General features: G+C 51.0%; 1 long non-coding RNA gene across 2 annotated transcripts; it reads left to right on the top strand.

Moving 5' to 3' along the window:
• The first annotated feature begins 94,076 nt into the window (after positions 1–94,076).
• On the top strand, positions 94,077–224,754 carry LOC140393596 (uncharacterized). 2 transcript variants are annotated; one of them, XR_011935685.1, is made up of 3 exons: positions 94,077–94,180; positions 99,105–99,186; positions 224,222–224,754. It is a non-coding gene; the product is annotated as an uncharacterized lncRNA (long non-coding RNA). The 2 variants fall into 2 exon arrangements; XR_011935684.1 differs by lacking the exon at positions 224,222–224,754 and adding an exon at positions 147,087–147,726.
• Positions 224,755–288,358: the final 63,604 nt, after the last annotated feature.

Raw genomic sequence — 288,358 nt, 5'->3', positions numbered from 1 at the left:
GCTTTAAATTGAGGGGAGATAGATATCAGACAGATGTCAGAGGTAGGTTCTTTACTCAGAGAGTAGTAAGGGTGTGGAATGCCCTGCCTGCAACAGTAGTGGACTCGCCAACACTAAGGGTATTCAAATGGTCATTGGATAGACATATGGACGATAAGGGAATAGTGTAGATGGGCTTTAGAGTGGTTTTACAGGTCGGCGCAACATCGAGGGCCGAAGGGCCTGTACTGTGCTGTAATGTTCTATGTTCTATGAACTCTAGCTGACATTCTAAGTATCAATCAGCCCCTTAACAAACCTCCGGTTGATGGCTCTGAACTCTGGCTTCAACTCCTTTGCCATGATGGTACCTTGCACTAATAGTGGACTAACTTGAACAACTAGGCCACGTTGAAGACTTTTAACACCTAAATCATTCAGCGAAAATTGCCCCTACCCTCCCGCCCCTCCCACCCCCCGTATTGAAACCAGGGTCAGCGAGAGAAATCCTGGACCCCGGTGATTCCTCTATTTCCATAGCGTCCCACCCTGGTCTCCCACTTTAACCCCCCTCCTCATTCATGCGTGATGTTATTTCCCCTTTTAAATTTCACCAATTGAACCACCAAACAATTACAGAAAGGTCCTAGTAAAATGATGCTGCCCATACTTACCATCTAGTTACAAACATCATCCAATATATATGTAGCATGGGTCATTAATATTAATATTAAGAGCAGCGACAAGTTACAGTGCTTGTGACTACAAATTTTATTTTAACAGCATTGTGCAACTTAGTTAATTTGACAGGAAAATATCCCTTTCGTTACTTATAACACTTTGCCGACGGTAACACTGATTTCAGTGACTGCCTCAGCCCTCAATGAACATGTTCTGTACATTGCACCAGGGGACAGGGTGAAGTAAATTCATATCTGGGGCAAAGATTCATTACTTGCAAATCAGATAAACTACACAAGGGGCGAAATTCTCTGGAAACGGCGCGTTGTCCGCCGACTGGCGCCCAAAACGGCGCAAATCAGACAGGCATCACTCCGCCCCAAAGGTGCGGAATGCTCCGCATCTTTGGGGGCGGAGCCCCAACCTTGAGGGGCTAGGTCGGCACCGGATGAATTTCCGCCCCGCCAGCTGGCGGAAAAGGCCTTTGGTGCCCCGCCAGCTGGCGCGGAAATGACATTGCCGGGCGGCGCATGCGTGGGAGCGTTAGCGGCCGCTGACGGCATTCCCGCACATGCGCAGTGGAGGGAGTCTCTTCCGCCTCCGCCATGGTGGAGACCGTGGCGGAGGCGGAAGGGAAAGAGTGCCCCCACGGCACAGGCCCACCCGCGGATCGGTGCCCCGATCACGGGCCAGGCCACCGTGGGGGCACCCCCCGGGGCCAGGTCGCCCCGCGCCCCCCCCAGGACCCCGGAGCCCGCCCGCGCCGCCTTGTCCTGCCGGTAAGGTAGGTGGTTTAATTCACGCCGGCGGGACAGGCATTTTAGCGGCGGGACTTCGGCCCATCCGGGCCGGAGAATCACGCGGGGGGGCCCGCCAACCGCGCGGCGCGGTTCCTGCCCCCGCCGAATCTCCAGTGACGGAGACATCGGCAACCGGCGGGGGCGGGATTCACGCGAGTCCCCGGCGATTCTCCGACCCGGCGGGGTGTCGGAGAATCTCGCCCATGATCTTTTCCATTTAGTAGAGGCAGAAGGAGACTTTATTCTGCCTGGATGCATAATATTATTCAATGTCATTATTACATTCAAGGGGTGTAATTGGGTTTTATTTTGTCAATACTCTCATAGGGTGGAAAGAGCAAATGACTCCTGAGGAGCAAAGCGAATGATTGAACGACATAGGTCTTCACTGTCTGCGAGAGGCATTGGAGCCCTCCGGTGTCTATGTGCAACACAACTGCTAAAAGGCCAGCGGTCAAAAAATTAATGATTGACAATTGTATCTGTGTATTCCTCACCAGCAAGTCTGAAACTCTGCCTATTGCTGTTTCTCAAGACAATATATTTTCCATATCTACCGTGCCAATACAACTTTATCACAATATTTCAATACTACAAAAAACTCATAAAAGCATCAAAAGAGAGAGCGATAATTGGTAAGTAGACGAAAGGACAGGATTGAAGCCAATGGAAAAGATTCTTGAGAATCATGTGCGATATAAAACAGCTACTGATTTACTATGAGCCCATTATATACTTCTGTCCTGGCAATTTCACCCCACAAAGCCTGCTCATCGTGAACTTCACATGATTCCATCCACTATTGGCAAGATAATTATGTATGACAAAGGCCAATACACACAATTCACCTCATTCATTCCAGAATGACATACAAACTTACGTATTATGAGCAGAAGTAGGCCAATCGGCCCATCGAGGCTGCTCTACCATTTGATAACATTGCCTACATTACACCAGTGATTATAACTCAAAAGTACTGAATTGACTGTAGAGCAATTTGAGACATCGTGAAAGGTGTTATATAGAAACATGGAAAACAGGAGCAGAAGTCCATTCGGCCCTTCGAGCCTGCTCTGCCATTCATTATGATCATGGCTGATCATCCATCTCAATATCCTAATCCCGATTTCCCCCCCATACCCTTTGATCTCCTACGCCTTAAGTGCTATATATAACTGCTTCTTGAAAACTTACAATGCTTTAGCCTCAACTACTTCCTGTGGTAAAGAGTTCCACAGGCTGATCATTCTCTGGATGAAGAAAGTTCTTCTCATCTGTGTCCTAAATGGTCTACCCCGTGTCCTCAGGCTGTGATCCCTGGTTCTGGACTCCTCCACCATCGGGAACATCCTTCCTGCATCAACCCTGTCTAGTCCTGTTAGAATTTTATAAGTTTCTATGAGATACCCCCGCATTCTTCTAAACTCCAGCGAATATAATCCTAACCGGCTCAATCTCTCCTCACACTCCAGTTCTGCCATCCCAGGAATCAGTCTGGTAAACCTTCGCTGCACTCCCTCGATAGAAAAAACATCCTTACTCAGATAAGGAGAGCAAAACTTCACACAATATTCCAGGTGTAGCTTCACCAAGGCCCTGTATAATTGCAGCAAGACATCCCTGCTCCTTTACTTGAATCTTCTCGCAATGAAGACCGGCATACCATTTGCCTTCCTTACCACCTGCTGTACCAGCAGGTTTACATCAGTGACTGGTGTGCAAGGACACCCAGGTCTCGTTGCACATTCCTCTCTCCTAATTAATGGCCATTCAGATAATAGTCTGCCTTCATGTTTTTGCTACCAAAGTGGATAACCTTGCAGTTATCCAAATTATACTGCATCTGCCATTCATTTGCCCACTCGCTCAACTTGTCCAAATCACACTGAAGGATCTCTGCATCCTGCAAATATGGAGGTATTACATTGTGTTCCCTCATCTAAATCATGGATATAAATTGTGAATATCTGGGGTGCTAGCACTGATCCTTGTGGTACCCCACTAGTCACTGACTGCCGATTTGAAACAGACCTGTTAATTCCTACACTTTGTCTCTTGTCTGCCAACCAGTTTTCTATTAATCTCAATACATTACCCCAAATTCCCTGCCCTTTAATCTCTTATGCAAGACTTTGTCAATTAAGATACCAGAAATGTTGGTGGAACGCAGGGTTTAGTGAGAAGGAAGAACTGAAGGAGATCAATATTAGTCAAGAAATGGTTTGGGGGAAGTTGATGGGTTGAAGGCTGATAAATCCCCAGGATCTGATAATCTACATCCCAGAGCACTTAAGGAAATGGCTCTAGAAATAGTGGTCATCTTCCAGGATTCTATAGACTCTTGCAGGGAACATTAAAACTATGGACAGCTCCTACAGATTGGAGGATAGCTAATGTAACTCTACTATTTAAAAAATCCCTTCAGAAATTCCAAATAAATCCCAACCACTGGCTCCCCCTCATCAACTCCACTTGTTACATCCTCAAAGGATTCCAGCAGATTCATTGAGCATGATTTCCCCTTCATATATCCATGCTCACTCTGTCAGATCCTGCCACTATTTTCTAAATGTTCTGCCATAAAATATTTGATAATGGATTCTAGAATTTTCCCCACTTTCAACGTCATGCTGACTGGTCTAGAATTCCCTGTTTTCTCTCTACCTCCCGTTTTAAATAGTAGAGTTACATTAGCTATCCTCCAATCTGTAGGAACTGTCCATAGTTTTAATATTCTCTGCAAGAGTCTATAGAATCCTGGAAGATGACCACTATTTCTAGAGCCACTTCCTTCAGTGCTCTGGGATGTAGATTATCAGATCCTGGGGATTTATCAGCCTTCAACCCATCAATTTCCCCCAAATTTCTCGACTAATATTGATCTCCTTCAGTTCATCCCTCTCACTAAACCCTGCGTTCCACCAACATTTCTGGTATCTTATTTGTGTCCTCCTTTGTGAAGACAGAACCAAAGTATGTATTTAGTTGCTCAGCCATTTCTTTGTCCCCCATTATAAATTCCCCTGTTTCTGACTGTAAGGGACGGACATTTGTCTCCAACAATCTTTTTCTCTTCACGTAGCTATAGAAACGTTTAAAGTCAGTTTTTATGTTCCCGGCAAGCTTACTCTCGGATTTTATTCTCCATTTCTTACTCGATCCCTTGGTCCTTCTTTGCTGAATTCTAAACTGCTCCCACTCCTCAGACCTGTTGTTTTTTTAGGCCAATTTGTATGCGTCTTCCTTGGATCGAATACTATCTCTAATTTCCCTTGTAAGCCATGAATTGGCCACCTTTCCCATTTTACTTTTGTGCCAGACAGGAATAAACCATTGTTGCAGTTGCCCTCTGCGTTCCTTGAATGTTTGCCATTGCCTATCCACTGTCATCCCTTTAAGTAATGTTTCCCAATCGATCACAGACGATTCACGCCTCATATCACAGTAATTTCCTTTTTCAAGTTTCAGGAGCCTAGTTTCAGAATCAACGACTTCACTCTCCACCTTGATGAAAAATTCTATCATATTATGGTCACTCATCCCCAAGGGGTCTCGCACAACTAGATTGCCAACAATTCTGCCCTCATTACACCGTACAGTCGATGATGGCCTGTTCTCTAGTTGGTTCCACAACCTATTGTTCCAGAAAACCATCCCATATACACTCCAGGTATTCCTCCTCTATGGAATTGTGACTAATTTGATTTGCCCAATCTGAATGCAGATTAAAATTACCCATAATTACAGATATTCCTTTATCGCATGCATCTCTAATTTCCTGTTAATGGCATTCCCAACATCACCACTGCAGTTTGGGGGTCTATATATAATGGCCACTGAGGTTTTTTGCCCCTTGGTGTTTCTCAGCTCTGCCCCTATAGGTTCCACATTGTCGGAGCTAATATCCTCCCTCACTATTGTGTTGATTTCCTCTTTAACCAGCACTGCAACTCCACCACCTTTTCCTTTTGGTCTGTCCTTCCTAAATACTAAATACCCCTGGACGTTCAGTTCCCATCCCTAGTCACCCTGTGTGGTATTATAGGTATTACGGTACCTGATAGGCTAAAGCACCATTGGTGGAAACTGTATGCTTTCTATTGGTTAGAGTGTATAATAGCTCCACCCTGATAGGCGGGGTATAAGAACCCGTGCCGCCCCAGCAGCCCTCATTCTGTACCTGAGCTGCTGGGGGAAACATCGAGCTTATTAAAGCCTTCAGTTGGACTACAACCTCACTTTAGTGGTCATTGATCGTGCATCACCCTGCAGCCATGTCTCCGTAATCCAAACTATACCATACCCATTTATGTCTAGTTGTGCAATTAATTTATCAGTTTTATTGCGAATGCTCTGCGCATTAAGGCACAAAGCCTTTAAGCTTGTCTTTTGAACATGTCCCACTCCCAATATTGTTCACTGTGGCCCTGTTTGAATCTGCCTCTTGGTTTCTCTGCCTATCACTTTTCTTATTCCCCTTTCTTTTGTCTTTAATTTTTCTCCTTGTTTCCTCCTCCTCTGACTCCTTGCATAGACTCCCGACATCCTACCGTTTTAATTTAAACCCTCCCCAGCCACTCAAGCAAATACTCCCCCTGAGGACATCAGTCCCAGTCCCTGCCCAGGTGTAACCTATCCAGTTTGTACTGGTCCCACCTCCCTCAGAACTGGTCCCTATGCCCCAGGAATCTGAAACCCTCCCCCTCACACCATCTCTTTAGCCATGTATTCATCCGATATATCCTGCTACTTCTACTCTGACTAGCACGTGACACTGGTAGTAATCCTGGAATCACTGCCTCTGAGGTCCAGCTCCTCAACTTTCATCCTAGCTCCCTGTATTCTGCTTTTAGGACCTCGTCTCTTTTTTTTTAACCTATGTCTTTGGTTCGGATATGTACAAGGGCCACTGGCTGTTCACCCTCCCCTGCCAGAATATCCTGGAACCACACTGAGACACCCTCTCAGGGGCAACACACCACCCTGGAGTCTAACCTAAATGTAGGTCTTGTTATTCTTTCATTACATCTGTGTGCAGAAGGCAGAGTAAAGGGTAAGATTGGAGACCCGGGGCGAAATTCTCCGGAAACGGCGCGATGTCCGCCGACTGGCGCCCAAAACGGCGCAAATCAGTCGGGCATCGCACCGCCCCAAAGGTGCGGAATGCTCCGCATCTTTGGGGGCCGAGCCCCAACCTTAAGGGGCTAGGTCCGCGCCGGACGAATTTCCGCCCCGCCAGCTGGCAGAAAAGGCCTTTGGTGCCCTGCCAGCTGGCGCGGAAATGACATCTCCGGGCGGCGCATGCAGTGGAGGGAGTCTCTTCCGCCTCCGCCATGGTGGAGACCGTGGCGTAGGCGGAAGGGAAAGAGTGCCCCCATGGCACAGGCCCGCCCGCGGATCGGTGGGCCCCGATTGCGGGCCAGGCCACCGTGGGCCCCCCCCCCCCCCCCCCGGGGCCAGATCGCCCCGCGCCCCCCCCCCCCAGGACCCCGGAGCCCGCCCGCGCCGCCTTGTCCCGCCGGTAAGGTAGGTGGTTTAATCTACACCGGCGAGACAGGCATTTTAGCAGCAGGCCTTCGGCCCACCCGGGCCGGAGATTCGCCGGGGGGGGGGGGGGGGGGGGGCGTCAACCGGCGCGGCGCGATTCCCGCCCCCGCCGAATATCCGGTGGTGGAGAATTCGGCAACCGGCGGGGGCGGGATTCACGCCAGCCCCCGGCGATTCTCTGACCCAGCGGGGGGTCAGAGAATCCCGCCCCCGATGCCGGTTATCTTGGATAATTAATGACCGAGCAACCATCTGATGTTAGGAAAGCGGCTACTAAGAAATCACTGCAATTTGCAAAACAATTCAGCTAACCTCCCTGTCCACACACCCTCTAACCACCACACAAACAACCCTCCATCCTCCCCCACCCCCACCTAAACCCTCCCAACCAGCACTCCAACCCCCCTCACCCACCTCCCAAGCCTCTGCGTCCCCCCGTCCCCCCCCCAAACCTTCTCCCCCACCCACCTCCTAAGCCTCTGCGTGACTCCCCCCCCACCCCACCTCCCAAGCCTCTATGTCGCTCCCCGCAAACCTGCACACCCACACCATCCAATTGCAAGCATTTCTGTGCTGCTGTTGACCCCTGAGCAGCTTTGATTGTCTGCCGGGCTTTTCAAAAGATAAGTCGGACCCCCAAAAAGCTGCCCGAAGGTCGGAAACAGCAATGCAGCGACTGGGTGAAACTGCCACTGACACTGACAGGCTGGCTCGTAAACGTTCCGGGACTCTCTGCGGCTCTGGGCTGCACAGTGCGAACGACTAGAAACTGTTTAAAACACAGAGCCTGCCCCCAGCCTCCAAACCTTGATGTTTAACAGTCTCTGCACCTGCCCCATCCCCTTCACGCCCAGCCCCCAGGCCCGGGTGTCTGATACACTCCACCTGCCTCTCCCCGCCCACCCTGGTGTTTCGCACCCCCTGCATCGTCCCCCCCCCCCCCCCCCCCCCCACCCCAGTGAAGGGTTTACCACTGGCCTGCTAGACTTGACATGGAAGGAAACCTGTCAAGGACATGGGGGCATTGGAAAAAATAGTTAAAATGAGGTTCAAAACAACCAAGGTCATTTTCAGGCATTTCTGGTTGTGCCAATGTTTGCCATTGCTGTGGTTCATGTGCACCCTCCCCTTGACCTTATGAGGCCCCACTGCCTCTTGCTTCTCATGGCCCTGTGCCAACCTGGGATTGGCCCTGCTCCTTATCTGGATGAGAACCATTATTTTGCAACCTGCTTTCCTACATAGGAATCGCCAAGAAGGCATACGGCATGCTGGCCTTCATTGGCCGGGGCATTGAGTATAAGAATTGGCAAGTCATGTTGCAGCTGTATAGAACCTTAGTTAGGCCACACTTGGAGTATAGTGTTCAATTCTGGTCGCCACACTACCAGAAGGATGTGGAGGCTTTAGAGAGGGTGCAGAAGAGATTTACCAGAATGTTGCCTGGTATGGAGGGCATTAGCTATGAGGAGCGGTTGAATAAACTCGGTTTGTTCTCACTGGAACGAAGGAGGTTGAGGGGCGACCTGATAGAGGTATACAAAATTATGAGGGGCATAGACAGAGTGGATAGTCAGAGGCTTTTCCCCAGGGTAGAGGGGTCAATAACTAGGGGGCATAGGTTTAAGGTGAGAGGGGCAAGGTTTAGAGTAGATGTACGAGGCAAGTTTTTTACGCAGAGGGTAGTGGGTACCTGGAACTCACTACCGGAGGAGGTAGTGGAAGCAGGGACGATAGTGACGTTTAAGGGGCACCTTGACAAATATATGAATAGGATGGGAATAGAAGGATACGGACCCAGGAAGGGTAGAAGATTGTAGTTTAGTCGGGCAGTATGGTCGGCACGGGCTTGGAGGGCCGAAGGGCCTGTTCCTGTGCTGTACATTTCTTTGTTCTTTGTTCTTTGTACATTAGCCTGGATTGCTCTTTCAGCTGACTGGGTACCTCAATTGCAATGTCTTCGATTATTCCACGTGTGTTTCACACGTTTCAGTTGGCGTTCTCCATATGCGTCCTAGTTAGCTCTCTTTTACATTTCCTCAAGGTTTGCGGTATTAAAGTATTTAATATTTTTATCCCCTTCGAGGACGTGCATTGGGAAGCCAAGAACAGCATTCATCACTCTATCCTGTGATGATATGTATAGTAATGCACATGGTTAGATATATGGGGCTGGATTCTCCCAAAATGGGGCTATTGTCCCCACGCCATGGCGGACTCAGACCACAGAGGCATCTGGAAGATGTAGGCCCCCCCGATTGGCCACTCGTCCGAGGATCCGTCCAGCCCGATCCCTCCCCCAGCCACCCATAAGGCCCCCCCCCCCCCCCCCCCGCTGCCTGAACCCCCGACCCCCACCACGGCGTCCGCGGACTGAGTCCACAGCCGCCATGCGAGAGTCCCGACTGGCCATAGCATGTTAGTTCCACGCCGTCGGGAACCTGGCCAGTCAGGAGCGGAGGTTCGCTGGGCGACCCTCAGGCAACGGCCCCCGAGCCGCGCGGTGTACTTCGCGAACGCGCGGATATTCGGGGCACGGAGAATCGCCGGAACGGCGGTGGGCCCGATTTGGTCGTGAAATTTGACTCTCCGTCCCAACGCCAAACGCGATTTTGGCGCGGGGCTGTGGAGAATCCAGCACATGACCTTCAACCAGCAGGTGGGGACAGATAACTACCAGGTAACTCCACAGAATCGGCAGTTGGCAGTAAGTCGTACTGGAGGATGGTCGCATTCGAAGTCGTTCCAGGAAAACTCAATTATTTGTTACCGTTTGTACTATAGTTCGTTAGTTATCTTTCCACATGTTCATTTTGTTAATAAACTATCTTACTAGTCAAAGGACTAGATGTTCTGTGTGCACCTTTACCATGGCCACAACACAGAACATAACATCTCCAACATCTGGAAATCAAGAGAGATCACCAAAGCCACAAAGCTAAAGATCTTCAACTCCGTCGTAAAGTCTGTTCTCCTTTGTGGCTCTGAAACATGGAGAAGCACCAAAACGATGTTTTTTAAAAAGTATAAATTTAGAGTACCCAAATAATTTTTTCCAATTGAGGGGCAATTTCACATGTCCAATCCACCTACCCTGCACATCTTTAGGATTGTGGGGGTGAAACCCACGCAAACACGGGGAGAATGTGCAAAATCCACAGGGACAGTGGCCCAGAGCCGGGATCGAAACTGGGACCTTGGTGCCGTGAGGCAGCAATGCTAACCACTGTGCCACTGTGTTGCCCCGCACCAAAACAATGTTGACAAAAATCCAATCCTTCATCAACAGATGCCTCAGAGGATACACTGGCCAAATACCACCAATAGTATTAGGATTTGGGTGGAGACAAAACAAGACCCAATGGTCCTCCAAATCAAAAGGCGATAGTGGAATTGGATGGGCCATGCCTTGGGGAAGCCATGGTGACATTACAGGGTGAGCTCTCACATTGAACCCACAAGGAACGAGACAGCAAGGCAGACTAAGGAACACATGGAGGCGGGATACAGAAAAGGAGATGAGAGGCAAGGGCGAAACATGGCAACAACTGGAGAGTTTGGCCCAAGATAGGATTGGATGGAGAGAATTTGTCCGTGGCCTCTGCTCCGTCAAGGAATGAAAAGGCTACGAGGTAGGAGAATATTTTTATGCTCTCACACCTTCCACACACTGTGACAAACATTTGAAATCTGACAAGCCGATCATTATGTCCAAGATACTTCTCCAATCTCACTAACCTTGAACAGAGAATCAATATTGGGGTCAGGCTGACCGCGAACATTTCTTTTAGTTCTTCAACATGCTGCATAAGGAAACAACCGTCCACAACACTAAGGACTTCAATCACTAACATGCAAGCCAGCATCTGGGTAAAGAAAGTCTTAAAAGGACCTGCATTTCTGTAGCGTCTTTCAGGATCTCAGGACATCCAAAAGCACTTTACAGCCAATGAAGCCCATTCAAAGTCTGGTCACTGCTGTAATATAGAAGCAGGGGCCCCACTTTGTGCACAGCAAGCTCCCACACAGAGCAACATGTTAAAATTCTGTTTTCATTGATGTTTGTTGAGGGATAAAAGTTAGCCTGGACACCAGGAAGAACTCCCCGCCCTTATTACAGTGTCACAGGATCTTCTTTAAGTGCACCTGGGCAGGTGTTAAATATCTCACCAAGACGGCACATCTGACAGTGCAGCACAACCTCAGGATTGCACGGGGAATATAGTTTGGATTCCCGTCGTCACTGTTCTGCAACTCCAAATGATCAGGAATTTGATGGAGCAGATGGGAAGAAACTGCTTCCGTGGACAGGTAACAACCAGAGGAAGCAAATCTAAAATAACTAGGGTTATAACTCTAAAACGACCAGGGTGAGGAGCAGGGGAGGCGGTGGGGTGGGTGCAATGAATGTTCTTTTCTGGGCCCAACCCCAATTCCAGGCTGAGCTGTTCCCTCTGGTACAGTGACTGCCTTGTCACACTTTGCGAGAATGAACCTGGACCTCAGACAGGTCAGAAACTGCAGCCCTGTGGATCCCTGCTTGCACAGTTTAGGATCTGACACAATCCTCCATCACTTATGCTCACGACACTTTATTCTTCTTCAAACCATTTTAGAAAAGGTTCTTTAATCAACACATTATGCTCGATGGTTCAGAATTAACCAGCTAGGTTAATTGGCCGCAATTAACAGGTAGAAACCACACAGAACAGCACAATGGGACGTACAACGACAGCAGTAATGTCCTGGTCTTCATATGCCCCTGAGAACAAGAGGAATACATTCATTAACGTTTCTGCAACCTTTCCAAGTCCTACAACCCGGCAAGATTTCTGCGCTCCCCCGATACCGGCCACCTGCAGACCCCCACTTTTAATCACTACAGCAATGGCAGCCAGGCCTTTAGCAGCCTGGGTCCTACGCTCTGGAATTCCTTCCTCGAACTTCTCAGACTCCCAATCTCTCACTCCGAGAAGATGCTCCTAAAAACCTATCCCGTTGACTAAGCTTTTGCTCGCCTGTTCCAATATCTACTTAAATGTCTCGGTGTCAAACCTCGCTCCAGTTAGGCACCTTGGGATGGTTCACTATGTTTAAAATGCTATCTAAATGCAAGCTGTTGTTGTTAGAACACATTGCAACACTCACTCATCATTCCCCTCAACTCAGGACCCATATCTTGTCTGCCATGTTTTGGCCTGGGTATTGACAGGGACGGGGAAGAGCTGGGGGGTGGTGGCAGGTGTTCAGGGTTCCGCATGGCCTTGTCTTTCTTCTGTCTTTGAGTGAGCTTCCCTACTTGCATCTTTTGTCCTTGATAGGTTCCACAGCTGGAAGTCACAGGCTTGGCTCCCTGGCAGGTGGGCAGAATTATAACTCAGAGAGGCAGGTGGTGAAGCCTAAACTTTACACAGTTATAATCTCGGTCAAAGGGTAAAGTCTTAAGCAGCATTTTAAGAGAGGAGAGAGAGATGGAGAGGCAGAGACATTTAATGAGGGAATTAAAGACACTCGTAACAAACATTAATCTACAGCCCCCCCCACCCCCCCTCGTGCTCTTCTCCAAAATAGTGCCGGGGGATCTTTTGCACACAAGAGCAAATCGCACTTCATCCAATATCTCAAGAAAAAAACTGCGCCTCCGGGTGTGCCGCACTCCCTCAGTACTGCACTGCAGACTTGGATCCGGGTCCTTGCCCCTCAAAGGGGAGAGTGCCACTAACTGAGCCATGGCTGACCACAGCCTGAAGATAATTATACATCCAATTAAAAGGAAAGACCCCCAAAAGCAGGTTGCAGAAGCAGGTTGGTCCCATGCACGACCCCAGGAGCGGGCCTATTCCTGGCGTGTTCAATCACTGACCCAGAAGGGGTGATGGTGGGGCGGCAGGTTGAAGGGGGGGGGGGGGAGGTGGGTTGGTCTTGTATTGGGGAAGGATGGTCTCATGATTGTGTTATTTTAAAAATATATATTTTTTGTTCTCCTTTTTCACATTTTCTCCCAAATTTACACCCAACAGTAAACAATAATCAATAATGAGTGTAATGTCAATCCCCATATCAATAACAACAATCCCATCCTCCCACCAAACCCCAGACATTAGCCCGCATGTTAACATAAACAAATGACAAAAAGGAATCAGGAATCACCCTTAGTCACCATTAACACATACAGTCCCCTTCCCCCCAGCCCTCCCTGCCCCCAACCTCCCTAATGTTCGATGTGATCCAATTCTCGAAAGTGCATGATGAATAACATGAATTGTAGAACCCCTACATCCTTCCCCTCAGTTCAAATTTGACCTTTTTAAGCATCAAGAATTCCAGCAGGTCCCCCCGCCAGGCCAGGGCACAGGGTGGAGAGGTTGGGCTCCACCCTAACAGGATCTGCCTTTGGGCGGTCAACGAGGCGGAGGCTACAACATCTGCCTCTCCGCCCGTTTCCAACCCCGGCTGGTCCAACATCCCGTTTATGGCCTCCCGAGGGCCCGGGTCCAGTTTCACGTACATCACTTTAGAGAATACCCTAACAACCTCCTTCCAGTAATCCTCCAGCTTTGGACAGGACCAAAACATATGAACGTGGTTTGCGCCGCCCCCCCCCCCCCCCCCGCAACGTTGTCATGATTGTGTTATGATTGGTTGGACTGGCTGAGGATTGATCGCTGAGACATTGGTATGTCTGTGCAATTACTTTTTTTTAGATATAACTGAACTATACACAGACATATCCATGTCTAGGTATTAATCTGCTGATGCTGGGAAATTCTCTGTCACGACTCTTAGTCATGCGTCTCTCTTACATCATCATTATGGGAGGGGCTATTTACACAGCCTCCTCACCTTAACTCTTACAATGGTAATGCTACATCTCCCCCCCTAAATCGTTGTCCATATATCTGTTTTACATTCATTTTACATTCTACCCCATCTCCGCCCAAGTCTCTGACTTCACAGATTCAATCTGTCAGGAGGCATCAGAACTCTCCCTGATCATGTTCTTGGCAGACTGGGAAGATCAGTTGTCTCTCTTTGAGCTTCTTTTTATTGGCAAGGCTGGTCTTCATTCACAGTTGCCACATCTGGTTCTTTATCAATTTCTGTCTCCAGATGGTTGTCTGGGAGGAATAGAAAAAAGATTCCTCCAGTCTCTTCAGGAGCGTGGGTTCGAAGCTCACCACTGCCACCATGTTGTATGTTGGTTTGGACTGACTGAGGAATGATTACTGAGACATTGGAACATTGGAATATCAGAATATCAGCTATGACTGAACGATACACAGATAGACATAACTAGGTATTAGCATGCTGAAGCTACGATATTTTCCATCTTGATTTTTGGTCATACATTTCTCTCTTTCTTACATCACCATATATAAACAGCACCCCCCCCCCCCCCCCCCCCCAACCACACATTAACCCTTACAACCCTAATGCTACAAAGCTCCTGAAGGAATCATTGTTGCTCTTCCTGGCCCACAAGCAGTGCTGCGAAGGCACTTACTCCCTCCATGAAATTGTGCTCACCTCCCTTCCGCTGCTGAGTTTCCTGAGGCGCGGGCCAGCGAGCCAGCGTTAAGCCTGGAAAACAGGTGACATCAGAGGCTGCCAGGCTCATTAGAATTTTTCAACTGCCAACTCGCCACTGGGAGAGGGCTGACGACCTCCATTAAGCACAGAAATGTGTGGGCTGAAGATGGTTTGCAGTCAGGTTTGGAGTCATTTTAACACGTGACTGGATCCCAATCTACCTCTTCAAGGGGTTAAAATGTGTGCCTTTATTTATCTCTCCAATGCCCCCGTGGCTTGATTTTGTTTTACATTTTTCCAATTAAGGGGCAGTTTAGCGTGGCCAATCCACCTAACCTGCACATCTTTGGGTTGTGGGGGTGAGACCCACGCAGACACGGGGAGAATGCGCAGACTCCACACGGACAGTGACCTGGGGCCGGGATCAAACCCGGGTCCTCGGCGCCATGAGGCAGCGGTGCTAACCACTGCGCCACTGTGCCTCCCAGTAGCTTGAGTTTTAACTAGGTTCACTAGATTGGTTCCTGCGATGAAAGGGTTGTCCCACAATAAGAGGCTGAATAAACTGGGCCTATTCTTTCTGGAATTTTGAAGAGCCAGAAGCAATCTGACTGAAACATACAGGATTGTGAAGGGGACGGGACAGGGTCGACACTGAAAGGTTGTTTTCGCTGGCTGGGGAATCCAGAACACAGGGACACAGCCTCAGGATTAGGAGCCCATCGTTTAGGCCTAAGGACAAATCTCTTCACCCAGAGGATGGTGTATCTTTGGAATTCTCTTCCCCAGAGGATGTTGGATGCTCTACCTTTAGATATATTCAAAACTGGTTTTAGGCGTCTCAGAGAATGAAGGGGTATGGGGAGTGGGCGGGAAAGGTGAATTAAGGCAGTAAACGTGAATGTATCAAACGGCAGAACTGGTCTGCTCCTGTTCCAATTTCCGGAATTCACTGAAATGTGCAATGAGTTCCGTCAGCAGTCACCATTTCTGCTTTACAAAATTTCGACCGCCTGCTTTCAAACTGTTTTTTTTTAAAAAAAACAATTCCTCCGTGTCACTGTGACTGAGAACAGAACTTCTCATCATTCGATGACTCCAGCGAATTGTAATGTGCTCAAAGGCACAATAAGTGATCCCTTTCCAATCTGTCACTCGCCTGCCAACCTTGCAAGATGCTCTGAGTCCCTCTGGCAGCTTGAACAGACTGCAGAGGCAATGCAGATAGAAGATAGGTGTGTGAGAGTTCAATCCAGCCCACATTACCTCTGTAGCACAGGAATGGACCCAGTTTTGGAACTGCATCTTTCCACAGTTCAACAAACCTCTGTCCATTCACCGTCTTTTACTTTACCACCTCTTCTTGGCTGTCTATACTCCCTCTCCTCTTTCTTTCTATATCTCTTTTCTTCACATCTCCCTCTTTCCTCTCTAGCTTTCTTCTTCGCGTCTCCCTCTGTCTCTTACTTTTTCTTTCACTCACTCTTTCTTCCTCAAGTAGACTCTCTTCAATGATGCTCACTCATACAATGAACTTTCTAATGTAAATGTAATTAATAACGGGCAGAGCTGTGACCAGGTTAATGCAGCATAGATCTCATGTAACGTTTTGAAATGGGACCAGCGGGATAGAGAGTGACCCTGACCACAGCCTGCACTAGAGGAACTTCTATGTAACAATATCTTACATCACAAGCTCTCCATACTGGTGCTGACCCTTGGGTTTACTGGCAAGGTCCTTCATCCAGCAATGTTACAATGAGCAGATCATCATCTTTTAGTGACGTTGATTGAGGGATAATTATTGGCACTCAGGAGAACCATCCAGCACCTCTTTGGAATAGTGCTTGGGATCCTTTCTCTGAGAGGACAGAAAAGGTTTAACATCTCATCCAAAAGACAGCACCTCTGACAGTGTGGTACTCCCTCAGTACCACACTGTGAGGATTCGCCAGATCCTACCTGTCTTGTTTTAATGTTGCTGGATGACTAACACCATTGCTGTCCACTAACTTTATTGCCAACACATTTTCACAGCATGAACACACAACTGCAAAGCATCTGCAGCCTTGTTACAATCTCTTCTTACCCGTGCTATCTGACCTACGACCCCAGGTCAGGTGACCCTCAGAGTGTACCACATTGTATCTAATGCTGGAATCTACTACCACAATCATCCTAATATCATGACACCACTCACCTGTCTCCTTGTAATAACATTGTCATGCCAAACACTATTTATTCTACTATAAGTAGAAAGCATACGGCACAGCCAGCACCACTACAGCAGAATTAATTAAGGTCTGGGAGTGTGGGAGTTTTTTAAAATAGATTATCATAGAATTTACAGTGCAAAAGGAGGCCGTTCGGCCCATCGAGTCTGCACCGGCTCTTGCAAAGAGCACCCTACCCAAGGTCAACACCTCCACCCTATCCCCATAACCCAGTAACCCCACCCAACACTAAGGGCAATTTTGGACACTTGGGGGCAATTTATCATGGCCAATCCACCTAACCTGCACATCTTTGGACTGTGGGAGGAAACCGGAGCACCCGGAGGAAACCCACGCAGACACGGGGAGGATGTGCAGACTCCGCACAGACAGTGACCCAAGCCGGAATCGAACCTGGGACCCTGGAGCTGTGAAGCAATTGTGCTATCCACTATGCTACTGTGCTGCCGTGTTACCTCTCAGTACACCTCCATGCACCTCCAATTAGCATTGAATTCATCGCAGCCTAGTGTATGCCTTCACAGTCCATTTTGCCTGGGTGATAACTCTTAGCTAACATCCTATCCAATTCCTAACATGTCCAGTAATATATGTATATATATATATTCAAAATTCAGATGAAGGCTGAAAGGCTGTCGGATGGTTCAAGCTGTCTTTTAGGTTCTTCTTTTGTAATGGAAATCTTGCGAAGCCTGTGTGCCTTGCTCTCTCATGTGACAATCACACAACACCAGCTGTCCTCAACCCCGAGTGCTGGAGAGAATGTTCAGATCGGCACATGATGTACCCTGCTCTGTGCGAGGTCCGATAAATAAGCCTTCGCTGTTCAAGGTAAACCTTCAGAAGCTTCGCCTGACTTTGAGCCCAAGTGCATTGTGAAAACACGTTGCCTGTACAAAATCTCATATCGAGATCAGAGCTTGAAACGTAGCCAGACGTATTCTTATTTCCAACACTGAATGGACTTCAATTACTGTGGTTTCAGTCAGGTTAAATAATCTTTGTAACCCCCTCCAGCTTTACGCTCTGAAATCTCTGCATTCCTTTCATTGCTCCCTCTTGCACATCCTGATTCTAATCGCTGAACTATTAACAGCCGGCCCTTCAGCTGCCTGGGCGTTAAGATTTGGAATTCCCTCTGTGCATCTCTACCTCTCTGTCAACAATCAAGATGCTCCTTAAAATCTGCTTCTGTGCTCATAAGACCATAAGACATAGGAGCGTACGTAGGCCATTCAGCCCATCGAATCTGCTCCGCCATTCAATGAGATCCAGGCTGATCCGCTGTGATAATGCTCAACCCCACTTTCCCGCCTTATCCCCATAACCCTTGATTCCCTTCCTGATTAAAAGGCTGTCCATCTCAGCCTTGACCAAGCTTTTGCTCTGTCCAATATGTGTAAAATTTTGTTTGCTGATGTTTTTGTGACGTGCCTTGGGAGGTTTTGCGGAATTAATTTGTCAGTGGTTGTTGACGCGTCTTCTCCAGAAATCTTACACATTTGATAATATTACCATCGCCTGACTTTCCTGTACGTCAGCTTTCACACGGCAGCGTGGGGAGAGATTGTTCAAGGTGCAAAGGAAGAGAGATTGTTTAAAATTATTATGAGCAGTTCTGGACACCCTCAAGAAGGATATATTGAAGTTGGAGGGTGTAAAGATAGATTTACCAGAATGACATCTAGACTCCAAGGGTTAAATAACAAGGAGAGATTACACACACGAGAGCTGCACTCCCTGGAAGGTGCAAGCTTAAGGGGAGATTTGATCAAAGTTTTCAAGATGTTATAGGCAACTGATAGCAAAGACAGAGAGACACCAGTTAATGGGTAGACAGGGAGAACCCATTTCTCTGGGTAGACAGGGAGAAACCATTTCACTGGATGGATAGGGAGAAACCATTTCACTGGGTGGATAGGGAGAAACCATTTCACTGGGTGGACGGGGAGAAAATTTCACTGGGAAGACAGGGAGAAACCATTTCACTAGATGAAAATGAAAATGAAATGAAAATCGCTTATTGTCACAAGTAGGCTTCAAATGAAGTTACTGTGAAAAGCCCCTAGTCGCCACATTCCAGCGCCTGTTCGGGGAGGCTGGTACAGGAATTGAACCGTGCTGATGGCCTGCCTTGGTCTGCTTTAAAAGCCAGCAATTTAGCCCAGTGTGCTAAACCAGCCCCTGTCAGGGAGAAACTATTTCACTGGGTGGACGGGAGAAACCATTTCACTGGGTGGACGGGAGAAACCATTTCACTGGGTAGACAGGGAGAAACTATTTCACTGGGTGGACGGGAGAAACCATTTCACTGGGTAGACAGGGAGAAACTATTTCACTGGGTGGACAGGAAGAAACCATTTCACTGGGTGGACGGGAGAAACCATTTCACTGGGTAGATAAGAAGAAACCATTTCACTGGATATACAGGGATAATCGATTTCACTGGGTAGATGGGGAGAAATCATTTCACGAGGTGGACGGGGAGAAACCATTTCACTGGATAGACAGGAAGAAACCATTTCATGGGTGGACTGGGAGAAACCATTTCACTGGATGGATAGGGAGAAACCATTTCACTGGGTGGATAGGGAGAAACCATTTCACTGGGTGGACGGGGAGAAACTTTCACTGGATGGATAGGGAGAAACCATTTCACTGGATGGATAGGGAGAAACCATTTCACTGGGTGGACGGGGAGAAACTTTCACTGGATGGATAGGGAGAAACCATTTCACTGGGTGGACTGGGAGAAACCATTTTACTGCATAGACAGGAATAAACTATTTCACTAGATAGATGGGGAGAAACCATTTCACTGGATAGACAGGGATAATCGATTTCACTGGGTAGATGGGGAGTAACCATTTCACTGGGGGAGGCAGTGGATTAATGCTGATGTCACTGAGCTAGTAGTCCTGACCCCCAGGGATAATGGATAATGCTCTGGGGATCCGGGTTCAAATCCCATCACAGCAGATGGTGAAATTTGGATGCAATATAAATCTGGCATTAAAAGTCTAATGATGACCATGAAACCATTGTTGATTGTTGTAAAACCCATCTAGTACATTAATGTCCTTTAGGGAAGGAAATCTGCTGTCCTTACCTGGTCTGGCTTACACGTGACTCCAGATCCACAGCAATGTGGTTGACTCTTAAAAAAATGCCACTCAACTCGAGGGCAATTAGGGACGGGCAACAAATGCTGGCCTTGCCTGCGACACCCACATCCCATGGAAGAATAAAGAAAAGAAAGCAATTCACTGGGTCGACAGGAAGAAACCATTTCACCGGATAGACGGGGAGAATCCATTTCACTGGTTACGAATTCAATCCAGGATTCTAGGACCAGGGAGAATAATTTAAAATTTAGAGCCAACGCTTTCAGGTGCGAAACTTGGTGGTAAAAGAGTGGTAGAAGTTTGGAACTCTCTTTGGCAAAAAACAATTGATGCTAGATTAATGTTCATTTTGGACCTATGTCTCTCCTACCAATATGAGATCAATCAATCTGCCCAAAGTCTTTGTTCAAGTCTCACTTAGCCAACTATTAGAAGGCACAGAACTGTTCTACTTCAACATTTCTTTGGATGAGCACCAGGTATTGTTTATAATGGGCAGAATGAGAGATAGGAAATGTACTGAAGGGATATAGTAGTGTCGTTATCATGTCACTGGACTAGCAGAGACCTCGGTTAACAAACCGTATGAATGTGAATTCAAGTCAATATTGAGAATTTAAGTTCAATCTGGAGATAAAAAGTATGTAATCACTAGAAATGACCACTGACCTGTCAGATTGTCATAAAAACCCAACAAGCTCACGAATGTCCTTCAAGGAAGGAAACCTGCCATTGCCAACCTGCTCTGGCTGATACGTGGCTCGAGTCCCACGCTTGGGAGGACTTTAACCGCCCTCTGAAATGGCCTAGCCCTTGTATCAATAAGGTTGCACAACAAATGCCCTCCTTGCCAGCAACGCCCACATCCTAAAAATGAATTAAGCAAGGCTATGTGACCCTCTAGTGCTTTGGGACATCAGTGGATCATTCCAAAGCAATGAACACTTCGACTTTTGTTCTCAGCTTTAAGGGGAGGAACCTAAAGAACAAGGCAAGCTGTGAGGGCTCCCAGCAGGAGTGGCCAATCCCTGTGACCTACTGACCGACCTTCGTCGTGCCTTGAGTACTTGAGGAAATCATGTTTTTGCAGCTGGGAAATGAATCCAAGGCAACGGGGGATAAAACGCAACAGGCTCTGACTTGTGACTGATCGACGTGGTTTCGTTGGATTGTTGGAAGATGAGGGCAGCGAGGGTTAATCTCTAAATTAAAAGAGCTGCAAACACTGAATTGAAACTGGACTGCTCTTCCATTGACGTAAGATCGCAGGCTCCATTTCACTCAAAAGAATTACACTCTTAACTGTAAACTAATCTCTATAATCTGCCTGATCTGGCACTGTGCCCTCATGGTTACCCAAGATGGGTTAGTTAGTTAGTAACTGTGGATAAACTGCTGCTGGAGCACAGTCCAGGATGAAATGAGCCTGTCACCGAGGACTTTATGTTTCATTCCTGTTGCTAGGGCAACTGGCTGTGTTTTCTCTTAAAGTTTGCTCGGCTTGCTTTTTCATTCTTTCTGGAAGAAATTATTTCTTTCGAACCGTACGTTTTATGGGGAAGAGCTAGCCTAAGTCTTCAGAGTTGTGCAGTTAAGGAAGACATCGCGCCTTTTCTTAGTGATGGGAGTCGGACTGGCAACATTGAAACTACACTGGACACCTGAGCTTATAGCTGGGAGGGAAGACAAAGGAAGAACGACTTTGCATTTATATATCGGCGGTGTCACCATTTCCATAAATTAATATCTCGTCTTACAAAATAAAGCCATTGAAGCCCTTTTGAAACATTGTGCTATAAATGCCACCTTTATAGGCTTGTTATGGTTTGGGACCATCTGTTTAATTTAATGGAGTAAAGTAGTGGAGCGGCACAGGTCATGTGTGATCTGCTCCACATTCTGCTTGATAATAAGGATTTAGAAGCAAAATACTGCAGACTCTGGAGATGTGAAATAAAAACAGAACGTGCTGGAAAAATGCAGCAGGTCGGGCAGCATCTGTGGAGAGAAAAAAACAGAGTTAACGTTTCGGGTCTGGCAAACTTCCTCGGAACTGACTGGTTTGGTTAGATAATCCAATTGTCTTATTTCTTGTCTCAACCACTGCCTGCGTTCTTTAGACAGAGTGAGTGATGGGGCACCAAGCACTCCTGGATTAATCTCAGAAATACAGGCCGGAATTCTCCAGCCATTCGCTGGTGGCTGGGTTCTCTGCTCCCGCCGATATCGCACCCCTGTCCGTGGCTTTTCCAGTGGCGTGGGTGGCTTCAATGGGACTTCCCATTGACAAGGGCAAGAGCAGAGAATTCCGCCACCAACAAATGACCCGCCGCCTCCCGCCATCGAGGCTGGGAGGCCGGAGAATGCAGCCCATATTCTCATATTAATGTTCCACCTGTTGGCATCTCTTGACTTCATCTGCTGATTGTCCTGTTGCACCTCCAGGTCTTCTCACTCAGTGTTCAAGTTCAACTGCCTGATTGACTAACCCCAATGTAACTCAGTGGGAAATTAGGAGAAATATGGGATGAATTTGTGTTACATTGCTGCGCCCCACCCTCCTACAGAAATCCCTACGCACCCCCTTCCCAAAGCCTCTTGTTTAGATTCAGCAAGAATGTGGAGATGCGAATAAGGAATTGAGAATCTTGGGTAGGTTTCTGGTCATTCTCAGCTGTAGGTGTTCCCACTGTCTCTTTTATCTCTTGAGATAACAACCCTTGTTTGCTCCCAGTCACTGGTCATTTCCACGCCAATGAAACAGATTGAGCACAAAAGTGCATCACGTGCCCCCGTACTGAGGCGTGCCCTGGTAAACTGAAAATGAAATGATAATCGCTTATTGTCACAAGTCGGCTTCAAATGAAGTTACTGTGAAAAGCCCCTAGTCGCCACATTCCGGCGCCTGTTCGGGGAGGCTGGTACGGGAATTGAACCGTGCTGCTGGCCTGCCTTGGTCTGCTTTAAAAGCCAGCGATTTAGCCCTGTGCAAAACCAGCCCCAGTAACCGCTGAATCAGGGTCAGAATTTTCCAGGATTCTTTGTTCCTGGGGGCAGCGCACCCCCCGCCGTGGGTTTCCCGGTGGTGTAGGGTGATCTCAATGGCAAATCCCATTGACAAGCTTCGGATAGACAGAATCCCGTTGCCAGAGTGCTCGGGGTTACAGATCGAAAGTGGGTAAATGGAAACAGACGTGAAATATGATCGACTGAATGGTGGAATATGCTCAAGAGGCTGAATATGCTCGCCACCCCCCCCCCCCCCCCGTTTCTTACGAAGAAAATGACTTTGAGCCTATTTCCCAAGCTAACAAGAAGACAGAAGCGAGAGTTAATCCAGAGCTTTGTAACACAGAGATTGGGATGACGTATTGAATCAGCTCAAACAATAGAATATTCAAGCTGTCAGGAGAGCTTCCTTCATGAGCTGTTCGAGTCGTGAGTTGTGAGCATTGAGGGACGACTTTGTTAGACAAGCTGGGTATTCAAGGTGTAATAGAATGCGGTTCTCATTTCAGCCAACAACCTGTAAAAGGAACCATCTATCCCCAACAAAAATTAAGTGCAGTGCTGCATTTAAATGTCAAAAGAGATGTCATTGTGTTTGACCTGAGTTATAATTAGATTCCCTCCCAGAGTTGGAGAATGATGGTGCTATCGCACAGTGCAGGTTATCAAGCATAATGTAGAATGAGAGGAATATTTAGTCAGTGGCAACAGTAATGATTTGTGTTTATCTCTCACAGACTGTGCGGCCCGGTTTCTTTGTTCTGCTTTTTCTGGACTGTCTTCACCATCATTACTCAGGTTTTATTTTTTAAATCGTCCTGCTCGCCTGAAGTGATGTTTGCTCCGTTGTCCTGTTGACCTACCTGGGGTCGGCGAGCTGCATTGCTCCCCAGGACATTGGGATTCACCAATGTCAGGAAGCCGCCGTGGGTGAGGCGGCCTGGCTTTTCCCGAACAGAGTTTGTGGCACAGGGCTGCTTCCCATTCCCGCTTTGCTCATGGATTTTTGGATGGTGAGCCTGCAGTGGCCCTAGCGATGTCAACTCGGGCAGGATATCATCCTGGGGATTTGGTCACCTTTGACCTCCAATTTCCACCTGCCCCACCCGTCAATCAACTTGTTTTACTGGTTTATCCTACTGGGATCCTGGGGATTACCCTTGACCAGCTAGTAAACAGGATCAGCCATATAAATACTGTGGTTACAAGAGCAGACCCTTGACTGGGAATTCTGTGGCGAGTCACTCACCTCCTGACTCCCTAAAGGCTGTCCACTATCTACAAGGCACAAGTTGGGATGGTAATGATGTACTCGACACTTGCCTGGATGAATGAAGTCCCAACAATTCTCAGGAAGATCAGCACCATCCGGGACAAAACAATCCGCTTGACTGGCACCCCATCCACAAAGGTTCCGTCCCTCCACCGGTGGTGCACAGTGGCTGATGTGTGTACCAATGACGAGATGCACTGCAGCAACTTGTCAAGGCTTCTTTGACAGTGTCTTCCAAAGCCATGACCCTTTCCACCTCGCAAGACAAGGACAGAATTTTCATGCCAACACCAGGAGTTGGAAACCACTTCCAAGTTGATGTGTTGGGTGTTCTGGATCCGTGGAACACATACAGGTCACCAACACTTGAAATACTGCAACACTATTTTATTGAATCATTAACTGTTTAACATACTCAGACTGTGGGTAAATACGATACCAGCTTTAACTAAAGACCTTTGCCTTGTCCTAACCAGTCGATACACTCAGCACATGGTGAATGTCTGTGTTACAGGCTGTGAGCTCTGTCCTCCTAGCTAGCTGCTACTCGAATGAGCGGGAACTCTGATGCCCCCTGTCTTTATAGTGCATGTGCTCTAACTGGTGATTGGCTGCAATGTTGTGTGTGTTGATTGGTCCCACTGTGCGTCCATCAGTGTGTGTCTGCACCATGATATACTGGTGTATATTATGACATCCCCCTTTTATAAAAAAATGTACCTGCGTGGCAATAAATAGTGTGTGGTGAATGTCCCTGACTACGTGTGTGCAAAATATTTACAGGACTATGGACATGAGAACTAAGCTATTTACATGAGAAGGTGCCTGGTGCAGAAAAACAGTATGTCATAAGAATAACGAAGAAACACTATATACAAACCACGTAAACGATTAAACGGAAGAACAGAACAAATCAGAAAGTCCATAAGTCCACAAAGGTCACAAATCAAGTCTCTGCGGTGGGTGACGGATTCTGGTTGACCGCCTCAAGGGTGGGTCGGGAGCTGCCGGCTGAGGAACGGGATGGACTGCATCAGAGTGAGGAGGATGCAGAGTGACCGGAATCTCTGCATAGACCAGGTCAGGTTCAGCAGGAGGGCGAGGCAACAGTGGAGGATCACGGAGCGAGTGCGGAACGAGACGAATGGCACGTCGATTGCGGCGCAGAATGGAGCCATCCGGTAGACGAACCAGGAACGAGCGGGGTGCCACCTGCCGAAGGACCACAGCAGTTGCAGACCAGCCACCATCCGGAAGATGGATGCGGACATTGTCATCTGGAGCCAGAGCAGGGAGATCAGCTGCACGGGAGTCATGAGCCGCCTTGTGCTGTGCACGAGACAGCTGCATCCGTCGAAGGACCGGAACGTGGTCGAGGTCTGGGACATGAATGGACGGCACCGTCGTCCTCAGGGTGCGACCCATGAGCAGCTGGGCTGGCGACAGGCCAGTGGACAGTGGAGCAGAGCGATAGGCCAACAGGGCGAGGTAGAAATCGGACCCAGCATCGGCAGCCTTGCAGAGGAGCCGTATGACTATGTGGACGCCCTTCTCTGCTTTGCCGTTGGATTGGGGGTACAGGGGACTGGATGTTACATGTGCAAAGTTGTACTGCCTCGCAAAGTTGGACCATTCCTGGCTTGCGAAACAGGGGCCATTGTCTGACATCACCTGTGAGTGGGATGCCGTGTCGAGCAAAGGTATCCTTACAGGCATGGATGACTGCAGACGATGTGATGTCGAGCAACCGTATCACCTCCGGGTAGTTTGAAAAGTAGTCCACAATCAGGACATAGTCTCTACCCAGCGCGTGGAACAAGTCGATGCCCACCTTGGTCCATGGTGACGTGACCAACTCATGGGGCTGTAGGGTCTCACGTGGTTGGGCCGGCTGGAAGCGCTGACAAGTGGGACAGTTGAGCACTGTGTTGGCGATGTCCTCATTAATGCCGGGCCAATACACAGCCTCTCGGGCCCGTCGGCGGCACTTTTCCACGCCAAGATAGCCCTTGTGTAGCTGTTCCAGGACGAGCTATGTGGGATGACAATGCGGTCCAATTTCAGGAGAACCCCGTCTACTACTGCGAGCTCATCTCTGATATTATAGAACTGAAGGCATTGGCCCTTGAGCCACCCGTCCGTTAGGTGGCGCATGACACGCTGTAGCAAAGGGTCAGCCACCGTCTCACGGCGAATTTGGACGAGGCGTTCATCCATGGCAGGTAGATTGGAGGCCACAAAGGCCACATGGGCGTCAACCTGGCAGACGAACCCCGCTGGGTCACACGGAGTGTTGACTGCCCTGGAGAGAGCGCCGGCAATGATGAGGTCTTTGCCTGGGGTGTATACCAGCTGGAAGTCATATCGCCGGAGTTTGAGAAGAATACGCTGGAGGCGAGGCGTCATGTCGTTCAAGTCTTTATGTATTATATTGACCAGTGGGCGATGGTCGGTCTCGACGGTGAATTGAGGAAGTCCGTAGACATAATCGTGAAACTTAACCACACCGGTCAGAAGGCCCAGGCACTCCTTTTCTATCTGCGCGTAGCGCTGTTCCGTGGGGGTCATGGCACGTGACGCATATGCAACGGGGGCCCATGATGAGGCCTCATCACGTTGAAGGAGCACTGCCCCAATGCCAGATTGACTGGCATCGGTCGAAATTTTGGTCTCTTTTGCTGGATTAAAGAAAGCTAAGACCGGGGCCTTGGTGAGTTTGGTTTTGAGTTCTCTCCATTCGCGCTCGTGGGCAGGGATCCATTGGAAGTCTGTTGTCTTCCTGACCAGGTTCTTGAGAGCCGTGGTATGAGAGGCGAGGTTAGGGATGAACTTCCCTAAAAAGTTGACAACGCCCAGAAATCAGAGGACCGCCTTCTTGTCCTCTGGCGTTTTCATGGCTGTGATAGCAGCCACCTTGTCCGCATCCGGCCGCACACCCAACTGGGAGATGTGGTCCCCGAGGAACTTGAGTTCCGTCTGACCAAAAGAGCATTTGGCCCTGTCAAGGCGTAGGCCCTGCTCACGTATGCGTTTGAACACGCGCTGGAGGCAACTGACATGCTCCTGCGGGGTGGTGGACCAAATGATTATGTCGTCGACATAGACGCGAACACCTTCAATGCCTTCCATCATTTGTTCCATGATCATATGGAACACTTCTGAAGCAGATATGATCCCAAACGGCATCCTGTTGTAACAATATCTGCCAAAGGGAGTATTGAATGTACACAGTTTCCTGCTGGATTTGTTGAGCTGGATTTGTCAGAACCCTTTCGAGGCGTCGAGTTTGGTGAAGAACTTGGCGCGAGCCATCTCGCATGTGATCTCTTCGCGCTTGGGAATTGGATAATGCTCCCTCATGATATTGCGATTCAGATCCTTGGGATTAATGCAAATTCTCAGCTCGCCGGAAGGCTTTTTTACACATACCATGGAACTGACCCAGTCGGTTGGTTCTGTAACTCTGGAGATCACTCCTTGGTCCTGGAGGTCCTGCAGCTGCTGCTTGAGCGGTCCTTAAGGGGTGCTGGGACCCTCCAAGGTGCATGCTTCACAGGCATGGCGTTCTGTTTGAGTATGATCTTGTAGGTGTATGGGAGCGTGCCCATGCCTTCGAAGTCGTCGTGGTGCTGGTCGATGATGGCGTTGCGTTGCGCCCTGAAGTCAGCGTCCTGAAAGGCAGACGTGTCATCAGGAGAGAGAGAGTGAACTCTCTGAACTAGGTTCAACAGCTTGCATGCCTGCGCACCAAGCAGGGAGGCTTTCAAGGAGCCCACAATCTCAAAAGGTAGGATGGCTTTGCGTGACCTGTGCGTCACTTCAAGTTGGCATGAGCCGCTAGCAAGAATGACATTGCCATTATAATCCAATAGCTGGCAGACTGATGGAAGGATGGCTGGTTTGACACGGAGGCTTTGGAAGTCAGACCACGTCATGAGATTAGCGGAGGCACCAGTGTCCAGGCGGAATCGTATTTGGGACCGGTTGACCGTCAGGGTGGCACACCACTCATCGTCTGGATCGATGCTGTATACCAACAGCGGCTGGTGTCTTTGCTTCGGGGACAGCCTGTTTTTTGTCACGTCACTGACTCGAAAAGGCGCCTTTAGGTCCCCGGTGTCACTGCTGTGTGGGAGGTCGGAATCGGACTCAGTGACCGTGGGTTGAATTGCCCGAACATTCCTGCAAGGCTGGCTGAAGCGATATGAATTGGCAGGCTGAGCTGCTCGGCAGAAGGCAGCATAGTGGCCAAGTCTGCCACATCTTAGGCATTGTCGAGATTTGGCAGGGCATTGCCGTTTTAAATGGGCGGAACCACAGTTGCCGCACGTCGTGACGTCAGCACGTTCGCTGCGCCACCGCGCATGCGCAGTGCGATCGTGCGTGGTGCGCGCCTGCGCATTGCGTTCTTCGACGTCGCCGTCCCCTCGTTTGGTGCGCACAAGCACGGGAGTCCGCGAAAAGCGCGCTTGGATGTGGGAGTACCGACTGGTGGCATTTTTGTGTAGGACACAGGTCTCGATGGCGGTTGCTAGGGTAAGCTGCTTTACTTTGAGGAGCTGCTGTTGTAGTGGGTCCGACTGAACACCGAAAACGATCTGGTCGCGTATCATGGAGTCGGAGGTGGGCCCGTAGCTACAGGACTGCGCAAGGATGCGGAGGTGAGTGAGAAAGGATTGGAAAGGTTCATCCTTACCCTGCAAACGCTGTTGGAACACGTAGCGCTGGAAACTTTCATTCACCTCTACGCTGCAGTGAGTGTCAAACTTGAGGAGGACGGTCTTGAACTTTGTTTTATCTTCATCATCCGCAAAGGTGAGAGAATTGAAAATGTGGATGGCATGGTCTCCGGCTGTGGAGAGGAGAAGAGCAATCTTTCTGGTATCCGAGGCGCCCTCCCTGTCTGTGGCCTCAAGGAAGAGCTGGAAGCGCTGTTTGAATATCTTCCAGTTGGCCCCTAGGTTGCCGGCGATGCGGAGCGGCGGCAACGGGCTGATGTTGTCCCTGTTGCAGGATGACGGAATGCTGGCGGAAGGCAGATTACTTGCAGGTAGGTCTAAGAAGTGCTAATATCCCTCAACCCCTGGTATCATGATGTGTTGGGCGCTCTGGATCCGTGGAACACATACAGGTCACCAACACTTGAAATACTGCAACACTATTTTATTGAATCATTAACTGTTTAAACATACTCAGACAGTGGGTTAACAGGATACTAGCTTTAACTAAAGACCTTTGCCTTGTCCTAACCAGTCGATGCACTCAGCACATGGTGAATGTCTGTGTTACAGGCTGTGAGCTCTGTCCTCCTAGCTCGCTGCAACTCGAATGAGCGGGAACTCTGATGCCCCCTGTCTTTATAGTGCGTGTGCGCTCACTGGTGATTGACTGCGATCTTGTGTGTGTTGATTGGTCCCACTGTGTGTCCATCAGTGTGTGTGTCTGCACCATGATATACTGGTGTATATTATGACACAAGTTACACAACATCTTGGAGCTATATCCCTGTTCCTTCACCGTTGCTGGAACTCCCTCCCTAACAGCACACTAGGTGTAGCTACACCACATGGAATGCAGCGGTTGAAGAAGGCAGCTCACCACCACCTTCTCAAAGGCAATTCGGGATGGGCAATAAATGCTAATCTTGCCGGTAATGCTCTAATTCCATGAATGTATTTTTAAAAATGTAACAGTTAATCTGTTTACACTGAATGCCTTCAAGCTTAGTGAGTCATACTCACGTCTCTGAGGCAAAACTTTTGTGGGTTCAAGTCCCACTTCAAAGACTTGTGCACAACACCCAAGTATTGAAGGAAAGCTGCATTGTCTGAGATGCTCTCTTTTAGGACTCTGTCGCCTCAGGTGGCTGTAGAAGATCCCACAGCATTATTTTATCAATTCCTCGACTAATTTAATGTAAAACAAATTACCTGGCCATTATCTCACTGTTGTTTGTTGCCACGTTTCCTCTATTAAAACAGTGACTGCACTTCAGAAAGTGCTTCATTGGCTGTGAAGTACTTTGTGACATGCTGAGTTTTGAAAAGCACTATAGAAATGCAAGTCCTCCTTTGCCACCCTACACACTCAAGACATGACCATGGGGAATGAGCTGTGTGTGTGACCCTATTGCTGACTTTCTCAATCAGTTTTGCTGCGTGTTTTTGCTTTGATTTTGGACAGGGGCACTATGACCTATGGTGCACACGCATTTCAATCTGTAACTACTTCAGCTGCTTGCTCGTGACTAAAACTCGGATCCTTCCTGAAGATGTGAGTTCCTTGACTGGGATGGCAGGGTGGCACAGCGTTTAGCACTGCTGCCTCACAGCGCCAGGGACCCGGGTTTAATTCCGACCTCGGGTGAGTGTGTGGAGTCTGCACGTTCTCCCCGTGTGTGCGTGGGTTTCTTCCAGGTGCTCCGGTTTCCTCCCACAGTCCAATGATGTGCATATTAGATGGACTGGCTATGATAAATTTCCCCTTAGGGTGGGGTTGCAGGAATAGGACAGGGAATTGGGCATAGGTAGGGTGGACTTTCGAAGGGTTGATGCAGACTTGATGGGCCGAATGGCCTCCGTCTGCACTGTAGGGATTCTATGATTGCCGTTCCTTTAAGATTGTTTGATCTAACGGGGGCAGGAAAATGACCACATGACTGCTTTTTGCAGGCAACGTGTTTTCTGCCTGCCTTGCCTGAAGTAACGCCACTAGTCATTGACCTCCTGCCGTGTGCACGCATCTTATCAGAGAATATCCAACCCTCTCTCAGACTATCCAGGGAGGGAGGTGGAAGAATGGGCAGGTGGGGGAATGACTTTGACCTGTTGTCAGAATAATAAGCATCTCTTGGCAGTATTGTTCTATCAGTGGCTTAATGTTGCTGCTGTAGTGCACTCTGGTCGCAGTTTATGAAAATAAACTGATTCAAGGTCGTAGTTTTGCAGGTATTCAAAGTATCCCCTCCCGTCCAACTCTGTTCCAAATGCAACAAACACAATGCAAAAGCAAATTGTGCCTGTTGCCAGAAAAGCGATGCCGAAAGGGGGGTGGAGACAGATTCAATAGTGACTTTCCAAAGGGAATTGGAGAAATACTTGAAGGGGTAAGATTTTCAGGGTAATGGGGAAAAAGCAGGGGCGGGGACTGAGTGGAACAAAGAACAAAGAACAAAGAAATGTACAGCACAGGAACAGGCCCTTCGGCCCTCCAAGCCCGTGCTGACCATGCTGCCCGACTAAACTACAATCTTCTACACTTCCTGGGTCCGTATCCCTCTATTCCCATCCTATTCATGTATTTGTCAAGATGCCCCTTAAATGTCACTATCGTCCCTGCTTCCACCACCTCCTCCGGTAGCGAGTTCCAGGCACCCACTACCCTCTGCGTAAAAAGCTTGCCTCGTGCATCTACTCTAAACCTTGCCCCTCTCACCTTAAACCTATGCCCCCTAGTAATTGACCCCTCTACCCTGGGGAAAAGCCTCTGACTATCCACTCTGTCTATGCCCCTCTTAATTTTGTATACCTCTATCAGGTCGCCCCTCAACCTCCTTCGTTCCAGTGAGAACAAACCGAGTTTATTCAACCGCTCCTCATAGCTAATGCCCTCCATACCAGGCAACATTCTGGTAAATCTCTTTACCTGATTGGATGGCTCTTTCAAAGAGCCAAATTGTTTCCTTTATGTTTCATCATCCCTCGGTTGTCATTGACTTCAGAGAATTGTTGTTTCCACGCTATTGATGGCTCATTTGTTTTCTACTCCACTCCATGTGTTTGAGCCCAGATCACCCAATCCTTTGTTCAGAACGTACCTTTGAGTTTCTACCCCTCACTCCAGCTAACCCCATGACCTCTTTGATCCCTTCCCCTGTTGGCAGTGGAGACGCGTAGTCGGCACAATGACCCTCTGTACTCTGGAGAAGGATGTCGAGTCATAGAATTGTTGCAGCACAAAAGGAGGCCATTCATCCCGTCATGACAGTGCCGGCCGTCTGAGGGAGCAATTCACCTCATGCCACTGCTCTGTCTTTTCCCCATGGCCTTGCACATTCTCCCTTCTCAGGTATAGATCGAATTCCCCTTTGAAAGCTGCAATTGGCCCTGCCTCCACTACCCCCTCGGGCAGTGTGTTGCAGATCTTCACCACTCACTGCTTCTAAACGTTTCTCCTCGCGTCACCATTGCTTCTTTTACCAATTACCTAAAATCTGTGTCCTCTATTTCTTTATCCCTCCCCTAATCGGAACAGTTTCTCCCCAGTAACAATGCCCAACGCCCTCATGATTTTGAAAACCTTTGTCAAGGTTCCTCTCAACCTTCCCTTCTCCAAGGAGAACCGTCCCAGCTTCTCGATTCTTTCTCTGTCACTGGTTCCAGGAATGGGGAACTTCACTCCTGTGAATCTTTTCTGCACCCTCTCTAACATCTTCACATCGTTCCTGAAGGGTTGCGCCCAGAATTGGACGCAATACTCCAGTTGAGGCAGAACCAGTTTAACAGAATGCCCTCAATGACCCTATTGTTAAAGCTCAGGTTGCTGACTCCCTTATTAACAGCGCTCTCAACCTCCACCTCCAGTAATTTAAGTACATCTACATCCTGGACGCTCCTGCTTTCCCTTTAGGATTGTATCCGTTATTTCACACTGTCTTTCTGCATTCTTCCAACCAAAATGAATCACTTCGCAATTCTCTGCATTAAATGTCATCTGCCGCTTGCCTGCCCATTCCACCAACCTGTCGACGTCGTTTGGAAGTTCCCCACTATCCCCCTCATGGTTCACGATACTTCCAAGTTTTGTATCATTTGCAAATGTTGAAATTGGGCCCTGGTCTAGGCCATTCCTATATATCAGGAAGTACAGGGGTCCTTTCACCAATCCCTGGGAACTCTAATATCCTCCAGTTTAAACCCCCCCCCCCCCCCCCCCCCCCCCCGCCCACCCCGATCCCCTTTACTTTGTTTCCTGTCACTCAGCAAACTTCGGAATCATGTTGCCACCATCCCTTTCAATCCCAAGAGCTCTAACTATGTTGTGCAGCACTGGGGCAGGAGGTTTCGAGTGGATGTGAGGAAAACCGTTCTTACCTATATGGTGGTGGGAGTTTGGAATTTGCTGCCTGAAAGGGTGGTGGAGGCAGAGACCCTCATAACATTCAAGAAGTATTTAGATGTGCACTTGTGATCGGAAGGCGGACAAGGCTTTGGGCCAAGTGTTGAAAGATGGGATTAGAATGGTTAGGTGGTTGTGTTTGACCAGTGCAGACGCAATGGACCCAAGGACTTTTACTGTGCTGTATGACTCTGTAACTGTATAAAATGTCTTTTACAAGATCATGCACACCGCATCAACCTCATCGAAAAGCTCCAGCAAATTAATTAACCATGATTTGCTCTTAACAAATCCATGCTGGCTTTCCTTAATTAATCTGCATTTGCCCAAGTGACAATTAATTTTGCCCCGAGTTATAATTTCTGGAATCCTCCCCAGTACTGAGGTTAAACTGACTGGTCTGTAGTTGCTGGGCTGACCTTCATGTCCTTCTTTGAACAAGGGGGTAATGTTTGCAATTCTCCAGCCCTCTGACCCCGCCCTGAGTCGAAGGACAATTGGAAAATTACGGCCAGTGCCTCTGCAATTTTCACTCTCACTTTCCGCAGTGCCCTCGGATGATTCTCATCCGGTGCTGGTGCCTTACGGACACCCTGCCTAACATCTCCTCCTCCATCACCATCACCCGAGAAGCACCTTCTTCCTTCAGAGCCTGATCTCACTGATACCCCTAAAAACTCAGCTCTGCCTACCTGAGAAGAATAGGTGCTGGGATGAGGGACTGAAGAATGAATAATACCCTCAGGACCAACCGTAAGAGATACATGTGGCAGTGAAGAGACGATTTGAAGATTGAGTACGGGAAACTGGCAGCCTTTCCTCACAAATAACTATTGCAATGAGAATTCAATTGCATTAATTTCATGGCTGTAAATCTATCCGTACAGTCAGCCCTCAATCAGCCTGTCTATCTGTCTGTTCAGCCACTTGTCTCTGTCAGTCTCTCACCCGCTTTCCCCCTGTCTCTCTTCTCTTTCTCTATTTGTGGCAGACTTTAGCTCTATCTATCTATCTATCTATCTATTTATCTATCTGTCTCTCCTCTATCTCTCTATCTTTCTATCTTTCTGTTCATCTCTCTCCACTTTACTCTCATTATTTTTATTTATCTCTCCACTCTATCTATCTATCTTTCTGCCTGCCTCTCTGTCTCTCTCTGTCGCTCACTTCCTGACTATCTGTGTTGGTTTTAGATTTTTAACTGTGGATTTTTCTGATAACTCAGTTCCCTGTGCAGTCTTTCCAGCGCTAACAACAGCATCAAAAAACATATTCCAGAATATCAATGGCTCCCCCATGTAAGAAATAGATTATTGCAGTGTTAATGGCGCGTTGTTGATGTTCTGCTCCTCAGATGAAAGACTATCCCAGTTCAGTAGCTCTCGGGTATGGATTTTCTTACTCACTGCTGGTTTTATTGATCGACTGTCCGACCCTGCGGCAATCGGTATGTGATAAACTCCGGATTATGATGGTACCTGCTCAGTGAAACCTCTCATCTGTCTCACCTCAGAGTGTCCCTGGATGCAGGTATCCATAACAACACGAAGGACATTCAGGAGGCGGCAGCATGGGTAAATCGCCAGGAAACGCTGGACTGCCAACTGCTGGGATGGGAGACACAGCTCAGAGATGGTCAAACATCCGGCAGTCTCGGGGCAGTCCCTCCTCAATCCCACAGCGGGAAATGGAATGGGGCACATCTGCAATGCCACCTGCAGTTGAACAGCCTGCCAGTGTCAACTGCCAAGGCTCATGAATGAGCAACTGCCCCCACGGGTGACCATGATGTGGAGATGCCGGCGTTGGACTGAGGTGGGCACAGTAAGAAGTCGTACAACACCAGGTTAAAGTCCAACCGGTTTATTTGAAATCACAAGCTTTCGGAGTCTGATGAAGGAGCTGCTCTCCGAAAGCTGGTGATTCCAAATACACCTGCTGGACTTTAACGTAGCGTTGTAAGGCTGCTTACTGTGCCCATGGGTGAGGCAAGAGATGGCTTGAGCCATCACCTCGTCATTATTTTCTAGTTGTCATTTGAGCCTGGGTGTGTTAGAGTGGGGACCAATTTGCGTTGAGAACAGTGTCCTTATAGGAAGACTGGCATTGGCTTAAATCTGTGTGCAGAATATTATTGACAACTGCTGCTGTTGAGCTCTTGAGAATCAGAGGGAACCCGAGACACTGGAATCTTCCTCCCGTCCCAGCACCGAGGGACAAACCAGTTAAAAGTTAACCGGGTGGGAGGAAATAAACATTGGTTTTGTGGCTCACCAAAATAGCATGAACTCCAGAATGAAGCGACAGTGTAGCAAACGGTTATCAGTGCTTCGTGGGGATTGGTCTGAAATTGAGCTGAGGCAGCTCCTTGTTTAAGAACCAAATGCTCATTTGTTAAAGCGTTCTTTCCTCATTTTCCCCATCCCACTCTCCAATAGTGTTTCAAAACACTGGCGTTTGATCCTTTGTGATGACAGTGTCAGGCAGCTAATGTATAGTTACCGTAGCCATCTGGCCAAAGTGACCATGCAGAGTAAGCTGGACACTGTTTCGCCTCCATACAACCCCCCCCGCCCCACCCCCCCTGGTAACCAGAGGACACTGATATAAAGTCATTGGCAAAAGAATCAAGAGCAGAGGTGTGGACAATTCATTTCACACAGCGTGTTGTTGTGATCAGGCGTTACCTGAAAGGGCAACGGAAGCAGATTCAATTCATTCTCAAAAGCGAATTGGATGAATAGTTAAAGAGAAAAACTTTGCAGGGCTATGTGGAGAGAGCAGCTTTGTGGGATATTGGGAAAACCCTTTGCATTCAAAAGCTTGCATCACTATCACACTCCTCATGAGCCACGGGCATCCCAGAGTGTTTTACAGCCAATGACGTGCTTTGGGAAGTGTAGTCACTGTCGTAATGTAGAAACCATTGGCTTCAATTAGAAAGGAGATTTGGCAAGATGTAAAGCTGGATCACCATTGACCATCCTAGGCTACAACTAAGGGCTTATCTCACCTCCAAGTGTGCTCTGATGTCTAAGTGGATTTATACTTGGTTCCTTCGATAGCGCCTTCCAAACCCTGACTTCTACCATCTAAGGGGACGAGGGCAGCAGACACGTGGTATCACCACCACCTGCAAGTTCCTCTCAACGCCACCCACCATCCTGACTTGTAACTTTATCGCCATTCCTTCACTGTCACTGGACCTCTCTTCCTAACAGCACTGTAGGTGTACTTACACCACATGGACTGCAACGATTCAAGAAGGCAGCTCACCAGCACCTTCTCAAGGGTAATTAGGGATGGGCAATAAATGCTGGCCTAATCAGTGACGCCCTTACCTCATGAAAAAACATACACGTCCCACAGTGATAACAAGGAGCTTTACAAGGATGTGACAAAGAAAGGAAAACTTTAGCCAGGAGGAAATGTTGGGTAGGTAGGAGTTGTTTGTTTTGGAACACAAATGGCTGATTGCAAGTTTAATTTAAAGGCATGAAATTAAGAGGGGCCTGGAAGGACCTATTTCTGTTGGCAGAGAGATCAATAACCAGCGAAGTATAGATTTAAAGCAAATGGTGGAAGGATTTGGCGGGGGGGGAGAGTTGAGGTTTTTTTTTTCCACTCCAGGAACAATTGAGTTCTGGCATTCTCTGCCTGAAAGGGTGATGAGCCATAAACCAGTCAATGTATTTAAATAATGGAGGGCAGCACGGTGGTGCAGTGGGTTAGCCCTGCTGCCTCACGGCGCCGAGGTCCCAGGTTCGATCCTGGCTCTGGGTCACTGTCCGTGTGGAGTTTGCACATTCTCCCAGCGTTTGCATGGGTTTTGCCCCCACAACACAAAGATGTGCAGGCTAGGTGGATTGGCCACGCTAAATTGCCCCTTAATTGGTCAAAATGAATTGGGTACTCTAAACTTATTTTTAAATATGCATTTAAACAATGGGCCGTAACGTTTGAGCTGCCCAGTGTCAGATTTGGAGGGTACCCCAAAGATGGGTTCGGGAATCCCTCCTGGAAGTTCAAAGGTCAGGGTTTGCATGCCAATTGTCCAGAAGTTCAAACTTCTTCTGGACAACTGCTCAGCCATCCAAAGATGGGATTTAAGTAACAAACTTCAGATGGTTCCTGTTGCATTACACAATTAGTTACCCAGAAAATGTTAAAAGGATTTAAATCTCTTCTAACTTCAACGTCAGTATTGTAAAAACAGAGTCCGCTCTCCACTCCCCCCCCCCCCCCCCCCCACACACACAATTCCGGCACCCCAGGGGACGCCCCCACCCCTCAACTACCATCCCACAGGACCCACCCCACAACCCCGACCCCTCATAGACTCCTTCACCCCTAGGCTACCACCCCATAAGACTCCCCTCCACAACCCCTACCCCCACGAGACTCACCCACCCGCTGAATATCACCCCAAGAAAGTCCAGAAGAGCAATAGTGATAGGTGATTCGATAGTTAGGGGATTGGAGTTAGCGGTTTCTGCAGCCACATATGTGAATCCAGGATGGTTTGTTGCCTCCCTGGTGCCAGGGTCAAGGATGTCACTGAACGGCTGCAGAACACCCTGAGAATGAAAGGTGAATATCCAGCAGTCATGTTCTACATTGATACGAGCGACATAGGTAGAAAGAGGGATGTGGTTCTGCAGTCAGACTTTAAGGAGCTAGGTAGAAAATGAGTAAGCAGGACTTCTAATGTAGTAACCTCTGGATTAATCCCAGTACCATGTACAAGTGAGTACAGAAATAGAAGGAGAAGACAGATAAATGCTGTCGTAGAAGGGTCTGGAACATATAGGGTTAATGTCGGACTGAGTACAGTAGCGCCAACACAGTGATGTAAGAGAACACATCATCCACATTTAGTGGTCAGTCTAGTGTTGGACAGAGCAGGGTGCACAAGCCAGCATGGAGACAGTTCTTTGCTTGAACCCCTTACTGTTTATATCTACTAGTCCTTGTAATTAATATATACATACAGTTAACCTACTTTAGACTATGAAAACTGACCTACTGAATGGTATCCAACATCCTACCACATGGTGTCGTCAAATGGAATAACTCAAAACTCGCAAAAAAGTGCAGAGGAAATCTAAAATCCTGGAAGACTACAGAACAATTCAAAGAAGCATCCTGACCTGAAGAAAGGCTGAAAAGCAGACGCACAGAGAACAATTGCTAGGAAAAAGCTCCAAAGAAAAGCATGGAAGCTGAAGGCAGGCATTTAAAATCCCTCACTGTAGCAGCAGACTCCCTAGGATGTTGTGGACGTCCAACTCCAATTCCCAGAGTGGAGAGTGAGCAGAGCCATCAGGGATGAGCTAAAGCTTTTAAATTCCAGGGCTCTGCAAGTCCTGAGAATCTTTTAGATAATTCATTGCCACTTTGATACCTAATGGGCTTTACTCATTTCCTAGTGACCCTCTTGCCCTTACTTTTAAACCACCTTGGGATTTTCCTTTATTTTTCCTGCCAATATTTTTTCATGCTCCCTCTTCGTTCTCCTCATTTCTATTTTAAGTACCCCCCCTGCATTTTCCACACCCCTCTTGGGCATCCATTGTTTTCTGTCCTAAAACTTATATTTTTGCCTCATCATTAAGAACCGAGAATGGCAAGAGAAAGTTAAAGTTCGAACAAAAGAGCTTGAGGAGTCTTGAAAACAATTAACAGAAACACAATTAAAGAATGTGAGCTTGAACGATAGAGGAGTTATACTCTGCCAAGGGACAACTCATCAGTGCAGAGAATCAACTACCACGTACAAAACATGTGTTTGATAAGGAAAGGCAAGAACTGATGAGTCAGCCGGAATGTATCTCATAGGAAGTAGAACACATGAAAGGGGACTTGAAATGATCAGCTTGCTGAAACAGATTCAACAAAAATAGATCTTCAATTAAAACTTGATGAACTTCAAGCATCAGATGTCTCCAGTAAGCATCGTGCAAAATGCTGGGCGGAGGAGAAGGAATTGCCAATAAATAGAGTTAAGTGAACCGATCCAAGTCAAACAGCTTGATGTTGCAAACTTTGAGTTTGCTTGAAAGCATAATTAGTAAACAAAACTGATGAACTTCTTGAACTTCGGTCCAATCTGAACAACACGAAGGATGAGATGTGCAACATGGATGAGCAAATCCTGACCTTAAAAGCTGCAAAGTTGAATTCTGAAATGAAATGAAAGGAAAATCGCTTATTGTCACAAGTAGGCTTCAAATGAAGTTACTGTGAAAAGCCCCTAGTCGCCACATTCCGGCGCCTGTTTGGGGAGGCTGGTACGGGAAGGTTGTTCTACCGAACGGGAAGCTGTTCTACCTAACAGATTGAAGATCTGATGAATTAATTGAAAGAGTCATCTGCGGATGCTGAAATCGGAAACAAAAGAGAAAATGCTGGAAAATCTCAGCACGTCTGGCAGCATCTGTAGGGAGAGAAAAGAGTTAACGTTTCGAGTCTGATGACTCTTTGTCATAGCTACCAGACAGAGAAAGTGGGAAATATTTATACAGTGGAGTGAGAATGAAAGATGAGTCATAGCCACAGAAACCCAGGGAAACGGGTTGCTAATGGCCACAGAAACCAAGGGGAAAGAGTGCTAATGGCAGTCCCCAGAGAGAACAAAAGATGTGAAAGGCCAAACAGCAGAGAAACTAACATCAGAGGATGAACTGTAGATGTGGGGGAGAGGAAGGGGGAAGCAATGAGGAGAAAGGTTAAGGAAAGGTGGATACGATTGTGGGGGGTTAAATATATATTAAGAAAGAAAGAAATGGTAAAAGACAGTTAAAATGAAATAGGATGAATACAAATGGGTCGAGGTGGGGTAGAGCTAATCATCTGAAGTTGTTGAATTCGATGTTCAGGCCGGAGGTTCAGCATGCCTAACCAGAAGATGAGATGTTGTCCCTCCAGTTCGCGTTGAGCTTCACTGGAACATTGCAGCAGGCCGAGAACAGACATGCGGGCATGGGAGCAGGGTTAAAATGGCAAGCAACAGGAAGGTCAGGGTCCTGAATGCGCACAGACCGAAGATGCTCAGCAAAGCGATCACCCAGTCTGCGTTTGATCTCTCCAATATAGAGGAGACCACATTGGGAGCAGCGAATGCAGTAGATCAAATTGGAAGAGATGTAAGTGAAACACTGCTGAACCTGGAATGAGTGTTTTGGGCCTGGGATGTTAAGCATGGAAGAGGTAAAGGGGCAGGTGTTACACCTTCTGAGATTACATGAACCATGGGTGATGGGAGAGGTACTGCGTATGGTGGAGGAGTGGATTAGATTATCTCGGAGGGAATGGTCTCTGCGGAATGCTGACAGAGGGAGTGAAGGGAAGATGTGTTTGGTGGTGGCATCACGCTGGAGTTGGCGAAAATGGCGGAGGATTATGCTTTGCATAAGGAGGCTAGTGGGATGAAATGTGAGAATGAGGGGGACTCTATCCTTGTTCTGGGAGGGAGGGGAGGGGGCGAGGGTAGTGGCGCGGGAGATGGACCGCACACTGTTGAGGACCCTGTCAACAACTGTGGGTGGGAAATCACGGTTGAGGAAGAAGGAACACATTTTCAAAGCACCATTTTGAAAAGTGGCATCATCGTGATGTAGATAGTATTGGATCCAAGGAAGGGACGTACAAATTGGCCAGAAAAAACAGCAGACCAGAGAATTGGAAGCAGTTTAGAATTCTGCAAAGAAAGACAAAAGGATTGATTGAGAAGGGGGAAATAGAGTATGAGAGTACGTTTGCGGAAAACATGAAAACTGACTGTGAAACCTCCGTAGGTATGTGAAGAGAAAAATAAATCAGACAAATGTAAGTCCCTTACAGTCAGAAACAGGGGAATTTATAATGGGGGACAAATAAATGGCTGACCAACTAAATACTGTTATGGGCCAGGGTTGAGAGAACCCCAAAGTGTATCATGGAGTTCACCTGACCCACAACTTTTAATAGATTGTGGTATGGGGAACACACGGCTCACTCTACAGGTGTGATGCAACAGAAATCTACAGTACTTTTAAATTAAAACAATGTTTATTTATGAAACCAGTAAATACTTTATAAACGCACAGTAAACATCTTAACAACTATCAACACCAATCAAACCCCCAAAGAATACAATACTCTAAGTAACTCTTAATCTTTACTTGCAACATCTATAAGACAAAAAAAAACATTTTTACAGAAAGACATCAGGTTTAACTTCTCTACAGAAACAGGTATTATTGTTAAATCACCAAAGGATCTGGAGACAGTCTTTAGATTGCAGAGAGAGAGACTAATACACCTTCTTGCTGTGACTGCAGCTATCCAGCTCTCAAAACGAAACTAAAACACACCCTGTAGCAGACAGCCCAAAGCGAAAGTAAAAGCAGACAGACAGCCCAGCTCCACCCACACTCTGACATCACTGCAGCCATCTGATAAACATCCATTTCTTAAAGGTACATCCACTACAGCTATTTTATAAACACCCATTTCTTAACGGTACTCTCACATGACTGCTCCCCCCAAGGAACAAAAACCCCATTTACTTCAGGATGGTTTCATTTTTCACCGTCTTCACTTTCCTTTAAGAAATATGGACAGTGAATATAAGTTTCTTTTTTTCAACAAAACAAAACACGCAAACATTTATAGTAACATAGTCCATTTTAATTGTTCTTCCTCCACCGAACCTGCTTCGGTTCATTACATTCGTGACAAAGCATCAGCTATCACGTTTTCTCGTCCTGCCACATGTACTATTTTTAAATGAAATGGCTGTAACAATAAACTCCAGCGAAACAGCCTTGCATTGTTATTCCGGAATCCCTCCAAAAACGTCAAAGGATTATGATCGGTATATATAATGGTGTCAGGCGGATTGCTGGTCACATAAATGTGAAAATGTTGCAAAGCTAGCACCAAACTCAAAGTCTCCTTCTCAATCGTTGAATACTTTTTCTGGTGAGAAATCAATTTCTTTGAAAAATAACCAATAGGCCGCTCTAGTCCTTCATCATCGTCTTGTAGAAGCACCGCACCTGCACCCACATCACTCTTATCAACCGCCACTTTGAATGGTTTGGTATAATTTGGGATGGCTAACACAGGAGCAGTGGTCAACACAGCCTTCAGGCCATCAAATGCCTGTTGACACTCCGCTGTCCACTTAAATGTGCTACGTTTCTTTAGCACGTCCGTCAGTGGAGCAACCACACTACTAACATTTGGCACAAATTTCCGGTAGAATCCACTCATGCCAAGAAATCACATTATTTCCCTTCATGTCGAGGGTATTGGAAACTCTCCAATAACTTTTGTTTTCACATCCCGTGCGACCATTCGACCATTCACAAATAAAAATAAAAGTTTGGAAATAAAAGCTGATGGTCCCACTTTCTCAATTGTTATGGGCCAGGGTTTAAAGAACCCCAAAGTGTATCATGGAGTTCATCTGACCCACAACTTTTACTAGATTGTGGTATGGGGAGCACATGGCCCACTCTACAGGTGTGGTACAGCAGAAATCGAAAAGTATTTTTTAAAGCAAAACAATGTTTATTCCATGAACTCAAGTTAACCTTTTTAAAACATACAGTGAACATCTTAGCAACCATCAATTCAAATACAACCCCCAAAGAATACAACACTACGTAATCCGTAAGCTGTCCTTTTAACATCCATAAGACTTAAACAAAACCTTTAAACAGAAGCACATCAGGTTAAAGTCACTACTGAGAGCAGTTATTAGTTTTAAATCACCAAAGGATCGATTTACAGTCTTTAGAATACAGAGAGAGAGACTAATACCCCTTCTGGCTGTGACTGCAGCTTTCCAGTTGTGAAAACGAAACTAAAACACACCCTGCAGCAAACAGCATAAAACCAAAGTAAAATGCTGACAGACAGCCCAGCTCCACCCACACTCTGATATCACTGATAAACACCCATTTCTTAAAGGTACAGTTCTTAAACACCCATTTCTTAAAGGTACACTCACATGACACAATGCAATCCTCCAAATGTGGGATAGGATAAGAGTCCGTTCTTGTAACTGCATTAACCTTACTAGAGTCCACACACAACCGTTGGGTACCGTCTGGTTTAGGTGCCATCACTGTGGGTGAGCTCAATTGGCTGCAACCCACTTCAATTATGCCATTTTTAAGCATACTTTCAATCTCTTTGTTAACCTGTGCCAATTTTAAAGGGTTAAGTCTTTATGGACTTTGTTTGATTGGAACAGCATTTCCCACATCTACATCATGTGTAGCCATTTTAGTTCTTCCCAATTTATCTCCACAAACTTGCCCATGTGATATCAAAAATTCTTTCAGGTCAGTCCGTTCTTCCTCTGGAAGGCAACTCAACAATTTATCCCAATTTTTAAGAACACCCTCATTTTTCAATATAATTTGAGGTATGTCAAATTCGAAGTCATCTGAATTTGGTTCGTCACTTTGAATTAAAATCAATAAAACCTCCTCCTTTTTCTCTCCTTCCCTTTCAAAGTACCTTTTAAGCATATTCACATGACACACTTGGTAAGTTTTCCTTCTATCCGACGTTCGTACTACATAATTCACCTAACTTAATTTCCTTTCAATCTGATAAGGTCCACAAAACCTAGCTTTTAAAGGTTCTCCTGCCACTGGTAACAATACTAAAGCTTTATCTCCACAGGCAAAACTACGAACTTTGGATTTCTTGTCCGCTACCCGTTTCATCACATTTTGTGCAACTTTTAAATGTTGTCTAACCAATTCCCCTGCTCTATTTAATCATTCCCTAAAATTTGACACGTAATCCAATAATGTAATTTCCAATTTCTCACCCCCCAATTTTTCCTTAATCAATTTATGTGGTCCTCTTACCTCATGACCAAAAATTAGTTCAAAACAACTGAATGTGGTTGACTCATGAGGTGCATCTCTAATTGCAAACAATACGAATGGGATTCCTTTATCCCAGTCCTCTGTATAATCTTGACAATAAGCCCTCAACATTGTCGTTAATGTCTGATGCCACCTTTCTAACGTTCCCTGCGTTTCTGGATGGTATGCAGTTGATTTAAATTGTTTTATTCCTAAGCTATCCATAACTTCTTTGAATAACCTCGAGGTAAAATGTGATCCTTGATCCGATTGTATTTCTGTGGGTAGTCCATATCTAGTAAAGAATTTAAGTAACTCCTCCACAATCTGTTTAGCTGTAATATTACGTACTGGAATGGCCTCTGGAAACCTAGTAGACACATCCATTATAGTCAAAAGATATTGATTCCCACTTTTCATTTTAGGAAATGGTCCTACGCAATCAATTAGGACCCTTGTAAAAGGTTCCTCAAATGCTGGAATGGGTATTAAGGGCACTGGTTTTATCACTGCTTGAGGTTTCCCTATCACTTGACATGTGTGACATGATTGACAAAATTTAACTACATCTTTATGTAGTCTAGGCAAATAAAAATGTTTTTGTATTTTAGCCTGAGTTTTCTTTACTCCCAAATGACCTCCCACTGGTACCTCATGTGCTACTCGCAACACCTCTTTTCTATACACTACTGGCAATACCACACGATGAACTTCTGCCCACTTTTAAGAAGATAAGAACTAGGAGCAGGAGTAGGCCATCTGGCCCCTCGAGTCTGCTCTGCCATTCAATGAGATCATGGCTGATCTTTTTTGGACTCAGCTCCACTTTCCGGCCCGAACACCATAACCCTTAATCCCTTTATTCTTCAAAAAATTATCTGTCTTTATCTTAAAAACATTTAATGAAGGAGCCTCTACTGCTTCACTGGGAAAGGAATTCCATAGATTCACAACCCTTTGGGTGAAGAAGTTCCTCCTAAGCTCAGTCTTAAATCTACTTTCCCTGATTTTGAGGCTATGCCCCCTAGTTCTGCTTTCGCCCGCCAGTGGAAACAACCTGCCCGCATCTATTCTATCTATTCCCTTCATAATTTTATATGTTTCGATAAGATCCCCCCCGCATCCTTCTAAATTCCAACGAGTACAGTCCCAGTCTACGCAACCTCTCCTCGTAATCCAACCCCTTCAGCTCTGGGATTAACCTAGTGAATCTCCTCTGCACACCTACCAGCGCCGGTACATCCTCCCTCAGGTAAGGAGACCAATACTGAACACAATACCCCAGGTGTGGCCTCACTAACCCCTTATACAATTGCAGCATAACCTCCCTAGTCTTAAACTCCATCCCTCTAGCAATGAAGGACAAAACTCCATTTGCCTTCTTAATCACCTGTTGCCCCTGTGAACCAACTTTTTGTGACTCATGCACTAGCACACCCAGGTCTCTCTGCACAGCGGCATGTTTTAATATTTTATCATTTAAATAATAATCCCTTTTGCTATTATTCCTACCAAAATGGATAACCTCACATTTGTCAACATTGTATTCCATCTGCCAGACCCTAGCCCATTCACTTAGCCTATCCAAATCCCTCTGCAGACTTCCGGTATCCTCTGTACTTTTTACTTTACCACTCATCTTAGTGTCGCCTGCAAACTTGGACACATTGCACTTGGTCCCCAACTCCAAATCATCTATGTAAATTGTGAACAATTGTGGGCCCAATACTGATCCCTGAGGGACACCACTAGCAACTGATTGCCAACCAAAAAAACACCCATTAATCCCCACTCTTTGCTTTCTATTAATTAACCAATCCTCTATCCATGCTACTACTTTACCCATAATGCCATGCATCTTTTCATCCGCCTGCATTTGTAAAAGTCTCCATTTTCTCATCAAGACATCACTTTTACGGTAATAATACTCAGGTTTACACTCAGATTCCTCTTCCGTGTATGCTTTTTGATACATCAGGTTTATTTCTACATCTTTCTGTTGTAACTCCGCCAATTTTCCTGAACTAAAAATATCCGCCTCATCCTCCACCTGTTCTTGTTCTTTTTCAACCATCTGATCAAAAATCGTTTCTGATAATTGCACTTCAACATTATCTTCACTCTTTGATTTCTCCTCTTGTCTTAACCTGTGACCTTGCGACCTTGTTATTACACAATCCGGAAAAATCCCAGGATATTCGTCCTTCAGAACTTCAATTGTTTGATTTTCCACTGGCTTATCACCCACAGTCGGCATCACTCCCAGCTGCGATCCAGCTATATCATTACCCAAGATAAACTGTATTCCTGGACAAGATAGTTTCTCTATTACTCCTACTACCACTTCACCACTTCACTGGACTTTCCAACCATACCTTATATAATGGAATACTACTCTTCTCACCCTGAGTTCCACATATTACCACCTTTTCTGTCAATATTCTTCCCAAGCTACATAATTCCTCATCTCTTACCATTAAAGATTGACTAGTTCCCGTATCTCTTAAAATTTTGACATCTTTACCTGCTCCTTCTGATACACATGAGTAAACTTTACCCACATAAGTAAATTATTTGAAGAGATCTGGCACCGTCTTCTCAATCACCTTTTGATCAGGCTGTACAATCTTTCGCACCTCCTTCACTTCACTTGGGTTTTCCTTTACCACTTTAACAAACCCCACTGTCTTATCCTGTTTTACCACATCAGCCTTCCCAGTGCTTTTCTTCAACCACCAACACTGTGACGTTACATGGCCTAGTTTATTACAGTGAAAACATTTGAAACTTTTCACGTCTCTTCCACCCTCCTGGATTTCCTTTTTAGTCTGAGGAATACGCTCCTTATTATCTCCCATCAGATCTCCTTTACCTCTACCACTTGAGTGTTTCTCTTTTCCACAGTTTCTATCCCTCACAGGCTGAAACTGATGTCAGAAACCAAGCTTTGATTTATGAACTAATTCATAATCATCTGCCATTTCTGCTGCTAATTGCGCAGTTTTAACCCTCTGTTCTTCCACGTGAATTCTCACTACATCAGGAATTGAATTTTTAAACTCCTCCAAAAGTATAATTTCTCTGAGAGCTTCATACGTTTTGTCTATTTTCAAAGCCCTTATCCACCTATCAAAATTACTCTGTTTGATCCTTTCAAACTCATGTATGTTTGAACAAATTCTTTCCTTAACTTTCTAAACCTTTGTAAGCTTCAGGCACTAGTTCATGTGCACCCAAGATGGATTTTTTCACCTTCTCATACATCTCAGATACCTACTCCAGTAGTGATGCAAACACTTCACTAGAGCTACCTACCAGCTTTGTTTGAATCAGTAATACCCACATGTCCGGTGATCATTTCCTTTGTTTAGCCACCTTCTCAAATGAAATGAAAAAGGCATTTACCTCCTTCTCATCAAACCTTGTCAATGCTTGGACATATTTAAATAGATCCCCACCAAGCCTTCGACTATGACGCTCTTTCTCACTATCCTCATCACTATCCTCCAACTGTACGTTTCCCTTTACGTCCACCAATTTTAACTGACTGTCATGTTTCATGGCCATTTTCTGAAGTTCAAACTCTCTCTCTTTTTCCCTTTCCTCTCTCTCTTTTTCCCTTTCCTCTCTCTCTTTTTCCCTTTCCTCTCTCTCTTTTTCCCTTTCCTTGCTCTTTTTTTTTTACCCTGTTCTGTACCTTCCTTTCTCTTTCTTTTGTTCTGCTATGGCTATTCTTTCTTTTTCTCTTTCTTCTCTCTCCTTTTCTTTTGCCCTGATCTGTATCTCCCTTTCTCTTTCTTTTTGTTCTACTCGGGCTATTCTTTCTTTTTCTCTCATTGCGTATTCAAGCTTTAATTCTTTTTCATGTTCAAGTTGCTTAATCTGCAACTAGATCTTTGCCATTTCCAATGAGTCAGACTGTATCTCAGCCAATTTTAAATGCTCAGCTACTGCGGTAAGTACCTCTGCTTTTCGTATTCTGTCAGGTAATGTTATCTGCAATGTTTTTGCCAAATCTAAAAGCCTGTTTTTAGTCTCTGTTCGTAAGGTACTGCGTTTGACCGTCTCCACCCCCAAAAACTTCAGAGCCTCTGAAAGAGCCATTGTCCACAATACACTCCCTACTTAAACTGGAATACCACACCTGAAAAGCACCCACAATATGCTCACCCCTCCCTGTCTTTAAGTTCACTAAACCAATCCAATAGATAGACTTTTATCCCGGGCGAGCCCCCAGTTTGTTATGGGCCAGGGTTGAGTGAGCCCCAGAGTGTATCATGGAGTTCACCTGACCCACAACTTTTAATAGATTGTGGTTATGGGGAACACACGGATCTACTTTACAGGTGTGATGCAATAGAAATCTACAGTACCTTTAAATTAAACAATGTTTATTTATGAGACCAGCTAACACTTTATAAACCCACAGTAAACATCTTAACAACTATCAACACCAATCAATCCCCCAAAGAATACAGTACTCTATAAATAACTCTTAATCTTTCCTTGGAACATCCGAAAGACAAAAAAAAAACTTTTTACAGAAAGACATCAGGTTTAACTTCTCTACAGAAACAGGTATTATTGTTAAATCACCAAAGGATCTGGAGACAGTCTTTCGATTGCAGAGAGAGAGACTAATACACCTTCTTGCTGTGACTGCAGCTATCCAGCTCTCAAAACGAAACTAAAACACACCCTGTAGCAGACAGCCCAAAGCGAATGTAAAAGCAGACAGACAACCCAGCTCCACCCACACTCTGACATCACTGCAGCCATCCGATAAACACCCATTTCTTAAAGGTACACCCACTACAAATATTTTATAAACACCCATTTCTTAAAGGTACTCTCACATGACAATACATACTTTGGTTCTGTCTTCACAAAGGAGGACCAAAATAAGCTACCAGAAATGTTGGGGAACACAGGGTTCAGTGAGAGTGCAGAACTGAAGGAGATAAATATTAGTAGAGAAACGATGTTGAGGAAATTGGTGGGACTGAAGGCTGATAAATCCCCAGGGCCTGATAATCTGTATCCCAGAATACTTAAGGAAGTGGTCCTAAAAATAGTGGATGCATTGGTGGTCATCTTCCGAGAGTCCATAGACTCTGGAACACTTCCTGCAGATTGGAGGGTAGCTAATATAATCCCACTATTTAAAAAGGGAATAGAGAGAAAACAGACAAGTATAGACCAGTAAGCATGATATCAGTAGTGGGGAAACTTCTAGAGTCCATTATAAAAAGTTAATAGCAGAGCACTTGCAAAATAGTGGCAGGATCAGTCAGAATCAGCATGGATTTACGAAAAGGAAATCATGCTTGACAAATATACTGGAATTCTTTGAGGATGTAACTAATAGAGTTGATGAGGGGGAACCAATGGATGTGGTTTATTTGAACTTTCAGAAGGCTTTTGACAAAGTTCCACATAAGAGATTAGTGTGTACAATTAAAGCGCATGGGATTGTGAGATGGATAGAAAACTGGTTGGCAGACAGGATACAAAGAGTAGGAATAAATGGGGCTTTGTCCAAATGTCAGGCAGTGATTAGTGGAATTGCAATGATCAGTGCTAGGAATGCAGCTATTCACAATATATATTAATGATTTAGATGAGTGAACTAAATATAATATCTCCAAATTTGCAGAGCACACAAAACTGGGTGGGAATGTGAGCTGTGAGGAGGTGCAGAGATGCGTCAGTGTGATTTGGGCAAGTTCAGTGGGCAAATGCATGGTAGATGTAGTATAATGTGGGTAAATGTGAGGTTATCCATTTTGGTAGCAAAAACAGAAAGGCTGAGTGGCTGTAGATTGAGAGAGGGGAATGCGCAACGAGACCTGTGTGTCTCATACACCAATCACTGAAAGTAAGCATGTAGGTACAACAGGTGGTAAAGAAGGCAAATGGAATCTTGGCCTGCGTAGCGAGAGGATTTGACCACGGGAGGAGGATGTCTTGCTGCAATTATGCAAGGACTTGGTGAAACCACACCTAGAATATTGAAAGGTTTGGTTTCCTTATCTGAGGAAGGATGTTTTTGCGATAGAGGAATGCAGCGAAGATTTACCAGATTGATTCCTGGGATGGCAGGACTGACGTATGAGGAGAGATTGAGTCGGTTAGGATTATATTCACTGGATTTCAGAAGAATGAAGGGGATCTCATAGAAACCTATAAAATTCTAACAGGACTATACAGGGTAGATGCAGGCTACATATGGACTTGAGGCGAATGGGATCAAGGGGTATGGGGAGAAAACAGGATTAAGCTGTTCAGTTGGACAATCAACCATGATTGTGATGAATGGCAGACCAGGCTCAAAGGGCCGAATGGCCTCCTCCTGCTCCTACCTTCTATATTTCTATGTTTCTACATTCCCGATGGTGAGGATGTCCAGAACCAGGGACAGGATTCTCCGACCCCCCCGCCGGGTCGGAGAATCACCGGGGGCTGGCGTGAATCCCATCCCCGGCGGTTGCTGAATTCTCCGGCACCGGATATTCGGCGGTGGTGGGAATCGCGCCACGCTGGTTGGCGTGCCCCCCCCCGGTGATTCTCCGGCCCGCGATGGGCCGAAGTCCCGCTGCTGGAATGCCTGTCCCGCTGGCGAGAATCAAACCACCTCTCTTACCGGCGGGACAAGGCGGCGCGGGCGGGCTCCGGGGTCCTGGGGGGGGGCGCGGGGAGATCTGGCCCCGGGGGGTGCCCCCACGGTGGCCTGGCCCGCGATCGGGGCCCACCGATCCGCGGGCGGGCCTGTGCCATGGGGGCACTCTTTTCCTTCCGCCTTCGCCATGGTCTCCACTATGGCGGAGGCGGAAGAGACCCCCTCCACTGCGCATGCGCGGGGATGCTGTGAGAGGCCGCTGACGCTCCCGCGCATGCGCCGCACGGCAAAGTCATTTCCGCGCCAGCTGGCGGGGCACCAAAGGCCTTTCCCGCCAGCTGGCGGGGCGGAAATCAGTCCGGCGCAGGCCTAGCCCCTCAAGGTGAGGGCTCGGCCCCTCAAGATGCGGAGAATTCCGCACCTTTGGGGCGGCGCGATGCCGGACTGATTCACGCCGTTTTTGGCGCCGGTCGGCGGACATCGCGCCGATCGCGGAGAATCCCGCCCCAGGAGTCACAGTCTAAGGATAAGGGGTAATCCTTTTAGGACTGAGATGAGGAGAAATTTCTTCACCCAGAGAGTGATGAGCCTGGGGAATTTGCTTCCACAGAAAGTAGTGAAGGCCAAAACATTGTGGGCTGGATTCTCCTCCGGCAGGATTCTCTGTTGTGCTCCAGTTTCCTCCCACAAGTCCTGAAAGACGTGCTTGTTTGGTGAATTGAACATTCTGAATTCTCACTCAGTGTACCCGAACAGACGGCGGAGTATGGCGACTAGTGGCTTTTCACAGTAATTTCATTGCAGTGTTAATGTAAGCCTACTTGTGACAACAATAAAGATTAAAAGAAAGAAATTCAGTCACTGGAAGGGGTTACAATTGATAAGGAGGGAAGTATTGGACAGGCTATCTGTTCTTAAGGTTGACAAGGCACTGGGACCAGATGAGACCCACCCAAGGATACCGAGGGAAGCCAGAGTGGAAATAGCAGGGGCACTGGCTATAATCTTTCAGTCTTCTCTCGACTCAGGGGCAATGCTCGAGAATTGGAGAGTTGCAGACATTACACCCCTGTTCAAAAAAGGTTGCGTGGATAAGCACAGCAATTACAAACCAGTCAGGTTAACTTCGGTGGTGGGAAAACTGCCAGAAAGTATAATTCGGGGCAGAATTTATAGTCACATGGACAAATTTGAGTTAATTAAGGAACGCAAGCATGGATTCCCTCGGGGAAAATTGTGTTCAACTAACCTGCTGAAGTTTTGCAAAGAGGTAGCAGAAAGAGTTGGTGAGAGCAATCCTGCGGATGCGATGCACATGGATTGCCGGAATGCATTTGGCACAGTGCCAGACAATTGTGAGAAAAGTTGTAGCTCATGGAATAAAAAGGACACGGATACAAAATTGGCTGGGTGACAGGAAGCAGAGAGGAATGGCAAATGGATGTTTCCTAGGCCGGAGGAAGGTTTGTCGTGAAGTTCCCCAGGGGTCAGTTTTGAGACTCTTGCTTTTTGTTATCACATTAATCATAATCATTATCTTTATTGTCACAAGTATATGCTAACATTAACACTGCAATGAAGTTACTGTGAAAAGCCCCTCGTCGGTACACTCCGCCGCCTGTTCGGGTACACGGAGGGAGAATTCAGAATGTCCAAATTAACTAACAGCACGTTTTTCGGTACTTGTGGGAGGAAACCGGAGCACCCGGAGGAATCCCACGCAGACACAGGGAGAACGTGCAGACTCCGCACAGACAGTGACCCAAGCCGGGAATCGAACCTGGGATCCTGGCGCTGTGAAGTGCTAACCACTGTGCTACCGTAATGACCGAGGCTTTGGTGTACAGGGCACAATTCTGAGGATGATGTAGAACTTGGAAGTATTGTAAACTGCGAGGAGGATAGTGTAGAAGTTGAAATGGTCACAGACAAGTCGATGGAGTGAGCAGACAGGTAGCAGATGAAGTTCAATGTGGAGAAATGTGAGGTGATGAATTTTGGCAGGAAAAACATGGAAGAAAATAAAGCATTACACTCTAACTAGCGTGCAGGAACAGAGAGGCCTCGGAGTATATGTGTATCAGCTATTAAAGGTGGCAGGACAGGTGGAGAGAACAATTAATAAGCATACAGTATCCCAGGCTTTATTAATAGGGGCATACAGTACAAGAGTAAGGAAATTATGTTGAACTTGTATCAGACATTGGTAAGATGTCAGTTGGAGTACTACATACAGTTCTGGGCATCGTATTTTAGGAAGGGTGTGAAGGTTTATGGGAATAGTTTCAGGGAAGAGGAACCTTGGTTATGAGGATAGATTGGAGATGTTCATAGAATCATAAAATTTAGTGCAGAAGAAGGCTATTTGGCCCATCGAGTCTGCACCGGCCCTTGGAAACAGCACCTACCTAAGCCCACACCCCCACCCTATCACTGTAACCTCACCCAACCCAACCGTTTTGGACACGCAGGGCAATTTAGCATGGCCAATCCACCTAACCTGCACATTTTTTGGACTGTGGGAGGAAACCGGAGCACCCGGAGGGAACCCACGCACACACGGGGAGAAAGTGCATACTCCGTACAAACCGTGACCCAAGCCGGGAATCGAACCCAGGTCCCTGGAGCTGTGAAGCAACTATGCTAACTACTGTGCTACCGTGCCTCCCGCCACCCCCAAGGTTAATTGGGACTCTTTGCCTTGGAGAAAAGAAAGCTCAGAGGAGATTTGATACAAGTATTCAAAACCATGAGGGTCCTGGACAGAGTAGATAGGGAGAAACTGTTTCCATTTGTGAAGGGATTAAGAACCAGAGGTGACAGATTTAAAATATTTGACAAAAGGAGCTAGAGCGGGCTGAGAAATAAGCTTTATCACCCATCAAGTGTTTAAGGTCTGGAATGCACAGCCTGCGAGTGTGGTGGAGGCAGGTGCAATCGAGGGGCATTCAGGAGGAAATAAGATAATCATTTGAAAAGACACAAGTGTGTGGGGTCGCAGGGAGAAGGCGGGAGAATAGCGCTAGCTGAAATGCTCGTTCGGAGAGCAGGCGCAGACATGATGGGCAGAATGGCCTCGTTCTGCGCTGTGACGATTCTGTGGTACCTGCTCTCCTCCTGCATGCGCACTCTAACAGTCCTGACAGCACTCCTTCCTTCCCCCCCCCCCCCCCATCCCCTGCTCTCACAGTCCTGGCAACAACCTCCCTCTCCTCCCTCCGCTCGTTCTGCAATGGTCTGTCTCTCGTTTGGACCCCCATGGCACGCTGCCCCTTAATTTTCTCCACGAGAGTTGGTCACCTTGATAATACTCTGACAAGGTGAGTATGGGAGTATAAGCAGACTGCTGGTTTTAACAATTTTAACAATTCACAATCTACTGGGCAATAAATGCAAAATTATTTTGCTGCATTTGAACTCAATTCCTGCCACGTTTTCTATTATACAGGGCCCGCAGTTTACCGAGAGTGCAGGAGCTTTGATATCCAGGCGTGGGACTGGGCAGCTTCCATCTTTCATGTTGAGTTCTGTTTAGCATCTGCCTTGTTATTTATGAATTTATTGTGCCCTCTCCTGACCTGCTTTGATTCGGTTGAACAACGTACTACACTGTGGAATGGTTTAAATCAGTGCTTTGAGCTCCAAGCAATTAGCTACAGTTAGTTATTTCCCCGAGGATATGAAGAAGGAACATGGATTTATCCATTGCTTTATCACATCCTCAGGACCAGGCACATTAAAACAAATGCACAACCAGAAAGGATTATGTTCATCCAGTGACTTTCACAACCTCAGACCATCCCAATGCCCTTTTTAACCAAGTACCTTCTTGAAGTGTCGTCAGATAGGAAACACAGCAGTCAATCAACGCACAGCAAGCTCCCACATACAGCAATACGGTAATGACTTGCTCATTGGGTGAAGGATAAATATTGGCCAGGATAAGGGAAGACCTCACCCTGCAGTTCTTCGTGCCGTGCTCTGAGTTACACCCCATCCACAAACAATCACTCCCTCCAGCACTGACCCACAGCGGCAGCCGTGTGTACCACCTACAAGATGCACTGCACTAACGCGCCAAATCTTCTCAGGCTGCGCCTTCCAAACCCACGATCGCTACCATCGAGAAGGACAAGGGCAGCAGATCCACAGGGACCCCACCACCTGGAGGTTCCCCTCCGAGCCACTCACCGTCCTGACTTGGAAATATATCGGCCGTTCCTTCTCTGCCGCTGATTCAAAATCCTGGAACTCCCTCCCTAACAGCACTGTGGGTGTACCTACACCACATGGAGTGCGAGCAGAGGAAGAAGGCAGCTCACCACCACCAAGGGCAATTAGAGATGGGTAATAAATGCTGGCCTAGCCAGCGACGCCCACATTCCGTGAATGAGTAAGAAAAATATTACGTCTGCCTGAGAGGGAAGACAGGGCCTCGGTTTAACATCTCTTCCTAAAGATAACACTTCTGACAGTGCAACATTCCTTCAGTACTGCTCTGGGAGTGTCGGCCTACATAATGTACTCATTTTTCTGCACTGTGACTTAAACCCACAGCTTCCTAAGCCTGAGGCACAGCTGAAACTGTAATAATGAGAGTTTACTTCCTGACAGTCAAATATGACATGACTTCAATCGAGAAGCAGGGAATGGGTGTCATCGACTCAACTGACTGCTTAGTTTTGAAGCAGCAGCATTGATGTAATTTGGAGGTTCAGTAGATAGTGATTATAGTAATCCTGAGGGCCTGCCTCATCACCTGGAGACGTCAGTTCAAATCCCACCTTGACAGCTGGGGAACTTAAATTCAGTTATTTAATTATTTACTAATTATAATAATAATCTTTATTGTCACACATAGACTTACATTAACCGTGACAAGCTCCTCGTCGCCACATTCCGGCCACTCTTCGGGTACACGGAGGGAGAATTCAGAATGTCCAAATTACCTAACAAGCACGTCTTTCGGGACTTGTGGGATGAAACCGGAGCACCCGGAGTAAACCCACGCAGACACGGGGAGAACGTGCAGACACCACACAGACAGTGACCCAAGTCAGAAATCAGGCCTGGGACCATGGTGCTGTGAAGCAACAGTGCTAACCACTGTGCTACCATGCCACCCCAATTATGGAATAGCAAAAGCTGGTACCCCTCATGGTGACCTTGAAACTGCTCCATCGTAGTCAGACTCATCCCTTTGCTGAATGCCTGTTAGGGAAAGCAATCTGCTCTCCTTCCCTGGCCTATATGTGACTCCAGACCTACAGTAATGTGGTTGAGCCTTAACTGACTGCTGAAATGGTCCACCAACTCACCCAGTTGCGTTCAAGATGGTGGCTCACACTTTCGCATGGGTATTTAGGGATGGGCATTAAATGCTGGCCTTGCTATCGATGCCCATATTCCGTGAATGATTCAAAAACATGGTGGAGTATTTTGCAGAGTAAGGCAGGGCGAACAGCAAATGAATGAATGACCATTTTTGGTGGTGTTGGTGAAAGAAAGAATGATTGGGAAATCAAGGAATACCCCTGGCTCTTCAGGTGACTCTCACCTTCTGTTAATGTGGCTTGCTGGACAGAGGTTCAGGTTGACATGACAGCCCCTCTGACCAGGTAGCCCTCGCTCAGCGTTGCAGTGGAGTCCAATTACAGCCTCATATCCACTGGGATCCAGGCATTCTAGGGTGAAGCTTGAGTGGGACCAACTGAGCCAAGCTGCTGCTTGGAGGTGAGCTGCAGGAAGCCAGCTGAGATGTCTCTCATTACTCCAAGCTTGGTGCCTTACCTGATGACGATGGAGGTTGGTGTCCAGGTACAGCAGCCCAGCGGCAGTCCGCGGAAACTCCTTTGCTGCAGATGGAGAATGTACGCTGGTGAGAAAGGGACTAGGAAAGGGTGCCGGCATTTACAGTTTCTGAAGTTGTAAAGTAAACAAACTTTCTTTGTGTGCAGCCATTGTGTAATATGTCGCTGATCAATGGCAGGGATGTGAGGTGGATAATATCTCACGATTGCAATCAAATTCCCTGTTGGGAGGCTGTAGTGATTCTGCTCTTGCATTGCTCAGGCTTCGTTAAGCATTTGCGAATCTATTATTTGCTGTCGGAAAGCCTCTATAATCATGTCGGCTAGTTAGAGGGGAATGACTTCTCTTTTGGGGGGAGTCTGGACCAAAGGACATAAAGGTAGCAGTCTCTGTCCACATGCAGCAACATTCCAGGTAAGGTTCAGGGCTAATCAGTACAAAATAGCATTCGTGACAGACAATGATCCAACAAGAGAGACTCCAACCATCTCCCCTTGACATCCAAAGGCATTTCCATCGTTGAATCCCCTGGTGTCAGCTACCTGGGGCTTACAATTGACCAGAAGCTTAGCTATGACAGCCACATAAACGTTGCGGTTACCATGATAGTGTAGCTGTGTGGTCTAAAATGCAGGATTGAAGATCCCGCCATTTCATTGGTGTGTGTTCGGATCCTGCTGTTGCCAGGGAAGTTTTAGCCAGTGCAGACTGAATGGCCTTCTCTGCACAGTATTGCTACTATGAAGCCGAGAATAAAGCAGGTCGGAGGCTGGGAATTCTGCAGTGAGTATCTTACTCCTGACTCCACAAAGTCTTTCTGACAAAGGAAAGCAAAGACAGTTTTAATATTGAAGATTTAATATTTTTATTGGTAAACATTCAAAATAAGTTGTAGATGTGATTCATTTAATGTTTTTGTGCCTGGAAGGCTGAAACCTCAAGTTAGATTCATGCTGGACAAAGGTGTTTGTATGTGTGGGGGTTGCTTAAGTTTCAACCTGGGCCCCCTGGCAGTGCCAGCCTGGCACTTTGGCAGTGCCACCTGGGTGCTCAGGTGGCATTGCCAGTTGGCATGTGCACTGTCAGGGTGCCAGGTTGGCACTGCCAAGGTGCCAAGCTGGCATATATTGCACGCACACAATCGGGCTGGGGGGTGCCATAGTACATTTGGGCTGTTGGGGAGGTCGGGGATCGTTTCGGGGCGTTGGAGATCTGGACGCCATTTAAATTGGCATCCTGAATTCTCGCTGCACTGGGGAGTTCCAGCGAGCGGAGTTCCCCACTGTACAAAATGGACTACGTACCCCGTTCAGGGTCCTTAAACAATGCAAGTTGCATTGAATAGACATGTGCTTCGTGGCACTGTGAGCGCCGGGAAACACCTGGCTAAACGGGCTCGCTAGGGGACTTTGTTCCCTTTTGGGCGAATCACGTCCAAAATGTTTGCTGTCATTTTAATACAGTCTGGGAATTCAGGGTTAAAGTAATTGTGGGCAGCTTGTCCAGCCATCAAGACAAAGAAACCCTAAATGGGTTGGTGTGAAATCCTGGACTGGATTCACTTTAAAAATAGAGTGGAAGCTTTGTTTGAAAGGGTCATTTGTAAAATTCTGGGCAGGATTTCAGAATGCAAACCGCTCAGGGAAAGCAGGTCAGAATATCCTGAGAGAAGATTTTAAAGCATGTTTTGGGGAGTGGAGTTTGGAAACTCTCATGTGACAATCATCTGGCAGGGTTCTGAGGAGAAATCCACAGACATGCACTTGTGTTCAGAGAGGAGAGTGTATTTGCCCACAGTCATCTTGTGTGCTTAAAAGGGACGTTTTGTGTCAATGAGACCATTGTAGCTTAAGATGAACTTTGCAATCAATGTTCATGTTTAAATCTGTGTATGTTATTAATTCATTGCTTTGACAGTGTTTTCTTCCTCAGCAAGCTGTCTCTTTATGTACCTCAGTTAAAAAAAAATCATGTGCAAATTTGTGTCAGTTTTATTTTTCTGAAATTTGTGCACCAGCCCCTTGCGTGAGAAAGAATTTGAAATATGACCATCACCACCTGCCATGCTTTGAAAGATAAGCGCAGCAGACACATGGGAATATCCCCTCCTGCAAATTCCCCTCCCAGTTACTCACCTCATTACTTGGAAATATATTGCCATTCCTTCACTGTCGCTGGGTCATAATCCTGGAACTCCCTCCGTAACAGCACTGTGGGTGTACCTATGCTACATGGACTGCAGCAGTTCAAGACTGAGGTTCTCAAGAGCAATTAGGGATGGGCATTGTTTTCCCATCCTTTGAGCAGAGTTTTGAATGAACCCAGCAGAGTTTTGAATGAACCCAGCAGAGTTTTGAACCCAGCAGAGTTTTGAATGAACTCAGCAGAGTTTTGAACCCAGCAAAGTTTTGAATGAACCCAGCAGGGTTTTGAGCCCAGCAGAGTTTGAACCCAGCAGAGTTTTGAATGAACCCAGCAGAGGTTTGAACCCAGCAGAATTCTGAATGAACCCAGCAGAGTTTTGAATGAACCCAGCAGAGTTTTGAATGAACCCAGCAGAGTTTTGAACTCAGCAGAGTTTTGAACCCAGCAAAGTTTTGAATGAACCCAGCAGGGTTTTGAACCCAGCAGAGTTTGAACCCAGCAGAGTTTTGAACCCAGCAGAGCTTTGAACCCAGCAGAATTCTGGATGAACCCAGCAGAGTTTTGAATGAACCCAGCAGAGTTTTGAATGAACCCAGCAGAGTTTTGAACTCAGCAGAGTTTTGAATGAACTCAGCAGAGTTTTGAACCCAGCAAAGTTTTGAATGAACCCAGCAGGGTTTTGAGCCCAGCAGAGTTTGAACCCAGCAGAGCTTTGAATGAACCCAGCAGAGGTTTGAACCCAGCAGAATTCTGAATGTACCCAGCAGAGTTTTGAATGAACCCAGCAGAGTTTTGAACCCAGCAGAGTTTTGAATGAACCCAGCAGGGTTTTGAGCCCAGCAGAGCTTTGAACCAGCAGAGTTTTGAATGAACCCAGCAGAGTTTTGAATGAACCCAGCAGAGTTTTGAACCCAGCAGATTTTGAATGAGCCCAGCAAAGTTTTGAACCCAGCAGAGTTTTGAATGAACCCAGCAGAGTTTTGAACCCAGCAGAGTTTTGAACCCGCAGAGTTTTGAATGAACCCAGCAGAGCTTTGAACCCAGCAGAGTTTTGAATGAACCCAGCAGGGTTTTGAGCCCAGCAGAGTTTGAACCCAGCAGAGTTTTGAATGGACCCAGCAGAGTTTTGAATGATCCAGCAGAGTTTTGAACCCAGCAGAGTAATGCACCCAGCTGAATTTTGAACCCAGCTAGAGTTTTGAATCCAGCAGAGTTTTGAATGAGATGAGATAGAATTTACAGTGCAGAAGGAGGCCATTCGGCCCATCGAGTCTGCACCGGCTCTTGGAAAGAGCACCCTACCCAAGGTCCACACCTCCACCCTATCCCCATAACCCAGTAACCCCACCCAACACTAAGGGCAATTTTGGACACTATGGGCAATTTAGCATTGCCAATCCACCTAACCCGCACATCTTTGGACTCTGAATGAACCCAGCAGAGTTTTGAATGAACAGAGTTTTGAATGAACCCAGCAGAGCTTTGGACCCAGCTGGGTTTTGAATGAACCCAGCAGAGTTTTGAATGAACCCAACAGAGTTTTGAACCCAGCAGAGTTTTCACTGAACCCAGCCGAGTTTTGAACCCAGCAGAGATTTGAATGAACCCAGCAGAGTTTTGAATCCAGCAGAGGTTTGAACCCAGCAGAGTTTTGAACCCAGAAGAGTTTTGAATGAACCCAGCAGAGATTTGAATGAACGCAGCAGAGTTTTGAATGAACCCAGCAGAGTTTTGAATGAACCCAGCAGAGTTTTGAACCCAGCAGAGTTTTGAACCCAGCAGAGTTTTGAATGAACCCAGCAGAGTTTTGAATGAACCCAGCAGAGTTTTGAACCCAGCAGAATTTTGAACCCAGTAGAGTTTTGAATGAACCCAGCAGAGTTTTGAATGAACCCAGCAGAGTTTTGAATGAACCACAGCAGAGTTTTGTACCCAGCAGAGTTTTGAATGAACCCAGCAGAGTTTTGAACCCAGCAGATTTTGAATGAACCTAGCAGAGTTTTGAACCCAGCAGAGTTTTGACTGAACCTGGCAGAGTTTTGACTGAACCCAGCAGAGTTTTGAATAAACCCAGCAGAGTTTTGAATGAACCCCAGCAGAGTTTTGAACCCAGCAGAGTTTTGTATGAACCCAGCAGATATTGAATGAACCTAGCAGAGTTTTGAATGAACCCCAGCAGAGTTTTGTACCCAGCAGAGTTTTGAATGAACCCAGCAGAATTTTGAACCCGGCAGAGTTTTGACTGAACCTGGCAGAGTTGTGACTGAACTCTGCAGAGTTTTGAATGAACCAGCAGAGTTTTGAATGAACCCAGCAGAGTTTTGAATGAACCCAGCAGAGTTTTGAATGAACCCCGGCAGAGTTTTGTACCCAGCAGAGTTTTGAATGAACCCCAGCTGAGTTTTGAACCCAGCAGAGTTTTGAATGAACCCAGTAGAGTTTTGAACCCAGCAGAGTTTTGAAAGAACCCAGCAGAGTTTTGCATGAACCCAGCAGAGTTTTGAACCCAGCAGAATTTTGACTGAACCCCGCAGAGTTTTGAACCCAGCAGAGTTTTGAATGAACCCAGCAGAGTTTTGAACCCAGCAGAGTTTTGAACCCAGCAGAGTTTTGAACCCAGCAGAGTTTTGAATGAACCCAGCAGAGTTTTTTGGGAGAGGTAAAGGGCGAGGCTCTCTGGCCTCCCTTCGGCATGTTTCTTGGCAGTGGGAGATGGCCCACTAGTGGGATCTTTTGCCCCCCCCCGCTGCCAATGGGACTGCCCATTAAATCCGCCCCACGCTGTCAGGAAACCCACAGCAATGGTGCGTTGGCGGCGGGAACAGAATGTCAACCTGACACCTGTGAACGGGAGCTCCTTCCACTCCCTGAATGTGCTGTTTGACTACACCGGGGTTTCGCTGCACTCGTGTCCTCACGACCCTCGAAGCTGCCGGGATTCATTCACCCTGAGGAATTCCCAAATGCCTCAGCTTTTTCAAACTCCGACACAGATTTGCAGCTGGCTTCAGGGGGACCAGTTGCTGATGATCCTCCTTGGGCTGTTGGCATTCTCAAAATGTGCTTCAAGTGCATTGGCCATTCAGGAGGGGCTACACAGAATTCCCATGCAAGAGTGTCCCAAATAGTAGTCAATACCGCAGCATGCAGGCCAACAACTAGAGGGAGCAGAAGCCGGGCACACAGCTACAAGATCTGAGGAGGTGGAGGGTGATTGGGAAGATGAGGAGCAGGATGGGGAGGCAAGGGACACTGCTCAGGGAACTGATGGGGAGGGGGAGGGCAGCATTGAGAGAGCAGCTGAGGGGCCGGCCCATCAGCCATGGCTGATTCTTTGTGGGAGGAGGTCATTGTCATGATATCCAAATTAACATATCATGGTGCAATCCCACACACACACTGATGGACAGGTAGATGGACCAACCAACACACACACAACATCGCAGCCAATCACCAGTGAGAGCACACGCACTATAAAACAGGGAACACCACAGTTCCCGCTCATTCTAACAGGAGACAGCTCAGAGCACAGAGCTCACAGCGTGCCACTCAGACATACACCATGTGCTGAGTGCCTGACCAAGATAGTGCTGGGGCTGGGTCCACAGGTTAGCTGGTGAAGTACGAACCACAGCCAGAAGTTAATAGTTATTATTGTACAGAATAATAAAACAGAGTTGTACCATCTACAACCGTGTTGGTTCGTTTGTGTATCCGAACACCCAACGCGACAGTCATCATCAGAAGCCAGCTGCTCCAGAGTAGATCCAACCAGGCTTTTGAAAGCTCACATTTCACATCAGCCAGTCCTCAGCAAGCAGCCTCCACATATTAAACCTTTAACATGAAAGCCACACTTCCTCAGGGAAATGCCCATCCCCAAGAGAGAACGCTTACAGCACAGAATCACAGTCAGTGCTGTAAAGATGTCTAAACCATGGCCACCCTTACCCTTAGCCCCAACATATTGCACAAACACACCTTGAGAAGTCCTTCGCAACCTGGATCCTTCCCATATTTGTTAGTGGCTGCCAATGGGCCAGTGAAGATGCCACTTTGTGCCAACCCGGAACCATGCCCATGATGCTGAGAATGCCAGTAGGAAGCCAGACTTTCCACCCGTAACCTAATATATGATTGTATGTGCTAACGCTACTGGACTAATGATGACAGAGTGAGGCCGCAACGATGTTGGAACAACTCCTTGAATTCCACATTGTCCATCCACCACCAGAGTCCAGTCTCAGGTATGTTCAACATCCGTAACACACAATGCCAGAAACCTCAGCTTGCTTAGAAACCACAGCCTCTACCAGCCGGATGTCAAAGGCTTCCAGTGTAGTGGGGAGGGCACACCAGCATGCTTCCCTGGACCTTCCATGGCACCTTAACATACGAAGAAAACTCACGTGACTGTGGAACACTCATGTGCGCATGACTGCCTTTGACAGAGCACTCATACAAAGAACAAAGAAATGTACAGCACAGGAACAGGCCCTTCGGCCCTCCAAGCCCGTGCCGACCATGCTGCCCGACTAAACTACAATCTTCTACACTTCCTGGGTCCGTATTTAGATTGTCTGGAGACTTGGGCGGAGAGATGGCAGATGGAGTTTAATCCGGACAAATGTGAGGTAATGCATTTTGGAAGGGCTAATGCAGGTAGGGAATATACAGTAAATGGTAGAACCCTCAAGAGTATTGAAAGTCAAAGAGATCTAGGAGTACAGGTCCACAGGTCATTGAAAGGGGCAACACAGGTGGAGAAGGTAGTCAAGAAGGCATACGGCATGCTTGCCTTCATTGGACGGGGCATTGAGTATAAGAATTGGCAAGTCATGTTGCAGCTGTATAGAACCTTAGTTAGGCCACACTTGGAGTATAGTGTTCAATTCTGGTCGCCACACTACCAGAAGGATGTGGAGGCTTTAGAGAGGGTGCAGAAGAGATTTACCAGAATGTTGCCTGGTATGGAGGGCATAAGCTATGAGGAGCGATTGAATAAACTCGGTTTGTTCTCTCTGGAACGAAGGAGGTTGAGGGGCGACCTGATAGAGGTCTACAAAATTATGAGGGGCATAGACAGAGTGGATAGTCAGAGGCTTTTCCCCAGGGTAGAGGGGTCAATTACTAGGGGGCATAGGTTTAAGGTGAGAGGGGCAAGGTTTAGAGTAGATGTACGAGGCAAGTTTTTTACGCAGAGGGTAGTGGGTGCCTGGAACTCGCTACCGGAGGAGGTAGTGGAAGCAGGGACGATAGGGACATTTAAGGGGCATCTTGACAAATATATGAATAGGATGGGAATAGAAGGATACGGACCCAGGAAGTGTAGAAGATTGTAGTTTAGTCGGGCAGTATGGTCGGCGCGGGCTTGGAGGGCCGAAGGGCCTGTTCCTGTGCTGTACATTTCTTTGTTCTTTGTTCTTTGTATCCCTCTATTCCCATCCTATTGATGTATTTGTCAAGATGCCCCTTAAATGTCACTATCGTCCCTGCTTCCACCACCTCCTCCGGCAGCGAGTTCCAGGCACCCACTACCCTCTGTGTAAAAAACTTGCCTTGTACATCTACTCTAAACCTTGCCCCTCTCACCTTAAACCTATGCCCCCTAGTAATTGACCCCTCTACCCTGGGGAAAAGCCTCTCGACTATCCACTCTGTCTATGCCCCTCATAATTTTGTATACCTCTATCAGGTCTCCCCTCAACCTCCTTCGTTCCAGTGAGAACAAACCGAGTTTATTCAACCGCTCCTCATAGCTAATGCCCTCCATACAACATTCTGGTAAATCTCTTCTGCACCCTCTCTAAAGCCTCCACATCCTTCTGGTAGTGTGGCGACCAGAATTGAACACTATACTCCAAGTGTGGCCTAACTAAGGTTCTATACAGCTGCAACATGACTTGCCAATTCTTATACTCAATGCCCCGGCCAATGAAGGCAAGCATGCCGTATGCCTTCTTGACTACCTTCTCCACCTGTGTTGCCCCTTTCAATGACCTGTGTACCTGTACTCCTAGATCACTTTGACTTTCAATACTCTTGAGGGTTCTACCATTCACTGTATATTCCCTGCTTGCATTAGACCTTCCAAAATGCATTACCTCACATTTGTCCGGATTAAATTCCATCTGCCATCTCTCTGCCCAAGTCTCCAAACAATCTAAATCCTGCTGTATCCTCCGACAGTCCTCATCGCTATCCGCAATTCCACCAACCTTTGTGTCGTCTGCAAACTTACTAATCAGACTAGTTACATTTTCCTCCAAATCATTTATATATACTACAAAGAGCAAAGGTCCCAGCACTGATCCCTGTGGAACACCACTGGTCACAGCCCTCCAATGAGAAAAGCATCCTTCCATTGCTACTCTCTGCCTTCTATGGCCTAGCCAGTTCTGTATCCACCTTGCCAGCTCACCCCTGATCCCGTGTGACTTCACCATTTGTACTAGTCTACCATGAGGGACCTTGTCAAAGGCCTTACTGAAGTCCATATAGACAACATCCACTGCCCTACCTGCATCAATCATCTTAGTGACCTCCTCGAAAAACTCTATCAAGTTAATGAGACACGACCTCCCCTTCACAAAACCGTGCTGCCTCTCACTAATACGTCCATTTGCTTCTAAATGGGAGTAGATCCTGTCTCGAAGAATTCTCTCCAGTAGTTTCCCTACCACTGAAGTAAGGCTCACCGGCCTGTAGTTCCCGGGATTATCCTTGCTACCCTTCTTAAACAGAGGAACAACATTGGCTATTCTCCAGTCCTCCGGGACATCCCCTGAAGACAGCGAGGATCCAAAGATTTCTGTCAAGGCCTCGGCAATTTCCTCTCCAGCCTCCTTCAGTATTCTGGGGTAGATTCCATCAGGTCCTGGGGACTTATCTACCTTAATATTTTTTAAGACACCCAACACCTCGTCTTTTTGGATCTCAATGTGACCCAGGCTATCTACACACCCTTCTCCAGACTCAACATCTACCAATTTCTTCTCTTTGGTGAATACTGATGCAAAGTATTAATTTAGTACCTCGCCCATTTTCTCTGGCTCCACACATAGATTCCCTTGCCTATCCTTCAGTGGGCCAACCCTTTCCCTGGCTACCCACTTGCTTTTTATGTACGTGTAAAAAGCCTTGGGATTTTCCTTAACCCTATTTGCCAATGACTTTTCGTGACCCCTTCTAGCCCTCCTGACTCCTTGCTTAAGTTCCTTCCTACTTTCCTTATATTCCACGCAGGCTTCGTCTGTTCCCAGCCTTTTAGCCCTGACAAATGCCTCCTTTTTCTTTTTGACGAGGCCTACAATATCTCTCGTCATCCGTGGTTCCCGAAAATTGCCGTATTTATCCTTCTTCCTCACAGGAACATGCCGGTCCTGAATTCCTTTCAACTGCCACTTGAAAGCCTCCCACATGTCAGATGTTGATTTGCCCTCAAACATCCGCCCCCAATCTATGTTCTTCAGTTCCCGCCTAATATTGTTATAATTAGCCTTCCCCCAATTTAGCACATTCATCCTAGGACCACTCTTATCCTTGTCCATCAGTACTTTAAAACTTACTGAATTGTGGTCACTGTTACCGAAATGCTCCCCTACTGAAACATCTACCACCTGGCCGGGCTCATTCCCCAATACCAGGTCCAGTACCGCCCCTTCCCTAGTTGGACTGTCTACATATTGTTTTAAGAAGCCCTCCTGGATGCTCCTTACAAACTCCGCCCCGTCTAAGCCCCTGGCACTAAGTGAGTCCCAGTCAATATTGGGGAAATTGAAGTCTCCCATCACCACAACCCTGTTGTTTTTACTCTTTTCCAAAATCTGTCTACCTATCTGCTCCTCTATCTCCCGCTGGCTGTTGGGAGGCCTGTAGTAAACCCCCAACATTGTGACTGCACCCTTCTTATTCCTGATCTCTACCCATATAGCCTCACTGCCCTCTGAGGTGTCCTCTCGCAGTACAGCTGTGATGTTCTCCCGAACCAGTAGCGCAACTCCGCCTCCCCTTTTACAGCCCCTCTATCCCGCCTGAAACATCTAAATCCTGGAACGTTTAGCTGCCAATCCTGCCCTTCCCTCAACCAGGTCTCTGTAATGGCAACAACATCATAGTTCCAAGTACTAATCCAAGCTCTAAGTTCATCTGCCTTACCCGTAATACTTCTTGCATTAAAACATATGCACTTCAGGCCACCAGACCCGCTGTGTTCAGCAACTTCTCCCTGTCTGCTCTGCCTCAGAGCCACACTGTCCCTATTCCCTAGTTCTCCCTCAATGCTCTCACCTTCTGACCTATTGCTCCCGTGCCCACCCCCCTGCCATACTAGTTTAAACCCTCCCATGTGACACTAGCAAACCTCGCGGCCAGGATATTTATGCCTCTCCGGTTTAGATGCAACCCGTCCTTCTTATACAGGTCACACCTGCCCCGGAAGAGCTCCCAGTGGTCCAGATAATGGAAACCCTCCCTCCTACACCAGCTGTTTAGCCACGTGTTTAGCTGCTCTATCTTCATATTTCTAGTCTCACTGGCACGTGGCACAGGGAGTAATCCCGAGATTACAACCCTCGAGGTCCTGTCTTTTAACTTTCTGCCTAGCTCCCTGAACTCCTGCTGCAGGACCTCATGCCCCTTCCTGCCTATGTCGTTAGTACCAATATGTACAACGACCTCTGCCTGTTTGCCCTCCCCCTTCAGGATGCCCTCTACCCATTCGGAGACATCCTGGACCCTGGCACCAGGGAGGCAACATACCATCCTGGAGTCTCTTTCACGTCCACAGAAGCGCCTATCTGTGCCCTTGACTATAGAGTCCCCTATTACTATTACTCTTCTGCGCTTTGACCCTCCTTTCTGAACATCAGAGCCAGCCGTGGTGCCACTGCTCTGGCTGCTGCTGTTTTCCCCTGATAGGCTATCCCCCCCGACAGTATCCAAAGGGGTATATCTGTTCGAGAGGGGGACAACCACAGGGGATTCCTGCACTGACTGCCTGCCCTTTCTGGTGGTCACCCATTTCTCTGCCTGCACCTTGGGTGTGACCACATTTACATAACTGCGATCTATGACGCTTTCCGCCACCTGCATGCTCCTAAGTGCATCCAATTGCTGCTCCAACCGAACCATGCGGTCTGTGAGGAGCTCCAGTTGGGTGCACTTTCTGCAGATGAAGCCATCCGGGACGCTGGAAGCCTCCCGGACCTGCCACATCTCACAGTCAGAGCACAGCACCCCTCTAACTGACATTGCGTCAATTAATTAAAATTAAAATTTAATTTTTTTTTAAAATATTTTTTTTTTAAATTTCAAAGTTACTGTTAACTATCTGTTTCCTAGCACTAGATTTCTAATAGAAATGCGAAAGCTAAATATAGTACTCTCCGATCTCTGGCTTAGATGTCCCTCTAAATTATAATTCAGTAATTATGTTTAATTAGTTACCAATGCTCAATTTTTTTTTAATTTAGTGTAGAATCCCAACCAGGCACTCAGGCCACAGCTTTACTGTGATGTCACTTCAGTTTCCCCCCGACACGCACACAATTTGAAAAAGGTACAAAAGTAAAAATGACTTACTTACCTTCTTAGTGTTAATAATAAAATAGTAAAATATGGTACTTACCTCACACCAATGGGTTTTATTATTAGGTTAGAGGAGGAGGGCGGGTGGGAGACACTACACGTGTAGTGTCTCGGGTTTCCTCTCCACCAGAATTTATTGGTGAGGGTCTTCCCAGATGTCCGCGGGTCGAACTTCCTGTTCCCGCCTTAAATACTAAAATATTTTTAAAAACAGAAAAGAGGGACCGAAAACGGGACCAGGTAAGTGTTTTTAAAGGACAGACTTACCTCCCAGCAATCACTTACGCACTGCCCCCGCTGAAATTGAATCACCAGCTGTTCTCCCACCGAAATTGACTGGCCTGCCCCTGCAAAGACAAGTGTTTTTAAAGGACAGACTTACCTCCCAGCAATCACTTCCGCACTGCCCCCGCTGAAATTGAATCACCAGCTGTTCTCCCGCCGAAATCGACTGGCCTGCCCCTGCAAAGACAAGTGTTTTTAAAGGACAGACTTACCTCCCAGCAATCACTTACGCACTGCCCCCGCTGAAATTGAATCACCAGCTATTCTCCCGCCGAAATCGACTGGCCTGCCCCTGCAAAGACAAGTGTTTTTAAAGGACAGACTTACCTCCCAGCAATCACTTCCGCACTGCCCCCGCTGAAATTGAATCACCAGCTGTTCTCCCGCCGAAATCGACTGGCCTGCCCCTGCAAAGACAAGTGTTTTTAAAGGACAGACTTACCTCCCAGCAATCACCTCCGCACTGCCCCCGCTGAAATTGAATCACCAGCTGTTCTCCCGCCGAAATCGACTGGCCTGCCCCTGCAAAGACATGTGTTTTTAAAGGACAGACTTACCTCCCAGCAATCACTTCTGCACTGCCCCCACTGAAATTGAATCACCAGCTGTTCTCCCGCCGAAATCGACATGGTTTGAAGTGCACCTGATAAACACCGTCTCAGCTTTGAGCCTGATCAATGATCCTCGCTTGCAGCCAATCATTGATGGGCAAGAAATGTTGCAAGGAGCATCACCGTTTGCAGCCCTTGGTGTACTACTGAAGGTCTGGAGAAGGAAAGAGCCTTTGACTACCAGACATCCAAGAACCACGATGGTGTCAATGCGGGACAGACATCAGTGTCACTGGCAAGGACCACCTTCATTCTGTTCACATTCTTATCGAGAGTTTCAGTGTACAAAAACAGAGACATTTTTTTGAGTAATATATTATCTAAATGGAAAGCAGATTCAAGATGCGTCTGGACAGAGGGCTCTGGCTATCTTGGTTCATGAATCACGAAGCCGGTATGCAGGGACAGCATGTAATTAAAAAGGCAGAAGGAATGTTAGTGTTTATTGCAAAAGGACTGGAGTATAAAAGTAGAGAAGTATTGTTGCAATTGTGTAGGATGTTGGTGAGCCCACATCCAGAATACTGTGTCCAGTGTTGGTCTCTTTATTTGAGGAAGGATGAGGTGGCAATGGAGGCAATTCAGAGGAAGTTCACCAGATTGATTCCAGGGATGATGGGGTTGACAGATGTAGAGAGATTAAACAGTATGGTAGAACAGTGGTTAGCACAGTTGCTTCACAGCGCCAGGGTCCCAGGTTCGATTCCCGGCTTTGGGTGACTGTCTGTGCGGAGTCTGCACGTTCTCCCCGTGTGTGCGTGGGCTTCCTCCGGGTGCTCCGTTTCCTCCCACAGTCCAAAGATGTGCAGATTAGGCGGATTGGCTATGCTAAATTGCCCTTAGTGTCCAAAAAAGGTTAGGTGGGATACGGGGATAGAGTGGCGGTGTGGGGATAGGGTGGAGGTGTGGGGATAGGGTGGAGGTGTGGGGATAGGGTGGAGGTGTGGGCTTGGGTAGGGTGCTCTTTCCAAGGGTCGGTGCAGACTCGATGGGCTGAATGGCCTACTTCTGCACTGTAAATTCTATGATTTACTCGCTGGAGTTTAGGAAGATGAGCGGGGATCTGATCGAGGTGCGTAAAACACTGAATGGGTTTGATAAAGTAAACATAGATTGAATGTTCCCCCTGTGGGGAAATCTATAACAAGAGGTCACGGATGTATGTTGAGAGGTGGTAGATTTAGAACGGAGATGAGGAGGAACTACTTCTCGCAGAGGGTGGTGAATTTGTGGAACTCGCTGCCCCTTAGTGCGGTGGAATTTGAGTCATTAAATGGCTTCAAGAAAGAAAGATATATTTTTGATTAAAAAACGGGTTAAAGGGATAAGGGCAACAGGTGGGGAAGTGGATTTGAGACCAGGAAGAGATCAGCCATGAGCTGATTGAATGGCGGAGCAGGGTCGAAAGGCTGAACTGCCTACTTCTACTCCTAATTCCTATGTTTTTATATGTATTTAAAAAGTGTCTAATTTGGGTATGTCCAAGTGATGATACCATGGTAAACCCATTAGTCATCGATGCGACATGGCGTCCTGCGCTCGTGAACATTCCGATGAAGTGACCTCCCATGTTGCCTTGGAGGAGATGGAGGCAGGTTGCTCACCTCTCATTCAATATGACATTGAGGAGGGTGGTAGCCAGCCACACACTGAAGGAACCCATTGGGGGAAACTTCTTCAGACTGTGGCCTCTGCATCTCTATGTGAACAGCCATGGCCACTGGCACATGTAGAGCAGATGAGGCCTCTTGATGTGTTAGGCAGGTTGGTTCGATATGGACTGCACTCGATGCAGGGAAGTTAGAAACAGACGTCTAACACAGGAGAAGATCCAACACTGTTTTATTCAACTAGATGAACTGATATACATATTCAGCTGTGGGTCGACACTATACTGATCTGACTAGTGACCTTGTAGTAGCCTGACCAGACTTACTGGCTACCGCACGGTGTTTGTGCTTGCTAGCTCGTGGACTCTGACTGTCTCAGTGGCTGGGTCCCGAGAGAGCGGGAAACCTAATGCCCTCTGGCTTTATAGTGGTAGTGTCCTGCCTGGTGATTGTCTGTGCTGTGTTGTATACTTACTGGTCATCCTATGTGTCAATCACTGCCTGACTGCATCTCATTATATACATGAGTGGATATTATGATATCTCCCCCACTGAGTTAAATAAACACTGAGGTATGTATATATATATATATATATATATATGCCTGACTATACACAAACGGTGATTGAACAAACGTATATACATGGGAAGGTGTCGATAGTGCAGATACATGGCAACTAAGCAATATTTACAAGAGTTAAGTCGATGGATTCAGTCACAAAATTTACAAAAGTTAAGCCTACAGATTCAGTCTTTATGGCGGGCGACGAATTCTTGTTGATCGCCGCAGAGGTGGATCAGGAGCCGCCTGCACGTGGAGGTGGGATCGCTGCCATTGCGGTGGTTGCATGGGCCGGCAGGATGGCTGGCAGATCGGTGGCCTCATGGCAGGATACGTCCGGAGGAAGCATGACAGCCGGAGGAGCACTGCAGGCAGGTGGTGGGCGTGGAACTCTTCGCAATGCCCGCCTGTTGCGCCGTAGCAGGGAGCATCAGCCATGTGACCAATGAAAGACCTCGGGGCAACTTGTTTGACAACAACAGTGTCATGATATTCAAACACACACATCATGATAGACACACCAACAGACAAATCAGAACACACAACACCACAACCAATCACAGAAAGATATAAAAGCACAAACACGACACCTGGTGGTCAGTATTAGCTGGAGACGAGGACCAGGACAGACCTGCTACACAACACACTCAGGGAGACAGCACGTGCAGAGTATCCAGAACGAACTGTATATAAGAGTTAAAATAAAATAGAGTTGTACCACATACAACTGTGTTGGCTCATCTGTGCACCAGAGAACCCAACACCACATGGTACAGGAGTGGATCGATACCTGCCGGCATACCTCAGTGTACAGAGACAACCAGCAGTGCCCAGGCAAAATGTTAGAGCTCCCGGTTCCACAGCCGCTCCAGTGCCACGGCGATCTCCGCGAAAACTGGCGGCGATTCCGGCAAGTGTTCGAATTGTTCCTGGGGCTAGTGCGCGGTCAATAAGTGAATTAACCAATAATTTGTCAATAGTTTTTGAGATATTTGACCCTTGACTGCTCCAATGACTTACAGGCACCAGTTATATAAGTGAAACACAAAAACATTGCTCATTTTTAAGATCAACAGAGATAAGACATACGATGATCATCATAGAATATTGGCCAGCTAATCTACTACTTCACCCCCCTTTATCATCCCACCCTCTACCCAAATACAGACAAGACAAACAGACACACACACAGGGGAAAGGGAAAGGAGTAAAACGATAGGGATTAAAATGGAAGAAACAGGGATAAGTGTCCGTGTTGCTGATACTGAGATCATTGTAGCCGACTTTCTTCCCAGGACATTGAGCGCTGAAACCACCAACTGATTTGGGACTTCTGGCTGGAAGATTCAGATCAGATTCTCAGGCTGTGGGATCTCCTCTGTGGAGTCACTTTAACTTGTATTGACCTGGGCCTTCACACAGAAGATCCCCCTCAGGTCTGTTCAATTCTAACTTTCTCCCACCAGGTTAACTATCAGCCTCATATCAGACTAGAGTTCATAGAATCATAGAATTTACAGTGCAGAAGGAGGCCATTCGGTCCATCGAGTCTGCACCGGCCCTTACGAAGAGCACCCAACTGAAGCCCACATATCTACCCTATCCCCGTAACCCAGTAACCCCCACTTAACATGTTTTGGACACTAACGGCAATTTAGCATGGCAACCCAGCTAACCCACACATCTTTGGACTGTGGGAGGAAATCGGAGCACCCGGAGGAAACCCAGGCAAACACGGGGAGGACGTGCAGACTCCACACAGACAGTGACCCAGCCGGGAATTGAACCTGGGACCTGGGAGCGGTGAAGCAACTGTGCGGCCACATCTAGTGAGGCTGCAAGGGCCCGTGCCTCTGAGAGTCCTAGCGACTCTTTTTCTAAAAGTCTTTGGCGGATTTGGGGAGAGTTCATACCAACTGCGAACTGATGCGCGCCATCGACGAGTCCCTCCCCTTCCAGGTCGAGAGCGACGCCTCCGATGTAGCTCTAGCGGCCACCCTTAACCAAGCGGGCAGACCCGTGGCCTTTTTCTCCCGAACCCTCCACGCCTCAGAAATCCACCACTCCTCAGTGGAAAAGGAAGCCCAAGCCATAGTGGAAGCTGTGCGACATTGGAGGCATTACCTGGCCGGCAGGAGATTCACTCTCCTCACTGACCAACGGTCGGTAGCTTTCATGTTCGATAATGCACAGCAGGGCAAAATTAAAAATGACAAGATCTTAAGGTGGAGGATCGAGCTCTCCACCTTCAACTATGAGATCTTGTACCGTCCCGGAAAGCTGAACGAGCCATCCGATGCCCTATCCCACGGCACATGTGCCAACGCACAAATTAACCGTCTCCAAACCCTCCACGAGGACCTCTGCCACCCGGGGGTCACTCGGTTCTACCATTTTATAAAGTCCCGCAACCTCCCCTACTCCGTGGAGGAGGTCCGTACAGTCACAAGGAACTGCCACATCTGCGCAGAGTGCAAACCGCATTTTTTCAGGCCGGATAGTGTGCACCTGATCAAGGCCTCCCGTCCCTTTGAACGCCTCAGTCTGGATTTCAAAGGGCCCCTCCCCTCCACCGACCGCAACACATACTTCCTGAACGTGGTGGACGAGTACTCCTGTTTCCCATTCGCCATCCCCTGCCCTGACCTGACAGCGGCCACAGTCATTAAAGCCCTTAACACCATATTCACACTGTTCGGTTGCCCCGCATAGGTCCATAGCGACAGGGGGTCCTCCTTCATGAGTGACGAGCTGCGCCAGTTCCTGCTCAGCAAGGGTATAGCCTCGAGCAGGACGACCAGCTACAACCCCCGGGGGAACGGGCAAGTAGAGAGGGAGAACGGCACGGTCTGGAAGACCGTCCTACTGGCCCTACGGTCCAGGGATCTCCCAGTTTCACGGTGGCAGGAGGTCCTCCCGGACGCCCTCCACTCCATCCGGTCGCTACTGTGTACCACTACTAACCAAACGCCTCATGAGCGCCTCCTTGTCTTCCCCAGGAAGTCCTCCTCTGGAACGTCGCTGCCGACCTGGCTGGCGGCCCCAGGCCCCTTGCTCCGGAAACATGTGCGGGCGCACAAGTCGGACCCGTTGGTCGAGAGGGTTCACCTCCTCCACGCGAACCCGCAGTACGCCTACGTGGAGTACCCCTACGGCCGACAGGACACAGTCTCCCTGCGAGATCTGGCGCCCGCCAGCAACACGCACACCCCCTCGACACCAATCACCCCCTCCCTGCCACCGGCACACCCCGCGACAGCCCCCTTCCCGGGAGGATCGGTCCTCCTCCCAGGCCCGACCAGAAGTGAAGCTGAAGCAGAAACCGTAAAGCTCCCGGAGACGACAACACTGGAACAAGCACCACCATCACCAGGGCTGAGGCGATCGACAAGGACGACCAGACCGCCCGACCGACTTGTGGCATCGGTGTAACATTAGAATGTTGTGGACTTTAACGAGAATTTACTGCGGGGAACAAGTCACGCTTAATAAAGCCTCATCGACTTCTCCTCTATTCGTCTCTCGTGAGTCTTTGTGCGCTACAAGGTTCAATGAGCCGAATGGCTGCCTTTGGCATGGGACTGATTTGCAATTATTTTCCCACACCCAGTGGGGCATCAAGGCAGACTTTCTCCATTCCATCGCTGGTTATTCCTGGAGCAGGTCGCTAGTCTATTGCTGAAACTTGCGAGGCGCTACTCCACATCAAACATGGCTGACCAGGGGCGGGATTCTCCCCTAACCGGCGGGGTGGGCTGTACTGGCGCCGAGGAGTGGCGTGAACCACTCCGGCGTTGAGCCGTCCGGAAGGCGCGGAATCATCCGCAACTTCAGGGGCTAGGCCGGCGGCGGCGGGGTTGGCACCGCGCCAGCTGGAGCCGAAGGGCCTCCGCCGGTCAGCGCGAGTTGGCGCATGCGCGGGAGCGCCAGCGTGTGCTGGGGTCGTCCCAGCGCATGTGCAGGGGGGTTCTTTGCACCGGCCATGGCGGACCGTTACACCGGCCGGCACGGAGGGAAAGTGTGCCCCCACGGCACAGGCCCGCCCGCGGATCGTTGGGCCCCGATCGCGGGCCAGGCCACCATGGGGACCCCCCTCGGGGCCAGATCCCCCGCACCTCCCTTGAGGAGTCCGCAGGCCGCCTGCAGAGCCAGGTCCCGCCGGTACGGGCCTGGTGTAATTTACGCCGGTGGGACCGTCCGTAAATGAGTGGCCACTTGGCACATCGCGGGGTGGAGAATTGCCAGGGGGGGGCGCTGCCAATAGCCCCCAACCGGCGCGATGCAATTCCCGCCCCCACCGATAAACCGGCGCTGGAGAGTCCGGCAGCCAGCGGCGGGGCGGGATTCACGCCGCCCCCCCCCCCCGGCGATTCTCTGGCCCGGCGGGGGGGGGGGGGGGGGGGGGTCGGAGAATCCCGCCCCAGGAGTCTCTCCCGCTCTTACCACCAGCCATGGTGGAAAGATTTGCAGGTTGACACACTCAAACTGTTTGACCGCATTATGAACACACCTTCCTCGGCCATCAAGTCCTGGAGTGGGTCTACGAACCTGGACCTTCGGGCTCAGAGGCAGGGACACCACCCACTGCCTCACAGGACCTCCTACTAGTCAATGATTCTAGAGTCACAATTAGAGAGAGTCCCAATGTCTATCATTCTTCAGGCACAGGTAATAAAACAAACCGAAATGGGAAGAGAAATGCAAGAAAATGCATTGTGCTAACAGCTGAAGTTATGAGCGTTTTCCAAATCAAACAGTAGAGTCCAACAAAGCTGGGATATGTTTTTAATTACAAGTTGCTAATCTTCTTGCCGCCCACCACATTATCGCTTATGCACCTGTAATTCTTATCTTGTTATCCCCAGTTGACAAAATGAGTGTGCAGTTCCAGAAAGTGTGGATAATTTCAGAGATGCCATTTACATTTTAAATCCCCACTCCCTGTAATCAAAAAAAAGAACTGGAACACGTAACAGAATTAAAGTGCTGAAGTTAATTGGATTTTTTTTTTGCATTGTGAAGTTACACACCTTCTTTGTTTTGACGTTCGGTTTTATTAAATGTACAAAATCCCTGACCCGAGTGTGCTGGTGGAGGTTATAGGGCCTGTTCAAACATGTGCGAGGTTCATTCATCAGGATTTTTTTAAAAAGCATGCTCCGGATTTATATTGTCATTCGCCTGTGCATCAAACTTAGTGGAATGTGTAAGAATTCTCAGAACCATCACTTGCCCTCAGAGTCACCTGGCAGGACTCAAAACCAGAACTTCTTTGCTCCCTGGATCTTCGCACACACACTATTTGGGGAAGTGATGGAAGGATTCCAGAGCTGATTATCAACTCGTTGAACCGTGTTCTGAACACTCCTTCCACCATCCACGAGTCCTGGGACGGAATTTTTAATCCCGTTAGCCGGCAAGATCACACTTTCCAACCGTCACTGGGGATCTTGGCGACAAAATGCCGGGAACCTCATTAAAATACGTCATAATGACATGAGCGAGCCCTCCGGCTGGGACTGCCCCCTCACTGAATATTCAGCGGTTAGGTCGGCGCAATTTACAACAGCTGCATGAAAAATGAGAACCTGCCGACCCCACGTCCGAAGGGAATATCAAAGGTGAGCGCTCAGGTCGCCATTACCGGCCTCCCCCCAGGGTGCCAGTCACAGACGGGGCAGCGAAGAGGGCGCGGGGGACCCAGGAAAGTTCAATTCGGGCGGGGGGGGGGGGGGGTTTAGCGGGGGATTCAGTATCGGCATCTAAGGGGATGGGGGTCTTTCGCAGGGCTCAGCGGCCCTCCATGGCTTGAAGCCTCTAGGTGTAAGGGGAGTTTGGCAGCTGGTATGCAAGGATCGCTTCCCGTGTCCTCCCTGCTGGTGATAGCACCACTGAGAGGTTGCTCAGCTGCCATCCCAGAATGGCAGCTGGAAAGTGGTGGGAGCAGGTGAGTCCACACCGTCAGCACTGGGTCCAACTATGAGGCCCATGGGTGGGGTCCCATGAGATGCCAGGCTACATGGGCAGAGTGGGGGGGACCCTGACAAAGGTGTGATTTCCAGCCACGTGAGGTCTGAAGACCCTCACACAGGGGAGAGGACGCCTACAGTGAGAATGAACCCCCCCCGCCCCCCACACACTCAAGCAGCACTGTGAAGCCAGAGGGCATGAACTGTATGGAAGGTCAAGGCCACTTGTTACGGAGGCCACACTGTCAGGGATTAGTGTCTGGGTGGCTGACTGATCAAGTTGGAAAGCTTGTTTAATCCACAGCCTTTGAGTCTATTAACAGCGCCACAAAATACAAAAGAACACAGCTGAATACAGAACAGTCAGCAAACACTAAAAATATCCAGAGTACGCCAAAAACAAAACCACCAGCATTCAAGCCAGCACCGCCCCCCCCCCCCCCAGCCGCAATGGTAGCCCCACAGCGGTGGAAAGGCGCCCAAATGAACAGCGCAGACCACCGGAATAGGACACATGGAGGCGGGACATGGTGGGAGAGGGAGAGACGGGGGGGGTGAGAGAGAGGGAGAGAACACCCCTTCCCTCCCAAGGGGCACAGTCCAAGCCCAAAGAAACAACTCCTTTACACAAAACAATCAAGACAAGGTAATCACAAAACGCCAAAACAAACCCAACAAACAATCAAGAAGAAGGGAAAGCCGTCAGCACACAATTCTTCAACAGTCAGACAACAACCAACAGCAGCACAAAGAGTCATTCGGGCAGCCGCCCTGCCGCTCCCACTGTACCGGCATCCGGTTTTCGGATACCATCCAGTCCAAAAGTCTAAAGACTGCAAAAGTGAGTTATTTCTCTTCCACCTCCAGCCGGCAGCAGGCCAATCAAACTCCACCCCATACTTCACTCCAAGCCAATAAGTAGACAGTAACATGCAAGTCCCTGGCACGGCAGCTACAGGGAGGCAGGCTCTCTCCTCTCCCCTGCTAACCATTTGCAGCAGCATCAGCACCAGGCTCCACTTCCCCTCCATCCAACTGGTAGTAGCATGGTTCTCCCTTGCCTCAGTCCAGGCTTCAAAGTCCGAAATTGGCAGCCAGCATACAGAATAAAACAGCCGGATTCTCCGTCGGTGGGACCCTCCATTTCGCCATCAGTGCACTCACGCCCATGGGTTTCCCAACAGCAGGGGGGTCATCCGGTCAATTGGAAATCCCATTGGCCGGCTGCCGGGTCGGAGAATCCCGCTGCCAGCGGGGACGTGCCGCACCAGAAAACGGGTATGGCGGAACGGAGAATCCCACCTCAGGGTCACAGCCAGAAACAGCAGGAGCTCAAAAAACACACACCCTGCAGCCCTTGAGAGCTGGGGAATAAGGGGCCCGCTAAGGAGGACGTTGACATGCGAATTGCAGTCTTCACATGCATCAGGTGTGCCTCGCCAGCCACAAAGAGAAGCCAGTTGCCTAATCAGGGCCCTGACCCTTCTTTACAGCGACAATTGTGCCAATTTAATCAACATTGCAGTGCTTGAGTGTGCCACTGATTAGTGCTCAATGTTTAACCTTGAACTCCAAGCCTCACACTTACACCTACATAACAGAGGGCTGACACAGATATGGGGCGGGATTCTCCCCTACCCTGTGGGGCGGGGCGTCCCGGCGGGATGGAGTGGTGTGAACCACTCCGGCGTCGGGCCGCCCCAAAGGTGCGGATTTCTCTGCACCTTTAAGGGCCAAGCCCTCACCTTGTAGTTTAGTCGGGCAGTATGGTCGGCACGGGCTTGGAGGGCCGAAGGGCCTGTTCCCGTGCTGTACATTTCTTTGTTCTTTGTTCTTTGAGGGACTAGCCCCGCGCCTGAGTGGTTGGTGCGCCGCCGGCAGGAAAGGCCTTTGGCGCCACGCTAGCCAGGGCCGAAAGGACTTCGCCAGTCGGCAGAGTCAATTTTCCACTTGGTTTAAAACATCCTCATATCAGAAGGCAAGCTCATGCGCGGGGGGGGGGGGGGGGGCACTGCCACAGCGGCCATCGCGGAGGCTGTGGCCAAGGCAGAAGGAAAAGAGTGCCCCCACGTCACAGGCCCGCCCGCGGATCGGTGGGCCCTGATCACGGGCCAGGCCACCGTGGGGGCACCCCCCGGGGCCAGATCGCCCCGTGCCCCCCCCCCAGGACCCCGGGCCCGCCCGCGCTGCCAGTCCCGCTGATAAGGTAGGTGGTTTGATTCACGCCAGCGGGACTGGCATGACAGCAGCAGGACTTCGGCCCATCGCGGGCCGGAGAGTCGCCGGGGGGGATCCGGCCAACCGGCGCATCGTGATTCCCGCCCCCGCCGAATTTTCAGTGCCGGAGAATTCGGCAGCCGGCGGGGTCGGGATTCATGCTGCCCCCCGGCGATTCTCCGACCCGGCGGGGGGTCGGAGAATCCCGCCCATGATCTCCAATGCAAGGCGTTATGGTGAAGTCACTCATCAGTCACCCCGTTTAAGGGATGATGGGGGGCAGCATCTCATTCCCCCATGGGGTTAGAATGCAGGTCTATTGAACGCACTGAACTGCTCTTACACCTCACCCATGGGTGGGGGCATGCAGATTGCTGTGATTCTCAAGGGTTGAAGTGCTTCATTCTTAATCCCAGCAAGTGCAGGTACATTATTATCCTGACTCACCAAGGGTTCTGCCTGAGTGTTGAACTGAGTTCTGATCAAGGGTCTATATTATGGGATGTGCGGGGCAACAACCGGCTGACAAGTGTCCCCCAATGAACTCACCTGAGAATCTATTCTTCAATCCGATGGGTCACTGTACCTGAATCCAGTGCCCACATTCCTGCTGTCCATTTCCGCAGCGTGCTGTTACACACCGGGAGCACTTAATTGGGGTGTTTACCTCACAGAATCAGAACAGAAAGTGCCGGAAATACGGAGGCGGCCCGTCAAGAGAAAAAGTGGGTTGTTGTTTTGGCGATGGGTTCCTCCGTCAACAGTTGAAGCAACTAACTGGCTCTTCCTCCTGACAGATGCCACACATTTCCATCATTTGTTACTCCCACTTCTTCTCAGGCTGTTGGGCAGGTCAGTGTTTACCGCCCACTTCTAGTTTACTGTGAGGATATGGAAAGGTCAAAGGTGACTTCTGGGACTCGCCACCCACGGAGGCCAGACGAGGAAGAGGTCACATGTTCCCTTCCCTGAAGTGCAGGCGTGAGCCAGGTGGGTTTTCATGACAGCCTGACAACTGTTCCGGCACTTTCTCTCTGGCGCCAGTTCACAAATGATCAGGTTTATTAAATTGGGCGTAATGGCTGGTCCTGATGGAATTTGGACTCCAGAGGTTGTTAGTCTGTAACAACCACCCCCTGATGGGGCAGGCAAAGCACAAAGTAAAATTCACTCCACTGTATTTGAATATTGTGGCTTAACATTAACCTCAGAAGAGCTTGCCTTCTTTCTGTACCAGCACTGACTCTCCACGCCAGATGTCCTGTCACCTCTTGGATCAAGATGACTAATTCACTGCCAATTAGTGGCAAATTAAGAGAAATTCTATGTGGAGCTTTTCCCAGTAACTATTGGATTGTGACTGCCCATTTTTATCACAGAGGGCCTTCCAGTGGTGTTTTAAACCAAGTGGAAAATTGGCTCTGTTTCTTCCTAATTAAAACATCCTCATATCCAAAGGCTTCTTGACAAATAGCGCTGACTGATCCCTAGATATTAATTAGTGAAAGGATACGTAGTAGTTTATTTAAAGCTTGCAAAAAAACAGCCTACAAACAGTAACTGTTCCTAATCCTCCAAGAATTGAATGGTAACCAAGGCATTCAAGGCCCATGCAGCTTTTGAATACGTTGAGGGGAAATAAAGAGGCAATCGAAGTTTTAAAGACCCACGAGAAAGAAGTAAGACCAGAAGAAATAATGGTCGACTTCTTCAATATTTTAGGCGCCACAGGAGACAGCAGTGCTGAAATCCTCAGGAAAAATGGTGTGGGGTGTTGCTCTGAAGAAATCTTTATATTCATACGAAGGTTAACTATAGGTTTTTATTAACTTAAATATACAGTAAAAGGTACAAGCTCGGAGCTGTCTCCATGCTTGCTGGTACACATGGCTCTGTCCAACAATCAGCTGACCCTCGGTGCGGGTCATGTAGCCTCTTACATAACTGTGTGTGTGGCACAGTATTCAATCCCACATTAACCCTTATTCTACAAAAGGCCCAAGGTCCACTAATGTCCTTTAGAGAAGGAAGCCTGTCATCCTCACCTGGTCTAGGCCTGTGTCTCCAGCCCCACTTTAATGTACTTGGCTGTGTCCACTCTGGCTCAGCTGTTAGTGGCCTTGCCTCTGAGGTGCAAGGTTCTGGGTTTGACTACCATTCCAGGGCTTTAAGTGAGTTCTCCCAGTGAGCCAGAGAAGACACAGCCAGAGTGAGACAACAAAGAGTGAGTTTGGGAATTTGAATCTTGGTGGGAATTCGAAGCTGGGTGGGGTGGAAGTGCTTTTTATCCCTGGTAAGTGACTGGTGAGTAGTTTTTCTGTTTTCTTTTTCTTTTCATTGGTATATTTATTTATTTTTTCTTCGTTGTTTTTTTTTTTGTTTTGTTTTTTGGAAATTGTAGTTGTTGAAGTTAACCGAAGGTTTAAGACATGGCAGGAGATCTCAGACCCGTGTCATGCTCCTCGTGTGCGATGTGGGAGCTCAGGGACTGTCCCTGGCTCCTTCACGTGCAAGAAGTGTGTCTAGTTGCAGGTCCGGTTAGACTGCTTGACGGCTCTGGAGCTGCGGATGGACTCACTTTGGAGCATCCTCGATGCTGAGGACGTCGTGGATAGCACTTTTAGTGAGTTGGTCACACCGCAGGTGAAAGGTACTGAGGGAGATAGAAAATGGGTGACCAAAAGACAGAGCAAGAGTAGGAAGGCAGTGCAGGTGTCTCCTGCGGTCATTTCCCTGCAAAACAGATTTACCGCTTTGGATACTGTTGAGTGAGATGGCTCACCAGGGGAAGGCAGCAGCAGCCAGGTTCATGGCACCGTGGCTGGCTCTGCTGCGCTGCTGGGCAGGAAGAAGAATGGCAGGGCTATAGTGATAGTGGACTCAATCGTAAGGGGAATAGACAAGCGGTTCTGCGGACGCAATCGAGACTCCAGGATGGTATGTTGCTTCCCTGGTGCAAGGGTCAAGGATGTCTCGGAGCGGCTCCAGGACATTCTGGGGGGGGGGGGGGGGGGGTGAACAGCCAGCTGTCGTGGTGCACATAGGCACCAACGATATAGGGAAAAAATGGGACGAGATCCTACAAGCTGAATTCAGGGAGTGAGGAGTTAAACTAAAAAGTAGGAACTCAAAGGTAGTAATCTCAGGATTGCTACCAGTGCCACGAGCTAGTCAGAGTAGAAAAGTCAGGATAGATAGGATGAATGATGCGCTCGAGAGATGGTGCAAGAGGGAGGGATTCAAATTCCTGGGGCATTGGAACCGGTTCTGGGGGAGGTGGGACCACTACAAACCGGACGGTCTGCACCTGAGCAGGACTGGAACCAATGTTCTAGTGTTTGCTAGAGCTGTTGGGGAGAGTTTAAACTAATGTGGCAGGGGGATGGGAACCAATGCAGGATGTTGGAAGGTAGTAAAACAGGGACAGAAACAAAAGGCAGTAAGGGGGAAAGTGTAAGGCAGAGAAACCATAGTCAAAAATCAAAAAGGGCGACAGTACAAGGAACAGTAACCAAGGGGAGCTCAGTGAATAGAACCAGGAATACTAAAAGGAATAAAACAGGAAGTAAAAACATTAATGGTAAGCGACGCGGCAGGTTGTTACATGAAGATATAGGTTCAACGACAAGGAAAATTAGGAGAAAAGTTAAGAGGAAATATAACTTAGGAGAGGTTACTGATCGAGGTGTTAAAATTCAGAACAGAGGTCAAAAAGCCAACATAAGTGTACTTTACCTGAATGCTCGTAGTATTCGGAATAAGGTAAATGAGTTGATGGCGCATATCATCGTGAATGACTATGATTTAGTGGCCATTACTGAAACATGGTTAACGGATGGTCACGACTGGGAGTTAAATATCCGAGGGTATCAAACTATTCGGAAGGACAGAGTGGATGGTAAGGGAGGTGGTGTAGCTCTGTTATTTAAGGATGACATCCGGGCAATTGTAAGGGATGACATCGGTGCTATGGAGGATAAGGTTGAATCCATTTGGGTGGAAATCAGGAATAGTAAGGCGAAAAAGTCACTGATAGGAGTAGTCTATAGGCCACCAAATAGTAACATTATGGTGGGGCAGGCAATAAGCAAAGAAATAACGGATGCATGTAGAAATGGTACAGCAGTTATCATGGGGGATTTTAATCTACATGTCGATTGGTTCAACCAGGTCGGTCAAGGCAGCCTTGATGAGGAGTTTATGGAATGTATCCGCGATAGTTTCCTAGAACAGTATGTAATGGAACCTACGAGGGAACAAGCGGTCCTCGATCTGGTCCTGTGGAATGAGACAGGTTTGATTAATGATCTCATAGTTAAGGATCCTCTCAGAAAGAGCGATCACAATATGGTGGAATTTAAAATACAGATGGAGGGTGAGAAGGTAAAATCAAACACTGGTGTTTTGTGCTTAAACAAAGGAGATTACAATGGGATGAGAGAAGAACTAGCTAAGTTAGACTGGGAGCAAAGACTTTATGGTGAAACAGTTGAGGAGCAGTGGAGAACCTTCCGAGCGATTTTTCACAGTGCTCAGCAAAGGTTTATACCAACAAAAAGGAAGGACGGTAGAAAGACGGAAAATCGACTGTGGATATCTCAGGAACTAAGGGAGAGTATCAAATTGAAGGAAAAAGCATACAAAGTAGCAAAGATTTGTGGGAGACTGGAGGACTGGGAAATCTTTAGGGGGCAACAGAAAGCTACTAAAAAAGCTATAAAGAAGAGTAAGATAGATTATGAGAGTAAACTTGCTCAGAATATAAAAACAGATAGTAAAGGTTTCTACAAATATATAAAACAAAAAAGAGTGGCTAAGGTAAATCCTTTAGAGGATGAGAAGGGAGATTTAATAATGGGAGATGAGGAAATGGCTGAGGAACTGAACAGGTTTTTTGGGTCGGTCTTCACAGTGGAAGACACAAATAACATGCCAGTGACTGATGGAAATGAGGCTATGACAGGTGAGGACCTTGAGAGGATTGTTATCACTAAGAAGGTAGTGATGGGCAAGCTAATGGGGCTAAAGGTAGACAAGTCTCCTGGCCCTGATGGAATGCATCCCAGAGTGGTAAAAGAGATGGCTAGGGAAATTGCAAATGCACTCGTGGTAATTTACCAAAATTGACTAGACTCTGGGGTGGTCCCGGCGGATTGGAAATTAGCAAACGTGACACCACTGTTTAAAAAAGGAGGTAGGCAGAAAGCGGGTAATTATAGGCTATAGGCCAGTTAGCTCAACTTCGGTAGTAGGGAAGATGCTGGAATCTATCATCAAGGAAGAAATAGTGAGGCATCTGGATGGAAATTGTCCCATTGGACAGACGCAGCATGGGTTCATAAAGGGCAGGTCGTGCCTAACTAATTTAGTGGAATTTTTTGAGGACATTACCAGTGCGGTAGATAACTCGGAGCCAATGGATGTGGTATATCTGGATTTCCAGAAAGCCTTTGACAAGGTGCCACACAGAAGGTTGCTGCATAAGATGAAGATGCATGGCATTAAGGGGAAAGTAGTAGCATGGATAGAGGACTGGTTAATTAATAGAAAGCAAAGAGTGGGGATTAATGGGTGTTTCTCTGGTTGGCAATCAGTAGCTAGTGGTGTCCCTCAGGGATCAGTGTTGGGCCCACAATTGTTCACAATTTACATAGATGATTTGGAGTTGGGGACCAAGGGCAATGTGTCCAAGTTTGCAGACGACACTAAGGTGAGTGGTAAAGAAAAAAGTGCAGAGGATACTGGAAGTCTGCAGAGGGATTTGGATAGGTTAAGTGAATGGGCTAGGGTCTGGCAGATGGAATACAATGTTGACAAATGTGTGGTTATCCATTTTGGTAGGAATAACAGTAAAAGAGATTATTTAAATGATAAAATATTAAAACATGCTGCTGTGCAGAGAGACCTGGGTGTGCTAGTGCATGAATCGCAAAAAGTTGGTTTACAGGTGCAACAGGTGATTAAGAAGGCAAATGGAATTTTGTCCTTCATTGCTAGAGGGATGGAGTTTAAGACTAGGGAGGTTATGCTGCAATTGTATAAGGTGTTAGTGAGGCCACACCTGGAGTATCGTGTTCAGTTTTGGTCTCCTTACTTGAGAAAGGACGTACTGGCACTGGAGGGTGTGCAGAGGAAATTCACTAGGTTAATCCCAGAGCTGAAGGGGTTGGATTACGAGGAGAGGTTGAATAGACTGGGACTGTACTCAATGGAATTTAGAAGGATGAGGGGGGATCTTATAGAAACATATAAAATTATGAAGGGAATAGATAGGATAGATGCGGGCAGGTTGTTTCCACTGGTGAGTGAAAGCAGAACTAGGGGGCATAGCCTCAAAATAAGGGGAAGTAGATTTAGCACTGAGTTTAGGAGGAACTTCTTCACCCAAAGGGTTGTGAATCTATGGAATTCCTTGCCCAGTGAAGCAGTAGAGGCTCCTTCATTAAATGTTTTTAAGATAAAGATAGATAGTTTTTTGAAGAATAAAGGGATTAAGGGTTATGGTGTTCGGGCCGGAAAGTGGAGCTGAGTCCACAAAAGATCAGCCATGATCTCATTGAATGGTGGAGCAGGCTCGAGGGGCCAGATGGCCTACTCCTGCTCCTAGTTCTTATGTTCTTATGTTCTTTAACGCAAAAATCAGGACTGACATCCCAGTGCAGTCCAGAGGGATTGCTGCATTGTTGGAGGTGCTGGATGCAATTCTACAAAATAATTTGGTAGTCCAGTTTGGACCCGTTTGGGGGGGGTGTTTCACGCTGGCCGCGTCGGCGTTAGTGAAGCCCGTGCTTAATTGCACTTATTGCCAAAAATAAACCCCCATGTGATTCTCGACTCACTGGCTCCCTCGCCCGTCAGATTCACCCGACTCACTCCTCAGCATCTTGCCGCTAACAAGGGCGAGCTGCTTCGAAATGCTCCCTCACCACTCACTCCCAGGCAACACACAAGCATGGCAGCACCTAGGCCTGCTCCTTGTATTGGGGATGCTGACCTCACAACAAAGAACAAGAACAAAGAAATGTACAGCACAGGAACAGGCCCTTCGGCCCTCCAAGCCCGTGCCGACCATGCTGCCCGACTAAACTACAATCTTCTACACTTCCTGGGTCCGTATCCCTCTATTCCCATCCTATTCATGTATTTGTCAAGATGCCCCTTAAATGTCACTATCGTCCCTGCTTCCACCACCTCCTCCGGCAGCGAGTTCCAGGCACCCACTACCCTCTGTGTAAAAAACTTGCCTCGTTCATCTACTCTAAACCTTGCCCCTCTTACCTTAAACCTATGCCCCCTAGTAATTAACCCCTCTACCCTGGGGAAAAGCCTCTGACTATCCACTCTGTCTATGCCCCTCATAATTTTGTATACCTCGATCAGGTCTCCCCTCAACCTCCTTCGTTCCAGTGAGAACAAACCGAGTTTATTCAACCGCTCCTCATAGCTAATGCCCTCCATACCAGGCAACATTCTGGTAACTCTCTTCTGCACCCTCTCTAAAGCCTCCACATCCTTCTGGTAGTGTGGTGACCAGAATTGAACACTATACTCCAAGTATGGCCTAAGGTTCTATACAGCTGCAACATGACTTGCCAATTCTTATACTCAATGCCCTGGCCAATGAAGGCAAGCATGTCGTATGCCTTCTTGACTACCTTCTCCACCTGTGTTGCCCCTTTCAGTGACCTGTGAACCTGTACTCCGAGATCTCTCTGACTTTCAATGCTCTTGAGGGTTCTACCATTCACTGTATATTCCCGACCTGCATTAGACCTTCCAAAATGCATTACCTCACATTTGTCCGGATTAAACTCCATGTGCCATCTCTCCGCCCAAGTCTCCAAACAATCTAAATCCTGCTGTATCCTCTGACAGTCCTCATCACTATCCGTAATTCCACTAACCTTTGTGTCGTCTGCAAACTTACTAATCAGACCAGTTACATTTTCCTCCAAATCATTTATGTATACTACAAACAGCAAAGGTCCCAGCACTGATCCCTGTGGAACACCACTGGTCACAGCCCTCCAATTAGAAAAGCATCCCTCCATTGCTACTCTCTGCCTTCTATGGCCTAGCCAGTTCTGTCTCCACCTTGCCAGCTCACCCCTGATCCCGTGAGACTTCACCATTTGTACTAGTCTACCATGAGGGACCTTGTCAAAGGCCTTACTGAAGTCCATATAGACAACATCCACTGCCCTACCTGCATCAATCATCTTTGTGACCTCCTCGAAAAACTCTATCAAGTTAGTGAGACACGACCTCCCCTTCACAAAACCATGCTGCCTCTCACTAATACGTCCATTTGCTTCCAAATGGGAGTAGATCCTGTCTCGAAGAATTCTCTCCAGTAATTTCCCTACCACTGAAGTAAGGCTCACCGGCCTGTAGTTCCCTGGATTATCCTTGCTACCCTTCTTAAACAGAGGAACAATATTGGCTATTCTCCAGTCCTCCGGGACATCACCTTAAGACAGTGAGGATCCAAAGATTTCTGTCAAGGCCTCAGCAATTTCCTCTCCAGCCTCCTTCAGTATTCTGGGGTAGATCCCATCAGGCCCTGGGGACTTATCTACCTTAATATTTTTTAAGACGCCCAACACCTCGTCTTTTTGGATCTCAATGTGACCCAGGCTACCTACACACCCTTCTCCAGACTCAACATCTACCAATTCCTTCTCTTTGGTGAATACTGATGCAAAGTATTCATTTAGTACCTCGTCCATTTCCTCTGGCTCCACACATAGATTCCCTTGCCTATCCTTCAGTGGGCCAATCCTTTCCCTGGCTACCCTCTTGCTTTTTATGTATGTGTAAAAAGCCTTGGGATTTTCCTTAACCCTATTTGCCAATGACTTTTCATGACCCCTTCTAGCCCTCCTGACTCCTTGCTTAAGTTCCTTCCTACTTTCCTTATATTCCACACAGGCTTCCTCTGTTCTCAGCCTTTTAGCCCTGACAAATGCCTCCTTTTTCTTTTTGACGAGGCCTACAATATCTCTCGTTAACCAAGGTTCCCGAAAATTGCCGTATTTATCCTTCTTCCTCACAGGAACATGCCGGTCCTGAATTCCTTTCAACTAACACTTGAAAGCCTCCCACATGTCAGATGTTGATTTGCCCTCAAACATCCACCCCCAATCTAGGTTCTTCAGTTCCCGCCTAATATTGTTATAATTAGCCTTCCCCCAATTTAGCACATTCATCCTAGGACCACTCTTATCCTTGTCCATCAGCACTTTAGAACTTACTGAATTGTGGTCACTGTTCCCGAAATGCTACTGAAACTTCTACCACCTGGCCGGGCTCATTCCCCAATACCAGGTCCAGTACCGCCCCTTCCCTAGTTGGACTGTCTACATATTGTTTTAAGAAGCCCTCCTGGATGCTCCTTACAAACTCTGCCTCGTCTAAGCCCCTGGCACTAAGTGAGTCCCAGTCAATATTGGGGAAGTTGAAGTCTCCCATCACCACAACCCTGTTGTTTTTACTCTTTTCCAAAATCTGTCTACCTATCTGCTCCTCTATCACCCGCTGGCTATTGGGATGCCTGTAGTAAACCCCCAACATTGTGACTGCACCCTTCTTATTCCTGTTCTCTACCCATATAGCCTCACTGCCCTCTGAGGTGTCCTCCCGTAGTACAGCTGTGATATTCTCCCTAACCAGTAGCGCAACTCCGCCACCCCTTTTACATCCCCCTCTATCCCGCCTGAAACATCTAAATCCTGGAACGTTTAGCTGCCAATCCTGCCCTTCCCTCAACCAGGTCTCTGTAATGGCAACAACATCATAGTTCCAAGTACTAATCCAAGCTCTAAGTTCATCTGCCTTACCCGTAATACTTCTTGATGCTGAGGATGAGAGTGGGGGGGCACCCTGTTCCCCCCGAGGGGGTCGGAGGACCAGCAGCAGGGTCACCAATGCCGCCTGGGAGTCAGCGGCTGTCAGTGCGGGCAGCATGACCAGGAGGACCGCTGTCCAATGACGGAAGAAGACTGAGAACCTCCAAAGAGCTGCTAGGCTAAGTTGCCACCTCTCTCCTGGCATCAGCGTCATGGGTACACCTGGATGTAGCATTGACCATGAAACACTAAGAAGATGAGGATCCCTGAATGGGCACTGGGGGGGGGGTCACTATCTGTATCTAGGGGGAATGGAAATCTATCACGATAAAATGTCACACCTGAATACATGTGAAGCCTCTGTCATGTTAATCTTCACAGCAGGCCAGCCCTCACCCCTGCCCCCTGTTGCCTTCCGCTCCCCTCCTTCCGGGCACAGTTGTCCAAGATCAAACGGCACTGATGCAGTCCCTTTTAGAGGATGGGTGAGAGCGCACTGACAGCAGAAAGACCGGAGTCAGACTCTGCAGAAACACAGGAGCACCGAAGCTTTCCCCACAGCGAGTGATCATCACTCTCCTGCCTTGTATAGTGACCCTGCTGACGGTGCCGACACAGGCCCATCACCCTGGAGTGGTGTTACCCAGGCCCATGGAGCGGGGGAACAGGGTGGTCGGGGAGGGGGCGGCGTGATGGGGAGGCAGAGAATGGGGGGGGGAGATTGTGGGGGGGGTGGGGGAGTGGAAAGGGAAAGGGAGGGAAAAAGGGGAGGGTGCGGGGATTGGGGGAAGGGGAATGGGAAGAGAATGGGGAATGGGGGGGTGGGTGGAGTGTTTAGGGGGTAAGGAGGGAAATTGGGGGGGATTTGGAGGGGGAGGGAAATGCGGAAGACTGGGGGAGGGAGGGAAATGGGGAGCGGGTTTGAGCTGACAGACACAACCTCATCCTCGGCGAATCTGGAGATGAGAAGAGCCTCCCTCGTCCTCCTGGCATGTCAGAACCTTACCACCACCTGTGTGGTAGTCGGTATTAGGGCTATTACGGTACTTAGGTTGAGGCTGTAAGATCATTGGTGTGGGAGGTACCTGGGTTCCCACCAGCGCACCCCACGGCTGCACCCTTCCCAGGTGGATCGGTTCTTCCACTGGTCCCACCCAGGGGTGATGAAGCTACTGAAGAAGCCAAAGTCACGCTCCCGGAGTCACGGATGCCCGAGCCGGCGCCTGCATCACCGCCGAAACTGCGACGATCACAAAGGACGACCAGGGCCCCTGATCGACTAATTGCTTCATTCTGATATGTACATGTAAAATGAATACTGTAAATAGTTGTGACATATAATAAGGCAAAACACTGTACCACCGACGGGTACCACCATAACCTCTACCACTGTATCATGCGAGACCACCACCCCCTTTTTTTAACAGGGGGTGAATGTGGTAGTCGGTATTATGGGCATTGCGGTACCTAGGTTGAGGCTGTAAGATCATTGGTGTGGGAGGTACCTGAGACAGGATGACCATCTGCCTGCTGGTTCCGCCCAGTAAGGCAGAGTATAAGAGTCTGTGTTTCCCTAGCAGCCGCATTCTGTACCTGCGCTGCTGGGGGAAACATCTAGTCCAATAAAGCCTTCAATTGTCATCCAATCTCGCTTCTGGAGTAATTGATCGAGCATCAACCTGTCCTGCATCCTCCAACTCCTCCTCGGGCTCATCTTCCAGCCCCTTCTGGACATCTGACGTAGCCACTTGTCCCTCCACCTACTCCTGCTCCTCCTCCAGCATGTCGCCCTGCTTCTGTGCTAGATTGATGAGGGCACAGCAGACAACCACCAAGCAGGAAACGCTCTGGGAGGTGTACTGAAGGGCACTGCCAGAGCAGTCAAGGCATCGGAGCCACATTTTCAGCAGCCGGATGCACCGCTCAATGGCAGCATGGGTGGCAATGTGGGCCTCATTGTATCAGGTCTCCACCTAGGTCTCAGGCCTCTGCACCGGGATCATCCGCCATGTCCTCAGTGGGTATCTCTGGTCCCACAGGAGCCACCCATTATCCTGGGGTGGCCCTCAAAGACACTGGGGACATCCGAGTGCCCCGGGATGTAGCTGTCATGCACGCTCTCAGGGTAGCGAGCACGTGCATGAGTCAGAGATGATAGTCCCTCACAATCTGAACATTCAGGGGGTGGAATCCCTTCCTGTTAATATACGGCATTCCCTGATGCACCGGTGCTCACCATGGCCATCCTGGCATCGGCGACAAATCCTGCAGCTTGGGCATCTTGGTGGGTCTGATACAGGTTGAAAGTGATGTAGTCTGATGCCCGGGCATAGAGTTTCCACCATCTCCCGGATGAACCTGTGGGCGGATCACTGTGAAATGCTACACAGGTCCCCGCTTGAACCCTGGAATGACCTGTTGGCATAAATGTTTAGGGCTGCAGTGAACTTCGGGGCCACCGGGGGCAGGTGTCCTCCTCCTCCACAGGGTGCCATGTCCGCAAGGACGTGGCATTGGTGCCGCACTGTCTCTTTGTTGAGTCTTCTGCGGCACATGGTGTCCATCAGATCATTGTGTGACCAACAATGCCTGTACACCTTGGGGCGTCGCTGGCCTCCTCTTCTGGGTCCCGCCTCAGCCTGATGGGTGGCCTGGTGTTCAGAATGTACAGTGGCCCCCTGCACATGGGGTGCTGCCTCAAGCCTGTGTTGTCACTGCTGCCTTCTATGCATCTATGCCTTCCATGGCAACCTCAGGGCAGCATCCGCGGGATCAACTCCAACAAACATTGTTTTATCCGGAATGAATTGGAGAAGGATAAAGACTGACAATCAATTAGTGCTTCCATCCCGGGACCGTCAAATCCCCCAAGCCTCCCCCAACCTTACCATGACTGTCCCGGCTGGTCTCAGAGTGCCTTCCAGTGAGCCACTTGTGCTGGCAAACCTTGCTCACATACTCACCCCCGACCACATCAGGAGCCCCTGGGCCCCAGACCTCTGCTGGGAAGATTAGGGAGACCATGCTCAGTTGACGTCTGCTTACTCTCTGGTCATGAGAAGATCCACAGTGGTGAAGCCTCTACTCTTTCGTGTTTTATTGTTGGTGGTTGGCAGCTGCCTCTCTGGTGTTGACCCTCCTAGAGGTCAGGCAGACAGTTCAGGCATCAACGTTCTCTGGACATGCAGTGCACTAATAATTCTCTGAGACATGGCACGTGAGCTCTTGAGGAAGCACTGAGAGTTCAGGAGCGTGAAGTGCTATCGCGACTGTGAAGCTGGAGGCTGCTCACAGTTGAAGGGGGTGAAATTGAATTTCAGGATAAACGCCGCAGAGGGGCTCTGTCCTGGAAGTGTTTGGTAGGTCTAACAACACCCCCCCACCCCCACCCCCCAAAGCACTGGGGCAGTAGCTCCGGTGCCCTTAAGCCGGAAAATGGAAATGGCTCCTCACCTCCTCACTTTCCCTCGGTAGACATTGCTCCAGCTTCACATTTTTGAAAAGATGTAATGATCGACGCCCACATGACTGCCCGCTGGTGAATAGGGTAATATCCAGGAGGCTGCGGCATCAGGCTTCAATCTTGCTAATGAGATTGAAAAGAATGCAAATGAGGGTTAATGATATTCTCCCCATTTTGGGCAAGACCTGGCACTCACCACTGGCAGCGGGGCGGGTGAATAGCAAAATGGCTCATGCCCGGCGCAAATCTTGATTTTGCCCTCTCCCGCTATTCACACGGCACTCACTGATCCACGCCTGGCATAACGCGGTCGCTGAATTGTGGCCACTGTCTTTTGCGTGGGATATTAAACCGAAGGCTCACTCGCCTTTTAGGACGGAGATGAGGAGAAATGTCTTCGCACAGAGGATGATGAGCCTGTGGGATTCTCTAACACAGAAGGCTGTGGAGGTCAAGTCACTGAATATATTCAAGAAAGAAACAGGTAGATTTCTAGACCCTAGAGGTGTCAAGTGGTATGGGGAGAGGACTGCTGTTAGAATAACAGAATCTACAGCCCTTCAGCCCAAACTGCTCCATGCCAACCAAAAAGCACATCTCAGCTAACCCCATATGCCTCCATTTGGCCCATATCCCTCTGTTGAGATAGAGGATCAGCCATGATCAGTTTGAATGGCAGAGCAGGCTCGAAGGGCCGAGTGGCCTAATCCTGAACTGATTTTCCGATCCCAGGTTTTGTGGCGTCTGCAGATTTTGAATGTGTGCCCTGTACACGCCGGGTACGGGTCACAATGGGTTTGGGTCATTAATATATATCAAGGAAAACCGTGATCCCAAGACCGACCCTTGGGGAACTCCCACTATATATTGTCCTCCAATGCAGAAACTCCTGTCACTCAACCAACTCGGTAGCCATGGGCATCAAGCTTGCTGACACACCTGGTTTTGTGGCACTTTCTCTTGTGCACAGGGGGGGCTGTGGTGGGGAGAGATACACAATCGGGAGGGACTGAGATGCAGAAACATTAAAACTGCAGGTGTGTCGAAATAATGAGTCTGTAATAAGTGCTGCAAAGGAGTGTCTGTAGCTGCAATGAGACTGAGATAATAAGACACATCACCACCTTGTATCTTGCAGATTCCCCCCCCCCCTCCTCCCCCCCACCTTATAAGGCTAGGCACATTCCTGCCAGCTCCTCAGCTCGGCAGGAGCGTGGTTTCCTGTATAGTGGGGAGATTATATCGCCCAAGATTTCTCCTCACTTATTTGGAGTGTTTACCAGGTAACAAGTAATTATTGGAATACATAATTAGCATCAGTCGCTGGATTTTTCACTCAAGCGGCCTGTAATTCCTGTAATGGTTCAGCTTGGCATTTGGGAATCATTTTCACAGAATCTTATCAGTCCAGGCAGGAGTGTTGTTGTAAACCTGTAGATTTCTTTTGGGGGATGGGGGGGGGGGGGGCGGTGCAAGGCACTCGTGGGGGAACTCGGAGATCTTACCGTACTGATCTCTGTTATTCAGATGGTAATGGGTGGATTGTAACCCTGGCGACTCAGGTAGTTAAGGCAATGTGGGAGGTGGAATCAGTCCTGAACGAGGGTGAATTGTCAATCTGCTTTATACCCCGTGCTCAACGACATACTGCAGACTGAGCTATGTGCTGTTCCCTATCACTGAGCTACATGGGCCCCGGTTTCTGCAGCACCTCAATTTGAAAATCGCACCCTTGTGTTCAACTCTCTCCATGGCCTCACATCTCCCTGGGCGGGATTCTCCGATATTGCGGCAGAGACCCAGCGCCGTCGTGACGCCGTCGAGTTTCCCGACGGCGCCAAACGGCCGCGATCACGAGCGATTAAGGGCCCGAAAATGGGCTAGCTGCAGGACCACGAGGGACTCGGGGAGGGGGGGCGTAGCGCAAAAGCAGCGTCGTCATCGCGCGACGCCCGGCTGACACCGCGCACCGTCATTTAAAGGGCGCGATCCGCGCACAGGACCCAAGACGACGAGATGGCTGAGCCCCGACGAGCCGCACCGAGGTTCCGCGACACGGACCTGGACACCCTGCTCGATGAGGTGGAGCAACGCAGGGCCATCCTCTGCCCAAGATGTGGGCATCGCCGACCGCCTAGCACGGTGAGGCGCGGCTGGCGTGAGGTTGGCACCGTGGTCAGTGCTGTGGGGCACACCCCCAGCTCCGGGGAGCAGTGTAGGAAGAAGGTCCACCACCTCACGAGGGCTGCCAGGGTAAGTGCCACAAGGGTGCCCCCGGGTCACACCCAGCCCACCCCCACCAATGTCTCTCAGCAACACCCCGCCCGGACACGAAGGGGGGGGGGGTGGGCTCAGGGGGCACAACGTTGTACTCGACCCACATGAGCAGCGCGACCCCCTGGAGAGATGCCATGGCGTGGCTCCAACTGTCCCCGCACCCAGCATTAATATAGCCTATATCTGCACGCCCTGATAATACCCGCCTAATTGTGATGCTTTATCCAAACCCCCCCCCCCCACCCGCCCCCCCCCCCCCCCCCCCCCGCCCCCAGGATAAGACACCTCACAACCATCGTGAGCGTATGAGAACTGTAGGAGGATCACCTGAGCTGCACCCCCTAACCGTCCATGAGCAGAGGGCCCTGGGCCTCGCTGGGGGATCCACCACCCGGGAAGTCGCCAGGTCGGAGGCGCAGAAGCAAGTGAGACAACCCTGCATGTCCCCCCCCCCGCCCCTCAGCCCGTCATCCCCTCCTCACACTCTGCCCACTGCACCCCCGAACCCTTCCCCCTCACACTCTGCCCACTGCACCCCCAAACCCCTCCCCCTCACACTCTGCCCACTGCACCCCCGAACCCCTCCCCCTCACACTCTGCCCACTGCACCCCCGAACCCCTCCCCCTCAAACTCTGCCCACTGCACCCCCTCCCCCTCCCCACTCACACTCTGCCCACTGCACCCCCTCCCCCTCACACTCTGCCCACTGCACCCCCGAACCCCTCCCCACTCACACTCTGCCCACTGCACCCCCAAACCCCTCCCCCTCACACTCTGCCCACTGCACCCCCTCCCCCTCCCCACTCACACTCTGCCCACTCCACCCCCGAACCCCTCCCCCTCACACTCTGCCCATTCCACCCCCGAACCCCTCCCCCTCACACTCTGGCCACTGCACCCCCTCCCCCTCACACTCTGCCCACTCCACCCTCGAACCGCTCCCCCTCACACTCTGCCCACTGCACCCCCTCCCCTCCCACTCTGCCCACTGCACCCCCTCCCCCTCCCCCTCACACTCTGCCCACTGCACCCCCGAACCCCTCCCCCTCACACTCTGCCCACTCCACCCCCGAATCCCTCCCCCTCACACTCTGCCCACTGCACCCCCTCCCCCCTCCCCCTCACACTCTGCCCACTGCACCCCCGAACCCCTCCCCCTCACACTCTGCCCACTGCACCCCCTCCCCCTCACACTCTGCCCACTGCACCCCCGAACCCCTCCACCTCACACTCTGCCCACTGCACCCCCAAACCCCTCCCCCCTCACACTCTGCCCACTGCACCCCCTCCCCCCTCACACTCTGCCCACTGCACCCCCTCCCCCCTCACACTCTGCCCACTGCACCCCCTGGTGCACACCACACAGCCGAGCCGGTACAGCAGGTGGAGTTGGAGCAGCCGAGGGGCTGGACGGTCGGAGGGCAGTCCAGAGACCGTTCTCGCCGGTTGGTGGACAGACGGACCCGACGGGGCCGCTCTCGCCGGTTGGGAGAATGGCGGGACGGCGTCACGCGATATAATGGCACAGCCAGCGAGTCTCCCAACCGGCGCGGCCTCGGAGAACCGCGCCCCCCGTCTCCGTAGCCTCTTCAGACTTCGGGGATATCGGCACTCCTCGAATTCTGGCACATCCCTGATTTTCACCACTCCACAATTCGGAGCCATTTCTTCATTTGCCAAGGCCCAAAGATCAGGGAGTCCTGGCTAAAGCTCTCCTCCTCTCTCTCTCCTCCTTACCTTCTCCTGCTCCCCTCTCTCTTTAACCAGGCTTTGGTCATGACTGAATGACTCCTTATGTGGCTCAGTGTCAGACCTTGTTTGACCTTAGGGTGTTTCTCTATTTTGAGGCGCTACATCAATGCAGGTTCTGCTTCTTCTTTGTTTCAAGTGTCTTCATTATATAAGACCATAAGACATAGGAGCAGAAGTAGGCCATTCAGCCCATCGAGTCTGCCTGGCCATTCAATAAGATCATGACAGAGCTGATGTGATAATCCTCAACTCCGCTTCCTTGCCTTATCCCCATCATCTTGGATTCCCTGACTGATTAAAAATCCGCCTATCTCAGCCTTGAACACACTTAATGACCCACCCTCTACAACCCTCTTTGTGGTAAAGAATTCTCCAGATTCACTACCCCCTGGGAAATTCCTCCTCATCCCAGCCTTAAATTGGTGCCCCCTTACTCTGAGATTGGTCCTAGACTCTCCCACAAGGGTAAACAACCTCTCAGCATCTGAGCGTCTGTCCATCAACGGAAACAGCTACCAGTTTGGAAATAGGTGCTGCCCCTCAGGCCTCTGCGGTTTGTACCTGACCTGGAATATTTGATGCTAACCTAGGCTGCCGAAAAGGGAAAATGTTTGTTTACCTGGTGCCATCATCTGGTAGTGGGATGAATGAAAAAATCATGAGAAAAGAGTTTGGGAAAGCCAGCAAAAAAATTCACACTCATTCTTTATTAATAACACTGATTGACAGGGGTGGGTATGAGTAGCAGAGTGATAGCTTTACATCCAGTCCAGCAAGAGATTTAAAATGGAGCTGTGCTGAAAGGTACAAAGACTTGCATTTATATAGCACCTTTCTCGAGCTCAGAGCGTCCCAAAGCACTTCACAGCCATTGAAGTACTTCTGAAATGTGATCACTGTTGTAATACGGGAAATGTGGCAGTCCATATGCACATAGCAAGGCCCCACAAACAGCAGAGTGATAATAACTCGATAACCTCGTTTAATGATGTTGGTTCAGGGATAAACATTGCCCCCCCCCCCTCCCCCCCCCCCCCCCCACACTCAGCCATGGGATATTTCACATCCACCCGAGAGGGCCGACAGGGCCTTGATCAGCTAAACACCTCATCCCAAAGATGGCACCTCCAACAGTGCAGCACACCCTCAGAACTGCACTGGTGTCAGTTTTTGATTTTTCTACTCAAGCCCTGGAGTGGGCCCAGTTGTGATAAGAATATCACAACGGTTGAAATTGACGCGTCAATGAGCTTGCGTTGTGCTCTGAATGGGGCCGGTTAAGGTTCGGGGTGTTTGCAGATTTGGGGCCGAGGTAATGGAAACACTTGGCAGGTAAGGAGGCCATTTGGTCCATTGTCGCCGTGCTGGCTCTTTGAAAGACATATCCAGACATGGAAGAGCTAGAGAGGGTGGGGTCATGGAGGGATTTGAAAACAAGTGTTAGAAAGTTAAGACTAAGGTGTTGCAGCACTGGGCACTAATGTAGGTTAGTGCGCAAGAAGGGTTAGGGGTGAAAGGGACGTTACACTGGTTAGGATATAGACAGCAGTGTTTCGGATGCACTCAAACTGACTGGGCAAGAGGCCCAGCCAGGAGAGCATTAGAATAGTCGAGTGTGGGGCTGTCATAAGCTTGGATGACAAGTGTGGTAAAGTCCTGGGTCCAGTCACCCAGATGAGCTGGGTTCTTGCACAGACAGCATCAGCCAGTGCGCATTGCAGAAGGCGGGTAAAAGTCTGTCATTATGTTGGATGCAACAAGCTCTTTTTGGCGTGCAGACAGATAAATACACAACAGCCACAAGAAAGGATAAATTTCTCACAGTCAAGACGCTAACACACATCACAAATCTGCACTCTTAGCCCATCGATTACGCTGTCACATTGCTGGAAATGCTCTCCTGGATTCCGAACGCTTTTGTATCCTCCCGGTGTAAATCCGGAGTACGTATTGTTTCATTACCCATAATCAAAAGCTGTTGTTTGACTTAATTAACTGCACGTCTGTAATCATCAGTCCGACTGCTATGTCAGCGAGCTAAGCTTTCTGCTAACAGAATAGGGCTCTTTTTTATAACCGTGAATGCTAAATGCCTTGTCAGAATTTTAATTGGAAGCAGCTAAAGGTATAAACAAAATAACTGACATGCTTTCTCCTTTCTTTCTTTCCCCTGACAGAACTGGTTTCCTGAGCTAAATAATTAGAGGTAGTTTGCAGTAAGGAGCCGCATTGGTATATGGATGTGCTGTTGCTATCAGGGTAAGGAACGCTGCTGGGAACATGCCTGTAGCATTGCTTTGGTCATCAGTGCGCATGAGGTAAAACACATCTACTCCTCAATAGGCACCAGCATCACTGGAAGACAAGTTTACAAGAAGCAGCCTCTCGTAACCATCTTGCTTTGTTGCATTCAATGATAAGATTAATATACTCAATCACATAGGCTTCATCATCCTAATCCGTGCATTTGCTACCTTGAGTCTTGGCTGTTCTAATACATTACCAGCCCACCTTCTACTCCCCCTAAACTTGAAGCCATATAAAACTCTGATGCGCGTGTCCTAACAGGCATCAAGTTCTGTTCGTCCATCACTCTTATACTCACAGACCAACATCGGCTTCCTGTCTGGCAGTGCCTCGAGTTCAGAATTCTCATCCTTGTAGTCAAATTCCCTCCGTGGCCTTGCCCCTCCCTATCTCTGCAACCTCCCTCAGCCCCACAACCCTCCAAGTTCTCTCTGCTCCTCTGATTCGTACCCCTTGAGCGTCCCCGATTTTAATCTCTGCGCCAATAGTTCAGCTGCCTGGGCCCTAAGCTCTGGAGTTCTCCCCACAAACCTTTTCCACCACCCCTAGCTTTAAGACTCTGCTCAAAAACTACCTCGTTATCCAAGGCTTTGGTCATCTACCCCAATATTTCCTTTTCTCAATGTCAATTTTTTATCTGATAAACAATGCTGTGAAACATTTTACCACAGTACAGGTGCTTATAAATGCAACTCTTAGTTGTTGAAGTTCGACAGTTGTAACAAAACTTGTTACGTGGCACTTTCGGCCTCCCACCACCCGTGGCACTATAGTATCTCAGTTGTGCATCTCCCAGCTCCCCAGCCAAGAGGACAGCTCCAGCTCTATTTCCCCACCAGCCTTAAGGGTCAAGAGTCTGAGGGCTAATGAACACCTTATCATGGCTGGCAATGGGGCAGGAGGCATGTGTCCCAGGTCAGCTCACGCCCACTCCCCCACCCCTCCCCCACCATTAGAACTTCCAATTGAAGTTGGAGGGGTGGGGGAGGTGACGTGACTATACTTCACAAGCATCTCATTGGCTGTAGAAAACCAATTGGGACATCCTGAGATTGTGAATGTTGCCATAGAGATACAAATCCTAGCTTTCTGTGCCTGGATCTCTGATATTCACGCACGTTGTTCAAATCTCAAATGCACTGAAACTGGAGATTGAAGCCGCCAATCACAAAGTCACTTCGCTTGTCTTCTCCCCTGCTCTTTGCAATCTTGGTGATGTTCTTTACCTTAGTCCTTCGCTCCTCATCTAATCTCTGTAAGAATAAAATTAAGCTGCCTTAATGCACAGTTTGAAAGAAAGATTGACAATCTCTAACCTGCAATTTTAACATTTGCATTGGATCTCATGGAATACTTGCAGCTTGAACCATGCTCCGTACAAAACCAAAATGCCAATCCTGTCACCACATCGCTACCTAGACTGTAAATTAATGGGATTATTGACATAGTTTCAATGATCGTGAGGTTGATTGATTGATTTGATTTATTGTCACATGTACCGAAGTACAGTGAAAAGTATTTTTCTGCGGCCGAGGGAACGTACTCAGTACGTACACAGTAGACAAAGAGAATAATCAACAGAGAACATTGACAAATGGTACATCGACAAACAGTGATTGGTTACAGTGCGGAACAAGGGGCCAAACAAAGCAAATACATGAGCAAGAGCAACATAGGGCTTTGTGAATAGTGTTCTTACAGGGGACAGATCAGTCCGAGGGGGAGTCGTTGAGGAGTCTTGTAGCTGTGCGGAGAAGCTGTTCCTATGTCTGGATGTGCGGGTCTTCAGACTTCTGTACCTTCTGCCTGATGGAAGGGTCTGGAAGAAGGCAGTGCCTGGGTGGGAGGGGTCTAATGTCTGGGTGGGAGGTTTGGACTAATAATCCAAAGATTGTAACATGAATTTTTCTGACTCCCCAAAGGCAAGAGTGGAGTTGGCGTTTGGGGTGGACCATAAGACATAGGCACAGAAGCAGACCTTTAGCCCATTGACTCTGCTTTGCCATTCAATGACATTGTGACTGATCTGATGTGATAAACCTCAACGCTACTTTCCTGCCTTATTCCCATACCCATTGATTCCTTCACTGATTAAAAATCTGTCTATCTCAAGCCTTGAACATACTTAATGACCCAGCCTCTACAAACTCCACAGATTCACAACACTCCAAGAGGAGAAATTCCTCCTCATTTCCGTCTCAAATGGGAAATCACTTATCCTTGAGATTATGCCTTCTGGTCCTATACTCTCCCAGAAGGGGAATCAACCTCTCAACATCTGCCTTGTCAGGCCCCTGAGAATCCTGTAAAAGGAACAATGACAGAAGTTCATTATCAAAATCTAGACCTCAAGCCCTACATCACACAAAGACTTGAGTTGACAGTAAGAATGAAGTTTTGTTATGGGGAATCTGAGTGATTATTCCTCCGTACTTGCGTAATGAAGTCCTTGACCAACCATGAGGGACATCCTGGTGTGGCGAGGTTGAAGGAACTAGCATGCAGTTGGTTTTGGTGGCCAAGATTAGGTGCTCAAATCAAAGAGAAAATGGGGCAATGTCAACCCTGTGCAAAACTAAGAAACACTCCACCACCTGCAACCATTATATCCATGGGATGTTCCGATACAGCCACGTCAGAGAATACACATAGACTACGCTGGTCCAGTGGAGGGTCACATGTTCCTAGTGATTGGGGATTCACGGTCTAAATAGCCAGAAGTTGTGATCATGAAATCACGATGACCGAACAAACCATTGAGAGGTTTGATGAAATATTCACAGGATTTGGTACACTGGAGCAGGTTGTAAGTGACAATGCTGGTCTACTGGCAGAAACAGTTGATACCACATCAAGTCAGCTCTGTACAATCCTGCAACAAATATGTTGGCCGAACGTTTAGTTCAATCATTGCAGCATTCTATCAAGGCATAAAGGACCAAGCTACATTGACAAGGAAAGTAGACAAGTTCTTAATGTCTTACGGGAACACCGCGCACACAATGACACAGAGTTCACCAGCAATGCTGCTGTTCGAAAGGAAACTACAAACATAATTCGATCTTTTAAGACCGCCTGAAACTTCAGAGACTGTCGAACAACAACAGCAACAAGCATAGATTGCTAGGAGGGAATAAAACTCTAAAAAGTGAGTATTCACTCAAGGGGAGTGAGTACTAACCAGAAGCTACAACATCAATGAGGAATGGGTACCTGCTGTGATCATAGCAAAGATAGGTCCAATATCAGACACTGTCCAGACGGATGATGAATGAGTTTAGCGGCATCATACTGACCAGCTACTAGCTTCACAAAGTGGAATCGCCGAAACCTCTCAAGAAGTATTTCCATCGGAATATTTAGACAGCAATACTTCAGAACAGAAACTAAACACAGAGATAGATTCTGTTTCTGAGGACTTCCTAATACCCAACATTTTGGACACGGGAGTAACTTCCCAGGAAATGCCACCTACTGAAGGAACAGAGGACATTTCCAAGGGCCTAAGCAGCCAGGTCCCAGAACGTTGAATACAACCCGACAGACTGTCTTATTAAATTGTCTATATGTGTACAGAGGAAATGCATAAGTTGGTCTGTTATATAAATGTTAAGTCATTGTTGTTGTACCAAAGAAGTAAAGGGAGGGGATTGTAATGTATCAGAGCCCAATCCCTCAACAGAGGATCTATTGCCGAAGATGGAATTATCTGGAGATGACTGAAAACTAATGACCTGGGAAACTGGAAGAATCCAGGCAGAGAGAGATCTGTCCTTCATCGCCAGAGGTCTTGAATCCTCTAGCACTGGTTGTCATGTCCAACCACGAGCCATCAAATACATTGTGTTCTTGAACCTCTTCATCTCTGCCTCCTTCCAAGTATCTGCTATGGACCTCAGTGGCATCTCAAAAACAGTTGCACACCATTTCATCTCACCGATCACTGCTGCCCTCTTTACTAGAGCTGGACTGCACATTCATTTAATTGCAGATGGAGCTGCACAGGGACAGAAGGCATTGGGTCTTTTCTTTCATTGATGGATTCCCCCAGGAGATCATCAATCACATCCATGTGGGCATCAAAACACCCAGCAATGGGCCAATCAGATTCACCAGCAGGATGGGTATCCACCCCCTCTATGTTCAGCTAGTCTGCAATAACATCTCGAATCCCCCCCCCCCGTGTGCACGTTCACTCTCCTGCCACCTGCCATGACTCTTTCATCCTCCATCAATCCAGATCTTCACTCCAACACTCAAAGTGATTGAGGGGGGAACAAGCAAATCCCTTGAAGAGATTGTTATCGAACCCGCTTTGGGAGCAAAGTCAGAGGCACAAAGGCAATGCAACCAATGCCGCCTGCCCAACCACTGAGCAGACCATCAGACTTCTGAAGATGGGATTCCATTGCCTGGACTGGTCGGGTAGTGCTGTCAATACCCTCCTCCAAGGCTCTCGGCCATGGCGGTGGTCTGCTGTCCTCTGCATAAACCCTCTAGAGAGGTGCAGTTCTTGAGGACAGCGAGACACGTGAAGGAAACAGCTCCTTGAGAGAGAGAGAAGCAGAAGCAGGGGTAAGAGGGGAGAAGGACGAGAGGGCAGAGGAGATGAGATTGACCAGGGAGATACTTCTCCTGCATGACGAGGTAGCCTTGTCCTGCTACCTTCCGTGAAGAGGACCTCTCTCTCCCTTCCTTCAATGCCTCCAGCAGTAGATCCTGATTTGATGAAGCGAGGGAGCTGCCCTGCCCTGGTTGCCAGGCCTTTGGCTCCGCTGTGACATGTCACTCCGCTCTGATACAGTGGAAGGTTTTGGCACAAGCCCGCCACACTAATTGTACTCCAAATTAAGCAGCACATTTTAAAAGGCAATTAACTGAACATACGAGGGAAAACAGAATTGAAGAGCATGTTGGTAGGGTTGAAGAGGCTCACGTGGAGCATCAGCTCGCGTGTGAATAGCCTGTTTCTGTCCCGAACATTTGATCCATTTCTTGACAGGTTTCCAGCCATAATCACCAGATAGTGATTAGGAGTTGGAACGTCAGGCTCTCCTTACTCAGCACCATTGAAGCCAATTCTCGTACACCATCCCCTGATCCCAACCTCTGGCTCAGCTCAGCTCAGTGAACAGGACAGACCAGAAATCAGACCTGGCACATTTTTGTACGTGCACTTGCAACTATTGGCTGAAAACCATGACATTGTTACATGATGTTGCAAGCAAGAAAACCACACTCGGCCTTAATGGAACGCTGCCTGTTGGCCCCAGCTAGAATACTGTGATCTTTCCAATATACTCAAGGCTGAGTTTGGCACATTTTTACTCTACAAGGGAATCCAGGGCTTTGGGAGGCGGGCAGGAAAGTTGAGTTAAGGCCACCATCAGAACAGCCATGATCTGAATGAGTGGTGGCGCAGGCTCGAGGGGCCGAATGGCCTCCTCCTGCTCCTATTTGGGGGGATCTTATGTGCACCGTGCTTTCAGGGCAGAAACAGGATATCAAGGCCGTGGAGAGAGAGAGAGAGGGAAATTTGCTGCAATGATACCGGGGTGGTTACATGGAGAGACAGGAGAAGCTCAAGTTGTTATCCTTTGAGCAGAGAAGGTTATGGGGAGATTTGATAGAGGTGTTCAAAGTTGTGAAGTGTTTGCAAAGAGTAACTAAGGAGAGACTTTCAAAGGGGAATTGGATGTGTACTTGAAGGGGAAAGAATTGCAAGGTCATGGAGAGAAAGCAGGGGCATGGAACTAATCTGATAGCTCTAGGGCTGAATAGCCTCCTTCTGTTCTGTGGAAGCCTATGATACTCTGTCCTGGAGCGTGTCTAGCGTTAACAAATTCCAATGTGCGTCCATACCTTTGACAATGATCTGTTAAGTAGGAGGTGTTGAAGTAAGTTCTCCTTTTTCTGTTTGTATTGTATATGTATTGGTTTTGTTGTCGGAAAGTAATCTCTGAAAGAAGGCCTTTCAACTAAGTCTTGTAAGGAGAGGTTGTAAAAAGATACAGATCAGATTATCTGCTGACCCAGTTTCTGGGAACTGTGGCCAAGCAGAGGTAATGTGGCCTGTGCAGGCTGCTGATGACTTGGCCTGACTCATGTAAACGAATCCAATGGCATCTGGTCTCCTCAAATCTTCGACAAACTTTCAGCAGAGCTGCAAATTGGCTTGAGTCATGCTGCTCAGATCATAGAATGGACTAATAGCCACCGCCACCCCCCCCCCCACCCCCCACCCCCCACCTACCTCAGAGTACCACGAAAAACATGAGTTGGCCTAAACCCAAGGAAAATAGCAAAACGTAGGCACGAGCTTAAAAGCAAAGTAGAACAAATTGGTGAAAGTATTGGCAACGCATAGTTTCCTCTCTTAAAGGAACATGTTTTTCAAACTCACTATTAACTCTAAATTTGATTGAACAAGCCTCTTCTGGCACTTGGCACTTTCTGACAAGGCGCAAGAGCTTCAGTAATAAACGGAGCAGTTTGCATCACCTCATCTGAATAAAGACCTTCTTGTTTACACTCTTAACAGTTAGTGGTGGAAAAGAAAGTTTGATCCCATTTGGGTGGTAACATTTAGTAGTCATGGGTAGGCTGAACCGTTCAGTTGAATCTATATATTGTCTGTGCATCATATCCATCAATCCCCAAGTGCAATAATCTTTCTGTAGTGGGCCAATGAATAAACTGTAGAAGATTGAACAAACTCAACAGGCGGGATTCTCTGATCCTGAGGCTAAGCGTTGATGCCACCGTAAACGCCGTCGCGTTTCTCGACGGCGCCAACATGCCCTCAGGAGCTGAAATCCTGATCCCTGCAGGGGGCCAGCACGGCACTGGAGCGACCCACGCCGCTCTAGCTGCCGATCCCTGACGTCAGATGGGCACCACGGGTCGCAGTGGCAACATGGCGTAGGGCAACAGGGGCCAGCGCGGAACAAAAGAGGCCCCCAGCCCAAGAGGTTGGCCCGCTGATCGGTAGGCCCCGATCGCAGGCCAGGCCACAGCGGAGACCCTCCCCGGGGTCGGACTTCCCCCCCCCCCCACCCCCCACCAGGCCGACCCGGGTGCATCCACGCCGAGGTCCTGCCGGTGTGAACGGCGGCGGCGGGCCTCGGCTTTCTTGGCGTGGCCGCTCGGCCCATTCCGGACCGAGAATCGGCGGGGGGTCCCGTAGAGCGGCCCCTGACCAGCGCCACACCGGCCGCGCCGGTGCCAATGGCGTGGAGGCGGCGTCGTGCGATTCGCGCCGGTCCCGGCGATTCTCAGGCCCGACCCCGGGGTGAGAGAGTCCCGCCCAACATTTTCAAAAAAAGAAAGAGGTGAAGGACTCAGTTTATGTTGAAAGTAAATTCTCATCCTTGGCCGAGTTTACGGCTTTAGGATTAAGTCCTGTGACGGGGGCGGGAGCGAGAGTATTATCCGCTACGGAGCCCAGTGGGAAACCGCACCAAATTGCGCTATTCTGGGCTCATTAATTGTGCACCGGAGGATTTCCCAATGTTGTTTGCAGCGGGATGAACAGGAGGTTCCTTGCCCCGCTGGTGTATCTGGAAATTTAATTTAAAATGTGCTTGGACAGAAACTGCTTTAATGTGCTCTTAACATAAACATGGAACTCAGATCCAGAGCAAAGGCGCCCAGATTCTTCTTCTCATCTTGCGCAGGGAAATCTAAGACAAATTTGAAGAGAGGGAGAAGACAGAGCTGGAGGGCCACCTGACATTATGAGCTCGGTGGACTTTGAGGATCTTCCAGCCCAGCTGGCAGGGAAGGAACCTGGCCGAACCCGAGGGGATGAGGAGGCAGACCTCAAAAGGGCTGTAGAATTAGCACTATCCTTGATGGGCTGATAGACATGCAAGGCCTGGGCCTGATGTGGCTTTGGTATCCGGTCTGGGCAGAACACGTACTGCTGATTCTGGCAGCCATGCCTGGATCGTGTCCTTTGGCCACACATACAGAAGCCTTGCAGCTGACACTTGTAGTCCTCCGGAGAGGTCTCCCTGGTCCTTCTGGGGTTTCCGGCCGTCTTTTGAGATGCCAGAATGTCCCGGCTGAATGTTAAGTTTGTGGTGGGTGAGCCTTCACTGGGAATGCTGGCTTTTCTGTATGAGGGCCCTACCCCCTCCCCCCTACCCCTCCTCCCTCCCCTCCCCCCCCCCCACACACACACACATACCTACCATTGTCCATCATCCTTTGGTCCCCAGGAGTTCTTGGGCCCCTTTCTCAGCATTCTCCAAGGATAGTGCTAATTCCATAGCCCTTTTGAGGTCCAGGGTGGGTTCGGCCAACAATTTTGTTTGTATCGTGACCTTCTTGATCCTGCACACTAGCCAGTCACGAAGCATCTCGGCCAAGGTTGGACCAAACTTGCAGAATTCGGCCAGTTTCCTTAATCCAGCCAGTAATTCTGTCACAGGTTCTCCAAAGATCCTCCCACCATGTTGAATCAGTAATGTTGGAGGATTGCGGAGGGCTTTGGGTCATACTCGTTCTTTACCAGCTCATTAAATGTTTTAATGTCAAGATGCTGCAGGGTAAGTTAAACTCTTAATAGTGCTGAATGTCAGGGGCCCTCATGTTGTCAAAAGGATTACTTTGTCTGCCATTCCCTCCTATGTGGTTGGCGCGGAAGAGGTAGTACATGCATTTCTGCACACTGGGGCCAGTCCTCCAAAGCCACACCCTAGGGCCGAGATTCCCAAACAAAGGCAATTCTGTGTTTTACTTTTTGCTTTGTTTCTTACTGGAGTTGTCGTGGTGGAGTTTTGAAAGGCTGCTCAGAACCCTGTGCTTAATCCTCGTCGCCAATGTAACAATTCCAGGAGGGGCCGAGTGAAAGGCTAAACTGGTTTATTTTTAATCTGAAAATCAAGCCCCTACCCCGACGCACAAAACAAACGTCCCAGCCCAGGACTATTGGGAACTGCTAGTCCGGGTCTGAGAGCTACATTTAAAGGTCCCTCTAATGAGCCCCAGCTGGACGGGTCTTCGCCCACTCAACACGGGTATTCCACGAAGCCCACGGGGAGATCAATCCGCGGTCCCGCCCCCCAAAGTCCTCATAAGGGTTACCACACCTCCCAAGGGTACAGAAGGAACCCCTGAGAAACATCCTTACAATATTGAGGAGTGAAACCATAGAAAATAGCGCAGTAGGTACAAACATGCAAAAACAAACTTATATCATAATAAAAATGTTCTGTTATTCAACAAATATAATAGGAACTTTGTCCCTAAACCTCTTCGTATCACAGGCAGCACAGTAGCACAGTGGTCAGCATTGTTGCTTCACAGCACCAGGGTCCCAGGTTCGATTCCCGGCTTTGGTCACTGTCTGTGCGGAGTCTGCACGTTCTCCCCGTGTCTGCGTGGGTTTCCTCCGGGTGCTCTGGTTTCCTCCCACAGTCCAAAGATGTGCAGGTTAGGTGGATTGGCCATGCTAAAATTGCCCTTCGTGTCCAAAAAAAAGGTGGGGTTACACTGCTTATGTTGTTCCTTATTCGAACAATGTAGTTTAGCAATACCTTACATGGCTTAGAGTCAAATTTGGTCTGATGATGTTTCTCTGAAGCACCTTGGGATATTTTAGGCTGTTAAAGATGCTCGATAAATGCAAGTTGTTGTTGAAGCACTCTGAAACAAAATGGGGATTGGAATGGTACTGGATAAGTGCAAGTTCTTTCTTTTCCCAGTCCACCATCCAAATGGAAATGCTTCTTTAAAGGATAAAGATCTCAAAGCAACAGTGAGTGTGTGTTTAATCAAGAACAGGGCAGATACAAATCGGTTCACTTCATCTTGCGCTGATAAATGTAACTGTACACGAACATTAAATTCTCTTTTTTTTTTGCAATGTATTTCCAAAATAGGGTTCAAAAGAAATGAGCTTGGAGAATAAGTGAAATCCTCAGGGACTTTTAAATTACCTCATTAATTAACAGTACACGTAGGAAGAGGGGGCATTTTTCTTCGGAAAAACTAGTGCTTAATGACTTAAGATAACTAATGTGAAACTCTTTACAATTCGTCAGCTTTAAGTACACATTGAGAAATGCACGGAGCGGGCTGCTGCTCGCCCCGGGGTAGTGGGCTGGGAGGCGAGGGCCAGAAAAATAGTCCCAGGGCGTGGGGGAAATTTTGAACTTTTCCCTGCAATGGGAACTGGATATGAATGGAGATGGACAGCCAATTTGAATATTGAAGAAACTAATTGGGGCACTTTTGCGTTAACACTGGCATTTTGTCGGCAGCGCAGTGACCCACCTGCCGTGGGCGGAGGCCTCCAGCTTCATGGGGACAGCCTCCTAGCGGCAATGGGATGGCTATGTCCTATTGAAGGGGTTGCATGAAGGACAAGCGTCCTTGCTCCCACATCCCTTTCCCGCCCCCCCAAACAACCCTCCCCCCCCCCCGCCCCATGGACTTTCCCCTCCGTTCCATGAGTCCTGCCGCCATCAGCTGTTGAATATTTATAAATGTGGTGAACGTATTGCTACTGCAATTTACCACTGTATTGTATTGTACTATGTTGATGCCCCTGTGGGCTCCGTCTGTGGCTCTGCCCCCTCAGGGGCGGCACTCAGTGTGCTAGTCTGTGTTAGAAGGATTACGGTACCTGGTAATGCCGGAATACCATTGGTGGAGAATGTACTTGTTCCCATTGGTTAAGCCTGTCTGTTAGCTCCACCCTGCAAGGCGGGGTATAAGAGCCCGTGCCGCCAAGCAGCTTTCTTCTGTACCTGCGCTGTTGGGGGAAACATCTAGCGTATTACAGCCTTCAATTGTCTCCAACCTCGCTTCTGGAATTATTGATCGTGCATCAATTTAATACACCAGTTTTTAAAGAATGGAGCTCCAAATCAAGCCAGAGTGTCTGCAACTCAGCCCCCACGGGGCAAACTCAGCGGCAACCTTCAAGCACTGGCTGGCGCGCTTCAAAGGATATCTCGGGACGGCCGAAAACACACCCACGGGAGAACAGAAACGACAAATTCTGCACTCGAGGGTGAGCCCAGACATCTACACCCTCATCGAGGACGCGGACGATTTCGATGCCGCAATGGAGCTGCTGAAAGGACATTATATTCGCCCTGTCATCCAGGTCTTCGCCCGACATCTACTGGCGACGAGGCGACAAATCCCTGGGGAATCACTGGAAGAATTCTACCATGCGCTCCTGGTGTTGGGGAGAAACTGCAGCTGCCCGCAAGTTTCAGCAAACGACCACACAGAACTTTTGATTCGGAATGCTTTCGTTGCGGGTATGCTGTCCTCCCAAATCCGCCAGCGATTGCTGGAGAAAGAGACACTAGGCCTCAAGGAGGCACGGGCCCTTGCCGGCTCCCTGGATGTGGCCTCCTGAAACACCCGCACTTACGTCCCCGAACGCACGGCAGCCCCCTGGGCAGCGTGGAACCTCCCCCCACGGCCAACCCCGAGGCATCTCCCATCCCCCCACAAGCTTGTGCTGCAAGACGGCCTGGTAACCCCGGGGGGCCCCGCTGCTATTTTTGCGGGCAAGCCGAGCACCCCCGACAGCGCTGTCCGGCCCGTTCATCCAGATGCAAGGGATGCGGCAAAAAGGGCCACTCCGTGGCAGTATGCCAGGCCAGGGCGGTCGCTGCGGTCTCCGGAGGCGAATACGGACCGTCACCACAGCCCTCTCCACAGACCCCGTGCGACCAGTGGGCGCCGCCATCTTCCTCCTCCAGGGCCACGTGTGGCCTCTGGGCGCCGCCATCTTGTCCCGCGGACGCCACGTGCGATGGATGGGCGCCGCCATTTTGTGCAACCCCAGCCATGTGCGAGCAGTGGGCGCCGCCATCTTGGATGGACTCCCAGGACCCCAGTTCATCTGACCACACACCGCCCGAAGAGAACATCCAACTGCTGCCACGATTAGCCTCGGTGACCCTGGACCAGTTTCGGTCCCGAACACTCTCAACTGCTACGACGACGGTGCTTATCAATGGGCATGAAACGTCCTGCCTAATCGGCTCTGGGAGCACGGAGAGCTTCATACACCCCGACACGATAAGGCGCTGTTCTCTCCCCGTCCACCCCGTTAATCAAAAAATCTCCCTGGCCTCCGAATCTCACTCAGTAGAGATCAAGGGGTTTTGTGTAGCTAACGTCACGGTCCAGGGAGCATAGAACAGTACAGCACAGAACAGGCCCTTCGGCCCTCAATGTTGTGCCGAGCATTGTCTGAAACCAAGATCAAGCTATCCCAGTCCCTGTCATCCTGGTGTGCTCCATGTGCCTATCCAATAACCGCTTGAAAGTTCCTAAAGTGTCCGACTCCACTATCACAGCAGGCAGTCCATTCCACACCCTAACCATTCTCTGAGTAAAGAACCTACCTCAGGGAGTTCAAAAACTACCGACTCTACGTCCTTCCCCACCTCTGCACGGCCACACTCCTAGGGTTGGACTTTCAGTGCAACCTCCAAATCTAACTTTCAAATTTGGTGGTCCTATACCACCCCCCATCTGCCCCCCCCCCCAACCCCCCCCACCCCCCACCCCCCCCACCCACCTCACTGTCTGCAGCCTCGCGACCCTCAAGGTCGATCCGCCTTCCCTGTTTGGGAACCTCACCCCGGATTGCAAACCAGTCGCCACCAGGAGCAGACGGTACAGTGCCCAGGACCGGATCTTTATTAGGTCAGAGGTCCAACAGTTACCAAGGGAAGGTGTCATTGAGGCTAGCAACAGCCCCTGGAGAGCTCAAGTAGTGGTTGTAAAGACCGGGGAGAAGCATAGGATGGTCATCGACTACAGTCAGACCATCAATAGGTTTATGCAGCTTGACGCATACCCTCTCCCCCGCATAGCCGACCTGGTCAACAGGATCGGGCAATACAAGGGGTGAAATTCTCCGGAAACGGCACGATGTCCGCCGACTGGCGCCCAAAACGGCGCAAATCAGTCAGGCATCACGCCGCCCCAAAGGTGCGGAATGCTCCGCATCTTTGGGGGCCGAGCCCCAACCTTGAGGGACTAGGTCGGCGCCGGACGAATTTCCGCCCCGCCAGCTGGCGGAAAAGGCCTTTGGTGCCCCGCCAGCTGGCGCGGAAATGACATCTCCGGGCGTCGCATACGCGGGAGCGTTAGCGGCCGCTGACGGCATTCCCGCGCATGCGCATTGGAGGGAGTCTCTTCCGCCTCCGCCATGCTGGAGACCGTGGCGGAGGCGGAAGGGAAAGAGTGTCCCCACGGCACAGGCCCGCCCGCGGATCGGTGGACCCCGATCGCGGGCCAGGCCACCGTGGGGGCACCCCCCGGGGCCAGATCGCTCCGCGCCCCCCCCAGGATCCCGGAGCCCGCCTGCGCCGCCTTGTCCCGCCGGTAAGGTAGGTGGTTTAATCTACGCCGGCGGGACAGGCATTTTAGCGGCGGGACTTCTGCCCATCCGGGCCGGAGAATCCCGGGGGGGTGGCCCGCTAACCGGCGCGCCGCGATTCCCGCCTCCGCCGAATATCCGGTGGTGGAGAATTCGGCAACTGGCGGGGGCGGGATTCACGCCAGCCCCCGGCGATTCTCCGACCCGGCGGGGGGTCGGAGAATCTCGCCCCAGGTCTTTTCCATGATGGATCTTAAGTCCACCTACCACCAGCTCCCCATCCGCACTATTGACCACAAATACACTGCTTTCGAAGCAAATGGGCGGCTCTATCACTTCTTAAGGGTTCCCTTCGGTGTCACTAATGGGTCTCGTTCTTCCAACAAGAGATGGACCGAATGGTTGACCGGTACGGTTTACGGGCCACACTCCCGTACTTCGATAATGTCACCATCTGCGGCCACGACCAGCAGCACCACGACACCGACCTCTGAAAATTCCTCAAGACCGCAAAAATCCTTAACCTTACGTATAACAAGGATAAATGCGTGTTTAGCACCGACCGCCTAGCCATCCTCGGCTACGTAGTGCGTAATGGAGTTATAGGCCCCGACCCTGAACGCATGTGCCCCCTTAAGGAGTTCCCCCTCCCGCACTGCTCCAAGGCCCTGAAGCGCTGCCGAGGTTTTTTTTCCGACTATGCCCAGTGGGTCCCCAACTATGTCCCCAACAAGGCCCATCCACTGATCCAATTCACAGTTTTTCCCCTGTCGATAGAGGCCCGCCAGGACTTCCGCCGCATCAAAGCAGACATTGCAAAGGCCACGATGCACGCCATCGACAAGTCCCTCCCCTTCCAGGTCGAGAGCGACGCGTCCAACGTAGCTCTGGCAGCCACCCTCAACCAAGCGGGCAGACCCGTGGCCTTCTTCTCATGCGCCCTCCACGCTTCCGAAATCCGCCATTCCTCAGTCGAAAAGGAGGCCCAGGCCATAGTAGAAGCTGTGCAACATTGGAGGAATTACCTAGCCGGCAGGAGATTCACTCTCCTCACTGACCAACGGTCGGTTGCTTTCATGTTCGATAATGCACAGCGGGGCAAGATAAAAAACAAGATCTTACGGTGGAGGATCGAACTCTCCACCTACATCTATGAGATCTTGTATCGTACCGGGAAGCTAAACGAGCCTCCTGATGCCCTATCCCGCGGCACATGTGCCACTGCCAAGTGGACCGCCTCCGAGCCCTCCACGCGGCCCTCTGCCACCCGTGGGTCACTCGATTTTTCCATTTCATCAAGACCCGCAACCTGCCCTACTCCATCGAGGAGGTCAGGACCGCCACTAGGGACTGCCAAATCTGCGCCGAGTGCAAGCCGCCCTTCTACAGGCCAGAGAAAGCGCAGCTGATAAAGGCTTCCCGTCCCTTTGAACGCCTCGGTATGGATTTCAGAGGCCCCCTCCCCTCCACTGACCACAACACGTACTTCCTGAACGTGATTGACGAGTACTCCCGGTTCCCATTCGCCATCCCCTGCCCCGGGCACATGACCGCAACCACCGTCATCAAGGTCCTCCATAGTATCTTTATGCTGTTCGGTTTCCCCGCCTACATACACAGTGATAGGGGGTCCTCCTTTATGAGCGACGAACTGCGTCAATTTCTGCTCAGCAAGGGCATCGCCTCGAACAGAACAACCAGTTGCAACCCCCGGGGAAACGGACAGGTAGAGAGGGAGAACGGAACGGTCTGGAAGACCGTCTTACTGGCCCTGCGGTCCAGGAATCTCCCAGTCTCCCGCTGGCAGGAAGTCCTCCCGGATGCTCTTCACTCCATCCGGTCACTGCTCTGCACCATGACCAACCAAACACCTCACGAACGTCTCCTTGTCTTCCCCAGGAAGTCCTCCTCTGGGATCTCGCTCCCGACCTGGCTGGCAGCTCCCGGACCCATCCTGCTCCGAAAACACGTGTGGGCGCACAAATCGGACCCATTGGTCGAGCGGGTCCATCTCCTCCACGCTAACCCTCAGTACGCCTACGTGGCGTAACCCGACAGCCGACAGGATACGGTCTCCCTACAGGACCTGGCGCCCGCTGGATCCACCCCCCCCCGCCACCAGTCCCACCCTCCCTCCCACCGGCGCACCCCACAGCCGCCCCCTTCACAGGTGGATCGGTTCTTCCACAGGCCCCGCCTAGGTCCTCCCGCCCACCGGCGCACCCCACAGCCGCCCCCTTCCCAGGTCAGTCGGTCCTTCCACCGGCCCCGTCTAGGGGTGATGAAGTGGCCACAGAAGCCGAAACCACGCTCCCGGAGTCACAGACGCCCAAACCTCCACCGGCATCACCATCAAAGCTACGACGATCGCAGAGGATGACCAGGGCCCTCGATCGACTAATTGCTTCATTTTGAAATGTACATTATTGTTGTAAATAGTTAAGATGTAATAAGGTAAAACGCTGTACGGAGATATTACGGTACCTTGATAACTGTAACTTCTACCACTTTACAACGTTGTAATACGAAGCCACCACCTCCACCGGACTCTTTTTTAACAGGGGGTGAATGTGGTAGTCTGTGTTAGAAGGATTACGGTACCTGGTAATGCCAGAATTCCATTGGTGGAGAATGTACTTGTTCCCATTGGTTAAGCCTGTATGTTAGCTCTGCCCTGCAAGGCGGGGTATAAGAGCCCGTGCCACCCCAGCAGCTTTCTTCTGTGCCTGCGCTGCTGGGAGAAACATATTAAAGCCTTCAATTGTATCCAACCTCGCTTCTGGAGTTATTGACCGTGCATCACTCAGTACAGAGCAGTCGCAGGCAGGCACAGATCTAGCTTATTAAAACCACTGTTCACTTCTACTAATCGTCTCATGTGAATTGATGGTCGCATCAATAAATGAGGCAGAACTCTCAAGGGCACGTCCGTGTTGGGACATCCTCCTGGCCTCCGACCTGCCTCAGCAGGGCCCGCGTCGCCCAATAGGGCTGACGAGGCCCCAGCGCTGCCGACCCTCTGATTTTTGTGATGCAAGAAACGCAGCAGCCAATTTGCGCACAGCAAGCTCCCACAAACAACAGTGAGATAATGACCCGATCATCTCTCTTCAGTGGCATTGGGCAGGAGACCAGAGATCACGGGCGAGATTCTCCGACCCCCCACTGGGTCGGAGAATCGCCGGGGGCTGGCATGAATCCCGCCCCTGCCGGTTGCCAAAGTCTCCGGCACCGGATATTTGGCGGGGGCGGGAATCGCGGCGCGCCGGTTGGCGGGCCCCCCCTGCTCGATTCTCCGGCCCGGATGGGCCGAAGTCCCGCCGCTAAAATGCCTGTCCCGCCGGCGTAAATTAAACCACCTACCTTACCGGTGGGACAAGGCGGCGCGGGCGGGCTCCGGGGTCCTGGGGGGGGCGCGGGGCGATCTGGCCCCCAGGGGGTGCCCCCACGGTGGCCTGGCCTGCGATCGGAGCCCACCGATCCGCGGGCGGGCCTGTGCCGTGGGGGCACTCTTTCCCTTCCGCCTCCGCCACGGTCTCCACCATGGTGGAGGCAGAAGAGACTCCCTCCACTGCGCATGCGCGGGAATGCCGTCAGCGGCCGCTGACGCTCCCGCGCATGCGCCGCCCGGAGATGTCATTTCCACGCCAGCTGGCGGGGCACCAAAGGCCTTTTCCGCCAGCTGGCGGGGCAGAAATTCGTCCAGCGCCGGCCTAGCCCCTTAAGGTTGGGGCTCGGCCCCCAAAGATGCGGAGCATTCCGCACCTTTGGGGCGGCGCGATGCCCGTCTGATTTGCGACAGTCAGCGGATATCGCACCGTTTCCGGAGAATTTCGCCCCACGTCCCTGCTCTCTACTGACATGGAGTCATGAGATGTGGAACCAAAGTCCTGGTTACTCTCTCCATCTCTCTGGGGTGTGTGAACAATCACGTCGCATTCACATCCTGGGGTCTCACGTCCACTTTCTGCCTCTGATTATTTGAGCAGTTGGCATCCGCAATAAAAAGATCAACTTATCTGTGTCTTAGCCTTCAGCTGCCTGGTCCTAAGCTCTGCAGTACCTTTCCTAAACCGACTGTGCACCTCACCCTCTCCTTTAAGATCCTTTAAGCTTATGTCTTTGAGCAAGTCTCCGGCTATCTGTCCTCATGTCTCCTGCTATAGCCCGACATGGGACTGTGTGTAAATCTGCTATTACGCCCTGAGCGATACTTCTCAACTAACTGCGCCAGAGAGTGAAATCAGACCAGCCTAAGACCCCCATTGCACAGATTCCACGAGATGCAGGTTGTCGTCGAATGACTTTCTTTTCCTTTTGAAATTCAGGCGCAGCAGTCAACCTTGTCCTGTGGGGATTTCAGCCTTCCAAATCCAGCAAGACGTGCCAGAAATTGCTGAGATGCACACAAAGGCAGCGTGAATTCAAAATATCAGCCCCATCCATTGTAAACAGCAACTGAACGTTAATAAAACCGTGGCAGCTGCACCATTCATCACGCCCGGCCATTAATCTTTTTATAAGAAAAATGCAAAACTGGAATGGGATAATGAATCTTTTTGCTTGAACTGTTTTTTTTTTAGAAAAATTGCAAGCAGATGATTTAATGAAGCCTCCAGCTCCTTTTTGAAATACCTGAGGAGGGCGATGGAATGTGAGGGTGGCGGGGGTGGGGGTGTTGATGGTGAGGTACCCTCAATAATGATGCTTAGAGATTAAACTGTAAAGAAGGCTTTATTAGGCTAATAACTATGCTACAGATTTGGACGAGAGCTGCCTGCTATACAGACCATGAGGCAGGCCTTTATGTATGGCTCCCAGATGGGCGGAGCCAGAGGCGGAGTCCCCAGGGTTCCAAGCCTGGTCTTAAAGGGGACATCACCTTACATGATGATAAGGCAGTAACCGTTCATCACAGATGGAAACAAAACTTCCTTCTGAACTCACCTCCCCTTGGTGTCCTTCATTTGATCAACCGTCAGAAGTCCCAGGTCCACAGAGATATCGGAGATAAAACCAGTCAATTCGCAACTTTGATGTTGACCCCTGTTGCACATTGGACTCACACTGGCTCCCAGTCAAACGACATCTTGTTTTTAAAATTCTCATTCTTTTTTCATATCCCTCCAAGGCCTAGCCTCTGTCTATCTCTGCAGTCTCCTCCAGCCGCACCTCCCTCTGAGATATTTGCGCTCCTCGGATTCTGGCCTTTTGAGCATCCTGATTTTAATCTGTCCACCATTGGCGGCCGTGCCTTCAGCTGGCCGGGCGGCAACCTTTAAAATTCCTTCCCTAAACCTCTCTGTCTCACTTTAAAACCTGTGGCTTTGACCGAATCTTTGTTCATCGAACTCAATATCTCTCATGTAATGTAGTGTCATGCTTTCTTTTGTGAAGAGACTTGAGAGGTTTTATTATTTTACTGGCTGTGTAAGTTATTGTGGGTAGTGGATAACCCGATTAAAAATGCCTTCAGTTGGTCACGATACTTGGAGAAGTCTCTCCCTCTTTATCGAATAACTGTGGGAATTTTTTGAGATTTGCAGGAGGCAGATGCACGCTGGCCAACTTTCCCGGATTTCCCCAGATTGTCACATTTTTGAGACACTTGTCAGGTGCATTGACTGTATCTGGGACACAGTTTTCGCTGTATTCCAAATCATCAAAATTCCTGCTTTGGTTGTATGCACTCGCTTGCAGCTCTCTGCTCCCATAGGCTAGCTACCACTAACACAGATGATTCACCCCCTAGTCTCACAAACTCCGCAGCAACCCCCACCTCACAGAACCTTCCCCACTCCCAGCTCCCTGAACCCTCCCCCACTCCCAGCTCACTGAACCCCCCCCCCCCACTCCCAGCTCACTGAACCCCCCCCACTCCCAGCTCACTGAACCCCCACCCCACTCCCAGCTCACTGAACCCCCCCCACTCCCAGCTCACTGAACCCCCCTACTCCCAGCTCACTGAACCCCCCCCCACTCCCAGCTCACTGAACCCCCCCCCCACTCCCAGCTCACTGAACCCCCCCCACTCCCAGCTCACTGAACCCCCCCACTCCCAGCTCACTGAACCCCCCCCACTCCCAGCTCACTGAACCCCCCCCACTCCCAGCTCACTGAACCCCCCCCACTCCCAGCTCACTGAACCCCCCCCACTCCCAGCTCACTGAACCCCCCCCACTCCCAGCTCACTGAACCCCCCCCCACTCCCAGCTCACTGAACCCCCTGCCCACTCCCAGCTCACTGAACCCCCCCACTCCCAGCTCACTGAATCCTCCCCACTCCCAGCTCACTGAACCCCTCCCACTCCCAGCTCACTGAACCCCCCCCCACTCCCAGCTCACTGAACCCCCCCCACTCCCAGCTCACTGAACTCCACCCACTCCCAGCTCACTGAACCCCCCCCCACTCCCAGTTCACTGAACCCCCCCACTCCCAGCTCACTGAACCCCCCCCCCACACCCAGCTCACTGAACCCCCCCCTCACCCAGCTCACTGAACCCCCCCCACTCCCAGCTCACTGAACCACCCCCACACCCAGCTCACAGAACCTTCCCCACTCCCAGCTCACTGAACCCCCCCCCACTCCCAGCTCACTGAACCCCCCCCACTCCCAACTCACTGAACCCCCCCCCCCACTCCCAGCTCACTGAACCCCCCCCACTCCCAGCTCACTGAACACCCCCCTCACCCAGCTCACAGAACCTTCCCCACTCCCAGCTCACTGAACCCCCCCACTCCCAGCTCACTGAACCCCCCCCCCCACTCCCAGCTCACTGAACCCCCCCCACTCCCAGCTCACTGAACCCCCCCCACTCTCAGCTCACTGAATCCTCCCCACTCCCAGCTCACTGAACCCCTCCCACTCCCAGCTCACTGAACCCCCCCCCCACTCCCAGCTCACTGAACCCCCCCCACTCCCAGCTCACTGAACTCCCCCCACTCCCAGCTCACTGAAACCCCCCCCACTCCCAGCTCACTGAACCCCCCCACTCCCAGCTCACTAAACCCCCCCACACCCAGCTCACTGAACCCCCCCCCCACACCCAGCTCACTGAACCCCCCCCACTCCCAGCTCACTGAACCCCCCCCACTCCCAGCTCACTGAACCCCCCCCACACCCAGCTCACAGAACCTTCCCCACTCCCAGCTCACTGAACCCCCCCCACTCCCAGCTCACTGAACCCCCCCCACTCCCAACACACTGAACCCCCCCACTCCCAGCTCACTGAACCCCCCCCACTCCCAGCTCACTGAACCCCCCCCACTCCCAGCTCACTGAACCCCCCCCACACCCAGCTCACAGAACCTTCCCCACTCCCAGCTCACTGAACCCCCCCCACTCCCAGCTCACTGAACCCCCCCCACTCCCAGCTCACTGAACCCCCCCCACTCCCAGCTCACTGAACCCCCTCCCACTCCCAGCTCACTGAGCCCCCCCCCCCACTCCCAGCTCACTGAACCCCCCCCACTCCCAGCTCACTGAACCCCCCCACTCCCAGCTCACTGAACCCCCCCCCACTCCCAGCTCACTGAACCCCCCCACTCCCAGCTCACTGAACCCCCCCCACTCCCAGCTCACTGAACCCCCCCCCCACTCCCAGCTCACTGAACCCCCCCCACTCCCAGCTCACTGAACCCCCCCCACTACCAGCTCACTGAACCCCCCCCCACTACCAGCTCACTGAACCCCCCCACTCCCAGCTCACTGAACCCCCCCCACTACCAGCTCACTGAACCCCCCCCACTCCCAGCTCACTGAACCCCCCCCCACTCCCAGCTCACTGAACCCCCCCCACTCCCAGCTCACTGAACCCCCCCCACTCCCAGCTCACTGAACCCCCCCCACTACCAGCTCACTGAACCCCCCCCACTTCCAGCTCACTGACCCCCCCACTCCCAGCTCACTGATCCCCCCCCACTCCCAGCTCATTGAACCCCCCCCACTCCCAGCTCACTGAACCCCCCCCACTCCCAGCTCACTCAACCCCCCCAACTCCCAGCTCACTCAACCCCCCCCACTCCCAGCTCACTGAACCCCCCCCACTCCCAGCTCACTCAACCCCCCCCACTCCCAGCTCACTCAACCCCCCCCACTCCCAGCTCACTCAACCCCCCCCACTCCCAGCTCACTGAACCCCCGCCACTCCCAGCTCACTGAACCCCCCCCACTCCCAGCTCACTGAACCCCCCCCACTCCCAGCTCACTGAAACCCCCCAATCCCAGCTCACTGAAACCCCCCACTCCCAGCTCACTGAAACCCCCCACTCCCAGCTCACTGAACCCCCCCCACTCCCAGCTAACTGAACCACCCCCCACTCCCAGCTAACTGAACCCCCCCCCCCCACTCCCAGCTCACTGAACCCCCCCTCCACTCCCAGCTCACTGAACCCCCCCCCCACTCCCAGCTCACTGAACCCTCCCCCACTCCCAGCTCACTGAAACCCCCCCACTCCCAGCTCACTGAAACCCCCCCACTCCCAGCTCACTGAAACCCCCCACTCCCAGCTCACTGAACGCCCCCCACTCCCAGCTCACTGAACGCCCCCCCCACTCCCAGCTCACTGAACGCCCCCCCCCACTCCCAGCTCACTGAATCCCCCCCTCCCAACTCACTGAACCCCCCCCACTCCCAGCTCACTGAACCCCCCCCACTCCCAGCTCACTGAACCCCCCCACTCCCAGCTCACTGAACCCCCCCACTCCCAGCTCACTGAACCCCCCCACTCCCAGCTCACTGAACCCCCCCCCACTCCCAGCTCACTGAACCCCCCTGTGGTAGTATGTATTAGGGGTCATGTGAGACTGTGAAGCCATGATGCTATTGGCTGACAGATCCCGGGTCCTGGTTGGCTGTTGACTCCTGGCTCCGCCCTGAAGGCGGAGTATAAGAACCCGAGCTTCTCCCCGCCGCTCCATTCTGTTGCTGAACTGCTGGGGACAAGTCTCGCTTAATAAAGCCTCATCGACTTCATCTCTACTCGTCTCTCTCGTAAGTCATTGTGCGCTACAGCCCCCCCCACTCCCAGCTCACTGAACCCCCCCACTCCCAGCTCACTGAACCCCCCCCCCACTCCCAGCTCACTGACCCCCCCCCACTCCCAGCTCACTGAACCCCCCCCCACTCCCAGCTCACTGAACCCCCCCACTCCCAGCTCACTGAACCCCCCTGCCCACTCCCAGCTCACTGAACCCCCTGCCCACTCCCAGCTCACTGAACCCCACGCCCACTCCCAGCTCACTGAACCCCACGCCCACTCCCAGCTCACTGAACCACCCCCCACTCCCAGCTCACTGAACCCCCCCCCACTCCCAGCTCACTGAACCCCCCCCCCACTCCCAGCTCACTGAACCCCCCCCCACTCCCAGCTCACTGAACCCCCCCCACTCCCAGCTCACTGAACCCCCCCCCACTCCCAGCTCACTGAACCCCCCCCACTCCCAGCTCACTGAACCCCCCCACTCCCAGCTCACTGAACCCCCCCACTCCCAGCTCACTGAACCCCCCCACTCCCAGCTCACTGAACCCCCCCACTCCCAGCTCACTGAACCCCCCCCAAACTCCCAGCTCACTGAACCCCCCCCACTCCCAGCTCACTGAACCCCCCCACTCCCAGCTCACTGAACCCCCCCCACTCCCAGCTCACTGAACCCCCCCCACTCCCAGCTCACTGAACCCCCCCCACTCCCAGCTCACTGAACCCCCCCCCCACTCCCAGCTCACTGAACCCCCCCCCACTCCCAGCTCACTGAACCCCCCCCACTCCCAGCTCACTGAACCCCCCCCACTCCCAGCTCACTGAACCCCCCCCGCTCCCAGCTCACTGAACCCCTCCCGCTCCCAGCTCACTGAATCCCCCCCTCTCCCAGCTCACTGAACCCCCCCCTCTCCCAGCTCACTGAACCCCCCCCCACTCCCAGCTCACTGAAACCCCCCCACTCCCAGCGCACTGAACCCCCCCCCCCCACTCCCAGCTCACTGAACCCCCCCCCACTCCCAGCTCACTGAACCTCCCCCCCCGCACTCCCAGCTCACTGAACCCCCCCCCCCACTCCCAGCTCACTGAACCCCCCCACTCCCAGCGCACTGAACCCCCCCCACTCCCAGCTCACTGATCCCTCACCCATTCCCAGCTCTGCTCTGGCCGATTCACCAGCATCCGGCGCCCCACGCAGCCGCCAAACCGCCCCCTAATTTCTTGCCCACAAGTTGGTCGCCCAGCAAGATGGGGCCTTGATTTAACATCTCATCGAAAGCAGGCACTTCCGGCACTGCAGCACTCCACCAGTACTGGCGCTGGGAGCAGACAAGCCTAGATTTTGTGCTCATGTAGCTGGAATGGAGCTTGTAGCCATGACGATCATGATGCAGAGATAAGAGTGCTGGCCTCCAAGCTGTGCCCGTAACCCAGCCCTGTGTGTCTCCCCCAGCGCAGTGCTGCATTGCAACGCAAAGCTAGCTTCTCAAGGTTCTTGGGCGTGAGACCCTTTTAAATTTAGGAGAGCTCATTATCCTTCCCCTTGTTCGCAGTCTATTAAAAGCTCAGGAGCGGGGGGAGCAGCATTCTGCTCTGTGTGTGTGAGCAGCTGGCTCGAGGTCCCTCCAGGCCAGACACAGTGATTCACAACCAGGGCCAGTCTGCAATCCAGCAATGGAGGTTTCAGCAGCTGTACGGCGATCAGACTGGTGATGCAAGATACAATTGGCTTAAAGTACAGCAGATGCGCGACCATGATATTAATTACAGATGAGGGCTTGGTAATCGAGTGCGCATGCATGTGAATTATCAAAGTACAAGCAAAGTTTAAACGCTGAGAAACTCTACCGATCATCTGCCAGTTGCCATTTACATCTGGGTTACTCATCCTAACGTCGCTCACTTACATTGTCAAACAAAACAAAAAACCCTTTCATTTCGCTCTCCCATCTGGAGGAAAAAATATCTTCGTAGCAGCCCACACTCAGGCCGCAAATCCTCCAGGAGTCTCCAGGAATTAAAAATACATTCCTCGGTCACTGCTGAGAGCAGTCACTGCTGAGCAGAACACGAGAGAAAAATCATTTGGCAATAAAAAATAATTCTTTTTTTAAAAAGTTATTTGGCAGATTGTCAGAATGGTTGTTCAATAGGTTGTCAAGAATCATCCAATGGTGTATTGAAGAGTCCATTTGTTTACTGATTATAGAACATAGAACATACAGTGCAGAAGGAGGCCGTTCGGCATCAAGTCTGCACCGGCCCACTTAAGCGCTCACTTCCACCATATCCCTGTAACCCAATAACCCCTCCCTACATTTATTTGGTCATTAAGGGCAATTTATCATGGCCAATCCACCGAAGCTGCACGTCTGTGGACTGTGGGTGGAAACCGGAGCACCCGGAGGAAACCCACGCAGACACGGGGAGAACGTGCAGACAGACAGTGACCCAGCCGGGAATCGAACTTGGGACCCTGGTGCTGTGAAGCCGCAGTGCTAATCACTTGTGCTACCGTGCTGCCCACTTGTGTGACAGTGCTGCCCATGATTGACAGAGGGGAAGGCGGGACTCTGTGTATGGACATGTCCGATGTCTATCATGTTCCAGTATAATATGAACTTCCAGTCAACGCTTTGTATTTTTAAAACTGAACGAAAGGCTGCAAAAGATGGCTGACCGAGGGTCACCTGACTTATTTTCTGGATTGAAACCATTCCCCTGTCTGAAGAGGGAACAAACAGAATGTTCTAGACTGAAGTTGTTTAAATGTCTTTCCTGCAAGTAATTCCAAAGGATCATTTCAAATTGAATTGGTCATTCAAACATATAGACACTGGCTGGTTAAAACTCACAAGATGTCAAAGGATATTCATCTAAGAAACTACAGGCCTGACATAAAAGAGGCTGAGGTAATTATAAGTTGCAACTGTATTATTTTACTTTCACACACACTGATCGAAATACACACACCGCCTACATACCCTCACACTGATCGAAATACACACACCGCCTACATACCCTCACACTGATCGAAATACACACACCGCCTACATACCCACTCACTAATCGAAATACACACACCGCTTACATACCCACACACTGATCGAAATACACACACCGCCTACATGTCCGCTCACTAATCGAAATACACACACCGCTTACATACCCACACACTGATCGAAATACACACACCGCTTACATGTCCACACACTGATCGAAATACACACACCGCCTACATACCCACATACTGATCGAAATACACACACCGCTTACGTGTCCACACACTGATCGAAATACACACACCGCTTACATGTCTACTCACAGATCGAAATACACACACCGCTTACATACCCACACACTGATCGAAATACACACACCGCTTACATACCCACACACTAATCGAAATACACACACCGCTTACATACCCACACACTGATCGAAATACACACCGCTGACATACCCTCACACTGGTCGAAATGCACACACCGCTTACATACCCACACACTAATCGAAATACACACACAGCCTACATGTCCAAACACTAATCGAAATACACACACCACTTGCATACCCACACACTGATCGAAATACACACACTGCTTACATGTCCACTCATTGATCGAAATACACACACCGCTTACATGTCCACACACTGATCGAAATACACACACCGCTTACATGTCCACACACTGATCGAAAAACACACACCGCTTACATGCCCACACACTGATCGAAATACACACACCGCTTACATACCCACTCACTGATCGAAATACACACACCGCCTACATACCCTCACACTGATCGAAATACACACACTGCTTACATACCCACACACTGATCGAAATACACACACCGCTTACATACCCACACACTGATCGAAATACACACACCGCCAACATACCCACACACTGATCGAACTACACACATCGCTTACATACCCACACACTGATCAAAATACAGACACCGCTTGCATACCCACTCACTGATTGAAATACACACACCGCTTACATACCCACTCACTGATCGAAATACACACACCGCCTACATACCCACACACTGATCGAAATACACACACCGCTTACATACCCACACACTGATCAAAATACACACACCGCTTGCATACCCACACACTGATCGAAATACACACACCGCCTACATACCCACACACTGATCGAAATACACACACCGCTTACATACCCACACTGATCGAAATACACACACCGCCTACATACCCACACACTGATCGAAATACACACACCGCCTACATACCCACACACTGATCGAAATACAGACACCGCTTACATGTCCACACACTGATCGAAATACACACACCGCCTACATACCCACACACTGATCGAAATACACACACCGTTTACATGTCCACTAACTGATCGAAATACACACACCGCTTCATACCCACACACTGATCGAAATACACACACCGCCTACATACCCACACACTGATCGAAATACACACACCGCCTACATACCCACACACTGATCGAAATACACACACCGCTTACATGCCCACACACTGATCGAAATACACACGCTGCCTACACGCCCTCACACTGATCGAAATACACACATTGATCGAAATACACACACCGCCTACATACCCTCACACTGATCGAAATACACACACCGCCTACATACCCACACACTGATCGAAATACACACATGGCTTACATACCCACACACTGATCGAAATACACACACCGCTTACATGCCCACACACTGATCGAAATACACACGCCGCCTACATGCCCACACACTGATCGAAATACACACACCGCTTACATACCCACACACTGATCGAAATACACACACCGCTTACATACCCGCACACTGATCGAAATACAGACACCGCCTACATACCCACACACTGATCGAAATACACACACCACCTACATACCCACACACTGATCGAAATACAGACACCGCTTACATGTCCACACACTGATCGAAATACACACACCGCCTACATACCCACACACTGATCGAAATACACACACCGTTTACATGTCCACTAACTGATCGAAATACACACACCGCTTCATACCCACACACTGATCGAAATACACACACCGCCTACATACCCACACACTGATCGAAATACACACACCGCCTACATACCCACACACTGATCGAAATACACACACCGCTTACATGCCCACACACTGATCGAAATACACACGCTGCCTACACGCCCTCACACTGATCGAAATACACACATTGATCGAAATACACACACCGCCTACATACCCTCACACTGATCGAAATACACACACCGCCTACATACCCACACACTGATCGAAATACACACATGGCTTACATACCCACACACTGATCGAAATACACACACCGCTTACATGCCCACAAACTGATCGAAATACACACGCCGCCTACATGCCCACACACTGATCGAAATACACACACCGCTTACATACCCACACACTGATCGAAATACACACACCGCTTACATACCCGCACACTGATCGAAATACAGACACCGCTTACATACCCGCACACTGATCGAAATACACACACCGCTTACATGTCCACACACTGATCGAAATACACACACCGCCTACATACCCACATACTGATCGAAATACACACACCGCTTACGTGTCCACACACTGATCGAAATACACACACCGCTTACATGTCTACTCACAGATCGAAATACACACACCGCTTACATACCCACACACTGATCGAAATACACACACCGCTTACATACCCACACACTAATCGAAATACACACACCGCTTACATACCCACACACTGATCGAAATACACACCGCTGACATACCCTCACACTGGTCGAAATGCACACACCGCTTACATACCCACACACTAATCGAAATACACACACCGCCTACATGTCCACTCACTAATCGAAATACACACACCACTTGCATACCCACACACTGATCGAAATACACACACTGCTTACATGTCCACTCATTGATCGAAATACACACACCGCTTACATGTCCACACACTGATCGAAATACACACACCGCTTACATGCCCACACACTGATCGAAATACACACACCGCTTACATACCCACTCACTGATCGAAATACACACACCGCCTACATACCCTCACACTGATCGAAATACACACACCGCTTACATACCCACACACTGATCGAAATACACACACCGCTTACATACCCACACACTGATCGAAATACACACACCGCCTACATACCCACACACTGATCGAACTACACACATCGCTTACATACCCACACACTGATCAAAATACAGACACCGCTTGCATACCCACTCACTGATCGAAATACACACACCGCTTACATACCCACTCACTGATCGAAATACACACACCGCATACATACCCACACACTGATCGAAATACACACACCGCTTACATACCCACACACTGATCAAAATACACACACCGCTTGCATACCCACACACTGATCGAAATACACACACCGCCTACATACCCACACACTGATCGAAATACACACACCGCTTACATGTCCACTAACTGATCGAAATACACACACCGCCTACATACCCACACACTGATCGAAATACACACACCGCTTACATGCCCACACACTGATCGAAATACACACACCGCTTACATACCCACACTGATCGAAATACACACACCGCCTACATACCCACACACTGATCGAAATACACACACCGCCTACATACCCACACACTGATCGAAATACAGACACCGCTTACATGTCCACACACTGATCGAAATACACACACCGCCTACATACCCACACACTGATCGAAATACACACACCGTTTACATGTCCACTAACTGATCGAAATACACACACCGCTTACATACCCACACACTGATCGAAATACACACACCGCCTACATACCCACACACTGATCGAAATACACACACCGCCTACATACCCACACACTGATCGAAATACACACACCGCTTACATACCCACACACTGATCGAAATACACACACCGCTTACATGCCCACACACTGATCGAAATACACACGCTGCCTACACGCCCTCACACTGATCGAAATACACACATTGATCGAAATACACACACCGCCTACATACCCTCACACTGATCGAAATACACACACCGCCTACATACCCACACACTGATCGAAATACACACATGGCTTACATACCCACACACTGATCGAAATACACACACCGCTTACATGCCCACACACTGATCGAAATACACACGCTGCCTACATACCCACACACTGATCGAAATACACACATTGATCGAAATACACACACCGCCTACATACCCACACACTGATCGAAATACACACACGGCTTACATACCCCACACTGATCAAAATACACACACTGCTTACATACCCACACACTGATCGAAATACAGACACCGCTTACATACCCACACACTGATCGAAATACACACACCGCCTACATGTCCACTCACTGATCGAAATACACACACCGCTTACATACCCACACACTGATCGAAATACACACATTGATCGAAATACACACACCGCTTACATACCCACACACTGATCGAAATGCACACACCGCCTACATACCCACACACTGATCGAAATACACACACCGCTTACATGTCCACTCATTGATCGAAATACACACACCGCTTACATGCCCACACACTAATCGAAATACACACACCGCTTACATACCCACTCACTGATCGAAATACACACACCGCTTACATACCCACACATTGATCGAAATACACACACCGCTTACATACCCCCACACTGATCAAAATACACACACCGCTTGCATACCCACACACTGATCGAAATACACACACCGCCTACATACCCACACACTGATCGAAATACACACCGCTTACATACCCACACACTGATCGAAATACACACCGCTTACATAACCACTCACTGATCGAAATACACACACCGCTTACATACCCACTCACTGATCGAAATACACACACCGCCTACATGTCCACACACTGATCGAAATACACACACCGCCTACATACCCACTCACTGATCGAAATACAGACACCGCCTACATACCCACACACTGATTGAAATACAGACACCGCTTACATACCCACACACTGATCGAAATACACGCACCGCTTACATATCCACACACTGATCGAAATACACACACCGCTTACATACCCACACACTGATCGAAATACACACATTGATCGAAATACACACACCGCTTACATACCCACACACTGATCGAAATACACACACCGCCTACATACCCACACACTGATCGAAATACACACACCGCTTACATACCCACACACTGATCAAAATACACACACCGCTTACATACCCACACACTGATCGAAATACACACACTGATCGAAATACACACACCGCTTACATACCCACACACTGATCGAAATGCACACACCGCCTACATACCCACACACTGATCGAAATACACACACCGCCTACATACCCACACACTGATCGAAATACACACACCGCTTACATACCCTCACACTGATCGAAATACAGACACCGCTTACATACCCACACTGATCGAAATACACACACCGCTTACATACCCACACACTGATCGAAATACACACACTGATCGAAATACACACACCGCTTACATACCCACACACTGATCGAAATGCACACACCGCCTACATACCCACACACTGATCGAAATACACACACCGCTTACATGTCCACACACTGATCGAAATACACACACCGCTTACATGTCCACTAAATGATCGAAATACACACACCGCTTACAGACCCACACACTGATCGAAATACACACACCGCCTACATGTCCACACACTGATCGAAATACACACACCCCCTACATACCCTCACACTGATCGAAATACACACACCGTTTACATGTCCACACACTGATCGAAATACACACACCGCTTACATACCCACACACTGATCGAAATACACACACCCTCTACATACCCTCACACTGATCGAAATACACACACCGCTTACATGCCCACACACTGATCGAAATACACACGCTGCCTACATACCCACACACTGATCGAAATACACACACCGCTTACATACCCGCACACTGATCGAAATACACACACCGCCTACATACCCTCACACTGATCGAAATACACACACCGCTTACATGTCCACACACTGATCAAAATACTCACACCGCCTACATACCCTCACACTGATCGAAATACACACACCGCTTACATACCCACACACTGATCGAAATACACACACCGCTTACATACCCGCACACTGATCGAAATAGAGACACCGCTTACATACCCACACACTGATCGAAATACACACACCGCTTACATACCCACACACTGATCGAAATACACACATTGATCGAAATACACACACCGCTTACATACCCACACACTGATCGAAATACACACACCGCCTACATACCCACACACTGATCGAAATACACACACCGCTTACATACCCACACACTGATCGAAATACACACACCGCTTACATACCCACACACTGATCAAAATACACACACCGCTTACATACCCACACACTGACCGAAATACACGTACCGCTTACATATCCACACACTGACCGAAATACACGTACCGCTTACATACCCACACACTGATCGAAATACACACACCGCTTACATACCCACACTGATCGAAATACACACACCGCTTACATACCCACACACTGATCAAAATACACACACTGCTTACATACCCACACACTGACCGAAATACACGTACTGCTTACATACCCACACACTGACCGAAATACACGTACCGCTTACATACCCACACACTGATCGAAATACACACACTGATCGAAATACACACACCGCTTACATACCCACACACTGATCGAAATGCACACACCGCCTACATACCCACACACTGATCGAAATACACACACCGCTTACATGTCCACACACTGATCGAAATACACACACCGCTTACATGTCCACACACTGATCGAAATACACACACCGCTTACAGACCCACACACTGATCGAAATACACACACCGCCTACATGTCCACACACTGATCGAAATACACACACCCCCTACATACCCTCACACTGATCGAAATACACACACCGTTTACATGTCCACACACTGATCGAAATACACACACCGCTTACATACCCACACACTGATCGAAATACACACACCCCCTACATACCCTCACACTGATCGAAATACACACACCGCTTACATGCCCACACACTGATCGAAATACACACACCGCTTACATACCCACACACTGATCGAAATACACACACCCCCTACATACCCTCACACTGATCGAAATACACACACCGCTTACATGCCCACACACTGATCGAAATACACACACCGCTTACATACCCACACTGATCGATATACACACACCGCCTACATACCCACACACTGATCGAAATACACACACTGCCTACATACGCACACACTGATCGAAATACACACACCGCTTACATGCCCACACACTGATCGAAATACACACACTGCCTACATACCCACACACTGATCGAAATACACACACCGCTTACATGCCCACACACTGATCGAAATGCACATGCTGCCTACATACGCACACACTGATCGAAATACACACACCGCCTACATGTCCACACACTGATCGAAATACACACACCCCCTACATACCCTCACACTGATCGAAATACACACACCGTTTACATGTCCACACACTGATCGAAATATACACACCGCTTACATACCCACACACTGATCGAAATACACACACCCCCTACATACCCTCACACTGATCGAAATACACACACCGCTTACATGCCCACACACTGATCGAAATACACACACCGCTTACATACCCACACACTGATCGAAATACACACACCCCCTACATACCCTCACACTGATCGAAATACACACACCGCTTACATGCCCACACACTGATCGAAATACACACACCGCTTACATACCCACACTGATCGAAATACACACACCGCCTACATACCCACACACTGATCGAAATACACACACTGCCTACATACGCACACACTGATCGAAATACACACACCGCTTACATGCCCACACACTGATCGAAATACACACACTGCCTACATACCCACACACTGATCGAAATACACACACCGCTTACATGCCCACACTGATCGAAATACACACACCGCTTACATACCCACACTGATCGAAATACACACACCGCTTACATACCCACACACTGATCGAAATACACACACCGCTTACATACCCACACTGATCGAAATACACACACCGCCTACATACCCACACACTGATCGAAATACACACACCGCCTACATGCCCACACACTGATCGAAATACACACGCTGCCTAAATACCCACACACTGATCGAAATACTCACACCGCCTACATGTCCACACACTGATCGAAATACACACACCGCTTACGTGTCCACACACTGATCGAAATACACACACCGCTTACATACCCACACACTGATCGAAATACACACACCGCTTACATACCCGCACACTGATCGAAATACACACACCGCTTACATACCCACACACTGATCAAAATACACACACCGCTTACATACCCGCACACTGATCGAAATACACACACCGCCTACATACCCACACACTGATCGAAATACACACACCGCTTACATGTCCACACACTGATCGAAATACTCACACCGCCTACATACCCTCACACTGATCGAAATACACACACCGCTTACATACCCACACACTGATCGAAATACACACACTGCCTACATACCCACACACTGATCGAAATACACACACCGCTTACATACCCACACACTGATCAAAATACACACACCGCCTACATACCCACACACTGATCGAAATACACACACCGCTTACATGCCCACACACTGATCGAAATACACACACCGCTTACATACCCACACACTGATCGAAATACACACACCGCCTACATACCCACACACTGATCGAAATACACACACTGCCTACATACCCACACACTGATCGAAATACACACACCGCTTACATACCCACACACTGATCAAAATACACACACCGCTTACATACCCACACTGATCAAAATACACACACCGCTTACATACTCACACACTGATCAAAATACACTCACCGCCTACATACCCACACACTGATCGAAATACACACACCGCTTATATGTCCACACACTGATCGAAATACACACACCGCGTACATACCCACACACTGATCGAAATACACACACCGCTTACATACCCACACACTGATCGAAATACACACACCGCTTACATACCCACACACTGATCAAAATACACTCACCGCCTACATACCCACACACTGATCGAAATACACACACCGCTTACATACCCACACACTGATCGAAATACACACACCGCTTACATACCCACACTGATCGAAATACACACACCGCTTACATACCCACACACTGATCGAAATACACACACCGCTTACATACCCACACTGATCGAAATACACACACCGCCTACATACCCACACACTGATCGAAATACACACACCGCCTACATGCCCACACACTGATCGAAATACACACGCTGCCTACATACCCACACACTGATCGAAATACTCACACCGCCTACATGTCCACACACTGATCGAAATACACACACCGCTTACGTGTCCACACACTGATCGAAATACACACACCGCTTACATACCCACACACTGATCGAAATACACACACCGCTTACATACCCGCACACTGATCGAAATACACACACCGCTTACATACCCACACACTGATCAAAATACACACACCGCTTACATACCCGCACACTGATCGAAATACACACACCGCCTACATACCCACACACTGATCGAAATACACACACCGCTTACATGTCCACACACTGATCAAAATACTCACACCGCCTACATACCCTCACACTGATCGAAATACACACACCGCTTACATACCCACACACTGATCGAAATACACACACTGCCTACATACCCACACACTGATCGAAATACACACACCGCTTACATACCCACACACTGATCAAAATACACACACCGCCTACATACCCACACACTGATCGAAATACACACACCGCTTACATGCCCACACACTGATCGAAATACACACACCGCTTACATACCCACACACTGATCGAAATACACACACCGCCTACATACCCACACACTGATCGAAATACACACACTGCCTACATACCCACACACTGATCGAAATACACACACCGCTTACATACCCACACACTGATCAAAATACACACACCGCTTACATACCCACACTGATCAAAATACACACACCGCTTACATACCCACACACTGATCAAAATACACTCACCGCCTACATACCCACACACTGATCGAAATACACACACCGCTTATATGTCCACACACTGATCGAAATACACACACCGCGTACATACCCACACACTGATCGAAATACACACACCGCTTACATACCCACACACTGATCAAAATACACACACCGCTTACATACCCGCACACTGATCGAAATACACACACCGCCTACATACCCACACACTGATCGAAATACACACACCGCTTACATGTCCACACACTGATCGAAATACTCACACCGCCTACATACCCTCACACTGATCGAAATACACACACCGCTTACATACCCACACACTGATCGAAATACACACACTGCCTACATACCCACACACTGATCGAAATACACACACCGCTTACATACCCACACACTGATCAAAATACACACACCGCCTACATACCCACACACTGATCGAAATACACACACCGCTTACATGCCCACACACTGATCGAAATACACACACCGCTTACATACCCACACACTGATCGAAATACACACACCGCCTACATACCCACACACTGATCGAAATACACACACTGCCTACATACCCACACACTGATCGAAATACACACACCGCTTACATACCCACACACTGATCAAAATACACACACCGCTTACATACCCACACTGATCAAAATACACACACCGCTTACATACCCACACACTGATCAAAATACACTCACCGCCTACATACCCACACACTGATCGAAATACACACACCGCTTATATGTCCACACACTGATCGAAATACACACACCGCGTACATACCCACACACTGATCGAAATACACACACCGCTTACATACCCACACACTGATCGAAATACACACACCGCTTACATACCCACACACTGATCAAAATACACTCACCGCCTACATACCCACACACTGATCGAAATACACACACCGCTTACATACCCACACACTGATCGAAATACACACACCGCTTACATACCCACACATTGATCGAAATACACACACCGCTTACATGCCCACACACTGATCGAAATACACACACCGCTTACATACCCACACACTGATCGAAATACACACACCGCCTACATACCCACACTGATCGAAATACACACACCGCTTACATACCCACACATTGATCGAAATACACACACCGCCTACATACCCACACTGATCGAAATACACACACCGCTTACATACCCACACACTGATCGAAATACACACACCGCTTACATACCCACACACTGATCGAAATACACGTACCGCCTACATACCCACACACTGATCGAAATACACACACCGCTTACATACCCACACACTGATCGAAATACACGTACCGCCTACATACCCACACACTGATCGAAATACACACACCGCTTACATACCCACACACTGATCGAAATACACACACCGCTTACATACCCACACACTGATCGAAATACACGTACCGCCTACATACCCACACACTGATCGAAATACACACACCGCTTACATACCCACACACTGATCGAAATACACACACCGCTTACATACCCGCACACTGATCGAAATACACACACCGCTTACATACCCACACACTGATCGAAATACACACACCGCTTACATACCCACACACTGATCGAAATACACACACCGCCTACATACCCACACACTGATCGAAATACACACACCGCTTACATACCCACTCACTGATCGAAATACACACACCGCTTACATACCCACACATTGATCGAAATACACACACCGCTTACATGCCCACACACTGATCAAAATACACACACCGCCTACATACCCACACTGATCGAAATACACACACCGCTTACATACCCACACATTGATCGAAATACACACACCGCCTACATACCCACACTGATCGAAATACACACACCGCTTACATACCCACACACTGATCGAAATACACACACCGCTTACATACCCACACACTGATCGAAATACACACACCGCTTACATACCCACACACTGATCGAAATACACGTACCGCCTACATACCCACACACTGATCGAAATACACACACCGCTTACATACCCACACACTGATCGAAATACACGTACCGCCTACATACCCACACACTGATCGAAATACACACACCGCTTACATACCCACACACTGATCGAAATACACACACCGCTTACATACCCACACACTGATCGAAATACACGTACCGCCTACATACCCACACACTGATCGAAATACACACACCGCTTACATACCCACACACTGATCGAAATACACACACCGCTTACATACCCACACACTGATCGAAATACACGTACCGCCTACATACCCACACACTGATCGAAATACACACACCGCCTACATACCCACACATTGATCGAAATACACACACCGCTTACATACCCACTCACTGATCGAAATACACGTACCGCCTACATACCCACACATTGATCGAAATACACACACCGCTTACATACCCACACTGATCGAAATACACACACCGCTTACATACCCACTCACTGATCGAAATACACACACCGCTTACATACCCACACACTGATCGAAATACACACACCGCTTACATACCCACACACTGATCGAAATACACACACCGCTTACATACCCGCACACTGATCGAAATACACACACCGCTTACATACCCACACACTGATCGAAATACACGTACCGCCTACATACCCACACACTGATCGAAATACACACACCGCTTACATGTCCACACACTGATCGAAATACACACACCGCTTACATACCCACACACTGACCGAAATACACGTACCGCCTACATACCCACACACTGATCGAAATACACACACCGCCTACATACCCTCACACTGATCGAAATACACACACCGCTTACATACCCACACACTGATCGAAATACACACACCGCTTACATACCCACACACTGATCGAAATACACACACCGCCTACATACCCTCACACTGATCGAAATACACACACCGCTTACATACCCACACACTGATCGAAATACACACACCGCTTACATACCCACACACTGATCGAAATACACGTACCGCCTACATACCCACACACTGATCGAAATACACACACCGCTTACATGTCCACACACTGATCGAAATACACACACCGCTTACATACCCACACACTGACCGAAATACACACACCGCCTACATACCCACACACTGATCGAAATACACACACCGCTTACATACCCTCACACTGATCGAAATACACGTACCGCCTACATACCCACACACTGATCGAAATACACACACCGCTTACATGTCCACACACTGATCGAAATACACACACCGCTTACATACCCACACACTGATCGAAATACACGTACCGCCTACATACCCACACACTGATCGAAATACACACACCGCTTACATGTCCACACACTGATCGAAATACACACACCGCTTACATACCCACACACTGACCGAAATACACACACCGCCTACATGTCCACACACTGACCGAAATACACGTACCGCCTACATACCCACACACTGATCGAAATACACACACCGCTTACATACCCACACACTGACCGAAATACACGTACCGCCTACATGTCCACACACTGATCGAAATACACACACCGCTTACATACCCACACACTGAGCGAAATACACACACCGCCTACATACCCACACACTGATCGAAATACACACACCGCTTACATACCCACACACTGACCGAAATACACGTACCGCTTACATACCCACACACTGATCGAAATACACACACCGCTTACATGTCCACACACTGATCGAAATACACACACCGCTTACATACCCACACACTGATCGAAATACACGTACCGCTTACATACCCACACACTGATCGAAATACACACACCGCTTACATGTCCACACACTGATCGAAATACACACACCGCTTACATACCCACACACTGATCGAAATACACACACCGCTTACATACCCACACACTGATCGAAATACACACACCGCTTACATACCCACACACTGATCGAAATACACACACCGCCTACATACCCACACACTGATCGAAATACACACACCGCTTACATACCCACACACTGATCGAAATACACACACCGCTTACATACCCACACACTGATCGAAATACACACACTGATCGAAATACACACACCGCTTACATACCCACACACTGATCGAAATACACACACTGATCGAAATACACACACCGCTTACATACCCACACACTGATCGAAATACACACACCGCTTACATACCCACACACTGATCGAAATACACGTACCGCCTACATACCCACACACTGATCGAAATACACACACCGCTTACATACCCACACACTGATCGAAATACACACACCGCTTACATACCCACACACTGATCGAAATACACGTACCGCCTACATACCCACACACTGATCGAAATACACACACCGCCTACATACCCACACATTGATCGAAATACACACACCGCTTACATACCCACTCACTGATCGAAATACACGTACCGCCTACATACCCACACATTGATCGAAATACACACACCGCTTACATACCCACACTGATCGAAATACACACACCGCTTACATACCCACTCACTGATCGAAATACACACACCGCTTACATACCCACACACTGATCGAAATACACACACCGCTTACATACCCACACACTGATCGAAATACACACACCGCTTACATACCCGCACACTGATCGAAATACACACACCGCTTACATACCCACACACTGATCGAAATACACGTACCGCCTACATACCCACACACTGATCGAAATACACACACCGCTTACATGTCCACACACTGATCGAAATACACACACCGCTTACATACCCACACACTGACCGAAATACACGTACCGCCTACATACCCACACACTGATCGAAATACACACACCGCCTACATACCCTCACACTGATCGAAATACACACACCGCTTACATACCCACACACTGATCGAAATACACACACCGCTTACATACCCACACACTGATCGAAATACACACACCGCCTACATACCCTCACACTGATCGAAATACACACACCGCTTACATACCCACACACTGATCGAAATACACACACCGCTTACATACCCACACACTGATCGAAATACACGTACCGCCTACATACCCACACACTGATCGAAATACACACACCGCTTACATGTCCACACACTGATCGAAATACACACACCGCTTACATACCCACACACTGACCGAAATACACACACCGCCTACATACCCACACACTGATCGAAATACACACACCGCTTACATACCCTCACACTGATCGAAATACACGTACCGCCTACATACCCACACACTGATCGAAATACACACACCGCTTACATGTCCACACACTGATCGAAATACACACACCGCTTACATACCCACACACTGATCGAAATACACGTACCGCCTACATACCCACACACTGATCGAAATACACACACCGCTTACATGTCCACACACTGATCGAAATACACACACCGCTTACATACCCACACACTGACCGAAATACACACACCGCCTACATGTCCACACACTGACCGAAATACACGTACCGCCTACATACCCACACACTGATCGAAATACACACACCGCTTACATACCCACACACTGACCGAAATACACGTACCGCCTACATGTCCACACACTGATCGAAATACACACACCGCTTACATACCCACACACTGAGCGAAATACACACACCGCCTACATACCCACACACTGATCGAAATACACACACCGCTTACATACCCACACACTGACCGAAATACACGTACCGCTTACATACCCACACACTGATCGAAATACACACACCGCTTACATGTCCACACACTGATCGAAATACACACACCGCTTACATACCCACACACTGATCGAAATACACGTACCGCTTACATACCCACACACTGATCGAAATACACACACCGCTTACATGTCCACACACTGATCGAAATACACACACCGCTTACATACCCACACACTGATCGAAATACACACACCGCTTACATACCCACACACTGATCGAAATACACACACCGCTTACATACCCACACACTGATCGAAATACACACACCGCCTACATACCCACACACTGATCGAAATACACACACCGCTTACATACCCACACACTGATCGAAATACACACACCGCTTACATACCCACACACTGATCGAAATACACACACTGATCGAAATACACACACCGCTTACATACCCACACACTGATCGAAATACACACACTGATCGAAATACACACACCGCTTACATACCCACACACTGATCGAAATACACACACCGCTTACATACCCACACACTGAGCGAAATACACACACCGCCTACATACCCACACACTGATCGAAATACACACACCGCTTACATACCCACACACTGATCGAAATACACACACCGCTTACATACCCACACACTGATCGAAATACACACACCGCTTACATACCCACACACTGATCGAAATACACACACCGCCTACATACCCACACACTGATCGAAATACACACACCGCTTACATACCCACACACTAATCGAAATACACACACCGCTTACATACCCACACACTGACCGAAATACACGTACCGCTTACATACCCACACACTGATCGAAATACACACACCGCTTACATGTCCACACACTGATCGAAATACACACACCGCTTACATACCCACACACTGACCGAAATACACACACCCCCTACATACCCACACACTGACCGAAATACACGTACCGCTTACATACCCACACACTGATCGAAATACACACACCGCTTACATACCCACTCACTGATCGAAATACACACACCGCCTACATACCCACACACTGATCGAAATACACACACCGCCTACATACCCACTCACTGATCGAAATACACACACCGCTTACATACCCACACACTGATCGAAATACACACACCGCTTACATGTCCACACACTGATCGAAATACACACACCGCTTACATACCCACACACTGACCGAAATACACACACCCCCTACATACCCACACACTGACCGAAATACACACACCGCTTACATACCCACACACTGATCGAAATACACGTACCGCCTACATACCCACTCACTGATCGAAATACACACACCGCTTACATACCCACACACTGATCGAAATACACACACCGCTTACATGTCCACACACTGATCGAAATACACACACCGCTTACATACCCACACACTGACCGAAATACACACACCCCCTACATACCCACACACTGATCGAAATACACACACCGCTTACATACCCACACACTGACCGAAATACACACACCGCCTACATACCCACACACTGATCGAAATACACACACCGCCTACATACCCACTCACTGATCGAAATACACACACCGCTTACATACCCACACACTGATCGAAATACACACACCGCTTACATGTCCACACACTGATCGAAATACACACACCGCTTACATACCCACACACTGACCGAAATACACACACCGCTTACATACCCACACACTGATCGAAATACACACACCGCTTACATACCCTCACACTGATCGAAATACACACACCGCTTACATACCCTCACACTGATCGAAATACACACACTGATCGAAATACACACACCGCCTACATACCCTCACACTGATCGAAATACACACACCGCTTATATACCCACACACTGATCGAAATACACACACCGCTTACATACCCACACACTGACCGAAATACACACACCGCTTACATACCCACACACTGATCGAAATACACACACCGCTTACATACCCTCACACTGACCGAAATACACACACCGCCTACATACCCTCACACTGATCGAAATACACACACCGCGTACATACCCACACACTGATCGAAATACACGCACCGCTTACATACCCACACACTGATCAAAATACACACACCGCCTACATACCCTCACACTGATCGAAATACACACACCGCGTACATACCCGCACACTGATCGAAATACTCACACCGCTTACATACCCACACACTGATCGAAATACACACACCGCGTACATACCCTCACACTGACCGAAATACACACACCGCCTACATACCCTCACACTGATCGAAATACACACACCGCGTACATACCCGCACACTGATCGAAATACTCACACCGCTTACATACCCACACACTGATCGAAATACACACACCGCGTACATACCCACACACTGATCGAAATACACACACCGCGTACATACCCACACACTGATCGAAATACACACACCGCGTACATACCCTCACACTGACCGAAATACACACACCGCCTACATACCCTCACACTGACCGAAATACACACACCGCCTACATACCCACACACTGATCGAAATACACACACCGCGTACATACCCACACACTGATCAATGGCAGCAAATAGGAACATATAGGGCGCGATTCTCCGAAATGGAGACCGAGTGTCTCGACGGTGTGATATGGTTGCGGGCACTACCGATTCTGGCCCCCAGAGGGAGCCAGCACGGCACTAGAGTGGTTCACGCCGCTCCAGCCTCCCTTCACGGCGCCAAATGGGCGCCGCGCCAACCCTCAATTGCCCGCGGGACTTCCTCAGCCCGCCGGCCCCGATGCAACACGGCGCGGGGGTTCGGGGCTGGCCGCGTAACAAAATAGGGCCGGGGCTGGAGAGGACAGACCCCATCGGAGGACCCCACAGGCCGCCCCCGACCCTGCGCGCAGAGATCCCGCCGGCGGCGAGCAGGGGTGAACGGCGCCGGCGGGACGCTGCTGTTTCCAGGCGGCCGCTCGGCCCATCCGGGCCGGAGAATCAGCGGCCCGCGACCGGTGCCAATTCTTCGCTCCTCGGAGAATCACCTGCCAGCGCCGAAACGGTGCCGCGGGAGAAAATGGCTCGAACGGCGATTCTCCCATACGGCGCGGCATGGGAGAATCCCGCCCATAAATTCTGCCTGTCACATGACCAATGGTGGGAGTATAGAGATGGGGAATTGGAGGCAGACAATCAGGGGATCAAATCACCAAGGATACATCCAATCAGAGTTGGCAACACCAACCCGCACAGGTGAGGTTGCTGAAGACGCGTCAAGTCATGTCCACCCCAGGGGTACTTACTTGAGATGCCAGCATTTGGTGTGGTGCTATTGTTTGGCAATGATTAGTGACTCAATGGTGATCTCCACCAGATGGGTGAGAGGCGCAGAATGTGCACAAGGGTAAATGTGAGCCAAAGACATCTTAGTTTACTTACAATAACTCCAAGGTGCAGTCTTGAGGCCTGCATTGTAAGAGCACGTTGATAACTATGTTGTCCTTTTCCATTGCTGATATCTTCCAATTTCCTCCCTCAAACACCAGGCAGCTGGTGTCTTGGCTGGAATTCTCCAGCCACTGGTATTCTCTTTCCCCGACGCAACCCCTCCCACTGGTTTCCCGGTGACATGGAGTGGCTTCAATGGGACAGCCTATTAACAAGCGGCGGGAAGACAGAATCCTCCCTCCAGCGAATGGCGCCCCACCAAGAAACACACAGTCGGCTTACCTGAGAATCCAACCCCTGGTGGCCCCGCCCCCCCGGCCCCGGCAGAGGTCCCCCCACCCCCCCCAGCCACCGGCATGATTGGCAGCCCACGGCTGTGCCTTTGGGAACATGTCTCATCACTTCTCTCTCCCTCGGCACCCGTTTCCCGATTTTAAATACCACAAGTGAACCTTGCCAACGGTACTTCCGCCTGGCGGAGGCGGAGCATCGCGGGAGTCCCGGAGAATGCCGGGTCAGAGCCGCCAAGAACATGCCAACCGCCCTTACTGTACAATTTGCCAATTTGCATGCCCATGCCAGTGTGCAGCAGGGGATGCATTCATGCCATTGCCGACACTGGGGAACACGCCATTCCGTTGGGTGCTGATTTTCGGCTGACGCCTGATTTCCGCCCAATCGCGAATCACGATTCTGGCGTCTGTGGACGGAGAAGTGTTTCTAGGAAACTACCACAAGATGCTTCGCAGGCGTGTTACCTGGTAGAATTTTACCCTGAGCCACCTAAGGAGATTAAAGGACAGGTGACCAAAAGCCGGATCTAAGAGATAGGTTTTCATAGAATTTTGATTATCATAGAATTTACAGTGCAGAAGGAGGCCATTCGGCCCATCGTGTCTGCACCGGCTCTTGGAAAGAGCACCCTACCCAAGGACAACACCTCCACCCTATCCCCATAACCCAGTAACCCCACCCAACACTAAGGGCAATTTTGGACACTAAGGGCAATTTATCATGGCCAATCCACCTAACCTACACATCTTTGGACTGGGAGGAAACCGGAGCACCCGGAGGAAACCCACGCACACACGGGGAGGATGTGCAGACTCCGCACAGACAGTTACCCAAGCCGGAATCGAACCTGGGACCCTGGAGCTGTGAAGCAATTGTGCTATCCACAATGCTACCGTGCTGCTGAAGGAGGAGAGCCAGGCGGAAAGGTTTAGGGTGGGAATTCCAGAATTTAGGACTCTGGCAGCGGGAAGCATGGCCAACGGTGCTGGACCAATCACAGCAGGGAGGGTAAAGTGAAGGAATACAGAGTTACCAGAGTGGGCCTTGCGAAAATGGCAGAGGCTAAAGAGGGGACGAGGCCATGGAGGGGTTTAAACAAAAGGATGCAAATTTTAAAATGGAGGCATTGCCACATCGGGAGTTAATATTGCCCAGCGACCAAAAGGGTGAAACGTGAACAGGAGCTGGTGTGACTTTGAATACAAGTAGAAGAATTTTGGATTAACCCAAGTGTACAAATGGAGTGACATGGGGGGCCTACCTGAACAGCAGTGGAATAGGGAATTGAAAGGTAATAAAGGCATAGATGAGGGCTTCAGCAAGAAAGGAGCTGAGGTAGGTGCAGAGAAGGGCATGCCACCGAGGTGAAAGTAGGAGGTCTTGGTGGTGGAAAGGAAATGGGGCTTTAATCTATTTCCACTCCCCTGGCACTGCTGGTTTTCAGAAGTGCATCAGGCGGTAGATTCCAAAATACTGGAGATCATGGAATCTGAAGCAAGAACAGGGGATGCTGAAAAAGCTCAGCAGGTCTGGCAGCATCTATTAGCAGAGAAAGCAGAGTTAACGGGAGCGATTTAACATCCGCATTGCCCCCGGCACGGATCTGGGCACGCCGGGTAAATAGTGGGAAAGGCCAAAATTGAAACTCGGGCCGGGTGAGAACCAGTTTGCAATTCACCCGGACACTCCGGATGACGAGTTCTGGATCACGTCCAAAAATGGCGGGAATATCATTAGCCCTCCATTAGCATTCCACCTTCAGTGGGGTTGAGCTTGGTCAGGGGGCTGAAGTGTACTAGGCTGGGGGGGGGGGGGGGGGGTGCGACGGGCTTTGCGTCTGTTAGGCCTTCAAGCCATCAAAAGTCAGATCAAGCCCAAGATGAGGTGCAATGCCTTTTCGCGTCAGCTTAGATCTTGTCTGTCTCTCTCTTGTGGTGACTGTAAATTGGGCCCAATTTGAATTTGAATTGGATTTTGGAGCAAGCAATGAGATGGATTAAGGGTTTTCCCTGTCCACTCTGCACATTGGCTTTGTAACTTTAAGGTTATGGGGTGAAAAATGTAAATATTGTGGAGGCCATAACAGGGGCAACCACAGGTACAGCCTCTCTGTCCCACCAAACTCTCCAGGGCCATGAAAGCCAATTTCACCCCCTTTGACTGTGAGCAGCCTCTTGCTTCACAGCTGAAGGCTACTTCAACTGAGGAATTAGCCTTGTTAGTTATGATAGCGCTTCACGCTCCTCAACTCTCAAGTGCCTCCTCAAAGACACATGTGCCATGTCTCAGAGGATGATTAGTGTACTGCATGTCAAGCAAACATGCCTGAACACTGTACCTGAACTCGAGGCGTGTCAGCACCATAGTGACAGCTGGCAACAATCAAACACTAAAGAACAGGCCTTCAGCACCAGGGATCTTCTCATGACCAAAGGTTAAGTAAGTGGATCAGGAGAGGGGGACCTGATTATGCTCTCCCTAACTTTCCTGGCAGAGTTCTGGGGTCTAGGGGCTCCTGATGTGGTCGGGGATGAGTGTGCGAAGCATGGTTTGCCAGCACAATTGGCTCGCTGGATGCCACTCCGAGAGAAGGTGGGTGGGTGGCTTGGTCCCGAGTGGACGCCCAAACTGATGGTTTGTCTTTCTCCTTCTCCAATCCCTTACAGACACCAAAATGATTTCTGGAGTTCATCCCGCAGCGACTGCCCTCGCTTTGCTGGTGGCAGCCGAGGATGCCAGATGCCGGACAGGGCAACAGCGATGACGCAGGTTGGAGGCAGCACCCCATGTGCAGGGAGCTGCCACACACCCTGAAGATCCGGCTGCCGATCAGGCTGAGGAGGGACCCAGAAGGGGATGCCAGCGACAGCCCAAGGTGTACAGGCACCGTTGGTCATTCAGTGAGATGATGGACAGCATATGCTGCGGAAGACACCGTCTCAGGAACGAGACAATGTGGCACTTGTGAGCTGGAGAAGGCACTCCAAGGTGCCCAGGCTGCAGAATTTGCCACCTTCACTGGGATGCCCCAGGTCCAGGGGGAAATCGATGGCACAAATGTCACCCTGCCCGCACCATGTTCTCTTCTTGGTCAACCCTGCGATCCCAAGGGCCCGTTCCACATTGGGGGTGAGGAGTCAGATATCTGGTGTTCCACCCCTCATCTTGGCCCTTTCCCGCTTATTATGGCTATCTTCGCCCGCGGGGACAAAGAGAGGGCATTGTGAGCCGTGTGCTTTATGGGTCACGGGGGTTCTATAGCAGGTGGCATGTGTGGGCATCACACCTGGACATGAAGGGGTTATGCTGGTGGGTGTTAGGGGGTGTTGAAGGACAAGCACCAAGATTTGGATGTGGGGAGGATGTGAGGTGTCTGCCAGTGATTTGTGGGGGGTGGGGGTTTGGGAATGTGAGGGGTGGCAGGTCGAACTGATGCCAGGAGAGTGGTGGTAACCCTGGCAGCTCAGTAGAGGTCATTGGTCTTCTTCCGACATTGGATGCCGGTCCTCTTGGTCATGCTGCCTGCACTGACAGTCGCTGCCACTGCCTCCCGGGCGGCATTGCTGACCCTGCTGTTTGGCCTCCGGACAGGATGCCCGCCTCTCATCCACAACATCGAGAAGCCTTGTGACACAGCAGCCCCAAAGCGAGGAGCAGGTGTGTGGTAGTATGTATTGGGGGTCATGTGGGACTGGAAGCCCTAATGTCATTGGCTGACAGATCCCGGGTCCTGGTTGGCCGTTGACCTCAAGCTCCGCCCTGAAGGCGAAGTATAAGAAGCCGGTGTCTTCCCCCGCAGGCCAGTTTACTATCGGGCTGCTGGGGAACAGACACGCTTAATAAAGCCTCATCGACTTCACTATATTCGTCTCATGGAGTCTTTGTGCGCTACAAGGTGTGCGCTGCCATGCTTGTGCGTTGACTGGGAGTGAGTGTTGAGGGAGCGTTGTAATGCAATTCCCCCTTGTTGCGATGAGAAGCTGAGGCGCGAGTCTGGCAAATCAGACAGCGAGGCAGCCAGTCATGGCGGGAATCTCATGGGGGCTCATTTTCGGCACGATGCGCTGTTGAATACGGGTCGCGACCTCGCCAACCCAGCCGTCGAGAAGCACCCCGCTAAAAATGTCCAAAATGGCCTTTGACTCTTCCTTGGGGGGCAAAGAATCCAGTTTGGCATGTCATCCAGCTTTCATGTCCACCTTGTGATAAACTATCTGGCCACCACTTGACCTTTCACCCGTGAATAAACATCTCGTGGTGTGGGGAACCCACAGCCTGTTACTTTGTAATACATCTTTTCGCCGGTCAATTCAATTCAAGGCAGCAGGAAATGGTGGCATTACAATAATATCACTGGGCCAGTAATCCAGAGGCCCAGGCTAATGATCTAGGGACACAAAATAAAATCCCACCATGGAATTTAAATTTGATTACTAAATCTGGAATTGAAAATTAGTCTCAGTAATGGTGACCATGAAACTACTATTGATTGCCGTAAAAACCCACCTGGTTCACTGATGTCCTCGAAGGAAGGAAATCTGCCAGTCTTACCCTGGTCTGGCCTACACGTGACTCCAGAACCACAGAGATGTGGTTGGACTTTTAACTGCCCTCTCGGTTAACTCGGTTCCATGGTATTTGGGGATGGGCAAAAAAAATGCTGGATTTGCCAGCTATACCCACATTCCATGAAAGAATAAACAAAATAAACTCTCCCAGGGATAAAATATGTGTTTGGCGGGATTCACCAAAGCTGTTTGTGACATTAAAACCACATTAATGAAACAACAAAAGGTACCAGGTAGTGATTACATCAGTGAGCACCTTCATTTCATCAATCAAACTGGGCAGCTGACTGAGCTAAGTTCAGGGAGCTAAGGCCAATGTAAACCGTGGTGCAGTCTACTCTGAGACACGTCTGCCCATTGGGGATAGTGTGGTACACTCAGGTGTCATGAAGTTCATTACTGTTCTGAAAAGACATTTAATACCACAACTGTGCTGGTGTTGGTGGGACCACACCCAGGGCTCTGCATACAGATTTGGTTTCCTTTATTTAAGGAGGGGTGTACTTGCATTGTAAACTGTTCAGGAAAGGTTCGCTAGTGTGATTCCTGGGATGAAGGAGTTGTCTTCTAAGTAAATTGAGCAAGTTGGGCCTCTACCCATTGGAGTTTCGAAGAACAAGAGGTGATCTTATGGAAACTTATAAGATCCTGAACTTATAACCTCAGGAATCGAAAGTCGGTCCATTCGTCAAAATCACCTTCCCAAATTCTGAGTGAACCCACGTGTTATCCCCCCCCCCCCAACCTCAGGAGAGTCAGGGCCACCACTTTCCAGTACAGCCCCAAGGTGGGAATAGACTGGGGTGAACCAAGGATTGACCTGCCTTTCTTAACTGAGACATTGCCTCATTCTATGGAATACTGTTAGGGCCCCTAGCCCTGAACCCTCCCACCTCCCCCCATCCTCTCCATATCGTCATGCCCCTCCATTCAACCACATAATCCCATACCCTTTTCCTGCCTCCATGTCCCCTTCAAGAGCTCGTCATACTTTCTCAAATCTCCAATGCCTCCTGCTTCCTCTGCACCCAATTATATCGCCCATGGCCCTACTATACCCCCATGCATCCTTCTTATGTACTCACCCAGTAGCACCACGGACAACACACAAGAGTCTGTAATAATATTGGGAAGTCTTTGTAATGCTCACGAAATAAATGAACAAACCTTCATCCATTCAAGCTCCATTTGAAAAAGATTTCTCCTCTCAGTAGCTCAGAAAACTGTCAATAAAAAGAAACACAGATATTCAAACTCCACTTGAAAATACTCATTCCTCTTATGTGCTCATAAATCTGTCAAAATAAACAGCTGTTCAAAATCCTCTTCAAAACACTTTACTATTATTATTATTAATATTAGCTGCTCACAAATCTGTCAGTTGAGCAAAGATCACAGTCCCCTTAATAGATGCGTAAGACAACTCCTGCTGAACTAAATCCACTAGGAGGGTTTGGAACTCAGCAAAGTATTCATAATGAGATTCCATTGCATAACTTCAGAAACAAGCCCCCCCCCCCCCCCCCCCCACCCTAGAACAATGGTGCAATTGACATGGACTGGCCATTTGTTCAAACTTTTCCAAGGCTCAACAGGTGTTTGGATTCCAAATCAAAATATTCATCTCAGTTCTGTGAGTTTCAATTCACCTGCAGCATTCACCGTCTTTCAAGAGAGAGGGTGTCCCACATTTTGACTTCTATTCGTGTCAAAAAAATGCTTCCTGACCTTCCTTCTGAATCGACTTTTACCATTGGCCGTGTTGTTTCTGGACTCCAGATGAATTAGTTTCACCTTTCAAATCCTTCTAATGATTTAACCACCACCTTCAGATCACCCCTCAATCTCCTGCACTGATAGGGCTACAAGCCAAATTGATGCAACCTTCCCTCAGAATGTAACCCTTTCAGCCCCACTGTCATTTTGGTAAATCTGCATTGGACGTCCTCCAAGGCAAAAATATCCTTCCAGAGATGTGGTGCAGATTGCCTGTGGTCTAGTGGAACGATGATGGAGAAAATAATTTGTTATGCAAATGTTTGACTGCCTGTGATATTGTCCTTGGCTTGCATTGTCTGACCTTCTGATAGCAAACTGCCGTTTTTTGCAGTATTGCATTTCTTTCAGACAAAACAAAGTAAAAATAAGTCAGTTATTTCATGGTTCAATGACTCTACGAAATAACTGCTTACAGATACAAGGTGTACTATTGTGCCTGTTAAAGTAGCTGGTCCAACAGACCCTGGCATGCTTTCAAAGAGGGGGCAATGTCACCTTGTTTTGACCTCCATTTCACCGGAACTGACGTGCAGAATATAAATACAAGGTATTTTCAAAGCAAATGTTATTTTGGCTTTTGTTTCGAAAGGATTGGAGAATAAGAGAAAAGAGGTTCCCCGACAATTGTACAGGTTTACAGTGAGGTCCCATCCGGAGTATCGTATGCCGCTTTGGTATTTTACCTAAGGAAGGACGTACTTGGCCGACCGGCAATGCAATGGAGGTTCACGAGATGGTTCCTGGGATGAGGGGAGTGTCCGATGAAAACTAGGCCTATATTCCCTGGAGTTTCGAAGAATGAATCAATGCAACATGCAAAATTCTTATGAGGTTTGGCAGGGTAGATGCTGAGAAAATACTTCCCTTGGCAGGAGAAGCTGGAACACAGGTCCAGAATCTCAGAATAAGAGATCAGAAAATTAGAGCTAACAGTAGGAGAAATTTCTTCCCCCAGGGAACATGCATGCTCAGCTGTTGAATATATTCAAGACAGGGACCAACAGATTTTTGGATGCTAAGGGAATTAAGGGATATGGTGAGAATGCAGGAAGGTGGAATTGAGACGGAATTCTTATTGAATGGCAGAACAGGTTCAATCGTCCCATATTTTGGTCTTTATTATCCTGGCGAACAGGTTATTCTCAACAATTGTCACGTTTGAGTCCCTCTCTTCATGTAGCGTCCTCATTATCCAAGGATTGCTAATCATGGCTTATGCAATGATATCTCTAGGAGGTAAGATGAGGAGCCAGGCCCCCAAGCACTACTTCAGCTGGTATGGGGATTGAACCCACACTGTTGGCACTGTTCTGTATCGCACTCCAACCATCTACCACCGAGGCAAACCAATCACATCCAGTTTTCAATGCAGAGATCAAAGAATCAGCATTGGCATGATGGTTCAAATTAACTTTTCATTCCTTAGCCCACTCGATCTTTACTTCCTCAGTGCAGTATTTATCTGTTTCTGAATCCTCAGCCACCTTCCCAGTTAACTGATCCTACGTTTGCCCACCTTTTATGTAAAGAAATACTCCTTCGCATAGCTCATCATTTATCATCCACAACCTCGTCACTCTCTGGACTTTTGAAATTTTTTTTCCCTTCAAAATTGACATCTTTGTGTGGCCTACCTGCCCCTCCATCTTTAGTTATCGCCAGATTGGGGAGTTGGAGTTTCTCTGACCTTCACATTATCAGAAGGACGTGGAAGCTTTGCGAGAGAGTGCAAAGAAGATTCAGCAGGATGTCGCCTGGCCTCGAGGGTGTTGGCTACGAGGAGAGGTTGAATAAATTGTTTTCACTGGAAAGACAGAGCCTGAGGGGAGACCTGATAGAGGTTTACAAAATTATGAGAGGCATAGACATGGTGGATAGTCGGAGGCTTTTTCCAAGGGTGGCAGTGTCAATTACAAGGGGGCACAGGTTAAGGTGAGAGGGGGAAAGTTTAAGGGAGAATGGCGGGGTAAATGTTTCACACAGAGTGGTGGGTGCCTGGAACGCATTGCCAGAGGATGTGGTGGAAGCAGACACATTAGCAACATTTAAGAGGCATCTGGATGGTTACATGAATAGGGAATAGATAGAGGTGTATGGACCGTGTAAGGGCAGAAGGTTTTATTTTCAGTCAGGGCACCATGATTGGCTCAGACTTAGAGGGCCGAAGGGCCTGTTCCTGTGCTGTTCTTTGTTCTCCCATAACTAATCCGCTTTAAGATATGAACGCGCCTCATTGGTCCTCTCTCTGTTATGTCCAATGTCCTGTGTGTGCCGATCAAAATGCCATAAGTGTTGCCTCCACAGAGTACAGCAAAGCCTCAGGCCTAACCTGACTAGACTTTATAGGAGGGTGGCCATTTGGTTCATAGTGACTGTCAGCTCGTTGCAGGGGCGACACAATCAATCCCACACAGCCCAGCTCTTTCCTCATAGCTCCGCACGTTTTTCATTTTCAATTATTCATCCACGTCCTTTTTGAACGTTGTTATTGAATATGTTTCCAAAGCTGAGTTGAAGTAAAAGATTAGCCATGAACCCATTGCATAAGAGCGCAGCTTCGAGGGACAGTGTGGCCTTCTCCTCCTCTCATTTCTTAGGCGGGATTCTCCGAGCGCCGGGCCGGAGAATCGCCACAACCGCGCCACGCCCCCCCCAGATGGCGGCACTCAATTCTCCGAGGGGCGGAGAATCGGCGCCATTTGCGCCGGCGCGTTTGGTGCGGCGCCAGTTGCGGGCCGCTGTCCGCGGCCGGGCCGCTGAATCTCCGGCTTTGATGGGCCGAGTGGCCGCGTGGAAACGGCAGAGTCCCACCGGCGCCGTTCACATCTGCTCGCAGCCGGCGGGAACTCTGCGCGCAGGGTCGGGGGGCGGCCTGTGGTGGGGGGGAGAGGGGGTCTCCTTCACCGGGGGTCGGGGGGGCCTCCGATAGGGTCTGGCCCGCGATTGGGGCCCACCAATCGGCGGGCCGGCCTCTCCAGCCCCGGCCCTACTTTGTTACGCGGCCGGCCCCTGAACCCCCCCGTGCCATGTTGCGTTGGGGCCGGCGCGTTGAGGAAGTGCCCCGGGCATGCGCGGGTGGGCGCGGTGCCCAGTTGACGCCGGGAAGGGAGGCTGGAGCGGCGTGAACCACTTTTCGGTTCACGCCGATATGAACCCGCCTCATTGTTCCTCTCTCTGTTTCGGAGAATCCCGCCCCTGATATTTATATGACTTGCCTCATCACATTATTGGAACATTGAAAGCAATGAGCATATTGTTATCACAGTGCTTTGCTGTTTTATTTCCCAAGCTTTCCTGTGCTGCTTCCACCACCATCATTTTTTCATCCTATTTACAATACTCACATTAGCAATTTTGAATTCGATCAAAGTGCATGGCTAACCTGAACCTTTCCTCAAATCTTTCGAGTCCCCGCAATATATATCCTCAGAACTCGGAATGATTCTTTCCTGACCCCCCGCCCCCACCAGTACTGAGTCCAATTGTTGCCGACACCCTGGCTGGCTGGCTAATTGTCTACTAACCATCAACCGACTTTGGGAACCTCTTTGATATGCAATGGCACAGCATCAGACTGTGTAGTGCCTGAACCAGTGGAGTGTTATTACATTCAGAATAACCACACTGTGAATTCACAGTGCCCCACTGAGTATGGAACGCACACAGGCTAATCAACTGTATGAAATACAATGGATTATTTTACAGCTAAACTATTTTGTTTCCTGTAAAGTAAGGCACAGATACCCCATAATCCTCTTCAGTCATATTAAGGGATGCTGTTTAGGAATCTTTTTAATGGTTTGCTCAATTTTCCTTGCTCTCTTATGAAGAATCAAGTTACCACTCTCGCATGCCCAGCAATCTATAAGGCTTTGAAGTGGCTTGGATTAGTACAAGTTGCTTTTTAGGGGAACTTATAAACTGAAGGCTCATCATTTCAATCTGTTCTAACCTGGTATGACTAAAATCTGGCACTGGGACCCTGGAGACTCAGGGACACTTTGTAGAGTTTTCACGTTCCCCCCAGGTCTGTGTAGGTTTCCTCCAAGTCCTCCGGTTTGCTCCCACGGTCCAAATATGTTCAGGTCGGTGTGACATTGTGTGAAATGTTCAGAATACAAAGGGTTAATGCCATTTCATAATTAACCACTAGGTGGAGCTAGATGCAGAACTATATAAAGCACCGACTCACCGGCTTCTGGGAGGAGGCTGGAGAGGTCCAGAGAGTGTAGAGTACAGTTAGAGATAGAGTGTAGAGACTAGTGTTAGTAGATAGTAGATTGTAGATTATTGTTTGCTATTGGAGTAAGTGGTCGAGAGGTAATAAGTATTGTAAATAAAAGTTTGCTTCGTTGATGAACTTAGCTTCTGTGGTCTTTGTGAACACCACGACATCCACCCTGATAACACAATCACAAAGAACACCGCAGTTAGGTGGATTGGTCATGCTAAATTGCCCTTTGTGGCCAAAGATGAGCAGATGAGGTGTGGTTACATTGGGAGAGGGGGCCTAGGTGGGGTGCTCCTTCAGACGGTCGGTGCCAACGCGATGGGCTGAATGGCCTCCTTCTGCACTGTAGGGATTCTATGGAATATAGTGAGAGCTCTCATTGCTAATATTACATTTTTAAGCATTGAAAAAATAGCCCCAAAGTAGCACTGGTTATGTGGACGCTGGACAGAGCTCAAACTAATCTATTTTGATAAACTCAGATCGAATCAACCACAATGAAAAAAAAAATTAGAAAAATGGCAATCTCAACAAATATGAACATTTCAAAATTGCACTAATGTAGAATTTAATGGGAAATCAAAGCTAATCCTCTCAGCATGTGGTTAATCACCAGCTGCCACTGGATACTTTCAAATCTGTGCTCTATTACATGGCTTTTCCACTTATTGAATCTTGTCAACTGAGATTTGGCGAGGGTTGAATGAAAGAATCACATGGACACTGGCATTCAGCTCAGGCTCCCACAGAATTGAATGTAGCTTTCTTCATCTGCGGTTATTCGCATTTCCTTAATGAAGTCCTTGTGCCTCAGAGTAAAACCACGCTTCATTATGTTGGTGGCCAGTGTGTTATCTATTTCCCACAGTCTGATGTTTTCTGCCTTCTCCCCTCAGCCGTTCACAAGAAGCCGAGGGTGAATTGGAATTGAGAATCCCAAATTGATTAATTCCACGTTTATTTGCAATTTGGGCTGGTTCAGACTGCAAAGGGTTGATATCAGGACGTCTTCCGAGCCTTTGTGACTGTGCAGTGCCGAAAATCTCATCCTAATTTTCAAATCCCTCCATGGCCTTACAAGTATTTTGTGTCTGGTGAGGTACGCAGAGATGATACACCCCAAGTTACATGTCTGAACAGGGATTTTATTCAATGCTTTAAAATGTCTGCTTACAACTGGTTGCTGACAGTTTTACCTTCTCTCTCTCGGTCACCACACTAAGGCTTAACTAATCACAATGAACAGACAACAGATACCAGGAACACATATTTAACCACCAAATCAAATACAACACATAATAATAATCTTCATTGTCACAAGTAGACTTACACTAATGCTGCAATGAAGTTACTGTGAAAAGTCCCTAGTCGTCACACTCCGACGCCTGTTCGGGTACACAGAGGGAGAATTCAGAATGTCCAATTCACCTAACAGCACGTCTTTCGGGACTTGTGGGAGGAAAGGGGCGCACCCGGAGGAAACCCACGCAGACACAGGACGAACGTGCAGATTCCGCACAGCCAGTGACCCAAGCCGGGAATTGAACCTGGGACTCTGGCAGAGTGTGAGACACTCGGACGTGAGCAGGCTAGTGACCTGTATGTGCGGTGGCCAAAGCACAGGACAGGGCGGCCATGTCACAGGCAGCCATGTACGAGGGCCACCTGGACATTGCTGTGGTGCTCCAGAGCTTGGCCCAGTCACAACGGGCCATGGCTGCGGGTGCTGACGGCATTGGCCTGGCACTGGCTGACCTGAGCCAGTCACAGAGGGAACTGGCGCCATCACTGAATGATGTGGCACCATCCCAGACGGTCATGGCCCAGTTCCTGTGCTCCATGGCCACAAGTATTGATACCCTGGTCGAGACGAGAGTGGGTCTTCAGCAACGGCAGCACCAGGTGGCGGGGGACCCCCCCGGAGCATTCCCATCCCCATCGGGCACTCCGAGAGAGGAGGAGGTGCCGGGGCCCATGCCGATGAATCCTTCAAAGGAGGTGCCGGAACACCACAGAACCTCTGACCACTCCCTCCCCTCCTGTCCCTGGGGCATCCGATGGGCAGTGGGTAGAACAGGGTACACCATGCCACCTGGGAGACCTGAAAGACTGCTGGGCCCATCCAGGTCCGGCTGCGCCAGAGGGCAGCCGCCAAAGGGGACTCAGATCACAGGGTGGGAATCGCAGCAAGCCGCCTCCACTCCTGAGGTTATCTGCCTCGACGGAGCATTACCGTCTGAAAGGCCAGAAAGCTGGACACCATTTAAGTTGACACGGATGCAGCGAATAGGATAGTGCTAGGGCCGAGGGCACATGTATCTATCACAATAAACATATTAAACAACTCTGTACACTTCCTACACGGCTCTCTGTGTCCTGGTTACCATGTCAACACTGGTAGTTGCTTGCCGGTCCTGTTGTCCAGCTACAATGGCTTCATATATTTTGCCATTTTTTTTTTAGCAGCGTGTCAGTCTCGTGACGTTTCTGGAAAGCTGCACCCAGCTCCATTATTCGTTTGGGCAGCTTGGCTTCCACAAAACCACCGACTTATCTGCCCTCACCACAGCACCTGCTGGCAAGCTGGCCTGGCTGTCGATTCTGGCGGCTGCTGTCTGTCAGACAATGTGTTCTGAAGGTCACTTTCACACAAAACTGATCCTCCATCAGTTTCCACAGCTTGGCAGGATCTGTCTGATCCTCCTTCGCCAGACCTGAAGTGATGACTCTGTCCAACCCCTCGTTACCGATGGCCATCTTCATTTTCGCCGCTTGTTTACCTGGTGATGTGACTGTTAAATCTAATACGCACAGCTCCATCCTTTGTGTTAAAAGCTTAAATTTGGATGTTATATCTGAGGCCTTCCGATTAATTCTAGCGAATTTAGCAGTCCTCTTCCTGATGTTCCTGTCTTTTACGAATGTGGTCAATGTCCGGCTCGAAATCACCTGCTCGATTCCCCATCCATCCAGCTACCCACCTCTGTGAAACACCGCTTGTGGTGGGACTGTGCCTCCCGAGGTCTTCAGTGAATATACAGGGCTGGATTCTCCGCTCCCTGATGCCGAAATCGCGTTCGGTGACGGGGCGGAGAATCCGCTTTGACGCCAATATCGGGGACGGCGATGGTTTTCAGATTCTCCGCCCCCTGAAAAGCGGCGTACTCTAGGAGTACGCCAAACCAAGTATCATGGCCTCAGGCCCTCGCCTGAGGCCCGCTCCACGATGCTCCGTCCCTGACCGGCTGAGTTCCAGACGGTGTGGGTTATGTGTGCTTACACCGTCCGGGAACCTCGCGTGGCGGCTGCGGACTCAGTCCGGCGCAACCACAGTCGGGGGAGGGCTGATCCGCGGGCGGCGGGGGGGAGGCTTCATTCGGGGCTAGGAGCATTGTGGGGGGCAGTCCGGGGCGCGCAAGCGGCCGAAGGGGGGGGATTACTTTTGCGGTCTGGGTCCGCGGGCTGAGTCCGCTGAAGTGCACATGCGCGGCCACGGAACCGGAAATGCTCAGGGCCATATTGGCAGCTAGAGCTGCGAGCTCTACGCTGCCTCCCTGCTAGCCCCCAGCAAAATGGGGTATCGGTGGCCGTTGTGCGCCAGTTTTACTGGCGTAAAACACCCTCGCTTTCACGCCAACGTGGGGACTTAGTCTCCCAAAAGGAGAATCCAGCCCACAGTCTTTGCACAGCACAAACTCTAGTCTGTGGCATTTCCTGTGATCTTTAAACCTTCGTCATTTTGTTTAAGGGGACCCAATGCTGCTCACCATGATTTCTATGTTTGCTAACTACAATCTTCCCAATCTCACACAGGGCCGGTAAACAAAACGTGGATTAGGTTTATTTGAGGATGTAATACCGGACTGCTCAGCAGACAGCTTTACTATAAAGATTCAACAGCTATTGTGAACAGGAAAGTACAGCTGCAATTCCTTCACACCACATGCTGCTCGATAAACTGAAAGCCCCTCCAAACTATGTCTGCTGGCTTGAGGCAAGATAGGAAAGAAACTAGACAAAGGTGTGAAAATCACCATTCAATGCCTACAACTGGGTGGAACTTCAAAGGTGCAATCTCCACCCATTTGTAACTCAGAATCACAGCTACGGCAATGTGCACATCATTGGCCGACTGTTTAACTCAGGGCTTCCCACCGGAAACAGTGGGGGCTAACTGCGCACAAATTGGCTACTTGTTTCCCTGCATTTCAGCAGTGACCACTCTTCAGAAGTGCTTAATTCGCTGTGAAGCTGGGATGGCCTGGGATCAGGAAAGACGCTATAGAAATGCAATTATTTTCTTTCTTAATGTGCTACAGAGAGTGGGGAGGTTTAGTTGGTGAAGTCAGTGAGGATAATGAGTGAGATTTGTTGAATGATCCTCCATATCCAAGTTTGATTTCCCCAAACCTGACAAACCATGTCTTGTCAATGGGTAAGATAATAAGAAGCATTAAAACAAATGCCAAAAATGATTTATTGGAAAAAATATCGTAAAAACATAAATACTCGGCTCATTTATTTAATGAACAACAATTTAATGGCTCATCAACTTCACACACATCTATTCATTCCTGCAGCAACTAGATCTCTTGAATATTACCCCTTCATATACTTGGTACCTAAAGCCAAACTTCCAGCAGGCTGAGTAGCAGGGGCGGGAATAGGGGGTGGGAGGAGTGGGGCTGTGGCAGGGTTGGGATTTTATAAGTGCCAAGGCTATCATCCAGCTAATGAAAGTTGACAAAAATATTGAGACACATAGCGGGTGCAGGAAAGATTAAAAAGACCTGAGGAGTTACTACCATCAGGGAAGATTGAACAGGCCTACATTCCCCAGAAAAGAGAAGTTGCAGAGAGGGCACCTGATAAGAGATCTTTAAATTTGTGGAAAGGATAGCATAGATGTAGAGAAGATGTTTCCTCTTGTAGAGGAGACCAGAACCCGTAGTCAGAAATATAAATTAGTCACAAATAAATCTAGCATGGAATTCAGGAGTAAAGTCCTTCTTCAGAAGGATTTGTGGCGAATGGCATAGCATTTATGGAGTGATACGATGGCACCGTGGTTAGCACAGTTGCTTCACAGCGCCAGGGTCCCAGGTTTGATTCCTGGCTTGGGTCACTGCCTGTGTGGAGTCTGCAGGATCTCCCCGTGTCTGCGTGGGTTTCCTCCGGGTGCTCCGGTTTCCTCCCACTAGTCCTGAAAGACGTGCTTGTTAGGTGAATTGGACATTCTGAATCCTCCCTTTGTGTACCCGAACAGGCGCCGGAATGTGGCGGCTAGGGGCTTTTCACAGTAACTTCATTACAATGTAAGCCTACTTGTGACAATAAAGATTATTGATATCTAAGGGGAAGTTGGATAAACACATGGACGGAATAGAAGGATATGTTGATGGAGGTGAGATGTCGAGGGGTGCGAGGAGACTTGCGTGGAAAATAAATGAAGAAATGCAAACCATTGGTTTGTATTGGTTTGAAAGATACTCAAATCACAATTATCACAAATACAATTGTCCCTGCCTATCAGCTTCACTGACTGCTGATGTTATCTGTCCAAGTCCTCCCTTGCTAATTGAAAGAGGGCATCATTGAACCTACTAGCTCAACACTGGGTCTCCAACTAGGAAGCCCCCACTGACAGATGGGGATGGTGAAAAGGCATATGGGACTTGCCTTTATCAATCGAGGCATAGATTACAAAAGCAGGGAGGTTGTGTTGGGAGTTGGACAGAACTTTGGTGAGGTCACAGCTGGAGTACGGTGTGCAATTCTGGTCGCCACATTATAGGAAGGATGTGATTGCACTGGAGGGGGTGCAGAGGCGATTCATCAGGATGTTGCCAGGGATGGAACATTCAACTTATGAAGAGAGGTTGGATAGGCTTGGGTCATTTTCGCCGGAGCAGAGAAGACTGAGGGGTGACCTGATCGAGGTGTACAATATTATGAGGGGAATGGACAGAGTGGATAGGGAGCAGCTGTTCCCCTTAGTTAAAAGGGCAGTTTCGAGGAGACATAAGTTCAAGGTGAGGGGCGGGAGGTTTAGGGGGGATTTGAGAAAAACCTTTTTTACCCAGAGGGTGGTGACGGTCTGGAATGCATTGCCTGGGAGGGTGGCAGAGGCCCGTTACCTCCCATCCTTTAAAAGGTACCTGGATGAGCACTTGGCGCGCCATAACATTCAAGGCTAGGGGCCAAGTGCTGGCAAATGGGATTAGGTCGGCAGGGCAGGTGTTTTTCATGTATCGGTGTAGACGCAATGGGCCGAAGGGCCTCTTCTGTGCTGTATTGTTCTGTGATTCTGTGTGACTCTTCCAATTGTGGTGTATGCACCATTCAAGAATGCTTAATTACAGGTTTCGCAAAAACCTCTTTCATCCTCTGAGGCCCTCTTGCTGTGCTTCTAGACTTTTCATAATTGCATTGACATGGTGACAGCACTGCCTGGGAGTTAGTCGATGCCCATTGTGGATGATGTCACGCTTCAACTTGAAGGAACCCCAGCTATGGTTGCGACTGTGCAAAGGATCAGGACACACATTGTGACAGGCATGCTTCAGAAGCTATTTCAAACTGTGAATAAAGCACGCTATTAGTTGCCTTCTCATTGGATAAAGTCGAAAGACTTACATTTATATGGCGCCTTTCATTACCTCAGGATGTTCCACAGCGCCTCACAGCCAGTGAAGTGTTTCTGAAGTGTGGTGACTGTTGTCATGTCAGAAACACAGCAACCAATTTCTACACAGCAAGATCCCCCAAACAGCAATGTGATAATGACCAGTCAGGTTGGTTGTGTGGCACCCGGGGAGAACCCTTCTGGTCTTCTTTGATGTAGCGCTGTGGGATCTTTTACAGTCGCCTGAGAGGGAGGTGGCGTCGGGTTTAGTGTACACCTCTGACAGTGCAGTGCTGCCTCAGTGCTGTGCTGGGAGTACCAGGGTGGATTTTGTCCTCGATTTAAGGCAAAAACCTTCTGACTCAGAGGTGAGAGCCCCACCCACTGAGCCGTGGCTGGCTCCTTCAGATAGGAGTCTATCAGATGTATTGCCAACTGATAATGTTCATTACTGTTGGATCAGCTTGGAGTGGTTGGCATTGTAGGCAGGGCTTTTAAAAACATTTCCAGTTGAGGGGCAATTTAATGTGGCCAATCCACCTGCACATCTTTGGGTTGTGGGGGCGAAACCCATGCAGACACGGGGAGAACGTGCAAACTCCACACGGACAGTGACCCGGGGCCGGGATCGACCCCAGGTCCTCGGCATCATGAGGCAGCAGTGCTAACCACTGTGCCACTGTGCCACCCTGGAGGCATTGTTTTAACATGCAGTGCGGCCTAATTCATGGTAATTCTTCGCACGTCAGTGCCAATGAATGAATCTCATTTTTTGAGAGTGCCCATCGATATTCAAACAGGCAGGATCTACCACAACATCGTGAACATTTGCTCTTCTATTCTTGCCGTGTAAATGGTAATACTGTGGGAGGTGCAGTGGTGTACAGCAGGGAAGCAGGGTGACATCACTTATCACCCTTCCTCGCACCTTATGCCATAAGATAGGACCAGAGGTAAAAGCCTTCTCTTTTATATTCGACATTGGCAGTCCCGTGCAGTGCCTGATGGGTGTAAAGTTACCATCAATGGAACACAAGACGCTGAGAAAGTTAGCCGTGCCACAGAATAGCTCTTTGATTCTCCTCTCAATGGATGACAATGACCACCTGCCAAAAGCAGCGATGGCTTTTGGAGGGATAAAAATCCCTGGACTTTGCAAGCTGACCGGTTTCGATGGATGGCATCTAAAAGGTACCAGAGGAGATGAGTGTTGTGATTACATATCCTCCGTGCCAGCCTCATATTCCACAGAATCCCACAGAAGATATTGTGTTTCCTCATTGAGAGCATCTCCGCCAGCAAATGTCAAGCCAACTACCAAAACGATGTACCTACTGAAAAAACAAGTGACGCTTGACTCTCACTAGGGCGCATGTTCCTGTGCTGCCAATAGCTGTCAGCCATTTTGAACACAGCACAGAGGAAAGGACATGGCTGGCCATTAAAAGTTGTACACCATTTATTCAGTACACATTGGAACAGGAACAAGACTGGTCAAAACCTACCCTTTTAACACCACAAAAGTTAGGGTGTTAATATCTGTTTTGCACTCCTAACAATGGCAAACATAGTTTAGCCTTTGATGGGAAAGATAGAGAGACAGAAGCTATTTCATCCAGAACAAGTGGCATAACTTTAATTAGAATTAGGCTTAATTTCCAGAGGTGATGTTAGGAAGCATGTCTTCACACAAAGAGCAGTGTGTGGTAGTCTCTGTAGAGGTGTTACGGTACCTGGTAATGCTGGAACACCATTGGTAGATATTGTATGTTTCCCATTGGTCAGACTGTATGGTGGCTCTGCCCTGCTAGGCGGGGTATAAGAGCCCGTGCCGCCCCAGCAGCCTTCACACTGTACCTGAGCTGCTGGGGGAAACATCTAGCTTATTAAAGCCTTCAGTTGGACTACAACCTCACTTTAGTGGTCATTGATCGTGCTTCAATTTAATAAGCTAGATTTAAAAGGATGGAGCTCCGAATCAAGCCGGAGTGTCTGCAACTCAGCCCCCACGCGGCGAACTCAGCGGCAACCTTCAAGCACTGGCTGGCGTGATTTAAAGGATATCTCGGGACGGCCGAAAACACACCCACGGGAGAACAGAAAATGCAAGTCCTGCACTTGAGGTTGAGCCCGGAAATTTACACCCTCATCAAGGAAGCGGAAGACTTCGATGCAGCAATAGACCTGCTAAAAGGACATTATATTTGCCCGGTAAACCAGGTCTACGCCCGACATCTGCTGACAACGAGGCGACAAATCCCTGGGTATTCGCTGGAAGAATTCTACCGTGCACTCCTGGTGTTGGGGAGAAACTGCAGCTGCCAGCAGGTTTCGGCGAGCGACCACACAGAACTCTTGATCCGGGACGCTTTCGTGGCAGGTATGCTGTCCTCCCAAATCCGCCAGCGATTGCTGGAAAAATACACTCTAGGCCTCAAGGAGGCACGGGCCCTTGCAGGCTCTCAGGATATGGCCTCCAGAAACGCACGCGCTTACATTCCCGACCGCGCGGCAGCCCCCTGGGCAGCGTGGAACCCCTGCGCAGCCGACCCCGAGACATCCCCCATCCCCCCACAAGCTTGTGCTGCAAGGCGGCCTGGCAACACCGGGGGCCCCTGCTGCTACTTTTGCGGGCAGGCCAAGCACCCCGGCAGCGCTGCCCAGCCCGCGCATCCACCTGCAAGGGATGCGGTAAAAAGGGCCACTTCGTGGTGGTACGCCAGGCCCATGTGGTCGCCGCGGTCTCCAGCGGCGAATGCGGACCGCCACCACAAACCTCCCCACGGTCCCTGTGCGGCCAGCGGGCGCCGCCACCTTCCTACTCCAGGTCCACGTACGACCCCCGGGCGCCACCATCTTGTCCCGCGGACGCCACGTTCGATGGATAGGCGCCGCCATTTTGTGCACCCCCAGCCATGTGCGACCAATGGGACCCGCCATCTTGGATGGACTCCCAATATCCCAGCATGGCTGACCACACACTGCCCGAAGAGAACACTCAACTGCTGTGATTAGCCTCGGTGACCCGGGATCAGTCCCGGCCTCAGACACTCAACTGCTACAACAACTGTACTCATCAATGGGCAAGAGACGTCCTGCTTAATCGACTCTGGGAGCACGGAGAGCTTCATACACCCCGACACTAAGGCGCTGTTCTCTCCTTGTCCACCCCGTTAATCAAAAAATCTCTCTGGCCTCCGGTTCCCACTCAGTAGAGATAAAGGGGTTTTGTGTAGCAAACCTCACAGTCCATGGAAGGGAGTTTAAAAATTACCGGCTCTACGTCCTTCCCCAACTCTGCGCGGCCACACTCCTAGGTTTAGACTTCCAGTGTAATCTCCAAAGTCTAACTTTCAAATTCGGCGGCCCTATACCCCCCCTCACTGTCTGCTGGAACACCATTGGTAGGTATTGTATGTTTCCCATTGGTCAAACTGTATGGTAGCTCCGCCCTGCAAGGCGGGGTATAAGAGCCTGTGCCGCCCCAGCAGCATTCTTTCTGTACCTGAGCTGCTGGGGAAACATCTAGCTTATTAAAGCCTTCAGTTGGACTATAACCTCGCTTTAGTGGTCATTGATCGTGCATCACAGTGGAAACCTGTAACATCCCTTCCCAACCCTCCCCCCAAAAATGATATTGAGGCTGGGGAGAAAATTGAACCTTTCAAAACTGAGATTGATATACTTTTGTTAGGCAAAGGGTCGTGTAAAGGCTATGTAACCAAGGTAGGTAAATGGAGCTAAGGTGTAGATCAAATGCGGTCGAACTGAATGGTGGAACAAGCTTGAGGGGGTGCGGCCTCCTCCTGTTCCTATGTCCCAGAGATAACTATTGTGTTGGGTACACTGGTCTAACACTGGCTGCAACTGGATGCAGCTTAGATCAGAAAGATACTCCAGACCTTGACGTTAGTTCAATCAGGTTTATTGAACTAATAGCACAGTTAGCACAGTTCTCTGTGAGTTTGACTCTCTGCTAACTAAAGTGTGGTTACTCTGTCTGACTGAACCAGACTAGCTCTTAGCTATGTGGTGGAGGTGGGAGATTGTAACAACACCCTTGACTGACTCTCGAGATGTTCATCAGTGGAAAGAGGTGGAGTGTGAGTGCCTCGTGTCTTTTCTAGTCAGATGCCACCCCTGAGTCTCCTGCCTGCTCATTGGTCATGTCCTGTTCTCTGTGTCCATTAGCTGCTTGTCATTATGTGTGTGTCTGCATATCATGACAGTAACAAAAGCTCACGGAACACAAAAAGGAAAAGAATCTGTGTTGCACCAAACAGTGTAAAGAGCATTGAGGCACTCGGTCTGCCGTTTGCCCGCTCTTTCCGTAAGCCGGTTGTTTCCAGAAGAATGAGAATGCCTCTGGTGCAAGGTCTCTATCTTCACAGGTGTTGAACTGAGTTATTCTCCGCCTTTTCTGCCTTTATTTCAGAATGCCGGGCTCGCTGGTACTTTGCCCCCTTTTGTGTTCGTTAGCAGGACCTGCGGGTCAAATTGATCCCCTCTGTGTAAGCTGTGCGCCAATCTTTATCAGGGCCACGTGTCTGCCATTCCACTCGTGGGAGGGAGCACAAAGGAGCATTAAACTGAGCCACAATAGCAGATGCAGTAGATTCCCGTTGTCACCCTCGTTTTGCTCGATCAAACACCCAAGGACAATAAATATAAAATAACAATAATTTTTTGCAGTGAACTTGGGAGAAATGCTGCTGGCTGCTGAACTGTACAATGAAATGATTGTCAAAATAAGTCAGCATAATTTCCCAGCCTTGGCAATTGCTGTATTATAGTGTTGCATAGCGTCTTGATTGAACCTTCCATTTAAACAGACACTTTCCCTTCACTGGCACAAAGATGGGATTAAAACAGAAAAAGGCTTTTAAGGATTAAAAGCAGCAACGATGGATCTCTAAGAACTCAGAAGTGGAAGGAAAAAGATGGACAAGTGCAAAGTGGTAAGAAAGGAGTGAACGGCAATTGGTCCGACTCCCCATGGGTAGGATATTTTACGTCGCAAGGCTTCCCACCCTGGGAAAAGGTCGATGAAGAACGCATCCCCACCTCGCAGCCTTTAACTCCCCATGGATTATTAATTGGTTGGAGACAAGTCTTCCGTCTCTCACTCCAGAGGAAGCCCTGCCTCAATAGTCCAATCTGATTGGCTGATGGCTGTCTTGCCCCAACAGCACCTCCAGAAGCGGTGGTCACAGCTGGGACTACACCTATTTTTACGAGTCTAAGTGACGGGAGCACAGGACAAAGAAACGTCCTGGGGGCGCGAGAGGGGAGACCCCATGAGGGGGGGGGGGGGGGGGGGCGTGAGGGACAAAGGAGGGAAAGTCTCACAGGAAACAGAGGCAGTAGGCAGACCTTGAGGGGCGTTGCCCAATTCGGAAAGGGGGCCAATGAGGGAGTCATATCCCCCACACCCTCCCCCACCCTCCCTCTACTCCTTACCTGCCAAGGCCCGAGCAGGATAATCTGTCAGGCTTCCCTCCCCCCCCCCACATCCCAGTCCTGACCTCCTCCCACCAACCTCATAATTGCGGCTGGGTGGGACTGACCCTTAGGAAGCCCTGTCTCAGTAGTCCAAAGGTGAGGGTAGGCCTTGCCCATCTGGGCAATGGGAAAGCCACTGGGTGGATTTGATGAGCTCATCCCCTGCTTGAAAACCTGTTGGCGGGTTGATAAATCCTTCTCCGAGTTTGTGACGAAGTTGAAAACTGCGTGCAATGCACCTGATGATATGTACTTCAGATGGATGAGGTTCCCGACTTGCAGAGGGGTCTATCGGCCTTCGCCGAGTGAGGGGTTATGGGAGAGGGGTACCATAAACTAGGCTTGTATTCCATGGAATAAAGAAGGTTAAGGAATGATTTGATTGGGGATTAAAGAATTTGATAGGACTTGGTAGAGTAGATAGAGAGAAACATTACCCATTGCTGGAGGAGCCCAGGACAAGGCAACATAACCTTAAAATCAGAATGATTTAAGGACCTCACCCCCCAGCACTATTTTATCTGAGGTGATGACAAGGCCATGCCATTTGGGAACCCTGGCAATCTTAGTCTCACAGCCTGGTGTCGGACATGGGAGTGATTCCTTTGTGAATTCCATGGACCCTCCCCCTCAAGATCATCCCACTTTTAACCCTCCAACTGCACCTAACCTTAAATCTCTGCAGGCAGCCATGGTGATTGTGACAATTTTGCCTGGGCAGGTGAATGGGGGAAAGGTGCTGACACACAGCATCCTCAAAACCCTGCCCAAAGTCTTCATTACCCACTTGTTTTCTTACTGTGCATCTCGCTGCATCTTTCTGCAACCTTCTTTCCAAAATGTTGTAGGATTTGCCATTTGCAGCAACTTAATCCTGAAAGGGCCTCACATTTGCTGCCTAAAGACTTGGCAAAATGACCAAGGAACAAAATTTGAACGGGTTGAATACTTTTATATAAACATTTTCCGTATGAATCAAAGACTTGAATTAGTGGCAGTTTTGCTAATTATCTCCCGTGCTGCACATTTTCACTGTGATTTATCCTGAGGGCACTATACACAGCCCTCTTGTTATATATCATTTGGAGGATAGTTATAGCTAATAATGTGTAACAGAATCATTAACCACAACTGTAATGAGAGTGGAATCCAAGGAGAGGTCTTCTGTTGGCTAGAGCTGTACTTAAAGTGCACACTGACTGGAAGGAATGAGAAAATATTTGGGCCTCGTTTCGCTTGTTCTCTCTTCCTCAAATTCCTCCCCCCCCCCACCACCCCCCAATTCCCCGGGGTGCTGGGTCTAGGCGGTGGCACAGTAGCAGAGTGGTTAGCACTGTTGCTTCACAGCTCCAGGGTTTCGATTCCCATTCACTGTCTGTGTGGAGTCTGCACGTTCTCCCCGTGTCTGCGTGGGTTTCGCTCCGGTTTCCTCCCACTAGTCCCGAAAGACGTGCTTGTTAGGTGAATTGGACATTCTGAATTCTCCCTCCGTGTACCCGAACAGGCGGCAGGAGTGTGGCGACTAGGGGCTTTTCACAGTAACTTATTGCAGTGTTAATGTATGCCTACTTGTGACAATAAAGATAATTATTCCACCTTAGATTTGAATCTCTCTGCCGTGGGTTAAGTTCACAGAGAGCAGGGAGCAAAACGATGGCCCAGTGCATTGGATTTCTGAGTCAGAGAATCACAGGGTTCAAATCCTGCTCTAGGCCGGCCTGAATTCTCCAGAACCCCAGTCGCGTGTTTCCCGGCGGCGCGCCGATCGCTGCCGGTGCGATTCTATCTTCCCGCCGCTTGTCAATGGGATTCCCCATTGAAGCCACCCCCATGCCACCGGGTAACCCACAGGCAGGAGTGGACTGCTGGCGGGAACAGAGATTCCCAACAGCCGGAGAATTACAGCCCTGACGTGCGGTGACCTGAGTAATGCAGCAGCACAAAACAACCGAGGCTGTCACTCCAGCGCAGTGCTGAGGGAGTGCTGCACTGTCAGAGGATCTGTCTTTCCCGCCAGATGTTACGTCGGCTGTCTCAGGCGGATGTATTTAATGATTGCGTGGCGTGATTTCACAGCAGAGCAGGCGAGTTCTCTCCGCACCCGCCCGCCCCGCGCCCCCCACCCCCACCCCCACCCCCACCCCGCCACGGTGTCCTGGCCAATATCTACCCTTCTATTGATGCCACAAAAATATTTAATCACATCCTCATCTGTGGGATTTTGCTGTGGGAAAACTGGCTGCCATGTTCCCTACATTGCAACAGTGACTAAATGTCAAAAAGTATTTCATTCACTTTGAGATGTACGGTGGCCCTGAAGGGTGCTATATAAATGGCAGCCTATTTTTTGAATTACAAGTTGACGTTCAGTGGGTGCAAGTGGGCTGTTCCCACCCTCGCCTGATCACGTGGATTTTGGGGTTCCATAAAACATCCTCCTGTTTAGGACTAAACTTTGCGATCCCTATCCAACTGGTTCTGCGATGGACGATGTTCTCACGAGAACTGCCAGTAACCTGGAATATACCAGGTGTGACATTAAACAAATGTGCAGCATGTGAAGAGTTAATGTTATGTTCAGCCAAGCCACTAGAGGGAGCTAAGGGGCAGTACTATACATTGCACTGGCTCTTAAACTGAGGGTAGATTAGACAGGAGCTGCGAAGATAAGATTCAAGGTGCATTGCAGAGTTAGTTCAGATATAATGGTTATAATTAGTAGATAGAGATAGTGTTTGTGAGTGCAGTTTAATTCTTACATTTATGTTTGTTATTCAGAATAAGTGTCGAACTCAGATTTAGTAGTGTCAATAAAATTAGTTTAGTTCTTCAAAAGAGCTTTATGTATCTTTGTGATCACTACGCCTTCCATCCTGGAAACTCCTCACAAAGATCACCACCAAAGATCAAAGACATTTGATCGGTTGGAGTGGCAGTACTTGTTTGAGGAAGGTTTGGGAAGATTTGGGCTGGGATTTGTGGCCTGTGAGTGGTTGCTGTATGTGGCACGAGGACGAATGATATGAGCTCACGAAGCTTTGACTTACACAGGGGTACAAGGCAGGGGTGCCCTCTGTCACCGTTATTGTTTGCGCTGGCCACAGAGCCATTGGCGATGGCTCTCAGGGGGTCGGCAGAGTGGCGGGGGATTATGAAGGGACAGAGGGAGCATCGGGTGTCGCTCTATGCCAATGACCTCTTGCTGTATGTTTCGGATGCGTTGGAGAGTATGGGAAGGATTATGGGGCTGTTGGGGAGGGTTGGAGGGTTCTCGGGTACAAGCTGAAGGTAGGGTAAAGCGAGGTATTCCCGGTGAATGAGCTGGCACAGCGGGCTAATTTAGGGGGGATGCCATTTACAGTAGCGAGGAATAGGTTTAGGTATTTGGGGATTCAGTAGCGAGGGTATGGACGGGGCTCCATAAGTGGAACTTAACAAAGCTGATGGAGGAGGCCAGGGAGGATCTTAAGAGGTGGGACACTGCACTTGACGTTAGCAAGGTGGGTCCATGTGATAATATTCTGCCGAGGTTCTTGTTTATTTTTTAGGCTTTCCTGATCTTTATACCAAAGGCTTTTTTCAGAAAGTGGACACGATCATTTCGGACTTTGTATGGGCGGGGAAGGTGCCGAGGGTGGGGAGGACCCTGCTACAGAGGCAGAGGCAGCAGGGGCGGTTGGCGCTGCCGAACTTGCTTCATTATTATTGGACGGTGAATGTGGACAAGGTGCGGCGGTGGTGGGAAGGAGAAGGGGTAGAGTGGGTTAGGATGGAGGAGGAATCTTGTAAGGGGTCTCGTTTGAGGGCTATGGTGACGGCAGCATTGCCAATGGCTCCGAGTAGGTATTCGGGGAACCCAGTGGTGCAGTCCACAGTGAAGATATGGAATCAGCTGAGGAGGCATTTTAGGGTGGAAGGGATGTCGGTGCTAACGCCGCAGTGCGAGAATCATGGGTTTGAGTCGGGGGGGGGGGGGGGTGGATAGTGTATACAGGAGGTGGAGGGAAGTGGGGCAGGTCAAGGTAAGGGATCTGTATTTGGAGGAAGGGTTCGCCAGTTTGGAGGAGCTAAGGGAGAGGGTAGAGCTGCCGAGGAGGAATGAGTTCAGGTATCTGCAGGTTAGGGACTTTGCACGAAAGGTCTGGAAGGGGTTCCCTAGATTGCCGGATACACCCTGCTGGAGCGACTGCTGCTTCCAGATGTGGAAGGTGAGGGAAGAATTGGGGATATATACAAATGGCTAGGGTAGCAGGGAGGTGAGCGGGTGGTAAAGATCAAGGAGAAATGGGAAGCAGAGTTGGGAAGGTCGATCAATTGGGGAGTATGGAGTGAGGCACTGCGAAGGGTAAACAGGACCTCCTATTGTGCAAGGATGAGCTTGATGCAGATTAAGGTGGTGCACAGGCCGTATATGACCCAGGCAAGAATGAGTGGGTTCTTTCAGGGGGTAGCAGATGACTATGAGAGGTGTGGGCAGGGGCACATGTTTTGGGGTTGCGAAAAATTGGGAAGATTCTGGGCGGGAGTGTTCGCGGTCTTAGCCAGGATAGTGGAAGAGGAGGTTGACCCAGATACTTTGGTGACGATATTTGGGTTTCAGAGAAGCCGGAGCTCATGGAGAGGAGGAAGGCCGATGTCTTGGCCTTCTCCTCTCTGATTGCACGGCGGCAAAGTTTACTGGAGTGGAGGTCAGCATCGCCACTGGGGGTAGCGGCGTGGTTGGGTGACCTGTTCGTTTCCTGCGGTTGGAGAAGATAAAGTATGAGTTAAGGAGCTCGGCGGTGGATTAGCCATCATAGACCTTCAGTGACCAAAAAGGTTAGGTGGGGTTACTGGGTTACGGGGATAGGGCGGAGGCAAGGGCTTAGGTTGGGTGCTCTTTCCAAGGGCCGGTGCAGACGTGATGGACCGAATGGCCTCCTCCTGCACTGTAAATTCTATGATTCTATGAACACCATTCTGCACCCCCTGGAACACCATTATTCCCCCACCCCCAACGCCATTCCTCATCCCCAACCTATTCCTCATCCCCAACATCAATCCCCCCCCCCCCAACACCATTCCTCATCCCCAACACCATTCCTCACCCCCAACACCATTCCCCACCCTCCAACACCATTCCCTCACCCCCTCCAACACCATTCCTCATCCCCAACACCATTCCTCATCCCCAACACCATTCCTCCTCCCAACACCATTCCTCCTCCCAACACCATTCCTCATCCGCAACACCATTCCTCATCCCCAACACCATTCCTCATCCCCAACACCATTCCTCATCCGCAACACTATTCCTCATCCCCAACACCATTTCTCATCCCCAACACCATTCCTCCTCCCAACACCATTCCTCATCCCCAACACCATTTCTCATCCCCAACACCATTCCTCCTCCCAACACCATTCCTCCTCCCAACACCATTCCTCCTCCCAACACCATTCCCCATCCCCAACACCATTTCTCATCCCCAACACCATTCCTCCTCCCAACACCATTCCTCCTCCCAACACCATTCCTCATCCGCAACACCATTCCTCATCCCCAACACCATTCCTCATCCCCAACACCATTCCACCCCCAACACCATTTCTCATCCCCAACACCATTCCTCATCCCCAACACCATTCCTCATCCCCAACACCATTACTCCCCCCCCTCCAACACCATTCCTCATCCCCAACCTATTCCTCACCCCCAATACCATTGCTCCCCCTCCAACACCATTATACCCCCATCCCCAACACCATTCCCCCACCCACAACACCATTCCCCCACCCCAACACCATTCCTCATCCCCAACACCATTCCTACCCCCCCACCAACACCATTCCTCATCCCCAACCTATTCCTCACCCCCAACACCATTCCTCATCCCCAACACCATTCCCCCCCCTCCAACACCATTTCCCCCATCCCCAATACCATTCCTCATCCCCAACACCATTCCCCTCCCTCCAACACCATTCCCCCACCTCCCACACCATTCCCCCCCTCCAACACCATCCCCCCCCAACACCATTCCCCCATCCCCAAAACTATTCCTCATCCCCAACACCATTCCCCCCCTCCAATACCATTCCCCAAGCCCCAATACCATTCCTCATCCCAAACCTATTCCTCACCCCAACACCATTCCCCCCCTCCAACACCATTCCCCCACCCCCAACACCATTCCCCCCCTCCAACACCATTCCCCTTCCCAATACCATTCCTCATCCCCAACACCATTCCCCCCTCCAACACCATTCCCCCATCCCCAATAACATTCCCCCATCCCCAATACCATTCCCCCACCCCCAACACCATTCCCCCCCTCCAACACCATTCCCCCATCTCCAATAACATTCCCCCACCCCCAGTACCATTCCTCATCCCCAACACCATTCCTCATCCCCAACACCATTCCTCATCTCCAACACCATTCCTCCCCCTCCAACACCACCCCCCCTCCAACACCATTCCTCATCCCCAAAACCATTCCACACCCCCAACACCATTCCTCATCCCCAACACCATTCCTCCCCCCAACACCATTCCTCATCCCCAACACCATTCCTCATCCGCAACACCATTCCTCCCCCCCCCTCCAACACCATTCCTCATCCCCAACCTATTCCTCACCCCCAACACCATTCCTCACCCCCAACACAATTCCGCACCCCCAACATCATTCCACACCCCCTGGAACACCATTATTCCTCCCAGCCCCAACACCATTCCCCCCCCTCCAACACCATTCCTCCCCCCCTCCAAGACCATTCCTCCCCCCACTCCAACACCATTCCTCCGCCTCCAACACCATTCCCCCCTCCAACACCATTCCCCCCCCTCCAATACCATTCCCCCCCCTCCAACACCATTCCCCCCCCTCCAACACCATTCCCCACCCCTCCAACACCATTCCCCCCCTCCAACACAATTCCTCCCCCTCCAACACCATTCCTCACCAACTCCAACACCATTCCTCCCACTCCAACACCATTCCTCCCCCTCCAAGACCATTCCTCCCCCCTCCAACACCATTCCTCCACCCTCCAACACCATTCCTCCCCCTCCAACACCATTCCTCCCCCCCAACACCATTCCCCACCCCTCCAAAACCATTCCTCCCCCTCCCAACACCATTCCTCCCCCCGTCCAAAACCATTCCCCACCCCCTCCAACACCATTCCTCCCCCTCCAACACTATTCCTCCCCCTCCAACACCATTCCTCCCCCTCCAACACCATTCCCCAACACTCCAACACCATTCCTCCCCCTCCAACACCATTCCTCCCCCCCTCCAACACCCTTCATCCCCCTCCAAAACCATTCCTCCCCCTCCAACACCATTCCTCCCTCTCCAACACCATTCCTCCCCCCTCCAAGACCATTCCTCCCCCCCTCCAACACCATTCCTCCCCCCTCCAACACCATTCCTCCCCCCTCCAACACCATTCCTCCCCCTCCAACACCATTCCTCCCCCCCAACAACATTCCTCCCCCTCCAACACCATTCCTCCCCCTCCAACACCATTCCCCACCCCCTCCAACACCATTCCTCCCCCTCCAACACCATTCCTCCCCCTCCAACACTATTCCTCACCCTCCAACACCATTCCTCCCCTCCAACACCATTCCCCACCCCTCCAACACCATTCCTCCCCCCTCCAACACCATTCCTCCCCCCCTCCAACACCCTTCCTTCCCCTCCAACACCATTCCTCCCCCCTCCAACACCATTCCTCCTCCTCCAACACCATTCCCCCCCCTCCAACACCATTCCTCTCCCCCTCCAACACCATTCCTCCCCCTCCAACACCATTCCTCCCCCCTCCAGCACCATTCCTTCCCCTCCAACACCATTCCTCCCCCTCCAACACCATTCGCCCCCCTCCAACACCATTCCTCCCCCCTCCAACACCATTCCTCCCCGCCTCCAAAAGCATTCCCCACCCCCTCCAACACCATTCCTCCCCCTCCAACACCATTCCTCCGCCTCCAACACTATTCCTCCCCCCCTCCAACACCATTCCTCCCCCCCAACCCCATTCCCCCCCTTCGAACACCATTCCTTCCCCCCTCAAACACCATTCCTCCCCCTCCAACACCATTCCCCCCCCCAACACCATTCCCCAGCCTCAAACACCATTCCTCCCCCTCCAACACCATTCCCCCCCCACCAGCACCATTGTCACCCCTCCAACACCATTCCTCCCCCTCCAACACCATTCCTCCCCCTCCAACTCCATTCCCCTCCCTCCAACACGAATCCTCCCCCTTCCAACACCATTCCCCACCCCTCCAACACCATTCCTCCCCCCCACCAACACCATTCCTCCCCCCCCCCTCCAACACCATTCCTCTCCTCCTCCAACACCATTCCTCCCGCCCTCCAAAATCATTCCCCACCCCCTCCAACACCATTCCTCCCCCTCCAACACCATTCCTCCCCCTCCAACACCATTCCTCACCCCCCATCACCATTCCTCCCCCAACACCATTCCTCCCCCTCCAACACCATTCCTCCCCCCCTCCAACACCATCCCCCCCCCTCCAACACCATTCCTCCCCCTCCAACACCATTCCTCCCCCCTCCAACACAATTCCTCCCCCCTCCAACAACATTCCTCCCCCTCCAACACCATTCCCCCCCTCCAACACCATTCCTCCCCCTCCAACACCATTCCTCCCCCCCAACCACATTCCACCCCCCAAACTCCATTCCTCCCCCCCTCAATCACCATTCCTCCCCCTCCAACACCATGTGCCCCCCACCAGCACCATTGTCCCCCCGCCAACACCATTACTCCCCCCTGCAACACCATTCCTCCCCCTCCAACACCATTCCCCTCCCTCCAACACCATTCCTCCCCCTTCCAACACCATTCCCCACCCCTCCAACACCATTCCTCCCCCCATCAACACCATTCCTCCCCCTTCCAACACCATTCCCCTCCCTCCAACACCATTCCTCCCCCTTCCAACACCATTCCCCACCCCTCCAACACCATTCCTCCCCCCACCAACACCATTCCTCCCACCAACACCATTCCTCATCCCCAACACCATTCCTCGTCCCCAACACCATTCCTCATCCCCAACACCATTCCTCCCCCCCCCCTCCAACACCATTCCTCATCCCCAACCTATTCCTCACCCCCAACACCATTGCTCACCCCCAACACAATTCCGCACCCCCAACATCATTCCACACCCCCTGGAACACCATTATTCCTCCCAGCCCCAACACCATTCCCCCCCCCTTCCAACACCATTCCTCCCCCCCTCCAAGACCATTCCTCCCCCCACTCCAACACCATTCCTCCGCCTCCAACACCATTCCCCCCCTCCAACACCATTCCCCCCTCCAACAGCATTCCCCCCCCTCCAACACCATTCCCCCCCCTCCAACACCATTCCCCCCCCTCCAACACCATTCCCCACCCCTCCAACACCATTCCCCCCCTCCAACACCATTCCTCCCCCTCCAACACCATTCCTCACCAACTCCAACACCATTCCTCCCTCTCCAACACCATTCCTCCCCCTCCAAGACCATTCCTCCCCCCCTCCAACACCATTCCTCCCCCCTCCAACACCATTCCTCCCCCTCCAAAACCATTCCTCCCCCCCAACACCTTTCCCCACCCCTCCAAAACCATTCCTCCCCCTCCCAACACCATTCCTCCCCCGTCCAAAACCATTCCCCACCCCCTCCAACACCATTCCTCCCCCTCCAACACAATTCCTCCCCCTCCAACACCATTCCTCCCCCTCCAACACCATTCCCCACCCCTCCAACACCATTCCTCCCCCTCCAACACCATTCCTCCCCCTCCAACACCCTTCCTCCCCCTCCAAAACCATTCCTCCCCCTCCAACACCATTCCTCCCTCTCCAACACCATTCCTCCCCCCTCCAAGACAATTCCTCCCCCCCTCCAACACCATTCCTCCCCCCTCCAACACCATTCCTCCCCCTCCAACACCATTCCTCCCCCCCAACACCATTCCTCCCCCCCTCCAACACCATTCCCCACCCCCTCCAACACCATTCCTCCCCCTCCAACACTATTCCTCACCCTCCAACACCATTCCTCCCCCTCCAACACCATTCCCCACCCCTCCAACACCATTCCTCCCCCCATCAACACCATTCCTCCCCCTTCCAACACCATTCCCCTCCCTCCAACACCATTCCTCCCCCTTCCAACACCATTCCCCACCCCTCCAACACCATTCCTCCCCCCACCAACACCATTCCTCCCACCAACACCATTCCTCATCCCCAACACCATTCCTCGTCCCCAACACCATTCCTCATCCCCAACACCATTCCTCCCCCCCCCCTCCAACACCATTCCTCATCCCCAACCTATTCCTCACCCCCAACACCATTGCTCACCCCCAACACAATTCCGCACCCCCAACATCATTCCACACCCCCTGGAACACCATTATTCCTCCCAGCCCCAACACCATTCCCCCCCCCTTCCAACACCATTCCTCCCCCCCTCCAAGACCATTCCTCCCCCCACTCCAACACCATTCCTCCGCCTCCAACACCATTCCCCCCCTCCAACACCATTCCCCCCCTCCAACAGCATTCCCCCCCCTCCAACACCATTCCCCCCCCTCCAACACCATTCCCCCCCTCCAACACCATTCCCCACCCCTCCAACACCATTCCCCCCCTCCAACACCATTCCTCCCCCTCCAACACCATTCCTCACCAACTCCAACACCATTCCTCCCTCTCCAACACCATCCCTCCCCCTCCAAGACCATTCCTCCCCCCCTCCAACACCATTCCTCCCCCCTCCAACACCATTCCTCCCCCTCCAAAACCATTCCTCCCCCCCAACACCATTCCCCACCCCTCCAAAACCATTCCTCCCCCTCCCAACACCATTCCTCCCCCGTCCAAAACCATTCCCCACCCCCTCCAACACCATTCCTCCCCCTCCAACACAATTCCTCCCCCTCCAACACCATTCCTCCCCCTCCAACACCATTCCCCACCCCTCCAACACCATTCCTCCCCCCTCCAACACCATTCCTCCCCCTCCAACACCCTTCCTCCCCCTCCAAAACCATTCCTCCCCCTCCAACACCATTCCTCCCTCTCCAACACCATTCCTCCCCCTCCAAGACAATTCCTCCCCCCCTCCAACACCATTCCTCCCCCCTCCAACACCATTCCTCCCCCTCCAACACCATTCCTCCCCCCCAACACCATTCCTCCCCCCCTCCAACACCATTCCCCACCCCCTCCAACACATTCCTCCCCCTCCAACACTATTCCTCACCCTCCAACACCATTCCTCCCCCTCCAACACCATTCCCCACCCCTCCAACACCATTCCTCCCCCCTCCAACACCATTCCTCCCCCCCTCCAACACCCGTCCTTCCCCTCCAACACCATTCCTCCCCCCCTCCAACACCATTCCTCCTCCTCCAACACCATTCCTCCCCCTCCAACACCATTCCTCTCCCCCTCCAACACCATTCCTCCCCCTCCAACACCATTCCTCCCCCCTCCAGCACCATTCCTCCCCCTCCAACACCATTCCTCCCCCTCCAACACCATTCGCCCCCCTCCAACACCATTCGCCCCCCTCCAACACCATTCCTCCCCCCTCCAGCACCATTCCTCCCCCTCCAACACCATTCCTCCCCCTCCAACACCATTCGCCCCCATCCAACACCATTCCTCCCCCTCCAACACCATTCCTCCGCCTCCAACACTATTCCTCCCCCCTTCCAACACCATTCCTCCCCCCCAACCCCATTCCCCCCCTTCGAACACCATTCCTTCCCCCCTCAAACACCATTCCTCCCCCTCCAACACCATTCCCCCCCCAACACCATTCCCCCGCCTCAAACACCATTCCTCCCCCTCCAACACCATTCCCCCCCCACCAGCACCATTGTCACCCCTCCAACACCATTCCTCCCCCTCCAACACCATTCCTCCCCCTCCAACACCATTCCCCTCCCTCCAACACGAATCCTCCCCCTTCCAAGACCATTCCCCACCCCTCCAACACCATTCCTCCCCCCTACCAACACCATTCCTCCCCCCCTCCAACACCATTCCTCTCCTCCTCCAACACCATTCCTCCCGCCCTCCAAAATCATTCCCCACCCCCTCCAACACCATTCCTCCCCCTCCAACACCATTCCTCCCCCTCCAACACCATTCCTCACCCCCCCATCACCATTCCTCCCCCAACACCATTCCTCCCCCTCCAACACCATTCCTCCCCCCTCCAACACCATCCCCCCCCTCCAACACCATTCCTCCCCCCCCTCCAACACCATTCCTCCCCCCCTCCAACACCATTCCTCCCCCCTCCAACAACATTCCTCCCCCTCCAACACCATTCCCCCCCTCCAACACCATTCCTCCCCCTCCAACATCATTCCTCCCCCCCCAACCACATTCCCCCCCCCCCGAACACCATTCCTCCCCCCCTCAAACACCATTCCACCCCCTCCAAGACCATGTTCCCCCCACCAGCACCATTGTCCCCCCTACAACACCATTACTCCCCCCTGCAACACAATTCCTCCCTTTCCAACACCATTCCCCTCGCTCCAACACCGTTCCTCCCCCTTCCAACACCATTCCCCACCCCTCCAACACCATTCCTCCCCCCACCAACACCATTCCTCCCCCTTCCAACACCATTCCTCCCCCTCCAACACCATTCCTCCCCCCACAAGACCATTCCTCCCCCCTCCAACACCATACCCCTCCCTCCAACACCATTCCTCCCCCTCCAACACCATTCCCCTCCCTCCAACACCATTCCTCCCCCTTCCAACACCATCCTCCCCCCCTCCAACACCTTTCCTCCCCCTCCTCCAACACCATTCCTCCCCTCCTCCAACACCATTCCTCCCCCTCCAACACCATTCCTCACCCCTCCAGCACCATTCACCACCCCTTCAACACCATTCCTCCACCATCAACCCCATTCCTCCCCCCTCCAACACCATTCCTCCCCCTCCAACACATTTCCTCCTCCCTCCAAGACCATTCCTCCCCCCCTCCAACACCATTCCTCCCCCTCCAACACCATTCCTCCCCCTCCAACACCCTTCCACCCCCCCTCCAACACCATTCCTCCACCCCTCCAACACCATTCCTCCCTCCCTCCAACACAATACCTCCCCCTCCAACACCATTCCCCACCCCTCCAAGACCATTCCTCCACCCCTCCAACACCATTCCTCCCCTCCTCCAACACCATTCCCCACCCCTCCAACACCATTCCTCCATCCCCCCAACACCGTTCCTCCCTCCCTCCAACACAATTCCTCCCCCTCCAACACCATTCCTCCCCCCTCCAACACCATTCCTCCCCCTCCAACACCATTCGTCTCCCCCTCCAACACCATTCCTCCCCCTCCAACACCATTCCTCCTCCCTCCAACACCTTTCCTCCCCCCCTCCAAAACCATTCCCCACCCACTCCAACACCATTCCTCCCCCTCCAACACCATTCCCCCCCCTCCAACACCATTCCCCCCTCTTCCAACACCATTCCCCACCCCCTCCAACACCATTCCTCTCCTCCTCCAACACCATTCCTCCCCCCCTCCAAAACCATTCCCCACCCCCTCCAACACCATTCCTCGCCCTCCAACACCATTCCTCCCCCTCCAACACCATTCCTCCCCCTCCAACACCATTCCTCCCCCTCCAACACCATTCCCCTCCCTCCAACACGAATCCCCCCCCTTCCAACACCATTCCCCACCCCTCCAACACCATTCCTCCCCCCCACCAACACCATTCCTCCCCCCCCTCCAACACCATTCCTCTCCTCCTCCAACACCATTCCTCCCCCTCCAACACCATTCCTCCCCCTCCAACACCATTCCTCACCCCCCCCATCACCATTCCTCCCCCAACACCATTGCTCCCCCTCCAACACCATTCCTCCCCCCTCCAACACCATCCCCCCCCTCCAACACCATTCCTCCCCCCCTCCAACACCATTCCTCCCCCCATCCAACACCATTCCTCCCCCCTCCAACAACATTCCTCCCCCTCCAACACCATTCCCCCCCTCCAACACCATTCCTCCCCCTCCAACAGCATTCCTCCCCGCCCCCCAACCACATTCCCCCCCCGCGAACACCATTCCTCCCCCCCTCAAACACCATTCCTCCCCCTCCAACACCATTCCCCCCCCAACACCATTCCCCCCACCCAAACACCATTCCTCCCCCTGCAACACCATTTCCCCCCCACCAGCACCATTGTCCCCCCTCCAACACCATTCCTCCCCCCTGCAACACCATTCCTCCCCCCTCCAACACCTTTCCTCCCCTCCTCCAACACCATTCCTCCCCTCCTCCAACACCATTCCTCCCCCTCCAACACCATTCCTCACCCCTCCAGCACCATTCACCACCCCTTCAACACCATTCATCCCCCACCAACCCCATTCCTCCCCCCCTCCAACATCATTCCTCCCCCTCCAACACATTTCCTCCTCCCTCCAAGACCATTCCTCCGCCCCTCCAACACCATTCCTCCCCCTCCAACACCATTCCTCCCCCTCCAACACCCTTCTACCCCCCTTCCAACATCATTCCTCCACCCCTTAAAACACCATTCCTCCCCTCCTCCAATACCATTCCTCCCTCCCTCCAACACAATACCTCCCCCTCCAACACCATTCCTCCCCTCCTCCAACACCATTCCCTACCCCTCCAACACCATTCCTCCACCCCCCCAACACCGTTCCTCCCTCCCTACAACACCAATCCTCCCCCTCCAACACCATTCCTCCCCCCTCCAACACCATTCCTCCCCCTCCAACACCATTCCTCTCCCCCTCCAACACCATTCCTCCCCCTCCAACACCATTCTTCCTCCCTCCAACACCATTCCTCCCCCCCTCCAAAACCATTCCCCACCCCCTCCAACACCATTCCTCCCCCTCCAACACCATTCCCCCCCCCCAACACAATTCCCCCCCCCTCCAACACCTTTCCTCCCCTCCTCCAACACCATTCCTCCCCTCCTCCAACACCATTCCTCCCACTCCAACACCATTCCTCACCCCTCCAGCACCATTCACCACCCCTTCAACACCATTCATCCCCCACCAACCCCATTCCTCCCCCCCTCCAACATCATTCCTCCCCCTCCAACACATTTCCTCCTCCCTCCAAGACCATTCCTCCGCCCCTCCAACACCATTCCTCCCCCTCCAACACCATTCCTCCCCCTCCAACACCCTTCTACCCCCCTTTCAACATCATTCCTCCACCCCTCCAACACCATTCCTCCCCTCCTCCAATACCATTCCTCCCTCCCTCCAACACAATACCTCCCCCTCCAACACCATTCCTCCCCTCCTCCAACACCATTCCCCACCCCTCCAACACCATTCCTCCACCCCCCCAACACCGTTCCTCCCTCCCTACAACACCATTCCTCCCCTCCAACACCATTCCTCCCCCCTCCAACACCATTCCTCCCCCTCCAACACCATTCCTCTCCCACTCCAACACCATTCCTCCCCCTCCAACACCATTCTTCCTCTCTCCAACACCATTCCTCCCCCCCTCCAAAACCATTCCCCACCCCCTCCAACACCATTCCTCCCCCTCCAACACCATTCCTCCCCCTCCAACACCATTCCTCACCCCCCCAACACCATTCCTCCCCCAACGCCATTCCTCCCCCCTCCAACACCATTCCCCCCCCTCCAACACCATTCCCCCCCTCCAACACCATTCCCCCCTCCAACACCATTCCTCACCCCCCCAACACCATTCCTCCCCCTCCAACACCATTCGTCTCCCCCTCCAACACCATTCCTCCCCCTCCAACACCATTCGTCTCCCCCTCCAACACCATTCCTCCCCCTCCAACACCATTCCTCCTCCCTCCAACACCTTTCCTCCCCCCCTCCAAAACCATTCCCCACCCACTCCAACACCATTCCTCCCCCTCCAACACCATTCCCCCCCCTCCAACACCATTCCCCCCTCTTCCAACACCATTCCCCACCCCCTCCAACACCATTCCTCTCCTCCTCCAACACCATTCCTCCCCCCCTCCAAAACCATTCCCCACCCCCTCCAACACCATTCCTCGCCCTCCAACACCATTCCTCCCCCTCCAACACCATTCCTCCCCCTCCAACACCATTCCTCCCCCTCCAACACCATTCCCCTCCCTCCAACACGAATCCCCCCCCTTCCAACACCATTCCCCACCCCTCCAACACCATTCCTCCCCCCCACCAACACCATTCCTCCCCCCCCTCCAACACCATTCCTCTCCTCCTCCAACACCATTCCTCCCCCTCCAACACCATTCCTCCCCCTCCAACACCATTCCTCACCCCCCCCATCACCATTCCTCCCCCAACACCATTGCTCCCCCTCCAACACCATTCCTCCCCCCTCCAACACCATCCCCCCCCCTCCAACACCATTCCTCCCCCCCTCCAACACCATTCCTCCCCCCATCCAACACCATTCCTCCCCCCTCCAACAACATTCCTTCCCCTCCAACACCATTCCCCCCCTCCAACACCATTCCTCCCCCTCCAACAGCATTCCTCCCCGCCCCCCAACCACATTCCCCCCCCGCGAACACCATTCCTCCCCCCCTCAAACACCATTCCTCCCCCTCCAACACCATTCCCCCCCCAACACCATTCCCCCCACCCAAACACCATTCCTCCCCCTCCAACACCATTTCCCCCCCACCAGCACCATTGTCCCCCCTCCAACACCATTCCTCCCCCCTGCAACACCATTCCTCCCCCGTCCAACACCATTCCCCACCCCTCCAAAACCATTCCCCCCCCCCTCCAACACCTTTCCTCCCCTCCTCCAACACCATTCCTCCCCTCCTCCAACACCATTCCTCCCCCTCCAACACCATTCCTCACCCCTCCAGCACCATTCACCACCCCTTCAACACCATTCATCCCCCACCAACCCCATTCCTCCCCCCTCCAACATCATTCCTCCCCCTCCAACACATTTCCTCCTCCCTCCAAGACCATTCCTCCGCCCCTCCAACACCATTCCTCCCCCTCCAACACCATTCCTCCCCCTCCAACACCCTTCTACCCCCCTTCCAACATCATTCCTCCACCCCTTAAAACACCATTCCTCCCCTCCTCCAATACCATTCCTCCCTCCCTCCAACACAATACCTCCCCCTCCAACACCATTCCTCCCCTCCTCCAACACCATTCCCTACCCCTCCAACACCATTCCTCCACCCCCCCAACACCGTTCCTCCCTCCCTACAACACCATTCCTCCCCCTCCAACACCATTCCTCCCCCCTCCAACACCATTCCTCCCCCTCCAACACCATTCCTCTCCCCCTCCAACACCATTCCTCCCCCTCCAACACCATTCTTCCTCCCTCCAACACCATTCCTCCCCCCCTCCAAAACCATTCCCCACCCCCTCCAACACCATTCCTCCCCCTCCAACACCATTCCCCCCCCCCAACACAATTCCCCCCCCCTCCAACACCTTTCCTCCCCTCCTCCAACACCATTCCTCCCCTCCTCCAACACCATTCCTCCCCCTCCAACACCATTCCTCACCCCTCCAGCACCATTCACCACCCCTTCAACACCATTCATCCCCCACCAACCCCATTCCTCCCCCCCTCCAACATCATTCCTCCCCCTCCAACACATTTCCTCCTCCCTCCAAGACCATTCCTCCGCCCCTCCAACACCATTCCTCCCCCTCCAACACCATTCCTCCCCCTCCAACACCCTTCTACCCCCCTTTCAACATCATTCCTCCACCCCTCCAACACCATTCCTCCCCTCCTCCAATACCATTCCTCCCTCCCTCCAACACAATACCTCCCCCTCCAACACCATTCCTCCCCTCCTCCAACACCATTCCCCACCCCTCCAACACCATTCCTCCACCCCCCCAACACCGTTCCTCCCTCCCTACAACACCATTCCTCCCCTCCAACACCATTCCTCCCCCCTCCAACACCATTCCTCCCCCTCCAACACCATTCCTCTCCCACTCCAACACCATTCCTCCCCCTCCAACACCATTCTTCCTCTCTCCAACACCATTCCTCCCCCCTCCAAAACCATTCCCCACCCCCTCCAACACCATTCCTCCCCCTTCAACACCATTCCTCCCCCTCCAACACCATTCCTCACCCCCCCAACACCATTCCTCCCCCAACGCCATTCCTCCCCCCTCCAACACCATTCCCCCCCCTCCAACACCATTCCCCCCCTCCAACACCATTCCCCCCTCCAACACCATTCCTCACCCCCCCAACACCATTCCTCCCCCAACGCCATTCCTCCCCCCTCCAACACCATTCCCCCCCCTCCAACACCATTCCCCCCCTCCAACACCATTCCTCTCCTCCAACACCATTCCCCCCTCTTCCAACACCATTTCCCACCCCCTCCAACACCATTACCCCCCACCAACATCATTCCCCCCTCTTCCAACACCATTCCCCACCCCCTCCAACACCATTCCCCCCCAACACCATTCTTACCCCCTCCAACACCATTCCCCCCCAACACCATTCCCCCCTCTTCCAACACCATTCCCCACCCCCTCCAACACCATTCCCCCCCAACACCATTCCTCCCCCTCCAACAGCATTCCTCCCCCCTCCAACACCATTCCTCCCGCCCCTCCGACACAATTCCACCCCCCCTCCAACACCATTCCTCACCCCCTCCAACACCATTCCTCCCCCTCCAACACCGTTCCTCTCCCCCTCCAACACCATTCCTCCCCCCCTCCAACACGATTCCTCCCCCTCCAACACCATTCCTCACCCCCTCCAATACCATTCCTACGCCTCCAACACCATTCCTCCCCCCCTCCAACACCATTCCTCCCCCTCCAGCACCATTCCCCATCCCCTCCAACACCATTCCTCCCCCACTCCAACACCATTCCTCCCCTCCAACAGCATTCCTCCCCCTTCAACACCATTCCTCCCCCTCCAACACCATTCCTCACCCACTTGAACACCATTCCTCACCCCTCCAGCACTATTCACCCCCTTCAACACCATTCCTCCCCCACCAACCCCATTACTCCCCCCCTCCAACACCATTCCTCCCCCTCCAACACATTTCCTCCTCCCTCCAAGACCATTCCTCCCCCCCCTCCAACACTATTCCTCCCCCTCCAACACCATTCCTCCCCCTCCAACACCCTTCCACCCCCCCTCCAACACCATTCCTCCACCCCTCCAACACCATTCCTCCCCTCCTCCAACACCATTCCTCCCTCCCTCCAACACAATACCTCCCCCTCGAACACCATTCCCCACCCCTCCAACACCATTCCTCCACCCCCCCAACACCGTTCCTCCCCCCTCCAACACCATTCCTCCCCCCTCCAACACCATTCCTCCCCCTCCAACACCATTCCTCTCCCCCTCCAACACCATTCCTCCCCCTCCAACACCATTCCTCCTCCCTCCAACACCATTCCTCCCCCCCTCCAAAACCATTCCCCACCCCCTCCAACACCATTCCTCCCCCTCCAACACCATTCCCCCCCCCAACACCATTCTGCCCTCTTCCAACACCATTCCTCTCCTCCTCCAACACCATTCCTACCCCCCTCCAAAACCATTCCCCACCACCTCCAACACCATTCCTCCCCCTCCAACACCATTCCTCCCCCTCCAACACCATTCCTCACCCCCCCAACACCATTCCTCCCCCAATTCCATTCCTCCCCCCCTCCAACACCATTCCCCCCCCCTCCAACACCATTCCCCCCTCCAACACCATTCCCCACCCCCTCCTACACCATTCCTCTCCTCCAACACCATTCCCCCCTCTTCCAACACCATTTCCCACCCCCTCCAACACCATTCCCCCCCTCCAACATCATTCCCCCCTCTTCCAACACCATTCCCCACCCCCTCCAACACCATTCCCCCCCCCCAACACCATTCTTCCCCCCTCCAACACCATTCCCCCCCCAACACCATTCCCCCCTCTTCCAACACCATTCCCCACCCCCTCCAACACCATTCCCCCCCCAACACCATTCCTCACCCCCTCCAACAGCATTCCTCCCCCATCCAACACCATTCCTCCTCCCTCCAACACCATTCCTCCCCCCGCCAACACCATTCCTCCCGCCCCTCCGACACCATTCCACCCCTCCTCCAACACCATTCCTCACCCCCTCCAACACCATTCCTCCCCCCTCCAACACCGTTCCTCTCCCCCTCCAACACCATTCCTCCCCCCCTCCAACACCATTCCTCCCCCTCCAACACCATTCCTCCCCCTCCAACACCATTCCTCCCCCTCCAACACCATTCCCCATCCCCTCCAACACCATTCCTCCCCCCCTCCAACACCATTCCTCCCCTCCACAGCATTCCTCCCCCCTCCAACACCATTCCTCCCCCTCCAACACCATTCCTCCCCCCCTCCAACACCATTCCTCCCCTCCACAGCATTCCTCCCCCCTCCAACACCATTCCTCCCCCTCCAACACCATTCCTCACCCCCTCCAACACCATTCCTCCCCCCGCCAACACCATTCCCCCCTCCGACACCATTCCTCCCCCTCCAACACCATCCCTCGCCCCCTCCAATATCATTCCTGCCCCTCTCCAACACCATTCCCCCCCTCCAGCACCATTCCACCCTCCAACACCATTCCTCCCCCCTCAAACACCATTCCCCCCCCTCCAACACCATTCCACCCCCTCCAACACCATTCCTCCCCCTCCAACACCATTCCTCACCCCCTCCAACACCATTCTCCACCCCCTCCAACACTATTCCTCCCCCTCCAACACCATTCCTCCCCCTCCAACACCATTCCTCCCCCCCTCCAACACCATTCCTACCCCCTCCAACACCATTCCTCCCCCCTCCAACATCATTCCTCCCCCTCCACCACCATTCCTCCCCCTCCAACACCATTCCCCCCCTCCAACACCATTCCTCTCCCCCCCCGCAACTCCATTCCCCACCCCCTCCAACACTATTCCTCTCCCCCTCCAACACCATTCCTCCCCCCAACACCATTCCCCCCCTCCAACACCATTCCTCCCCCCCCCCTCCAACACCATTCCTCATCCCCAACCTATTCCTCACCCCCAACACCATTCCTCACCCCCAACACAATTCCGCACCCCCAACACCATTCCGCACCCCCTGGAACACCATTATTCCTCCCAGCCCCAACACCATTCCCCCCCCCTCCAACACCATTCCTCCCCCCTCCAAGACCATTCCTCCCCCCACTCCAACACCATTCCTCCGCCTCCAACACCATTCCCCCGCTCCAACACCATTCCCCCCTCCAACACCTTTCCGCCCCCTCCAACACCATTCCCCCCCTCCAACACCATTCCCCCCCCTCCAACACCATTCCCCACCCCTCCGACACCATTCCTCCCCCTCCAACACCATTCCTCACCGCCTCCAACACCATTCCTCCCTCTCCAACACCATTCCTCCCCCTCCAAGACCATTCCTCCCCCCCTCCAACACCATTCCCCCCCCTCCTACACCATTCCTCCTCCTCCAACACCATTCCCCCCCCCCAACACCATTCCCCACCCCTCCAACACCATTCCTCCCCCTCCCAACACCATTCCTCCCCCTGTCCAAAACCATTCCCCACCCCCTCCAACACCATTCCTCCCCCTCCAACACTATTCCTCCCCCTCCAACACCATTCCTCCCCCTCCAACACCATTCCCCACCCCTCCAACACAATTCCTCCCCCTCCAAAACCATTCCTCCCCCTCCAACACCATTCCTCCCTCTCCAACACCATTCCTCCCCCTCCAACACCATTCCCCATCCCCTCCAACACCATTCATCCCCCCCTCCAACACCATTCCTCCCCTCCAACAGCATTCCTCCCCCCTCCAACACCATTCCTCCCCACCAACCCCATTCCTCCCCCCCTCCAACACCATTCCTCCCCCTCCAACACATTTCCTCCTCCCTCCAAGACCATTCCTCCCCCCCTCCAACACCATTCCTCCCCCTCCAACACCATTCCCCACCCCTCCAACACCATTCCTCCACCCCTCCAACACCATTCCTCCCCTCCTCCAACAACATTCCCCACCCCTCCAACACCATTCCTCCACCCCCCCAACACCGTTCCTCCCTCCCTCCAACACCATTCCTCCCCCTCCAACACCATTCCCCCCCCCAACACCATTCCCCCCTCTTCCAACACCATTCCCCACCCCCTCCAACACCATTCCTCTCCTCCTCCAACACCATTCCTCCCCCCCTCCAAAACCATTCCCCACCCCCTCCAACACCATTCCTCCCCCTCCAACACCATTCCTCACCCCCCCCAACACCATTCCTCCCCCAACGCCATTCCTCCCCCCCTCCAAAACCATTCCCCCCCCTCCAACACCATTCCCCCTCTTCCAACACCATTTCCCACCCCCTCCAACACCATTCCCCCCCTCCAACATCATTCCCCCCTCTTCCAACACCATTCCCCACCCCCTCCAACACCATTCCCCCCCCAACACCATTCCTCACCCCCTCCAACAGCATTCTCCCCCCTCCAACACCATTCCTCCTCCCTCCAACACCATTCCTCCCCCCGCCAACACCATTCCTCCCGCCCCTCCGACACCATTCCACCCCCCCTCCAACACCATTCCTCACCCCCTCCAACACCATTCCTCCCCCCTCCAACACCGTTCCTCTCCCCCTCCAACACCATTCCTCCCCCCCTCCAACACCATTCCTCCCCCTCCAACACCATTCCTCCCCCCCTCCAACACCATTCCTCCCCCCTCCAACACCATTCCTCCCCCTCCAACACCATTCCTCCCCCTCCAACACCATTCCTCCCCCCCTCCAACACCATTCCTCCCCCCCTCCAACACCATTCCTCCCCCTCCAACACCATTTCTCCCCTCCTCCAACACCATTCCTCCCCCTCCAACACCATTCCTCCCCCCCTCCAACAGCATTCCTCCCCCCTCCAACACCATTCCTCCCCCTCCAACACCATTCCTCACCCCCTCCAACCCCATTCCTCCCCCCGCCAACACCATTCCCCCCTCCGACACCATTCCTCCTCCTCCAACACCATTCCTCGCCCCCTCCAACATCATTCCTGCCCCGCTCCAACACCATTCCCCCCCCTCCAGCACCATTCCACCCTCCAACACCATTCCTCCCCCCTCAAACACCATTCCCCCCCCCCTCCAACACCATTCCCAACCCCCTCCAACACCATTCCTCCCCCCACCACCATTCCACCCCCTCCAACACCATTCCGCCCCCTCCAACACCATTCCTCACCCCCTCCAACACCATTCTCCACCCCCTCCAACACCATTCCTCCCCCTCCAACACCATTCCCCCCCTCCGACACCATTCCTCCCACCCCCCCGCAACACCATTCCCCACGCGCTCCAACACTATTCCTCTCCCCTCCAACACCATTCCCCACCCCCTCCAACACTATTCCTCTCACCCTCCAACACCATTCCTCCCCCCTCCAACACCATTCCTCCCCCTCCAACACCATTCCTCCCCCCCTCCAACACCATTCCTCCCTCCCTCCAACACCATTCCTCCCCCCTCCAACATCATTCCTCCCCCTCCACCACCATTCCTCCCCCTCCAACACCATTCCTCACCCCCTCCAACACAATTCACCCCCCCCCCCTCCAACACCATTCCTCATCCCCAACCTATTCCTCACCCCCAACACCATTCCTCACCCCCAACACCATTCCGCACCCCCTGGAACACCATTATTCCTCCCAGCCCCAACACCATTGCCCCCCCTCCAACACCATTCCTCCCCCCTCCAAGACCATTCCTCCCCACACTCAAACACCTTTCCTCCGCCTCCAACACCAATCCCCCCCTCCAACACCATTCCCCCCTCCAACACCATTCCCCCCCCTCCAACACCATTCCCCCCCCTCCAACACCATTCCCCACCCCTCCAACACCATCCCCCCCCTCCAACACCATTCCTCCCCCTCCAACACCATTCCTCACCGCCTCCAACACCATTCCTCCCTCTCCAACACCATTCCTCCCTCTCCAACACCATTCCTCCCTCTCCAACACCATTCCTCCCCCCTCCAACACCATTCCTCCCCCTCCAAGACCATTCCTCCCCCCCAACACCATTCCCCACCCCTCCAACACCATTCCTCCCCCTCCAACACCATTCCTCCCCCCCTCCAACACCCTACCTCCCCCTCCAAAACCATTCCCCCCCCCTCCAACACCATTCCTCCCTCTCCAACACCATTCCTCCCCCCTCCAAGACCATTCCTCCCCCCCTCCAACACCATTCCTCCCCCTCCAACACCATTCCTCCCCCTCCAACACCATTCCTCCTCACTCCAACACCATTCCTCCCCCCGCCAACACCATTCCTCCCCCCCCTCCGACACCATTCCTCCCCCCCTCCAACACCATTCCTCACCCCCTCCAACACCATTCCTCCCCCCCTCCAACACCGTTCCCCACCCCCTCCAACACCATTCCTCCCCCCTCCAACACCATTCCCCCCCCCCCCTCCAAAACCATTCCTTCACCCCAACACCATTCCTCCCCTCCAACACCATTCCTCCCCCTCCAACACCATTCCTCCCCCTCCAACACCATTCCTCCGCCTCCAACACTATTCCTCCCCCCTCCAGCACCATTCCTCACCCCCCAACACCATTCCCCACCCTCCAACACCATTCCTCCCCCTCCCAACACCATTCCTCCCCCCGTCCAAAACCATTCCCCACCCCCTCCAACACCATTCCTCCCCCTCCAACACTATTCTCCCCCCCTCCAACACCATTCCTCCCCCTCCAACACCATTCCCCACCCCTCCAACACCATTCCTCCTCCCTCCAACACCATTCCTCCCACCCAACCCCATTCCCCCCCCTCGAACACCATTCCTCCCCCCTCAAACACCATTCCTCCCCCTCCAACACAATTCCCCCCCCCAACACCATTCCTCCCCCCCTCCAACACCCTTCCTCCCCCTCCAACACCATTCCTCCCTCTCCAACACCATTCCTCCCCCTCCAAGACCATTCCTCCCCCCTCCAACACCATTCCTCCCCCCTCCAACACCATTCCTCCTCCCTCCAACACCATTCCTCCCACCCAACCCCATTCCCCCCCCTCGAACACCATTCCTCCCCCCTCAAACACCATTCCTCCCCCTCCAACACAATTCCCCCCCCCAACACCATTCCCCTCCCTCCAACACCAATCCTCCCCCTTCCAACACCATTCCCCACCCCTCCAACACCATTCCTCCACCCCACCAACACCATTCCTCCCCCCCTCCAACACCATTCCTCTCCTCCTCCAACACCATTCCTCAGCCCCCCCCATCACCATTCCTCCCCCAACACCATTCCTGCCCCCTCCAACACCATTCCTCCCCCCTCCAACACGACCCCCCCCCCTCCAACACCATTCCTCCCCCCCTCCAACACCATTCCCCCCCCTCCAACACCATTCCCCACCCCTCCAACACCATTCCTCCCCCTCCAACACCATTCCCCACCCCTCCAACACCATTCCTCCCCTCCAACACCATTCCTCCCCCCCTCCAACACCCTTCCTCCCCCTCCAACACCATTCCTCCTTCTCCAACACCATTCCTCCCCCCTCCAAGACCATTCCTCCCCCCTCCAACACCATTCCTGCCCCCTCCAACACCATTCCTCCCCCTCCAACACCATTCCTCCTCCGTCCAACACCATTCCTCCCCCCTCCAACACCATTCACCCCCCTCCAACACCATTCCTCCACCCCAACACCATTCCTCCCCATCCAACACCATTCAACCCCCTCCAACACCATTCCTCCTCCGTCCAACACCATTCCTCCCCCCTCCAACACCATTTCCCCCCCCCTCCAACACCATTCCTCCCACCCAACCCCATTCCCCCCCCCAAACACCATTCCTCCCCCTCCATCACCATTCCCCCCCCCAACACCATTCCCCCGCCTCAAACACCATTCCTCCCTCCCTCCAACACCATTCCTCCCACCCAACCCCATTCCCCCCCCTCGAACACCATTCCTCCCCCCCTCAAACACCATTCCTCCCCCTCCAACACAATTCCCCCCCCCCAACACCATTCCCCCGCCTCAAACACCATTCCTCCCCCTCCAACACAATTCCCCCCCCCCACCAGCACCGTTGTCACCCCTCCAACACCATTCCTCCCCCTCCAACACCATTCCTCCCCCTCCAACACCATTCCCCTCCCTCCAACACCATTCCTCCCCCCCACCAACACCATTCCTCCCCCCCTCCAACACCATTCCTCTCCTCCTCCAACACCATTCCTCCCGCCCTGCAAAACCATTCCCCACCCCCTCCAACAGCATTCCTCCCCCTCCAACACCATTCCTCACCCCCCCATCACCATTCCTCCCCCAACACCATTCCTGCCCACTCCAACACCATTCCTCCCCCGCCCAACACCATCCCCCCCTCCAACACCATTCCTCCCCCCCTCCAACACCACCCCCCCTCCAACACCATTCCTCCCCCCCTCCAACACCATTCCTCCCCCTCCAACACCATTCCTCCCCCCTCCAACAACATTCCTCCCCCTCCAACACCATTCCCCCCCCTCCAACACCATTCCTCCCCCTCCAACACCATTCCTCCCCACCCCAACCACATTTCCCCCCCACAAACACCATTCCTCACCCCCTCAAACACCATTCCTCCCCCTCCAACACCATTCCCCCCCAACACCATTCCCCCCCCAAACACCATTCACCCCCCAAACACCATTCCTCCCCCTCCAACACCATTTCCCCCCCACCAGCACCATTGTCCCCCCTCCAACACCATTCCTCCCGCCTGCAACACCATTCCTCCCCCTCCAACACCATTCCCCTCCCTCCAACACCATTCCTCCCCCTTCCAACACCATTCCCCACCCCTCAAACACCATTCCTCCCCCCACCAACACCATTCCTCCCCCCTCCAACACCATTCCTCCCCCTCCAACACCATTCCTCCCCCCACAAGACCATTCCTCCCCCTCCAACACCATTCCCCTCCCTCCAACACCATTCCTCCCCCGTCCAACACCATTCCCCACCCCTCCAACACCATTCCTCCCCTCCTCCAACACCATTCCTCCCCCTCCAACACCATTCCTCCGCCTCCAACACTATTCCTCCACCCCTCCAACATCATTCCTCCCACCCAACCCCATTCCCCCCCCTCGAACACCATTCCTCCCCCCCTCAAACACCATTCCTCCCCCTCCAACACCATTCCCCCCCCAACACCATTCCCCCGCCTCAAACACCATTCCTCCCCCCCAACACCATTCCCCACCCCTCCAACACCATTCCTCCCCCTCCAACACCATTCCTCCCCCCCACCAACACCATTCCTCCCCCCCCTCCAACACCATTCCTCTCCCCCTCCAACACCATTCCTCCCCCTCCAACACCATTCCTCACCCCCCCATCACCATTCCTCCCCCAACACCATTCCTCCCCCTCCAACACCATTCCTCCCCCCTCCAACACCACCCCCCCTCCAACACCATTCCTCCCCCCCTCCAACACCATTCCTCCCCCCTCCAACACCATTCCTCTCCCTCCAACAACATTCCTCCCACCTCCAACACCATTCCCCCCCCTCCAACACCATTCCTCCCCCTCCAACACCATTCCTCCCCACCCCAACCACATTTCCCCCCCCAAACACCATTCCTCACCCCCTCAAACACCATTCCTCCCCCTCCAACACCATTCCCCCCCCAACACCATCCCCCCCCCCAAACACCATTCCTCCCCCTCCAACACAATTTCCCCCCCACCAGCACCATTGTCCCCCCTCCAACACCATTCCTCCCCCCTGCAACACCATTCCTCCCCCTCCAACACCATTCCCCACCCCTCAAACACCATTCCTCCCCCCACCAACACCATTCCTCCCCCTCCAACACCATTCCTCCCCCCCAACACCATTCCTCCCCCAAAAAGACCATTCCTCCCCCCTCCAACACCATTCCTCCCCCGTCCAACACCATTCCCCACCCCTCCAACACCATTCCTCCCCCTCCAACACCTTTCCTCCCCTCCTCCAACACCATTCCTCCCCTCCTCCAACACCATTCCTCCCCCTCCAACACCATTCCTCACCCCTCCAGCACCATTCACCACCCCTTCAACACCATTCCTCCCCCACCAACCCCATTCCTCCCCCCTCCAACACCATTCCTCCCCCTCCACCACCATTCCTCCTCCCTCCAAGACCATTCCTCCCCCCTCCAACACCATTCCTCCCCCTCCAACACCATTCCTCCCCCTCCAACACCATTCCTCCACCCCTGCAACACCATTCCTCCCCCTCCAACACCATTCCTCCCCCTCCAACACCATTCCTCCCCCTCCAACACCCTTCCACCCCCCCCTCCAACACCGTTCCTCCACCCCTCCAACACCATTCCTCCCTCCCTCCAACACCATTCCTCCCCCTCCAACACCATTCCCCCGCCTCAAACACCATTCCTCCCCCTCCAACACCATTCCCCCGCCTCAAACACCATTCCTCCCCCTCCAACTCCATTCCACCCCCTCCAACACCATTCCTCCCCCCCACCAACACCATTCCTCCCCCCCCTCCAACACCATTCCTCCCCCTCCAACACCATTCCTCCCCACCCCAACCACATTTCCCCCCCCCAAACACCATTCCTCACCCCCTCAAACACCATTCCTCCCCCTCCAACACCATTCCCCCCCCAACACGATCCCCCCCCCAAACACCATTCCTCCCCCCTGCAACACCATTCCTCCCCCTCCAACACCATTCCCCTCCCTCCAACACCATTCCTCCCCCTTCCAACACCGTTCCCCACCCCTCAAACACCATTCCTCCCCCACCAACACCATTCCTCCCCCTCCAACACCATTCCTCCCCCCCAACACCATTCCTCCCCCCACAAGACCATTCCTCCCCCCTCCAACACCATTCCCCTCCCTCCAACACCATTCCCCACCCCTCCAACACCATTCCTCCCCCTCCAACACCTTTCCTCCCCTCCTCCAACACAATTCCTCCCCTCCTCCAACACCTTTCCTCCCCTCCTCCAACACCATTCCTCCCCTCCTCCAACACCATTCCTCCCCCCTCCAACACCATTCCCCCCCCCCGTCCAACACCATTCCTCCACCCCAACACCATTCCTCCCCCTCCAACTCCATTCCACCCCCTCCAACACCATTCCTCCCCCTCCAACACCATTCCTCCCCCCTCCAACACCATTCCTCCACCCCAACACCATTCCTCCCCCTCCAACTCCATTCCACCCCCTCCAACACCATTCCTCCCCCTCCAACACCATTCCTCCCCCCTCCAACACCATTCCTCCACCCCAACACCATTCCTCCCCCTCCAACTCCATTCCACCCCCTCCAACACCATTCCTCCGCCTCCAACACCATTCCTCCACCCCTCCAACACCATTCCTCCCACCCAACCCCATTTGCCCCCCTCGAACACCATTCGTCACCCCCTCAAACACCATTCCTCCCCCTCCAACACCATTCCCCCCCCAACAGCACCATTGTCACCCCTCCAACACCATTCCTCCCCCTCCAACACCAATCCTCCCCCTCCAACACCATTCCCCTCCCTCCAACACCAATCCTCCCCCTTCCAACACCATTCCCCACACCTCCAACACCATTCCTCCCCCTCCAACACCATTCCTCCCCTCCAACACCATTCCTCCACCCCAACACCATTCCTCCCCCTCCAACACCATTCCTCCCCCTCCAACAACATTCCTCCCCCTCCAACAACATTCCTCCCCCTCCAACACCATTCCTCCCCCTCCAACACCATTCCTCCCCCTCCAACACCATTCCTCCGCCTCCAACACTATTCCTCCACCCCTCCAACATCATTCCTCCCACCCAACCCCATTCCCCCCCCTCGAACACCATTCCTCCCCCCCTCAAACACCATTCCTCCCCCTCCAACACCATTCCCCCCCCAACACCATTCCCCCGCCTCAAACACCATTCCTCCCCCCAACACCATTCCCCACCCCTCCAACACCATTCCTCCCCCTCCAACACCATTCCTCCCCCCCACCAACACCATTCCTCCCCCCCCTCCAACACCATTCCTCTCCCCCTCCAACACCATTCCTCCCCCTCCAACACCATTCCTCACCCCCCCATCACCATTCCTCCCCCAACACCATTCCTCCCCCTCCAACACCATTCCTCCCCCTCCAACACCACCCCCCCCTCCAACACCATTCCTCCCCCCCTCCAACACCATTCCTCCCCCCTCCAACACCATTCCTCCCCCTCCAACAACATTCCTCCCACCTCCAACACCATTCCCCCCCCTCCAACACCATTCCTCCCCCTCCAACACCATTCCTCCCCACCCCAACCACATTTCCCCCCCCCAAACACCATTCCTCACCCCCTCAAACACCATTCCTCCCCCTCCAACACCATTCCCCCCCCAACACCATCCCCCCCCCCCAAACACCATTCCTCCCCCTCCAACACTATTTCCCCCCCACCAGCACCATTGTCCCCCCTCCAACACCATTCCTCCCCCCTGCAACACCATTCCTCCCCCTCCAACACCATTCCCCACCCCTCAAACACCATTCCTCCCCCCACCAACACCATTCCTCCCCCCTCCAACACCATTCCTCCCCCCCAACACCATTCCTCCCCCCACAAGACCATTCCTCCCCCCTCCAACACCATTCCTCCCCCGTCCAACACCATTCCCCACCCCTCCAACACCATTCCTCCCCCTCCAACACCTTTCCTCCCCTCCTCCAACACCATTCCTCCCCTCCTCCAACACCATTCCTCCCCCTCCAACACCATTCCTCACCCCTCCAGCACCATTCACCACCCCTTCAACATCATTCCTCCCCCACCAACCCCATTCCTCCCCCCTCCAACACCATTCCTCCCCCTCCACCACCATTCCTCCTCCCTCCAAGACCATTCCTCCCCCCTCCAACACCATTCCTCCCCCTCCAACACCATTCCTCCACCCCTGCAACACCATTCCTCCCCCTCCAACACCATTCCTCCCCCTCCAACACCATTCCTCCCCCTCCAACACCCTTCCACCCCCCCTCCAACACCATTCCTCCACCCCTCCAACACCATTCCTCCCTCCCTCCAACACAATACCTCCCCCTCCAAAACCATTCCCCACCCCCTCCAACACCATTCCTCCCCTCCTCCAACACCATCCCCACCTCTCCAACACCATTCCTCCACCCCCCCAACACCGTTCCTCCCTCCCTCCAACACCATTCCTCCCCCTCCAACACCATTCCTTCCCCCTCCAACACCATTCCTCCCCCTCCAACACCATTCCTCTCCCCCTCCAACACCATTCCTCCCCCTCCAACACCATTCCTCCTCCCTCCAACACCATTCCTCCCCCCTCCAAAACCATTCCCCACCCCCTCCAACACCATTCCTCCCCCTCCAACACCATTCCCCCCCCCCCAACACCATTCCCCCCTCTTCCAACACCAATCCCCACCCCCTCCAACACCATTCCTCTCCTCCTCCAACACCATTCCTCCCCCCCTCCAAAACCATTCCCCACCCCCTCCAACACCATTCCTCCCCCTCCAACACCATTCCTCCCCCTCCAACACCATTCCTCCCCCTCCAACACCATTCCTCACCCCCCCAACACCATTCCTCCCCCAACACCATTCCTCCCCCCCTCCAACACAATTCCCCCCCCTCCAACACCATTCCCCCCTCCAACACCATTCCCCACCCCCTCCAACACCATTCCTCTCCTCCTCCAACACCATTCCCCCCTCTTCCAACACCATTTCCCACCCCCTCCAACACCATTCCCCCCCTCCAACATCATTCCCCCCCTCTTCCAACACCATTCCTCCCCCCTCCAACACCATTCCCCCCCCAACACCATTCCCCCCTCTTCCAACACCATTCCCCACCCCCTCCAACACCATTCCCCCCCAACACCATTCCTCACCCCCTCCAACAGCATTCCTCCCCCCCTCCAACACCATTCCTCCTCCCTCCAACACCATTCCTCCCCCCCGCCAACACCATTCCTCCCCCCCCTCCGACACCATTCCTTCCCCCCTCCAACACCATTCCTCACCCCCTCCAACACCATTCCTCCCCCCTCCAACACTGTTCCTCTCCCCCTCCAACACCATTCCTCCCCCTCCAACACCATTCCTCCCCCCCTCCAACACCATTCCTCCCCCTCCAACACCATTCCTCCCCCTCCAGCACCATTCCCCATCCCCTCCAACACCGTTCCTCCCCCCCTCCAACACCATTCCTCCCCTCCAACAGCATTCCTCCCCCTCCAACACCATTTCTCCCCCTCCAACACCATTCCTCACCCCCTCCAACACCATTCCTCACCCCCTCCAACACCATTCCTCCCCCTCCAACACCATTCCCCACCCCCTACAACACCATTCCTCCCCCCCTCCAACACCATTCCCCCCCTCCAACACCATTCCCCACCCCCTCCGACACCATTCCTCCCCCTCCAACACCATTCCTCGCCCCCTCCAACATCATTCCTGCCCCTCTCCAACACCATCCCCCCCCCTCCAGCACCATTCCACCCTCCAACACCATTCCTCCCCCCTCAAACACCATTCCCCCCCCCCAACACCATTCCTCCCCCCCCCCCACCACCATTCCACCCCCTCCAACACCATTCCTCACCCCCTCCAACACCATTCTCCACCCCCTCCAACACCATTCCTCCCCCTCCAACACCATTCCCCCCCTCCGACACCATTCCTCCCCCCCCCCCGCAACACCATTCCCCACGCCCTCCAACACTATTCCTCTCCCCTCCAACACCACTCCTCCCCCCCAACACCATTCCCCACCCCCTCCAACACTATTCCTCTCCCCCTCCAACACCATTCCTCCCCCCCTCCAACACCATTCCTCCCCCTCCAACACCATTCCTCCCCCCTCCAACACCATTTCTCCCCCCTCCAACACCATTCCTCCCCCCTCCAACATCATTCCTCCCCCTCCACCACCATTCCTCCCCCTCCAACACCATTCCCCACCCCCTCCAACACTATTCCTCTCCCCTCCAACACCAGTCCACCCCCTCCAACACCATTCCTCCCCCTCCAACACCATTCCTCACCCCCTCCAACACCATTCCCCACCCCCTCCAACACCATTCTTCCCCCCTCCAACACCATTCCTCCCCTCCAACACCATTCCTCCCCCTCCAACACCATTCCCCCCCTCCGACACCATTCCACCCCCCCCCCCCCGCAACACCATTCCCCACCCCCTCCAACACTATCCCTCTCCCCCTCCAACACCATTCCTCCCCCCAACACCATTCCCCACCCCCTCCAACACTCTTCCTCTCCCCCTCCAACACCATTCCTCCCCCCCTCCAACACCATTCCTCCCCCTCCAACACCATTCCTCCCCCCTCCAACCCCATTCCTCCCCCCTCCAACACCATTCCTCCCCCCCTCCAACATCATTCCTCTCCCTCCACCACCATTCCTCCCCTCCAACACCATTCCTCTCACCCTCCATTCCTCTCCCCCTTCAACACCATTCCTCCCCCCCCCCAACACCATTCCTCCCACCTCCAACACCATTCCTCTCCCTCCAACACCATTCCTCTCCCCCTTCAACAGCATTCCTCCCCCTCCAACACCATTCCTCCCCCCTCCAACACCATTCGACTCCTCTTCCAACAGCATTCCCTCATCTCCAACACCATTCCTCCACCTCCAAAACTATTCCTCCACGGATCACCACCCCCCGCTCCCCCTTCAGTACCTTTCCTCCCCAAATCCTGGCTTCTTTTCACTGTACCTGCTTAAAAATTATTAAGCCGCACCCGGTTCTTTTTTAAAAAATTTGGTGTTCCCAACTATTTTTTCCCAATTACGGGGCAATTTAGCCTGGCCAATCCAGCTATCCTGCACATCTTTGGGTTGTGGGGGTGAAACCCACGCAGACACGGGGAGAATGTGCAAACTCCACACGGACAGTGACCCAGGGCCGGGATTCGAACCCGGGTCCTCAGCGCCGCAGTCCCAGTGCTAACCACTGAGCCACATGCCGCCCTTCGCACCCGGTTCTGACGGGAGGTCGTCACCCCGAACTGCGAACCGTTTCTTTTTGCGCGACTTGTTGACTAACTTAATGGAATGATTGCAACAGAGATGGAAGCCATTCAGCCCATCGTCCGCATGCCAGCTCCTTGCAAGAGCAAATTAACTGATCCAAGTCCCCTGCCTTATCCCTGCGGCTCTTCTGAGGCCTTGGTTGAAGCTGATTCCATCACACCCTCACACAGCGCACTCCACATCTTCTCGCTGGGCGAGTAGATTTTCCTCACGTCGCCTCTGCATCTTTTGTCAACCACCGTAAATCGTGATGACCTCTGCTCCTGGGCTCTTCTGCTAATTGGAGTTTCTCCCCCTCCGCTGCACCGAGACACCGGATAATTCTGAACACCTCTATCAACTCTCCTCTCCACCTTTCCTTCTCTCGGGGGAAACGGGCCCAGCTTCTCCCGAGCAGTTTCAGTTTTGATGTTTTCCTCAGCGTTGGACACCACAGTATCTCAGGGCAACAGGACACACGGGCTTGTTGTCATTTGTACTTTACCTCACTGATGTGCATCTGAGTGAATATGTGTGATCGTGCCGCCTCAGCACACCATTTTCACCCCACAGAGATATCAAGAGAACAAACTGTACAACAATTCAATCACCCTAAAATTAATGGTTAAACTGTTCTCACATTATTTTGAATTATTAACCCAACTCGCAGCAGCAACAATGTGAAGGCTTTTAGGATCTGTTGTTTTTCTCACTCATAGAGCTGACAGGGTTTATAAATCCTCCAAATCTCCAATTCACAATAGTCCTATTTGCATAAAGCCAATGGTGCTGGGTTTTTTTTTTGTCGGATATAAATTAAGCGCTCTGCATCTGGTCAATAGATTAGCAGAAGTTGCCCTTCCAACTAATGAAACATGAAGTGAAGACCAAGCCAACACGATTTCTCTTCCCGCATTCCCCTTGGAGATCATGCCAGAGGCATGGAAGCAGCCCAATAGCCCAATCCCGTGAGACATGGCGAACAGCAGCGTCCTGCTATTCCACTCCAGACCCATCGCAGCCTCAGCGGGAATCACTTAGCTACGATCATCCTTCCTCATTCCGGACACCCAGGTGAGTGACAGCAGCCCCCTGCATGCCCCCCCCCCCCCCCCCCCGGCCCAGCCCTCACTACTACCCCCAACCAACTCGGCACAAACCAGCAAAACTATCCTGGTCTGCATCAAAACATTCACAGAATCCCTAAAGTGCAGAAGGAGGCCATTTGGCCCATCGAGTCTGCGCCGACCCTCTGAAAGAGCATCCCGCCCTGGCTCACTCCCTAAATCCCCATCCCTAGCCCGGAACTCCACCCGACCTGCATATCCCTGGACCATCAGGGCCAATTTATCGTAGCCAATCCATCGAACCTGCACACCTTTGTGGGAGGAAACCGGAGCACCCGGAGGAAACCCACGCAGACACGGGGAGAAAGTGCAAACTCCGCACAGGCAGTGACCCAAGATGGGAATGGAACCCGGGTCCCTGGTGCTGTGGGGCAGCAGTGCTAACCACTGTGCCACCACGCCGCCCGAAACATGACCTCCAGAGTATTGCATTGGCTGAGAAATGCTTTGGGGCACCCTCAGCTCATGAAGGGCACTATATAATTGCAAGCTCCTTTCTTATACAGCTCGCCCCTGTTCTGTGGAATGCACCTACACACGACACCACTGAGAGATACTAACTAACTTAGAACATAGAACATAGAACAATACAGCGCAGTACAGGCCCTTCGGCCCACGATGTTGCACCGAAACAAAAGCCATCTAACCTACACTATGCCATTATCATCCATATGTTTATCCAATAAACTTTTAAATGCCCTCAATGTTGGCGAGTTCACTACTGTAGCAGGTAGGGCATTCCACGGCCTCACTACTCTTTGCGTAAAGAACCTACCTCTGACCTCTGTCCTATATCTATTACCCCTCAGTTTAAAGTTATGTCCCCTCGTGCCAGCCATATCCATCCGCGGGAGAAGGCTCTCACTGTCCACCCTATCCAACCCCCTGATCATTTTGTATGCCTCTATTAAGTCTCCTCTTAACCTTCTTCTCTCCAACGAAAACAACCTCAAGTCCGTCAGCCTTTCCTCATAAGATTTTCCCTCCATACCAGGCAACATCCTGGTAAATCTCCTCTGCACCCGCTCCAAAGCCTCCACGTCCTTCCTATAATGCGGTGACCAGAACTGTACGCAATACTCCAAATGCGGCCATACCAGAGTTCTGTACAGCTGCAACATGACCTCCCGACTCCGGAACTCAATCCCTCTACCAATAAAGGCCAACACTCCATAGGCCTTCTTCACAACCCTATCAACCTGGGTGGCAACTTTCAGGGATCTATGTACATGGACACCTAGATCCCTCTGCTCATCCACACTTTCAAGAACTTTACCATTAGCCAAATATTCCGCATTCCTGTTATTCCTTCCAAAGTGAATCACCTCACACTTCTCTACATTAAACTCCATTTGCCACCTCTCAGCCCAGCTCTGCAGCTTATCTATATCCCTCTGTAACCTGCTACATCCTTCCACACTATCGACAACACCACCGACTTTAGTATCGTCTGCAAATTTACTCACCCACCCTTCTGCGCCTTCCTCTAGGTCATTGATAAAAATGACAAACAGCAACGGCCCCAGAACAGATCCTTGTGGTACTCCACTTGTGACTGTACTCCATTCTGAACATTTCCCATCAACCACCACCCTCTGTCTTCTTTCAGCTAGCCAATTTCTGATCCACATCTCTAAATCACCCTCAATCCCCAGCCTCCGTATTTTTTGCAATAGCCTACCGTGGGGAACCTTATCAAACGCTTTGCTGAAATCCATATACACCACATCAACTGCTCTACCCTCGTCTACCTGTTCAGTCACCTTCTCAAAGAACTCAATAAGGTTTGTGAGGCATGACCTACCCTTCACAAAGCCATGCTGACTATCCCTGATCATATTATTCCTATCTAGATGATTATAAATCTTGTCCCTTATAATCCCCTCCAAGACTTTACCCACTACAGACGTGAGGCTCACCGGTCTATAGTTGCCGGGGTTGTCTCTGCTCCCCTTTTTGAACAAAGGGACCACATTTGCTGTCCTCCAGTCCTCTGGCACTATTCCTGTAGCCAATGATGACATAAAAATCAAAGCCAAAGGTCCAGCAATCTCTTCCCTGGCCTCCCATAGAATCCTAGGATAAATCCCATCAGGTCCCGGGGACTTATCTATTTTCAGCCTGTCCAGAATTGCCAACACCTCTTCCCTACGTACCTCAATGCCATCTATTCTATTAGCCTGGGGCTCAGCATTCTCCTCCACAACATTATCTTTTTCCTGAGTGAATACTGACGAAAAATATTCATTTAGTATCTCGCCTATCTCTTCAGACTCCACACACAATTTCCCATCCCTGTCCTTGACTGGTCCTACTCTTTCCCTAGTCATTCGTTTATTCCTGACATACCTATAGAAAGCTTTTGGGTTTTCCTTGATCCTTCCTGCCAAATACTTCTCATGTCCCCTCCTTGCTCGTCTTAGCTCTCTCTTTAGATCCTTCCTCGCTACCTTGTAACTATCCATCGCCCCAACCGAAACTTCACACTTCATCTTCACATAGGCCTTCTTCTTCCTCTTAACAAGAGATTCCACTTCCTTGGTAAACCACGGTTCCCTCGCTCGACGCCTTCCTCCCTGTCTGACCGGTACATACTTATCAAGAACACGCAGTAGCTGATCCTTGAACAAGCCCCACTTATCCAGTGTGCCCAACACTTGCAGCCTACTTCTCCACCTTATCCCCCCCAAGTCACGTCTAATGGCATCATAATTGCCCTTCCCCCAGCTATAACTCTTGCCCTGCGGTGTATACTTATCCCTTTCCATCATTAACGTAAACGTCACCGAATTGTGGTCACTGTCCCCAAAGTGCTCTCCTACCTCCAAATCCAACACCTGGCCTGGTTCATTACCCAAAACCAAATCCAACGTGGCCTCGCCTCTTGTTGGCCTGTCAACATATTGTTTCAGGAAACCCTCCTGCACACACTGTACAAAAAACGACCCATCTATTGTACTCAAACTATATCTTTTCCAGTCAATATTTGGAAAGTTAAAATCTCCCATAATAACTACCCTGTTACTTTCGCTCATATCCAGAATCATCTTCGCCATCCTTTCCTCTACATCCCTAGAACTATTAGGAGGCCTATAAAAAACTCCCAACAGGGTGACCTCTCCTTTCCTGTTTCTAACTTCAGCCAATACTACCTCGGAAGAGTCCCCATCTAGCATCCTCTCCGCCACCGTAATACTGTTCTTGACTAGCAGCGCCACACCTCCCCCTCTTTTGCCTCCTTCTCTGAGCTTACTAAAACACCGAAACCCCGGAACCTGCAACATCCATTCCTGTCCCTGCTCTATCCATGTCTCCGAAATGGCCACAACATCGAAGTCCCAGGTACCAACCCACGCTGCCAGTTCCCCTACCTTGTTTCGTATACTCCTGGCATTGAAGTAGACACACTTCAAACCACCTACCTGAACGCTGGCCCCCTCCTGCGACGTCAAATCTGTGCTCCTGACCTCTATACTCTCATTCTCCCTTACCCTAAAACTACAATCCAGGTTCCCATGCCCCTTAATGTTGACAATAATTTTTTTGGCACATAATTCATCCTAAAAGTTCTTGACATCTTGTGCCTGGATGACGCCAACGCAATGAATACCACCAGCTGCCAACAACTCAAACAATTAACGTAATGACTCACTTCTGTGACTTGTCAAAATTATTGAACTGCCTTCTCATCTCCCACATAACAGAAGCCCACTTCGGTTTACCCGGCAAATGGACCAGGGAATTCCAGCTCATGCCCCATACCCAATATCTTCTCATCCAAAGTAAGGAATGGAGAAAGTCATTGGCGACGTGTCGGGATGGGGGGGGGGGGGGGAGCAGTGTTGCGGAGGGATACACATATGGGGCGGGATTCTCCGGCGGTGGGATTCTCCGCTTCGCTGGCAGCGTACTGATGCCCGTGGATTTCTGAGGCGATCAGAGTGTCACTGCCCAACCTCGCCCTCCCCCACACCTCCGTCGTCGGATGAGGACTGCTGTTCATCCCCCCCCCCCCCCCCCCCCTCCAGCACGTTGCCCCTCTGCTGCACAATGTGTGGAGGGCGCAGGAGGCCTCCACAATGCGGGCGACCCTCTCAGCATCATACTGGAGGGACCCTCCAGGGTGGTCCAGGCACCTGAACCACATCTTCAGGAGGCCGAAGCAGCACTTGGCCACCCCCCCTGGTCGTGGCAGGGCGTCGTTATAGCGGGTCCCCGTGTTAGTCTGTGGCTTCCGGATAGGCGTCATCAGCCACAACCGCATCGGATAACCCCTGTCACCCAGGAGCCAACCCCCAAGGCGGGGGAGGGTGGGGGGCATCTCAAGTCAGGACCCGTCGTGTGTGCCAGGAAGATGGCATTGTGCACACTGCCCGGGTATCGGACATAGACGTGCATGATGCGCAGCTCCTGTTCACACACCAGCTGCACGTCCATCGAGTGGAACGCCTTTTGGTTTGTGTTGAGCAGCCTGTCATTTGCAGGTGACATGCATCCTGTCAATCACCCCCTGGACGCTGAAAATCACAGTGATGGCAGCGAACCCCGCTGCCCGGGCATCCTGGTGGGCTCAGTCCACATTGAAATGGATGTATTATGCCGACTGGACATATAGGGCCTCCGTGACCGCACGGATGCACCTGAGCACCGAGCTCTGTGAGATCCCGGATAGGTCCCTGCCTGGAAGGACCCCTTGGCGTAAACAATCAGGCTGACGGTCACCCTGTCCTCGCCCATTCCCCCACGGTGCCAGGTGCACCATGATCTGGCAGACATGTCGCACTGTCCCCGGGCTCAACCGGAGTCTTCGACAGCATGCCCGGTCCAGCAGGTCCTCGAATGACAGGCGCTGCCGTTACACACAAGGTCTCATGCAGCACCTCCTTTGCACCTCCTCCTCGGTCTGTTGGACAGCTGGCTCTCCAACCTGGGCAGCTGCCTCCTGTTCTTCTGGGGCGGGCTCTGTTGCTGCAACTTCCTCCTCCTCGAGCAGCGCCAGCTCGTACAACCGCAGGGCATCCCCCAGGGCTGCAGTGACGAGCAGGAAGGCCACATTGCTGGCTGAATTCCAATATCTATTGTCTGCAGAGGGTGAAAGGCAGACATGTTACCATGGTGCGTACCCTCGTGCCCAACCAGGTCCATTGGACTACAAGGTGGCCCCAGTTGGCACTGCAGGCTCTGCCCCCTCATGTCCTCCCTCCCCCATTCCTGCCCTCCCAGCCCAAGCCATTTCCAGCACCATGGGGACTTCTGGCCCTGGCGCCCATCCCTGCTGCCAGGGGTACCATCGGCTGTACGGTAATACCAGGTATTGCAGTACCTGAGAGGTGAATGACCATTGGCTAGACCGAGGGGTCTACCATTGGATAATGTACATAGCCCCGCCCTGAGAGGCGGGGTATAAGAACCAATGCCGTCCCAGCAGCCTTCACTTTCTGTATCATCGTTGCTGGGTACAGTTCTAGCTGATTAAAGCCGATTAGATATGACTCCACTTTGTCTCGAGTGTATTGATTGTGCATCAGGCTGGCACTGCCCTTGCCTGGGGTATGCTCCGCGGTCCCCATCCAGCATCCCTGTAGAGGCTACAGTGGGTGAAGTGTTGGGTACTCTGACACACAGACGAACCAACACGGTTGCGTATGGTACAACGCAGTTTTATTTAATTGAACTATTAACGTAGTAAACTCTGGTATTCAGCACATGGTGAACCTCTGAGTGGCTGGCAATGAGGTCTGTGCCCTGAGCTCTCTCCTGCTCGAGTGCCCAGGAAGTGTCGTGTTCCCTGCTTTGTACTGTGTATGCTCTTGTCCGTGATTGGCTGTCGTGTTGTGTGTGTTGATTGGTCCGTTGATCTGTCCATCATTATGTGTGTATGTATGTGCTGTGATGTTCACCTGAATATCATGACAGTGGGCATTGCTCTGGGTGGGCAGCTTGATGCCCCGCCAGTGGGTGGCGGCCAGTTGGGTAGTGGGGTTTATGGCGGAGGACGGAATGCGTGAATGGGGGCCAGTGTCTCTCTGCAGAACCAGAGCCAGTGTGGGTGGTCAGTGGAGTGTGCAGCAAGATGGCTGCCTTGCAGGCCGTGATAATGGTGGTCTGTGCCTGGACACTGCCCCAGTCCTGTGGGGGGTCACCCCTTCCACACAGCCTATTACCCCCCCACCCCCTGGCCCTGGCAGCCCACGGTTGCGCATCTCGATGTCCTACCTTCTCTCTCCCTCATCAGCCAAGATGCCGGTTTCATGATTTTTAAAAGTGAACGGCACCGTCGGACATTTGGCCCATCGGAGGCGGTGAATCGCAGAGGCCCCGGAAAATAACTGATCAGGCCCATTAATGATAATAATAATAATCGCTTATTGTCACAAGTAGGCGTCAACAAAGTTAATGTGAAAAGCCCCTCGTCGCCACATTCCGGCGCCTGTTTGGGGAGGCTGGTACATGAATGATATGCCAACGGTGCTTACTGTACATGCGTTCCGGAAGGCATTGAGTCCGCTGTCGTGGTGACGGAGAATAGCGATTTGGCGTGAAACCGGCCCCCGTGCGATTTCGGCGTAGGAACCGATTCTCCGCCCAATCGTGTTTCCCGATCCTGCCGTTGGCCGACAGAGAATCCCGCCCATGAAATCCTTAAATGACTTGACGAGGTAGGTGCCGACACAGTCGCAGAACGAGACGTCAGCCATTGGCAACTGAGATGAGGAGGAACTAAAATTATGAATCTTTGGAATTCTCCATCCCAGAGAGCGATGGATACAAAACCATTTAGTGTATTGTGGTAAACCACTGTATTAGGGGATGTAAGGTAGGACCTACACTACAGGTTTGCTGGTAGCCCCTGCCAGCTGGCTCCGCCCACGGAGAACTATATAAATATGCATGACCTCCAGTGCCCAGCCATTTCACCAGCTGCAGCAGGAGGCCACGCATCTGACTGTAATAAAGCCACAGTTGTACCCAACTTTAGTCTTTGTGCAATTGATTGGGCATCAATTTATTACAGTCAGATTTTCCACAGAATGGATATCCGAATTAAGCCCGATCGCCTGCAGCTGGATCCGCACTCGCCCGACGCCAGAAAATACTTTACTCACTGGTTAGCATGTTTTGAGGCCTATATCAACGCTGCGGACCCCGCGCCAACGGAGGCTCAGAAGATAAACGTCCTGTACTCCAGACTGAGCTCCAGCGTGTTCCTGTTGATCCAAGACGCCACGAATTACACAAAAGCAATGGAACTCCTTAAAGAACACTACGCGCAGAAGGCGAACACGCTCTTCGCCAGGCATGTACTCGCCACCCGCTCGCAACTACCTGGTGAGTCCATCGAAGACTTCTGGTGGGCCCTAATTCCACTCGTCCGGGACTGTGACTGTCAGGCCGTTATGGCCGCTGAACACACAAATCTCCTCATGCGCGATGCTTTCGTGACGGGGATTGCGTCGGACCGCATCTGAGAACGATTACTGGAAGGGGCCACGCTCGAACTGGCGGAGACGAAAACCTTGGTGCTCTCCATGACGGTCGAATCCCGTAATGTACAATAGTACCCCTCCCGCCGCGCTGCCCACCCTTCTACTCCTTCCTACCCCTCCTGGACCCCGCCGACGACCTCCTCAGCCGGGGCCCTGCCTTCCCAATATGCCTGCGCCGCACGCACGCACCCCTGGGGTCCCCGCTGCTCCTTCTGCGGTCAGCAGAAGCACCCCCGCCAACACTGCCCGGCCCGCACTGCCGTTTGTAAAGCCTGCAGTAAAAAGGGCCACTTCGCAGCTGTGTGCCAGGCCCGCGCAGTCGCTGCGATCGCGCCCGTTATCGCCCCCTCCCCCACGCCAGATGCACAGTGGGAGCCGCCATCTTCTCCTCCCGGGTCCATGTGCAACCAATGGGCGCCGCCATCTTGTCCCCCTTCGGCCACGTGCGCCCCATGGGCGCCGACATCTTGTCCCGACCCCGCAATGTACGGACCATGGGCGCCGCCATCTTGTCCCGACCGCGCAATGTACGGACCATGGACTTCGCCATCTTGTCCCGACCCCACAATGTGTGCCCCATGGGCGCCGCCATCTTGTCCCGACCCCGCAATGTACGGACCATGGGCGCCGCCATCTTGTCCCGACCCCGCAATGTACGGACCATGGGCGCCGCCATCTTGTCCCGACCCCGCAATGTACGGACCATGGGCGCCGCCATCGTGTCCCGACCCCACAATGTACGGACCATGGGCGCCGCCATCTTGTCCCGACCGCGCAATGTACGGACCATGGGCGCCGTCATCTTGTCCCAACCGCGCAATGTACGGACCATGGGCGCCGCCATCGTGTCCCGACCCCGCAATGTGCGCACCATGGGCGCCGCCATCTTGTCCCGACCCCGCAATGTGCGCACCATGGGCGCCGCCATCTTGTCCCCCACAGGGTCTCCGGACATCCTGGCATCGGAACCGCAGACGCTCGCCACCCAAAGCATCCGACGGCTACCCACAGCTCGCTTCGCTGATGCTGGACCAATCTCACCCACACAACCTTGCCACCGCGTCGACGACGGTGAAAATCAACGGCCACGCGACCTCGTGCCTGCTGAACTGCGGGAGCACCAAAAGCTTCGTTCATCCAGATACGGTAAGGCGCTGCTCCCACGCGGTCCACCCTGCCAATCAAAGGATCTCCCTAGCCTCCGGATCCCACTCCGTCCCAATCCGAGACTTTTGTACAGTCATCCTCACGGTCCAGGGCATAGAATTTAGTAACTTCCGCCTCTATGTCCTTCCTAATCTCTGCGCTGCACTCCTGTTGGGCCTGGACTTCCAGTGCAACCTCCAGAGCCTCACCCTCAAATTCGGTGGCCCTTACACCCCCTTACCGTTTGCGGCCTCGCGAGCCTCAAGGTCGATCCTCCCTCCCTTTTTGCCAATCTAATTGTGGATTGCAAGCCCATTGCCACTAGGAGCAGACGGTACAGCACCCAGGACAAGACCTTCCTCAGGTCCGAAGTCCAACGGCTGCTTAAGGAGGGTATTATCCAGCAACAGCCCCTGGAGAGCCCAAGTGGTAGTGGTTAAAACTGGGGAGAAATACAGGATGGTCGTGGACTACAGCCAGACCATCAATCGGTACATGCAGCTCGACGCGTACCCCCTCCCACGCATATCTGATATGGCCAATCAGATTGTGCAGTACCGGGTCTTCACAACAATTGACCTGAAATCCGCCTACCACCAGCTCCCCATCCGGAAGTCGGACCGGCCATACACAGCCTTCGAGGCGGACGGTCGCCTCTACCACTTCCTTATGGTCCCTTTCGGCGTCACAAATGGGGTCTCGGTCTTCCAAAGAGAGATGGACCGAATGGTCGACCAGTACTTAGATAATGTCACCATCTGCAGCCATGACCAGCAGGACCATGATGCCAACCTCGATAAATTCCTCCGCACTGCCACTCTTCTCAACCTGACCTATAACAAAGAGAAGTGTGTGTTCAGCATGACCCGGTTAGCCATTCTCGGCTATATAGTCCAAAACGGACTTCTCGGGCCCGACCCCGACCGCATGCGCCCCCTCATGGAACCTCCCCTCCCCCACTGCCTCAAGGCCCTCAAACGCTGCCTCGGGTTCTTTTCCTACTACGCTCAGTGGGTCCCAAACGATGCGGACAAGGCCCGCCCACTCATTCAGTCCACCCAATTTCCCCTCGCGGCCGAGGCACAACGCGCTTTCGCCCGCATCAGAGCAGACATCGCCAAGGCCGGGATGCGCGCAGTGGACGAATCACTGCCTTTCCAAGTAGAAAGCGACGCTTCAGACGTCGCCCTTGCCGCCACTCTAAACCAGGCAGGCAGACCCGTGGCATTCTTTTCCCGCACCCTTCATGCCTCTGAAATTCAACACTCATCCATCGAAAAGGAGGCCCAAGCTATCGTTGAAGCTGTGCGACATTGGAGGCATTACCTGGCCGGTAAGAGATACACTCTCCTTACGGACCAACGGTTGGTAGCCTTCATGTTCAATAACACACAGCGGGGCAAAAATGATAAAATCTTGCGGTGGAGAATCGAGCTCTCCACCTATAATTACGAGATCTTGTATCGCCCCGGTAAACTCAACGAGCCCCCAGACACCCTCTCCCGAGGTACATGTGCCAGCGCACAAGTGGACCAACTCCGGGCCCTAAACGACAGCCTTTGTCACCCGGGGGTCACTCGATTGTACCATCTGGTCAAAGCTCGCAATCTGCCCTACTCCATCGAGGAATTAAGGACAGTCACCAGGGACTGCCAGGTCTGTGCAGAGTGCAAGCCGCACTTCTACCAGCCGGTCCGTGTGTGCCTGGTGAAGGCTTCCCGCCCCTTTGAACGCCTCAGCGTGGATTTCAAAGGGCCCCACCCCTCCACCGACCATAACACGTACATTCTCAGTGTGGTCGACGAGTACTCCAGATTCCCCTTCGCCATCCCATGCCCCGATATGACGTCTGCCACCGTCATCAAGGCCCTCAGCACCATCTTCGCTCTGTTTGGTTTCCCCGCCTACATCCACAGTGACAGGGGATCTTCATTCATGAGCGATGAGCTGCGTCAGTTCCTGCTCAGCAGGGGTATAGCCTCCAGCAGGACGAACAGCTACAACCCCAGGGGAAACGGGCAAGTAGAACGGGAGAATGGGACGGTTTGGAGGGCCGTCCAGCTGACCCCATGGTCCAGGAACCTCCCAGCCTCTTGCTGGCAGGAGGTCCTCCCTGACGCTCTACACTCCATCCGGTCACTATTGTGCACCGCCACTAATAACACACCCCATGAACGTGTTTTTACCTTCCCCAGGAAGTCCACATCTGGGGTGTCGCTCCCGACTTGGCTCGCTGCTCCAGGACCGCTCCTTCTCCATAGGCACGTCCGACTCCACAAGGCGGACCCCTTGGTGGACAGGGTTCACCTGCTCCACGCCAACCCTCAATATGCCTACGTTGAGTTCCCCGACGGCCGCCAAGATACTGTCTCACTCAGGGACCTGGCACTGTCAGGTTCCACCCCAACACCCCCCCCCCCCCCCCACCTATGCACCCTCCCTCCCACCACGCCGCCAATATTGACCCCACCAGACCATCTCCCCCCTCCCCTTTTCCGCACAAGAAGATGAAGAGGACTTCTGCACGCTCCCGGAGTGACCCGATGACTGGCCAGCATCAGCACCGCCATCGGTGCCACCTCCACCACCGCCAGCACCGTCATCACCGCTACCGTTACGCCGCTCCCAACGAAGCACCAAAGCACCGGACCGGCTGAACCTTTGACGGACTCCGGACCGTCAACATGGACTTTCCTTTTTCCTCCCACTGTACATAATTGCACTAATTGTATATAGTTTCATGTCACCCCCGCCTGACTCATTTTTAACAGGGGGTGAATGTGGTGAATCACTGTATTAGGAGATGTAAGGTAGGACCTGCACTACAGGTTCGCCGGAGTTCCCCGATGACTGGCCAGCATTAACACCGCCACCACCGCCATCGGTGCCACCTCCACCACCGCCAGCACCAACTTCGCCTATGCATGACCTCCAGTGCCCTGCCATTTTGCCAGCTGCAGCAGGAGGCCACGCATCTGACTGTAATAAAGCCACAGTTGTACCCAACTTTAGTCTTTGTGCAATTGATCGTGCATCATGTATGAAGACAGAGGTCAATAGATTTGTTTACAGGTATGATGGGAATTAATGGATATGGGGATCGTGTTGGAAGGTGGAATTGAGGTAGAAAATCAGTCATGATCCTGTTGAATGACAGAATAATACAATAATAATCTGTATTAGTGTCACAAGTAGGCTTACATTAGCAATGAAGTTACTAAACAAGCTCAAAGGTCCTCACTTCCTATTTCAGTGGCTATTTCATAAAGTTACAATGTCCCCTGTCTACCCAATCAAGCCCTTGCATAATTTTCAAGACCATTATTAGGTCACCCCTTGGCCTTCTCTGTTCTAGAGTGGGACAGTCCCAGCCTGGTCCACCTGTCCTGGCAGTTATAACCCCTCTGCTCTGGTACTACCCTTGTGCAACCTTTTGCATCTTCTCCAGTGCCTCGATGATCCTCTTTATAGCTGGGAGACTACGACTGTGCACAGTACCCAGGAGCATGGTTGAACATATTGCGTACATAAACTTTTAATTTTCCTTCATTATCACAAATGTACCAATATTCAGTTTCATTATGCTGATTGACGTAAATGTGAAATGCAGCAAAGCCAATGACACAAGGATAAATTTCTTTATTAATGATATTCCATCTGCCCAGCAACCCCTGATGTTGTTTTATTAATGCATTAATAACGTCTATGAATTCCACGCTTTAAAACCATTTCCTAAATTGCCTGTATAATAAATGTTTTTTGTATGCTGCCATTAATACCACATATCTGATTGTGCAAGTCCAATATCTGGCCTCAGCGATAACACCGATAGTCACCAAGACTTTTAACATTGAGCTGTCAGAGATTTGGCTCAGTTTTGTAACTATGCTCTAAGTGATTGTTTCCAGGCCAACAAAGATGGAGAGGAGAAAGCTCGAGGAGAGCTTTATATAATTACACAAATACAATGCATTCAAACAATTATTTTTGATGTTTTTCATGCTGTTACTGCGACACTTTTCCAGTAAGTGTCCAGATGCCAGACAGCTCAGGTCACGCTTTCTTAGTTAAATATCCCACCATGGATTTTTTTTTTTAATTAATTTTATACGGGATGTGGGCATCACTGGCCAGGCTGGCATTTGTTGCCCATTCTGAATTGCCCTCGAGAAGGTGGTGGTGAGCTGCCTTCTTGAACCACCGCAGTCCGTGTGGTGTAGGTACACCCATTGTGCTGTTGGAGAGGGAGTTTCAGCATTTTGACCCAGCAACAGTGAAGGTACGGCAGTATATATTTCCAAGTCAGGATGGCAAGTGACTTGGAGGGGAACTTCCAGGTGTGGTGTCCCCATGTATCTGCCATCTTGTCCTTCGAGATGGTGGTGGTCGTGGGTGACACGGTGGCGCAGTGATTAACACTGCTGCCTCACTGCGCCAGGGACCCGGGTACAATGCCGGCCTTGGGTGACCCTCTGTGTGGAGTCTGAACATTCTCCCCGTGTCTGCGTGGGTTTCCTCCGGGTGCTCCGGTTCCACCCACAGTCCAAAGACTGTGTTAGGTGGATTGACCATGCTAAATTGCCCATTATTGTCCAAAGATGTACAGGTTAGGTGGGGTCATGGGGATAGGACAGCGGAGTGCACCTAGGTAAGGTGCTCTTCAAATGAAAAAAAAAAATGAAATGAAAACCGCTTATTGTCACAAGTAGACTACAAATGAGGTTACTGTGATAAGCCCCTAGTCGCCACATTCCGGCGCCTGTTCGGGGAGGCTGGTACGGGAATTGAACCATGCTGCTGGACTGCCTTGGGCTGCTTTAAAAGCCCTGTGCTAAACCAGCCCCTTTCAGAGGGCCGATGCAGACTCGGAGGCCTGAATGGCCGGCTCATGCAGTGCAAGAAATCGATGGTTCTATGATTTGGAAGGTGCTTCCTCAGGGAGTGTGGTGCAGTGAATCTTGTTCCTGCAGTGAATCTTGTAGACGGTGCACACAGGGTAGGAAGTGAGGGAAGGAGAGAAAAAGAGTTGGGCATTACATTGCAGGTTCTGAGCGGAGGATGAGGAGCAGGACGATGCCAGGCTGTGGATAGGACAATGAAACAGCAGCATCGCTGTTTAAATTCTTGATTTCTCGAGGAATTAAGGGCTGTGGAGAGAGAGCGGGTAAATGGAGTTGAAATCAGCCATGATTGAATGGTGGAGTGAACTCGATGGGCCGAATGGCCTTACTTCCGCTCCTATGTCTTATGGTCTTATAGCGTGGGCAGACATTTCCTCCTGCTGACAGTGACCCCCTCTGCACCCCTGAGCTACCCTTTTCCCAGGATAAGTAGCCAATGATTTTGAGTCGGGAACCTCCTCTGCTTTCACCATTCATGACCTTCGCTTAGAACATAGAACAGAGAACATACAGTGCAGAAGGAGGCCATTCAGCCCATCGAGTCTGCACCGACCAACTTAAGCCCTCACTTCCACCCTATCCCCGTAACCCAATAACCCCTCCTAAACCTTTTGGACACTAAGGGCAATTTTAACATGCACAATCCACCTAACCTGCACGTCTTTGGACTGTGGGAGGAAACCGGAGCACCCGGAGGAAACCCACGCACACACAGGGAGAAAGTGCAGACTCCGCACAGACAGTGACCCAGCGGGGAATCGAACCTGGGACCCTGGCGCTGTAAAGCCACAGTGCTATCCACTTGTACTACCGTGCTGCTCAACGTTCCCCAACAACGCTTCAGAACCACCATCTCTTGTTGTCCTGACTCTTGCGGTCACTCAAATGGAATATATACTTTTCACTGGGACCTTATGAGTTCATTAGAAAGAAGAACTACATTCTCAAACATGCAGCAGGTGAAGTGCACCTGATGAATACCGATCACACAAACCCGTGTGCCTGGTCACGCCAGGAAACATTCTCCACCCACTCATGAAGAAAATGCAGCAGCTGCAAGACAGGTCAATCTCCCTGGTCAATCGAACAGCCACATGGGGTCCCCGTCCGAAACCCGAACAGATCCACCAGATTTGTGTTGACTTGAAAACAGGGCACAGGAGTTGGGGGAGAGGGTGAAGGGGGAACAGTGCAGGCAGAGACAGACACCGGGGCCCGGGAGGGTGAGGGTGCAGACAGAACCAGGCACCGGGGCCCGGGAGAGTAAGGGTGCAGACAGAGACAGACACCGGGGCCCGGGAGAGTGAGAGTGCAGACAGAGACAGACACCGGGGCCCGGGAGAGTGAGGGTGCAGACAGGGACAGACACCGGGGCCCGGGAGAGTGAGGGTGCAGACAGAGACAGACACCGGGGCCCGGGAGAGTGAGGGTGCAGACAGAGACAGACACCGGGGCCCGGGAGAGTGAGAGTGCAGACAGAGACAGACACCGGGGCCCGGGAGGGTGAGGGTGCAGACAGAGACAGACACCGGGGCCCGGGAGAGTGAGGGTGCAGACAGAGACAGACACCGGGGCCCGGGAGGGTGAGGGTGCAGACAGAGACAGACACCGGGGCCCGGGAGGGTGAGGGTGCAGACAGAGACAGACACCGGGGCCCGGGAGAGTGAGGGTGCAGACAGAGACAGACACCGGGGCCCGGGAGGGTGAGGGTGCAGACAGAGACAGACACCGGGGCCCGAGAGGGTGAGAGTGCAGACAGAGACAGACACCAGGGCCCGGGAGAGTGAGAGTGCAGACAGAGACAGACACCGGGGCCCAGGAGAGTGAGGGTGCAGACAGAGACAGACACCGGGGCCCGGGAGGGTGAGGGTGCAGACAGAGACAGACACCGGGGCCCGGGAGAGTGAGAGTGCAGACAGAGACAGACACCGGGGCCCGGGAGAGTGAGAGTGCAGACAGAGACAGACACCGGGGCCCAGGAGAGTGAGGGTGCAGACAGAGACAGACACCGGGGCCCGGGAGGGTGAGGGTGCAGACAGAGACAGACACCGGGGCCCGGGAGAGTGAGAGTGCAGACAGAGACAGACACCGGGGCCCGGGAGAGTGAGGGTGCAGACAGAGACAGACACCGGGGCCTGGGAGAGTGAGAGTGCAGACAGAGACAGACACCAGGGCCCGGGAGAGTGAGAGTGCAGACAGAGACAGACACCGGGGCCCGGGAGAGTGAGGGTGCAGACGGAGACAGACACCGGGGCCCGGGAGAGTGAGGGTGAAGACAGAGACAGACACCGGGGCCCGGGAGGGTGAGGGTGCAGACAGAGACAGACACCGGGGCCCGGGAGAGTGAGGATGCAGACAGAGACAGACACCGGGGCCCGGGAGAGTGAGGATGCAGACAGAGACAGACACCGGGGCCCGAGAGGGTGAGGGAGTAGACAGAGACAGACACCGGGGCCCGAGAGAGTGAGAGTGCAGACAGAGACAGACACCGGGGTTCGGGAGAGTGAGAGTGCAGACAGAGACAGACACCGGGGCCCGGGAGAGTGAGAGTGCAGACAGAGACAGACACCGGGGCCCGGGAGAGTGAGGGTGCAGACAGAGACAGACACCGGGGCCCGGGAGAGTGAGAGTGCAGACAGAGACAGACACCGGGGCCCGGGAGAGTGAGGGTGCAGACAGAGACAGACACCGGGGCCCGGGAGAGTGAGAGTGCAGACAGAGACAGACACCGGGGCCCGGGAGAGTGAGGGTGCAGACAGAGACAGACACCGGGGCCCGAGAGAGTGAGAGTGCAGACAGAGACAGACACCGGGGCCCGGGAGGGTGAGGGAGCAGACAGAGACAGACACCGGGGCCCGGGAGAGTGAGAGTACAGACAGAGACAGACACCGGGGCCCGGGAGAGTGAGGGTGCAGACAGAGACAGACACCGGGGCCCGGGAGAGTGAGGGTGCAGACAGAGACAGACATCGGGGCCCGGGAGAGTGAGAGTGCAGACAGAGACAGACACCGGGGCCCGGGAGAGTGAGGGTGCAGACAGAGACAGACACCGGGGCCCGGGAGAGTGAGAGTGCAGACAGAGACAGACACCGGGGCCCGGGAGAGTGAGGGTGCAGACAGAGACAGACACCGGGGCCCGGGAGAGTGAGAGTGCAGACAGAGACAGACACCGGGGCCCGGGAGAGTGAGGGAGCAGACAGAGACAGACACCGCGGCCCGGGAGAGTAAGAGTGCAGACAGAGACAGACATCGGGGCCCGGGAGAGTGAGGGTGCAGACAGAGACAGACACCGGGGCCCGGGAGAGTGAGGGTGCAGACAGAGACAGACACCGGGGCCTGGGAGGGTGAGGGTGCAGACAGAGATAGACACCGGGGCCCGAGAGGGTGAGAGTGCAGAGAGAGACAGACATCGGGGCCCGGGAGAGTGAGAGTGCAGAGAGAGACAGACATCGGGGCCCGGGAGAGTGAGGGTGCAGACAGAGACAGACACCGGGGCCTGGGAGGGTGAGGGTGCAGACAGAGACAGACACCGGGGCCCGGGAGAGTGAGAGTGCAGAGAGAGACAGACATCGGGGCCCGGGAGAGTGAGGGTGCAGACAGAGACAGACATCGGGGCCCGGGAGAGTGAGGGTGCAGACAGAGACAGACACCGGGGCCTGGGAGAGTGAGGGTGCAGACAGAGACAGACACCGGGGCCTGGGAGGGTGAGGGTGCAGACAGAGACAGACACCGGGGCCCGGGAGAGTGAGAGTGCAGAGAGAGACAGACATCGGGGCCCGGGAGAGTGAGGGTGCAGACAGAGACAGACACCGGGGCCCGGGAGAGTGAGAGTGCAGACAGAGACAGACACCGGGGCCTGGGAGGGTGAGGGTGCAGACAGAGACAGACACCGGGGCCCGGGAGAGTGAGAGTGCAGACAGAGACAGACACCGGGGGCCGGGAGAGTGAGGGTGCAGACAGAGACAGACACCGGGGCCTGGGAGGGTGAGGGTGCAGACAGAGACAGACACCGGGGGCCGGGAGGGTGAGGGTGCAGACAGAGACAGACACCGGGGGCCGGGAGAGTGAGAGTGCAGACAGAGACAGACACCGGGGCCCAGGAGAGTGAGGGTGAAGACAGAGACAGACACCGGGGCCCGGGAGAGTGAGAGTGCAGACAGAGACAGACACCGGGGCCCGGGAGGGTGAGGGTGCAGACAGAGACAGACACCGGGGGCCGGGAGAGTGAGAGTGCAGACAGAGACAGACACCGGGGCCCAGGAGAGTGAGGGTGAAGACAGAGACAGACACCGGGGCCCGGGAGAGTGAGAGTGCAGACAGAGACAGACACCGGGGCCCGGGAGGGTGAGGGTGCAGACAGAGACAGACACCGGGGCCCGGGAGGGTGAGGGTGCAGACAGAGACAGACACCGGGGCCCGGGAGAGTGAGAGTGCAGACAGAGACAGACACCGGGGCCCGGGAGGGTGAGGGTGCAGACAGAGACAGACACCGGGGCCCGGGAGGGTGAGGGTGCAGACAGAGATAGACACCGGGGCCCGGGAGAGTGAGGGTGCAGACAGAGACAGACACCGGGGCCCGGGAGAGTGAGGGTGCAGACAGAGACAGACACCGGGGCCCGGGAGGGTGAGAGTGCAGACAGAGACAGACACCGGGGGCCGGGAGGGTGAGGGTGCAGACAGAGACAGACACCGGGGGCCGGGAGAGTGAGAGTGCAGACAGAGACAGACACCGGGGCCCGGGAGAGTGAGGGTGCAGACAGAGACAGACACCGGGGCCCGGGAGAGTGAGAGTGCAGACAGAGACAGACACCGGGGCCCGGGAGGGTGAGAGTGCAGACAGAGACAGACACCGGGGCCCGGGAGAGTGAGGGTGCAGACAGAGACAGACACCGGGGCCCGGGAGAGTGAGAGTGCAGACAGAGACAGACACCGGGGCCCGGGAGAGTGAGGGTGCAGACAGAGACAGACACCGGGGCCCGGGAGAGTGAGAGTGCAGACAGAGACAGACACCGGGGCCCGGGAGGGTGAGGGTGCAGACAGAGACAGACACCGGTGCCCGGGAGGGTGAGGGTGCAGACAGAGACAGGCACCGGGGCCTGGGAGGGTGAGGGTGCAGACAGAGACAGACACCGGGGCCCGGGAGAGTGAGAGTGCAGGCAGAGACAGACATCGGGGCCTGGGAGGGTGAGGGTGCAGACAGAGACAGACAGAGCCTCGATGATGTCGATTTGGAGTAGGCGGAGCATCCGAAAAACGATGCCGACCCCGATTCGGTCGCAAACGGGAATCCTCTGCCCGATCGCTGAATATGATAATGGAGAATCCCGCTCATGGACTTCGGCACATATCAGCCATGTTCTCATTCAATGACAGAGCAGGCTCGAGGGGCTGAATGGCCTACTCCTGTTGCTATGTTCCTGTGCGTGTGTGTTGTGTGTTGAGTGTTTGTGTGCGTTTGTGGTGTGAGTGTGTCTGTGTTACTTATTTGTGTTATGACACCCTGGGCCAGTCTGCAGTCAGTTCCAGCCCCACTTGACCCGGAGTTGCGACACGGTTGAAATTAATTTTTATTTTAAAATACCCGAGGTCTTCGGCTGCCCAATAACTACAGTCACCAGGTTTGTAAATTTAAATAAAATTATCTTTTTATTATTAACTGTAACTATAATTAAATAGGTAACAAATACAACTGGTTAACTATTATCTAATCTCTAATCCCCCCTCCCTTTTTTTTACTTGCCCCACCCTCGATACACACAGACAAACAAACACAGAGGGAAAAGAGGGGTGTAAAATAATGATGAAAGTAGAAGGAAGAAGATGGGGATCTTCCAGTTAGTTTCTTCTTCAGTCCAGACTTTCATATGGATCTTATCTCTTCGTTCAGCTTGTAATGATTTTTATTGTCGACTCACAGAAATAGCAGCTAACATTCGAGAGAGAGAGAGAGACAGCTTCTTCTTTCATGGTCTAGAAGTTCTGCCTTCAGACAGTAGGCAGCAGAGCAGAGAGAGAGAGAGAGAGAGAGAGCTGCCTCCCCCTTGAGGGTCCAGTGGCTTCTCCTGAGTTCTCTCTGAAAAACCACACCTGGCAGGAACCAATGGCTGTCGGTTGCCGGGCAGAATACCATACCCGGCCAATCCATTGGCCAACAGCCAACCAATTGAAACAAATCCCTCCAATCTCATGGGTAAAGTCTGGGTTCTTCTGCCCAAAATAGAGAACTATATAACGCAGTGCACCATTTTGACTTTTGAGTCCCTTACTTGTTCTGCTCGACCTGACGGTATGTCTCTATTAACGATCCATGGTCCAAAAACGCTAAAGACATTGGGCGCGATTAACCACCGCGTTCGTTTTCCATCCTCCTAAAGATGAAGATAAAGATGAAGAACTCTGCACCTGATATACGCATTGCACGCTTCTCCTGTGAACCTAATTAGAATGAGATCGCAAGGACCAAGAAGGCTTACCTGTTGCATTAAAGGGAAGTGAAAATGATGTGTTGCGAAGGTCGGCCAGCGTGTGTCGCAAAGGTCAGCCAGTTGGTAAAAGTGGGTCCCAGGGAAAAAGTTGGAAAACACTGCTCCAACTCACTACATCCAAGGATGATTTCACCCAACAGCTCTTGCATCACAGCCCGTACACACCATTCCCTAGATTACATATGCATTAAGTTTCCCTGAACATTCTGAAGAAGAACAGGAGCGGGATCAATATTTAACCCCCAAAAAACACCTCCAAGCAGGCCCCAGATTATCTGGTCATGACCACATTGCTGTCTATGGGAGCTCATCATGTGTAGATTGGCTGCTGTGTTTCCTATTTGACAACAGTGGCCACACTTCAAAAAGTACTCCATCGATCATAAAGCACTTTATGTCCGGAAATCATGAACGGCACTAACAAAATGTTCTTTTATTCTTTGCATCCTCGATGGCTAAACATTATTCATTTGACTTCCTCATAGCCAGCGCTTGGGATGAAACTCAACTCCCACTTGTTCTACTATCTGACAGTCTCGTGTTCCTCAGTTCCGTGACTTAATATCATCCCCCCAAAGCTCAACTTTGCTGGGCTTTTTTTTTTGTTTAATTCCTACGGGCCCTGTGAGTGATTGTTTTTGTCTCATTCTGGTTCTCTGGAATCATCCCATTCAGTCCTTTGCCAATCATTTTGATCCGTTCCGAATTCCCATCTTCCATTTCTTTGACACAGTTACTATATCAAAGGATGTTAATCTTTTATCTGACCATTGCTGCCTCAATGAGAGATAGTTTTGCTTCAATTTGCATAATGTTACAAGTGATTGCTGCGGCACAGTAACTTATAGGGGTCACGTCAGTCATTCAGGCTCATTAACCTGAATAAATCCAATTATTGCAATACCTTTCAGACTGAAAGCTTACGTTTCAGCCAGCAATAAATTACCTGGCGATACTGTAGAGACGGAGTTGTAATCGCTTGGCGGATAGGTTGGCTAGTTCAACTGTGCCAGGAGGACAACCCTAAAGTGGGTTTTACTGGAAAGTAGGCCTCAACTATCCTCGGGGAATACAGTGGTTATGTTGCTGCACATTCCTGTGGCTGGGGCAATGATCCAGAGTTCAAATCCCAGCACGGCTACTGTGAACAAATCTGGAATTAAAAAGCTTGTGATGATAATTGTCATTTTGACATGTGATTTACTCATGTCCTTTAAGGCAGGAAATCTCCAGCCCTTAACTCACCCAATGGCGCTCCCTTTTTAAGGTATGCAAGACCAGTTCAGGCCAGTACTCTTATTTCCCAGTCTTTGCTGTTCCTTCCTTCTGGGCATCCAGCCTGTGTGTGACTCCAGACCCACAGCTATGTGGATGCCTCTGAAATTGCCGGCAAAACCATTCGTCTGTCTTGAAGGGGGCGGCTCACCACCAGCACCTTGAGGGTAATTAGTGATGGTCACTAAATGGCGGCCTAGTCCGTAGATGGTCACTTCCTGTGAGTGAGTGAATGAACGAAGGGGAAACCAAAAAGTGGACACGGCAAGGAACCCAAGGCCTGAGTGACCCTCCAGACTAGGCTAGTTGCCATTGCCTCAATAGAGAGAGGGATTTTCAAAGATATTTTCCCCGGATTGGCCTGGGGTGGGGGGGTTGGTATTTTTCTCACCCCTCCAGAAGGTGACAATGTTTTCGAGTGGAGTGACAAGTGTATTAACTGTGATGTACAATTGCTTTCTTCATCCCACCCCCACCCCCTTAGACCCGAGTGTTCTAAAGCATGAATGCTCTTTACTGAGTAAATAAGGAGAAGCTGTTTCCAGCAGAAGGCAAGCCGCGTTATCGACCATTGGTAGGCAACAGCTCAAAGCCGACCCAGCACCCATCCCTCTGGATAACAGGGACACAGACTCTGAGGGGGAAGCTGGAGCCCTGTCTGAAGTGGGCCCCAAAGAGAATCTCGCAGCAGCAACTCTTCACCTGGAAACGAAGGTCGCCAATTCGGTTCACATCACCAGATCCGGTTTCACTCTCGACTGACCTCACACCGATCACTAAACGGCACAAGGGACGTTTCTCACAGCGAGGGTACTGAGGGAGAAGCAGACTTAAGAGGGGATGGGTGTTATGGTGGCCACCAATAGTGGGGGTTCATCAATAGATCTCCCAGTGGGTTTCATGGAATATGAACTTCCCTATTGAGCGGGGCAGGGGTGGGGGTAGAGTTCACCCAATGGGAAATGAGTAGTGGGAGTTTAAAAGCCACTGCTTTAATCCGGGATTATTACAGTTACTGATCACGTAGCATGTTGTTGATGTTATCGACGGCTTGGGCAGGCTAAAAGTCAGTCTATTCTAGCAGCCTGTGGGAAAACACCTTTCCAATAAAGCTCTTGTTTGTTTTGTACCTTTGTGGTCTGCCAGCCTGTACTTTAAAAATACCACTGTGTGGATGAGCTGCCCCCTTTAACCACTGCAATCCAAGTGGTGTAGGGACATCCACAGTGCTGTTAGGGAGGAAGATGGTGGATGATCCATGGTGGACGATGGTAACAAGCTAAGCCTCATCATGTCCTCAAACAAGACGATACACATTGGGCGGAATTTCCCCCCAAAACGACAAAGTGCCCGGTTCAGTCAGAAACCGGTGTGTTTCTCCCCAGGGAAACAGTCAGGTTTCCCACACTTTGCCATTCTTTTGAAGGAGGGCATGTTTTGCATCATCATTGTGAGGAACAGGATCTAAATATGCCAGCAAGCTCAACTTCACAGAGATCGGGTCACCGTTTTTAAAGGGCTCGTCGAACTCAAAGTAAAATGAAAGACCCCCCTCTCCCCCCCACCCACAGACGTCAGGACCCTCCCCCCCATTGATGCCATGCTCACAAAGTGACAGCTTCTTAAAAAAAAAAGCTGCTCCTCTGAGCTGATATATTCCTGCAGAACTATATAAATAAACAATCTTAATTGCACCTTTGAAACTACCTTGATATGTCAATCAAAAAGCTTTTAAGAGGCAATGATCCATGAAATTGAATGTAAACAATGCAGTTCAAAGCATGTAGCCTCCTTGGCAAATAAACAGGCTTCAATACTTTAAAGGGCAAAGAAACTGACCGTGAGAAAACCACTTCAAAGGTTTCCACCACATTAAAGGGATTACTTTTACCTTCAAAACACAGATCTTTGAACTTGGCATACTGTTATGGGCAAGGGCTTAGAAACTCCAAAGTGTATTATGAAGTTCACCTGACCTGTAACTTTTATGTTGAATTTGGCTAAGCACAAGAGCCTTCACTTCAGGTGTGATTCATCAGACTTCGTAAACACTTTTATCAAAACAAAGTGTATTATAAGAATATAGTTAAACATAGTTTGATTAAAGATAGTCAGCATGGCTTTGTGAGGGGCAGGTCATGTCTCACAAGTCTCATTGAATTCTTTGAGGATGTGATGAGACACATTGATGAAGGTTGGGCATTGGATGTGGTGTATATGAATTTCAGTAAAGCATTTGATAAGGTTTCCCATGGTAGGCTCATTCAGAAAGTTAGGGGACATGGGATACAGTGAAACTTGGCTGTCTGGGTACAGAATTGGCAGGCTGAAAGAAGACAGTGGGGGCGATTCTCCAAAATGGAGACCAAGTGTTCGCGCCATCGTGAACACCGTCGCGTGTAGGGACGACTGATTCTGTCCCCCAGAGGGGGCCAGCACGGCGCTGGAGCGGTTCACGATGCTCCAGGCCCACTTCACGGTGCCAAATGGGCGCCACGCCAACCCGCGTATGCGCAGTTGGGGGACTTCTTCAGCGCGCCGGCCCCGACTCAACATGGCGTCGGGGTTCAGGGGCCGGCCGCGCAACAAAGTAGGCCCGGGGGGGGAGAGGCCGGCCCGCCGATTGGTGGGCCCCGATCGCGGGCCAGACCCCATCGGAGGCCCCCCCCCCGGTGAAGGAGCGCGTTTCCCCACCCCACAAGCCGTCCCCCGACCCTTTGCACATAGTTCCCGCCGGCAGCGACCAGGGGTGAACGGCGCCGGCGGGACTCTGCCGCATCCACGCGGCCGCTCGGCCCATCCGGGCCGGAGAATCGGCGGCCCTGCCGATTCCAGCGGCCCGCGGCCTGCGCCGTGTCAAACGCGCCGTGTCAAACGCGCCGGCGCAAATGGCGCCGATTCTCCGCACCTCGGAGAACGTCGTGGCGTGGGTGCGGCGATTCTCCGTCCTGGCGCAGGGTTCTGAGAATCACCCCCAGTGAGTGGTAGTGGGTGGAAAGTATTCCGCCTGGAGGTTGGTGACCAGTGGTGTCCTGCAGGGATCTGTTCCGGGACCTCTGCTCTTTGTGGTTTTTATAAATGACTTGGATGAGGAAGTGGAAGGGTGGGTTAGTAAGTTTGCCAATGACACCAAGCTTAGCGGTCTTGTCGAGGACTGTTGCAGGTTACAGCAGGACATTGACAGGATGCAGAGCTGGGCTGAGAAGTGGCAGATGGAGTTCAACCTTAATAAATGTGAAGTGATTCATTTTGGAAGGTCGAATTGGATTGCTGAATACAGGGTTAAAGGCAGGATTCTTGAAGTGTGGAGGAACAGAGGGATCTTGGGGTCCACGTACATAAATCCCTCAAAGTTGCCACCCAGGTTGATAGGGTTGTTAAGAAGGCGTATGTTGTGTTGGCTTTCATTAACAGCAGGATTGAGTTTAAGAGCCGCGAGATTTTGCTGCAGCTTTATAAAACCCTGGTTAGTCCACACTTGGAATATTGTGTCCAGTTCTGGTCGCCTCATTATAAGAAGAATGTGGATGCTTTGGAGAAGGTGCACAGGAAATTGACCAGGATGCTGCCTGGACTGGAGGGCATGTCTTATAAAGAAAGGTTGAGGGAGCTAGGGCTCTTCTCACTGGAGCGAAGAAGGAAGACAGGTGACTTGATAGAGTTGTACAAAGTGATGAGGGGCATGGTTAGAGTGGATAGCCAGAGACTTTCTCCCAGGGCGGAAATGACTGTCACGAGGGGGACACAATTTTAAGGTGTTTAGAGGAAGGTATAGGAGAGATGTCAGAGGTAGGTTCTTTACACAGAGTGGTGGGTGCATGGAATGCACTGCCAGCAGAGGTGGTGGAGTCAGAGTCATTAGGGACATTTAAGCGACTCTTGGACAGGCATATAGACAGTAGGACATTGAAGGGGTGTAGGTTAGGTTGATCTTAGATTAGGATAAATGGTCGGCACAACATCATGGGCAGAAGGGCCTGTACTGTGCTGTACTGTTCTATGTATAAAACACAGCAAGAATTTGTTATCAAACATAAAGAAAACACAACAACTACAGTAATCTATATATATAAGCCTTAAAGAATCCCCCTTAGCTGTTCCAATTCAATAACAAAATCCAATAAACCAAAACCCCTTTCAATGGCGTGGCCCAGCACACTGTAATGGGGCTGGTCCTTTCCCTGAGATTCTGATCCAGTTTCCAACCAGCAGATTCAAAACTCCTTCAGGAAAGCAACTCTAGCTTTAAGGTTAGCAAGGCAGTTTGCCACACCCAATGTGCTTTCAGTTCCCTAGAACAGCTTTAAACTAAAACAGAGAAAACAGGGAAATACTGCTTCTCTTCTGCAGTACAAAAGCAACAAACCGAAACTGAAACCCCAAAACTTAAACCCCCTCTCACCTGACAGTCACAACTCAGCTCCACCCACATATGACATCACTGAAGCCATGCTACAGATCACGTGGTAAGATCGGCGGCACAGTGGCTAGCACTGTGGCTTCACAGCACCAGGGTCCCAGGTTCGATTCCCCGCTGGGTCACTGTCTGCGCAGGTTTGCTCCAGGTCCTTCCCCGCGTCTGCGTGGGTTTCCTGCGGGTGCTCCGGTTTCCTCCCACAGTTCAAAGACCTGCAGGTTAGGTGGATTGGCCGTGATAAATTGCACTCAGTGTCCAAAAAGGTTAGGAGGGGTTATTGGGATAGGGTGGAAGTGGGGGCTTAAGTGGATCGGTGCAGACCCGATAGGCCGAATGGCCTCCTTCTGCACTGTATGTTCTATGCTCTATCAAACCTTTCTTAAAGGGACACTCATGTGACAATACTGGCAGGCTGTTTGAAGGGTTTCGGGGTACAGATGGCAGTACTTTCGCTTTATTATGATAGAACTGCATTTTTGAGTAGTTGGCTGACTGTCTAATGGGTTTAAAGCTCTAAATGGGGAGAATTGCACTTCATTGTCAGAGAACTTTAATTTTTAGATGCTGGCTGACTGATTAAAGAGTGTAAAGGCTGCAAATGGGAAAAGGAGCCAAACAAACCCCATCCCAGGAGAGATCCTGGACCTGAATCCCCCCAGCCCAGCACAAACCCCCCCTGACCCCCAGCCCAGCACAAACCCCCCCTGACCCCCAACTCACATGAAGGACCCTCACTGCACCCTGGATTTATAGAAAGGGTGCCCGCTCTCTTGCCATCCCTCGGACTGCAAGCCACCAGGTCGGTACTGCCAAGGGGCAAGGCCTGAAGGGTGGGGAATGAGGAGTGGGCAACTGGAGGGGCTGCGAGGGGAGGTTGAAGGGGAGCTTGCCAACGATTAGGGTGGGGGCGGCCTGGCCAGTGGTCCGGTGGAACGGCTGCAGCAGAATTCTGAGATTGGGGCGTCCTTTAAAAGGGCGGGAGCCCCGGCGTGCCTGCGAAACGTTTTCTCAGTGCCATTGAATGGCACGTCAGGATCACTCCCAGCATCAACAGGAATCACGCTGGTTTTCCTGATCGGGAGAATCACGGCCTTTGAGTCCACCCAGAAGAGCAGAAGAGGACTTGCTTTAATATCTCATCTGAAAGATGGCACCTCTAACAGTGCAGCACTCCCTCAGTACTGCACTGGAGTGTCAGCTTTAACCCACAGCCTTCTGGCTCAAAGGCAAGGGCCTCATGCAAAAAGTAGTCCATCAGGGAAGCTTGTTCTCTAATTGTATTGCCCTTGTGCTCAGAATGGGGTCATTGGACCCTTAGCCTTGATTGATCCAGCCAGGTTTCCAGCAAAAAAAATTGGATTTTAAAAGGTAAACATTGGACCGTTGATGTGCTGTCACTACAAACCGTATCTGCTTACAATTCACAAAAACTGAGAAAAGCAGACAATGGTGACTGCTCTGCGTTATAATACACTCAAAGTAATAGACCTTCCCAAAAATAAAGGATGTCAAAAATAACATGCACTTAGCGACCATTATAGAAGGTGAAAATTTATGCCTGCACCTTGCAAAGCACAATGCAACCTGATGGTTATGGAAACCATTCCACGACCTACTTAATGTTTCCTACTCTTCTATACCAGAGACTATGCTATAATCTCAAGTGGCGATATTTGTGCCAATTATTTTGCTGAGAGGCGTATTTTCACCAGCATCTGTTTTAAATAAAGGTAAAAGCACAATTTAACAAGTGATCCCTCGTAACAAGAAACAATCAGAAAAATAAAACGTTAAAATAGCAGCTCCCTCGGTGATTCGTTTGGTAACTGCGTCACTTTGTGTGGATTTAAACCACACCGCATCCAGATGTTATTCCCAGTTGGCGTTGGGTTCAGTGATGCCCGTCTGAAGTAGCTTAACTGGCTTCAGCATCGCTCAGTTAGCACAAACAAACGGGGCAGCTCTCGCTCTCCTGATTGTTAACCAGCTGACCCCATGAGCAGGAAAGAACTTGCATTTCAATAGCACCTTTCACAACCTTGGTATGTCCCAAAGCGCTGTACAGCTAATGAAGTACTTTTGCAGCGTAGTCCCTGTTGTAATGAAGGAAACGTGGACGAGAATTTGCGCACAAGGACCTAATGCTCATGAGCAGATTTTGCACAAGATAATAAGGTAATTCAAGAAGGCCAGAGCGGGGTGTAGGGGGAGGAGGAGGGGTGGGGGGAGGAGGGGTGGGGGGAGGAGGGGGTTGAAGATATTTTTTGTGCAGCAAGCTGCTATGAAGTGACATGCACTGGCTAAAAGGACGTTGAAAATGAATTCTATAATCACCTTCAAAAGGGAAAATAGGTTGATACTTGAAGGGGAAAATTGCAAGTGCTCTGGGGGAAAAGCAAGGTGATGGGGTTAATTGGATAGCTCCTTCAAAGGGACAGCATAGACACGATGGGTTGACCAGCCTTCTGTGCTGTATGATTCTTCAATAAAGGGCAATGAGGAAACGATGGCCCGGATGTTCCTGCTCGTGGCAGTGAGTCGCGGACCGCCATTTTAATAGGGGAATGTGCGCTCTTCCCTGCACTCCAATGGTGCGACGTACCTTCCTTTCTCTGCGGCAGCCTCGGGCCTCCAGCTCCCCACGTGGGGTCGGCGCAGGCTCCAGCACGGCGCAGCACGAGTGCAGCCCTGCCCCTTTGTGACGCGACCAGCTGGGTAACGGCCATTGAGGGAAGGCATGTAAACAATAGAGTTATACTGAAGGGAACGGATAACTATTTTAACAAGTTTTTTAAAGACATGTTGAAGTTTTTTCAACAGTTTTTTCCCTCTTTCTTTCAAACAGTTGTTGATTCTTATAAAGTAATTTTTTACTTTTGATGATTAAAGGTGATTATTTATATGCAAAAAAAGGTTTGGTTATTTGTTTTAAATCAGTGAAACTGTTTAAATCGGCTCCATATTATTATATAACTTTACACGTGGCTTGCTTAAAAATGTTTGTATGTTTTAATTTAGATTATTGGAGATAGAGATTTTAAAAGCGCCCCAGGGTTTTTGCTGTCACTTTCCTTGTAACATCTGATTTTTTTTTGATTTGTGTTTATAGAATCCCTATGGTGCAGAAGGAGGCCATTCGGCCCATTAACACGGCACTGACACTCTGAAAGAGCACCCTACTCAGCCCCATGCTCCCACCCTATCCCCATAACCCCTTACCTTTGGAGACTAAGGGGGCAATTGAATTTGGAGGGACTGGAAGGTCCCGCTGGTGGGCAGGGCTGGAAAACAACACCCAGAGTGTCACAAGCTTGATGGGCTGAATGGCCTCCTGCCATGCTATGTTCCTGTCTGATTTGACTGGAGGTGACGAATCACAAACCTCTTAGTCCGAAAAGGAGATGGTGATACCTGTATTCATACACCTTCCGGGTTACATCATCAACGTCTTTGTAAATGACTTCATACAATGAACGATCCCTGAAGTGCCGCGTCTGCCAGACATCCCATGAAGAGCAATGAATGATAATGTTAAAATAGCCAACAAAGACATTCATACAAATACATTAATCAGTTTGCTGCCGTGGGGTGTTGAATAAAATGAGGAATGGCACTGTGTGATGGAGAATACAAATGTAATTAACAAAGTTCAGCAGTAGGGCTGAATCTATACACAATATTATATTACAGTGCGGAGAATCTAAAAACCTCAACCTCCAGGATCGAATGCCCTGACTGTAGCGTGGTGCCCAGAGCTGAATAGTATTCCTGGTATTCTAGATGTAGGGGGAAATTCTCCAGCATCCCCCCCCCCGCCCCCCCCCCACCCTCACCCCCGCCCCCTCCATTCCCCCCACCCAACCCCACCCCAGGATTGGGTTTCCTGCAGCGGAGGCAGCTCGCCATCGGTTGCCAGCAGGATCCTACAGACCCGCTGAAGTGGATGGCGATTTGCATTCCACATGCGTGCCGCCGACGGGGAACTCTTGGCAGCGGTTGACTTGGGCAGGATGGAAGGATCCCGCCGGCAGCAAAGCCTGGGGAATTCCATCAATAGTCTTGAAGCACAGCTTCATCCACTGTGTATTCCGCTCTCTTCAGGGGGAAGGCCAATGTTCCATCAGACGGTCTGATACTTTTTGTACCTGAATGTGACTCAGTGCATTGTATACTCTGATCTCTGGAACACAAGGCTGTGGTTCAAGGCCCACTCCAGAATCTCAAGCACAAACTCTGAGCTGGCACTGGCGAAATGAGTGGCGCTGCACTGTCGGAGTTGCGGCCTTTTGGTTGAGACCTTAAACTGAGGCCCGGCCATTCTCCCAGATGGTGCACGCAATCCCATGCTGCCATTTTGGAAGAGAACAAGATATCCTGGCCAATGGTCACCCCTCAAATCGACATCACAAAGCCAGATTGTCTGGTCACTGCGGTTTGTGGGAGCTTGCAGTGCACAAATTGGCTGTCGTGCTCCAAACACTACAACAGTGGCTGCAGTTCAAAACATTTACGGTGATTGAAGGTTCTGATAAAATAGATCAAGCAAAACTGGGCAGAATTCTCCTTTCCTGACATGATTCTCCTTTCCTGATGCCTGGGCAGGATTCGTAGAATTCTACAACAGCAAAACTGACGCCGCACCTGGACCGATTCAGCGATCGTTAAAGGGCTAGCACCGTGTCACATGGAACACAAACGATTCCAATGAGAAACGGTTCGCAGATGACACAGAAATTAGTGGCGTTGCGGACAGCGTTGCGGACAGTGAAGAGGATTGTCAGAGGATACAGCAGGATATAAACTTGTTGGAGTCTTGGGCAGAGAAATGGCAGATGGAGTTTAATCCAGACAAATGTGAGGTAATGCACTTTTGAAAGGTCCAATGCATGTAGGAATTACACAATAAATGGTGGAACTCTTGCGAATACTGATAGGCAGAGAGATCTGGGCGTGCATGTCCACCGATCACTGAAAGTGGCAACTCATGTGCATAAGGTGGTCAAGAAGGCATACGGCATGCTGGCCTTCATCGGTCGGGGCATTGAATATAAAAATTGGCAAGTCATGTTGCAGCTGTACAGGACCTTAGTTTTTAAAAAATAAATTTAGAGTACCGAATTCGTTTTTTCCAATTAAGGGGCAATTTAGCGTGGCCAATCCACCTAGCCTGCACATCTTTGGGTTGTGGGGACGAAACCCACTCACACATGGGGAGAATGTGCAAACTCCACACGGACAGTGACACAGAGCCGAGTTCGAACCCGGGACCTCGGCGCCGTGAGGCACCAATGCTAACCACTGCGCCACCATGCTGCCCCCACAGGATCTTAGTTAGGCCTCATTTGGAATATTGTGTACAATTATGGTTGCAACACCACCATAAGGACGTGAATGCTTTGGAGAGGGTACAGAAGCGGTTTACTAGGATGTTGCTTGGTATGGAGGGCATTAGCGATGAGGAGAGGTTAGATAAACTCGGTCTGTTCTCACTGGAACGTCGGAGGTTGAGAGGAAACCTGATAGAGGTCTCCAAAATTATGAGGGCCATGGACAGAGTGGATAGTCAGATGCTCTTTCCGAGGGTAGGAGAATCAAATACTAGGGGACATAGAGTTAAAGTGCATGGGGAAATGTTTAGAACAGATGTGTGAGGCAAGTTTTTACAGAGTGGGTGGTAAATATATGGAACACGCTGCCTGGGGAGGTGGTGGGAGCGGGTACGATAGCGGCATTTAAGGGACATCTAGACAAATGTATGAATACGGTGGGAATTGACGGATACGGACTCCGTAAGTGCATATGGTTTCAGTTTAGGCAGGTACCATGGTCGGCGCAGGCTTGGAGGGCCGAAGGGCCTGTTCCTGTGCTGTATTGTGCTTTGTTCTTTATTTCCAGTCCAATTTGGCTGCTCCTCAAAAAGCTGTCACGGCGAAGAGTCAATTGGAAAATTTCAGAACTGAAATTGATTTCTCTGAGATAGGTCAGGGACCAAGGTGGATAATTGGAAGTTAAGCTACAGATCAGCCATGATTTAATTAAATGGCAGAACAGACTCGAGGAGTTGAACACCCTCATCCGATTCCCATGTTCCTATGAGGCAATGGTATTGACATAAGGGGCATGATTCAGTGGACTCAAGTTAAAGTTCGCTGACGGGCGTATTGGGTAGGATGTTTCTCGCGGTGCCGAGAATCGTCACGCTATCCAATGGCACTTTGCCAATTGTTTTGACCTTGGGGAGTTTGTCGCCGCCGAGGCTTCACTTCGACGTGCGCCTTGCAGTCTGGGTACCCCCTCACCTCTTCAACATTGGGGGGAGCCCCTGGGAATCCCCTCACTCCCCCTCTACTTGGCGAGGCTCACCCGGACCCGACCCCTGGCAGTGCCCAGGTGCCGGGGGAGTACCAGGGTGCCATCCTGCCCTGTCCCCAACCACCCAAGATTTCCAATTGGTCCCACGCCGGAGTGGTTTCCGCTCCGCCGGATGGCAGGAAAGGTCTTTGGCGCCACGCCAGCCGGCGCCGAGAGGTCTTCGCCGGGCGACGCATGCGCGGGAGCGTTAGCGGCTGCTGACGTCATCCCCGCGCATGCGCAGTGGAGGGGGTCTCTTCCGCCTCCGCCATAGTGAAGACCATGGTGAAGGCAGAAGAAAAAGAGTGACCCCACGGCACAGGCCCGCCCGCGGATCGGTGGGCCCCGTTCGCGGGCCAGGCCACCGTGGGGGCACCGCCCAGGGCCAGATCGCCCCGCGCCCCCCCCAGGACCCCGGAGCCTGCCCGCGCCGCCGTGTCCCGCCGGTCAAAAGGTGGTTTAATCCACGCCGGCGGGAGAGAGTTGACAGTGGCGGGACTTCGGCCCATCGCGGGCCGGAGAATCGTCGGGGGTGGGCCCGCTGACCGACGCGATTCCTGCCGTCGCCGATCGGCGCGGCGCGATTCCCACCCCCGCCGAATCTCTGGTGGCAGAGAATTTGGGACACGGCGGGGGCGGGATTCACGCCAGCACCCGCCGATTCTCTGACCCGGTGGGGGGTCGGAGAATCGCTCCCCAGATGTTGGACAGGATTTTCCACCATTCCCCCAAACCCCCAGTCACGGCTTGTTTTGCCGCAGCCAGCCATTGGCCAGGGGCAGGCTTCTGGTCACGCTGCTGTCAACAGAGTTTCCCATTGTTTGCATCCTCCTTCACGGCGAGAGTCCCGTCGGCAGGACCAGGAGTACCACTGGCAGGGAATGGGTGGAATATCCCGTTCACCCCCTAACCCCGACCCACCTCCACCATGGTCAGGCCAAGCATAGGCACTGGAGATAGCTGGAGAAGGTGAGAAACATCATAACAATTTGCGGAATTTCAAATCACTCCCAATAGTTTCGCAAATGGTGCCCTGTATTAAACTGTGGGCTTTGCCTGGTTACGTTTGGCTCATGTAACTCCTGGTTTCGTTCTATGAAAGAATGATACAGAAATCGGCCATTCGGACAGTCCTCAGAAAGTTTTAATTTGTCTCTTCCCATCCATATCCATGCAATTGTTTCTTAAAAGATTTTTCCAACTAAGGGACAATTTAGCGTGGCCAATCCACCTGCCCTGCACATCTGTTGGGTTGTGGGGGTGAGACCCACGCAGACACCGGGAAATGTGCAAACTCCACACGGACAGTGAGCCGGGGCCGGGATTAAACCTGGGTCCTCGGCACCGTGAGGCAGCAGTGCTAACCACTGCGCCGCCGTGGCGCCCTCGTTTTCCTTTTCAAGTATTTATCCAATTGCCTTTTGGTAGTTACCATCGAATCTGCTTCCACCTCACTTCCAGGCAGCACTTGGCAAGAACAATTCTACCTGAATGAAATGGGTGGTACGGTGGCACAGTGGTTAGCACTGGGTGTGACTTTTCTTTCTAAGGATCGGTGCAGACTCGTTGGGCCGAATGGCCTCCTGCCGCACTGTTGCGATTCTATGACCAAACGATAACAGGGAGTTCTCAACCTTTGCCGTTGGCACCCGTAGTTCTTGTCACCCATTCTAGGCTAAATGTACGAAGTGACCAAGTTTACAATCGGTGCTCTTCATCAGACTCCCTCAGCAATGTATTCAAATATAATGTATAAATGCTTCACACAATAACCTCTAGAAAGTCATGGGCAGCACGGTAGCACATGGGCAGCACGGTAGCACATGGGCAGCACGGTAGCACATGGGCAGCACGGTAGCACAGTGCTTCACAGCTCCAGGGACCCAGTTCGATTCCGGCTTGGGTCACTGCCTGTGCGGAGTCTGCACGTTCTCTCCGTGTCTGCGTGGGGTTCCTCCGGGTGCTCCGGTTTCCTCCCACAGTCCAAAGACGTGCAGGTTAGGTGGAATAGCCATGCTAAATTGCCCTTCATGTCCAAAAAGGTGGGTTACGGGGCTGAAGTGGGGTGCTCTTTCCAAGAACCGGTGCAGACTCGATGGGCTGAATGGCCTCCTTCGGCCTGTAAATTCTATGATTCTATGAATTCAGCCGGTGCTAACAAATCAATAGTTAAAATCTTTGGACAACATTCTGCTCTCTGCTATTTTAAGTGCGTGTTAACCCATTGGAAACAATTAGGTTAGCAGCCACATTGAGACAGCTTATAGAGAAAACAACATAGAAATCCTTTGAGCGTTCATTGGTGACTGCAGTGAGCAGTGGTTGCTCTCGTTGAGCATTCCCTGATTGTGGTGCGTTCCCAGGATGTATACTCTTTGTTTGATTCAATTTTTAGTTAGTTTTCCTGTAATCCACATCAAATTTCAATTTGCTTTCATGCCTTTCTTTAATAAACGGGATTTGTATCAGGCATTTCTCTGTGTTCGAGGTGGCTCACAGCTCTATTGCAAAGTGACTGGATTTGACATTGCATCATTACCAATACGGTCTCTTTCAAAAATTGGCTAATCCAATCTTGCTGTTCCTGTCGAGGTTTTACTTCGATACTTTAGCAATTAACTTTGAAGTTTGCTACTAATCAGGAAGATTTGGAGGATCTTGCATCTCACCTTTTGTTCGGCGCCTCACAGTCAATTCTGAGCTCATCCATCATGTGAAATCCTTGGAGTAAACGGGATTGACTGAGGCTGGATTTTCTGCGCTGCCTTCTCATAAAACTACGCTCACCCGGGAAATTTATTTCTCGTGACTGATTTGCAAATGGTCACAGCGGGAGCTCTCAGTAGCACGTCAGGATAGAGACTGAAAGCCTTTTTTCAATTCAATAAAAATCTATAGCCATGTCATCATTGTTCCCACAGGCTGGCAATGTTACAGCAAATAGAGATTGAAATCAGCAGAGGCAGAATATTGTCAGCACCCCGACTGAATAAGCTGCAGGCTACTTGCTTCCCAAAGTTCTGAGCAGGGACAGGTTACCAAAAAGGCCCTTATAGGTCAAATATACCAGACCCGCTCGTCTACATTTTCTCAGATAATGAATGTGGGTGGGTACATGTATGCTTGTGAATAGATGTGGGCACGTATGTGTGCATGCATGTATATACATGTGCGGGACAAACGACAATGGTTTTAGTTCTAGATTTCTGTTGACGGTAGCACAGCGGCTAGCACTGTTGCTTCACAGCGCCAGGGTCCCAGGTTCGATTCCCAGTTGGGTCATTGTCTGTGCGGAGTTTGCACGTTCTCCCAGTGCCTGCGTGGGTTTCCTCCGGGTGCTCCGGTTTCCTCCCACAAGTCCCGAAAGACGTGCAGTCAGGTGAATTGGACATTCTGAATTCTCCCTCTGTGTACCCGAACAGGTACATGTGATGACTAGGGGCTTTTCACAGCAACTTCATTGCAGTGTTAATGTAAGCCTACTTGTGACAATTAAGATTATATTTTTAAAAAATAGAATTCAAATTTCACCATCTGCCTTGGTGGGATTCAAACCCAGGTCCCTAGAGCATGACCCTGAGTCTCTGGATTACTCGTGCAGTGACCACTATACCACAGCCTCTCAGACGCATGCACGTGTATGAGTGCATATGTGCGAATGCATGATTGCATGCGCCCATGTTTTGTCAGTGTGCACTCACATGTTTATGTCTGTGGGCGCATGTGTATGTGTGCATCTACTTATACACGCGTTTGCGTATGTTTGTACATTTGTGTGCGTGTGTTGTGCACATGTGTCGCCCAGATACTGCGGTCATTTCACATTGAAGAGTTTTTTCCCCCAGTGTGAGGGGACAGGCCTTAACAAGAGGCAAACCTGAATGGAGAGCAAAGCAGAAATCAAGGAGCTGATGGAAAGAGTGCTAACCAGCAAAGGAGGAAGGAGGGTTCAACTGTGAGATTGTTCTGACATGCAGCCCCAGTCTTTTAATCGAAGTAAATTGAGCTCTTGACAAAAAACTGACTGTAAGTATTAGGTAAAAAAATAAGCGGTGTGGAAAGCAAATGAAAAATTCAGAATTATCAACGGCAATGCAATAATTTGGCAAAATTCAGGAAGTGATTCTCAGCTAACCTGAATGATGGAGAAAGGGAATTCAAGGAGCAGAACAGTATTCATATGTTTTCCTGCGACATATGCAACCCATTCGAATATTTCCATATTTTTGTAAGCTTTAGGTAGGACCCATGCTAGGTTTTCCTGGCAGCACGGACCTTTATTTACCTTTGGCAGGACTGCGAATTGTCAACGTCTCCTGAAGCCTCCTTGCTGCAGCTGTTGGCCAGCCACTTGTCCGTCTGCAATTCAGAGTCAGCAGCGGGCGGGGAATGTTGAAGAACTGGCTCTCTGAATGCACTGCTGGCACAGGGTGCAGCAGCATTGTGGTTGTGTTCCTAGACTAGCAATTCAGATGTTGCGAGTTCAAATCCCACCGCGGCTGCTGGCTAATTTAAATTCAGTTAATTAAATAAGTCTGGAATAAAAAGCTCGTATCAGTAATGGTGCCTGTGAAGCTACCACTTTGTTGTAAAAGCCCACTGAGTTCATTAATTTCCTGTGTGTGACTCCAAGCCCGCAGCGTTGTGCTTGCCTTTTAATTGTCCTCTGAAATGGCCTCGCAAGCCATTCGATTGTATCAAAACCACCACAGCAGCAGCAAACGGATGGGAACACCGCCATCTGCAAGCTGCTCCGTAAATCACACACCACCCTTGACTTGGAATTATTCCTTCATCGTTACAGGGTCAAAATCCTGGAACTCCCTCCCTTAACAACCTGTGGGTGTACCTGCACCACACAGGCCGAGACTCTGACCACCACCTTCTGAGGCGCAATTAAGAATGGCCAATAAATGTCGGCCTTGCCAGCGACGCCCACGTCCCTTAATGAAGTGTTCCTGTCGGCTTTGCGCTTAGAATTCTGGCAGTCCCACGTTCAAGTCTCAGTACAGCTCGGAGAAATTCTCTAAATCTCTGTAGTTTGATCCAGAGAAAAGAAAAGACCAACTTCAGCCTTTTGAAAACAAAAAGTAATAATTGTGCCGAATACACCACTGTCACTGGGCGCCGGTAACTTCCATGAGGTTTTGGGAGATTTTGAAACGTAAACTGTTGCAAGCTATTACATCTCATTATTAAGGGATTATCGCATTTCATTGTTTTGAACCTTGCACGGATTATGATGAAAACAAATTAGCAAACGAGAAGTGCAGAGGCCAGAGGATTACAATAATATCCCTCTCCTGGGACCGGGCCAGCTTTGTACAATCTCTGTTAACTTCATCTTCTTTATACAAGGCTGCGTGTCATCAGTTATTTGGCTATCCCGCTGTCTAACTGCTCGAACACAGATTGGCAACACCCTTTCGAATGGGCAGCGTAATTGAAATCTCCACTGGAGGGGAATTTCCAGCCAATTATTATGGTAATAAACTAGTCAGTCAAATATTGAAACAATTAATAAAGCATATTATTACCCATCTGTTCAGATCACCTATTGAGACGCGTGCAAGGGCAGAGCAAAAGTTTGAAGAAAAGCTGCGGTTGAAGGGCCAGACGGCAGCGGCCGCAGATTTCAACTCATTGGCAAAAAAACCAGAGGCGAAACGAGGGGAGTTTTGTTTTTAGCCAGCCAGTTGTTGGGATCTGGAATTCACTGTCTGAAAAGGAAGCAGATATAGTGATCTCTATATGTGCATGTACACAAGGGGTTAATGTGTAATCTGTAGCACCACATGATCACTAGAGGGCCGGACCAACAGGGGTATAAAAGGCAACCACATTGGGTCTCTCTCTCTCTCTTGGGTGCACTGTGACCAGGGCAATAGCAGAGTAGTTCAGATGGCTAGTGGAGTTACGTACAGTTACCGTAGTTAGATCTTGTTAACCTTATCACTAGTATCAAAGTTAAAGTAAAGAACTCGTGCAATTATTGTTGTAGTTACTCAATAAACCTTTTGTTACTACTGGTCGAGTTCAAATCTTCTTCATCGAGATTCGGAATACCTCATCACTAACCAAGGATTGAGTAGCACATGTTACCTACCACACAGGTAACAAAACAGCAGACTCAATAGTAACTTTGAAAAGGGAATTGGAAAAAAATGCTTGGTGGAAATGTCTGCAAGGTTATAGGAAAGAGATGCTGGTGGGGGGGAGGGGACGGACGTACAGGGGGTGGGGGGCTGGCAATAATGGGACTTTTATGAAGACACAAGGAGTCCACAGCGAGTTGTAACAAAATAACAAAGGTTTATTTGCAAGGTTTAAGGTACACTGCTCCCGGGTCTGAGCTGACCAGTCCCGAACTGGCCGATCTTAAATACAATGTTGATTGAGTTCTCCCGCCCCCTTAGCGGGGAAGCCCATATTCCGCAAGGGACAAGGGGAATACAATCGTTCCCACCCCGTAATCCCGCGCGGGTGCAAGTTATGACAGGGACAGCTCGACCCAACAAAGAAGAGGAAAGAGTCAGTTTGTCTTCAGTCTGAACACAGGCGGCCAAGCGGCCACGGTTCCAGCCAAGCTAAGCCCGGGCACTGCCTCGATGTTAGCTCAGTCTTTCCATTACCAAGGCTGGACGCAGAAGCCCACAGGCTGGAGATGACAGACGACACCCACGTGATCAACGAGGACATCCTGGAGAGGAGCAGCAACACTTGCTCCAATCCTAGAGGAAGGAGCACTGCATCCTGACCCTGGGATGGTGCCAGGCACTTCCTGGATTGCCAGAGGCAATCACGGAGAAGGAGCTGGGCCTGGAATAAATCGGGATGATTCCTCTCTTAGCTTCCACGTATTGCTGTCTTAAACATTTCCCCCGTTCCTTCGCCGTCACTGGTTTTACTTAGGGCACCTGTCCGTCTAAAAAAAAAGCGGGCGTAGAGATTGAATTGGTTCTGCTTATTTTGCCACACTGCAACATTGGGAGTGCCCCTCTGCTGCGCTTTAACAATCATAAGAACTCCCTTAACCATCTTAAATACCCTGGCTCAATCGTCCCTCAATCATCTTGAAGGAATGCAAATCTAGTTTGTGCAGCCTGTCCTAGTGACTTAACCCTCATATCCCCTTCCGAAATTCTCCGTCAGGACAAATGAATAAAGACTTCAGTAATGCTAAACTGCAGCTGAACTCCTATAGCACATTAGCATCATGGTTTATTGAAAAGTGGCCTGTAATAAATCAAATGAAAAGTGTCGCTTCCTTGTTGAAAATTCCATCATTGCTTTGCACCATAATAGTTTTGTACTGAATAACACACCTCTCATTCAATTTATAGTTTTTGGCTGGTTAACTGTATTAACCTTCATAGAATCATAGAATGCCGACAGTGCAGCAGGAGGCCTTTCCGCCCATTGAGTCTGCACCGACCCTTCAAAAGACCACCCTACCTATGCCCAAACCCCCGCCCTATTCCTATAAGCCCACCCTAAGGGCGAATTTAGCATGGCCAATCTATCTGATGGGAAGAGAGGGGGAAATTAGGGGGAAGGAAATGTGGGAGGTGGAAATGGGGAGGTTTTGAGCTAACGGACACAGCATCGTCCTAGGAGAGTTTGGAGACGATGAGGGCCTCCCTGGTCCTCCTCGCATGTCGCACCATTGCTGCAGCCTGTCCCGCATGCTCCGGCTCCTCCCGCTTGTCCTCCAGCCCCTCCCGATCCACCTCCTCCTTCCCCTCAGACAAGGCCACATGCCTCTCTGCCTCCTCCCACTCCTCCTCCTCATCCTGCATGTTGCCCCACTGCTGTGCCAGATTGTGGAGGGAACAGCAGTCCACCACAAAGTGGCAGACCCTCTGGTGGGTGTACTGCAGGCACCACCAGAGCAGTCAGGGCGTCGGAACCACATACTGAAAGGCCTGATCAACCACTCAATGACAGCACAGGTGGCGACGTGGGCCTCATTATATCTGGTCTCCGCAGGGGCGGCATGTGGCACAGTGGTTAGCACTGCTGCCTACGGCGCTGAGGACCCAGGTTCGAATCCCGGCCCTGGGCCATTGTCCGTGTGGAGTTTGCACATTCGCCCCGTGTCCGCGTGGGTTTCACCCCCACAACCCAAAGATGTGCAGGTTAGGTGGATTGGCCACGCTAAATTGCCCCTCAATTGGAAAAAGAATAATTGGGTATTCCAAATTTAGATTTTAAAAATGGTCTCCGCATCGGTCTCGGCCTCCACACCAACATCACCAACCATGTCCTCAGCAGGTATCCCTTGTCCCCCGCGAGTCAACCCATCATCCTGGGGTGGTCCTTGAAGACACCGGAAACCTCCATGTGCTCCAGGCTGTAGCTGACATACACGCTCCCAGGATAGTGGGCACACATGTGCATGATTCGGAGGCAGTGGTTGCATATGATCTGAACATTCAGAGAGTGGAAGCCCTTCCCGCTAATATAGGGCACTCCCTGATCCCCCGATACTCACAGGGCAACATTTATGCCCTTGGACCTGGGGCAAACTGACGATGGCGGCCAATCCTGTAGCCCGGACCTCTTGGTGGGCCTGGTCCAGGTGATATAGTCTAATGCCCTAATGCCCGTGCATTACAGAACATTTGTCACTTCCAGGATGCACCTGTGGGTTGAAGAATAGGAAATACAAGACAGGGCTCAAGCCCTGGAATGACCGGTGGCATAGAATGTTACGGCTGCACTGTCCGTCACGGGCATCAAGAGGCGTGTGTCCTCCTCCTCCTCCATGGGTTGCCATGTCCGCGAGGACATGGCACAGATGCCACATTGTCTCCCTTTTGGAACAGAGTCTTCTGCAGCATATGCTGTCCATCAGCTCATGGAAGGACCAATGACACCTGTAACCTTGGGCCATTGCTGGCCTCCCCTTCTAGCTCCCTCCTCAGCCTAATGGGTGGCCGGGCCTTCAGGGTGTGTAGTCGCCCGCTGCATATGGAGTGCTACTTCCAGCTTGTGTTGGCGTTGCTGCCTTCTATGCCGCTTCGGCTGCCACAGCACAGTGAGGGCGGTCTTGGCGGGATCAATACCAGCAAACATAGTTATCTGGAAGGAATTGGCGAAGGAGGGAGACCGACAATCCGAATGAGAGACACGCAATTCTGGGCAGCACAGTGGCGCAGTGGTTAGCACTGCTGCCTGACAGTGCCAGGGACCTGGGTTCAATTCCGAACTCGGGTTACTGTCTGTGTGCAGCTTGCAGATTCTTCCAGTGTCTGCGTGCGTTTCCTCCGGCTGCTACAATCCAAAGATGTGCAGTTAAGTGGATTGGTCATGCTAAATTGCCCCTCTATGTCCAGGGGTTAGGTGGGGTTATGGGGCTAGGGTGGGGGATTGGGTCTTGGCAGAGTGCTCTTTCGAAGGGTCAGGACAGACTAAATGGGCTGAATGGCTTTCTTCTGCATGGTAGGGATTCTATGATTCTTCTATGATGGCCCCTCGAATCCTTCTGCCACTTAGTTTGAATCTATGATTCCCCTGATTTCTGAACTCTCTGCAATGGGGAAGCAGGTTTCTCCTGTCTACTCTATCTCTCCCCCTCACAATTTTGTATACCTCAATCATGTAACCCCTCAGCCTTCTCTGTTCCCAGTGTCACAAGTGGTGATATGCATCACTGTAAATACACAAGGGGTTAATGTAAATACACTACGACTAAGTCAACACTACAGGGAGCACCAGACACATCATGACATGCAGACATACAGCTAATGAACACATAGAGTAGGACATGACCAATGGGCAGTCAAGAGGTGACACTACCACAAGGGGGCATTACACAACCCATATATAAGGACAGGGCACACATGCTCTGTCTCTTTCCACAGGCGACACTCAGAGAGAAGGACAGGGGCAGATTAGAAGCATCACACCCACCACGTGTCTTAGAACAGACTGGTTAGTTAGACTGAGTTACTATAGCAAGATAAGCAGGAGAGTCGAACTCATAGAGAACTGTGCTAATGGTTCAATAAATCACATTGAACTTACTTCAAGGTCTAGAGTATCTTTTGGTCAAAGCTGCATCGAGTTGCAGCCTGTGTTATCCCAGAGTACATAACACAACATGGTACCAGTAGTGCCTGTTGAATCTATATAGTTCAACTCAGCAAGATCCGTGACTACCAGCAACAGCACCCAGGCAAGATGATCAAGATTCCGGTTCCTCAGCAGCTCAGGTACCTTGGCAATCTCAGTGCCAACTGGCGTGCATTCAAGCAGAGATTTGAGATTTACATGGTAGCATCCGACCGAGATGGCGTGGCTGATGCTGAGAAGATTGATCTTCCACTCACCATTGCGGGTGAAAGTGCAACAGAAATCTTCAACTCCTTCAAGTACTCCAAAGGGCAGGACAAGAGAGACTACCAGACAGTCCTGGACAAGTTTGAAAACTACTGCGAGGAGACCACAACAGAAATTGGTAAAACTGGAGCCTATACTCACCACGAGGCAAAGGTAGGCTTGCAGCAGAAGCAAACAGCAATCTTGATTGGCAGCCATCTTGCGCAAGGAGCCGCACATGCGTGAACTGTGCTAATGGTTCAATAAATCACTTTGAACTTACTTCAAAGTCTGGAGTACCCTTTGGTCACAGCTGCATCGTGTTGCAGCCTGTGTTATCCCAGAGTACATAACACATCTTCACACACTGTTAACTTACAGCCCATCTGGCCTGAACCTCGGATGGAGTAGAGATTTATGAAACCGTTTTTTAACGCAATGTCCTTGTGGCAAATAGGGATTTCATTCCCAGACTTTGCCAGAATAATAAAACAGCAGACAGTGAGTCAACACCCTGTTTTGCAGCACTGCGGCTCCAGAATTCTCCGTTTGAGAGGCTAAGTGCTGACGCCGAGACTGAATCGCGAGTGTTCCACATGGACGAAAGCGGTGCCAGTGCTGGAGCGATTCAGGCCCCGTCAATGGACTAGCACCGTCGTCGCGCAGAACTCGCCCAATTCCAATGCATGCCAACCCTCATCCCGGCCAAGATGATAGCACTGGTTGCACTGGAGCACGCCCATCCCGTTGATGGGTCGGCTAGGGGGTCAGAGGGCATCTAGTGAGGTGGCCTGGGGGAAGCAGCCATACGACCCGTGATGCTAAGTTCAGAGTGGTCAGTCAGCGGCGTGCACAGCCGTGTGGCTGCCTGGCAGGCTGAAGCAATAGTGCTCCGTGCCCGTCTGCCCTGTCCCCATGGTCCACCTTCTGGCTGAAACCCACTACTTCCCCCCCCCTCCCCCCGCCCTGGCAGACGACCCCCCCCCCCCCCCCCACCCGGCTAGCATCACAACTGTCAGCACACTATAGCGATGTCAGGCACGTTTTGTACCCCCTCTCTCTCCCTCAGCCGCCACGGTGCACGTGTCCCTGTTTGAAATACCACACGTGAATCTCCCCGGTGGCAATTCCTCCTGGCGGAGGGGGAACATTGCAGATGGCCCGGGAAATGCCAGCTGGAGCCTGTTAATGATATGCCAACGGCATTTACTGTACCATTTGCATGCCCATGGCGGCGGGAAGGAATGCATTCATGCCACTGTCGCGGGACCGGAGCCATGTGGCATTCCATATGGCACCTCTGCGCCAACCTCAATCTTCAGCTAACTCCAAACTCTCCGCCCAATCGCATTTCATGATTCCGGCGAGAATGCCGCCCCTGGTGTTTAGTTGCTGCCATTTATTTTGATGAGGACAGAGATTCTCAAGCTTCTGGTAGATCAACACAGCATGTCGTCAGAATAGTGTCTACCTGAGGCCATAATGAAAATTTAGACTGCTATTTATATGCTGCTTTAAACTCAGGTGAAAATTTTGGGAAGAGCACAGCATCTAATTTTGTACTACTAAACCTTAAAACTGATATTCCCGAGCACAGGCCCCTTCAGCCACCTGGCCCAGGTGTTTGCACCATTTGCACCCCCTTCTCCTGCACCCTGGTTCAGTCCATACGACTTAGGGCAGGAGTTGGCCAATCTAGCCCACTCTGCCATTCAAGGAGATGATGACTGATCTGATTGTGGTTTCAACACCACTTTCCAAGAAAATATGGTTTAGCTAATAACATTTATTTCAGAAAACAAATGCAGCGGGATTCTCCGTTGGCGGGATCAGCGCACCCACGCCCGCGGGGTTCCCGATGGCATGGGGTGGCCATGCTGGGAAACTCCATTGCCCGGCTGCGGAACCGGCTGGAAAACAGGGCTGGAGGGGCGGAGAATTCCGCCCATGATCTGTCTCTTCCTTGTTCCGAGTTAGATATGGAAATCCGGCTGCGTACAAAATGGCCACCACCTGCTCCTCTTCTGTCAGCTGTGACTGAGTTGACAGCGGCCTCACCTGCAATTGGACAGTCCAGTTGTGTGTTCAAGTCCCATCCGAGAGACTTCAGGACATAATCAGGCTGACACAGCCTGGGCAGTGCTGAGGGAGTGCTGCAGTGTCAGAGTTGGCCCCTTTTGCAAGAAACGTTAAACCAAAGGCCATGCCTGTCCTCTCAAGTGAAAATAAAAATCTCTGACAATCTTTTGAAGAAGGGCAGGGCTGATTTCCCCAGTGATATGGCAGATATGTATTCCTCAACCAACATGACTAAAAAATAGACTCTCAGGTCATTATTGCACCGCTGTTTGTGGGACCTGGCTGTGTTATTTTAATCTAGAGAAGGCACTGCCTGAAAGTGCAGCGGAAACAGATCCAATAGTAACTTTCAAACTGGAATTCGATAACTAATTAAACAGGGCATAGGATCTCGCTCTATGCCGGCGATTTGCTGTTGTATGTTAGGAATTCGGAGACGTCGGTAGGAAGCATTCTGGGAATTTTGTAGCACCTTGCAGCCTTCTCTGGCTCTAAGTTAAAGTAGGAAAGAGCGAACACTTGGTGTTTGAGCCTCCGGGGTGGAGAGAGCGGTTTGGTGGAATGCCGTTCCTACTAACAGGGAGCCATTTTTTGCATTTGGGGGTCCAGATAGCAAGGGACTGGGGGAAACTCAGGATGTTGAACGACATGAGTCTGCTGGGAAAGGTTAAAGCAGACTCCCTCTATCCCTGGCGGGCCGAGTGCAAGCGGTTCAGATGAATATCTTGCCAAGATTTTTAGTTTTATTTCAGTGCCTCCCCGGTGTTCCTGCCCAAGGCATTCTTCAGAGAGATCGACCGGATTGTGACTGGGTTTAGCTGGGCAGGTAAGGGCCGGAGGATCAGGGGGACGGTGCTCCAGAGGGAGAGACAAGTAGGGAGCTTGGCCTTGCCAAACTTTCAGTATCACTATTGAGCTCCGGACGGGGGCAGGCGTCCTGGCCTTTGCCTCACTGGAAGCAGATAAGGAAGCAGATCCTCTTGGGCTGAAATGTCTCGGGTGGCTGGCTGACTTGATGGAGTTTTTGTATCGCGAGAAGGTCAAGTTTACCGTGAGGGAGTCAGTGAAAGAAAGGGTTTTACCAAAGGTGGCGGCCGTTTATGATGTATTTTAAAGAGTTGGTCACTGTTAGCTGTGTGGGAATGGGGGTGGGGGGGGGGGGGGGGGGGTGCAGGGTGAGGTGGGGAGGTCAATGGCTAGGTTAAAGTGTCATAAGGGGAAGGGGGAAGGTTCTTACTGTTGGTTGTTATTTTGTGTTATTGTCTGCTTTGTATAAAAATGGTTAAAAATTATAATCAAAACATTTCCAAAAAAAGAAATAATTGAACGGGGAACATCTGCTGGGCTATGGAGAAGGAGCGGGGAGTGGAATTGAAACAATTTGGATGAGCCAGCACAGGGCGAATGGGCAGAGTGGCCATCTTCAGTGCTGTAAGGGGTGATGGTTCCGTGTTGTGAAACCAGAGTGATGAGGCTTGTCATATTTAGTAATAAAATAGGATGGCTGGTATTTTGTTTGCGTCAGGCTGTCAGCTTGCGGGGGAATGATGGAGGATTGTGACATTTCCACTGTTGAGTGAAAATTCCCTACCGTCAACCTGTAGCCATTCGAAAACGCTTATCATCGCCTTTAGCCCCAGTTTGAAACAGTTTAATTTGGTGCACTGTTCCTGAGCCCTACATTCTATCCAGACCCATTGTTAATTTTATAAACTTCAACGGAAAGTGTAACTCTGCCGTTTCCAATGCCTGTGCTGGTACCTTTCCCTGAATTCTATTTTCAAGGGGTTGTAAGAGAAATTGATGAGGGAAGGGCTGTAGATGGACTTCAGTAAGGCGTTTGATAAAGTTTCCCATGGCAGTTTGATGGGAAAAGTGAAGTCGTATGGGGCTCAGGGTGTACTAGCTAGATGGATAAAGAACTGGCTGGACAACAGGAGACAGAGAGTAGTGGTGGAAGGGAGTGTCTCAAAATGGAGAAGGGTGACTAGTCGTGTTCCACAGGGATCCGTGCTCGGACCACTGTTGTTTATGATATACATAAATGATCTGGGTGAAGGTATAGGTGGTCTGATTAGCAAGTTTGCAGATGATACCAAGATTGGTGGAGTTGCAGATAGCGAGGAGGACTGTCAGAGAATACAGCAAAATGTAGATGGATTCGAGAGTTGGGCAGAGAAATGGCAGATGGAGTTCAATCCAGGCAAATGCGAGGTGATGCATTTTGGAAGATCTAATTCAAGAGCGGACTATACGGTCAATGGAAGGGTCCTGGGGAAAAATGATGTACAGAGAGATCTGGGAGTTCAGGTCCATTGTACCCTGAAGGTGGCAACGCAGGTCGATAGAGTGGCCAAGGAGGCAAACGGCATACTTCCCTTCATCGGACGGGGTATTGAGTACAAGAGTCGGCAGGTCATGTTACAGTTGTATAGGACTTTGGTTAGGCCACATTTGGAATATTGCATGCAGTTCTGGTCGCCACATTACCAGAAGGATGTGGATGCTTTAGAGAGAGTGCAGAGGAGGTTCACCAGGATGTTACCTGGTATGGAGGGTGCTAACTATGAAAAAAGGTTGAGTAGATGAGGATTGTTTTTGTTGGAAAGACGGAGGTTGAGGGGGGACCTGATTGAGGTCTACAAAATTATGAGAGGCATGGATAGGGTGGATAGCAACAAGCTTTTTCCAAGAGTGGGGGTGTCAATTACAAGGGGTCACGATTTCAAGGTGAGAGGGGGAAAGTTTAAGGGAGATGTGCGTGGAAAGTTTTTTACGCAGAGGGTGGTGGGTGCCTGGAACACTTTGCCAGTGGAGGTGGTAGAGGCGGGCACGATAGCATCATTTAAGATGCATCTAGACAGATATATGAACGGGTGGGGAACAGCGGGAAGTAGATCCTTGGAAAATAGGTGACAGGTTTAGATAAAGGATCTGGATCGGCGCAGGCTGGGAGGGCCGAAGGGCCTGTTCCTGTGCTGTAATTTTCTTTGTTCTTTGCACACAAAAAAATGAGTTGCATTTCCATAGCACCTTTCATGAATTCGAGACGCATCAAGTTGTATTTACAGCCAATGAAGTGCTTTGGAAGTGTTGTAATGTAGGAAACACAGCAGCCAATTTGCATAGAGCGAGCTCCTAGATGCGGCAATGAGATAAATGACCAGAAAATCTGTTTCGGCAATATTGATTAAGGGATAAATATTGGTGCAAAACACTGAAGAAATTTCTCCTGCTCTTTTGCAAAATATTGTCCTGGGATCTGTTGCAATGACCTGAGAGGGAACCTCGGTATGACATCTCATCTAACACTCTCTCAGCGCTGGCATAGCAAGTGTCAGCCTAGATTATACGTTAAAGTGAAGGGCTGGCTATGAAATCCATGTTACAGTGATAGGTCGATTCAAAGGACTGGACGAGAATTCAAGGCCACTCGTCTCGGGCTGGGATCTTTCCAGCTCATGTGCCTTAGCAACGGCCTAATAGGTTTGCCGTGCAGCATCACTTTAACAAACTGGTGCAATTTTTGCTTTGACAGGAGTACGCCGAATCTCATGGCCGTTATCACCTCCTCACCCCTTACCAGAATCATTTTCAGATTTGCTCGTAAGCCATAGCAATCCACTGAGTCAGAGTTAAGTTGCAGTCTCAATCACATCAAGCTGATATATTGTCGCAGGGAGTGAGAGCTCAGGGTCTCAGCTGCCGTGTGGGGGATTACCGTATTTAAAGCTTCATTTCACGTTGCGCCAAACTGAGTAGTACACAATCATTGATTTTAAAAAGGCTCGTTTGGGCTGCTAAACAGTATTCCAAATTTACGCCAAAGATAACAATTGTTGTTTCTGCACTAATTAAACCAGCTCCAGAGCCTTAATAATTTTGCCAAGTGGGGAATCAGTCATGCTTGATTGACTTTTTGTTCTGGGTGTATTAATTGAGCAAAAAAAACTACAACATCTCTCTGAGGAGCCTGGGTGTTGCGGTCGGATAACAATCTATTTTTTCTCTGCAGGGACCCAGGTTTGGATGGAGTCGACGGTGAGGGTCAGTTCACACTCTCCAAAAGTCACAAGTGCCCAGCTTACAGATGAGGTTCAATCAGCTCCTGCGAACCTGTGACACAAAACTGACCGTGATTTGGTACAAAATTGGCAGTCTTCATCAGAGGGAAAGTGGAAGCTTGAAGTGGGAAAATAAGCATGGTGGTGTAGTGGGTGGAAGTTGGGATTATGTCCTGGGGGAAGTTTGATACTGGCACTGAGTGTCACATGTTCTGTTCCCCAACATGGGCAACCCTACCTTTGCTGAGCACTAAACATGTCCCTAAAATTCCTTCTCCACATCCTCATCGGGAGCTGATAGAGTTTATGCCAAACTAAATACGACAGGATGTCAAGGATTAAGGGGATGAATCAATATTCAGTTTCCATAATGTACAAACAGTAAAGCAAGATCTCAGTCCCATCCCATTATGTGGCACCATTTGTTGTGCTGTCGAGACCAGCTGATTGGTGAATGAATTACAATGCCAGTGAGGCCTTGTCCACTCTGCAAGGTTTAACAATAATTGGAACTCTAGTTACATAGCGCTCGCAATGCAGAAACAGTCCATTTGGCCCAGCTGGCCCATACTTTCACCTAGACTGTCCAGGGCAAGAGGGCAAAGGTGCCAACTAGCCGAACTGCTCATTCACGGCGCACTCCTTCATGCAAAGAACGGCTCCTGGCTGGAATGTGCTAGATGGGCTGAATGACCTCCCTCAGCTTCCTCTACATGACCCTAAGTTAAAGTTCTACCTCCAGAGTACGGAAATGTAGTTGGGCGCCTAGACTCCAGATACCCTTTACAGGCGGTCGTCACGGTGGGACAGTCAGCGTGTTGCGTGGGCTTCCCCATAATGTTTATACACGGACTTTTGGCAATTTTGAAACACATTGGTGTCAAACTGTTCGATATTTCCAAAAAAAGAAACCATTGCTTTCTGACAGTTCCCTCAAGGCCTTTCCGATGTAAGAAGTACTCCGGGTGTAAATATTATTTTTCCAAATACTGTCAGCTTTGACAAATGTACCCCTTCTAAGGACAGAATGAGAAGCTGAGGTAGTAAATATGATCTTTAAATAGCTTTGACAATGGATTATGAAAGATGACGGATTGGAAGCTCTACAGGATGTGTGCATAAATAGACTCTTACATTCTTTCAGCCTCATTCACCATAAAGTAACCTTGATATAACATACATATTTGTGTTTCATTGTAGTTTGCAATGAAACGGACCTTTTCATCATTGAGAGGAACACACAATTTGTCTAATATTCACACTACAACAACATTTCACTTGGAAATTACTGGTGGTTGACAATGGGAAGGAGGATAATAGTTCCTGTAAGATAGCGAATGTATGATTGACTTTAAGGACCGCATTTTCGCCCCTGGGTCAGGTGGGTGGAGATGGGACATTTCCTGGCTCTCTGAACACAAACTTTATAAATGGCTGCTCAGTCAATGGATTTTTGATCCAGGGGAGTGGGCTAGATTAGATGTCATGGTGGCAAACACACAATAACTGTTGAGTAGGTGGGCTGGGCTGCCTTGGGGATCCAGCACTGTGTCCAAAATGTAAATATAAAGAGCAGAGCAGGAAGCCCCCCCCCGCCCCCACTCCAGTCCTCACATGGAAATTGCGATGTTTGGTAGTGGACCTCACAATTTTCAACTACTTCTGTTATTTACTCCAGGACGGAGATGTTTAATATCACGTCGTAAACCTGGGTCTGAGATTTCTTCAGCTCTGCACCAAGAGGGGCTGTTTGCTTATCTCTTTATGACTTGCCACACAGAAATGTTGTTTTGAACATGATTCGATTGGCAAATAAATGTCTTATGTAATTTGGCCCCAAATTGTTCAGATCACAAAGCTGCAGGTCCAACCACCCCCACCCATCCGTGCTCAATAAACTCACCCCAGCCAAGTTAGTGATGGGGGCATGAGGGATATTAGTGTTCCTGGGCTAGAGAGGCTGGAAAATTACCAGAGAGAAAAGAAATGCGAGCTGGTGGCACGGCGGCGTAGCGGTTAGCACTGCTGCCTCAGGGCGCTGAGGACTCGGTTTCAATCCTGCCTCTGGGTCACTGTCTGTGCGGAGTTTGCACATTCTCCCCGTGTCTGCGACGGTCTCACCCCCACAACCCAAAGATGTGCAGGGTAGGTGGATTGGCCATGCTAAATTGCCCCTTAATTGGAAAAAAAGAATTGGCTACTATAAATTTTTAAGAAAAGAAATGCATGTGTGTGCGTGCGTGTTTGTGTGTGTGTCTGCATGTGTGTGCTGTGAGTGTGTACATACATGTGTGTAATTGCCTGTTTGTGCGTGTGTGTTAGTGTGTGCACTTGTGGATGTGCACATGTGTATGCATGCATTGTGTATGTATTTGTGTATGTGTGCGCATGCACACGTGCGTACATGCGTGTGTTATTTGTGTGTGTGTTTGTGGTCGGATGGGTGGATGTTTGTGTGGGTATGTGTGGAGGGAGTGTCAGTGTATATGGGTGCATGGAGGTGTCTGTGAGGGTATGGGTGCATGTGTGTGGGAGTGTTCACACTCGGAGACAGTCAGTTGTCTGAGCTGCTGTCCCAGTATCGGAATCATTGCCACCAGGGGCAGAATATTGGACAGAAAGAAATCTTACATTTCTATAGCACTTTTCAAGATTTCCTATAGCACATGTACAGCCTCTGAAGTACCCTTATAGCATACTCACTATCGTAGTATAGGGAATGTGGCCACCAACACTCACACAGCAAACTCCCACAGACAGCAATGAGAAATCTATTTCCTTGAGAAGTTAGTTGAGAGATAACTGCTGTCTACGGCCCCTGCATCACTGCAAGGATCATTGTAGCTTCACTCCAGGTAATTTATTCTCTTATTAAATTTGTAATCATGTCATCAATTCTGCTGCCAATTGATAAGAGGGTATTAGGATTTACTTTTTGATTAGAGAAATGCTTGGTTGGTTTTTTTGACTCGATACAGAAATGTTTGCATGTCGGAAGGTAATGACTGATGTACGCTGCAGCCGGCATCATGAAGTTGAACATTATCACCAGGCTAGGTCCAATCCCAGAATCGATTTAGTCAAATTACTAATGGTTCCTGTCAGCTGCATCCTCAGAACTGATCAGAGCTGAAATCAGATCACAATTAGCTTGCTTACGAATGTTAGTTGGATTGGAGGGATGCACACTGTAGCCCTGGACCATTGTGGCCAACACCCGTCACCATTTATTCTTTTATTAAAACTGTAATCGGGTAATCAATTTTGCGTCCAAAGCACTAATGGACCATTGATGTACTCTTGCTCATAAGCTCGCACAGATAAGACACGTAGTATGGGGCATATTTTACTCTGGTCATTAATATTAATGAAAAAAGTTAAGTGTGAGTATCAAGTGGGAGGTAAAGATCCCCATGTCTACTGGGATGCAGTGATGCTCCAGACATCATGGAACGTTAAAAGTATTAAAGGTCAAACGTCTTCACATCGTTGAACAATAGACTGCAATTTAAACAGAGTGTCTTTGAAGTATCATGGCATAAAGAAAAATGAAAGACTTGTATATGTCTAGTACCTTTCACAGCAAGAGGACATGCCAAAGCGTTCAATAAGATAAGGTGGGCAGCACGGTAGCATAGTGGTTAGCATAATTGCTTCACAGCTCCAGGTTTGATTCCGGCTTGGGGCACTGTCTGTGCGGAGTATGCACATCCTCCCCGTGTGTGCGTGGGTTTCCTCCGGGTGCTCCGGTTTCCTCCCACAGTCCAAAGATGTGCAGGTTAGGTGGATTGGCCATGATAAATTGCCCTTAGTGTCCAAAATTGCCCTTAGTGTTGGGTGGGGTTACTGGGTTATGGGGATAGGGTGGGTACGGTGCTCTTTCCAAGAGACGGTGCAGACTCGATGGGCCGAATGGCCTCCTTCTGCACTGTAAATTCTATGATAATCTATGATAATCTATGATAAGCTGGTGTTGGAGGTAGTATATTAGTATGGATAGAGGATTGGCTAACTGATAGAAGACAAAGAGTTGGATTGAGAAGGGCATTTTCAGAATGGCAACCTGTATAACACGTAGAGTGCCACAGGGACCCGTGCTGGGGCCACAATTATTTGCAATACATAAATGACTTGGACGAGGGAAGTGAATGCACTATTGCCAAGTTTGAAGATGACACAAAAATAGGTGGGAAGGAAAATGGTGAGGATAACACAAAGGGTCTACAGAGGGATATAGACAGGTTAAATGAGACTGGGCAAAAACTTGGCACATGAAATATAATGTGGGAAAATTATACTTTGGTATAATCTTACTTTGGTAAGAAGATTAAAAGAGGGCTCCACGGTAGCACAATGGTTAGCACAGCTGCTTCACAGCGCCAGGGTCCCGGGTTCGATTCCCGGCTTGGGCCACTGTCTGTGCGGAGTCTGCACGTTCTCCCCGTGTCTGCGTGGGTTTCCTCCGGGTGCTCCGGTTTCCTCCCACAAGTCCTGAAAGACGTGCTGTGAGGTCATTTGGACATTCTGAATTCTCCCTCTGTGTACCCGAACAGGCGCCGGAATGTGGCGACGAGGGGATTTTTGCAGCAACTTCATTGCAGTGTTAATGCAAGCCTACTTGTGATAATAAAGGTTATTATTATTACATTATTTAAATGGAGAAAGACTGCAGAAAGCTGCAGCACAGAGGGATGTGGGGGTCCTCGTGCACAAATCAAAATGCTAGCGTGCTACTTCAGCAGGTTATAGGGAAGGCAAATGAAATGTTGATGTGGAGATGCCGGCATTGGACTGGGGTGGGCACAGTCAGAAGTCTTACAGCACCAGGTAACGTCCAACAGGTGTGTTTCGAATCACTAGCTTTCGGAGCGCAGCTCCTTCTTAAGACCATAAGACATAGGAGCGGAAGTAAGGCCATTCGGCCCATTGAGTCCACTCCACCATTCAATCATGGCTGATTTCAACTCCATTTACCCGCTCTCTCTCCATAGCCCTTAATTCCTCGAGAAATCAAGAATTTATCAACTTCTGTCTTAAAGACACTCAACGTCCTGGCCTCCACCGCCCTCTGTGGCAATGAATTCCACAGACCCACCACTCTCTGGCTGAAGAAACTTCTCCTCATCTCTGTCCTAAAGTGACTCCCTTTTATTCTAAGGCTGTGCCCCCGGGTCCTAGTCTCCCCTGCTAATGGAAACAACTTCCCTACATCCACCCTATCTAAGCCATTCATTATCTTGTAAGTTTCTATTAGATCTCCCCTCAACCTCCTAAACTCCAATGAATATAATCCCAGGATCCTCAGACGTTCATCTTATGTTAGGCCTACCATTCCTGGGATCATCCGTGTGAATCTCCGCTGGACCCGCTCCAGTGCCAGTATGTCCTTCCTGAGGTGTGGGGCCCAAAATTGCTCACAGTATTCTAAATGGGGCCTAACTAATGCTTTATAAAGCTTCAGAAGTACATCCCTGCTTTTATATTCCAAGCCTCTTGAGATGAATGACAACATTGCATTTGCTTTCTTAATTACGGACTCAACCTGCAAGTTTACCTTTAGAGAATCCTGGACTAGGACTCCCAAGTCCCTTTGCACTTCAGCATTATGAATTTTGTCACCGTTTAGAAAATAGTCCATGCCTCTATTCTTTTTTCCAAAGTGCAAGACCTCGCACTTGCCCACGTTGAATTTCATCAGCCATTTCTTGGACCACTCTCCTAAACTGTCTAAATCTTCCTGCAGCCTCCCCACCTCCTCCATACTACCTGCCCCTCCACCTATCTTTGTATCATCGGCAAACTTAGCCAGAATGCCCCCAGTCATCTAGATCGTTAATATATAAAGAGAACAGCTGTGGCCCCAACACTGAACCCTGCGGGACACCACTCGTCACCGGTTGCCATTCCGAAAAAGAACCTTTTATCCCAACTCTCTGCCTTCTGCCTGACAGCCAATCGTCAATCCATGTTAGTACCTTGCCTCGAATACCATGGGCCCTTATTTTACTCAGCAGTCTCCCGTGAGGCACCTTATCAAAGGCCTTTTGGAAGTCAAGATAGATAACATCCATTGGCTCGCCTTGGTCTAACCTATTTGTTATCTCTTCAAAGAACTCTAACAGGTTTGTCAGGCATGACCTCCCCTTACTAAATCCATGCTGACTTGTCCTAATCTGACCCTGCACTTCCAAGAATTTAGAAATCTCATCCTTAACAATGGATTCTAGAATCTTGCCAACAACCGAGGTTAGGCTAATTGGTCTATAATTTTCCATCTTTTTCCTTGTTCCCTTCTTGAACAGGGGGGTTACAACAGCGATTTTCCAATCCTCTGGGACTTTCCCTGACTCCAGTGACTTTTGAAAGATCATAACTAACGCCTCTACTATTTCTTCAGCTATCTCCTTTAGAACGCTAGGATGTAGTCCATCTGGGCCCGGAGATTTATCAATTTTTAGACCTCTTAGTTTCTCTAGCACTTTCTCCTTTGTGATGGCTACCATATTCAACTCTGACCCCTGACTCTCCGGAATTGTTGGGATATTACTCATGTCTTCTACTGTGAAGACTGACGCAAAGTACTTATTTAGTTCCTCAGCTATTTCCTTGTCTCGCATCACAAAATTACCAGCGTCGTTTTGGAGCGGCCCAAGGTCAACTTTTGCCTCCCGTTTATTTTTAATGTATTTAAAGAAACTTTTACTATCATTCCTAATGTTACTGGCTAGCCTACCTTCATATTTGATCCTCTCTTTCCTTATTTCTCTCTTTGTTATCCTCTGTTTGTTTTTGTAGCCTTCCCAATCTTCTGACTTCCCACTACTCTTTGCCACATTGTAGGCTTTCTCTTTTGCTTTGATGCATTCCCTGACTTCCTTTGTCAGCCATGGCTGCCTAATCCCCCCTCTGATAACCTTTCTTTTCTTTGGGATGAACCTCTGTACTGTGTCCTCAATTACTCCCAGAAACTCCTGCCATTGCTGTTCTACTGTCTTTCCCACTAGGCTTTGCTCCCAGTCGATTTTCGTCAGTTCCTCCCTCATGCCCCTGTAGTTACCTTTATTTAACTGTAACACCTTTACATCTGATTCTACCTTCTTTCTTTCAAATTGGAGATTGAATTCTACCATATTATGATCACTGCCTCCTAAGTGTTCCCTTACTTTAAGATCTTTAATCAAGTCTGGCTCATTACATAACACTAAGTCCAGAATGGCCTGTTCCCTCGTGGGCTCCATCACAAGCTGTTCCAAAAAGCCCTCCTGTAAACATTCAATGAATTCCCTTTCCTTGGCTCCACTGGCAGCATTATTTACCCAGTCCACCTGCATATTGAAGTCCCCCATGATCACTGTGACCTTGCCTTTCTGACATGCACTTTCTATTTCGTGGTGCATTTTGTGCCCCCGGTCCTGGCCACTGTTAGGAGGCCTGTACATAACTCCCATTATGGTTTTTTTGCCTTTGTGGTTCCTCAACTCTACCCACACAAACTCCACATCATCTGACCCTATGTCGTTTAGTGCTATTGATTTAATTTCATTCCTAATTAACAAGGCAACCCCGCCCCCTCTGCCCACCTCTCTGATTTTCGATAGGTTGTGAATCCCTGGATGTTTAAATGCCAGTCCTGAACTCCCTGCAACCACGTCTCTGTGATGCCTACCACATCATACCTGCCAGTCACAATCTGGGCCACAAGCTCATCTACCTTGTTCCGTACACTGCGCGCATTTAAATATAGCACCTTTAATTCTCTATTGACCGTCCCTTTTTGTTTTCTTAGTGTGGTGGACCTTGGTTTACTGAGCCCTTCCATACACTGTGTCATATTTTGTGGGATGGGGACTATCGTAACCTCTCCTGAGTTCTGTCTTTTCGTGCTTTTTTGTATTCCTAAGCAGCTACGCTTCCCACTGATTAATTCACCTCTTGGTTCCCTGACTTTCCCTTCCCCCCCAGTCTCTAGTTTAAAGTCCTATTGACCACCCTATTTACTCTTTTCGCCAGAACACTGGTCCCAGTTCGGTTCAGGTGGATACCATCCCAACGGGATAGGTCCCCCCTGTCCCAAAACTGATGCCAGTGTCCCATGAAAAGGAACCCCTCTTTCCCACACCACTCTTTCAGCCACGTGTCAACTTCCCTTATTCTTGCCTCCCTATGCCAATTTGCACGTGGCTCGGGCAGTAATCCGGCGATTATGACCCTTCAGGACCTGTTTTTTAATTTGAATCCTAGCTCTTTATAATCTCTAAACAGGTCCTCTTTTCTAGACTTGCCTATGTTGTTGGTACCGACATGGACCACAACAACTGGATCCTCCCTCTCCAGTATCCTTTCAAGCCGGTCAGAGATGTCCCGCCCCTAGCACCGGGCAGGGAACATACCATGCGGGACTCTTTATCCTGCTCACAAAGGATACTATCCATCCCCCTGATAATAGAATCCCCTAAAACTACAACTTGCCTATTTACTCCCTCCCCTTGAATGGCCTGCTGAACCATTGTGCCTTGGTCAGCTGACTCATCCTTCCTGCCGCCCTGTTCGCCATCCACACAGGGAGCAAGTGCCTCATACCTGTTGGACATAGTCAAGGGCTGAGGCTCCTGAGTTCCTGACTGCTGGTTCCCTTTACCTGCCTGACTTGCAGTCACACCCTGCTGTCCCTGGCCACTGGCAGGATTTAAACTACTTACTCTGACAGGTGTGACTGCCTCCTGAAACAGTGTCCAGGTAAGTCTCCCCCTCCCGGATGTGCCTCAGTGTTTGAAGCTCAGACTCCAGCTCATCAACTCTGAGCCGGAGCTCTTCGAGCAGCCAACACTTACTGCAGATGTGGTCGCTGCAGCTCGCAATGGGATCTGCCAGCTCCCACATCAAGCAGCTCAAGCACATCACCTGACCAGCCATCACTAATTAATTAATTAGTTTAATTTAAGCTTATGAGTTTAGCTGTGTTTTTTTAAAATTTGGGGCAGATTTGCTATCAATCAATCAGATCACAGCTTCCCTCTGACGTCACTTTTGGAAAAAAAAACAACTGGAAAACAGGAAGTTACCGTTAGGTTTTTATACTCACAGAGACTGCTCCTCCTCCTCCGAATGGCTCCCGAAATTAGGCCCGAAGAAAGAGAGAGAACAAAACAGTAGGGAAAAAGCGCCTTCTCCCACTCTTCACCGAATTACCTCACTGCACCAAATTACCAAATTCTCACTCGGTCTGTATCTCTCTCACTCAGGCTGTGTCTCCTTGACCTGTGCAATGCTTACTAATGTGCGCTTTCTGTCTGTCTTTTATACAGACTTTAGGATGACTCACACTAAAACTTCAAAGAGAAGAATACAATGTGTACCTTTGTGCCCCTTAACAGGCCTCAGGTGACTGCCAGATAACTGCCTCTCAGCAATTAGGGTGGGGGCAGCTTCAGCCAATCAGACACTAATCTACACTGCACTTTTAACTGAAAAACAGCAAAATTAGATTAACCTTCAGATGAATGGAACGTTGGCCTTTATTTCAAAGGGAATGGATAGAAAAATAGGGAAGTCCTGCTAAAACTATAGCAGGCATTCGTTATACCACACCTGGAATACTGCAAACAGTTTTGTCCCCTTATCTAAGGAAAGATATACTGACATTGGAGGCAGTGAGAAGGTTCACTCGGTTGATTCCGGATATGGAGGGATTTTCTCATGTGATGCACTATCAATTACGACGAGATGAGAGTAGAGAGTAATCGAGGCTTTATTAAGCAGAGACGTGTGGCCTCCTGCAGCTGCTGCCGAACTGGCTGCAGCTCGGTGAGCACACACATTTATACTCCGCCTACTGGGCGGAGCCAGCAGGCGGGGATCTACCCCCGTATCTGTAGTGCAGGGGCCTTACCGTATTACTTCTCATATACGTAATATATACAAACAGTGGTGACGACCACATCATGAAAAGAGGTTGAGCAGGTTGGGCTTGTACTCTTTGGAGTTCAGAACAATGAGAGGTGATCTCATTGAAATGAAATGAAATGAAAATCGCTTATTGTCACGAGTAGGCTTCAATGAAGTTACTGTGAAAAGCCCCTAGTCGCCACATTCCGGCGCCTGTTCGGGGAGGCTGGTATGTGAATTGAACCGTGCTGCTGGCCTGCCTTGGTCTGCTTTAAAATAAGCTATCGATTTAGCCCAGTGAGCTAAACCAGCCCCCTCTTATTGAGATATTTTATATTCTCGGGCTTGGCAGGTTAAATGCCGAGAGATTTTTTTCCTTTTGGGAGCGTCTAGGACCAGAGGGCATAATCCTAGAGTAAGGGGTCGCCCATTTAAGACCGAGATGAGGAGGAATTTCTTCTCTCAGAGGGTAGAGATTCTGTGGAATTCTTTACCGCAGAGAGCTATCGAGACCGGATTGTGAAGTATGTTCAAGGCTGCGATACACAGATTTTTAATCAGTGGGGGAATCAAAGTTAACGGGGATAAGGCGGGAAAGTAGAGTTGAGGATATTTACATCAGACCGGTCGTGATCTCATTGAATGGTGGAGCAGACTCGATGGGCCAAATAGCCTACTTCTGCTCCTACATCATATGGTCATATGAGCTTTTGAAATGTCATCACTATTGGCATTTTGGAAGCACAGCAGACAATTTTCACACTGCAAGATCCCATAAACAGCAATTACCGGGTCATTTGTTTTTGTGATGTTAGTTGAGGGACTAATATTGGCCAAGTCATCAGGGATAACCCCCTGCACTTCTTCAAAAGAGTGCCATTGGATGTTCTGCCTGAGTGGGCAGACAGTCCACGAGCTCATCTGCAGGGTCACACCTCGAACAGTGTTGCACTCCCTCAGTACTGCACTGACACACTGGAGCACGACTGAGGAACACCCAACCTTCTGGCTCGGATGCGACTGTGACCCACTGAGCCACACCTGAGACAAGGGGGAAGGGAGAATTTGTCTGTGATGCGTAAAGTGATTGTGTGAAGAAATACATGACAGGCAAGACATCAGCCATGAGTGATTAAAAGGTAACCTTGAAGGCTTGGTGATAAACATAGTGAGGTCCATTTGCTTTGATGCTGATTGATGAAGCCTATTCTTCAAAGATTATGGGAACAATTATGGGCAGCACGGTAGCACAAGTGGATAGCTCTGTGGCTTCACAGCGCCAGGGTCCCAGGTTCGATTCCCCGCTGGGTCACTGTCTGTGCGGAGTTTGCACGTTCTCCCCATGTCTGCGTGGGTTTCCTCCAGGTGCTCCGGTTTCCTCCCACAGTCCAAAGACGTGCAGGTTAGGTGGATTGGCAATGCTAAATTGCCTTTAGTGACCAAAAGAGGTTAGGAGGGGTTATTGGGTTACGGGGATGGGGTGGAAGTGAGGGCTTAAATGGGTCGGTGCAGACTCGATGGGCTGAATGACCTCCTTCTGCACTGTATGTTCTATGTTCTAATTACACCAGTAGCTTTTGAACAGCATCTCGTATTTATATAGCACCTTTAATATAGTGGTGGTACAGTGGCAGAGTGGTTAGCACTGCTGCCTCACAGCGCCAGGGACCCGGGTTCAATTCCAGCCTTGGGTGACAGTCTGTGTGGGGTTTGCACGCTGTCCTCGTGGTTGTGTGGATTTCCTCCGGGTGCTCTGGTTTCCTCCCACAGTCCAGAGACGTGCATGTTAGGCGGATTGGCCACGCTAAATTGCCCTTAGTGTCCAAAGGTTATGTGGGGTTACGGGAATAGGGTGGGGGAAAGGACCTCGGCAGGGTGCTCTTTCGGACGATTGGTGCAGACTCGATGGACCGAATGGCCACTTCGGCACTGTAGGGATTCCATGTCCAAGGCATTTCAAAGGAGCATTTTCCAAACAAAATTTGAATCCAAGCCGCAGAAAATGATATTCACCGAGATGACCAAAAGCTCTCTCAAAGAGCTAGGTTTTAAGGAACATCTTAAAGGAGGAAAGTAAGATGAGGAAGTTCAGAAAGAGAATTCCTGACCTGAGATCTCTGGCAAATGAAGGCATGACTACCAAATACGGGGTGATTAAAATCGGGGTTAGTCAAGAAGTCAAAATTGGAGTTGTGCTGGTAACTCAGAGGATTGTAGGACTGGAGCAGGTCACAGAGAAATGGAGGAGTGAGGGAATGGTTAAAAAACAAGGAGAATTTTAGAATTGAATTTACACCTACAACTATTTAGTGAACAGGCTGACTTCAAAGGATTTGAAAATAGATACATCAGGAGCTCTTGTCAATGGCATGTACCATCGCTGTAGGTGGAATATGGTGTTTAAAGGAACATGGCTTTCAATGCGAGGGCGTGAATGACAGAACTTGAAGCCAAAAGCCACTCACTGCTTAAATTGCTCACGCCATCATTAATGAAGTCTGCTCCACACACCATGTGGCAGAATGTCCCATGCTTACTCAAAGTGCATGGTTGTGCAGCACAGTAGGAAGGAGCTTGGCCACCAATATAGAAATGCTTCTATTTATACAGCGCCATTCATAACCATGTCCCAAAACCTTCTACAACCAATGATGTACTTTGATGGCGTCGTCGCTGTTGAAATGTAGGAAACACAGGAGCCAATTTTTAGGCAGCAAGTTCCCACAAACAACAATGTGATAATGACCGGATGAGTTATTTTTTGTGATATTAATTGAGGGATAAATATTGCCCAGGCACCTGGGATTGACGCCCTCTCCTTTGAAATGTGACATGGGATTTTTACATCCATTTGAGAGGGCAGAAATGACCTCTGTTCAAGGTCTCATCTGAGGGGCAACAGTGGAGGGGAGGGTGAGAAAAGAGGAAAAATCTGTACAGACTGTATTGTTGATTGTTGGGAAGTATGTTTCCCGGAGTGTTTATTTACTGTAATCTGCTTTGATACATGTCTGTAATAAAATACATTTAAAAAGAAAGAATCTGCTCATATTTACCATGAAGCTGTCAGACTTTCACAAAATTCTTCATATCACTCTCTCAGGAAGGAAACTGGCCATCCTCACCCTTTCTGGCCTCCAGTCCCACTCCAACGTTGTTGACTCTTAACTGCTCCCAAAGTGGTCTCGTCGTATCGCACTGCCAACTTTTTCCAGTTGGAAAAAAGGCAGCTCACCGCAACCTTCTCGGGGAATGGGCAATCAATACGAACTTGCCAGTGAGGCCGACATCCTGAGCATTCAAGCCTTTTCTAAGTGTTGGAGAGCCTCCAGTTTCACTGCACTACGCCCAGATTGAGGGGGGGGGGGACATCCTTTGAAAACGAAAAACTTACAGGGCTATGGGGAAAGAGTGCGATTAATCGTTTAACTCTTCCAAGGAGCTGGCACAGGCATGATGGGCCTCATGGCCTCCTTCTGTCCTTGAATGATACCCTATGGGCGGAATTTTCTGTCCATTTACGGCAGTGAGATCCTCTGGTCCCGCTGCAGGGAATGGGAGATTTGGCTGAGCACCTAATTTCCTGTCCTCGTTAGCAGCGGTATCGAGGCAGACTCATGTCCTCTTGCTGCACTGTACTGTGCAATGCACAATGGACTCAAGGAGGAAGTATTGCCAGTGGACAGGATTCTGTGGTAAAAGAGTTAAACTATGAGGACCGGTTACATACATTAGGCTTGTATTCCTTGTGTATAGGTGATCTAAGTGAAGTGTTTAAGATGATTAAAGGATTTGAGAGGGTCAATACAGAGAAACTACTTCCTCTGCTGGGGAAGGGTGCTCTTCAGAGCAAGGGAGCGGAACTGTGAATAAGAGCTCGGCCTTTCTGAAGCATTTCTTCACACAAAGGATAGTAGAAATCCGGAAGACTCCCTTCCTAAAACACTGTTGAGTCTGGGGGTCAACTATAGATGTCAGAATTGAGACTGATCGAATCTTGTTAGGCCAGACTGTTAAGGGTTAAGTAACCAAGGCAGGTAAATGGAGTTAAGTCACAGATCAGTAATGACCTAGCTGAATGGGCGGCATGGTGGCACAGTGGTTAGCTCTGCTGCCTCACATTGCAAGGGACCCAGGTTCGATTCCAGCCTCAGGTGACTGTCTGTGCTGAGTTTGTACATTTTCCTGAGCCTGCGTGGGATTCCTCCGGGTGCTCCAGTTTCCTCCCACCGTCCAAAGATGTGCAGACTAGGTGGATTGGCCTTTAGAGTAGGGTTGCGGGAATAGGGCGGGGGATTGGGTCTAGGCAGGGTGGTCTTTCGAAGGGTCGGTGCAGACTTGATGGGCCGAACGGCCACCTTCTGCACTGTAGGGATTCTATGATACTATGAATGGCAGAACGGATTCCAGGAACAGAATACCTTCCTATTGTTCCTCATGTTAACACGCATTACGATAACTAATTTTTACCGATGCTTCACCCATCCACCTTGACGCAATTTCATTCCAACCAACACATTCCTTCCCGCCTCCAAAATACCTGTCCTTCTTCAATTCTGGCAACTTGAGCATCCCTTGTTTTGATTATTCCACCATTGCTGACAGTTCTTTTTTAATTTAGAGTGCCCAATTCTTTTTTTTCCAATTAAGGGCCACTTTTTCTTGTAGCGTGGCCAATCCACCTACCCGGCACATCTTTGGGTTGTGGGGGTGAGATCGACACAGATATGGGGAGAATGTGCAACCTCCACACGGACAGTGACCCGGGGCCGGGATCGAACCTGGGTTCTCGGCGCTGTAAGGCAGCACTGCGTCACCGTGCCGCCTACTATTGCTGGCTATTGACCAGGCTCTCAGCTCTGGAAGTTCCTCCCTCGAGATCTCCGACATCTCGATCTCCCTCTCTTCCTTTTGAAACACTCCCTAAAGCCTACCTCTTTGATTGAGCACATAGCCACCTGATCTAAAATCTCCGTCTTTCGCTTGATGTCAAATTTTGAATGCTAAAGCTCTTGTGAAGGGCCTTGGGGGTACTTTGCTATGTTAGAGGCACTGTATGAATGCAAGATGTTGTTGAAATTGATAGTCATTCCTGACTCCAGTACACAGGCCTCCTTCCATCCACCATCAAGGGATTAAGTCTTGGTTGGAGTGTGCCAGTGGCAGGTGACTAGACCAGGCATTGTCAAACTCGGGGGTGCGGCCCGCGGGTGGGTCGCGGGCGGCTGTCGGGAGGGTCGCGGAGCCGTCTGTCGCGGCGCTCCCGATCGCGCAAACCCGTGCGCAACAGCCGCTTACAGCCGGCTTCTAATAATGCCGGCTGCATGCGGTGTTCAAAATGGCCAGGAACAGATTTTAAAAATATGGCCGCACTGCGCATGCGTGCCTGATCATTGGGTGCATGCGCACCGATGATCTGGCCCGCATGCGCAGTGCGGGCGCACTTTTTGAAATATTTGTCGCAGCATTTTCTTTTCAAGCTCGGTGGGCCAAAGGGACAAAGAGACCATTGGGGCCAAAGGGACCCAAAACCATTTCCTCCATTTTTGTCAGCAACAAACAAGGTAAGAGAAAATGGTGGGTCGCGCAGGTCGGCCGGCGTGGGTCGCGAAGGTCGGCCGGCGTGGGTCGCGAAGGTCGGCCGCTGTGGGTCGCGAAGGAAGGTCGGGTTGGATCCCAAAGGTTGGCCGGTTGGTGAAAATGGGTCCCCGGAAAAAAAGTTTGAAGAACACTGGACTAGACCACAACCCACCCATTCATTGATGGAATTAAGCCTCTGCCAATTGTTCCAATTTAATTGACATTGAGCTTTATCACTTTGTTGAGCTGAGAATTGCAGATGAATCATTCATACTTATAGCCAGACAACCTCAATACATATGACATTAAGTCAGTAAAGAATGACAACACGGGAACTCTGCATTAACCTTTGCTTCCAGAAAATAAATAAGCTCAATAAAAGTAATTAATTTGTTTCACGTTCCTTAGATTTTTTTATTGAACCAAAAAATGTTGATGTCTTTTTTGGGGAAATAGCCGCCATTTCTTTAATAATCTTCCTTAATGTTACTTGTTAAACTGGCTGCCTCGCATTGAGAAGCAGGCTGCATTTCCTCAGCCGAAGCTCCATAAGGAACACTTTTAGCTGATTAAATGTCAGCCCAGTCAGTCAATCACACATCTCCTTCGCGTGGGCTTCGCAGCAGTCAGAAGAGAAGTTGGTTATTCCGGCTCTTTCAATCCTCTCCTTCACTGTGACTTTAACCTCATCTGTCAATCCATATAATTGTCTGCTTGGCCTTTCTCTCGTTTGTATTCCAATCTCTCAGTGCTGACCTCTGTTCTCCCCCAGCGCGTTTGCAAGCTGTGGCGCTGGAGTAACTGAGCTTTTCTTCCTCTCATCTAAGCTCGGGACTTGTGTCCAATTCTCGCGGGGTCCTGTAAAATTTGCTCCAACACTTATTTTACACTCAGGATATTCCCTTCCCGTTAAACTTCCTGCTCAGTACATCGCAAGGCTCTGTGGGTTTTCCTCCATGGATCTGGATGTCAAAGGATGCTTTTCTAATTGGAGGGCTGTGACCAGTGGTGTTCCACAGGGATCAGTGCCGGGACCTTTGCTGTTTGTAGTATATATAAATGATTTGGAGGAAAATGTAACTGGTCTGATTAGTAAGTTTGCAGACGACACAAAGGTTGGTGGAATTGCGGATAGCGATGAGGACTGTCGGAGGATACAGCAGGATTTAGATTGTTTGGAGACTTGGGCAGAGAGATGGCAGATGGAGTTTAATCCGGACAAATGTGAGGTAATGCATTTTGGAAGGTCTAATGCAGGTAGGGAATATACGGTGAATGGTAGAACCCTCAAGAGTATTGAAAGTAAAAGAGATCTAGGAGTACAGGTCCACAGGTCACTGAAAGGGGCAACACAGGTGGAGAAGGTAGTCAAGAAGGCATACGGCATGCTTGCCTTCATTGGCCGGGGCATTGAGTATAAGAATTGGCAAGTTATGTTGCAGCTGTATAGAACCTTAGTTAGGCCACACTTGGAGTATAGTGTTCAATTCTGGTCGCCACACTACCAGAAGGATGTGGAGGCTTTAGAGAGGGTGCAGAAGAGATTTACCAGAATGTTGCCTGGTATGGAGGGCATTAGCTATGAGGAGAGGTTGAATAAACTCGGTTTGTTCTCACTGGAACGAAGGAGGTTGAGGGGAGACCTGATAGAGGTATACAAAATCATGAGGGGCATAGACAGAGTGGATAGTCAGAGGCTTTTCCCCAGGGTAGAGGGGTCAATTACTAGGGGGCATAGGTTTAAGGTGAGAGGGGCAAGGTTTAGAGTAGATGTACGAGGCAAGTTTTTTACGCAGAGGGTAGTGGGTGCCTGGAACTCGCTACCGGAGGAGGTGGTGGAAGCAGGGACGATAGTGACATTTAAGGGGCATCTTGACAAATACATGAATAGGATGGGAATAGAGGGATACGGACCCAGGAAGTGTAGAAGATTGTAGTTTAGTCGGGCAGCATGGTCGGCACGGGCTTGGAGGGCCGAAGGGCCTGTTCCTGTGCTGTACATTTCTTTGTTCTTTGTTCTTTGTTGGAACTCCATCACAATTCTGCAACTGTTGCAAGATGATGTGGCTGCAACTATTTTGCGGAGGAGATCTGAAACAGACGCCTTCAGAATCCGCAGCAGGGTGACGTAAGGCTATGTGGGAGCCCCCATATTATTCATAAAACACCTTGGGGTTTTCCTCTATTTTTGCACGATGGAGTGGCCATTATGTCAACATAGCTGAAAACCATCTGCCCTGCCAATTCCTGTTTCCTCAACTTTCAAATGGCCAATTTCCAGGGGAGGACAAGGAAAACATTTCAAAGACACTCTGAAGCTCTTGAAGTGCGGCAGCATTGACATTAATGACTGGGAGGGGTTTGCTACCAAAAGCTTCGAAGGGTGACAACTTATGGGCGGCACGGTGGCACAGTGGTCAACACTGCTGCCCCACAGCGCCAAGGACCCCGGTTCAATTCCGACCTTGGGCGACGGCCTGTGTGGAGCTTGTACTTTCTCCCCGTGTCTGCGTGGGTTTCCTCCGGGTGCTCCGGTTTCCTCCCACAGTCCAAAGATATATGGGTTAGGTGGATTGTCCATGATAAATTGCCCCTCAGTGTCCAGGGATGTGCAGGTTTGGTCACGGAATTATGAGGCTAGGGTGGGGTGGGTGACACAGACTTAAGGGCCTCTTCTTACATTAGATGGAAGAACCCTTCTAGGAACCCTGATTATTCTAGTGATGTGAATGTGTCCTTGAGGTGAAGTTCATTAGGTTTTCCTCTGTGATTCTTCACTGGTCTAGCTCTTGCACTGTCTAGAACGTCTCAAAGAAAAAGGAAACTAAAATAAATGCTGAAATAATACAATTGAGCATGTTTTATTTGAAAGCCTCCTTATTCCCATTTAGCTTCTCTAACCTCCACCTGCATCTTGTTTCTCTTTTTTCTACATTTTTGATGGAGGAGGAGTGACATCTTGGGCGGGATTCTCCGATATCGGCGCAATGTCCGCCGACCGGGGCCAAAAACGGCGCGAATCACACCTGCATCGCGCCGCCCCAAACGACGCTAATTCTCCGGCCCGGAATGGGCTAGCAGCGACGTGACGCTATCCGCGCTGGCTCACGTGGTTCACGCCGCACGGCGTGAGGGCTCATAAGACGCGTTGCTCCCCCCCACCCGACCAGAAGACCCGACCGGATGGCCGCCCGCCGCTCAGCCCCGAGGTTCCAGTCCCGCGACATCGAGGCGCACCTGGACGCAGTGGAGCAGAAGAGGGAGGCCCTGTATCCCGGACACGGCCGCAGAGTCGCCCCACGCCACAGCCGGCGTCTGTGGAGGGAGGTGGCAGAGGCCGTCACCGCTGCGGCCCTGACACCATGGAGAGGCACCCACTGCCACAAGAAGGTGAACAACCTCGTCAGAGCAGCCAGCGTGAGCCCCCACTCCCTGCCCGATATCCATATCCTCCATATCACCCCTCCCCGATATCCCCCATATCCCCCTCCCCCATATCCCCCCTCCCCCATATCTCCCATATCCCCCTCCCCATATCCCCCTCCCCATATCCCCCATATCCCCCTCCCCCATATCCCCCTCCCCCATATCCCCCTCCCCATATCCCCAATATCTCCCATATCCCCCCTCCCCCACATCCCCCCTCCCCCATATCCCCCATATCCCCCTCCCCATATCCCCCCTCCCCCATATCCCCCTCCCCCATATCTGCCATATCCCCCTCCCCCATATCCCCCCTCCCCATATCCCCCATATCCCCCTCCCCCATATCCCCCCTCCCCCATATCCCCTCCCTCATATCCCCATATCTCCCATATCCCCCCTCCCCCACATCCCCCCTCCACCATATTCCCCATATGGTGGGCTCCCCCATATCCCCCCTCCCCCCTATCCCCCATATCCCCCCTCCCCCCTATCCCCCATATCCCCCCTCCCCCATATCCCCCATATCCCCCTCCCCCATATCCCCATATCCCCCCTCCCCCATATCCCCCCTCCCCCATATCCCCCATATCCCCAAGTGAATCCTGCCCTAACCTTAACCTCTGCAATACACGCGCAACCGATGGCGTGCATTCATATACCTGTCTAACACTGTTGCCTTTTACCCCTGCCACCAACCCACCCCCCCACCCCCCACCCCCCCCCCCCCCCACAGGAGAAGCGCGCACACAACAATAGGGAGCATGTGAGGACTGGAGGAGGCCCAGCTGATGAGAGGCCACTGACCGAACATGAGGAAAGGGCCCTGGAACTGGCTGGCGGACCTGAGGACCGGGCGGTTGCCGATGCAGAGTTCGGGGGCCCACCAGCAAGTGAGCCACCGACAGCCCGTCCCCATATACCCCTCCCCCATATCCCCCCTCCCCCATATCCCCCCTCCCCATATACACCCTCCCCCATAACCCCTATATCCCCCCTCCCCCATATCACCTGATCACCGCCTGCGTGTCTAACCATGCATGCTTCATTGTGTATCGCGGGAGCAAACGTCGAGGCACCCAGCCCCACAGATGCAGACCACCCGCATGATGCCCCTCGGAGACCACGGGAGACGGAGAGACCTGGAGTAACAGGGAGACGACGCACCCGTCGCGTGCGGGTGCGGCGACGCAGGCGTGTGCCACCCAGCGACGAGAGGGGCAGCCACAGGCCCCCGTCGCAGCCGAGCCGCGATACCACAACCCAGGACACCCCTACCCAGGACACCCCTACCCAGGACACCCGTACCCAGGAAACTGAAATACCGGACAGTGACACAGATTGGATGGGCGGAGACGAACCGCCATCCCAAAGTGCCATGGACTCAGAGTTGGACGGTGCGCACCACACAACGCCACTGCTGTCACCAACACCCTCCACCATCGCAGAGATGCTCACCTCGGTTGGGCACTTTCGTGATGAGGCATCTGGTACACTCACTGGTGCGCACAACACAGCCGTCCTGGTACAGCAGGTGGAGGTAGGAGCAGCAGAGGGGCCGGGCGGTCGGAGTGCAGCCCGGCGCAAGCGAACATCTGCCGCCCAGATGGATCCCGGGTTCCTGGAGTTACCACACCCACACATAGGTCCGATGCAACCACCGAACCTGGGACGAGCGAAGAGGGTGACGGCCAGCTTGCGGCGGCTGCAGTCGCAGGTGGAGGAGTCCACCCGCGTCCAGGAGCTGGGAGTGGTGCCGGTCATGAGTGCCACCCAGGCTGACACCGCACGGGTGGCGTCCACGGTGGAGGCAATGGGTGCGACGGTGTCAGACATGGGGAACGGTTTGCGAGGCCTGGGGCTTTCCGTGCAGGCGGCGTCTGTGGCCCAGGACATGGCCGCCCTCTCACAGGAGGCCATGAGCCAGCGCCAGCGGCAGATTGCAGAGGGGCTCAACTCCGTGGCCCAGTCTCAGCAGGCAATGGTCCAATCCCTGCAGGCCATCGGTGAGGGCATCGGCGCCATTGCCCATGTGCGAGCCGGCATCGCACAGTCACAGACGGGGATTGCCAACTCCCTTAGCTCCATGGCTGCAAACCTGCAGACCCTTGTTGATACCAGCACGGGCCTCCAGGACTGGCAGCGCCAGATGTCGGGGGGGGGGTGTCGGATGGCCAGTCCGTTCGCATCCCCCACCCATGTAGAGGCCTGGGGACCATCGGGCACCGCGAGGGATGAGGAGGTGCTGGGGCCCGTTCCGGGTCCCATTGTAGGGGAGGTCCCAGAGCACCTCAACACCTCGGGCTCCCCCCCTTCCGTCCCAGGTGCATCGGGTGGGCAACGGGCAGGACAGGCTGGCAGCTCGCCATCCCAGTCGCCCGGGCCGCAGCCTGGCCCATCTAGGCCAGGACGCCCCAGGAAACGGCCGCCAAAGGGATCCCGTGTCAGAGGGCAGGAATCACAGGAGTCCACCTCCAGTTCTGCTGTACCATCTCGGGAACCACCTAGGCGTAGTCAAAGGGCCCGTAAGGACAAATAATTAGACACTGAGTAAGTTGGCATGGGTGTAGGGCACAGATGAGTTTTAGGGACTAGGGCACGTGCATGAACTGCTTTGGTTATTAAAGTCAATGTTACACCTTATGAAGCTGCATTTGTGCTCTGTCCAAAGCGTGCGGGGGTGTCATGTAAGTTGAGCGCAAGTGTGTGTGTGAGGGGTGGTCTTACCTCAGCCCCAGGTGAATCTGCCCCCTTCCCCCTGGCCCGCCATCAACATCCCCCCGGGCAGAGGACGGGACCGTGCGCTGCAGTGTCACAGCCGCATGCAGGGCTGGTCCGGGTGGATGGTGGTACTGTGGCCATGGGTCAGACATAGTCCAACGATGTGGAGCCAGGAGCTCATCGCAGGGCGGGTTGTCATCATCCTCCATGGCCTGCGATAGACACGCGTCCACCGGCAACTGTGTGAGCCCGGCCGTTGTGCCGCAGGTGGATCGGCAATGAGGGGGTGGTGTGCATGCGGGTGGGGTGGGTGGGGCTGGGGAGGGGGGTGAGGGTGCTGGGTGGGTGGATGGGTGGGGGGGTGAGGGTGGTCGGGTATTGCCATGGTGTGCGGTCTGTGGCCATACTACCCGATTCCCACGCCCATCTAGTCAGTGAAGCGGGCGTCTATCAGCCTGTCCCGTGCCCGCTGGCCCAGCCGGTAACGGTGGACAGTCACCCGCACATGTCTAGCCCGTCTGCCCTGACCATTGCCCCCATCCCCCTCATCTGGGGAGGACTGCTCCTCTTCCTGCTGCTCCTCCACTCCGCCCTCCTCTGCCTGCGGCACATCGCCCCTCTGCTGGGCTATATTGTGCAGGACGCAGCACACTACAATGATGCGGCCGACCCTATCTGACCGATACTGGAGGGCGCCCCCTGAGAGATCCACGCACCTGAAACGCATCTTCTGCACATCAAAGCACCTCTCTATCACTCCCCTCGTCGCTACATGGGCATCATTGTAGTGGTTCTCTGCCTCATTGCGTGGCCTCCGTATAGACGTCATCAGCCACTATCGCAATGGGTAGCCCCTGTCGCCCAGCAACCAGCCCCTCAGCCGGGGATGGCGTCCCTCGTACATGCCGGGGATGTATGACCGCGACAACACGTATGAGTCATGTACACTGCCCGGGTAACGGGCGCAGACGTGCAGGATCATCATGCGGTGGTCGCAGACCACCTGTATGTTAATCAAATAGGTCCCCTTCCTATTGGTGAACACGGCCCTGTTCTCTGCAGGTGGCCGCACGGCGACGTGCATCCCATCGATCGCGCCCTGGACCATGGGGAACCCGGCCACGGCAGAGAAGCCCACGGCCCGGGCATCTTGGCTGGCCCGGTCCACAGGGAAGTGGATGTAGCGGTGCGCAATGGCATTTAGGGCGTCTGTCACTGCCCGGATGCACCGGTGCACCGATGTCTGCGATATGCCGGACAGGTCCCCACTCGGTGCCTGGAATGACCCCGTTGCATAAAAGTTCAGGGCCACCGTAACCTTGACGGACACGGGGATAGGGTGTCCCCCGCCAGTGCCACGCGGTGACAGGTGCGCCAGCAGGTGGCAGATGTGTGCCACGGTTTCCCGGCTCATCCGGAGTCTCCTCCTGCATTCCCAGTCGGTGAGGTCCTGGTACGACAGCCGGGGCCGGTACACACGGGGCGCCCTCGGGTGCCTCCGTTGCCGTGGGGCCGCGACGTCCTCCTCCCCCTCCTCGTCCTGTCGGTCAGGTGTCCCTCCAGCCTGGTCAGCTGCCGCCTGCCCCTCTGCGGCAGCCTGCGCCGCCTCTCTGGCACGCTCCTCCTCCTCCTCCTCACCTAGGGCAACATGGACATTAGCGGCTGCCGCCACGGCGGCCAACATCGCTGGCTGACCGGAAAACATGACGGCCTGGTGGGGGGGAGGGGAACGACGACATGTCATCATTGCCCATACCCCCTCCTCCCCCCAGCCAGGAGGCATGGACCGCATGGGTCCAACTGTTGGAGGCTGGCACCTGGCCAGGCGGACAAACTCACTTGCCCTCGCACCCCCCCTCCCCGGCACGGACCCCCCCGCCCCCCTCCCCGGATCGCACCTCCCCCCCCCCCCCCAGCACGCACCCCCCCCCCCACCCCCCCCCCCGTACCCCTCCCCGGCACGGATCCCCCCGTCCCCCTCCCCGGCACGCACCTCCCCGTCCCCCTCCCCGGCACACACTCTCCCCCCCCCCCCTCCCCAGCACGGATCCCCCCCCCCCTCCTTGGCACGGACCCCCCCCTCCCTGGCACGCACCTCCTCGTCCCCCTCCCCGGCACGGACCCCCCCCGTCCCTCTCCCCGGCACGCACACCCCCGTCCCCCTTCCCAGCACGGACCCCCCCCCTTCCCCGGCACGCACCCCCCCGTCCCCCTCCCCAGCACGGACCCGTCCCCGTCCCCTCCCTGGCACGCACCTCCCCGTCCCCCTCCCCGGCACGGACCCCCCCCCCCCATCCCCCTCCCCGGCACGCACCTCCCCGTCTCCATCCCCGGCACGCACCCCACCCGTCCCCATCCCCGGCACGCACCCCCCCCATCCCCGGCACGCACCCCACCCGTCCCCATCCCCGGCACGCACCCCCCCCATCCCCGGCACGCACCCCCCCGCCGTCCCCATCCCCGGCAGTCATCCTCCCGTCCCCGGCACTAACCCCCCTCCCGGCACTCCCCCGGAGCCCACCCCACTCTAACCCCCCCAACCCCGCCGCACACACACACACACACACAACCCTACACACACCTCTCCCCCACACACACAGACTGCGGCCACGCTATCACCTCTCCAGCGGCCAACCCCCCAGGCCGTCACCCACCTCCACGCTGGTCGGCGTCAACCATGAGCACAGGTTGACGCCGATTTAAAGGTGTATTGATTTACGCCGACATGACCCGGTGGGGGGTCGGAGAATCTCGCTCCTTGACTTTGAGTGGTGGTGTAAATATCTATTTAGACAGCGCGTCCAAGCCTATTTCTGCCTGAATTAAAGGCGGGTGTCGGTCATTCAGCCTTTCAGCCTGTTCGGTCACTCGGAGTGTCAGAATGTTACCCCCTGACTTTGTCCTTTCTCAGTTGTCTGTAGATTTGCAAAGACCTGTTAGTAATACTTATTAACGCGTCAGAACACAAACGATCTGATCGCTACCACAGCCTGAGATTTACGCAAATGTATGGGAGCGTTGTTTTGATCTTTTAAGTCAAGCTCAACCAACATCCCCAGTACTGGTTTGTGATCAAAAACCAAGGTCAATACTATTCAACCATTGGGGCTCAGAGAAAAGAACAGTCTGTTGGAGAGCCTTCTGTTTCAGAAGACGCTAAGTGCATACCCTGGAAGGGCGGTCCGGTGGCACAGGAATTAGCACTGCTGCTTCACAGTGGCAGGGACCCAGGTTCGATTCCGGCCTTGGGTCACTGTCTGTGTGGAGTCTGCACGTTCTCCTCGTGTCTGCGTGGGTTTCCTCCGGGTGCTCCGGTTTCCTCCCACAGTCCAAAGATGTGCAGGTTAGGTGGATTGGCAGTGATCAATGCTTGAGGTGAGGGGGATAAGGCAGGTGAGTGGGCCTAGGTAGAGTGCTCTTCCGGAGGCTCAGTGCAGACTCAATGGGCCATTCTAAGGAAGACCAGGGGCTGGATTCTCTGTTTTTGGGACTATGCTCCCACGCCGTCGTAAAACTGTGGACTTTCACGTCAAAAAAAATGGCGTGAAGGGGGCTGGCAGTGAACCATCGTAAAACTAGCAGCGTTTGCTGCAGGTACGGGCCCCCGCACCTCCGGGTCAGAGGCTGCGCCTGCGCATGGCGGCGGCCTCCTGTGGCCATGCCGTGCTCCATGGCGGATTCAGACCGCGGAGCTGGACCTTAAACATACTGCCCCCGATCGGCCGCGGGCCCGACCCGGACTGCCCGCTCAAAAATTGCCCAGTCCCGTATAAGGCCCCCCTCCCCCCACCCTCCGATTGCCCCCCCCCCCTCCCCGACCAGGGCGGCTGCGGACTCACGCTAGTATCCCGACCGGCTGGACCATGTTAGATCCACGCCATCGGGACTTCGGCCGGTCGGGGGCGGAGAATGGTGGGGCGGGCCTCCAGCAGTGGCTGCAGGCAGGGGATATGTGGCGTCGGGTTGCGGAGAATCCAGCCCCATATCTCAGAGCGAGGTGCGCTCACCTTGCTGCTCTCTGCTCCTTTAACATCCTCTTTAAAAGCTACCCCTTTGACCCAGCTCCTGCTCATTCTGACATCAATACCTCCACATGTGCCGCAGTGTCAGGGTTTGCTTCAGATACTGCCCGAGGGCGGGAGGGAAGTTCTGAGGGAGGTTTTACAAAGGATGCAAGTTGTTGTTGATGTCGGGATCTGGGGATCTGGAGCAGCCTGTAATAGCTGAGAAAGGTGTGTTTTTGGCCTCGGTGAACAGAAAGTGAAGATTTGACACGAGGCCCCCGTATCACTTTAGAAACTGAGTGGTTCGTTCTTAACCTGTGCTTTCCACTGTCACAGGATGACAGGCAGTGTTCCATGGTAACAGATCAGCTGATCATTTTGACGGGACATAATTGGCCTTTGGTGGGAGAGCAGTTGCGGGACTAATGAATTGGCAGTCCACATTACAGCCCACTCCCTGGAGACGGGAATCAAGCGGGGTGCAAGACGGACAGACAATTTGCTGTGCCCCCGAAACCAATTTCACCTCTCCAAGCTAATCCTGCTTGAACTAAAGCCAAGTCTATCTTCATTTTTTCCTGTGCTCTTCTGTGTGCTATCTTATACAGAGGACCTGAATGTGCTCGCTGCCCCATTCGAATGAAGAGCCTGGTTAAATGTATTAGTGAGCGTTGAAGCTGACAGTGTTCAGCTTCTCTGGGCACCTCCTCCATTGTAGTTGTTGTAGTATGCATTAGGGGTCATGTGGGACTGTGAAGCCGTGATGCTATTGGCTGACAGATCCCGGGTCCTGGTTGGCTGTTGATCCCTAGCTCCGCCCTGAAGGCGGAGTATAAGAACCCGGGCTTCTCCCCGCAGCTCCAGTCTGTTGCTGAACTGCGGGGAACAAGTCACGCTTAATAAAGCCTCATCGACTTCATCTCTATTCGTCTCTCTCGTAAGTCATTGTGCACTACAATTTATTAAGCGTGCTTAAAGGACTATGGAGCTCAGGATCGCTCCGGAATGCCTGCGGATCAGCCCCCACGCAGTGAACTCAGCAGCAGTTTTTAAACACTGGCAGGCTTGTTTCGAAGGCTACCTCCGAACGGCCCCCGGCCGGATCACAGAAGACCAGAAACTACAGGTCCTGCACTCAAGAGTAAGCCCGGAAATTTACCCTCTCATAGAAGACACAGAGGATTTCCCGACGGCGCTCGCAGCACTAAAGAGCGTCTACGTTCGTCCAGTGAACCAGGTCTACGCGCGCTACCAACTCGCAACGAGACGGCAAAGTCCCGGAGAATCGCTAGACGAGTTCTACGCCGCACTGCTAATTTTGGGACGGGGCTGCAGTTGCCCGCCGGTAAACGCGACTGAACACACGGACATGTTAATTCGCGATGCGTTTGTGGCAGGTATGAACTCTCCCCAAATCCGCCAAAGACTTTTAGAAAAAGAGTCGCTAGGACTCTCAGAGGCACGGGCCATCGCAGCTTCCCTAGATGTGGCCTCGCAAAACGCCCGCGCCTACGGCCCCGACTGCGCGGCAGCCCCTTGGGCTCCGTGGACCCCTGTCGCGACAAACCCCCCCCCCCTCACAGGCTTGCGCAGTTAAGACGCCAGATCATCCCGGGGGGGCCCGCTGCTATTTCTGCAGGCAGGCGAAACACCCCCGGCAGCGCTGCCCGGCCCGCGCAGCGATTTGCAAGAGCTGCGGCAAAAAGGGCCGTTTCGCGGCTGTGTGCCGGTCCCGGAGGGTCGCCGCTGTCCCCGGAGAAGAAAGAGTCCAGCGCATCCCAAACGCTCCCCAACCCCCCCCAGCGCCCCAGGTGCGACCCGCGGGCGCCGCCATTTTGGGTCCCGGCCACCACGAGGGGAGGATGGGCGCCGCCATCTTGTGACCCCCCAGCCATGTGCGATGCATGGGGGCGGCCATTTTGTCCACCCCCGACCACATGCGATCCGTGGGGGCGGCCATTTTGTCCACCCCCGGCCGCGTGCGATTCATGGACGCCGCCATCGTGGATGACAACAATGGACCCCAGCATCGACGGCTCCACGGGGTCCGAAGAAGACGCTGAGACACTACGACCACATCTGGCCTCGGTGACGCTGGATCAAGCACGGCCCCGGACGCTCCAGACGACGACAACAACGGTGCTGATCAACGGACACGAGACACCATGCCTGATCGACTCCGGGAGCACCGAAAGCTTCATCCACCCCGACACGGTGAGACGCTGTTTTTTGACCATCCGTCCCAGTACGCAAAAGATTTCCCAAGCTGCAGGATCCCACTCCATAGAGATCAAAGGGTTCTGCATAGTGACCCTAACGGTGCAAGGAAGGGAGTTTAAAAACTACAGGCTCTACGTCCTTCCCCAACTCTGCGCGCCCACATTACTGGGATTAGATTTCCAGTGCAACCTGCAGAGCCTAACGTTTCAATTCGGCAGCCCAATACCCCCACTCACTATCTGCGGCCTCGCAACCCTCAAAGTTGAACCGCCATCCTTGTTTGCAAACCTCACCCCGGATTGCAAACCCGTCGCCACTAGGAGCAGACGGTACAGCGCCCAGGACCGGACATTTATCCGGTCCGAAGTCCAGCGGTTTCTGAAGGAAGGCATAATCCAGGCCAGCAATAGTCCCTGGAGAGCACAGGTGGTAGTAGTAAAGACCGGGGAGAAGCAAAGGATGCTCATAGACTATAGCCAGACCATCAACAGGTACACACAGCTAGATGCGTACCCTCTCCCCCGCATATCCGACATGGTAAATCGGATTGCCCAATATAAGGTCTTCTCCAACGTGGACCTCAAGTCCGCCTATCACCAGCTCCCCATCCGCCCAAGTGACCGCAAGTACACAGCCTTCGAGGCAGATGGGCGACTATGCCACTTCCTAAGGGTCCCATTTGGCGTCATAAACGGGGTCTCGGTCTTCCAACGGGAGATGGACCGAATGGTTGATCAACACGGGTTGCAGGCCACGTTCCCGTATCTCGACAACGTAACCATCTGCGGCCACGATCAGCAGGACCACAACGCCAACCTCCAAAAATTCCTCCAGACCGCAAATGCCTTGAACCTCACATACAACGAGGACAAGTGCGTGTTTAGCACAAACCGGCTGGCCATCCTGGGATACGTAGTGCGCAATGGGATAATAGGCCCCGACCCCGAACGCATGCGCCCCCTTATGGAATTTCCCCTCCCCCACTGCTCCAAAGCCCTGAAACGCTGCCTGGGGTTTTTTTCATATTACGCCCAGTGGGTCCCCCAGTATGCAGACAAGGCCCGCCCACTAATACAGACTATTACCTTCCCCCTGTCGACAGAGGCTCGCCAGGCCTTCAGCCGCATCAAAGCGGATATCGCAAAGGCCACGATGCGCGCCATCGACGAGTCCCTCCCCTTCCAGGTCGAGAGCGACGCCTCCGATGTAGCTCTAGCGGCCACCCTTAACCAAGCGGGCAGACCCGTGGCCTTCTTCTCCCGAACCCTCCACGCCTCAGAAATTCGCCACTCCTCAGTGGAAAAGGAAGCCCAAGCCATAGTGGAAGCTGTGCGACATTGGAGGCATTACCTGGCCGGCAGGAGATTCACTCTCCTCACTGACCAACGGTCGGTAGCCTTCATGTTCGATAATGCACAGCGGGGCAAAATTAAAAATGACAAGATCTTAAGGTGGAGGATCGAGCTCTCCACCTTCAACTACGAGATCTTGTACCGTCCCGGAAAGCTGAACGACTGTCCGATGCCCTATCCCGCGGCACATGTGCCAACGCACAAATAGACCGTCTCCAAACCCTCCACGAGGACCTCTGCCACCCGGGGCTCACTCGGTTCTACCATTTTATAAAGTCCCGCAACCTCCCCTACTCTGTGGAGGAGGTCCGTACAGTCACCAGGAACTGCCACATCTGCGCTGAGTGCAAACCGCATTTTTTCAGGCCAGATAGAGCGCACCTGATCAAGGCTTCCCGTCCCTTTGAACGCCTCAGTCTGGATTTCAAAGGGCCCCTCCCCTCCACCGATCGCAACATATACCTCCTGAACGTGGTGGACGAGTACTCCCGTTTCCCTTTCGCCATCCCCTGCCCCGACATGACAGCGGCCACAGTTATTAAAGCCCTTAGCACAATATTCACACTGTTCGGTTGCCCGCATATATCCATAGCGACAGGGGGTCCTCCTTCATGAGTGACGAGCTGCGCCAGTTCCTGCTCAGCAAGGGCATAGCCTCGAGCAGGACGATCAGCTACAACCCCCGGGGGAACGGGCAAGTAGAGAGGGAGAACGGCACGGTCTGGAAGACCATCCTATTGGCCCTACGGTCCAGGGATCTCCCAGTTTCACGGTGGCAGGAGGTCCTCCCGGACGCTCTCCACTCCATCCGGTCGCTGCTGTTTACCACCACTAACCAAACGCCTCATGAGCGCCTCCTTGTCTTCCCCAGGAAGTCCTCCTCCGGAACGTCGCTGCCGACCTGGCTGGCGGCCCCAGGACCCATCTTGCTCCGGAAACATGTGCGGGCGCACAAGTCGGACCCGTTGGTCGAGAGGGTTCATCTCCTCCACGCGAACCCGCAGTACGCCTCGACGGCCGACAGGACACGGTCTCCCTGCGAGACCTGGCGCCCGCCGGCAACACGCACACCCCCCCGACACCGATCACCCCCTCCCTGCCACCGGCGCACCCCGCGACCGCCCCCTTCCCGGGAGGATCGGTCCTCCTCCCATGTCCGACCAGGAGTGAAACAGAAGCAGACACCGAAAAGCTCCCGGAGACGACAACGCGGGAACAAGCACCTGCACCACCACCGGGGCTGAGGCGATCGACAAGGAAGACCAGACCGCCCGCTCGACTCGTGGCATCGGTGTAACACAAGAATGTTGTTGGACTGTAACGAGAATGTTCTTTTCCTCTTACGAATATTGTAAATAGTTCACAAACCCTGTACATAGCCCAGTGTAGGGCAAAGTGTAGGGCATTGAAATGACATGCCAAAAATGTTTTTCCTCCCAGGACCAGCCTTGTAAACCCCTACCACCATGCGAAGCACCACCCCGCCGGGTTCATTTTTAACAAGGGGTGAATGTGGTAGTATGCATTAGGGGTCATGTGGGACTGTGAAGCCGTGATGCTATTGGCTGACAGATCCCGGGTCCTGGTTGGCTGTTGATCCCTAGCTCCGCCCCGAAGGCGGAGTATAAGAACCCGGGCTTCTCCCCGCAGCTCCAGTCTGTTGCTGAACTGCGGGGAACAAGTCACGCTTAATAAAGCCTCATCGACTTCATCTCTATTCGTCTCTCTCGTAAGTCATTGTGCGCTACAGTAGTCTCAGCTTGTGCTGGGATGGCAAGTAAAGAAAACGGCAGACATTGGAAATCTGGGATAGGAGTAAGACGTTCTGGGAACGGTCAGCAGTGTAGTCAACATCACACTCCCCTGTGCCTATCCAACTTCCCTTCAAATGCATCAATTCTACTCACCTCAGCCGATCCCTGTGGTAGCGAGTTCCATACCCTCTGAGTAAACAGGTTTCTCCTGAATTCTCCACTGGATTTATTGGTAGCCGTGATGTGGAGATGCCGGCGTTGGACTGGGGTGGGCACAGTAAGAAGTCTGACAACACCAGGTTAAAGTCCAACAGGTTTGTTTGGAATCACTAGCTTTCGGAGCACAGCTCCTTCATCAGGATTTATTGGTGACTGGCTTATATTTATGCTCCTTAATGCAACATAATATAATTGCAAGTTGGTATCGTTGGATTCGTTATTTAACATGGCACGCACATTTTAAAGAAATGAGGTGGGATCTAATATCTGTATTTGGAGATTTTCATTAGCGAACAGCATTACCATATTTAATTACATTGAAAAGATTTGAAAGGTTTATTTAAATTTCCATGGAGATGGGATATTTACGTTGCTAGAGGGACTGGCCCTATTCATAGACTTCTGACCAATCGGGTGCTTGCTGTAACAGTTGTAATTTATTCTCTCTCTCCTATTGTGTCTGTTGGTCAGACCTATTAAGAATTTGTTGCATTCTACTCCTGTTATTGGGCTTGTATAGGTTTTTACATGGATTTATTCTGTCCATCTATGGATCATTTATCATCTGCAGACCTGTTTGTGATTATTTAACGCAGCACCAATCAGGATGTGTTCTTGTTTCTTGAGCAGACTCACAGTGCCTGGTGTAGTGTGGCCAACTCTGGGTCGATGTATTCCTGGAGATTGCTTGCCTTTAGCACAGTGGCTAGCACTGTTTCTGTACAGCGCCAGGGTCCCAGGTTCGATTCCCGGCTTGGGTCACGGTCTGTGCGGAGTCTGCACGTTCGCCCCGTGTCTGAGTGGGTTTCCTCCAGGCACTCCGGTTTCCTCCCATGAGTCCCAAAAGACGTGCTTGTTAGGTGAATTGGACATTCTGAATTCACCCTCTGTGTACCCGAACAGGCGCCGGAATGTGGCAACTAGGGGATTTTCACTGTCACTTCATTGAAGTGTTAATGTAAGCCTACTTGTGACAATAATAAAGATTATTATAACAAAAGATTGTTATTATAAGTTGCACCTTTATCCATCAGCATTTAGAAGAATGGGAGATTCAGACAGCATGGTGGGGCAGTGGTTAGCGCTGCTACCTACAGCTCTGAGGATCCGGGTTCGATCTCGACCCCGGGTCACTGTCCGTGTGGAGTTTGCACATTCTCCCCGTGTCCGTTTGGGTTTCACCCCCACACCCCAAAGATGTGCAGGTTAGGTGAATTGGCCATGCTAAATTGCCCCTTAATTGGGGAAAAAATAGTTGGGTACTCTTAAAATTTGTTTTTTTTAAAAGTATTGACAGGGTTTTCAATTCTAAATAGACCAAATGGCTGCTGACTTAAAGAAATTTCGGGGAAGACAGTCATTTCCAGCTACTTTTCTATTGAACACAGGCGAGAAGGTGTTCAAGAAAAGAAAACGATGGAAGATTCAATGGTTGCCGCGTTTCGAGATCGGCACAAGTGAGCCACAAGCCATTTCAGTACGAAGATGGGTTTATTGACATGCAATCTGAGGATGGCCAATTTGAGAATAGAGACTAAAGGACAGTGACCACAGACACCTAAATCCAAGAAATGCATGGGGTTAATCACCATTATTGGTGTGATTCCAAGTTTCATTATGCAATTCGACATCCACAGCGAAAGAATCGTGTGGACGGGCAAAAAGAGGCACTAATGAGGCAGGTCAGAAAGAGCAGTATAAGTACTGACAGTGAACCAGAAAGGGGACATAACCCGAGAAAAAGGTCCCGGACTTGCAGACAGGACTCTGACCACATGCGGTAAAGCTCATATAACAGCAGTCGAGGAAGCGAGAAGAGGGCGGTTAGAGGTCGTAGCTTGACCAGAAAGAGAACTACAGAAACCAAATGTCACTAGAAGTAGCAGCCCCCATGTTAGAGAAATTATAGTGGCTGCCAATGAATTGGAAGATAAGCTGATAAAAGGGGAAAACAAAAAGAGCTAGAATATTGGAAAGACTTTGGAGTAATTGATACCAACCCTACTGATGTTAAATGTGAGGGTATCCGCACATCCAGAAGGGTAACCTGGCACACATATCTTAGTGATGTATATTTTCAATTTGCTATACTGTGAGAAAAGATATGCAAACCAGGGAGGAAAAGTGCAGTCATTTTATGATCAATTAATAAAGAATATTCATTAACTTAAAAGAAAAACACATGACTAGAAGGACTATAATACACGTCAACAGTACACTTAACGACACTGATGGCTATACGCACACAGTAATACATGAAGTTACTCCTTTGTTCCTGCAGAGATCTACCATGCGGATCTAGTGGCACTTGCGAACACTAAAACGCAGTAGAAATTTGCGTTAACACTTCTTGGGTGCAAATAAGAATTGTATTATTTGTCTCTATCGATTACAATTGAGAATCATTTAAATCTTATTCTGTAATAAGCCCAGCTAGCAAAAGGACTCAAAGAGAAGCAATTTTGTAGAGAATTCAACTTTCAAATAATACAGAAATGATTTTCTTGCTTACGGCAAACAGCTTGCAATAACTTCAAAAGTCAGAGTTGGAAAGTGAAAGAATGAAAGATAGAGAGATAACGAATAGTTAAGTCAAAGTATAGATTGATTCCAGAATGGAATATGGCCGTACGAACTATTACGGTTATACTAAATCATATCAGTCTTTAGCCATCTAGCTATACCGCTATGTAATCCTAATTGGTTTGGGTTAGAATCAAATAAGTTTGATTCGACATTTAGCTGTCTGTCTGTAATGTGCAACATTAACTTGAAATGTTTCATTAATGAATTCTTATATGTGCTATGGAATGTGATTCAGTGCCGTTATCGCAAGCAGCCTGAACTGGATTATTGCTGACTTGACTGTTAAGACAATGGCTCCTTTAGGTTCTATGCTGTTGTCATGGAGCCTGCCCTGTCCTTGGTCACTTTATCTTGCAAATGTATATGTTAGCTGAATAAGAATGCTGTTTTAATCTATCTGTTTCTGCGTTCTGTTGAAGCTATGTTTTGCATTCTGAATATGTGTTTTGAAATAACCTGAGGTTATGAGTGAGTTTTAAAATGGTATTTAATAGACTAGGGCCTTAATGCTAAATAGCTATCTTTTACCAATCACTTTTACCTATAGAAAATAGCCGGCTAGCCCAACTACTTACGTTTCCTGAACTCTGAGGCACCCCTTGTTCCCAAACAAAATCCTGTATTATATAACCTATGAGATAAATCCAGCAGATAATTACCATACACAGGCTATTAGTCCACATTTGGGAAAATCGTCTTCAGTTTCAGCGAAGGCGCAATCCTCTCAGCTCAAGTTTTGGATTTTAACCGGCTGTTCTTTTAGCAATAATTTGTTTTCAGGGGTGATTGGTTTGTGCAGCTGGGTGTGGCTGTGATGGTAGCTGCCTCGACTGTGCCCCTTTCTGCATGTCTTGTGCATTATTCTTTCCCTTTGATGTTACCCACCCTGTGGCCCTGACCTTTTACCATATAAGTGCCAATTCCCTTGACTCTCCACTTTGAAGTAACCTCTTCTCTTCCCCCATTGTTTTCCCCATGTCACATAGGGGAACACTTGCTTTTCTCACTGGCATGCTAATTTGCATATCAAAATCCCCTTCAGGCAGCTGCCCTTATTTTGCTTTATTTTATCCCAATTTAATTTTTAAATCTTATTTTACCCCAATTCTACACAATATACTGACATTTCAGACAGGGGACAGCCAGTCTTGTCACACAAGGAATATGCACCGAAAATGTGCTCACTGACGGCACATTCAAGGCTAAAGTTACACTGGTATCTCGGGGGCTTTGAGGAAAGATATCAAAGTGGACTCCCCCGACTTCAGGGAAAGTAAACTTGAAGATTCTATTGGACATTTCGACACTCCTGGGAGTGCAGACTGATAGATATCAAGGCAGTGTTTTTGCAGGGTGAGTGATTTCAAAGAGAAGTATTTTTGAAACCACCTAAAGACGCCTCCGATAAAGAAGGAAAATTGTGGACATTAAACAAGTATGTTTATGGGTTGAATGATGTGTCAGGAGTATGGGGCGGGATTCTCTGACTCCGCGCCGGGACGGAGAATAGCCGGGGGGCGCCAATCGCGTTCAACGCGGTCCCCTCCCGGTGATTCTCCCCGCGCGATGGGCCGACGGGACCTCGGCATTCATGCTGCGGGGGGCAGCCTGGTTGGAGGGGGGAGAGGGGATCCGTCTCCGGGGGGGCCTCCACAGTGACCTGGCCCGCGATCGGCGCCTACCGATTCGCGGGTGGGCTTAACCCGGTGGGGCCTATGTTCCTCCATGCTGGGCCCCTGCAGGTCTCCGCCATGTTGCATTGGGGCCGGCGCGGAGACGGCAACCCACGGATATGCGCAAACTCACGACGGCCGTGGCACGCATGCGTGGACCCGCGCCACCCGTGCTGACGCCCGTATCGGCAGCTGGAGCAGTGTGAGGCTCTCCAGTGCCGTGCTGGTCCATGTGCAGCGCAGGATCGCAGATCCTAGTGGCCAGATGACGCCGTCGTAAAACGCTCCAGCGTTTACAACAGAGTCAACACTTAGCCCCAGGCACGGAGAATCCCGCCCATGGTATTACCCCGTAAGATTGGTATTGTTGAAAATGGATTGCTTCCAGTTAAAAGCAGACCCCGCAATGTTCTTTTGTGTCACAAGGACAGACGAGCAGGAATCTTTATCATGATTGTGGATGATTTTCTGTGGGGGGATTTCTAGAGAATTTGATCAATAGGTGATCGAAAAAATCAAGAAGGCGTTCAAGGTTGGAAGCCTGTCTTCGGGAGCCTTTAAATACATAGGTTTAAGCATTAAGCAAAACGTCAGGAGTGACATTGAACCAACAATCCTATTGAGAAAATGTTAGTCGCATCCCAATAAGTCAAAACAGAACTTCACCAAAAGAGGAGCCAGGGTCCAAGGAAGAAACTGTTCAATTTAGAAGTTTAATCGTGCAGTTGAATTTGTTAAGTACTCAATGCCAGTTATGACACGTTGGAGCTGATTACTACGGTGAAGCATGCCATGGTAGAGGAAACTTTTAGAGCGAACAAAACATTAAAGAAACTAAATCCGGAGAAATGCTCATTCAATTTCCCAACCCAGGGTGAACCAAATTATATGAGATTGGTAATCTTCAGTGATGCCCCACGTGCCAATCGTCTGGCTGGGTTTTCCGGCACCACAGGGTTCATCATATTTTTGGTAGGAAACAATGATCAATGTTGCCATTGGTTTGGGAAACCAAGAAAATGAAAGGGCAGTGAAAAACACCTTGGGCAGAATTCTCCGTCGGACGACGCAGAAATCGGGAAAGGCGATTGCGCGGAGAATCGGTTTTGACGCTGGAATCATGGCGGACGCCGGGTTCACGGCAAATCGCAATTCTCCGTTGCCTCGGTAGCAGCGTCAATGCGTTCCACTCTGCACGTACAGTAAAAGCCGTTTACATATCATTAGCGGGCTTGACCCGGTATACTCCAAGGCCTCCGCGATTCTCCGCCTCCACCAGGGGAATTTCCCAAAGGCGAGGTTCACTTGTGCTGTCACAAAATCGTGAAACAGACACCGCGGCTGCTGAGGGGGTGGGAGGAGGTATGGAAAGTGTCCAACATGGCCATAGTGTGCTGACAGTTGTGCCACTGGCCAATGGGCTTCTGCATGGCCCGGAGGAGTAGCCAGGATGGCCAGGAGGTAGGCAATGGGGTCAGGGTGGACGGGCACGGAACACCATTGCCGCAGCCCACAAAGCAGTCATGCAGGTGCGCATGCCGCCGACTGCCCACTGTGGACTTAGTGCCATGGATTGCATGGGTGTCTCCCGAGGTCACCCACTAGGTGCCCTCTGGCCCCAGCCAACCCAACAACGGGATGGGTGCACCCTCAGGGCAGCCAGTGCCACCTTGTTGGTTGGGATGAGTGTGTGTGGGGAGCGATGTGTGTACCTGCGGCTGCAGCTTGTCAGCCTCCTGAGTGTCAATCACGGAGCCGGCGAATCCCGCACCATGTCCCATTGGAATCGATTGTGTTCTATGTGGCGTCGGTGCTAGCCCCTCCGCAGTCACTGAATTGGCCCAGGTGCGGCGGCAGCTTTGCTCCACGAATCCTGCCCCGGCATCAACAGTTAGTCTCAGAAACGGGGAATCCCGCCCCTTATCTGTAGAAACCCTGGCGTTGGTTGAAGTCACAGGGATATACTTATC

The sequence above is a fragment of the Scyliorhinus torazame genome, chromosome 17 (assembly GCF_047496885.1).
Source record: "Scyliorhinus torazame isolate Kashiwa2021f chromosome 17, sScyTor2.1, whole genome shotgun sequence".
NCBI lineage: Eukaryota > Metazoa > Chordata > Chondrichthyes > Carcharhiniformes > Scyliorhinidae > Scyliorhinus > Scyliorhinus torazame.
The sequence above is the reverse complement of the archived record's forward strand: the minus strand, read 5'-3'. Positions and strand labels throughout refer to the sequence as shown.